This window comes from Stegostoma tigrinum, chromosome 30, assembly GCF_030684315.1.
Source record: "Stegostoma tigrinum isolate sSteTig4 chromosome 30, sSteTig4.hap1, whole genome shotgun sequence".
Taxonomy (NCBI): Eukaryota; Metazoa; Chordata; class Chondrichthyes; order Orectolobiformes; family Stegostomatidae; genus Stegostoma; species Stegostoma tigrinum.
In genome coordinates, this window is record NC_081383.1 from 36,581,925 (window position 1) to 36,844,484 (window position 262,560).

The window sequence follows — 262,560 nt, forward strand, 5'->3', positions numbered from 1 at the left end:
AGTGGATGAACTGTTCAAGCTCCTCTGGGGAGCAAGAGGCGGCGCCGATACAGTCATCAATGTACCGGAGGAAGAGGTGGGGTTTGGGGCCTGTGTAGGTGCGGAAGAGGGACTGTTCCACGTAACCTACAAAGAGGCAGGCATAGCTGGGGCCCATGCGGGTGCCCATGGCCACCCATTAGTCTGTAGGAAGTGGGAGGAGTCAAAAGAGAAGTTGTTGAGTGTGAGGACGAGTTCAGCTAGGCGGATGAGAGTGTCGGTGGAGGGGGCCTGGTCGGGCCTGCGGGACAGGAAGAAGCAGAGGGCCTTGAGGCCATCTCCATGCGGAATGTAGGTGTACAGGGACTGGACGTCCATGGTGAATATGAGGTGTTGGGGGCCAGGGAATTGGAAGTCCTGGAGGAGGTGGAGGGCGTGGGTGGTGTCACGGACATAGGTGGGGAGTTCCTGGACCAAAGGGGAGAAAATGGAGTCCAGATAGGTGGAGATGAGTTCGGTGGGGCAGGACTCATCTCCACCTATCTGGACTCCATTTTCTCCCCTTTGGTCCAGGAACTCCCCACCTACGTCCGTGACACCACCCACACCCTCCACCTCCTCCAGGACTTCCAATTCCCTGGCCCCCAACACCTCATATTCACCATGGACGTCCAGTCCCTGTACACCTGCATTCCGCATGGAGATGGCCTCAAGGCCCTCCGCTTCTTCCTGTCCCGCAGGCCCGACCAGGCCCCCTCCACCGACACTCTCATCCGCCTAGCTGAACTCGTCCTCACACTCAACAACTTCTCTTTTGACTCCTCCCACTTCCTACAGACTAAGGGGGTGGCCATGGGCACCCGCATGGGCCCCAGCTATGCCTGCCTCTTTGTAGGTTACGTGGAACAGTCCCTCTTCCGCACCTACACAGGCCCCAAACCCCACCTCTTCCTCCGGTACATTGATGACTGTATCGATGCCGCCTCTTGCTCCCCAGAGGAGCTCGAACAGTTCATCCACTTCACCAACACCTTCCACCCCAACCTTCAGTTCACCTGGGCCATCTCCAGCACATCCCTCACCTTCCTGGACCTCTCAGTCTCCATCTCAGGCAACCAGCTTGTAACTGATGTCCATTTCAAGCCCACCGACTCCCACAGCTACCTAGAATACACCTCCTCCCACCCACCCTCCTGCAAAAATTCCATCCCCTATTCCCAATTCCTCCGCCTCCACCGCATCTGCTCCCACGATAAGACATTCCACTCCCGCACATCCCAGATGTCCAAGTTCTTTAAGGACCGCAACTTTCCCCCCACGGTGATTGAGAACGCCCTTGACCGCGTCTCCCGCATTTCCCGCGACACATCCCTCACACCCCGCCCCCGCCACAACCGCCCCAAGAGGATCCCCCTCGTTCTCACACACCACCCTACCAACCTCCGGACACAACGCATTATCCTCCGACACTTCCGCCATTTACAATCCGACCCCACCACCCAAGACATTTTTCCATCCCCTCCCCTGTCTGCTTTCCGGAGAGACCACTCTCTCCGTGACTCCCTTGTTCGCTCCACACTGCCCTCCAACCCCACCACACCCGGCACCTTCCCCTGCAACCGCAGGAATTGCTACACTTGTCCCCACACCTCCTCCCTCACCCCCATCCCAGGCCCCAAGATGACAATCCACATTAAGCAGAGGTTCACCTGCACATCTGCCAATGTGGTATACTGCATTCACTGTACCCGGTGCGGCTACCTCTACATTGGGGAAACCAAGCGGAGGCTTGGGGACCGCTTTGCAGAACACCTCCGCTCAGTTCGCAACAAACAACTGCACCTCCCAGTCGCAAACCATTTCCACTCCCCCTCCCATTCTCTTGATGACATGTCCATCATGGGCCTCCTGCACTGCCACAATGATGCCACCCGAAGGTTGCAGGAACAGCAACTCATATTCCGCCTGGGAACCCTGCAGCCCAATGGTATCAATGTGGACTTCACCAGTTTCAAAATCTCCCCTTCCCCCACTGCATCCCTAAACCAGCCCAGTTCATCCCCTCCCCCCACTGCACCACACAACCAGCCCAGCTCTTCCCCCCCACCCACTGCATCCCAAAACCAGTCCAACCTGTCTCTGCCTCTCTGACCGGTTCTTCCTCTCACCCATCCCTTCCTCCCACCCCAAGCCGCACCCCCAGCTACCTACTAACCTCATCCCACCTCCTTGACCTGTCCGTCTTCCCTGGACTGACCTATCCCCTCCCTACCTCCCCACCTACACTCTCTCCACCTATCTTCTTTACTCTCCATCTTCGGTCCGCCTCCCCCTCTCTCCCTATTTAGTCCATTGAATCCCTACAGTGTGGAAACAGGCTCTTTGGCCCAACAAGTCCACACCTAACCTCAGATCATCGAATCCAGGCCCATCCCCCTACTCACTCATCCCTGAACACTGCGGGCAATTTAGTATGGCCAATCCACCTAGCCTGCACATCTTTGGACTGTGGGAGGAAACCGTAGCACACAGAGAAAACCCACGCAAACACGGGGAGAATGTGCAAACTCCACACAGTCACCCAAGGGTAGAATTGAACCTGGGTCCCTGGTGCTGTGAGGTGGTTGTGCTAACAACTGAGCCTCTGCGAATGAAGCAGTTTCCTGTTTCAAAGTAAAAGGAAACAACTTCAAGCTTTTTTGGCGAAACAACTTGTGAGCAAGGTAGTATTTGGATTGGAAAACCAGACTGTGACCCGGGTTGCAGGTTGCTTCTTGACTGAAAAGAAACTCTGGAAGACTAAACCATCAGGATGTTTGTGACCCAAGGACGAGAGGGTTCCTAAAAGTGTACCCGGTTAGGAACATCAGGTAAAATACTGCTGCTAGGGGCCAAAGCAAGAAGTGGTGAAATTGTACATGGTGCTTCAATTGTGTGAGAAGTGATGCAAGTAACCATGAGAGAAGTGCTTGTGATGTAATGACTAGTGAAATTTACATTTTGTTTGAAGTTTTGTTTACCCGGTAAATACTTTTAATGCTGATTTTGTTTGATTGTTACCGGAAAAGTTTTAGAAAAGGTGAAATATTGGCAGTTTTCTTTATATTGCCATTGTGGGGATTTCCTTCCATTATTATTGGTCTATGAGGAATTATAAAACAACATCCAATGCATTCAGTCATTACTTATACCTGGTAGAATGAATTGAGTTGACTGAAGACTGGCATGTGTAATGCTAGGAATCTCAGAGAAGGTCACAATGGATTATTCACAGCACTTCTAGTTGAAGCAGTTGCAAATGCTTCAGCCTTTTTTTACATTAGTGTGGGGCTTTCCTTTTGGTTGGGAATTGGGATGTGTGTGAAGACTCCTTCTCTGTTAGTTGTTTAATTGTCCACCACCATCTATAACTGCATGAAATAATACTGCACAGCTTTGATCTAATTCGTTGGTTATGGAATTGCTTAGTTCTGTCCATTTCATGTGGCTTGTGCTGCCTAGGAGGAAGACAATCCTGTGTTGTAACTTTACCAATCTGAGACATCAGGGATGCCTGGTGTTGCTTTTAGCATGCTCTCCTGTACTTCTGACGGAGTTGATCCCTGAACTTGATGAAATGGACAAATAGAAAGATATTTCGGAGATAACAGGGTATAGAGCCGAATGAGCACAGCAGGCCAGGCAGCATCAGAGGAGGAAGAACGCTAAAGTTCTGAGCCTGGACCCTTCTTCAGAAAACGAAGAAGGATCTAGGCCCGGAACACCAGCCTTCCTGCCCATCCGATGCCGCCTGGCCCGCGGTGGTCATCCAGCTCTACACCTTGTTATCTCAAATCGAAAGATGTGTCAGGCCAAGAGGCTAGATTGTGATTTTGTGTAATTCTGCTGCCACTGACAGTGCACCATGGATACCCAGTTTTGATGAGTTCTGAATCTATCCCACACAGCACAATCTTTGTGCCATGCAGCCAGGACTTGATCACCCAAGGACTGTAGAGTGACGATCCCTTCAATACCATTGTACTTCATTTTATTTATTCATTCAGGAATGCAGGCTTCACTGACTTCGCTAGTATTTATTGTCCATCCCTGTTTGTTCTTGAGAAGGTTATAAGCTGCCTTCTTGAAATGCTGCAGGTCATTTGTTATAGGTACAGCTACAACATTGTTAGGGAAAGATTCCAGGATTTTGACCCCAAGAAACTGAAGAATGGGAGTATATTTTCAAGTCAGGATGGTGAGCGGCTTGGAGGGGAACTTGCAAGTGGTAGGTGTCCCCATGCAGCTGCTGCCCTTGTCCCTCCAGATGGGAGTGGTTTTGGGTTTTGAAGGTTCTGTCTAAGGAACTTTGGTGAAGACCTGCAAAGTATCTAATAAACATTACAAGTGTCTGCTGTTGTGCAGTAGTGGTGGATGTTAAGCATTCAGACTACTTGATTTGTTTTGGACAGATCCATCAGCAACAGGTATACTGGAGAAGAAGGGGATTTCCTCATTTGCTGCTTTTCTCACAAGGACCGGACATCAGATATCTGTTGTCTGACAGATGTGTTCTTCAGGACTTACTTGCCAGTAATAGAGTATCAAGTTACTTTTGGTCAGTGAAATCCCCCAAAGCATATTCTGACTTCTTGCTACACCTGGTGCTTCTCCCAAATGGTGTTCAATATAAAAAGTCTGATCCATCAGTTAACGTGGGAAAACAGTCGATAATCAGGTTTTATTGTTGAGACATCATGGGGTTTGGAGTCAATGCTGAGGATTCTTTGGGGCATTAACTTGCGTTTCTATTTCACTCTCCCATCCCTTCTGCTGGTCGGATAGGACAGGGCATACCAAGGGATGGTGGCAGAGGTGTATTGAGCTTTGGTTATTGATTAGATATCATGAGAATGACTGTATCAAGTTGCTAGTCCGTGGGACACCTCTCCCAATTAATTTACACAAGTCCTCAAATACTATGAGGAAAACCCGGCTGAGTCAAATGGGCAAGATGTGCTTTTGTCATTTTTGGTGAATTGAATTGATTTTTCTGCAGTAGTTTGATACGACTGACTGGCTTGTTTGCCCAAAGCAGAGGCATTTAAGGGTCAACCACATAAATTGCAGTGTGTAAAGTCCCATGCATGTCAGACCAGTTGGAGACAGCAGTTTCTTCCCATGCAGGACATGAGTGAACCTTTCTTTTAATATGACAATCCAGCAATTTCAAGATCATAGTACTGACCTGAAACAATAACTCTGTCTCTCTATGGATGTTGCCTGACTTGTCAATTCTAGCAGAGATAGTAGGACCTGCAGATGCTGGAGAACCTGAGATATTCAAGGTGTTCAGCTGGATACCTACTAACCTCATCCCACCTCCTTGACCTGTCCGTCTTCCCTGGACTGACCTATCCCCTCCCTACCTCCCCACCTACACTCTCTCCACCTATCTTCTTTACTCTCCATCTTCGGTCCGCCTCCCCCTCTCTCCCTATTTATTCCAGTTCCCTCCCCCCATCCCCCTCTCTGATGAAGGGTCTAGGCCCGAAACGTCAGCTTTTGTGCTCCTGAGATGCTGCTTGGCCTGCTGTGTTCATCCAGCCTCACATTTTATTATCTTGGAATCTCCAGCATCTGCAGTTCCCATTATCTCTAATTGATATTTTGGTTTTGTTTTTATTTAACGAGATGATCTTTCACTAAACACAAACATGCAATGCTAAATATTTGCTTTTAACACTAGAGCAGAAATTATGCAAAAGATGATAAAATAGACTGAACCAAACTATTTACATATAACATAATTTGACAGATTTCATAAAAATACAATCCCACCTATCTGTTTGGCACTCAAATAACAAGAAAAATTTGCTTGTCCATCACATCTATCGGTTTTTTTTAAACTATTTATCTCAACTGTCTGTCTTGAGAGTTTTATAGCCTCTTGCTGGATTGGTCACACAACTGAGCTTAGACTTTCTCAGCTTCAAACAATCCTTTCTGGATTCTAACCCAGCCCTTGTGGTCTGGATCTTTAAAATTAAAATCCTTTCCACTAAGAAAAGCCATTTCCTAATTGTTCCAAACTAACTCCTTCCTTCATAAAAGATGTTTTGTATTTCCAACTTCAAATGATTTCTGTGAATTGAAATAAAAAGCTTTCGGGTCTTTCCAATCTGTCTCATCTCTTCATCTGATCAAAAAAAACTTCTAAACAGAAAGCAAGCTAATGTTTCTCGTTGATAAGTTCTCTCCCAGTGCAAACAAATGCCCATTATCACCAAAAGTCTTCCTTTCTTGCACTAGGTGTATGTCTTCACAAATACTTGCAAATTAATCACTAAACCTCCTCACAAACACACGCTAAAACCCACATGGCACATCAAAATCAAAAGAAAATACGCATACAAATCGCAGACCTTACCTCGCAATTCAGAGTCGCAACTGTTTTCTCAACTTTGCTGCCTCTTTCACCACCATTTCAAGCCTCCCACTCTTTTCCAACCCACTGACATCCGCCACCTTCTCCCGCCACATTTTTGACTCCAATCTCCTCCCCCCTCCCGAACACCCGCGCCAGCCCGGACTTTAGTCCTCCGGTCGGCGGGAGGCGCTGTGTGCCCTCTGAACCTTGGGAGGTGCTGCGAATCCTCTGGGCAGCGGATCACGCTGTTAGTCCTCCGAGCCTCGGGAGGCGCTGCGAATCGCGTTGTTAGACCTCCGGGCGGCGGGAGGTGCTGCGAATTCTCCGGGCAGCGGATCACGCTGTTAGTCCTCCGAGCCTCGGGAGGCGCTGCGAATCGCTTTGTTAGACCTCCGGGCGGCGGGAGGTGCTGTGAGTCCTCCGGGCGGCGGGAGGCGCCTCCTCTCTGCGGAGTGAGGATGCTCCTGTGGCCGCGGCTGTGTTGTCGCGGGATGAAAGGCCGGGGTTGCGGCACCGTGTGTGTGTGGCGTCTTGCCTCCTTTTTGGTTTGAATGAAGCCGGAGGGGGAGTCCGCGATATCCCCTGAACCTGCGAAAGGTGAGGATCGGGGAGAGCGGGCCGGAGGGTGAAGCCCCCGTAGGGAGAATGAGCCAGGGTCGAGACAAAAACAGATCGCTGGAGAAACTCAGCAGGTCCATCAGTGTCTGTGGAGACAAAGCAGAGTTACCATTTTTGGGTCCAGTGACCCTTCTTCAGAACCGAGTCGGGTGGATGCCGCCAGTCCTCCCCCAGAGCCTCATCCGGTGCCTGAACGAGTCGTGTGCAGTAGGCCCGGGCCCTGGCTCTGGGGCTTGCGGTTCCATTGAATGGTGAAAAGGCCGGAGCGCCTGCGGCAGTTGGGGATTGGGAGTGGCCGAACGGAGTGTCGCTGACACTGGCCTTCCCGCTCCTCAGGCCCGCCAGCAGCCTCTAAGATCACTCCCTTCGTCAGCGGGGCCTCTGCTACATCCAGCAGAACGGGCGACTTTGTGGTTGCAGTAGCCTGGGCTCCTGGGTTTCTGATGATATTTGCAGCACGGACATTTCCCTTTAAGTTATATTTTTAGCAGTTACAGCCCTCTCCGCTTCCTTTTACAACTCCTCAATATCTGAAGGATCAGGGAGAGGACGCGATACAAACCCGTGACTTCAGCTGCATCTCCAACTTTGACGGGAGCTGTCGCTTGAAAATTTTTCTGTGTGCTGGAAAGAATTTTTCATTTTCCAGGGGAGAATATTGTATCGTTTTAAAAGTAAATATCGGATACTTCATTAATCGGCAGTCTAGTTCCAGCTGTGGGAGTTTACTACCCTCATATCGTTTCATTTGTAAATTCGGACTTGATGACTTAATGAGTAATTGATATGGCACTGGGTTGCATAGAGTAGGAAAACCCTAAATGTGAGCTTTTGTACAGATTATCTAAAAGTGGGTTGTAGTTGCTTTTAGCACCCACAAGTTGAGAGTAGGGAAAATGTTCCTTAACGCATGGCTTTTGAACCGAGACTGTTTCAGATTGAACAACATTTCTGCATCCCAAATAGGCCAGACTTCATAAGTTCGGATGGTTTTGGCACTGGTGAACCAAATTTATGACCGTCATCAATGTGCCATCAGGCTAACTTTGCTAAAATTCCAGGTTTTTACTGAATTCACATTTCATTTGCCATGGTGGGATTTGAACCAAGAATATTAATCTGAGATAAAAATCAGTGCTGGAGAAGCTTGGCAATTCTGGTGGCATCTGTGGTGATAGAAACAGAGTTAAGTTTGAATCTAATATGACTTTTCTACAGAACTGTTCTGAAACGTCACCTTCCCTGTTCCTCTGCTGCCTGGCCTGTTGTGTTTCTCTAGCTCCACACTTTGGTCTCTCTGACTCCAACATCTCCAGTTCTTGATAGCTCTCTGAAGTCATACTGGATCTGAAACTTTGTTTCATTTGTCACAGATGCTGCCAGACCTTCAGCATTTCTGTTTTATTTCAGAGCATTAATCTGGGACTAATTCAGTTAAGTAACATTACTGATTTGCCATTGGCTCTCCAATGTTGTTTTAGCATTTTGGGGATGCGTCAGAAATGCAGCTGCGATGCAGTCTTGAATTTAGTTGGGACATCATGGTGGACAAATAAGCTACTCACTCACTGTCTAACCTTACTGATGATCAATGGAGTTAGACAAGATTTATCATGGATGGTCGTGGTATTGTGATTTGAAATTCCTACGGTTGTGATTATCTTCAGGATCTTTGGGTCACCCGAGTTTAGCCTAATCAATTAAAATTTTGTTCAGTGAGGATTATACACTGGTGGCCTTAGCAAAAAGCAAACTTGTGTGATCTGTATAAGAGCTGTTACTTAGCACATTTAAAATAAACAAATATCTGAAGTGCTTCATAGAATTGTGATAAAACAAGGTATGAACGGATGACATTTCATCAGTAAAATGGCAGAAAGGGTCATCGTCAATGTTATCAAGCCACACCTGCTCAGGGATGCCGAACTTGGGTTCTGCCAGGGCCATCACTTCCTGATCTTGTTACACCCTTAGTTCAAACATGATGTGAAAGTGACAGCCCTTGACGTCATGGTTGCATTTAACTAAGTGTGGCATCAAGGAGTGCTAGTAAAACTGGAATCAACAGGTATTTGGAGGGAGGGGTGTGGACAAGCTCTCCAGTGGTTGGAGTCATGTCTAGCAGACAGGAAAGTGTTTGAGACTGTTGGAGTTCAGTCATCTCAGCTCTGGGACATCTCTGCAGTGTCCTAGGCCCAATCATTTTCAGCTGCTTCATCAAGGACATTTCCTCCATAAGGCCACGAGAGGATATTTCCTGGTCAAAGCATAAGGTCTGACACCACTGACAATTTGTCAGATACTGAAGTAGTCCACGTTCAAATACAACTACATCTGGACAATATGGAGGCTTGGGCTCATAAGTGGCAAGTAACATTCACACTACAAATACCAAGCTATGACCATCAACAATAAGAGATAATCTGGCCAACTGCTCCTTGACCTTCATTGATGTTACCATCACTGAAACCCCCACAATCACTTGTTGGAGTTATTCTTTGACCAGAAACTCAATTGAACTCGCCACATAAACACAGTAGTTACAAGAACGAGTCAGAAGCTAGGAATTCTGCAGTGAGTAACTCCCCTACTGATTCCCAAAGCCTACCCATCATAAACAAAGCATAAGCCAGGAGTGTGATGGAATACTCCCCACTTGCCTGGATGAGTACAGCTCCAGTGACACTGCTGAAGCTTGACACCATCCAGGACAAAGTAGCCGGCTTGATTGGCACCACATCGACAAATATCCACTACCTCCACCACCAATGCAGAAATTCACCAAATGACCCTCAAGACAGCACCTTTCAAACTGACAACCACTTTGATCCAGAATGTTGAGGGCAGCACATACTTGGAACAGCACCATCTTAAAGTATTCCTCTAGGCTACTCACCATCCTGACTTGGAAGTATGTTGCCATTCCTTCACTGTGGTTGAGTCAAAATTCTGGAATTCCCTCTCGGCATTATCGATCAACCCACCACCTGGACTGCAGTGTTTCAAGAAGGCACCTTACCACCACCTTCTCAAGGGCAGGTAGGGATGGGCAATAAAAGCTGGTCAGCCTGTGATGCCCACATGAAAAAAGCCATAGTGAAGTATTGGGTTAGATGAACAGACCTTTGCGTAAAGGGGCTGATTTAAAGCAGTGTCTGAAAGGAGGAAAGTTGGAGGTTTTTTTTAATTAAAGACGGGGCATTTGAAGCCATGGTCACCAGTGTTGGAGCACTGTAGCCCAGTGAGCTAAGGCAGCTAAAAGTATTTAGTAAGTTATCCCACAAAAGATTATTGCACAAAATAAGGGCTTTGAGTATTGGGATAGAGGATTGCCTAACTGGAAATGTTGTTGAAGTAAATGGGTTGTTGTTGGTGAGCAAATTGTTAACTAATGGAGTGCTGCAGGGACCATTGCTGGGACTGCAACTATTTTTAATCTATATCAATGTGTTTGGTGAAGGGGCTGACAATGTATTTTAATCCAATTTTCTGATGATACAGAATTAGCTAATAAGATGTGTTGTAAAGAGGATACAGTGTGTTCAAAAAGACATAGGTTAAGTAAGTGTCACAGAAAACAGCATGTCGAGTATCTTGTGAGAAAATGTGAACTTGTTCATTTGGGCAGGAGGATTAGAAAAACAGAATATTATCCAAAGGGAAGGGGACTGCAGAATGACGTGTTCAGATGAACCTCGTTAATGAAACAGAAAAATGTTAGCATGTAGTACCTAAGCCATGAGGATGGCAAATAGAATGTTGACCTTTATTGCATGAGAGGCGTTTTTGTTTGTAGAATGTAAGATTGCTGGCAAGGCCAGTGTTTATTGTCTCCTCTTAATTGCCCTTGAGAAGGAGGTGGTAAGCTGTCTCCTACAACTGCTGCAGTTCCTTGTGGTCTAGGTATGTTCACAGTGCTTTACAAAAGGTATTTCAAGATTTTGACCCTATAGCACTGAAGGATTGTTGATATAGTTCCAAGTCAGAAGGGTGGGTAACTTGCAGGGTCACTTACAGGTGATTTTCATGTGTATCTGCTGCCCTTGTCTCTCTAGGTGGCAGAGATAATAGCTCAAGTATGCCATTGCAGAAATGTTGGTGAGTCAATGCAGTACGTCTTTTGGATGCTACGCACTCCTGTCGTTGCAACGGAATTAAATGTTGAAAGTGGTGACTTGGATGTGGTCGAGATTTTTGAGTGTTGTTGGAGCTGCACTGTCCCAGACAAATGGAGAGAAATCCATTCCACTCTTGACTTGTGCCTTTTAGATGGTGCTTTTGAATGTAGGGAGTCAGATGGCGGTTTCACCTCTGAATGCCTAGCCCTTGACTTGCTCTTGTAGACACTGTTTATTGATATTTTTAATCAATCTGTTTAGACATGTGACATGCCTTTTGAAGCATTTGGGGCTTGAGCCCACCCCTGTTTGCCAGAAATAGGGATATTACCCCTGCACCACAAGAGCTCTGCCACAGTATTTTTATAATTTCTGGCCAGTGGCAAGCTCCAAGCTGTCAGAAATGGTAATCCCATCAAATGTTGAGATATGTATGAATTCTTCCCCCTTGCAGATGGGAGGGGATTTTAACTTTCCGGGCATAGACTTGTAGCATTGTACTATTCTGGAGAAAGTGTACTGTAAAGTTTGGTGCCAATGTCATTATAGTCAATGATTGAGAGATGGCGTTTATAGTAGACTGTGCCAAGTTAAATTCAGTAAATTGTGCAAGTTGTGATTCACCAGAATAACTTGACTTGGACGCAGGCATAGGTGGATGAGTTAGTAAGTTTGCAGATGACACTAAAGTTGGTGGAGTGGTGGACAGTGTGGAAGAATGTCGCAGGTTGCAGGAAGACTTGGATAAACTGCACAGTTGGGCTGAAAGGTGGCAAATGGAGTTCAATGCAGATAAATGTGAAGTGATTCACTTTGGGAAGCATAAAAGGAAGGCAGAATACCGGGTCAATGGAAAGATTCTTGGTAGTGTGGATGTGAAGGGTTCTTGGTGTCCATGTACATAGATCCCTGGAAGTTGCCACCCAGGTTGATAGTGCAGTTAAGAAGGCTTACGGTGTGTTACGTTTTATTGGTAGAGGGATTGAGTTCCAGAGCTGTGATGTCATGCTGCAACTGTACAAAACGCTAGTGCGGCCTAACTTGGAATAGTGCATACAGTTCTGGTCGCCCCATTACAGGAAGGATATGGAAGCATTGGAAAAGGTGCAGAGGAGATTTACCAGGATGTTGCCTGGTCTGGAGTGCAGGCCCTATGAAGAAAGGCTGAGGGACTTGGGTCTGCTCTCATTGGAGAGAAGGAGGCTAAGAGGGGATTTAATAGAGACATACAAGATGATCAAAGGATTAGATAGGATGGATGAGATACTTTTTCTAGGATGATGACGTCAGCTTGTACGAGGGGGCATGGCTACAAATTGAGGGGTGATAGATTTAAGACAGATGTCAGAGGCAGGTCCTTTACTCAGAGAGTGTTAAGGGCGTGGAACGCCCTGCCTGCCAATGTAGTTAACTCAGCCACATGAGGGGCATTTAAACAGTCCTTGGATAAGCATATGGATGATGATGGGATAGTGTAGGGTGATGGGCTTAGATTAGTTCACAGGTCGGCGCAACGTTGAGGGCCAAAGGGCCTGTTCTGCGTTATATTCTTCTAACTCAGCCTTTCAGGAAAGAAATAATGCTGAGTTTGATTGTTTGGGTTCTACATGACTTTAGTCCCCTGTGTGTCTGATGAGCCAAAAGTGGCCTGCCAACACATTCAGTTATAAAACAATCACTTAAGAAGCAAGACTGACACCATTCTCTCAGCTTGGAATTAGCAATAAATAAAAGCTTGTCAGTGTTAAGTTTGCAATCACAGAACTTAAAAACGCAATTGGATTTACTATCTCAGCTTGGGATTTGAATTTATTAACCTCCTAACACAAATGGTCTGAAAAAAGCTTAAAATATTGCTTTGCTTACTTTTATAGAATACTAAAATCATCAGACAGCATCCGTATTGCTCATTTCTTGTTTGTCAGGAGTAGCTGTAACAATAGGGTGGGATTAGCAACTGGTAAGTTTTCATTTCATCCAGATAGAACCTAGCTATTATGGAAGTGCAATGCAGACAATCTGTCGTCTTATTACAGTTCCAGTGCTGCTTTACTTTTAAAGAAGAGCAGACTCCCATACTCTTGATGTACACAGGATAGCAGGTGTAATACTTACTTTTTAACGCCAGCAAGGTTCAAAATCGGTATGGCACTACTAATTTCTGATCATCTACTGTCTATGTCAGTAGATAACTGACAATGACTGTGCTCCTGTAAAGGTGCAGGATGTGAATTTTTTGGTCAGTGTGACCTATTGGTGCTGTAGTGAACAGAGAAGAAGGTTATCTTAGAGTACAGTGGGACCTTGATCAGATGGGCCAGTGGACCGAGGAGTGGCAGGTGGAGTTTCTTCCAGAAAAATGTGAGGTGCTACATTCTGGTAGAGCAAATCAGTGCAGGACTTATATACTTAATGGTAAGGTCTTGATGAGTGTTGCCAAACAAGGGGACCTTGGAGTGCAGGTTCACAGTTTATTGAAAGTGGAGTCACAAGTAGACAGGGTAGTGAAGAAGGTGTTTGATGCGCTTTCCTTTACTGGTCAGTGCATTGACTATAGGAGTTGGGAGGCAATGTTGCAACTGTACAGGACATTGGTTAGGCCACTTTTTTGAAATACTGTGTGCGATTCTGGTCTCCATCCAAAAGGAAGATGTTGTTAAACTTGAAAGGGTTCTGAAAAGATTTACAAAGATCTTGCCAGAGTTTGGAGAGTATGAACTATAGGTAGAGGCTGAATAGACTGGGCCTCTGTTCCCTGGAACGTATGGAGGCTGAGGGGTGACCCTGCAGAAGTTTTTAAAATCTTGAGGGGCATGGATAGGATGAATAGCCAAGGTCTTTTCCTTAGGGTAGGGGTGTCCAAAACTAGAGGGCATAGGGTTAAGGTGAGAGGGGCAAGATTTAAAAGGGAACTAAGGAGCAGCTTTTTCACTTAGAGGATGGTGCATGCATGGAATGAACTGCCAGAGGAAGTGGCGGAGGCTGGTACAATTACAGTATTTAAAAGGCATCTGGATGGGTATCTGAATAGGAAGGGCTTAGAGGAATAGGGCCAAATGCTGGAAAATTAGACCAGATTAATTTAGGATATCTGGTTGGTGTAAACATATTGGATCAAAGAGTCTGTTTCTGTGCTCTACTTCTCAATGGCTCTATAACCTACATCTGATCAGTTGTTAGCTTGAGAAGAGCATTAACAGGTTCTTGTCTACAGACTACATAGCTGTCCTGCTGCTCTAATAGTGTAACATGAGGCCTGTGATGCACGGAAGAAATTTAGGTTGGCTTTATCACAGTTTGGCGTTAATAGAAACAACTACTTTTCAATTAAGTGTCTGTGTGGTGTGTTGATCTCGATATTTTCTACATAAGCAGGGACTTCTTTGATCTTTCTATAATCACTGTTTTGTACTGTGTTTATATTTTTAACAGGAACTTCAGATATGTTAGAAGTATGCATCAAATGTTTAGATTAGAACCTGTTGCACAACTGAAAAAATATTCAAAATAATTACGTGGGTGGAAGTGGAGATTGGTGAATTAATTGCAACTGAATTTAATAAAGAGGGTTTTTGCTTCTCGAGTGTTTGATTCTAAAGCAGGCTCTCTTCAGCAACCTGGACTTCCACCATTTAGAATGCATAGGTTAGGAACAGGGGTAGGCCTTTTGATCCATCGTGCCTTTCAGACCATTAATCGATCCCTTGGGTACATCAGGGATGATCAATGGAAAGAAGTGTGGAAGCTATTCAAGTCATCACAGCACCTCGTACTGTGACGTTTACATAAGAATGGCACAGAGCAGTGCCTCTTGGATCGGGAGAGGAGCAATGCCAAGAAATGGATAGAGTGGTCTTTGCTGTGAAAGACAAAGAGAAGAATGAAGAGTCATAGAAAGGTACAATGCAAAGTGTATTACATGTGACTGTAACTTCAGTACTGCATTAGTGGAATAACCTATGTTGAAAGGGGTCTGAACCAAGACATAGAACATAGAACATAGAACATAGAACAGTACAGCACAGAACAGGCCCTTCAGCCCACAATGTTGTGCCGACCATTGATCCTCATGGATGCACCCTCAAATTTCTGTGACCATATGCATGTCCAGCAGTCTCTTAAATGACCCCAATGACCTTGCTTCCACAACTGCTGCTGGCAACGCATTCCATGTTCTCACAACTCTCTGCGTAAAGAACCTGCCTCTGACATCCCCTCTATACTTTCCACCAACCAGCTTAAAACTATGACCCCTCGTGCTAGCCATTTCTGCCCTGGGAAATAGTCTCTGGCTATCGACTCTATCTATGCCTCTCATTATCTTGTATACCTCAATTAGGTCCCCTCTCCTCCTCCTTTTCTCCAATGAAAAGAGACCGAGCTCAGTCAACCTCTCTTCATAAGATAAGCCCTCCAGTCCAGGCAGCATCCTGGTAAACCTCCTCTGAACCCTCTCCAAAGCATCCACATCTTTCCTATAATAGGGCGCCCAGAACTGGACGCAGTATTCCAAGTGCGGTCTAACCAAAGTTTTATAGAGCTGCAACAAGATCTCACGACTCTTAAACTCAATCCCCCTGTTAATGGAAGCCAAAACACCATATGCTTTCTTAACAACCCTGTCCACTTGGGTGGCCATTTTAAGGGATCTATGTATCTGCACACCAAGATCCCTCTGTTCCTCCACGCTGCCAAGAATCCTATCCTTAATCCTGTACTCAGCTTTCAAATTCGACCTTCCAAAATGCATCACCTCGCATTTATCCAGGTTGAACTCCATCTGCCACCTCTCAGCCCATCTCTGCATCCTGTCAATGTCCCGCTGCAGCCTACAACAGCCCTCTACACTGTCAACGACACCTCCGACCTTTGTGTCGTCTGCAAACTTGCTGACCCATCCTTCAATTCCCTCGTCCAAGTCATTAATAAAAATTACAAACAGTAGAGGCCCAAGGACAGAGCCCTGTGGAACCCCACTCACCACTGACTTCCAGGCAGAATATTTTCCTTCTACTACCACTCGCTGTCTTCTGTTGGCCAGCCAATTCTGTATCCAAGCAGCTAAGTTCCCCTGTATCCCATTCCTCCTGACCTTCTGAATGAGCCTTCCATGGGGAACCTTATCAAATGCCTTACTGAAGTCCATATACACCACATCCACAGCTTGACCCTCATCAACCTTACTAGTCACATCCTCAAAAAACTCGATAAGGTTTGTAAGGCATGACCTACCCCTCACAAAGCCGTGTTGACTGTATTTGATCAAGCCATGCTCTTCCAGATGGTCATAAATCTTATCCCTCAGAATCCTTTCTAACACCTTGCAGACGACAGACGTGAGACTTACCGGTCTATAATTGCCGGGGATTTCCCTATTTCCTTTCTTGAAGAGAGGAATTACATTTGCCTCTCTCCAGTCCTCAGGTACGACTCCAGTGGAGAGCGAGGATGCAAAGATCTTCGCAAGTGGCGAAGCAATTGCATTTCTCGCTTCCCAAAGCAGCCGAGGACAAATCTGATCCGGGCCTGGCGACTTGTCAATCTTAATGTTTGACAAAATTTTCAGTACATCAGCTTCCTCTATCTCTATCCATTCCAGCATGCACACCTGCTCTTCAAAGGTTTCATTCACTACACAGGTCGTTTCTTTCGTAAAGACAGAAGCAAAAAACTCATTTAGGGCTTCCCCTACCTCCTCAGGCTCCACACACAAGTTCCCTATGCTATCCCTGATCGGCCCTACTCTTTCTTTGACCATTCTCTTATTCCTCACGTAAGTGTAAAATGCCTTTGTGTTTTCCCGGATTCCTTCTGCCAAGCCTTTCTCGTGCCCCCTCCTGGCTCTCCTCAGACCATTTTTGAGCTCCTTCCTTGCCTGCATGTAATCCTCTCTAGCTGAACTTGACCCTAGCTTCCTCCACCTTATGTAAGCTACCTTCTTCCTTTTCACTAGAAGCTCCACCGCTCTCGTCATCCAAGGTTCCTTTATCTTACCCCGTCTTGCCTGTCTCAGAGGGACATATTTACTCATCACTCCCAACAACTGTTCCTTAAACCATCTCCACATGTCTATAGTTCCCTTACCATGGAACAACTGCTCCCAGTCCATGCTTCCTAACTCGTGTCTAATCGCATCATAGTTTCCTCTTCCCCAATTAAATATCCTCCCATTCTGCCTAATCCTCTCCTTCTCCATAGCTATGTAGAATGAGAGAGTGTTATGGTCACTATCACCAAAATGCTCTCCCACCACAAGATCTGATACCTGCCCCGGCTCGTTTCCGAGCACCAAGTCTAGAATGGCCTCTCCCCTCGTCGGCCTGTCAACGTACTGCGTTAGGAAACCCTCCTGAACACACCTTACAAAAACAGCTCCATTCAAATCTTCTGCTCGAAGGAGGTTCCAATCAATATTAGGAAAGTTAAAGTCACCCATTACAACAACCCTACTGCGTCCACACTTTTCCAAAATCTGTCGACCTATGCTTTCTACAATCTCCCTGCTGCTATTGGGGGGCCTGTAGTAAACCCCTAACGAGGTGACTACTCCCTTGCTGTTCCTAATTTCCACCCATACTGACTCAGTAGGCAGATCTTCCTCGACAATGGAAGCTTCTGTAGCTGTGATACCCTCTCTGATTAGTAGTGCTACACCCCCTCCTCTTTTTCCCCCCTCCCTATTCTTTTTAAATGTTCTAAACCCTGGAATATCCAGCAACCATTCCAGCCCATGAGAAACCCATGTCTCACATGATGGGAATCGATCAGATATATTCATTTGTCAGTCATTTGTGACAATGAATTAAGTTTTAGGAATCATGTGGAATATGACTTGTTCAGCCTTTCTGTCTACTTAGCAATTTGCAATACATGGTGAAGTGCGGCTGCGGATTTCATAATATGGATGCAATCTCAAAATAAGAGCTGAATGATTTAGGACTGATTTGAAGAAGATTTCTGAATCTTTGCTGAGCTGACGTTGCTGAATCTTTGGAATTCTGTATCTCAGAGACATATGCTGTCTCAGCTATTGAATATTTTCAAGGCACTTTGATAGATGTTTTTAATATGTAGAAATTTAGGCAAACAGACAATGCCATTGAGGTAGAACATCATTCATGATCTTGTTGGTGGAGAGCTCGATGGGTTGAAGAGCCAATTCCGACTGCTAATACGAATATGAGAAACAGGAGAATGTGTAGGTAATAGGGCTTGGCTGTACCATTTATTAAAACCACAGCTTGGCAAGAGAATGGAATTTGAGGTCCCTTCCTTGTAACCTAGAGTCCTGCAGATCAGACATCTGTATTTCAGCCTTGAAATATGCTCGATGACCCTGTCACCACAGCTGTCTGGGGAAGAAATTTTTCTTCATCTCCATCTGAAATGAGAGATTCCTTGTTCTGGACCTTGGTCCTGATGACTAACTTACTGCATGGAGGGAACATTATCTCTGCATCTACCTTGCTGAATCTCCTGAGAATCTTGTTTTCTTGTTCTTCTAAACTCCAAGAGTATAGGCCTAACCTACTCAACATTTCCTCCTAAATTGTGACAATAGCCATATTTTCTGCCCTCCCGGATTAATGGGAGTGAATGAGCGAGAAGAAAGAGGAATGGATCACACCTTCTTGGATGTGTACCAATGCTGTTCATGGATCACACTGGTCAGAAAGTCAGTTTTCTCTGTTCCCCCACCCGCCCCCCACTCTCCCTCTGTGTCTCTCCCCATACGCCCAGAATACATTAAGACCAAGCCTGATATCTGAAATTCCATGATGCTGAACCAGTTCCTGTAGTCATGTCCTGATCAGTACTGTTTTAAAATAAAATATTAATCTAATTAAATCTGCATTTCATAAGTGTTCCGCACTGCCATTAAGAATTCTTACAAAAGTAATTTATAATTTTTCAATATACATCTTCATACATTTTACCTCAGGATATCACAGGATGTGCAAACTCTGTGTAATATATTAGACCATGTTTAAATTTATACTGCTGAGTACTATGCTGTCCTGTCCAAGGATCACTCTTTTAACTTTTTACGGAAAGCAGAAGCAGTTTATCCTTCTGTTCAACCTGTGCAATCCTGTGACTGTTGGTTAAATAATGAATCTGTTTTGAGTCAGTTGATATCCACAGGCACTGCAAGCTATGGATTTTTTTTGCACACTCGAGCCAATATGACCTCACCTAATTTCGACAAATTAACTATGCTGTGAGTGTGATGTCCAAATCATTCTTTGGATCTCACTACCACCTACCCCTATGTCAAGGGTATCGACACCACTCTACTGGCTGGAGTCTGCTTAAATCAATACAGATTGAGTCAGACTTAAATATGTGTAGTTCATGTCTCAGCTTTATACCACGTGAAGTATGAATTCAAAAAGCATTTTTTTGTTGAAACTTGAGAACAGTGTCGTTTGTTTAGTTGAAGCACTATGAATTTGTGTGGAGGGTTTTATTTGGGGCAGCGACCACCCACATGTGATGGTTAGGACCACAGAACACTTGGGCACATTTCAAGTGATACATTCCTGGAAAGGGTCAAATTCCAAGGATTTTCCAGTCAGAAACAGCTATTTTTAGATGTGGATCTGTAGGCAATGCTAGTCTGAAGTCCTGGACTTTGTGCAAACTGGTAAGGTAGGCTGTTAGGTAAGTTTTAATCTGTGCTGTGACCACTATTAAAAACCAAAGGCAGTGGAAATGTCAAAAGAATTAACAGTAAGAAAATACTAAAGTAATCTCATTAGAGCATGGTTTTAATTAGAGTATTTGGACCAGTTGTAGATTTTCAATAAATGTTAATGCTGGATTGTTACAGTTTGATGCCTTTGTAAGTAGATACTTTGAAATGCCATGCTATGAAAGGATATGCTGGTAAATAGAGACCCGCAGGTCCTTATTCACATTGAGTTGGGATTACCTGCTGCAGAGAGGAATGATTGACCATTAGCAAATAGACAACTGGGCATACTTTGAGATGCAAGTGAAAACAGCTTGGAGATTTGTCTCCTCAAGATGAAAACAAGCAAGAAGACAGAGTATATGCTGAAATGTGAAGGGGCAGAATTTGGTAGAAAGTATGAACTGCCATGGAAATCATAGTACTATCTGTCAATCTGAGTTTGTAGTTTTTAATTAATTTGGGGCATGTGGATTTTATTGGCTAGGCCAATATTTATTATCAATCCCTAATTGACATTGTGAAGATGGTGGTCAACATTGTCTTTGAATCATTGCCGTTCATTCGGTGTAGTTACACCCACAGTCTTGTCAGGGAGGGAGTTCCAGGAGTTTGACCCAGAGGCAATGAACATCTTTCCAAGTCAGGATGATCAGTGGCTTGGAAAGGTGCCTACAGTGGTGATGTTTCCATTTATGTGCTACGCTGCCCAACAGGTATTGTCTGGGGATTGGAAGGTGCTGTCTTGGCAGTCTGAGTGAATTCCTGCAGACTGCAGATGGTACACACCGCTGTTGCTGAGCATCAGTGGTGGAAGGAGTGAATGTGAATTTTGGATTTGGTGCCAGTCAAACAGGCTTTGTTGTCCTTGGGTAGTGTCAAGCTTCTTGAGTCTATTGATCAGCACTGATCCAGGCAAGTAGGGAATATTCCATCACAGCTTTGACTTATGCCTTGTAAATGGTGAGCAGGCTTTGGGGACTCCTTAGTTGAGTTACTTCCTGTACGTTACCTAATCTCTGACCTGCTGAAATAGACACAGTATTTATATGATTGGTCCAATGCAACAGCTGGGCAATGATAGTCCTCAGAATGTAGATAGTGGGAGATTGTGATGATAATGCCATTGAATCTCAAGGTACAATGGTTAGATTCTCTCTTATTGGAGATGGGTCATTGCCTGGCACTTGCTTGCAAATTATCCAGATCTTGCTGCATTTGGACATGGACTGCTTAGGCATCTGAGGAGCCATGAATCGTGCTGATCGTACAATCATCCGTTGACATGACACCAAGATTGGTGGAGTAGCAGATAGTGAAGGGGACTGTCAGAGATTACAGCAGAATGTAGATAGATTGGAGAGTTGGGCGGATAAATGGCACATGGTGTTCAATCTGGGCAAATGCGAGGTGATGTATTTTGGAAGATCTAATTCAAGAGCGAACTATACAGTAAATGGAAATGTCCTAGGGAAAATTGATGTACAGAGAGATCTGGGTGTCCAGGTCCATTGTTCCCTGCAGGTGGCAATGTAGGTCAATAGGGTGGTCAAGAAAGCACACGGCATGCTTTCCTTCATCGGACAGGGTATTGAGTACAAGAGTTGGCAGGTCATGTTACAGTTGTATAAGACTTTGGTTCGGCCACATTTAGAGTACTGCGTACAGTTCTGGTCGCCACATTACCAAAAAGATGTGGATGCTTTGGAGAGGGTGCAGAGGAGGTTCACCAGGATGTTGCCCGGTATGGAGGGCGCTAGCTGTAAAAGAAAGGTTGAGTAGATTAGGATTATTTTCATTAGAAAGATGGAGATTGAGGGGGGACCTGATTGAGGTCTACAAGATCATGAGGGGTATAGACAAGGTGGATAGCAAGAAGCTTTTTCCCAGAGTGGGGGACTCAATTACTAGGGGTCATGAGTTCAAAGTGAGAGGAGGAATGTTTATGGGAGATATGCATGGAAAATTCTTTATGCAGAGGGTGGTGGGTGCCTGGAACGCGTTGCCAGCGGAGGTGGTAGACGCAGACACGTTAGTGTCTTTTAAGATGTATCTGGACAAGTACATGGATAGGCAGGGAGCAAAGGATACAGACTCTTAGAAAATAGATGATAGGCTTAGACAGAGGGTCTCGATCGGAGCAGGCTTGGAGGGCCGAAGGACCTGTTCCTGTGCTTTAATTTTCTTTGTTCTTTGTTCTTTGACATCTACATCTCTGGGAAGTCATTGATGAAACAGTAGAAGATGGTTGTGCCTAGAACTCCAATGAGCTTCTGCAGTGATGTTATCGAGCTGAAATCACTAACTTCCAGCAATCACAATCGTATTCAGTTTTGCTAGGGCTGTTTGATGCCGCACTTGGTCAGATGTGGACTTGATATCAAGGGCAGTCACTCTTATTTCCTCTTTGGAGTTCAGCTGTTTTTCTCCATGTTTGGACTAAGGTTGTAATGTGGTCAGGAGCTAAGTTCCCAGTGAAACCCAAGCAAGCTGATTAAGTGCTGCTTGATAGCACTGATGACACTTTCCATCTCTTGATTGATTGCCAAGAGTAGACTGGGGTGGTTATTGGCTGGATTTGTGGTTTTTTTTAAATGTGCAGGTCAGAAGTGGGCAATGTTCCTTATGCTGGGCAGTTTCTTGTGCTGCAGCTATACTGGAACAGCTTAGCAAATGTTGCAAATTCTGGAACATGTCTTCAATATCACAACTGGAATATTGTCAGGGCCCGTAGCCTTTGCAATGTGCAGCCTCTTCAGCCATTTCTTCATATCATGTGGAGTGAATCAAATTTGCTGAAAGCTGGCATCTATGATGCAGGGGACATCAAGAAGAGGCTGAGGCCGATCATCAGCTTGGCACTTATGGCTGAAGATTATGGCAAATACTTCAGCCTTAGCTTCTGCGCCGTTGTGCTGGGATCTGTTATCAATGAAAATGAGGTTATTTGTGTTGCTGCCATCTCCAGTCAGTCCATCACCATCCACACTTGTGGTTGGACTCCAGAACTTAAATCTGTTCTGTTGGCTATGGACTCACTTGGCTGTTTCCACACTGTATGTATTCGATGATACTATGTCTGTCACTTGAGCTTATACTGTTTGATGTGCAACTAGTCCTGTGGCATGTGTTCAAGTTGATATCTCAGTTTTTGATATGCTTAGGACTGCTCATAGCATGCCCTCCTGTTACCCCCCTGAACTACTGTTGAACCCTTGCTTAATGGTAAAGGTGTGTGAATCTTTGAGATGGAGAGCAATAAGCATCATGTTGGAGTTTTAATTCTGTTATTAATGAAGTTTCTTCATCAGCTGATTCAGCAACAATTCCAGCACGGGATGATGACTTTTGACTATTGAAAGGAAGGAACAGTTTCCAGTGTTAATAAGGTAAAGTTTCACCACTTAAAATCTACAGTTAAAGTAATTAAGAGAGAAAACAGATTACTCTGTTTCTAATAGTTGAAATTTTTGAACCACTTAGAGGTTTATAAAACCATGAGGGGCTTGGACAGGTCTTTTCCTGGATCAGGTGAGTCTAAAGCTAGAGGGCTTAGGTTTAAGGTGAGAATGGAAAGATTTAAAAGGGACCTAAGAGGCAACATTTTCTCAACAGAAGGTGGTGTTTGTATGGAATGGACTTCCAGGGGAAGTGGTGGAGGGGGGTACAATAACTACATTTTAAAAGCACCTGGTGGCTATATGAATATGAAGGCTTTCGAGCAAAAGTGGCCAAATGCTCTCACTTGATTAATTTAGGATATCTAGTTGACATGGGTAAGTTGGACCGTAGGATCTGTTTCCATGCTGCACGGCTCTGAGTCTATGTCGAGTAGGGATAGGCCAGGTCACAAGTTTCCAGATTGTGGTGGAATGTAATTCTCTTGCAGATCCACTATTGTGTATCCAGGAGGCACTATAGTCAGGCATTGTTACATCTGTTTGAAACTTATTCCATTTGACACGATGGTCGTTCCACACAATATGGTAGAGGGTATCAACATTGTGAATACAGGGCTTCACTTCCGCATGGGCTATGTGAAGGTCAATCCTACCAAAACTGTCATGGCCAGGTATATCTACAGCAGACATGTTGATGAGAATGAGGTCAGGTATGTTTGGTTCCTCTTGTTGGGTTCCTCACCACCTGCCACAGATCCAGTTGAATAGTTAGGTCTTTTAGGAATCAGCCAGCATGATCACTGGACATTGAAGTTCTTGCCACCTTCAATAGTTTTTCCAAACAGTGCATAACAGAGAAATACTGATTCATCAGCTGAGATATACTGAGAATGACCTGAGCTTGAATTCGAGAATATAAATAGTGAAATTTGAAACTGAGTAATCAGGAATTAAAACTCTAATTATGTCCATTAAATCTTTGTTGTAAAAATATATCTGGTTCACCAGTGCCAATTTGAGAAGGAAATTTGCTGTCCTTACATGGCTTGGTGTACATGATCCCTGACTCTCAGCTATCCGCTGAGATGGCCTCGCAAACCACTCAATTGTATCCAACTGCTAAAAAGTTATCAATACGCCTAAACTGAGTGAACCATCTAGCCTTAATTTAGACACAAGGCAACAGCAAAATTGCAAACTTACACCTCTCAATCTTGCAAGGTCCTCCATACGAACATCTGGAGGTTACTGCTAAAATTGAAAGGTCTTGCAGACTAGAAATCAGCAGCTTGACACAGTCATAGTTTGCAGAATCTTACTTTACTGTCCATTTTCCAGACAATGCCATTATAATCCTTGTCCCACAAGCAATGTTGTACACAGTAGAGGTAATGATAGATGGTATACTGTCGCAAGGGAGTTATTCTGGGTGCCCTCAACACTAGCTTCTGACTCCATGAAAACTCATGGCATCAAGTCAGTTGTGGACAAGGAAACTACCTCCTGAATGCCACGTACTTATCATTCCTCGGCTGATATATCATTCTTTCATGTTGATCACCACTTGGAAGAAGCATCGATGCTGACAAAGGTACAATATGTACTTTGGGTCAGGAACTTCAAAGTCCATCATGTTGTGACTCAAGATGGTTGGAAAAGTAAATTATGAAATTGTAAATTCATTTGCTGTTGCTGGGTCTAAATCCTGGAACTCCCTCTCAAACAGTGAGTGTTGCTATGCTAAGTGGACTCTGATGGTTCAAAAAGGAAGGTCACCACCATTTTCCCAAGGTAGTAAGCAAATGTTGGTCCAGGAAACACTCCTCTCTAAAGAATAGTAATAACAAAATAACAAGTATGGAGATTTCCTTGCCTATTTTTGGCCTTGACCAGACTCTTCATGGGTTCCAGAGTGAATTTTGAGGACTCTCAAGGTACCTCCCTACTGACTGTATACCAGTGTGCTGCCACTGTCTGTCTTGCTGCTGGGACAGGACATGCCCACAGATGGTGATGGTAGTGTCAGGGATACTGTCTGTAAGATACGATTCCATCAGTGTGACTGCAAGGTTGCTGCCTAACTAGTCAGTGAGGAAGTCCTTCATTTTGGCAATAGCCCAGATTTTAATAAGGAGAACATGGCAGGGTTGGTATGGCTGTGTGCCATTGTTATTTCTGGTGCCTGGGTTGATATCATTCCTTTCCTAGTTTCGTTCAATTGAGACTTCCTAGCCATTGATGGAACTGAGTGGCTTGCTAAGCCATTTAAGAGGGCTGTTAAAAGTTAAATATTTTGCTGGAGTTACATGTATGGTCTGGCAAGTTTTCTTCCCTAAAGGGTGCTGTTGGGGTCATGAATGGGATTTGAACCCTGGTTCCCAGAGCCTTGCCAGGGTTTCTGGGTTGTTAGTTCAGTGACAATACCCTTACATCATTGATACTCAAACTTAGAAGGTTCTTAAGTAACTGTAGGATGGGGAGACTTATAAAATAGCAATTTGTCTGCATTTTACCCAAAGCCTGTGAGATAATAAGCTTTAAGGGGTGAAAAAATGAGAACTTGTGATAAGAGTTGGCAAGAATGAATTTTTACACATTCCCAGCTGTCATGGTCACTAGAAATACCAGAACACTCCAGGGAATAAGTGTTGTCATGGAATTGGTTGTTTGTCCAGTATATCTTCTTAGGTATGAGATGAAAGTTACTTCAGGCTAGATTCAACTGTTCTTTGAATTGAGGAAGATACTGGGGAACCACTTCTTTGTGGATAAGACATTTTTTTAAGTTGCCTTCGATGGATAACTGTTGAGTGCCTCAACTGAGCACAGCACTTGGGCAATCTGCTGCTGGTCCTTTCACCTTGAATCTGTCACAATCGAATTGAAATCTGTGAGTTGAAAGGAGGCAAAAGATGAAGTCAGCCTAGACTTGACTTAGATTTTTTTTACATTTCAGTTGAGTAGTATTAAAATAAAACTTAGCATCATATGAAGCTGTAATTTTGCTGGTGTCTTTAAAGAAGCTATACTTATAAATTGGTCAGTATAGGGGATACGTAGCAGCCAAGAAATATTCTGATGTTTCACTGCTTCCTTGTCGGGAAATGCTCCAGTTTTAGCATCTCAGTCCAGGAATATAAATTAAAATCTAGTAAATCATAGAGAGCCTTGCAGCAAAGAATTATTGCAAGCTTTTGACTTCTCGCTCAGTCAACTCAGTATAATCCAAATCAGTCATTGTACAGAAAATCCTTTATTTGAGTTGGTTTGTTGCGATTTGCAGTCCACTCTTGTGTAGCATTGAAGTTCAAAAATTGTAATGTTAAGTGGCATGAATTGAGTAATTATGGTAAGTTGGCATAGGAAAAATGTTTTTGTTCAAATTTAATCTGAATTAAAGGGATTTTGAATTAAGCAACATTATTTATCAAGGCAAAGACCAATGAACCAAGAAACTGGAATTAATTAAGACATACTGCCATAACCCTATCCGTGCCCTCCTCTCTCAACTGAGGTTGTCAGATATGATGTTTCTTTCTAGGATTTACATGCATTTTTACTTGTGACAGGAGCTGTTCAGATTGAATAACATTGTAGCTTGTATGCCTTTGCACCGTCAAATTTCTGGCATTTGACTGGAAGTTATAGAATATGTAAAAATGTCAAAAACAGATGTTTTGTTAATGTAGTATAAGAGTTTCGTAATTTTACAATTGTAGCCATTCACCACCTCAAGGTTAAATATGCAATCACTCCAGCCAGTGTGCAATAAGATCGCTTGAAAAAACATGTAGCTCATTCATTGTGTTGACTAACTGTAATATCTGAACAATTCTATCAAATTCACACTCTCACTCCTTCCAGATTTCCTTTGTTTCTCTTAGTGCTGAAAAATCTGTCTATATCAATCTTAAATAAAGCCATAGACAATGCACCACAGCGCCCTCGATAGGGAATTCCAAAGATTCAAAAACAGTCTCAATAAGTAATTCTTTTTCAGCTTCTCATTCTTGTCCTGTGACTACTGCCCACCTCTGGCTACCCAGCTAGAAGAATGAGGCTGCGCATCTATTTTGTCAATTCCTTAAGAATTTTTTCTGTTTAGTGACACTACGTCTCATCTTTCTAAACTAGAGAGTGGCACATTTTACTCCTCCTTCATAAGATCAACCCCGTCATTCCAAGAATTGACATACTGAAAGCTTTGCTACCTTCTCAGACAAGAATGGCTTCCCTTCAGTAAGGAGACTAAAGCAGTAAAGAGTGCACCAGGTAAAGTGTCACCCCTTGTATAAATACAGCAAGTATGCCATACCTCTGTGTTCCAAACCTTTTTCGTTAAAGCCTAAAGAGCTATTTGATTTACTACTTACTTGCTGTACCTGTGTGTTAATTTTCAGTGAATAGTGTAAAACTCCCTCAGCATTTACTCTTTTTGAAAAACATCCCACCTTCCTCAGAGAGAAGGTATTTTCAAATTTTCCCATGTTCTCCACTTCCTTGCCCAGTCATTTAACAATCCGTGTCCTTGACCAGCCTCTTCTTGTCTTCATTACTTAGTTTTCCTCCTAGCTTTGTGTCAAGAAGGCAAGATATCTTGCTTTTCTGTGCCTATTCTGAGTAATTGATGTAGATTGTAAGTAGTTGAGACCAAACACGGATTCTTATGCTAATCCACTATACCCCTGTCAGCCTGAAAATAATCCATTTGTTTCTGCTTGCTGAAGTTTTTTTTAAACATTTACGGGATGTAGATATTGCTAGCTGGACCAGCATTTATTAACCATCTCTAGTTGCCCTTTAGAAAGATAGTGATGAGCTGCCTTCTTGAAAAGCTGCAGTGCACGTGCCGTTGGGAAGGGAGTTTCAGAATTTTGACCCAGCGACTCTGAGCAAAAACAAAATATCTCCAGTTCAGTGCAGTGAGGCCTTTAAGGGAAACTTGCAGCTAGTAGTGTTCTTGTGTCTTTGTTGGCCTTGTTCTTCTTGAAGTAAATGGTTGTGGATTTGGAAGATACTGCCTAAGGAACGTTGTGAATTTCTGCAGTACATCTTGTAGATTTTGCACACCACTATTACAATTGAATTCAATTCCTTTTGCATTTCAAACTGAATTGTTCGGAACTTAGTTTCAAAACACCTTACCTGTCTTTTTTGGTAATTAAACTCTAATTTTTCAGGATTAATACCTGAGGTGTGCAAATTTGTGGTCGGATAGCATCTTTGTAAAAGTGTTGTCACGTTTTCAGACTTGTTAGTCTATAGTGATTTGCATTAATCTCTTTTACATTTCTTTTTCTTCTGAAGGAACTTGTAAAATGGCTACAGTTCCACAGGCCCTAGCACAATAACCTACTTTTGCCCCATGCTACTTACCTCTCTTGGGCAGCCCCTTGTGTTTAAGCAGTGGCCTCCTATTTCTAGATTTGCCTAATTTCATCTATCCTGTCAAGACTGTATGGGATATTTTATTATTCAAACAAATTGTGACCCTCTTCTAAACTCCAGTGGACATGATCTTAACCTACCCAATCTTTCCACAAAAGACAATAGCCTATTCCTGCTGTTGGTCTAATGAAACTCCCCTGAGGTAGCTTCCAATGCTTTTACACCGTATCTTAAATAATGAGGCTAGTACTATATCCAGGGCTCCAAATGTGGTCCCACCAGCGAAGCATAACTGCTTTACATTGTATTCTTCTTTCCCCCCCACCAAAATAAATTGTTACATTATGCTTTCCTTCCTGATTACTTGCTGTTCTTGAAAACTAGCCTTTTGTGACTCTCATGTACCATGACACCCAGATCCTTCTGCATCTCAGAACGCCACTTAAGTAGGCAATTTCTTATTTTCCAGCTCCATTATACTCCATTTGCCAGTCTTTGCCCACTGATTTGTATTCCCTTGTGACCACCTTGAGTCATCTTCACAGCATCTTTGTCATTACAAAGTTAGTACCATACCTTTAGTCCTTTCACCCACAACTTTATACCAGTTGAAGCAACGGCATTGTACCCTGTGACACATAATGCGTTACATTTTGCCAACTAGAAAATGAACCACCTAAATTTTATTGAATTCAAATTCACCTTTCTGCCATGTTGGGATTCAAACCCATTACCTGGGTGTCTGAATTATTAGTACAATGATACATCATTACACCATCGCCCTCTCCTTTCCCTGCTGTTTTCTGCCCAAGCCAATCTTCTATCTATGCCAATATGTCATCAATTACACGGTGAGCTTTTGCTAAAAACTTTCTAAAAAGGTGAACGTAGCCAACTATTCCCTATGCTGGATGTTTGCCTAACCTGTGATTTCTTGCTTTTCTTTTGGTAAAGAAGTTACATTCACTGTCATCCAAACTATTGGAACAATGCCCGAATGTAGTGAATTTTGGAAAACTATATTCAATGCATCATTCATTTCACTCATCATTTCTTTCAAGACCCTAGAATGACGTCCGTCAGAACCTAGAACAATTTAGCTTGTAACTTTTGACAACTTGTTCAATATCACTTAGGTTGTGATTATAAATTGTCTGCATTTCTTTCATTGCTTTCATTCTCTGATTTACAGCTGTTACTTCTATCCTTAATAATCTGGTCTGATGTAGAATCTGACACTTCCTTTTTCATTAGTTTTTCCTTTCTATTGGAGGTAAACCTGTTCCAACTCTGCCCTTTTTAAATAGCTGCAGAAGCTCTTACTTTCCATTTCGGTATTTCTTGCAGCTTTCTCTCATTTTAATTTTTCCTCCTTATTAGTCATCCTTTGTCTTTTTAAGTTCTGTGTAATCTTCTACACAATGTTTGCACCTTACCCATCTTTGTATCAGAGTTGAAAAGCAAGTTGTGCACGTATAAATCTTTTTTCATCAACCAAGGGTAATAAGTCAGTCCCTTTTGAATTTTTCTTTCTCATTGACATGTACTTATTCTGTGAATCATGAAATGTTCCCTTCAGTGTCTGCTACTGTGTCTTTATTGACCCATCCCTTAACATAATTTGTGAATTTACTTTATAACTAAATAAATAATTTAGGTAACAAGGAATAGTTAAAAAAAACAGATAACACAGCTGGAGGAACACAACAGGCCAGGCAGCATCAGGGGAGCAGGAAAGTTGATGTTTTGGGTCAGGACCCTTCGGAACTGGGGGACAGGCAGCTCAGAAATAAATAGAGGGGACAAGGTGGGGCTGAGGAAGGTCGACGGGATGGTGATAGGTGAGTGCAGGTAGGGAGTGGTGGGGATTGGTTAGTGAGGTGGGAGGAGTGGACAGGTGGGAGAGAAGATGGACAGCTTGTGTCAGGTCAAGGTGGCATGGATGAGAAGGAGGGTTGGACATGGGATGCGGCCAGGGATAGGGAGATTTTGAAACTGGTAAAATCCACATTTATGCCATCGGGCTGTAGGCTCCCAAGGCAGAAAATGAGGTGCTGCTTCTCCAGTTTTCGGGAGGCAGCATTGTGACACTGGAGGAGGCCCAGGGTGGACATGTCACCCAGGGAATGGGAGGATGAGTTGAAATGGTTCTCAACTGGAAGGTGTTGTCGTTTTTTGCCGAGTGTGGGTGCTCTACAAAGCAATCTCTTAGCCTCCGCTTAGTGTCAGAGGAGGCCACAATGGGAGCAGCGGATGCAATAGATCATGTTGACTGATGTGCGGGTTTGTTTGGTGCCTTCAGTGGAGTTGAAGGGGGGGGCGTAGGGGCAGGTGTAGCACTTTCTGCGGTTGCAGGGAAAGGTGTTGGGGCTAGTGGGGAGTGTGGAGTGAACAAGCAAGTCATGGAGAGAGTGGTCCCTTTGGGAGACAGATAGGGGTGGGGAGGGAAATATACTCACTCACCATCCCACCTACCTTCCCCAGCCCCACGCATCCTTTCTCTGTTTATTTTTGAGCTCCCTTCCTCCCCCATTTCTGAAGAAGGGTACCGTCTGGAAATGCCAACTTTCCTGCTCCTTTGGTGCTGCCTGGTCTGCTGTGTTCCTCCAGATCCATACGGTTTTATCTCTGACTCCAGCATCTGTGCTCCTTATTATCTCATAGTTAAAAAGCATATGTTGTTTTGTATGATTCTATTTATTGTCAAAGTGCAGGCAAAATATTCCTACACAGAGTCAGATTTCTTCTTGATTCATTCATTGGGTAGATTTATGTCGAGTAATAATGTAGTAACCAATGGTCAAGGAGAAAAGAAGGGTTTTACTAACCATCCTCAAGGAAACATGTTTCCTGTTATTCTTACTGCATTTAACAACACTCACTAACATTTAAATTCACCTGCAGGTTATAGAGCTTTCAGATGTTCATGAAGACTGCAAATTCTTTTGAGTGAATACCTATTGGAACTGCTGCTTACTCTGCTTCCTTCATTCAGCAAATCTAACTGAATTGAGTACTCAGAGTTCCATAGTCATTACCTTTGCTGTTGTAAGCAGGCTATTACTTTTCTTGTGAAGCTCTTCATTATTTCTTGTTTCGGTTGTTGCAGACTTGTCCGAGGACCTAGTTATACCATGGCCTGTACTGTCTGGTGTTTTGAATACGATGTAGAAGACATCATTTCAGAACAGATGTTTTACGTTTGAAAGTAATCGCTGGTAAGCACTATATACTTACTTCTGTTTACAAGATTGTTATTTCTTGCCTTGATTGAAGTAGAAACTGCGAGTTTCTACTAACACTCTCCAGTGGCATCATTGAATGCCCATGCACCGTATGTGAGATTAAGCTTTCAGCCCTCATGCACCTTAACTAACACTCGTGTCATCAGTGCGTATTTCCCAGGGACCACTGTAAATTGATGAATCAATTTTAAGCAATTATATGTTGCAACCATAATGTGACAACTCTACTCATCTCGTCATTATTTTCAGGGCTGTCTTTAGGTCAGTGCTTTCTCTGAAATACTTCAGGTGCTAACTTGCGATTCTTTGATCCAGCCAACTGTTAGTTGAGTTTAAGGCATCTTTGAGGTCGTAAAAGGGCTTCTCTTACACTGTTTCGCAAAATTGGATAAGCTTCTTAAGGATTGGGAGCCTGAGCTGTATGCAAATTAATAATAGTTCTACATATAAATTAAATTCTGTGCCATTATGGTAAACCCAAATGATCCGGAAAGATTAAAACTTGGCACCCTTGTAGTACTGAGCTGTCAGAGAAAAGCTTGCATGTTTAAGATTTTACCACATCTTAAACATCCCAACTAAGACTTAGAATGATGAGAACTTAACAGATTTGCTTTTTGATCTCATTAGTGTTGATTTATTGAAGTGCTGTCTTCTTTTAGATTGCTGACTTGGTGGAGGCTTGTTAGCCTGTTAATGCATAGAGTAAAGAAAGTTAAACTTGAAGACAATACCACAGAAAGTTGGAAAAGGTAAGTGGCTTAAAAAGTTGCCCTACCCTTTCACTTTTGAAATTGATGAAATTTGAACAGTATTGCAGTGGTCTGGATATGTTAGACTGTACTACACTCCGAGATTTTCTGTGCTACGTTGCTGATATCCAATAGCTTACTGCTATTGATATAAAGAAAATTTTATACAAAATAAATGTATTCAGAAACCTGATTTAAGCCCTAAATTGTTTAGAGCTGCCTTGGTACAAAAGGTGCTGTCGAAGCGCTCTTATCAATGTTTTTCACTTGTCATCGTGGGTAATAGATTCTGATCTGACTACCTGCTAATTACAGTCTGAGAAATTGGGTGATGTAAGAACCCACAATAGCAACATTTTTAACTATGAGCTGAACCCCAAGACATATTGAAATAAAACCCAAATATCCTTTTAAAAACATACCGTGAGTGTTTGTTCATGTTCTGAGAGTCATATGTAACCTTTCAAAACCATGTATTCTGTATGAATGATCCGTTATGCCCATGCTAAAGGGTTATAAAACTTTGAACTATATTGATTAAAGTATTCACTGAAAAAACAGTCTGCAGTTAGTTTAATACATTTTGTTTCTTTCCTGGGAAAGAATTGATACTCCCAAGGCAAGTGAGGAAGGCAATATTTTAACTTTATTTTGCAAATGTGAATGGAGAGCATAGTAATTTAAGAATCTAGTTCCTGCATTCTCTTCCAGAGCGCAGCAGTAAAGCAAGATGTTGTATGTAACATGCATTCAGTGATTGCATACGTGGATCCAATTTGACATGGCCTGACGAGCGAGGGAGAAAGTTCGGAGGGTTGAAGGCTGGCTAGCCATGTCTCCGGAAAAGATAGGCAGATCCTTCGGCAGCAGCAACAACAGCAGAAATTAGGCAATCACGTATTCAGGATTCACAGGCTAAGGTGCATCAGGTGCGCAGTGATCACACATTTATGTGCCACAACTTTAAATACGTCAATATAGGTAATGCAGTTGTGTAAACAGTAGTTTCTTGCAGCTTAAGTTCTTTAATTCTGTTACTTAACTATAGAGTAAGCATGGGACTATTTCTTTAGTGAAGTGGAGTGATACATCTGAGGTAAATCCCAACAGTATGGTTACTTTTGGGGAACTTGATCAAATCCATGTGTTGCATTGGTATGCTTCAACGTTTGAAGCAGTTGGATATGGATTGTTCCTTCAATAAATATCAAGTTTGTTTTCTGGGTAGTAGGGATAGATGGAATGTAAATGTAGAGAGATCTTGAAGCAAGCAAAATACAGGTTCAGTTATTCAGTTGAGGGACCGCATCTGGCACTGGGCAATGATATATTTGGTTTCGTTATGTTAGGGACCCATGTCACCACTGCAATAACAGTGAAGTGAAATGCTATTGTGTGGAAATCTCTATTTAAATTGTGAAAAGCCATTCTATTGCGGGTTATTACTCAATCTTGACTGACTCTGCAGGGCCCATTTTGTGTTAAACTGCTGGTGATCACAGATCTGTCACTAGGTAGAAAAAATTTGAAATGACGCCCTAAATGCGAATGTGTTTAAGTACAATATTTGAGTACATTGGAAAGTTTTCCTCCTTTTTGGAATATTGAGTCTAGAATGCTAAAAATACCAGGTAGATATTAGATAATCAAGTTGAATTGATGGATTCAAAGTTTTTTTTGGAAAGAATCCTTCATTTAAAATTTGAGTTTAAAACACATTTCTTTGTTTCCTAAATATATTTTAATTTTCCTGGTTAAGGCTTTATTTTAACAAGCCCATTTTGAAGTCAGAGCCAATATTGTAAGTAATGGAAGCTCATTTGAAGGATGTGGTTCTTATCCGTTTTTATTCAAGAAAGGCTGTTAAAAGCTATTTGGTTCTAGGTTCACCAATACATAGGTAGTGTCTCTTTTGCAACAGTTTTTACTATGGAGTAACAAATGTGAAATATTGTGGATGCAGTAACATTAAAATAGAAACATGTTAGAAATACTCAGAAGGCCATGCTGCCTGTCTGGAGAGAGAGAAACAAAGTTGATGCCAATTGATGTCCTGTCATCAGAACAGGAACGTGCATGGGTTTTGAGCAAGTAGGGGGAAAGACGAGCAGTTCGGGAACAGAAGGGAGAAGTCAGTGATAGTTTGGCGAAGAGGACTCGGTGTTGTATTAGTTAACCAATCCTCTGTTCATGCTAATATCCTGTCCATAAAATAGGCTCTGATCATCTTAAGTAGCTTTATGTAGGGTGCCTAATCAAAACAACTTTTGGAAGTTCAAATATGTTGCCTGTACTGGTTCTGCTTTATCTCTCCTACTTGTTAACTCAAAGAATTCTAATAAATTTGTTAGGCAAACTTCCCCCTTCATGAAGCCATGCTGACTTTGCTTTATTTGTGTCATATATTTCTAAATGGACTATTGTTACATCCTTTATAATAGACTCTAACATTATAACGATGACAATTATCCCAATCGTTATGACTTTCCTGACAGTACACTCTAATGTGGTGTTCAAAATTTGCCGTTCTTCCAGTGCATCTTGAGATTGCTGAAGATGTGAATTGTTTTATTCCCAAATTCCTTATTTACCACTTTTTGCGATTTTTTTTCTCCCCCCTTACGGGCTAACTTAGGAAGTCTTGTTGGACCATTCATAGCTTGAAAGATAGTCATATGTACTTTTAGTTTTAGGAAGAGGTCCTGTGCAATCTTTCAAGGCCCTGCCAAATGGTCTTCAAGAGCTGGTATCAGAATTAAAGTCAAGGGTTCAATTAATGATTTGGTGTTGCCCCACTACCTGACAAATGGTATGTCTGGCAAAAATTGACCATATTTTGTAATATTGTTTGTGTTTTTTGTCTGTTTCAATAATACACAACTGACCTGCTGTTTATAACGTTGTGAACCACTCAAAGGTTTGTTACAATACTGAGGTTAGACTACCATCTAATGGACTACTGCCAGTTCCTCCTCATTTGGTATTTGAGGTAATTTCCATTTCCTCATTACTACTTTGTTTTTCAACTGTTAACCCTCAGAAACTGAGTCCAAACTAGTTTCTAAAGAGGCTATTTGGTGTGACTTGCTCAATTCAAGATCTATTTGTTGCATTTCTACCAAAGAAAATAGGTAAATCCTGTCAGCCTCAATATCTTTGCCTTCATTCTTCCTATTTAGATTTTTTGAAAATAATGAAGTAACTGAATTTTCAAGTCATCTTCTTTTTCATGTACTTGTCCTGTTTTGAATCAGTCTGAGATTTAGTCATGAGGCAATTTGCAAACAATCTAGTATGTTTCTCCTTATAGGATCTGTTTCTTCTACTTCTTAGTTATTCAACCACTCTCTGAGACCAATATCTTTGAATCAGCCAACTTCTCTATTTATTCAGTGACTCTTTAATCCAACCATATTTAATGGGACTGGTCTGTAATCTCCATGTATGCCCCCAATTAATATTTTCTTCTTCAGTATCCCCTCTGGAAAACATTGTTATTAGTCAGCGTAATTGACTGACTTGCACCATTGTCTTATACCTTTATTTGTCTACTTTTATGATTTGAATGACAAGAAATACTTTTGTGTTTTGAGGTTTAAGAAAATTCAGAGTCTCCAATGTCTGATTTGCTTTAAAAATCAAGGTGGGATTTCCTTGTTTATCCAGAGTTATCTCTCCCTTCTTAATAGATTCTAAAGAAACGTGCGCCTCAACTAGTTTTGATCCTACACCATTTTCTGATGAATCCTGTGGTTTTTCTTGAGTAATTGACTTTAATAGAATGGATGTGTTTTATTTTCTTTATATTATCCTAGGTACCAGCCTTTCACTTTTATTTTGCACCCTTCTGTTTGTTCCCTAAACTAACACCTTTTCCACCTGCACATTTTCTATTCTTTCATTTTCTTTGTCAACTCCTAAATGACCAATTCCCCAAGTATAGCTGCAAGAGGTATTGTAGGTATCTTCTGGAACTTTTTCTTCTTGGACCTTTGATACATGGCATTCATCTAAGCAAGCTTTGAATAAGTTTACTGGAATGCTATTACTGAAATTTTCCATAATCATAATTTCCCTCATTCTCAATTTCTTTTCCCTTAAGTTCAGTGTTTGAAACCACTGATCTCACGCTATTTTTTTTCTGACTTACTCTTGTGAATTGATGTTCTTTGGGCTCAAGCTGACATGTATTGATTTTTGCTTTATCTTAAGTTTCCATTGTCTGCACTTTGCTTCTGTAACAAACTGGCATACGTATGCATAACTGTACGTATCAAAACACTCCACAATAGTGAGATCCAAACACCTTTAGCCACTTTGGCTGCCCAGCCAGCTTTTTAAAAATGATGAAATTATCTTTCCACCCAATCCTTTGTAAACTTAGATGCTAAAGATAGAATTCTAGTTAAATCAAATCTCATTGGGATCAAAATCTTCCTCTGAACAACTACATCTTTTTTCGGTGATTTTTTTAAGACCCTAAGACATAGGAGTGGAAGTAAGGCCATTCGGCCCACCGAGAACACTCCACCATTCGGCCCATCGAGTCCACTCTGCCATTTAAATCATGGCAGATGGGCATTTCAACTCTGCTTCCCTACACTCTCCCCGGAGCCCTTGATTCTTTGTGAGATCAAAAATTTGTCAATCTCTGCCTTGAAGGCATCCAACGTCCCTGCCTCCACTGCACTCCGTGGCAATGAATTCCACAGGCCCACCACTCTCTGGCTGAAGAAATGTTTCCTCATTTCCGTTTTAAATTTACCCCCTCTAATTCTAGTCTCCGTGCCTAACGGAAACAACTTCCCAGCGTCCACCCTTTCTAAGCCATACGTTATCTTGTATGTTTAAATTAGATCTCCCCTCAACCTTCTAAACTCTACTGAGTACAATCCCAGCATCCTTAGCCGTTCATCATATGTTAAACCTACCATTCCAGGGATCATCCATGTGAATCTCCTCTGGACACGCTTCAGGGCTAGTATGTCCTTCCTGAGCTGTGGGGCCTAAAATTGGACACAGTATTCTAAATGGGGCCTAACTAGAGCTTTATAAAGTCTCAGAAGCACATTACTGCTTTTATATTCCAATCGTCTTGAGATAAATGACAACATTACATTCGCTTTCTTCATCACGGACTCTACCTGCAAGTTAACCTTTAGAGAATCCTGGACCAACACTCCCAGATCCCTTTGTACTTCTGCTTTGCGAATTTTCTCACTGTTTAGAAAATAGTCCATGCCTGTATTCTTCTTCCAAAGTGCAAAACCTTGCATTTGCTCACGTTGAATTTCATCAACCATTTCCTGGACCACTCTCCTAAACTGTCTAAATCTTTCTGTAGCCTCCCCACCTCCTCAGTACTACCTGCCTGTCCACCTATCTTCGTATCTTTGGCAAACTTCACCAGAATGCCCCCAGTCCCTTCATCCAGATCATTACTGTATAAGGTGAACAGCTGCGGCCCCAACAGTGAACCCTGAGGGACACCAATTGTCACCGGTTGCCATTCCAAAAAAGAGCCTTTTATCCCAACTCTCTGCCTTCTGTCAGACAGCCAATCCTCAATCCAAGCCAGTAGCTCACCTCGAACACCATGGGCCCTCACCTTGCTCAACAGCCTCCCGTGAGGCACCTTATTAAAGGCCTTTTGGAAGCCCAGATAGATAACATCTACTGGGTTTCCCTGGTCTAACATACTTGTTACCTCTTCAAAGGATGCTAACAGGTTTGTCAGGCACGACCTCCCCTTACTAAATCCATGCTGACTTGTTCTAATCTGACCCTGCACTTCCAGGAATTTGGAAATCTCATCCTTAACGATGGATTCTAGAATTTTACCAACAACCAAGGTTAGGCTAATCAGCCTATAATTTTCATTCTAGCGAGTTTTGAGAAGATTTGTAGCTCAAGTTGAATCACATCCAGAATTTTCCATCTTTTGCCTTGATCCTTTCTTAAACACGGGGGTTACAACAGCAATTTTCCAATCTTCTGGGACTTTCCCAGACTCCAGTGACTTTTGAAAGATCACAACCAAAGCCTCTGCTATTTCCTCAGACACGTCCCTCAGAACTCTAGGATGTAGCCCATCGGGGCCAGGAGATTTATCAATTTTTAGACCTTTTAGCTTTTCTAGCACTTTCTCTTTTGTAATGCCTACCATACTCAACTCTGCCCCCTGACTCTCCCTAATTGTTGGCATACTACTCATGTCTTCCACTGTGAAGACTGACGCAAAGTACTTAAGTTCTTTAGCTATTTCCTTATCTCCTATCACTAGCCTTCCAGCATCAATTTGGAGCGGCCCAATGTCTACTTTTGCCTCTTGTTTGTTTTTTATGTATTGAAAGCAGCTTTTTTCATTTCTAATATTACTAGCTAGCCTACCTTCATATTTGATCCTCTCCTTGCTTATTTCTCTCTTTGTTATCCTCTTTGTTTTTGTAGCCTTCCCAATCTTCTGATTTTCCCAGTGCCTTGGCCACTTTATAGGCTGTCTCCTTTGATACATTTCCTGATTTCCTTTGTCAGCCATGGTTGTCTAATCCCACCCCGATTTTTCTTTGATTATTTCCATTTTCCCTAGTGTTTTCTTTTCATTCTCTTCCCTTTCCAATTCTCTTTGACTCTCTCCCATTTCCTACCCCAAACTTACATTATTTTTTAATTAAATTTTAGCTAATTCTAGAGGGGATATCTCAATTTTTGATTCACCCCTTTGAATTCTAAATGCTGGATAATAGCTTTAAGCAACTCGTCCTTATAAGATTTTACTTTAATTCCAATTCTAACTTGTCTGTTAAAACTCTCATTTTAGCCTTGGCCTAAAATTTTAAAAAATCCACAGTATGTCTTCTACTCCCACAAAAATTTTAGCCATTTTGAAAGTCCAGTTTGTAAAATGAACTTCACCATGTTCCTGTGTTATGTCCAGTACCTCCACATATTTAAGTCTTCAAAAAATACATTGTTTATTATTAAATTCAATTATTCCAATTTGACAAGAACCCCACTTTATATTCTCAGCTGATGATAATACTGGAGAATGGAATCCGACTCGCTAGATTGCGTTTGCTTTTGCAGTTGGTCACTGTGGCAATTAGTCACTGAAACATATTCACAGTTGAGGCTGCAGGTTTTTTTTTTAACAAGATGTAAACAGACTGTACAGGGCCACTCAAAATATCTTAACACAAACAGTGAAATAAAATTTCAGCATGTTTCCTAATACTATTCTTTAACAGCTACTTGATTCCAGAGTGAGTGGGGAGCGGGGGGAATGTCACTCCTGTCTCAACTTAAGTTTTTAGATATTCCTCCCAGATTCTTTTCCTTGGATTGAGAGATGGTTTTACGATACCTTTGGATTCGACATGAACCTTTTGCGATTCTGATGGCTGAAATGATTTTCATTCTAGCAACTTGCAAGTTTCTGTTTGGGCTCCCCGTCCTGAGAAGCCCCACATATTAAAATACTTTACTTTGGCTAGGGTCACTGGTTTCCTTGATGTAAAAGCTTAATCCTTTTGCTTGGAGAGACTGTTCTCACTTCAAAGTTGAACCTAAAGCTAAAATGATGACTTTTTCGTCCCTTGTAAATCTCAGTTTTATAAATATTAACGTCTGCTTTTGTTTAGTATGCAATCACTGCCTCAACAATGATTTAATGTCAATAATATCAAGTCTCCACTACTCCCTTATTGCTTCTAGCTGAACTCAGCTCGCTAGACATATCCATATTCCTGACAGGTAGGATGGATGCTATCTTTCTGTTTCTAATGCTCTTTAGAATAGCTTTGTTACATTAACACACAACCTTGAAATATGAGATGCAGTCCACTTATAAATATGACTGTTCTACCAGTCATTTGACTTACATCTCGTATTTTCTTGTAATTAATCCATTTAGGTCACCATTCCAAATGGCAATCTGATGTGTGTTGAAAAGAATATCAACACAGAACTGACCCACACTCGTCTCTTTCTAATTTAAAATCCAAATCTCAAATGCCAATGTATAATACACCTTTTATTACAGTACATTGAGTGCAAAAATAAGTAGTTATTGCTTAACCTTTATAAATCGCTATTGTAGCCTCAGTGGAAATTTGTCTGTAATTATTTGCACCATATGATGTTAAACTGAAGGAGAGAGTGTTAAAGGAGTTATGTGTACAGATTGGGGAAACTTGGATTATTCTCCAGTGAACATAAAAAGCTGGCCAGAGGCCTGATAGATATGTGGGGAATTTGATAGCACAATTAGTAAGAAGCTATTTGTTTTGGTAAGTGGCTTCGTATCTAGAAGCCATTGATCTAAAATATTTGGCAAAAGAAATTTAAATTGAAAAATTGCTTCATATAGTGCATTCCAGATTGTAGCAATCCTTTGTGAAAGAGAGCTAGGATCTGATTGCATCATGCTGTTTAAAAATGCAATAAAGCATGTACTTGAAGAAGGTTAATTTTTTGGGCATTTGTGCAAAAGCCGGGGAATGGAACTAAATTGGGCACTTCTTTTCATAGGCTGACACAGGAATGATGGACAAAATGACGAACTGTGCTTCTATAATTCTTTCTTGAAATAATTTGTCATCAACTCCTAGGCAAATTGTCATGGGTAGTAATGAAACCATACTTGCTGCAATTCGTGCATAAATATGGCACACAGCATTGATCATCTGGGGTATAAATCACTTCATATGCAACAGTTCTAAAGAAACTTCACTGACGTATCACTGCAACCTTGTCTGGCCTAATTTTTTCTATTCCAATAATGTGAAAAAAACTTTCAGACCAGTTACTGCTATGCAACCAAAATAGGCCAGCACATAACAAGAAGTTGTGGGTGATCTCTAAGCAGATCACTCACTAGTGTTCTTTTGCCCCATCTGCTCATTTGGTCTTCTGCATTTTGGAAGTTTTGACTGAACCGGAAACAGAGAGACATTTATCTTAGTATTTTAAATACTGCAATTAACGTCTGCTTTTGTTTAGTATGCAATCACTGCCTCAACAATGATTTAATGTCAATAATATCAAGTCTCCACTACTCCCTTATTGCTTCTAGCTGAACTCAGCTCGCTAGACATATCCATATTCCTGACAGGTAGGATGGATGCTATCTTTCTGTTTCTAATGCTCTTTAGAATAGCTTTGTTACATTAACACACAACCTTGAAATATGAGATACAGTCCACTTAACTTGAAGTTATTTCATTCAAACTTTTTCACATTAAATTCTCACTTTCAACTGATGACAATTCGTAAGTTGTTAGTAGACTACTGTCAAAGAGCAGAGGAAAGGGGCTGTGTGGTTGTGAAGGATAAACTTGCATTTATATGACAACTTTTGTTACCACAGGATGTCTGAAAGCATTTTACAACCAATGAAGTACTTTTGAAGTGTAGTCACTGTTGTGCTGTGTGGGGAAATATGTCGCAATAATCAGCATTTTCTCATTGAGGTTTCCTTTATTTTTTGTTTGAACCGTTATTGCTGTGGGTCAGTAGTTGAAAAGGCAACCAATTATTTTTGTATCTGTGATGGTCATTTAGTTACAGGTGATGTTCTTTGAGCCATTGATTTTAGGTGAATGTGATTAATGTTTTGCATTTATATCTAGAATAAGGGGGTGCAATGTGATTTTGTTTTACACTGAAGTTGCAGTTACAGTGTAAGTGTGGCCCAAATCCGACATTGGAGTCGAACCTAACACAACACTGACAAGCACAATGACTCCACTTTTGTTTGGCACTAATGCACAAAAATAAAAATAATCGCTGTTCATTTCAATCCATTTGCATTGGTTCTGATCACAAATTTATCTGAGCATTTCTATGATTTAGCTGCTCGGTGCACATGAAACTAGTTTTGAGAGCTTTTTGCAGAGTGGGGTCAGTGTTCAATATCAGTGGATAAATACATAAATTCTGACAAATTTGAGAGTCTTCGAATTAATCCCAAGTCTATATTGTGTTGATTAAATTCAGTAGGTGAGCAATTGTTGTGTAACTTTTGGCCTCAACATCTCAGGATTATGAACAGGAGTGATGTAATTCGGATTTGCATTCCTGTGGTTCTCGCTGCCATGTGTGAACCAAAGCAAGTGAAACATAAAAATGGTAACAATATTAAGTATGCATTTCCTTCACCACTAGCAAATTTGCATGTTGTAATTAAAAAAAAATACACAAAGGAGCAGAGACCTCGGATGTTGACGCCGGTATGTCTGCAACTGCTCCCATGATGCCTATAAAGTTAACCACTGTTTACTGAACTACATTGGCAGAAGATATTGTCTTTTATATGGTATGCTTTTTTAAAAAAAAATCCATCTTGTTGAAATAGTAAGCAGTGTTTATAGGAAATTTGTTGATATCTATTTATACTATGAACTATTTTGCATCTAGGAGACATCCATCATACTCCTGGTAGATGTGTCAAACTTCATTGTAGAAGCATTAACCTGAAATTTACACCTGTGATTGCTCTCATAAATTTACAAGCAAATGACATGACTTGGATTTCCACAGAAAGTACGTAAGTAGTGTCCTTAAGGGTAGGGATAGATTAAGCATTGTTCTTGAATGGACAAACTAGGTTAGCAACTGAAATATCGTATCCGCAACTCTAGATCTCAAATTATCTGTGTGCAACGTATGGAAGATGAGTTAATGTTCTCTGGATGAACAGCTATTTCCATGAGGTATTGGTGGGCTTCTAGCATCAATGAAAATATCACAGCAGTACAAGAATTGAGAAGGGAAAAGGGATTTCTCACTGGGACCAATGGTTATAAAAATGCAGTGGTTTCCAATTTGAGCTCTTGTTTTATTTTGTAGTCACACTTAAAACTAAAATGATACAGTACTGCCTTCAATTGGAAAATGTACTTTTCAATTTGAGGGGTGGATGTTCTTGTCTCTGTTTATTGGTTGATTTTATAGGGAACTGTGAGGAAAGTGACAATCATCTGCTGAATCAGTGAAGAAAACATTAATCAACTGACTATCAGTGGTTTGAATATATCAATAGGAAGTTGCAAACTAGGTACGTTCATAAAATGGCAACTTGGTAAAAGTCTTGTTTCTGCCACCAAATTCATTTTTGTTATTTTAATTTTTAATCGAAAGCCACAAGACTGACGAGGGAACCTGAGCAATTGCTTGTTTCTAAGGTTTTAATTTGTTAAAGACTTCAGTTCCTAACTTTGCTCATGCTACATAGTTTATACTTGTAAACTAGTCAGTTTCTGCACTTGCACTTTGCGTAGTTTGAATTTCCTTTTGAGGATCTGGTTAGCTGTCTTAGTGAAGGAAATAGCCAATATAATCTTTTTGATCTAGTAAGCTGATGGAACTTAGCTACATACTTCAGTTCTAAATATAGTCAAGGCCGACATTGAGTGTGGGCATGAGTGCTTTTCTCCCCTTTTCGATAGGTTACTTTATTTCTGTCTACCTTTGAAGATGCCGGCTTCTGAGCCAGAAGGTTGGGTGTTTAAGTCCCATTCCAGAGAGTTGATCTAGGCACATATTTCATTAAGCACTGAGGGAGTGCTATATCATTGGATGGCAAATTACAAGTCACATCTTTGCTTTTGTTTGAGTGTAAAAGGTCTTATATCACTATTTATAGAATAGGAGAGATCTTACAAGGTCCTGGCAGTTATTTATCAGTCACACTGTCATTTAAAAAAAAACTGCATATTGTAGCCATTGTCTCATTGCTATTTAGATTCTACCTCTGTGCCCAAACTGACTGCTTAATTTTCATGTTACAACAGTGACTCCAGTTCACAAGTGCATTATTATCTGTAAAGTATCCAGGCATATCCTGAATTCGTATTATTTCAAAAAGCATTAGTGAAGCATCTGGAGACATTATATTAAAGGTGCTATATAATGCATGCTGACATTTGGAAAAGTGTTTTTCATTCACTGACACTTTTTAAACTATAGTTCATCCTTAGTTTGACATGTTGAACTATCAGGCTCTTGTGTCCTTATCACTGTTTTTAATTAGCACTTCTATATTTTGAGTCACAAATTTTCCAAGATTTTGACAAACGGTCCAAATAACTGCCCAAAGAGAGATTATTGATTCATGTAAGATTGTGACTATGCTTTGGGATACTGCTGCCCTTGACAATGAGACTTAACCGGAAAGTTCATGGGTCACACGATAATGAGTGAGTGAGTGGTGGTTATCTTGTGTTTCTGAGATTTGTCCATTTGCATTACTAACCAGGACTTTCTGCTTTTCTAATCCCTCTAGACTGTCACTCAATATAAAGTACCTGTGTAACCTAAGAAAAAAATCAGTCTTAACGATCACTGAAAATACCTGACTTTTATTTCCATTGTTCACGTTTGTACAAAGTAGAAGCGCAATTATGTTTTGCTGCTGACACTGCAAACAGCGAGGAGTACCCTATATAGCATCTGTATGTAAATTTTTCCTTTGTATCTACATTCGTGCATATTGTTATGTGTCTCACGTTGAGAGAGGATGTTTTTATTCGCTGCAGCTGTGTAGTAAGGACTGAAGAGATGGCTACCGTGGAAGCACTGTCTGAAAGCGCAGAGGTGGTGGATATGGAGGACGCACCCTCCCCATTCTACGTTGAGAAGCACACATGGGATGGATTGAGAGAGATCATCCATAGCAGCAGGAAGTATCCTGGCATTATCATTAACAAAGCACCTCATGATTTCCAATTCATTCCAAAAAATGATGAGTCTGGGCACCATTCCCATCGTGTCTATTACTTGGGTGAGTAGTTGTTTGTAACAGAATGTCAAATTACATGAAAATAAGGATTTAGACCAGAAAGGCATGCTCAAACTGTTCTCTTTGAGTACTGTATTCAATTCTTGTCAGCAAAGCATAAAAGAAACATCTAATGTCCTGGAAACAGTTGAAATAGGAGCCAGGAGGTTGATTCCTCACATCAGATAGCTTAAGGAAATATTATGGGAAAAATAGACTTAGCACCATTTTCAAAGAGGTGATTGCATTGTATTTCTATAAAAGGACAACAATTTTGATTTTTGGAATCTCAGTTGAAATTAACTTTGTGGTTTTGTTGGAATTTTCTTCTAGATTTAATAAAAAGGCCAAATGCATAATTTGAACTAGTATTGGAATAAATTGGTAGTTGTTTGTGTGGGTACGTAGCTGACTGAACTGTCCTCTGATTTGTATGCTGGTGGAAGCAGAGTATGTTCAGCATATTTAAATCTTTTTCGAGGAATCCCATGTTACTGCAATAATGATACAATATATTCATTATATTGTCAAATATTCATTATATTTGACAAATCCTTTCAAGAGTCACTTGATTTCATAAATGTTCGGCATCACATTGATGAGTTGAGGAAGGAACTGCATGGATAAATACATTGCAGGTGTGAATGAGGTAAAGAGGGCTCTTCTACCTGCTGCCTTGGAAATTGGAAGGCCATATTTATGTAGAATACATCAACGAGGGATTTCTGTAAGGAAAGACAAAAGTATTTAAGATTTTGCTCGTTTGACCAGAGAACCATTTCCTTATTCATGCATGGAAAGTGGACGTTGCTGACAGGGCAAGAGTTTGTTGCCCATCCCATCACCCAGTGCTTGTTAAGCTCCATCAGAGGCTAGTTCAAGAATCAAATGCGTAGCTGTGGTTCTGGAGTCACACGTCAGCCTGCCTGTGTAAGGATGGCAGATTTCTTTCCCTAAAGGATATTAGTGAGCCGGACGTTAATTTATGACGATTAACAATGGCTTCAAGATCCCTATTAGACCAGCTTTTAGTTAGTTTTTTTTAATAGACTTCAAAATTCATCATGTGCTATTGAGCCCGTGTCCTTAGAATGATCATCTGGACTTCTGGATCAAATGGAAAATTCATGGAAAATGTGATGATTCTTTGCAAAACTGTGAAGGTTTGGGCTTAAATAGGGGAAACTGTTCCCATTGTCAGGAGAATCACCGAACAGAGGACTTTGATGTAAAATTAAAGAAATGTGTAAAATTATTTATTACCGTGAGCAATGATCAGGAATGCATTGCATAAAAGGATGGTGAAAGCCAGCTCAATAACAACATTTGGGCAGGGAATAAAATTTTCCCTTTTCAAGTATATATTCCTGAGTCTATAGTGGACGGTCCAGGGAATGGAACAGTTAGATGCCTGATACGCGTGGATAAGATGCTTGCCCTGGCTGCTGAGTCTCAGAGATGGAATCGGAATAAGGGGCAGACCATTTGAGATTGAGTTGAGGAGAAACTTGTGGCATCAAAGGGCAATCAATCTTTGGAATTCTATGCCTAGAGATTGGTGAGAAGCTCAATCATTTAGTATGTTCAAGACAGAAATTGATAGGTTTCTGGAAATTAATGATGCCAAGGGATATGCAGATGATGGGGGATAATGATGTAGAGGTAGGTGATCAGCCATTTGAATTGTTGAGCAATCTTGATGGGCCAAGTAACCATATGTATCTTCTCTCTGTGTTCCTGTGTATTTCCAAAGAGCACCGTGGGCTGAATGATCTCAAGTGCTATATTTTATTCCAAGAATACAATGTCAAGTTTGGCTGGCTGGCTGAATCAGGAGCTTACAAATACATTGCTAGAGGCAGAAAATAGTTTTTTGTGGCTTGTGTCCATCATTATATTGTCCCCAGTTCCTATTCAATAGTGTGCGTTAGATCTTCTTTCCTATTTGAAGCCAAGTCCCAAGGACATTAGCTTGTGGGTCTGGATTAATAGTCCGATGATATCACTACTCCACCCCCACCTGTAGAATTTTGTGTCTCTTGTTTGTCCACGATAGTTGTCCACCCTTAAAAATAAAATGATTTGACAACTTGAAGAGAAAATTATCTTTGCAGTATTGTATTCTCAGCTGATTCCTTTGAAGGATTCTTTCTGATATGTTTTGACAGCCTTTCTAATAACAAACGGTATTGGAGTTAATAAAACTGCCAAGGAATGAATGGGTCTTTATGCTATATTTATGGTCGAGTGGTCAAGCCACTACCAAACTGCTAGAATTTTAATCTGGGCCGGCCTAGAGCAGCTAATCATTTTTGATGAAAATTACACTTGCAGACGACACAAAGGTCGGAGGTGTCGTTGACAGTGTAGAGGGCTGTTGTAGGCTGCAGCGGGACATTGACAGGATGCAGAGATGGGCTGAGAGGTGGCAGATGGAGTTCAACCTGGATAAATGCGAGGTGATGCATTTTGGAAGGTCGAATTTGAAAGCTGAGTACAGGATTAAGGATAGGATTCTTGGCAGCGTGGGGGAACAGAGGGATCTTGGTGTGCAGATACATAGATCCCTTAAAATGGCCACCCAAGTGGACAGGGTTGTTAAGAAAGCATATGGTGTTTTGGCTTTCATTAACAGGGGGATTGAGTTTAAGAGTCGTGAGATCTTGTTGCAGCTCTATAAAACTTTGGTTAGACCGCACTTGGAATACTGCGTCCAGTTCTGGGCGCCCTATTATAGGAAAGATGTGGATGCTTTGGAGAGGGTTCAGAGGAGGTTTACCAGGATGCTGCCTGGACTGGAGGGCTTATGTTATGAAGAGAGGTTGACTGAGCTCGGTCTGTTTTCATTGGAGAAAAGGAGGAGGAGAGGGGACCTAATTGAGGTATACAAGATAATGAGAGGCATAGATAGAGTTGATAGCCAGAGACTATTTCCCAGGGCAGAAATGGCTAGCACGAGGGGTCATAGTTTTAAGCTGGTTGGTGGAAAGTATAGAGGGGATGTCAGAGGCAGGTTCTTTACGCAGAGAGTTGTGAGAGCATGGAATGCGTTGCCAGCAGCAGTTGTGGAAGCAAGGTCATTGGGGTCATTTAAGAGACTGCTGGACATGTATATGGTCACAGAAATTTGAGGGTGCATACATGAGGATCAATGGTCGGCACAACATTGTGGGCTGAAGGGCCTGTTCTGTGCTGTACTGTTCTATGTTCTATGTTCTATTAACGTAAATCGAAAAACTGACTTGCTGCAAAGTCCACTATTAAAAGCTGACTGAGGTAATCACTATATACTAGGTGACTAATCTGGAGCAGTTCAACTGTGATACCCATCAGTGTGAACAAATCTGGCATGATTCAGTAGTGAATATCTTGCACTCGAGGATGAAGAACAAAATTATTCTGGTTTGTGGGAATCATGATTTCAGTTCTCTTGCCCATGTCTGAATTTTCCTCTTAAGACTAAGGTGTTCGGTTTACAGTTGATTCTTAATCTGAAATTGTCAATTTAAACTTTGAGTAAACATATTAAATGCAAAGTTGCCACTTTGACTTTTAAAATCAAATCGTTGGAGACCTCCTTGAAGACTGAATTATACGGTAGCGGTTTTTATTTAACACCACTTCATAATTTCTTCTTGAATTTCTGAGTACTGAACTGTTCCCAATGCTTTTAGAAAGTGAACTAGAGTTGACTCCTTAACTGACAGATCAGAGACAGGACTGTCCTGTAAGTTTTAGCACTAACATCTAACTTTAGTTACTAGTTGCTGCAGTCTGACCAAGACCTATTTTCACTTGTGGACAGGTACCTGGGCACAGGTTTGAAGTGATCATTAAAAAAAATACAAGGTATTTTACATACCCAGAGGTCGATAACTGTCTGGAATTCACGATACTGTTTGGTGGTTGAGATGGAAACCCGCAACTCATTTGAAAGGAGATTACACCAAAATTGGTGGTATAGTTGACTGAAATTACAAAGAGATCTTGATCAATTGGACTAATGGCCTGAGGAGTGCCAGATGGAATTTAATGTGGATATATGTGAGGTGTTGCATTTTGGTGAAACAAACATGGCCAGGACTTAATGGTAGGGCCCTGAGTAGTGTTGTAGAACAGAGACACCTGTGGGTTCAGATACATAATTCGTTGAAATTTGTGTCAAAGTTAGATAGGATAGAGAAGGAGGTGCTTAGCACGCTTGCCTTCATTGCTAAGTCCTTTGAGTGTAAGAGTTGGGGCATCATTTTGATGTTGTACAGGACTTTGGTGAGGCCTCTTCTGGAGTACTGTGTGTAGTTCTGGTCACCATGTTATAGGATGGGTATTCTTAAACTAGAGAGGGTTCAGAAAAGATTTACCAGGATGTTGCCAGGAATGGAGGGTTTGAGATATAAAAATAGACTGGACGGACTGAGACGTCTATCACTGGAGCGTAGTAGGTTGAGAGATGGCCTTATTGAAATTTATAAAGTCATGAGGGGTGTAGGTAAGGTTACTGACAAGGGTCTTTTCCCTAGAGTGGTGGAGTTCAAAACGAGGGCACGAATTTTTAAGCTGAGAACAGAAAGGTTTTACAAAGGAATGAAGGGCAACATTTTTACGCAGTGGTTTGTGTGTGGAATGAACTGCCAGAGAAAGTGGTGGGTGAGGTACAGTTTACTGTATTTAAAAGACATTTGGATAAGTTCATGAATAGGAAAGCTTTGAAGAGCTATTGGCCAAGCACAGACAGGTGGGACTAGTCTAGTTGGGGAATGTCATCAGCATAGACTAGTTGGATGGAAGGGTCTGTTTTGACACTGAATAGCCCTGATTCTGTCAATGCTGGATCTGGACCTGAAGCGTTGTAACCTGCAATTTATGAATCAGATCCTGGAAAGTGAGACTAGATCGGCAGTTAGTTAGTTCATCTGGCACTGACCAGGTAAGCTAAATGGTCTGTCTTTGTGCTGTGTAACCCTTCTATGATTCCAAAGTTGTGAGATTGCAATGTTGCTGTTGATTAACACTGGGAACTGCCTTTTCTATAGGGATGCCTTATGGGAGTAGAGAGAACTCTCTGTTATACTCTGAAATCCCAAAAAAGGTCCGGAAGGATTCTCTTTTGCTGCTGTCTTGGAAACAAATGCTTGATCACTTCCAGGTGAGAATTGTATTTTGTGACTTCTTTTACCTTGGATGGCATAATAGTGCAGTGATTTTATTCCCCATTGTTAACTGCTATAGAGTAGATAGACTGTTTCATCGTTGTAATTCATTAAACGCTGTAATATGTCATCAAGCTAACATCTCTTTAATGGGACAGGCAACAGCAGGCTCCTTAGCTACTGTCATTACTAAATGAGAACTGAAACCAAAACTTACAGCTTCAGACCTGTACTTAACGTTTTTGGAGTTTCCCTCAGACCTTCTGGCTAGGCTGACAGGAAGACTGCATTCAGTGATGATGGTCGTGTTCTATTGTGAAAAGAATGTACTCAAAACCAAAGTGAAAGCTCTGAAATTCTTTATTTCTCCTCATAGAAATTTAGATGACAGCAGAGGAAGTGGCTGTTTAGGCCATGTCTGTACTTGATTGTTCTAATCCCACTTCTTGCTTTTTCTCTATTGCCCTGTGTTAATTTGCTTTGAGGTAATTATTTGATTGTCTTGTCAATGCCACAGTGAAATTTTTTTGCCTCTCTCGGCTACATAATCAAGATCCTAACTGCGTACTATGTTTAACAAATTATTTTTTTCGTCCATTTTTGTTGCTCATTCTTAAATCTTAGTGTTTTGGTTCTCAACCTCTGTGCTAATGGGGACAGCTTTCTCCTCACCTATTAGAGGCGGAAAAAAACTGCAGATGCTGGAATCCAAGGTAGACAACCAGGAGGCTGGATGAACATAGTAGGCCAGGCAGCATCTGGAGGAAAGGAGCCGTCAAGATTTCAGGCTTTCCCTTTCTTACCTGTAGTGTCCAGGTTTCTCCCTTAAAGAGTACATCTTTTCTACAGCTTCTCTTTACGCCTATACATCCTTCCCAAAGTGTGGTATTCTGAATTGCATACACCACTTCATTTGATGTTGCACTTGCGTTTATAAAAGGTTGTCATAATTTCCTTGAGTTTGTATTCTCTGCCTCTGTTTTCGAATTTTACAAAGTTCGGGATCCTCTCTGCTTTATTAATTTTTTTCTTAATGTGCCCTGCCTTTTTCAATGATTTGAAAATATCCCCAGGTCACTCTGGTCTTGTATTCCTCGCAGAATTGCATACTTCATGTTGCTTCGTGTTCTTCATCTTGCATAATGGTGTGTTTTAAATCTCAACTATCATGTGATTGCCTATTTACCAGCCTGTTTGTCGTCTTGAAGACTGTCACTATGCTTCTCACTTCTTCCAAGGTCCATTCTTAACTTTCCCTGTAACAAATGGTTAAAGGTGTAGCAGTGGACAGGACACAAGTGCTATCTGATCTGTACAACTAAAGCATTATTTTAGCTTAGTTTAGCCATTTTCCATATTTGAACAAAACATGCAATGCCAATATTAATGCATTCAATAGCATTGACACTTATGTGGGCTACTTTGTAGTTACTTCATCAAAGTTGCTTTGTTCAAGTTTTGTATTTGAAATAAGAACACATCATAACTGACTAAGTATGAATCATCAGCTGCAAATGAGCAGGAATATAAGTTCCCAATAATAAGAGTTAAAAAGAAAAAGAAACTTACAAAAATGGTCAGTCAACAATTCACTAGAATGAGACAAAGAAAGCATTCCTCAAGTATTTTTGGAAATAATTTTCATCTTATGTTCTCCAGAAAACTGCATAAATTACTACTTGAAGTAAAGATTTGAGTAATTAAAACATTGAAGGTTACAGTTTACATTGTGCCTAGACTCAATATAAAAATGTTTTATTGAATACCTGTTTGAGGACCCACATCTCTGTAGTTTAGCTTATTCTGATTCTGAAATCTATCACTTAGCTGCCAGATGACTACTCTGTCATGCAGTTGTGTTCAACACCTAGATAACATTTAAAAAGCCAGGCCATGCAGTTAAATCACATCCATAGGTCCCAGTGCTTCCTGTTGTCTGAGATTATTCATTTTTCCAATTTTTCAGTCATTGCTTTTATTTGCGTTATTGCATGAGCTGACTAATGACCTGTCGTATGCCAGCAGCCAGACAGGGAGACTTATTAAATATTTGTTTAAGTTTGATTTCTAATGATCAGTGCATTTGCTTCATAAATATGGCTCAAAAATACTGTCTGCGCAGGGTTTTATGTTCTCTCACAAGATCACACTTCTTGCTCCTTCCTTGCTTCTCACAGGATGCTGGGTTATTTACCGACCTTGTGAGCCCACTGCACGAAAATTAAAAGTTAACTGAGAAATGTGGTACCGGAGTTAAATTGTCAGAGGTATTAGTAAATCTGTTAAGTTTTAAAGATGGTCAGATCGATTTGATACTCATGACATCAGCCCACCTGGTTTATTAAACTCACTTTTTGCCATGGAATTTGTAATCTGGCTTGTTGGTCTAGTACCAAAATCAATCCATTGCCCGTTTTCTAGCTCTGGAATTAAATTGTTGACTACCCCTCAAATTATTCAATCCATTAGCTGCATTTTATTCATGTTTCAATTCAAGTCAGTGGTTTTGAATATGCACATACTAATATAAAAGATTACAAGCCTCCATGCCTCCCAAAACGGTTTTGGAATTGAGTCAATAAATGTGAAGCAGGAAAAACACAGCAGTCCTGATAAAGGGTTTCAACCCAAAATGTTGACTTCCCTGCTTGTTTGATGCTGCCTGACCTGCTGTGCGCTTCTAGCTTCTGACATCTGCAGTCCATTCTGTCTCCAGGTTTTGGAATGACGTGGGTAGTTCCAGTAAATGCGTAATATTTTTGCTAATAATTGTGCATCATTATTCAAAGAATTAATGCAATTGAATTTTATTCTTGCGTTTGTCTTACAGGCGACGCCACACCACGGAATGTACTCACGGGAGGAAGAGCTCCTGCGTGAGAGGAAGCGCCTTGGGACATTTGGAATTACCTCATATGACTATCACAGGGATAGTGGACTTTTTCTCTTCCAAGCCAGTAATAGTCTTTTCTATTGCAAGGATGGAGGGACAAATGGTTTTAATGTAAGTACACAGTTAATGTAGTTACTGTGGTCTGGTTCTTGGCTTGCTGTTTCCACTGTGGTCAGTATTTGCATTAGATGCTGTTTTGTACTAATTAATTGCAATTCAGCTCAATTTTTGAGGCCTAGAGCTGGGGCTCCCAAGTAAGACCTGGTTTAAAAACAAATTTTTTTTTGATCTTAGGACCTTAGAAATTTTGACTTTAGCATACATGTTTTTAAAAGTAAAATAGGAATTAGTATGGAAAATATTTGTCTTAAAAAAATTATTGTTTGATGAGGTCTGAATGTATCTAAATTAAGTTATAACAATTTGACCTGGCATACTATTTTTATTTTACTATTTATTTTATTTTATTTATTTTATTTTACTATTTTTATGGCATACTATTCCTCCAGACTTTGGTCTTGTTTGTTCAAAGTAGGTCTCTTGAAGACAGTGGGAAGCATGATTGAAAACAACTATATCTTAACAGGCCAATTTCACAATAATTTCAAAACTGACATTATCTTCTTACTGTCTTGCATGACGAGCATTTAACTTGAATAAGTTTCAGCTTCAAAGGGTATCCCAGATCTTGGCTGATCCAAGCCAGTGCAGCAGAGGGAAAAGGTTCCTATTTTATGGGTTTAGGAGATGTCATAACAGTTTCTCTTTGATATTTTGTAGCCCCTTCTCAACAGTGGAATGGAACTATATATACTGGAAACCCCCTATGTGCAGTTTCAAACATGAAGAACAAAATTTGTTCAAGATGATTTTTGCCTTTTGAAAGGGATGGGCAGAATGTTGGAGGGAGAACAAAGATGAAATCTTAGAGGTTGTTTCTCTGTCAAAGTGAAATGGGCTAAGAGGGACTGTAAATTATTTGGTAATCGTGTGTCATTTGTTAATTAAAGAAACACATTCTTACTGAATGCACTCAACTTGTGCCAAGCACCATTTTTTCTCTGGTATAACGAATATGATTTGTTCTTTTTTCTTTACTAGTTTAGATGTTTGCTGTTTTACAGATATCGCCAATGAAGCCAGTAGAGATTAAAACAAATTGTTCAGGACCTCGGATGGATCCTAAGATATGTCCTGGAGACCCATCCTTCATCTCATTTATAAACAACAATGACTTATGGATTTCAAACATTGGATCTGGTGAGGAGAAGCGATTAACATTTTGCCATAAAGGTAAGACAGGTTGCAATTGGGTCATAAAAGCCTGCTTTCATGCATTAATAGTATAAACAAATAGCCTTTTCTTAATTCTTTCTACGTGCACTCCTTTATGTTTGCACTCTGATGTTTATGATCAAGCGATTCACATCTCACATAGACAGTGTTTCTTTACTGTATCCATTGTCATTCTTTTTGGCTGTTGTGTCGTTTTTGTTACTTAACATTCCTTGACTTCCATCTTATCACAAACCTTTCTCTTTCCCTGTTATCTTTCCACTTCCACTGGCTTGAAATCTTCTTCCTTTCCACAGCTGTGAAGGAGGATTGTCAATCTGCTACAATAAGTCATTTCTCTCAGTCAGTGCTCCTTGAGCTGCAGAGTTTATCCAGCATTTCATTAATATTTCCAGCATCAGTAGTACAATTTTTGTTGTATTGATGTTGGATATGTGTTTCAGAAAATGTCTTTGCAAAGCCAACTATGATCCCAGAAGTTGTATAATTCACCACATCAGTATGTGCAGCAATTTCTACAGAAGCAGATTTACTTTAAACCAGCTGAGGTTATTTAACACAAATCACCAATTACGTTGAAGCCAACATCACGCTAATTTTAAGGATGGTGGCTGGTTGTAAATTTTTTGCCCCAAGATTTCTCTTCTCTCCTGCTCAATGTTTGCGTATTAGATTAGATTCCCTACAGTGTGGAAACAGGCCCTTTGGCCTAACAAGTCCACACTGCCCCTTGAAGCATCCCACCCAGACCCATCCCCCTTTAACCCACACACATCTGAACACTACGGGCAATTTAGCATGGCCAATTCACGTAGCCTGCACATCTTTGGACTGTGGGAGGAAACCGGAGGGGAAACACACAGACACGGGGAGAATGTGCAAACTCCACACAGACAGTAGCCTGAGGTTGATATCGAACCCAGGTCCCTGGTGCTGTATTGTCAAGCAATTATTCCTATCATTTGTCTGGCTTGCCTTTTATTTAACTGTTAGCTTTCCCAGTTACCTGCTGTGAGTTCCACACACCAACCACTCTAGTGAGATACCTTTGGAGCCAAGCATTAAATTAAATCTGCTGTAAAGATGTGTTCTTTTCAAACTTGCGTAGTGTCTTAAAATGAGTCCCCAAGTGCTTCAGGTCATGAATTTTGGTTTTGAGATATCATGAATTGTAAACTGAAGCAAAGCAAGTTTAACTGTCAATGGTTAAGATACGGCAAACATTGCAGAATGGCAGGCAAGAAATATTTGACTTAATGTTCCTTTATATTAAATTTCACTAGTGACTGCATTGTGACTAGAATGTTCTCTTTTTTTCAGGTTTGCCTAATGTAATAGAAGATTCTAAATCTGCAGGAGTAGCAACTTTTGTAATACAAGAAGAATTTGACAGGTTTACTGGTTACTGGTGGTGTCCCATAGGAATTGAAGGTATGAAATTGGCTGCAGTGCTTAGTTTTCTTGGAATTCATGAAAGATTAAGCTGAAGATTAAGATTAAGACCCTCTCTGATGAAGGGACCAGGCCCGAAACGTCAGCTTTGGTGCTCCTGAGATGCTGCTTGGCCTGCTGTGTTCATCCAGCTTCACACTTTGTTATCTTGGATTCTCCAGCATCTGCAGTTCCCATTATCTCTGATCACAATTTTGATTGGCTTCTCAGCTTCCTGTTTGTAAGTGAAGGTCTCCCAGCAGTGTCACTCGTCTGACTCCAACCTATGGTACAATTCAGGCTGTACACTAATAGAGTCATACTGACTTCAAATTAGTACTGATTTGTTAGATTTTGAATTTATTCTAAACTAGTGTAATGTTCTCCTACTTCAACACTTGCTGTATTTCATTCCCCAGTACTAAACCTATTGCTTTCTTATCAGATGAAGAACTGTGTGAAATGCACTCTTTGGGGGTGGGGGGTAGGGAGTGGTGTGGCGGGAGGTATTGGTTCATGTGTAGATGTTACTGGCATAGCCAATATTTATTGCTCATATTTTGCTCTTGAAGATAAGTTGCTCTTTGATCCTAAGTATTAACAAGAACAGAGGTATGTCTGAGGCTGGTGTAATAAGGGAATCGAGTTAAATAGTCAAGGCAGGCAAGAGCACGGCAGACAGAGCACAAGGTAAGACTGATAAGTTAAACTGCATTTATTTCGATGCAAGAGGTCTGACAGGTAAGGAGGATAAACTTAGGGTATGGTTGGGAACATGGGATACATCAGTGGTGAGTAAATTGTTGGAGGGAGTTCTGAGGGATAGGATTTGCATGCATTTGGAAAGGCATGGACTGATTATGGATAGTCCGCATGACTTTGTGCATAGGAAATCATGTCTCACTAACTTGATTTGAAGAGGTGACAAGATTGAAGGCAGAGAGGTGGACATTGTTTGCATGAACTTCAGCAAAGTATTCAATAAAGTTTCGCCTGGTAGACTGGTTAGTAAAGTTCGATCACATGGAAAAAGGGGGATCGAGCCAATTGGATACAAAATTAGCTTGGAGGCAGGAGATGGAGCCTGGTCATAGAGGATGCTTTTTAGACTAGAAGCTTGTGACCAGTAGTGTGCAACAAGGCTCGGTGCTGGGTCCACTGCTTCTCATCATTTATATAAATGACTTGGATGTGATTATAACAGTTGTGTTTAGTAAGTTTGCAGATGACAACAAAATTGGTGGTGTAGTGGATGGTAAAGAAGGTTATCTCAGTACAACAGGATGTTGATCAGATAAGCAAGTAAGACGAGGAGTGGCAGATGGAGTTTAATTTAGATAAATGTGAGATGTTGCAGTTTGTTAAGGCTGGTGGTGTCCCAATCGAAATGGTGGTTCTCCTTGTCCATGTGGATTGAGATGAGTGAGTGCGGCTTTCATTGGTCATAATATTGAATGTAGGAGTTGGGATAGGATGCTGCTGCTGTACAGGACATTGTTGAGGCCACTTTGGGGATACTGCATCCAATTCTGGTGACCCTTTTATAAGACACATATCGTTAAACTTGGGGATATGGAAAAGATTTACAAGGAAGTTGCCGGAACTGGAGGGTTTGAGCTGTAGGGAGAGGCTGAATAAGCCAGGGCTTTTTTCCCCTGAAGCGTCTGAGGCTGACGGGTGACCTTAGAAATGGATAGGGTGAGTAGCCAAGGTCTTTTTCCTAGAGTAGAAGGGTATAAAACTAGAGGACAGAGGTTTAAGATGAGAGGGGAAAGATTTAAAAATGACCTGAGGGGCAACTTTTGCATGCAGAGTGTGACGCATGTTCAAAACAAGCTGCCAGAGGAATTGGTGGTGGAAGATACAATTACAACGTTTAAAAGGAATCTGGATGGATATATGAATAGAAAGTGTATAAAAGGTTGAGTCAAATGCTGACAAGTAGGACTAGGTCAGATTGGGATATGTGTCTGGCACAGATGAGTTGGATAGAAGGGTCTGTTTCCATGCTATATAACTCTATGATTCCATGACACTCCTGACTTGTGCTTTATAGGTGATGGACAGACTTCAGCAAGTTGGGAATGCATGCTACTTGCCTTCACATGCTCAGTCCCTAACTTGCGCTTGCAAAGTTACAGTATTTGTGTAGCTGGTTCATTCTGGTTTCTGTTCAATGCTGTATCCAGTTTACCAACTCACTGTGGATCCCATGTGACTTAATTTTCTAGACCAGCCTACCATGAGCAACCTTGTCAAATGTTTTATTGCACTATTTGCAATTCCTCTGATACCAAAGCAGCCTGTGTCCAAACATAGCAAGATCTGAACAGCAATCAGACTTGGGGCTGATGTGTGCCACAGTACAAGTACCACGCAGTAACTTTTGCCAAGAGGAGAATCCTGTTACCATCGCATGACACTAAAGGGCTTCATCAACATTAAATCCTCCACTGGCAGTATTCGATGGGTTACCATTGGCTAGAAACTGACATGTCCGGGGGTGGAGTTCTGTGGTGATTAACTCACCACCTGATAGTTCAGTCTGTCCACTGTCAAAAAGGCACATTTAGGACTGTGATAGAATACTTCGCTGGATGATTACAGGCCAAACAACACTGGAACTCATCATCATCTAGAGCAAAGCAGCACATTTGATTGTCACTCCATTTGATCGATTCAACTTTTGTTCATTCCACAACCAATATATAGTGGCAGCCAAAGTTATGAGTTGCAAGACAGCACCTTCCAAATTTGCAACTTTTACCACTTGGAAGGACAATGGCATGGAAACACTACCACTTGATGTCACACAGCATCCTGACTTGGGAACTGTATCACTATTCCTTTGCTGTTGCTGGTCAAAGTCCTTGAGATTCCCTCCCAATCACCACTGTAGGGGTACTTCCTCAATAAGGACTGTAGTAGTTCAAGAAGGCAATTCACCATCACCTTTTCAAAGACAGTGTGGGGTGGGAAAATAATATAGGCTGAGCCAGTGATGTCTGTATCCAGTGAATGAACAAATGTGTTGCTGTCTGAAAACCACAGTGAGAGAAATGTAGAAAGAAAAAGGAATAAAATGATATTAGATTTTGAAACTTTCCCAAATGTCAACTGAATTAATAATTTTGGGGTGAGAGGAGAAAATACTGCATGATGTGATGGTGGACAATGGTTGAGGGAATGATAAGGAGATAGAAGTATAGTGAAGCAGAAAGGGGTAGTGGGTGAAATGGGAGTGCACAGCCAAGACTGAAAGGGGACTGTATGATTGAGGCCATGGGGTGGAAAAAGGGAGCATAATGTGTAAAACACACAATCCTTTCTCCTCGTCCTCCCGCTTCTCCACTATCACCACCACCACCCAACTTCCTCAATCTCTGCTCCGTCCTCCTGCCTGATCCACAAAACAGGTTGGCCTTCGAGATTATGATTACTATTGTGCCAAATGTAATCTTTCTAACTTTGTTCACTGGCCATTTATTTGTAGAAAATATTCACATGCAAGACGCAAAAATTTAGAGAACCCTGTGTTAAGCCTCCTTTTGTCTGCTTGAATGAATGCATTATTTTAGTATCCTGGCCACTATTTATCCCGGAATCAACATTACTGAGGCATATTGCCTCTTTTCTTATATGGCTTGTTAGATGTATTTCTTGGCTAGCGACAATGACTGAACTTCAGAGTATGCTTTTGGCTGTCACATGCTTGAGATATCTAAGATCATTAAAGGCAGTATGTCAAAAAGCACATTCTTCTTTAGAACTGAACTTTGCACCTGATGTTAATAAACTGCGGTACTATATCTAGCATCATCGTCAATTGTGAAAACGTGTTTTTGCCTTCCTTGTAGGTTCAGATGGCACAAAAACTTTTTATCTTTTATATGAGGAAGTGGATGAGTCTGATGTGGAGATCATACATGTACCCTCCCCTGCACTGGAAGAGAGGAAAGCTGACACCTACAGATACCCACGAACAGGTTAGAACTGGGGCCTGTGATCTGAGATGCACTGGCTTAATCCAATAATAACAATTGTGAATGTTATTATTTGTACAGCTATTTATTTTTAAATGCACAATTTCTCCAATGAGGTAATGAAGTATTTTAAAAAAGTGGAATTTGTAGTAATTTTCTTCCTGTTTCAAATATGCTTTATTTTTAAAAAGCTGTGGTCTCTGAATCTTGGAGCTTTATATCCGCCTAACAGAGTTGTTTAACATTTTGACCCTGCTGTGCTGCTAATGGTGAGAAGCACCACAACATCCTGATAATATACTCCATCTTAACTCTTTTGATGTACACAGAATGCACTTGTGATCAAAGTCTTGCCAATCTGTCATGAATGCAGAAATTTACAGTAAGGTTATGTTTAACATGCCACCTTTAATTTAAAGTGAGACAAAACAGTCTGAGAAGGGTAGATGGTAAAGTCATGATAAACAACTTGACTTAGAGAATTGCCCATGTGATCAGCTTGTTGTAGATAGAGGAATTCAAACAGAAACCCCTTAAATCGTTTGTCAGTTTGAACATCATTTTGCAATAAAGGGAAGGTGCTGTTTGAGACAAGGACAAACAAACCACTGGTTTGTGGAAATAGGTTCAATTTTTGGAAATAAGAAGTAGGTTATTGTTAACAGCCAAAGGATACCTAAGAGTTTGGCTTCTGTTTAAAAAGGAATGGAGCAGAGCAGGTGGTTAGGGAACAAGGATATGTCCTGTGCAATTGATAATGGCATCCAGAAAACTCAATGCAGAATGGAACAACTGTAGAACGACAATTGAAGGGCAGTTGAAATTTCAACCCACTGTGACAGGGAGCAATAAACTGCTGGACAGCTGGGATTGATGGTGGGACAGCTTGTTAATACCCATATCTGTCAGAAGTGTGGCACACAGTGAAAGCGGTTCATAAGACATGTTTTAGTTGTGTCAGTTAATGTGTACATTTTCTTTAGTTTGACATATTAGTTGCCTGTTAATTAATGTTAGATCTGTTTTGATTTTTATATTAAAAGTCTTAAGTGGAATATTTCATTCTTTCAGTCACTTGTTGGGCAATTCAGCTGTCTCTTTAAATACTATCAGTCTTTATTGGGATCAAAACAAATGATTGTCACTCTTGTAATTCTTTGATAGCAGTGCAAGTATATGTCACAAACGGGAAGGGAATAAATGATGCCAAACAACAAGACACCACAATAAAATCTGTGTTATCGTTTCGGGTCCGGTGACCCTTCCTCGGAACAGTTCTGAGAAAGGGCCACCGGACCCAAAACGTTAACTCCATTTTCTCCTTCACAGCATACCTGCTGAGCTTCTTCAGCAACTTTGTTTTTGTTCCTGATTTGCAGCATCTGCAGTTTTTTCAGTTTTTACAATAAAATCCGAGATGTTTTCACTGGTCCATAAATTTATTTGTTTCCACGTGTGGCCATTCATGTTTCTTCACAGTCGTTTAGCAGGGGTAAAGCATTATGTTTAAACGGATAACAAGTTGACTGTTAACAAGGTCAGTACCTGGGACTTGGTTAACAGCAAAACTATATGTTGTTACATTAAGGAAATTAATATTTAAAGAGTACCTTTAATTTTTTTAACTGTCAGTTAATATGTTATCTTTTATCCCTTTTATATTGCGTGCATCTAATTTGTATGGTTTTATTGTTTGCTACTCTAGAATGGTTTTTATGCAATTTCTGATTGCTCGAGACAGCAAATCTGAAAATGAGTTGCTCGTTTTGAAACATTGCTTCCAACTTTCCTAACTATTGAAATAATGCCAGGAATAGAATCAAACAAATTCAAATGTTTGAATTACAATATGGTAGAAGGGTTTTATGTACCTTTAGGACTTTTCTGTCAGAAGCTAACGTTGAAATTTTAATATCTCACCCTCACAGGAAGTAAGAATCCCAAGATAACACTTAAATTGTCTGAGTTCAGAGCAGACAGCCATGGGACTGTAAGTATTCCTTTGAAATGTTGGATACGTAGGTGTGATAAAACATTTATTTATGTTGAAAGATTCACCTTGTTATAAGTCATGGAACTGTTTTCCTGCATTTTCACATACAGATAATGAATTTTTCCGTTTATACTTCCTAAAACTTGGCATTAGTCTTGAATATTTTTAAGGTACAGGTAGATAGAACCTTGATAAACAAGTGGGTGAAGGATTATTGAGGGAAGTCAGGAATGTGGAGTGATCAGTTCAGCTGTGATCGGCAGAGTGGCAGCCTCTTATTTTGAATTTGTATATTCAAATGTGTCTTGGATACCTCAGGTTCTGGATAGGATCACAGTAGAAATACTTATCAGGTATTAACAGATCGCTAAGATTGGTTCTGGTGTAAACAGGACACTGGAGAGCAGGCAAGCAGAACATTATGATTCAGGTAGCTAAATGCCGTCAGTACCTCTACTGTCGAGGGATTCATGGCTCAGAGAATCTCTAGAAATCATTTGTAACATCACACTGTTAGAATTTGAGGCTCAAGGATGCCTAACAGTTCTTATTGGCAACAGAGGGGATAAGAAGCTAGAACTGTTCCTATGTTTAGATGCTGAAGCATAGCCTGGCCACCACTGGTGTGCAGTCTCCTTAAGTGGTCAACTCAAATCCAAAAATAAGGTGAACCCGAGAGCAAATTAAAGAGAAATCTGGAGAAGTGTGTCTTTCAAATCAAGATTCTGGCTGTGGAACTGGGGTAGAGGAGAGCTGCTGTCAGCGGGAGGTGGGGGGTGGTGGCTAGTTCTTTAGAGGAGCTAAAATTCTTCATGAAGAAGATGATTTTAAAGAATGGGGCCATTATTGGTTGTGTCTGGCATTTAATATATGGGCTGTACTATTTCCAACCACTGTCTGTTAATTTGGACTTGCCTTGTGTTAGTTCTGAATGTTAAAATAATATAAGGATGCTCAAAATGGAAATTTTAATAAAGTGGATGGAAGAAAGAATCTGTTTTCACTAGGCAGAATTTATCAGTAAAGGGTATTTAACAAAATACACATGAAATGTTCAACCAGAAATAATAGACCTTCCATGTATTTTGATTGCTAAATCAATTTTCTTTTAAAGGCTGTGGGAAGAGGTAGAAGAATGGGATTAAGTTGCCTTCATCTAGCCTTAAAAGTTTTGATGTGGAGGAGCTGGTGTTGGACAGGGGTGGACAAAGTTAGAAGTCACATGACACCAGGTTATAGTCCAACAGATTTATTTGAAATCACAAGCTTCCTGAGTGCAGTTGCTTTGTCAGGTGAAGTCTGACCAAGGAGAAGATCTCCGATTTCAAATAAATCTGTTGGACTATAACCTGGCGTCGTGAGTCTGCAAAATTTTTATTTTCCCAAAAATTTTATAGGAAGAAATTGATTTCTCACCACACTTTGACTTTGTAATTTAAGAAATCCCTGGTACTGTGGTTGATTCATCACACCGTTAATACAGCTAACTACAATGCTAATCATTACTTAATTTCTTCCCCTCTTTGTTAGATCCTGAGTGCGCAAGATAAAGAGTTAGTTCAGCCATTTGAGATTCTTTTCCCTGGCATTGAGTACATTGCACGAGCTGGATGGACGAAAGATGGAAATTTGTACGTTCCCTTCCTTATGGGTTACTATGTAGTTGTCTTCAGAATGCATTTATCCATTTTTTAGAACAAAAATTAAGAAATATAATCAAATGCTTAAGTTTATCAGAGTATTATAGAAAGGAAGAGACCATTGCATTATACCCTGTGTGCGATAAACAATCAAAATTGCTAGTGCATTCTGCCTTGTCTCTTACCCATTAACTGCACCTCCCTGTCCTGCCACCAGTATTATTCACATTTGTCTTGAATTTTCAGGCACAATTTAATACTGGCCAATTCTGGTATATTTGTGAAGAAATCCTAACATAATCTCAACTATTAAATTATAAAACTTCTGTGTTGACTCAACAGAAGACCTGTTGATTTAAATCCAAATCTTATGAATAGGTTTTACCCTTTTAGTCCAGAACTACTGAAACATTTTTGAGACGAGTTTGAAGATGTTCCAACTCTTGATTACAGCCAGCACAGTGAGTGCAGAACAACTATCTTTGAGTGTAAAGTACCTAACCCACAGGACCATATAACATTCCTGACCAGATGTATGGCTTTGTGAATCTACAGTCAGATTTAAGGGCACCTAAGTAGGGAAAGTGGAATGGTCCAAATCCCCCACAATTATTTGCTTGCATTCTTAAGCAGTGGGTTGCACTGGAGTTCAAGAAATTTGTGTTCAAGATAGCAGAGAGCACAAATTGCACTCTCAAATCAGTTTGTTGGACCTAAAAAGCCTATCGCCTATAACCAACAATAGACTCATTTTCCAAAAGCCCTCGCTAGAAAGCACCTATTACAGCAGTGAATAAGATTGTTTTTCTTTCCTTTTTGTGATAGTGCTTGGGCAGTGTTACTCGATCGACCTCAACAGAGACTTCGTTTGGTTTTGATTCCAACCTCACTATTTATTCCTGTAACTAAGGATGAGAATGAAAGACTTAAGTTTGTAGAGACTGTGCCAGAAACTGTTCATCCACACGTTATTTATGAAGAAGTGACAGATATATGGATAAATGTAAGTGAACCTGAATGAAGAGCAAAAATATAGTCTTCAGGAAATAATTTCCTCAATTGAAGATTCATGAAAGACAATGGAATGCTTTTTGTTACAAGTCTTCCAATTTTAGCATTGCATTAATGAGTCTCCTTAACCTTTCTCTGGTTCCTTACAGCTAGGTTTAGACTAAGATTCATTTTGTGGTGTGCAGTAGCTAGTAGGCATTGAGGACTTTGCTTTCATTATTGGCTGAAGAGAAAAATGCAGAACTGTGAGGAAAGGGCAAAGAAGTATTTTTTATTCTTTCATGGGACACAGCGATGCAAAGGGAACTTCAGGATTTTGATCCACTGACAGTGAAGGAATGGCAATATTTGTCAGGGTGATATATGACTTGGAACGGAACTTTGGAATTGATGATGCATCCGTCTGTGTGGTGTTGCACAGTCATCCCCTCTACTCATTGGGAAAGCTAGGTGAGTTTCTCTTGCAAAGCACTAGTATGGACACGATGGGTTGAATGGCAATCTAGTGTGTTGTAAATGTTCTAGGATTTGTGACTCCTTATAGATTAGTCTGAATTGAATCGCAACTCTGGTAATCCTGGCAGAAGATTGGCAGCCAGATGGTATAGGTGTCTTTTCCCAAATTGTGCCTTAAGTTCACTCATTCTACAGTTCTGTCTAGGGCTAAGGCTGAAGAATAAGTCGTTTTTTGTATCAAATAATCTTCATGGACGTGTATGACAGTCTTCAAGAGCAGACAGAGATCAGATGTAAGAACTCCACCAATCCACCGCAAGAGTCCTCTGAAGGATAAATAGAAATGTTGATTTGATTTAAATGCGCCTTGAGTCTATTTTATTTGGAACCATATAACTGGATTTTAAAAATGGCTTGGTAATATGAAGCAGAGGGTAATGATGTAGGGCTAATAAAGCAAATAAATTTTGCATGGTGACTAGTCATTCGTTTTAGATTACTGAGAATTTTAAGAATTATTGTTGTGATAACATTTGTTGAAAAATTTTGGGCAGGTGGCAAATGAGAGGCCAATTAAAAGCACGTAGAGTGATCTGAATGAATTAAGCAGATTTAAAAGTATGCTCAAATCTCTCTAAGCATTTTTGAGACAGAATAATATCCGTGATTAGAGGATTCTAATTAACCAAATAGGAAAGTGTTTTGGTGTAATTATTGCAACTTAATGACCTAGCCTCACCATCCCTCCGTGATGATGAATTCCCACAGGCTCAGTAACCTTGGAGGGGAAGAAACCCCTACTCATCTCTATCTCAACTGGATGACCCCTTACTCTGAAGTTATAAGGTCCTATTCTCTCCCACAAGGCAAAACAACTTTCAGACTATTAAGCACCCTAAAATTTTTATATGCTTTAGTAAGGCCTTTCTAAAACTCTAGAGTACAAGCCTAACCTACTTGACTTCTCCTCATAAGAAAATCCCTCCGTACTCAGAATCCATCTAGTGAACTTTCTCTGGACTGCCTTAGATAAGCTGACCAAAACTGTTAAGCTATAATTCTGACTAATTCCCTTGCATAGTTTTAGCAAGATCTTTCTGTTTATTTACTCCATTCCTTTTGAAATTAAAGCCAATAGTTTGCTTGCCTGCCCTGTAACTGGCTGAACTTGGATGCTAGTGTTTTGCTGTTCATAAGGACCCCAAAAACACCCCTGTGCTGTAGCTTTCTGCAGTCTCTCTCTATTGTAGATGATACTCAGCTCCTTTATTCTTCCTGCCTCAAAATCTTTCCACATTACAATTCATCTGTCATCGTCACTGCTCGTGTTTCTGTCTATTTTTGTATCATCTACAAACTCGGTGATAGTATATTCACTTCCACCATCTATGTCATTAATGTGTATTATAACTAATTTCAGCCCCAGCGCTGATGCCTGTGCCATCCAAAAAATGTGTCCTTTGTTTCAATTCTCTGTTAGTTAGCCTCTATTCAACAATCCTCTATCTGTGCTAACGTATAACTGCCAGCTCGATGGGCTGTTGGTGGATTGGACTCTGTTAGATTTTTTGGTAACTGTATTGTAGTAAGGACTTTAAGTAAGTAATAAATTCAACATTTGGAATATTGTGCACATTTTAGGGACTTTAGAGGATGGGTACCTGAATGCCCCAAAAATTTCAGTGACCAAATTATAGTTTTTGCAGAGTAGACTGCAGTGAAAATTTGGCTCAGAAATTCTGATATAGCTGACTCCATTCAAATTATTTTTGGGTATTTTCATTTTCCAGGTTGGTTGTTACATGTCTAGAAGCTACAAGAAGAGTCTTTAGAGAGTTGGAGGTTTTGGGAAGCTCTGACTCACTTAAGCTTAATAGTTAGCCAGGAATATTTAGAGGATTGAAAACCTCCTTTGACTCCTGGCTAAGTGTTAAATTAAATCCCTGTCTGACCATAGATCTTACCCCACTATTCCGCTAGACACAGAAGCCGTGCTGACCCTTTTGACCTACCTTGACCACCCAACCATTTCCTGACATTATAATTCCCTTACTCACCCCACCTTCGTACATCTGGCATCTGCCCCTTCTTTCTCTCTATCTCTCTTGCACATGCACACTTTTATTATGTATATATGTGTGTATGTGTTTGTTCATGTGTTGCTTGAGAGACTCTGTGTCTCATCCTAGCACCTTTGTACCATCTTAACTGGGCACTGAACCTACTTATCCTTTCTTGGTAGCTGTCAATCTGGCTGCTGCACAGTTAAAGTACTGAATAGGATGCATTTACTTCTGAAAAAATAGTGTGGTTTCCACAGCTGATTCTTTGTTACTGGCTGAGGTATTTCCTGGATTGGTTTCTGCTCTATCATAACAAAAGGTACCTGTTCAGGAAGATCCAGGGTAGATCGGGCAAAAGGTATGTGTGTAAATTTTAGTACAGTTAAGCTTGAACATAGGATTCGTAAATCTAATTTCTGGATTAATATTTTGGTAATTTGATTACATTTAAGGGTCAGGGAGTAGCAATGCAGAATTGTCAGTGTATTAAGTAAGTTAATATTTGTACAAAGTCTAGCGACAACCAGAGATAAGTTAAGCGGGGAGGATGATTGTTAATCATTTTGAGTTAGTACTGGGATGATCTATTTCGTGCTTGTTTAATCTTAAGAACCACACTAATTATATTCACCGCCCACCCTTTTCTGTTACAGGTTCATGACATATTTTATCCTTTTGTACAAACTAGAGATGATGAAATATCTTTTATCTGGGCTAATGAATCACAGACAGGGTTTTGCCATTTATATCGGATTACTTCAATTCTAAAGCCAAGCTGCTATCAGTGGGCAAAGCAGTGTAGTCCAAGTGCAGGTGAGCTGTTGTTCTTTCCTTTTACCTTCCTTTATAGCTGTATTGCATCGGTGGGAAAGATACTGAGCAGGCAGAGAGTAGGGACAAAATGACACGATTATTACTCAACATATCACAGCTTATTATGTGTGTTGATGTGTTAATATGCCAAAAAGTTTGTTGACTTAGCACATTTGAAGTTTGCTGCTTTTTGCAACACATGTATTTCATTAAAATGACAAAGCCAGCTGCGGGGTCTTCAATCTAATACACCATATCCCGGAAAGCGCTGTTTCTCTATTCTACATGGCAGATAATTGTGTGATGCCTCCAATAGAAGTGTCAAATTATGGATGGTTGAGTGTTAATAGGTGGCCGCTGGGAACTGTATAACCCAAATGGTCAAACCTGTTGCATATTAATAGATTTAATACAAGTGACATAGAGTATTTAAGCTGTTCTGGACTTGATTCACGTCTTGTCTAGTTATTACTGTAATAAATAAATGATGTTCTAAAATTTGTGGTTTTACTCTAAAAATCGTGGTGCCATCGGCCTCTGCAGGGCAATTGAGAAATAAGATTGTTCCTTAGGGTGTATTAGGTGATGACGTAAGGGCACAAAACTTGTTTGTTGTGCCAACCTTTTGCCATTTTTACTGTGAATGTCATGTTACTGTATCCTGTTCTATGTCCTAATAAAATTAGTCATTTTGTTCTGAGATAGTCTGATGTTTATAATATGATTTGTAATGCAGTTGTTCTGGGGAAGAAAAAATTGCTGGATGGTGATCATAACCCCACCGTCTCAACTGATGTTTTTTTCCTGTCTTCTCTGTGTAGCTTGTGTTGTATCATTTCACATTTTTTGTACCAGTGTTTTAGACTAATTATTGGATCTTTGTTTTCAGATGATTTTAAATGCCCAGTCAAAGAGGAGGTTGTGTTAACTAGTGGTGAGTGGGAAGTACTGGCAAGACATGGCTCCAGGGTAAGCTTACAGTAGATGGGCTTTGACAATTGGTGGCTTTGCTCATCAGCTAAATGGGAATCATAGCCAGGTTGTAAATTGAAAAGATTTGTAAACTTCATGAATGGTGCTCAGAATAATTCTATAACCTGAAATATGCTTCCCCTGTCCTCATGGCGTTTGCTTGGGTGTCGTTCCACGAACAAAGATTACCCACTAAAAACTACTTAAAGTTCCCATTCTTCAGTTAAGAAATTTTGAGTGAAAGCTGTAACTGTCAATGACCATATCTCTCAGCTAGCACCTAGCACTTGTGCAGTTTTGGTGTTTATGAGAATAAATGTGAAGTAATACGTTTTTAAGGAAAAGCAAGGAATGCTTGTTATTGTATTGAAAATGTACCTTCTGAGATTTATTTCTGAGCAGAAGGCTAGGAGTTAAAAGGGATATTTTCTGTGAAAGTACAAATTCTAGGTACGGACGTGAATAGGAAAAATAAATATACTTGGATTTTATATCTGTGAAGAGTTTGGACAGAACAATTTTGTAAAATCCCCTTAAGAATATTAGCACAATTTACATTTACCACCATGTTCCTGGAAGGGAGAAATGTGCTACACCCAACTTGAAATAATCCTATTACTGTCCCAAATGAGGATGGCTAACTCTGCTAATGTACAAATCTTCTAGAGCCTGATCAGGTTATCAAAATTCTCCAGTACTTCACACTGAATCACTTTTTAGGTTCCTTTGTCTTTTCATGTTGGCGTATCATTGGGAACCTCTGGACTGTATGATATATTGCAAACTACTTTTTACACAAGATAGTCATTGTTCTCTCCTGTTGGGATTTATCCAAAAAAAAGTCTAGTTGATTTGAACAATGGCGTTGAAATATATATGCTTGCATACAAAGCAAGTATAGGTCTTATTTTTCTGCTTGTGTGGGACATAGGAGTCAGTCACAAGATCAACAGTTTTTTCCTTATCCAATTTACATTTCCTTGGGTCATTTTCAGGTAGCAATGAAGAGTCAGTGGTGCACTTGGTTTAGAACCACATGTAGGCTAGACCAAGCAAGGATAGCACGTTTTGAGGTCACCGTTGGACCAACAGTTAATTCCAAATTCTGTTGAATTTAAATTTCACCATCTACCATGGTGGGATTTGAAGCCATGTCTTCAAAACATCAGCCTAGGTTGTTGGATTACTTTTCAAGAGACATCACTGCTATGCAACTGCCACCCCGAAAGATCATGCACAATTACTTATTCTGTTTTACTGTTGAGACCATTTTTCTTATCTTTTGAATGAGTTCCACAGGTATTGGTCACCCTCTCCAGTCACAATTAGTATAAGTTCCGTTTATGGACTGTTACATCACTGGAAGTTAACCTGCCACCTCCACCAAACAAGGTGGTAATGAGTTGAACCCCCATGTCATTGCTTCTAAAAGGTGTACTTTGTGGCAATACAGAACTGAAATCCTTTATCCATGTTAATTTAGTAGGTGATAGAAAACAGTTGTCTTAGAAGGCAGGACAATCTAACTTCACCTGACTTTTTTCTCAGCTACCAATGTCTTGACTTTGGTTTCAAGGAAGCATATGTTACTATACTTATAGGATTTTCTTGAAATGTGCCAAATCTTGACTGAGCACCTTCAATTTCCCTAGTAGGGTGGAGTAGCAATACTACAAATCTGGTGCTGGCAGTGATAGAAACAATGAGCTTTTGCATTATAAGTATGTTATAAAAGGATAACACAACTTTAAAATTCATTGTGTGATTTTGGTTTTCTATTTTAACTGAAAAGAATGATAAGCAATAGTGGTGAAGTATTCTGTTTTGTGATGTTATAGGACATGGTACCATTTGTACTTACTGTGTTTTTCAGATCTGGGTGAATGAGGCAACAAAATTGGTCTACTTCCAAGCCACTAAAGACACTCCACTAGAACATCACCTCTATGTGGTCAATTATGAATATCCAGGGGAGATAGTTCAACTTACAAAACCTGGCTTCTCTCATAGCTGCTCAGTTAGCCAGGTGAGTATTTCATGTTTTCACTATTATTAGTTTTATATTCTTACAGTTCAGTGATGAAGATCTATATCAGCGAGTCACAAAAGGAGATGCCTGGTCACCTGCTGTCTCAATACAATCCTGTCTTCCAATTCTTCCAAACTACCCAATCAGTTTCTGAATTACGTTGTTTTCAGCTTTGTTTCTGCTGTGATCTTCATCTAGATTTCTCAATTCAAGGAAAGTAATTTGTACTGTATTCATAAAACTATTTTGTATTTAACTTCCATATATCTGTTTTGTTCATTGTGCTCCAAATAAGCAGAATTACACTTACTGACATGGTTTCAAAGAGAGAGTGTTCCCTATTTCAATACAATTCTGAAATTAGCTGTACTACTTCAAGGCAGTGTGACCATTTCTTCAAGGCAACTCAGGTTAGCATGGATGGGGTATCAGGGTTTACTAGTATTTCCTCCGTTTAAAAAAAAAACTCATTGTTAAGCAAGATTAAAAGAATAGTTGTTTCCCGTTTTCTTCCAATTCCAGTGTCAGAAATTCTAGAGTTTTGAATAAAACAAACAGACCTTGAGCTGCTTAGGACCAGGAGAAACTCATTCAGCGGTTCAACCCTGTTTCATCATTCAGTTCAGTTGTGGCTAATTTGTGTCTAACTCTGTCTACTTGCCTCGACCATCAAATAGGAACAAACTGGTCTGCGTGGTTGGTCACTGGGACGAAGAGTAGGTATGAACACACAGCCATAAAAGCTGCTGTGTTTAGCAACTCAACTGCCTGACAGAGTCAGAACATAACTGATCCATGAATTTGCAAAGGTTTCACTTCATTACTGACTTTAATGTAACTATACGATCCTGTACCTTTCACAGTATAAGAACTTGATCTTTTAACACACTGTCTTAACGTTCTCTTAATATTTCCACAGAACTTTGACATGTTCATCAGCCATTACAGTAATGTTAGCACACCTCCCTGTGTTCACATATACAAATTGACGGGTCCTGAAGAAGATCATTTGCACAAAAAGCCAGAATTCTGTGCCAGCATGATGGAGGCTGCAGGTATGTGCCCTAATGAAATATGCCATTGTAACAAATAAGTAAATACTTTGTATCATTCAAATATGCAGCTAGCTGTTTGGTGCCTTGGTTGACAAGGTTAGAGACTAGATTGTTCAGTCTGATTGCATAGTCAATGCAGCTGTATTCATCACGAATGTGGCAGCTGGAGCTCCACAATTTGCTTAGTTGCCCCTAGGCAAAGTAAAATGGGGTGGGTGAAGGGAAGGGATGGAAAGTAACCTTGCTATCCAGTGCCTTCAGCATTTTTTTCTTTATTCTTTCACGGGATGAGGATGTCACTGACAGGGATTTGTTGCCATCTTCAACTGCCCTTGAGCTGAGTGACTTTCTAAGCGATTTCAGAGGACAGTTAAGAATCAACCATTTTGCTGTGGGCCTGGAGTCTCATTGTAGGCCAGGTAAGGATGGCAGATTTCCTTCACTAAAATGGGATTTTACAAAATTGATGACCGCTGTCCTAGTTACCATTTCTCAGACTAGTTTGATATTCCAGACATATTTATTAAGTTATATTCCATCAGCTATTTTGGTGGGGTTTGAACCTTTATGCACCCAGAGCATTAACCTGTATCTCTGAATTGCTAGTACTGTGACATTTCCAGTCCACCATAGTCTCCTCTCAGCATGTGGGTGGATATATGGCAAGTACAGGATTGAGGTGGCTATGATGTCTTTAACAGTTGTGACCGTATGTTCAAGCTAAGAAGTAATTTTGTTTCTGGAAAGTGTTGGAGATGGTCAAGTTCTTGAGAATTTTCTTCACAGCAAGAAATTAATCCAAAGAAAAGATTGACCAAAAAAAAATTGCAGTTGTATGGTATTTTGTTTTTCAGAATTGAGTAGAATGGGCAGCTTTTTGAATTTAGTTTTCACAATCTGTTGTGCAATAGTAAAGTAGGCAGTTTCTGCCAATTTTTTATCCCTCTGTACTTTGTAAAGAGGGACAGAAAAAAGGTAGAAATTCATGCACACCTCAGTCTGCTAATAGCAAAATATTGCTATCGTAGTTTTTCTGAATGTTTACTCTGGTTTAATTTTTGATGCAAAGAAAAGTTCATGATGTGGAGCATGTTCCTATTGGAAAACCATTGCAAGAAACTTAAAACTGGAATGTGCACGTTGCCATTGTGGTTTTTATTAGAAACCAACATATTCACTAATTTTGAAAATCAGGATGCCCAGCAAAAAATGTCTGGTAAACATAGTTTTTTTAGTAAGAAGTATACTAACGTGTAATCTTTTCATTTCCTGACATGAATACTCAGATGTTTATTCTATATAAAGGGACACTTTGTTGGCTGTTAAAGTACCAGTATTTAATAATCTCCCCAACAAATGTATAATTGATCTAGGTCTTCTACTGTCAGAGCCTTAAAATCAGTGAGTTGATTGATGTGCTAACTAATTTTCACCATTTTGGTGCGGTCTTTGCAGCTAATGCTGGGATTCCAGTGTCTCAGCTGATTAAGTCTGTGTCAATATTTTTAGTCAACCTGTTCTGACATGTTAAGGTACACATCATTTGGTGGAACTTGAACCTGGGCCTTCTGACCCAGCAGTAGGGACACTACTACTGCATCACAAGAGCCTAGAAAATATTATGTAATCCAGAGCCTAAAGAGACGTCAAGAAATTCTCCCTATGTGAGATTGAACCACAAATCTTTCAGTTAATAGTTGAATGTGCTTGACCAATTTCGAAACAGACATGCAGAGGATGGTCTTGAACCACTGACCTCCAGAGTTATTAGCTCAACATTCTTCTGAAGTCAACATAGAGTTTGGGAAATTCGAGAAGGTGAGGATTAATGCAAACCCAGGATAATGTCCAGTTACCCAAGCACCAATAAGGTCACACATACTAACTTATGCGATTCTTGTTATCCTGCTGATTATGGGTCCATCAACTCTCCTCTGATTTACAGATTTGTATGTGTCAATTAAGAACAGAATTGGTCTTGACAGTGATGCTTTCGACATTTCAGCAGCCGACTAGTACAACAGACTTTGTTTTAATTGGCACCTTGAGAACCAGCACACTCGATAAACCAGCAAAAATCAAATATAGTTGGTTCTGCCATGGCATATGTTTTTTAATGCGAATTGGCTTTAACGAGATTGAACAATTTAGACCGCTATTTGTAGAATGTAAACATTCATTACCTGTATTGGCTATAGCGTGATTCCAGCCCCATTAGTTTAAATGGCTCGGTTATTACCTGATTTTCTTATAACACGAGTTCGCATGAGAACAGGACTTTCGTGTTGTATCTGACCCAACTGTACCTCAAGTACTGCAAAGTTTACAGTATTATTGCAATATCTGTGCTGTACAAATAGCCATCTGAAGACAGAGTGCTGTCTGCTAGTAAGTTGTATTTAAGGCAAAGTTGCAGGATTATTTAAGATATTTATGCTGCAAATAAAGTTTAACTGTGACATGTATACCCCCTACATTATGCTTCAATTACTTGAGTGTGTGTTTTTATGTTGATTGTGTTTACCTCTTAATCAAATAGCATATACTTCATACTGTAGGTGCTAGTTAATAAAATGTTTGCTATATTTTACTATTGAGGCACGTGTAGAATTAAGAGTTCTACTAATGTTCAACAAGTATCCATGGAATTGTATCTCAGTAAAAGCCAAAACCTTTGCAAAGGATGTAGTGTTGGTTTAACAATAAATGAGAAGAGAGTGCAGCCTTTAAGCAAAGTTAACAAGTATTGTACCCTGTAACTGCAATTCAAAGAAATAAAGATTTAAATCTAACATTCATTGATGGGGCACTAGGTGGAGTTCCATTGTAAATAAGCGGTTTTGTATTGTGTTTCTCATCATAGAGTGGCTGAAATAGGACAAGCCTAGTATCCAGAACATAGCTGCCCAAGCTAAAGCTTGATTGCAAAATTGTGGTTTCAAGATCCAAGTGATTTATTCATATTCACTTACTGCTGCATTCTGCTTGAAGTTTGTGCTCCTGAGCTTTACTGAGGCCCCCTTCAGGAATTCCTGTTTGTTTGTCAATCAAATTAAAATAACATGAAGACTAAAACATTCTTGTTCTCGCGATTAAAATTAAACAATCTAAATAGGAACAGGGACAATATGAAAATAATTGCTAGGCTGACTGTGACTTGGCTTTATCCTTCACCACGCTGAAGATGATGGCAGTTTCTTGGGTGTAGCCCTTCAGGCCAGCTGCTCTGCATATTATTTCTCACTGAATTGAGGCTTTGTGTAAACTTAAACAACGAGTGTTATTCGGCAGTGCTACTGTGAGCAATACTTTGGTGTAAATCCATACCTGCATTAGTGGTACAGAGAACTGGCTAACAGAACAGTAAGCACCCTGGCCTTTTCTTGCCCAGCATAAGACTTTCGGAACAGTTTAAGAGACTGAACTGTTCATGAAACTGAGAACAGCAGACTCAGGATTAAAGCACTGCTATCTGTTCTGTTTTAGTGCTATACTGTGTATTATTGTCACTGCAAGAGCTTCAGTTGAGCTTTGAACAGTGTTAATGCCACCAGAGTTGTAATTAAAGCTGGATGAAGCAATGACAAGCTGACCTAAATCCTTGTCACTTTGTCGAGTAAATTTTAACCTTTCTCCCTTGTCTTGAACAGGTTGCCCACCTGATTATGTGCCACCTGAAATTTTCAGCTTCCCTAGTAAATCAGGTTTCAAGCTGTACGGCATGTTATATAAACCTCACAACCTGCAGCCAGCCCGCAAGTACCCCACTATCCTCTTTGTATACGGAGGGCCGCAGGTAAGACTCCCAGAAAATGTCTTTAAGCACGAAGAAACTCTTCTGAAATCTGAATTTTATTTTAATGTTTAGAAGCTAATTTATTTTTCTTTCACATTGCTGTATTGCGTCCTGGCCAGCGTTTATTGCCAGTCCGTAATTGTTTTTGAGAGCATGGTGCTCAGCTGTGACCTTAAAAAGCTATAGGCTGTTTGGGAAATGTACATGGCAATGTTAGGTAGAGAATTCCAAGATCTAACCCAAATATATTGAGCTAACCGATATAGCTATACTGAATTAGTTGGTGATTTTCTTTTAATCTGAGCTGTACATTGAGAGGTGGATGTCTTATACCTATTACCTATTAGTTACTAGTGGTTAATGAAAACAGAAATTGCCGGGAAATCTCAACAAGGCTGGCAGGATCTTTGGGGGAGAGACAGAGTTAACATTCTGGGTCCAGGGGCCCTTCTTCAGAAATCGCTGTATTTTCAGTGATTGCTGTTCTTGTTTCTGATTTCCTGTATCCGACACTTTCTTGTTTAGTGACTAATTTAGTGTTCTTTTTAAACTGGGATTAAATTGGGAGTGGGGAGACTGCGCTTTCTGGGACTCCCTTGTCTGCTCCACACTCCCCACTAGCCCCACCACCCCCAGCACTTTTCCCTGCAACCGCAGGAAGTGCTACACCTGCCCCTACGCGTCCCCCCTCACCCCCAACCCAGGCCTCAAGAAAACCTTGCATATTAAACAGAAATTCACCTACACATCTGCTAATGTGGTGTTTGTATCCGCTGTTCCCGATGTGGCCCCCTCTATATCAGGGAAACCAAGCAGGGGCTTGGAGACCATTTTGTGGAATGCCAACTCTCAGTTTGTGACAAACACTGCACCTCCCAGTCGCAAACCACTTCAACTCCCTCTCCCACTCCTTGAATGTCCATCCTAGGCCGCCTCCAGTGTCACAATGATGCTACCCGAAGGTTGCAGAAACAGCACCTTACATTTTGCTTTGGAACCCAGCAGCCCAATGATCTCAATGTGGACTTCACAAGCTTCAAAATCTCCCCACCTCCGATCTCATCTTAAAACCAGCCCAGCTAGTCCCCGCCTCCTTGACATGTCCGTCTTTTCTACCACCTATCTGCTCCTTTCACCTCACTGACCTACCCCACCCCCATCCCCTACTTACTATCAGCCTCACCCCTGCCTCCTTGACCTGTCCATCTTCCTTTGACTGACCAACCCCATCCTAACTCCCCAACTACACTCACTTTTACTGGCTCCATCCCTACCTCTTTGACCTGTCCACCACCTCTCCACCCGTCTGCTCCTTTTTCCACCTTCCATCCGCCTCCCCTCTCTCTTTATTTCAGAATCCCCGTCCCCTCCCCCATTTCTGAAGAAGGGTCCAGACCTGAATCATCAGCTTTCCTGCTCCTCTGATGCTGCTTGGCCTGCTGCATTCATCCAGCTCCACACCTTATTATCTTAAGTTGGGAGGTCTGTTGGAGTTGAGATGATACAAGGCAAGGTAGTTGGTCTCTGCTTTTGGAAAGATTTTGTGAAACTTGAGAGGGTTCGGAAAAGATTTACAAGGATCTTGCCAGGGTCGGAGGGTTTGAGCTTCAGGGAGAGGCTAAATAGGCTGGGGCTATTTTCCCTGGAGTGCGGAGAATGAGGGGTGACCTTAGAAAGGTTTATAAAATCATGAGCGTGGATAGGGTGAATAGTCAGTCTCTTCCCCAAAAATAGGAGAGTCCAAAGCTAGGTTTAAGGTGACAGGGGAAAGATTTAAATGGGACCTAAGGGGTACTTTTTTCACATTAGAGGGTCGTGCGTGTATGGAATGAGCTGCCTGTGGAAGTGGTGGAGGCTGATACAATTGCAACATTTAGAAGGCATCTGGAAGGGTCTATGAATAGGAAGCATTTAGAGGGATACGGGCCAAACGCTAGGAAATGAGACTAGATTAAATTAGAATATCTAGTCTACATGGACAGTTTGGACTGAAGGATCTGTTGCCGTGCTTTATGACTCTATGACTTGGCAATAAAAATGCATAACCAAACCAACCACTGGCTAATCTGATAGCATGGGGAAAGCAGGTGCATGTTATTGGATTGTCCACAACATAACCTTAAGCCAGACTGGGTAGACCTAACACTGGTGACTTTTTACCAGACAAACGCACAAATTGATGCTGTAATTAACAGGATAATCTCAGCTGAATCAGCAGCAAGTAACTTGTATTCTGCTGTTAAGGAATGTGATTTTAGGTTTGTACAATGCAGGAATACTTGTGTAAAGCTGGAATTGTGAAACTTGGCTTTGTTAACCTGCACCTGTGGCATTTGAACTTGTGTGGGGTGTGTGGACAGAGGACAATGGGAAGTGTGCTTATTGGATATGAGACAGCAGGAAAAGCGAAATACAACATTTAGGAATCAAAAATAAAAATGGAAATGCTGGAAATGTTTTGCACTTTAGTCAGGATCTTTGGAAAAAGAAACCCAAGTTAATGCCTGTGGTACTTCCATTCTCCATGACGCTGCCAGATCTATTGAACAATTGCAGAACTCTTCTTTATATTTGGTTTGATGGCTTTCACTCGTTTTTTTGTGTCAGTGCCAGTTGAACTAAAAGAATATCTTGCCATCCTTTTATTTGTGTTTGTTGTGTACTGTGCATTCTGGCTTTTTTAAAAAACTTCTTGCATCCTGTAGATGATTCACACAGTGATGTACTCATGCCTGCCTGTGTGGTTTTGAAAAGTAGCAGCTTTTTCAACGCGTGCAAGAACTTTACGTGTGGTCCGTCAGTGTTAGGGTGCTTTTTCACAAGGTAAAGTTTTAGTTGAAACCCCATTGACCCATTTGGTAGCATCTTTCCAAGCTTTGTGTGTATCCCACTACTGAGCTGGAAAGGTGTCCATTCGTACTACACTATTAGCAAGTTTGCCACTTGCTGCAGCATATATATATCAAAATAATTTTGAAGAAGGAACTTAAGAACATGGCCATAAATAACATTGGTGTTTGTGAAAATTGTTTACTGACCAACCCAGTTCTGAGGGCATGGTGCCTCAATGGTTAGCACTGCTGCCTCACAGCGCCAGGGACCCGGGTTTGATTCCACCCTTGGGTGACTGTGTAGAGTTTGCACGTTCTCCCCATGTCTGTGTGGGTTGCTTCCCAGTGCTCCGGTTTCCTCCCACAGTCCAAAGATGTGCAGGTAAGGTGGATTGGTAATGCTAAATTTCCCATAGTATCTAAGGTAGGGGGTGGATCTGGTTGGGATGCTCTTTGGAAGGTCTTTGTGGAATCAATGGGCTGAATGGCCTGCATCCACATTGTAGGGATTCTATGGTGCACTTTTTAACAATCTTCAATTTTGTTAACCTCTGAGGTAGCCATTACCAGTGCAAATTTCACAATTGTACTTTTAACCCCTAATTACCCAACTTATGGCTTGCTGTTCTTCCACAACCTTTAATATACTCAGCTACTCCTTTTTCTCCTACACCCCAATGAACTCCCTATGTGGTTCCCCTTTCTTCCATGACCTCTTCCCAGACCCAGTACGTTCAAGATGCACAGACTTGTATTCCCAAATGGTTTAGCCATATTGACTAAAACCTCTTGGACCACAGTCCAATCAGAGTCTACTTGATATTTTAAAATTGCTGTTCCAGTTACAATGTCGAGCTCTTGTATCTGTTCCTGCTGAGTGTAAGACCAGCTTTGACAGCAGGTTTTTTTGGCTCCAGCAATACCCCAGTTCACTGCCTTGAAATGAGTAAGTTGTTGAGCTCCTTCAAGTAATGGAGAGAATGGCTGAGGGCAGTTGGTGCAAAAATATGCCCTTCCAAAAAGTGTTTAGTAAAATGTCTTGTGAAGGATTTGAATAAAATTGAAGCACTGAGTGGCTGCAGCGGCATGGATGTGGAATTGGCCAGCCTCTCAAAGCTTGGTTCAGCTGGGATATATTGACCAATTCCGGCACCATACATTTGGAAGACTTTAGCAGAATGGTAGTATGGATAATAAACTTAAGATGCATGACTAAACAGTAGAAACAGGGATACCCTCCTCACCGCAGGGAAGCTTCAGGGACAATTTATGGAGGAGAATTTTTGAAAGGTTTGATAAAATAGTTTAGAATAAACTGTTCTCAGTTTCAAAAAAGCCCATAACCAGATGGCACAGGTTTGAAGTAATTGGGAAAAGATCCAGCGGTAACTTGAGGAAGAACTTCCTTTTACAGCATGCTGTGCTCAGTCATGCATTGTTGGAAAAGATGGGAAACTGGGCAGATATTTAAGTAAGAAACATTTGAATGGCCATAAAGGAAGAACAGAAGAATTGGACTAACTGTACCTCTTGCAAAGAAGAAATGTTTTTACTGTAATCTTAAAATTCCACTGTAGCATGTATTCTGAGTTCTACTACTAATAATAAATTTTAGTGGTGCAATACCACTGAAATTTTGTTTTTGTGACAATATTTTGGGAAACATGGAATAGCTTTGAACATTTTTAATACACGTTTATTTCTTTATACTGTGAAGTTTCAAAATATTATCTACATGTGGGTCATCATAGCCAAGATCAATCTGTTCCCACTTAATAAAAACCAAAAAAAAACTGCAGATATTGTAAATCAGGAACAAACACAGAAGTTGCTGGAAAAGTTCAGGTCTGGCAGCATTTGTGAAATAAAATCAGTTAACATTTGCGTCCAGTGACCTTTTCCTCAGAACTGCGCAGAGGCTGTCAGACCTGCTGAGCTTTTCAAACAAATTCTGTTTTTGTTCCTGTTCTCACTTAACATCCACTAACCGATAACAACTGCTGACCTGGTTTCTTCCATTATCTTTTTTAACGATTGATGCAAGATTGTTTGCATATTGATGCTCACTTTCATTCACTGGTTGAAAATGTGTCCTTTCACTGCCTCTAAGATGTTTCGTTCCTCTTTGAATAGGGGAAAGGTGAGTGGAAGGCATCCAGCTGTTATTGGAGACTTTCTGGTGTCCCCACAAAGAGAGATTTTGGTACTTTGTTTGTACGCTAGCTGGTTCTCTGCTGCTCCACCACCATACAAGCCATGGTCATTTGGTGGGAACCACGGTGTTGTTTTCAGTTAGTTTTCCCTCAGTCTGCTTTTGCTCTCACTGTTCAGGAACACCTCACCATTAAATATGATCCACAATAGACCCCAGTAAACATGATTTTTAGAACTGCAGTCATCTGTACTCAGTCTCCTTGGCTCAAAGCATTATCTTTCTGTTATAATCTAATCTAAAAATAATGGAGTTAAAAGATGATTTTTACATAACGTTTTGTGATTTATGCGCAAGGACACCCAGATCCCTGTTCCCCCTCAGAATCTGCAACCCCTCTGTCTAGGCAGCATGCTTTTTTTAATTCTTCCTGCTGAAATGAACAATTTCACATTTTCCCGTATTATACTCAATGTGCCACATCTTTGTCCATTCAAACCATTTTTTGTAGATTCCTTATGTTTTCTTCATAACTTCTTTGCTACCTTTCTTTGACACCTTTCTTTGACATCACCAAATTTGAATCATAGAATCCCTACCGTGTGGAAACAGGCCCTTCAGCCCAACAAGTCCACACCGACTATGACCCACCTAACCTACACACCCCTGAACACTATGGGCAATTTATCATGGCTAATCCACCTACCCTGCACATCTTTGGAGTGTGGGAGGAAACCAAAGTGCCTGGAGGAAACCCATACAGACATGGGGATAATGTGCAAACTTCACGCAGACAGTAGCCAGAGGGTGGAATCGAACCCGGGTTCCTGGTGCTGTGAGGCAGCAGTGCTAACCACTGAGTCACCGTGCCGCCCATAATTTGGTAACTATACATTCCATCCCTTTCTCTAAATCATTTATATGAAATGTAAGCGAGGTCCCAGCATCAATCCCTGTGGCACACGACTCATTGCGCCTTGGCAATCTACTGTCTGCTTCCTGATAAGCCAATCTTCTCTCAATGCCAATATACCATGCCCTCAACATGGTATTTTGTTGTGACCTATTCCCTTGAGGAAACCTCCTCAAATACCCTGAACATCTTTTTTCTCTGTAACTTCATGTAACCCTTTGGTGAAGCAGGTGAGCTCTCATGAAGTGTTACCACGGGACTGTATTCTTTCTTTCTACCCTTTCCACAGACCAAGTGCTTGACCTTGAGTGAATGGTGCAATGATGACAAAATCATGTGATTTGTCATTCTTGATTTAGCTGATCTTTCTAAATCATTCTTAATAGCTTTATAATGGGGTACGTCATGATGCTAGGAGCATAAATATGCCATTCAGCCTGTTGAGCTCACTCTTCCATGACTTAGAACTTGGACATAGAACAGTACAGGCTCTTCGGCCCACGATGTTGTGCCAGACTTTTACCCAAATCCTAAGGTCTCTCTAACCTCCACCGCTACCTTATGCTATCATCCGTATGCCTATCTAATAGCCACTTAAATGCCCCTAATGAGGCCAACTCCACTACCCTCTCCCAGCAATGTATTCCACGCCCCTACCACTCTCTGAGTAAAGAACCTACCTCTGACGTTTCCCCTATATCTACTTCCTTTCAGTTTAAAACTATGTTCCCTCGTGAAAGCTACCTCCACCCTCGAAAAAGTCTCTGGCTGTCTGCTCTGTCTATACCTCTGATCATTTTGTACACCACTATCAAGTCACCTATCATCCTTAGTCACTCTAAAGAGAAAAGCCCTAGCGCTCTCAACCTTTCCATGCAAGACCTTCCCTCCATTCCAGGCAACAGCCCACTAAATCTCCTTTGCACCTTTTCCAACGCTTCTGCATCTTTCCTGTAATGAGGTGAACAGAACTGGACACAATGCTCCAGATGTAGCCAAACTACATCTTAGATCATGTCTTATTACATTGCTGTTTCCCATATTATTCCATACCCATAAATCTGTCTTTGTGTCTTGAACATGCTCGACAGTTCAGTTAGCATAGCTGCTTGGGGTAGAGAATTCCAAAGATTTGTCCTTCTGAGTGAAGAAAGCATTCTTCATCTCATTCTGCAATGGTCCACCCTTATTTTGAGTCTGTCTCCCCTATCTTTACACTTATCAACCTCATTAACATACTGTCTGTAATTTTCCTGGTGAACCCTTTAAGAATTTTATATGTTTCAATGAGATCATTTCTCATTCTTTCAAACTCTAGGGAATACAAAGCCCAATTTCCTCAGCCTTTCCTTGTAAGACCATCCTGCCATCCCAGGCATTAGTGCAACCTCTGTTGCACTCCCTCTATAACACAAATATATTCTTCCTTCAATGAGGAGACCAAGGCTATGCAATTCTCTGGATGTGGAATCTCAAAAGCTACATTCAACAGCCTAATTCCTAATTCCTTGATGTATTTGCATGCTAGCTTTTAGTGACTTCTGAACAAAATCCCTTTGGGCATTAACATTTTGAAACTCTCACCATTTAAGAATTGTCTTTGTTATTTAAGTTTTTCTATCAAAATGGATAACTGATTCACATGTCATTACACCCACCCTGTTCTTGCTCATTTGCTTAGCCTGTCCAAGTCCGCTTGAAGTTTCCATTCATCATTAAGTGGACTGTTCACGGTGAAACTAATGCAGATAGGAATTTAACACAAAAGTTAACCAGTGTGCAAAAAAAAACTCACTTCATCTAATCTGAAACTAGTTCAGTGATTTATTTTTTGTTTGTGCAGCTTGGTTTGAGTGTAGACATGTTCCTTCCCCCAACTGCCTTAATAACTCAAAATCATTTACTGTAATGACATTTTGAAAATATCAGAATTTCCAGATTTTTTGGTTTATTTCAGAGGGGGTTTGGATCTGTTCATATCAGGTGCTGCACAGCTGCAGTAGCAAACTACCAAAGGCACTGGCTTCTAAGTCAACCTTTGAAACCTCAAAATGCTCCAAGAAAAGGACTTGACCTGAACATCACATATAAAATGAACTCTGGGAGGGATGTGGCCATGTTGTTGTATGTCATGTGAGGTCTGCTGTGTGCAGACAAGACTTAAACTCTTGTACATCTTTGCAGCATAGATCGTGTTACCTGCTGAATCTGTTGCACCAGTTGAAAGATGCTGTTAAGTAAAACATGAATTTTTGGGGCACAAAATTAAGGCAGACTTCTAGAATATGTACACTCACTCTTTGTTACCTGCATACTTCAGTTTGGCCCTAGCCCCAGTTGCTTTTGTACCCGTTGACAACTCCAGTATGACAATGGAGTCCTCTGCAGTAGATAGGTGATTTACATTGTGGCAGTGTCAGTGTTTTTTAATCTGTGGGATATCCATAACCTTAATCCCTGCAGATAATGAGGATTTAGTGTATAGCTTGTCATAGCTGAAGATGGGAGATCAACAAATAAGCCAGTTTTAGATATCTAAGAGGTAAGACACAGGCAAGAGCGGACATTGGACCACTGGAAAATGAGGCTGGAGAAATAGTAAAGGGGAACAAAGAAATGGCAGAGGACCTAAATAGGTCATTTGCATTAGTCTTCACTGTGGAAGACATCAGCAGCATACCAGAACTTTGGAAGTCAGAGGGCAAAGGTGAGTCTAGTGGCCATTACTAAAGAGAAGGTGCTGGGAAAACTGAAAGGTCTTAAGGGGGATAAACCAGCTGGACTAGATGACTACACCCCATAGTCTAAAGGAGATAGCTGAGAGGATTATAGAGGCATTTGTGGTGATCTTTCAGGAATCACTGGAGTCAGGGAGAGTGCCAGAGGACTGGAAAATGGCTAATGTAACACACCTGTTTAAGAGGGAGAGAGGCAGGCAGAAAACAGGAAACTATAGGCCAGTTCGCCTGACCTTGGACTTAAGTAAGATTTTAAGAGTCCATTATTAAGGATGAAATTGTAGAGTACTTGGTAAAATACGCTGAGTCTACACACTTCTTCAAGGGCCAGTCATGCCTGATAAATCTGTCAGAATTTGTTGAGATAACAAGCAAGTTAGGCAAAGGCAAGCTGGTAGATGTGATCTGTTTGGATTTCCAGAATGCCTTTGATAAGGCGCTGCGCAGGAGGATGATAAAAAAAGCGAGCCATCATTTTAGGGGCAAGGTGCTGGTATGGGTAGAAGGCAGAAATCATAGAATGAGCATTGACAACGGCAGCCAAGGACTAGTGGAGTTCCGCAGGGGTCCATGTTGAGATCACAACTATTCACGTTATACATCCATGATCTGGATGAAAGAACTGAAGGTATTGTTACGTTTGCAGATGAAGCAAAGATAGATGGAGGGGGAGGTAGTGTTGAGGAAGTGGAAGTCTGCAGAAGGACTTAGGTAGGCTAGAATGGGCATAGACGCAGAAGATTGAATACAGTGTGGGAAATGTGAGGGTATACACTTTGGTAGGAAGAAAAGAGGTGTAGACTACTTTCTAAACAGAGAAAACCTTCTTGGGAGTCCTGGTTCAGGATTTTCTTCAGTTAAAAGGCAAGTTCAGTTGGCAGTTAGGAAGGCAAATACAATGTTAGCATTCAACTCAAGAGGGCTAGAATGCAAGAGTAGAGATGTACTGCTGATGCTGTAAAAGGCTCTGGTCAGACCATCTTTGGAATATGTGAACAGCTTTGGAGCCTGTACCTAGGGAAGGACGCGCTGGCTTCAGAGGATATACAGAGGAAGTTTACAAGAATGATCCTGGGGATGAAGGGTTGGTCATGTGAGAATTAGTTGAGGACACTAACTCTACACTTGAGTTTAAAAGGATAAGAGGGGATGTGATTGAAACTTTTAGAATACTGAAAGGCCTGAATAGAGCGGACGCGGTGAAGATGCTCCCACTAGCCGGAGAAACTAGGACCCTAAGGCACAGAGTGAAGGAATGACCCTTTAGAATTGAAAATAGGAGGAATTTCTCCACCCATAGCATGGTGAGTCTGTATAACTCGTTGCTGCACAGGGCTTTAGAGGCCAAGTCATTGAGTATATTTAAGACTGAGATAGGTAGGTTCTTCATTAGTAAGGGGATAAAGGATGATGGAGAGGAGGCTGGAAAATGAGGTTGAGAAACACATGAAGCATGATCAAATGGCTCGTTGTATCAAATGGCCCAATTCTGCTCCTCTACCTTATGGTCTTAAGTATGTGCAAAAACATGATTTTTGTAATCTGGAAAATGGACTGTGTTATACAGCACAATTTAAAATATTTACATTTTAGTTTGTTGAGTTGACTATGTGTAATCATGGCCGTTAAAACAAAACTTCTTTAAATGTGCTCAATTGTACTATTTGCATATTAGCCTGTGTGAGTAGTGCAGGATTGAACATCTCAATCAGATTGCATTGTCTAATCGCTTAGTCAGATAATCTGTTTACTATTGTGGCTGTTCAGGAAATGTCAGTGGACTATTGTGTGAACCTCATGCAATTTTAATCCCTGTTTGGCATCCAAATACTCTTTTAGATGGATTGCTGTAAACCTGCAAAGTTAGAAATCTTTTGGCCCATATGTGAGGTTGTTCACTGTGGGACAGTACATTGAACTTTAATATTAGAGATTTTGGCAGAGTCCCTGCAGTTTCTAGTAACATCCTTATTCACCTGATTACTAAGGATATTGACTGTAGAATTTGTTTTCTCCTCCATTTAGGTGCAGCTGGTGAACAACTCGTTCAAGGGAATAAAATACTTGAGGCTGAATACACTGGCATCACTTGGTTATGCCGTTGTGGTGATTGATGGCAGGGGCTCCTGTCAGCGAGGTCTTTTATTCGAAGGCGCCCTCAAAAACAAAATGGTATTTCCCTTTTACCATGGCAGTTTTTAAAGTTGCGTTTAATTAAATATGTTCATACCCGTGATGTTATGTATTTGTCAAGGAATGCTTAATTGAATTACGATACAGTTTCCATTCACAATGTATTGAACATAAAAACAAGGAACAATAATAGGCCTTCATCCTGCTCCAGACTATAGTTGAATTAACAAAGTTATGATTGGAGAAGACTTTGATCTTCTCTTGAGAAGCCTGTTATGTCTACCTCCTGGAACAATGTGGCTAGATGACATTTTTTTCCCTCCTTTCTGATGATCCACAATATCTACAGCTCAGTTGCAGCTCTGTAGTCTGAGATGAAGTTGTTCAGGTTGTAGATACTTAACCAAAGATATGATAGTCCAAGACTGAAATAAACTTGCACATGTTGAAAATCACTGCATCTGCCCTGCCAAGTCTATCTAACCCCATTTTATATATTTGATTGTTGCACAACTTAGAAATCTCTGTACTGAATTCCTGACTTATTTTCCAAAGCATCTGTTCCTGCTCACTTTGTGTTCCACATTGTATAACTCTGACTGTGAATAAATGCTAATAATGCAGAATTTTTAATATTGTATGCTGACACAACCACAGGTATACATTTGTTACTTAAATTCAGGGCACAAATCCCATGAGGCAAGTGTAAACCTCGACTCTTGTTCTAATTTTTCTACTTTATAAATTTATGCTGTCCAGCACCTAATAATCTTGTAATGTGATCACTTAGTCCTCTGACTCTTTATAGTCACCCACAATTGTGGGATGTGTTTCAGTAGACTTGGGATATCTATCACTTTCTTGATGGTGAAAAGTACGTGAAACCCATGTTTCATTTGGAAGAAAGTGCAGTATATTTGTTTGGAGACAATAGCAGCTGTCAGAGTCAGTGAGCTCCGAGTCTTCCGAAGTCCAAGAAAAATGTCAAAGACTTTTAGCAATTTTTTTTTGTTTTCTCTGTAAACTCTCCATTTTGCTTCTAAAATGAAAGGGTTTAGGTCATTCAGAACTAATTAGCATTTCTACTTGAATGCAAGACTAGTATGTTTCACTTTGGAGTGGAGAACGCGGCAGAGATGTCATCTTTTATGATTACGTTACAGGTCTCCAATAAATCTATGCAACTCGAGCAATAGTTTTGTGTGGTGACCAGAGAGAAAAAGCTGCTTAGTTTTGTGATCTAGCGCAACTAGACGTGGAACAGAAATGATCACTGGTCAAAGGGACACATTTCTGCATCTAAGGATTTCAGCAAATTCTTGGCATGGCCAGAGGAAGAAGAAGTAACTTTACAACTGGTGGTAGATTTATGAAGCTTGACATAAACTGAATAAAGTCTCTGGAGATAGCCTAGTGAATAAATATTGACTTTCATTGAAAACCAGGAGAGACTGTAGAATGTTTGCTGCAAGGACTGTAATGCAATGCAGTGAGAGATGGGTAATTAGTAATTGAGGGAAATATCACTTTCTTGAGCTAAACTATTAAGTTATCATAAAAACAGATGTTTAATCAGTAGTGTTTTCTTCTCCATTTATTACAGTAAATGTTTTAAAATATGACATCTTGTGTTATTAACTGGAAGTTCAAATGTCTTTTTAAAAGTTGCCAGTCTTTTATGGAGACCAAGAGTTGTGAAAGACAAGAAAGAGCAAGTAATCTTCAACGTTAACTTTGTACATCTAGTAATCAAACCTAACTTGGCATTCAGTGAGCACTGTGAACTTGCCTAATGATGAATGATCAGTAGAAATGAGAGAAAGCACTTGTCCGATCTTGTTCAACCTTCCATAGAATTCTAAGGTTCCCTAACATCATGGATATGTAATTCTAAGTATGCGTCACCTTCTGAGTAACATTTTTCTTTCCTGACGGTTTGCTTTTAACATTTCCCTTGAAGTTTATAGTCCCAGTCAAACAGGCGTGATCTAATTCTGGAATCTCATACTTAAATTTCATTTTGAATGCAACTGTCAAACTGTAGATAGACAGAACTGACTTTGCTGAATAAATTAGAGAATTATGCCTTGTTCAATTAAATCAAACTCTTCAGAATCCACATTGTTCATAGATTGGTTCCCTGCTTCCTTAATAACCAGAAGCTTTTGCGCTATTTTCCAACTAATAAACAAGCAAGTGACTCCCAACTCTGTTTTGATGCTACTCTTAAACTAATAATGAGGAAGTTCATAAGTGATTGTTTTGTTTTTACTCCAGGCTGTATTTCCAACTGTGGAACTCTGTAATTATTGCAACATTCCATCTCTATTTCCTTCCATCCTCCACAGGGTCAGGTAGAGATTGAAGATCAAGTGGAAGGGCTGCAGTGGGTCGCGGAGAAATATGGCTTTATTGATCTAAACCGAGTTGCCATTCATGGCTGGTCGTATGGCGGTTTTCTGTCCCTCATGGGTTTGATTCACAAACCCAAAGTCTTCAAGGTAATGAAAGCAGCAGTTGATTCAGTTTAGGTGAATTGTGTTTAAAAATTGCTAATATTTTAATTAAAAGTGTATTAAAATTAGATCTCTGGAACCAGAGTTGTGGAGTACTTTGTTTATAGCCACGGTCTTGTGCAAATCATAGACTCTGACATGAACATAGAACAATACAGCGCAGAACAGGCTCTTCAGCCCTCGATGTTGCGCCGACCTGTGAACTAATCTAAGCCCATCCCCCTACACTATCCCATCGTCATCCAAATGCTTATCCAAGGACTGTTTAGATGCCCCTAATGTGGCTGAGTTAACTACATTGGCAAGGAGGGCATTCCACGCCCTTACCACTCTCTGAGTAAAGAACCTGCCTCTGACATCTGTCTCAAATCTATCACTCCTCAATTTGTAGCTATGCCCCCTTGTACAAGCCGACATCATCCTAGGAAAAAGGCTCTCGCTGTCCACCCTATCTAATCCTCTGATCATCTTGTATGTCTCTATTAAATCCCCTCTGAAGGGGATTAAAATTTGCGTATGTAGACTATCAGCATGATGAGGGATCTGTTTTGCGAAGTAGTTTTAGTTTCTCGTTTTAGATTCATTTCACTTTTTAAAAAAATGCAGACGTGTTTTGACCTTTGATCTGAATGTAAGAGATCCCAAGATCCTATTGTGAAGAAGAGCAGAGGCACTATGCAGAGTTTTGGCCAATATTTATCCCTCAATAAATGTCAAGAATCACATAATCTAGTCACTCAGGTTGATTGCGAAACCTTGTGAATATAAGTTGACTGTCATATATCCTGCACTGCAATAGTGACCACAGTTCTAAAATACTTTAACGTGCTTTGAGGTGACCATTGGTTGTGAAAGATGTTACCTATAAATATAAGATTTTTGAGTTACATTACATCAGAGCAAGCCAAAATTTAAATAAAAATGGAGCCCAAAGAGTCTCAACAGCGCTGATCTCTCATTTAACTATGTGAAAAAGGTAATAAATGTTACTTAAAATTTTCTGTTTTATGTAACAGGCCATCTTAATATTTTGTAGGTTGCTGTAGCTGGTGCACCAGTTACAGTCTGGATGGCCTATGACACTGGTTACACTGAGCGTTATATGGATGTTCCGGAGAGTAATCAACAGGGTTACGAAGCTGGTTCAGTGGCGCTACATGTTGATAAACTACCCAATGAGTGAGTAATATAGCTATTTTTCAAAGCAGCAAACTGCAGTGCGGAATTTATACTACCACAATGAGCTAATCAATCCATCCGTGATAATGGGAACTGCAGATGCTGGAGAATCCAAGATAATAAAATGTAAGGCTGGATGAACACAGCAGGCCCAGCAGCATCTCAGGAGCACAAAAGCTGACGTTTTGGGCCTAGACCCTTCATCATATTTGTATCTCTATGTCACGCTCACTGTTGGGAGGCCAGTAGTACAGCCCCGACGTTGTTACAGCACCTTTCCTGTTTCTGAGCTCTGCCCATATTGCCTCACTGCTTGAGTCCTCAAAGATACCCTCCTTCTCTTTGACCAGTAATGCAACTCCTTCATTCCTTTTACCTCGCTCTCTATCCCGCCTGAAGTATCTGTATCCAAGCATATTTAGTTGCCAATCGTGCCCTTCCCTCAACCAAGTCTCAGTAATAGCAATAACATCATACTCCCAGGTACTGATCCAAGCCGTAAGTTCATCTGCCTCACATTAGTTTAAACCTTCCCCTACAGCGTTAGCAAAGCACCCCGTAGGTCATTGGTTCCAGTCCTTCCCAGGTGTAGACCATCCAATTTGTAATAGTCCCACCTCCCCCAGAACCAGTCCCAATGTCCCAAAAATCTGAACCCCTCCCTCCAGCACCATCTCTCAAGCCACTCATTTATCCTGCCTATTCTTTCATTTTCACTCTGACTAGCACGTGGCACTGGTAGTAAACCTGAGATTACTACCTCTGAGGTCCTACTTTTTAACTTGGCTCCTAACTCCCTAAATTCTGCTTGTAGGACCTCAACCCATTTATTACTTATATCATTGGTGCCTATATGCACCATGACATCTGGCTGTTCACCCTCCCCCTTCAGAATGTCCTGCAGTCGATCTGAGACAACCCTGACCTATGCACCTGGGAGGCAACGTACCATGCAGGAGTCTTGTTTTCGACACAACCGCCTACCTACTCCTATACAATTGAACCCCCTATGACTATAAACCTTTCCACTCTTTTCCTGCCCTTCTGTACATCAGAGCCAGCCACGGTGCCATGAACCTGGTTCCTGCTGCCTTCTCCTGGTGAGCCATCCCCCCACCCCCCTGCCCCCAACAGTATCCAAAACGGTATACCTGTTTTGGAGGGAGATGACCACAGGAGACACCTGCACTGCCTTCCTGCTCTTTCTTTGCCTTTTAGTCACCCATTCGCTTTCTCCCTCAGCAATCCTAATCTGTGGTGTGACCAGTTCGCTAAATGTGCTATCCACCACTTCCTCAGCATCGCAGATGCCCCAAAATGAGTCCATCCGCAGGTCCAGATCCATCATACGATCTAACACTTCCTGCACGTGACGGAGTCAGGGATATCAGCTGCGCCCCTGAGCTCCCACATTGAGCAAGAGGAGCATAACACCGGTCTGGGATCTGCCATTTTTACTCTTAAGCTTAACTTAGTCCTACTGTAATATCAAATAATAGCTGAATGAAATGAAAAAAATTTTACCAATCACTCTACTTACCAGCAAGCGATAAAACAAAAAGAAAATCCTTACGTTATCAACACACCACAGAGTCTTTTTTTTTGGTTGGAGGAGGACGGCAGGTGGGAGACACTACACGTGTAGTGTCTCGGGTTTAGCCACTGCCCAAATATCAGTTCACTCACCTTCCGAGAGTGCAGTTTGACCGCTCCCACTCAGCTCTGCAGCCGAAATGAAGAACTTACTTTCCCAGCAGTCCCTGGTCCTCCCTCTCCCTGCTCCCCCTGCTGCTGCAAAATAAACTCTTATGTGCTCCTGAGATGCTGCTTGGCCTGCTGTGTTCATCCAGCCTCACATTTTATTATCTTAGGCCCTGGCATTGCCTAGTCACCCAGTCAAGCTCTGATTGAAAAAGTCTCATCTGTTTTTAGCCCAGTAAGACTTCACACGGTTAACTAGTCTCCCAGGAGACATTGAAAAGATGTTCTTGCAGGACTTGTACAGCACCTAATGGTTGTCTACAGAATTGTATTGTGCTGATGTTGGTTATGGAAAAATCTACAACGTAGGCCACTCTGTCTAGAGAAGGACTTTTACTGACTAGCAGCATTACGAAAAGAAAAGGAGCTAGATTCGGATGAAATGTAACAATCATATTTGGTACAGTTTGCCTTTTAATCATAATTGTCTATATTCATAATTGTCTTTATTCATCTAGGCCCAATCGTTTGCTGATTCTGCATGGGTTTTTAGATGAAAATGTGCACTTTTTCCACACAAATTTCTTAGTATCACAACTAATCAGAGCTGGAAAACCATATCAGCTTCAGGTATGTTTTGTGATCCACTAACTCATTACTTTATTAAGGATACAACTGATTAGATAAAAGAAACATTTTGGTTTATTGTTCTAGTTTTCAAAGGACTATCCATGGACTCTATTTTCTAACACAGCGAACAAGTCAGCCCAATATCCTTGAAATGTATATGCTGCAATTTATTGAACCTTTCTGATAATTGACATGAGGTAGAATTCTTGACTCTGTAATCTGAACAGATTGAATTACTTTACTGGTCCCAGTTTTCACTGAACTGTGAATGTTATAGTCCAATTACAAATTTCTTTACCCTGAATAGGCAAGCACTTGAATTTTGTAAAAAGCTAGCATTTCACTTGGTATCATTGTAACTTTACTAACCTTGCCTCACTTTTGTTAGTATTCGAGTCCAGTGAAGCAATTAATTCTGGAAGCACAGAATGTGAATTCAAGCAATATGAAATATGTTACTTCTCAATGTGCCATTGCTCCATCATAAAAATCCTTCCCCAGTATACAGGTCCACAATTGCTGGTCACTTAATGTGCCAAGTAAATACTTCAATTGTGAGCATTCACTCAGGATGATTACCATAGACAAGCCAATCCATAGCATTCAACACACGTTTCTGACAGTGTTTGCGATATAAGAATCGGTTTTAACAAAAAGAATCAGAGGTGTGATAAGCTGTGATAGAGAAACCAAATAGAATGCCCCTTGCTTGACATCAGCTTATTTTAAAAACCAAATATTGAAGTTGGGACCTTGGTTAATTATGATCTCATTACTTGATCCAGTTTGATGTGCACATAGTGAAGTCTGGAAATGGCTTATTTTCATTGCTTCAACTTGAGTAACTGACTTGCGGGTCATTTTAATTGTCGTCATTTTTCAAATATGTAGGTCATATTGGACTCATGGTGATTTTCCCTCTTTGTATGTGAATGTGTATAAGCCTGGTGCAAAACCAAAAGGCATGCATAAACTGTGTCTGTATCCCATTATTATAGTTATTTAACTCTGCTTTTGTCAACAATAATTAGCAAATGTTAGTTTGCATTTGAAGATGTCTGCTTTTTGGGATTTGGCTCTACAACTAAATGCAATTATACTTGTTTATCAGTGTGAACCAGGATCAGACATTTTGATCATGAAAGACATGATCAAGTTTTAGGTCCGGATACACCTTTCAACAGGAATTCTTTACCAGTGCGTGAATGTGGATATTTTTTAACTGAATTACCCTTCTATAACTCAGATGAGGGACAAAAGAAAAATTTTAGTGATCCTACTGCTGAAAGTTTGGATTATGAATCATAACTAGGATCTTGCACGTTGGTATATGTGCCACTACCAAAGATTTCAGCACAACTCAGCCTGGAATTTTACCTTTCCAAGGCTATTCTAACATTCGCTTCAAATGACCTTATGCTTGTATCTCTTACGGGTGTAGTTCGGAGCTACTCAGCTGTAAGTACTTTTTTGAATGCTACCATTCTTTGCAAATAACTGGATGTTATCTATTTGCTACAGATTTACCCCAATGAAAGACACAGTATTCGCTGCCCTGAATCTGGAGAGCACTATGAAATAATGCTGCTACACTTCCTACAGGAATACCTCTGAGAGAACAAATGAACCACGTCAAAAGATGGACTTTTGGACAGTTGCTGATATTTGGTTCCTGGTGACTTGCTTGTCGTCAAACAAGATATTCTCCATGTCCCTGTCCCATAAATCCTCAGTCCTGACTACACCAGTTCAGCATTTTTTTGGAACTTCCTTTCTGAGCAATGTGCGGATACTGCAGATTTCACTGAATTTGATTTTAAACTGTGATTTGATAAGACTGAAACCTAACATTGTTAACTTTGGTTTAATTTATCTGTTAATGGTACAGTGTGGAATCAGCTAATTCACCTAAACTGTACACTGGCATTGATTTCAGCTTTTGTACATGCCTTGAAAACTGCACAATAGTGGGGAGAAAGAGAAATGATTAAAGCCAAATGATTACTGTTGGCTTCAAACGACACATCCAGACATGCTGCTGTGAATTTGAAGTACCACTTTGCAAAAATAAGAACAAGCTTCAGTTGTTCCGATTAGCCGCCATATTTCTAAAATGCATCTCCATAGGAACTTAAATTTCTCACCATTCAGTAAAAGACTGAGTTTTAACCTCTGCAAGCTGCGGCACCGAAGAAGTGTGTTTCAGGGCAGGAGCCAACTACAACTTTGATGAGTATTCAAAGTGCGTATTATTAAAAGAAAATATTTTTATGGATTCTTATTCTTTTATAATGAGTGTATGGCATTGTAACTCATTAAAACGGTTGTAACGCTTAATTCTTAATGTGTTATTTCTCTCAAACTGTCTGTGCAAGTTTTTTGCCTTTTTCATAAAGACATCAACTCCAACTGCACAGGTGTTAGTTGCCCTCTGGTTATTCACCCTGTTAATTCCAACCTATCTTCATCCAATTACATTTATAATTAGCACATCCATGGATTTAATAGAGTGACACAATGTTCAGTATTTCGCAAGGTTCAAGGAGTAAAAATAGCTGTTGAGCCTAAGAAGGAATAAGTAAGAAGCTGAAATGAAGCTTAAAGATGTGTTTCAAGAGACCCTTAGAGAAGAGGAGAGGTGGATGAGCTGAATGTGTTTAAACAAGAAGCTCCCAAGTCTGGACCAAGATTGCTGAAAGCAGGCCCAATGATCATGGGACTGAAGGGTGAAGGATGCACACAAACTCAGAGTTGGACAGGTGGGAATATGAGATTTTGGACTGATTACAAATTTAATGCTGGTCAAAGATCAACCCTGGAGGCAAGCAAATTTTTCGTTTGGCATGCTTTGTTTAGTTGGATAAGTTAGGGTGCCATCAAGTTAGATTTGACCCAATAGCATGGCTAAGCAAGTATGGTAGCAATTGTTAAAGACCTGTTTCAGAAATTGAAAAAGGTGTGCAGGGTTAATACACCACAGTCAGCATCAGAGAATGTTACTCGAGACTTTGGTTAGGGCCTCTTTGGCAAGTAAGAAGACCATAAATTTATTTGGAGGGATTAATGTAAATTGAAGAGTTGGTCCCAACTTATAGTTGTGATCATCACTATTTACCATCCACATGTGCACACTTTCCAGAGGATATGAATAGTGACTAGAATTTAATCCTAGCAAAACTGTGGGAAATCTATATATTTTTGTTAAAATGAATGCATCAGAGTTCAATAAATTTTGCAAAAGTATGAGCTATTAAACACCAAGCCAATATGAAATCCTTACAGCTGATTAAGTTAACTAATTTTGGTACTCCAGTATAATTTCATGTTTTCAGTGTTGTTGTACTTTGAAGTTGCAGACCAGGCCCTGATAAAAGAACAATATTACAGGCAAGTGTGTTAACTAATTGGAGATTAAGCTGCATTGAGACTTGTGCAATTTTGTATAGTTGGTTTGATATTTGGGGAAAAATTTGGATGATGGTCTAAATCCATAGCATATCGCACACGAGCAAAGTCTTTTCGAAGTGCTGAGAGTTTTAGCTCCTAATTAATATTGCCAGCATGATTACAATAGCTAATTTTTCTGTCAAAACGCTTCTCCAGAATCCCCTCAAACTCATGGGATATATTCATTTCCCTCTTCTATCCACATGCTGTGGCTACAGTAACATCCATGATAATCATATGATCAGAATGTTCTTGATTCCAGCTCATCAGTACTTTCATCATCCTCCGTAACCAACTCTGTCATTAACCTGCCACCTTATGACATTGAGTCAAAATTTCGTCCCTCAAATGTTAGAAAATATGAAAATATTTACTTTTGGTTCTTATCAGAACTTTGTCACCCACTGCACTTCTCATTCAGCATTTCTTCTACTGAGTCAGGTGATGAAAAGCATATTATTTTTGAATTGTGTTTGAGCTCTGTAGTCCATCAAAACTGGTAAATTCTATTCCAACAAAATTGTCAACATCACCCTTTCTTCGAACTACTATTGCCAAAATCAATGATCATCAATCACTACTGTCAGTTCCAGAATAAATTTAACTTTTGTTTTTCCCGTCCCGTTACCCTAGAACTTGGAATGTTAAGAATTTGTTCCTCATCTCTTATCCTGTTGCACTTCTTCATCCATTAACTTCACCTGTACTAGCTGCGTTAACACTCTCAACACATGGAATTTAAATTGAAATGCCTGCACTCCACATTCTTATTCCACCGTACTGTTGCAAACCTCTGCGCATTACATCAGTTTCTACATGTAGTTTCTCTCATCTAACCTCCTATAATCTGCTCTTTTTCATCATTAGTGGAAGTAAATCCCTTCTCCCTTGTTGCATCTAAGCACACTGTTGAATGAACCAACCATGCGTTTCCACTTCCTTTGATTCCCGACTTTGTATATCATCTCCATTTGCTGAATTATCAGAATCATATCTTACAGACAAATAATTGACCAGATAAAACAAATTTCAATTGGTTAAGAACTGTAGACATTAAAAATGGGTAACTTCTACTCTTGTAAGTATGTGTCAGGCTAGCTTTGTTTTAATGCAGGCAGCTGACACTATGATACTGCAAATATGCATCAGCAGAATGTGTTGACCCAGTGTATCAGCACAATTAAATGCTAGCTGCCATTGCCAACATGAATTTTCATTTCCTTTGATAATTCCTCTGTAATTAAAATATTTGTCTGAAGGACGTTCCCTTTCTTTATTCCATGATTGTCAGGTGAGCTACAATGCCACCTTTCCTAGATGTTCGCTTGCAAAGTGATCACAGAAAATCCATTGTTTGTGATATGGTTATCTCCCAAGGACATGAAAGATGACATATCATTTCTTTCTTTAATAGGTTGTATACTGGCTTTTTTTCTTCTTTAAAATAATGGAATTTAATGAAACCGAAAGTGCTGCAAAAAAACGCGTCAACACAGAAACAGCCATTACAGAGTGAGTGTTAATACATTAAGTAATCTGCAAATTGCATATTAAAACCTCTTAAATAATTTACAGGCCCTTAGTGAGAATGGGAAGACAGCAGAAAATGAAAATGGCATGCAAACATTTGGGATGTAAGAGCATGGAGTAGTCCATATCAAAATGTGAATTTTTTTTGTTTTACATTTACTAAATATATAGCTGTTACTTAAATTAACAAGAGTCTAATTTGGAATCTGTAAGAAGTAGATTGATTTTTGACACTTGCATATGATAACCTAAATATCAAACTAACTTACTGATGAATTTGTAAGAACAACCAAATAGAAATCAATTTCAGTATAGGATGAACAGGGAAGTATGGAGAAGGTGCAGCATCTATGCACTGAAGTATATGAAGGGAAAGTTTGGAGTGTTAGGAACATTCAAAGCAGGACTTGTATCACATTGACAAGACTGACGATGTAATAGGATTTTCATAATGGAGGAACCTTCTAAGATTAATCAGAATTTCTGTTTATATGCCTTTAACATTGGAAATATGACAAGCTGCGTGGCTCTTGCATTGCAAAGCAAAATTTGATAACCAAGCCATGTAGGGGGAAAATAACCCTTGCATTTAGCTCCTTTTATGACCAACAAATCTCAAAAAGCTTTACAGCAAAGGAATTATTTTTGAATTACAGTGCCGATTATGATGTAGGAAACTTGGCAGCCAGTTTATAGACAGCAGTAGCCCCAGTGTCCAATAATACATATCCAATGATATTTGGATAATACACTTGAGGGATGGGGTATTTTATAGCCACGTGACACTGTCTCATACAAAAGACTGCAAGCACCTCCAACAGGGCAGCACTGAGGGAGTGCTGCCCTGAAATATGGACCTTTATGCTCCTGCTCAAGTCCTGAAAGTGACTTGGGCAAGATTGCTATCACTGACCCCTGGCTGAAAAATACTATAAGTAGGCATTATCAATTCTGGAATAAAGAAGGAAGAGATTTTTTTTACACCTTTCAAGTGATCTCATTCTGTATTTTGTACTTTGCACAATTGAGCACAGTTACAGAAAACCATAGTCCCAAGGGTTTGAAACACAGTCGGAAGTCTGTGGATAATATTTGTCCCATGGTTGCTCCAATGAGCTGAAGCTACCACAATGAGTATCAATTATTGCTCATTTCACAAACTGACAAGCTCATATTACGTGTGGTTTGTAACCACAAGTAATGAATTGTGCCTAAGAACTGTCAGCATTTGACATATAATCATTGGGTTTACTTTGTGACTAGCGATGACTAATATTTTCCCATTAGAAAAATATGAATAGCTTGATCAGTGAAATGAACCTTATTTTAGAAAGTAATGATGGTATACCAGCAATAACTAGCATTTAAAGAGTTGGTATCTCTTTTGTAGTAGTTCTGTTTAATTTCAGTGCCTCAAAATAAACTTAAGTGTTGATCCAACCATGGCCAAAGTTAAATTCGATCACAGAGAGAGGTGGGGGGGCGGGGAAGAGAGAGAGATACAAAGTTGCGATAAACCAGTAAGCCTGGGAATTTGGTGCTTCTTAAAATTCAACAAAAGAGGACAGTTAAGCAGTGAAAGAAAGCTAGCAAGAAATATAAAAATGGACTAAAATCTTTTATATGCACGTGAAAAGGAAAAGCTTAGCTAGGACAAATATGGGCATGTTACAAATTGAAACCAGAAATTTATAACAGGGAAGCTAAACAATTGCTTGGTGTTTGTTTTCAATGGGGAAGCTACAATTAGTCCCAGAAATATTCAACAACCAAGGGATTAGTGAGAATGAAGAATTGAAAACACTTGGTATTAATAATCACATGGTATTACAGAAATAAATAGTGCTGCAAGTTGATTAGTCCCCTAAAAGTGATGATCTGCATTAGTGTTGAAAGAGTTCAGTCTACAGATAGTAGTGGTAATCGAGTTTCCAACATTTACAGAATCTGAAATGATTCCTGTAGATTGAAGATATCAAGTGTAACCCTGGACTTAAGATTCTGACAAAAACATTAGATTGACATGAATAGCGGGGAAAGCATTAAAGTCTGCTATAAATCTGATCATAGCTGATATTAAAAGTCAGCCTAATGACCATTTAACCACTTGACTATTGTAAAAATTCATCTAGTTCTCTGACATCCTGTGGAGATTGAAATCTACCATCTTTACCTATTTGGCCTACACATGACTCTATATACACAGCAATGTGGTTGAGTTTTAACTACCCTCTACCCAGCAAACAACTCAGTTGTGTCAAAACACTACAAAATTTAAACAAAGAAATGAAGCCAGACAGATTACCTGACCTCAATTTAGGCAGCAGAAACTACAATGGCAAACGTGGCCTTATCAATCTCGCAAAATTCTCTTCAGCATCATCTAAGAGGTTGTGCCAAAATTGGAATGGCTGCCCTACGAACTAGTTGAGTGGCGGCCTGCCGTGGTGGAACTCTCAGCAATGTCCCAGACACTACCATAAATATGAACAAAAACAGAAGTTGCTGGAAAAGCTGAAAAACATTAGGTGTCAACTAGGTAATGCTACAGTACAGGACTATAAGCATGTGAAATATTGGAAACAGTTTGCAGTCCTGCCCAATCCCCTTGTGAATGGTAATGGAAAATTAAATAACGGTCAGGGGTACTTGGCTCATGACTTCAGTACAGCCTTGGTAAAAACATGGACAATACAGCTGAAACACATCATAAGACAGAGATTTAAAGAACTTTGTGACTTTATGTTGAGAGGAGTATGCATCCAATTTGTAACATTTGCCCTAGTTGTGAAATCCAATTAATGTTGATTCTGTATTTAAGAGCTTAACTAAGAGTATTTTTGTTTAATTCTCGTACCATAAAACTCCTTGTTTTATAACCAATTGAATCAGGTGCTTCATTCTTTTAGGAAATAACTGGGGTTTTGGATTTCCCTACTTTTTTGAAAAATGAAACATTAGTCTCTAAAGAGACAGAATAAACAAGAGAAGGATGGCACCCAAAGCGTGGGAGCTATTAACAGTATCAGCTAATGTGAGGATGTGGAGAAGTTGGTGATCAGCTTAGTAAGAATAAGACCACAGGACCCAGAAGTGAATGTCATGGACAAGATGAACTTGAAAGGGTGAGGGAAAAATGGAAAGGAGTTAGAGTAAGATGGGAGTTGAAGGCTAATGAGAAGCAGTATTAAAGGAAATTTTATGTGGTCATCTGCTTGGATGGTCCCGATCTCTGTAATGATACCATGAGCTCGCTGGGAACAGAATAAATATGGTTGACCATAATTTTGTAGCTGTCTCTTTGCTACATAGACAAGCGACAACCAAATTGGCATCAATAACTTTTTTTTCTTAAAAATGGCCTTTGTTTGAAAGACCATTTCTCATGTTTTGTGTTTAATGTCGTAACCATTTTTCTGTGCTTATCTCCATAGTATCCAAAATGATTTCTGTGATTTCATCACTATGTGTAGAATTTATCTTATGGTCAAGGCAATACGTGCTTACAAGCATGAATGTACAATTGGTTAAAGATTTCAACTTGTCTTTCACAGACCGTATGATAATTACAATAGTTCATGTGGTTATTTAATTAACCTCAATCTTTACCCAAGCAGCATCCAGATATTGCAAGGCTTTTGTTAATGCTACTGTTGCAAGAAATGTAAATGCTTAAACCTGATCCACTGTTTGTATTGCCAGTGAGCATTGCTGAATTGAACTGTGTGTTAACATAGTCTGTGGCATTTACTGCTCACTAGAGGTGAGTTTGGGGGAAGAAGCACTTGATTGACTAGAAGTGTGGGGCTTTTGAGGATTTGCCAGCCTCCAACCACTCTTTATTTAAATCTTGGAAAGGAAGGCTTGCTGATGGCCTTTTTATCCCTGTGCCCAATTAAAGGTGTTAAAATGGCTTCATCCTGCTCCCTCTGATATTAACCAGTGATGGATAGGAGTCTCCTTTTGGGGAGATTACCCAGCAAACCTACATTTAATGAGACAAGATTGATTAATTACATCATTGTAAAGATTCAACTTAGTTATAGGTTTAGTAATATGATAGCATTGCAAATTCATTTAAGGGGGAGAAATAGGTGCTTTAAACTTAAATAATGGCAGTTACGAGGTACAAAAGTATGAGGACACACTTGGCTAAAGTGCAATGGAAAATAAGTGATAAGGTAAGTTGATCAAATAGTGGTAAAGGTGTAAGCAGATATTTCATAACTCATCAAGAATATAGTCTATTTAGAATCAAGGAAGAAAGAAGGTAAATGCAGGGTCATAGAGTAGGGTAAGGGTGTAGATCTGGGTGGGATTCTCTCCAAAGGGTAGGTGCATAATCGATGGGCTGAATGGCCTCTTTATGCACTAGTGTTTCTATGATTCTAGCAAATGTACAGAAGGCTGCACCATTTGTGGTTAACTGAGGAATCTAAGGATAGTATCCGACTAAAAGTAAGGACCTACGTTGCTGCCAAGAATAGTGTTAACATTGGGAAAATGTTACAAACCAACAAAGGATTACTTTTGAGAAGTCAGGAGAAATTAGATTATGGGGGAAATACTAGCAAGAAGTGTAAAAACAAGTAGCAAAACATCATGGGAAGAAGTAGCTTAAGTGGACATAGGTTTCTTGGGATGAGACTGCTGAACTAATAATAAGAAGCAATGAAATGGCAGAGCTGAACAAGTAGCTTGTATCAGTCATCACAGAAGACCAAAAAATGTTTTTTAAAAAAAGGGGAGAAAGGAATGAAAACATATATGACCTAGGGAAAAAATAAAGAAAGCTACTTCCCTTATTCATGGATGTTCTATGCCTGATTGGAGGTTTTAGCAGGAACCAAATCCCATCCTCTTGCTGCTGAACCTTCTCTCTTGCCCTTGCTTCAGAGTCCTGTTCTCCTTTCTCCATTCCCATTGCCGAGCACCCCCTCCCTGCAACTCTCTTCTCAGTAGCACTTGCTTGTATCTAGGGTTCAAACAGCAATCCCACTGTAGTACCAGAAGAGATCTGCCCTCTCCTTCCCATGGCGATGCTGAAGAACTGCCGATATAAAGCTTCAGATGTGAAAATCTGTAACACAGACAGAAATTGCTCGAGAAACTTGAGGTTGGGCAGCATTTAGAGAGAAAACAGAGTTAATATTTTGCATCCAATGACTCTTCTTCAGAACTCCTGGTGTTTAATTTAGTAGCCATGATGTGGAGGTACCAGTGTTAGACTGGGTGGACAAAGTCAGAAATCACACGACCTCAGGTTATAGTCCAACATGTTTATTTGAAATCACAAGCTTTCGGAATGCAGCTCCTTCATGAGGTGCAGTGGAGGGAAAAAGATAATAAATAGAATACAAATACAAATAGTGTGAGTGGAGTGTTGACATGCTGAATAACAAGTCTTTGCAGGTGATCTAAAGTGTCAAACAGTGTGAGTAAAGTGTCAACAGCTGAATAGCCTCAGATCTTTGGATAAGTCTCCAAGGTGGTCTTTGAGATGCACAACAATGCAGAATTGCCAAGCAGAAACTGTTAGCCAGGTTCTGTACCCATGAGTACAGCCTGAACTGTGATCTTGAGTTCATGTTGTGCCACATGTAGCCACAACATGCTGTTCTTTGTAAAGCCTTCCTACTGTTCTGTTTTTCACCATCACGGTGATTACTTGTTATTGTCTCTCTACTTTAATTAGTTCATATAGTTCTGGATTACTTGTTACTTTGGTTAGTCACATGACATGTTACTCTCACACCTATCATGTTCTCCCAGCCATTTAGTTTGTCTCTAGCACCATCCTGTTTTTGATCTTTTTGTAATTATTAATTGGATCATAGGCCATCCCTTCGCTTGATATTCAGCAGCTGACACTTTACTCAAGCCGTTTGACACTCTTGATCACCTGCAAAGACTTGTTATTCATCCTGTTGACACGCGACTCACATTACATGTATTTATATTTTGACACTCTTAATTACCTGGAATTATCTTACCATTATCTCTTTGTATATAAAGTTTGTGCTCTTCCGCTTCACTCCACTTCACCTGATGAAGGAACAGCGCTCCAAAAGCTTGTGATTCCAAATAACCCTGTCGGACTATAGTCCGGTTTTGTGTGACTTCTGACTTTGATTTGATGACAGCTGTCATGCGGGATTTCTAGCTTACTGAAGCTTCATCAGACTTGAGGTTGGTGGAGGTAATGCTTTTATCCTTGATTTAGTTGGTTTGTAAACAATACATCCCAAAAATGGACTTCATTGAAACTTGGTACACAGATGGGTTATGATTCAGGGAAGGAATCATTAGATTTGACAAAGCTGCAGGTTCAATTCTGGAATCTATTACTGTTGTGAAATAGGCTGAAAGCAGTTTTTTTTAAAGGTTTATTTATTTAGAACGTTGTGGGTTGTCTCAAGTGTTATGAAATTTGTCACAGTTGTGAATGTAATGAACATTTTAAGGCTGTTCGATACAGATTAGCTTGAAACTGCTTCAGTGATATTAGGTTTTTAATGAAAAGATTCTTTCTTCAACATTTGTAATTACAGAAAATCAAGCAGGTAGTGAAAAGCCTCCAGTAAGAGCTGCCAAATTGTAGAAATGTTGATGAATTAACACAGCGTGGTATATGTATATGTTCTACTAAATGCTCTCTTCACTTTAACTTGTTGTGATTCAGGCAGAAAGACACCGAGATTCCTCTGTACGTTACACAGAGACATTACGCAGTCTCTAATTAAATAATATTCTGCTTTCTTCTTCCTGCCATTGGGACAATCTCACATCTTCTCATATATGCCATCTGTTAATATTTTCCCCATTCTCTTCACCTATTTTTGTCTTTTTGGGCCCTTCACAAGTTGCTTTCCAACTCATCTTTTATCACATGCAAATCTGGCTACAGTACAGTGGATCCTTTCTTCACAGTTGTTAATATAGGTTATAATGAGTTGACACTCCAGTGATTCCTGCAGCACCCTACTTGTTACCACCTGCTAAGCTAAAATTGTCAATTTTTCCGACCTTCATTTCATAGTAGCTCTCAAATCCTCTATTCTTGTTAATATATCATCCCCAATCCTGAACTCTTTCTCTGTGAAGAAATGATTTCTGATACCTTATCTTGTGGTTTTTGGGTATCTAAATACACTACACTCCCTTATTTGCCCACTTTGCTATATGCGCAATTGACTCTGAATTTTCACTTGGTATTACAGAAGTTAAACATTCCTGAAAGGAAACAAGAAGTTGAATCTCTTCATGTTGCACTTCACAGAAATAGAATGCAAGGATCACACTGATTAAAGGGAGACCATTTTATACATCTTGAGAATAGAATGCTGATTGGTTCGGCCATCATTGTCATTGAAATGTAGCAATAATAGTTAACTATCCATCTTAGTTCTCGGACTGAGTGGATAGATTCTGATTGGTTAGAATTCTATCAGAGAATGCAAGAGATTGTCTCAATGTGCCCTTTTTAGGATAAAGGTGAGATGTGTGTTAAAATTCCATTTTTCCTCAACAACATAGTTAAACTCACAAGAAAGTTAATGACTAGCAAACAATCCTGAATATCTCCAGAAGTGCATCAGACTCAAAGTCCTGCCAGTATTCATTTCCTAGGGTATTGATGGGGCTGAACTGTGAGAGTTTAACAGAGCATGATGGATGTATGTATTTGCTGAATGTTCTGTTCACTTGTTACTTGTTCAACATGTGCTCTAGCTTTTCGTGATTTATGTACAGACACCTAGATCCCTATGTACCACAACATTCTCCAGTCTCTGTTACATAATATCTTGCTTTTATGTTCTTGCTGCTGAAGGGACAACCTCAGATTTTTCCATTTTGCGCTCTGTCTCTTTAAAATATATTTTTCCATCTATATTGTTTGTACCCGCAATTATTTTCACATCTATTTTTGTGTTGCTTACAAATTTGCTTAAGACAAGGTCTCTTCTCCAGAGTCATTAATATAGTGTCAGAACTAGCTCAGACATTGATCCCTACAACATTCCATTATCTACAACATGCCAATTTGAAAATCTCCCAACTACCTTGATATATTTTCCCTGTTGGCTAGCCAGTCCTCTATCAATGCTGACATTTCATCCCCAACATCATGTGCTCTTGCCATCTATACGAACCTTGTGTATGAAAAGTTCTTTGAAGGAGGTAGCCATGAAAGTTGTGGATGTGCCACCTGTCATCTTCCAAAATTCTCCAGATTTTGAAACAGTCCCACCATTTAAACAAGGAGGGATAAAATAAATAACTACAAATTTGTTCACTTGGTGGTAGAGAAATACTAGTGTCTGTTGTCAAAGATATGATATCAGGGTACTTAAAAAGTATTGATGAGATTGGATGAAGTCAGTATCAGTTTAAGACTGGGAAATCATGTTTATTTATCTATCATGAGCTAATTTCCCTCAACTTAGTCTCTAAAAATATTGTAGATAATGCATTCCTACATTTAACATCATGAGCAATCAAAAAGTGTTTTTTCTCGCCTGATCTCTCTCATTTATGATTCTGTAATTGCCTTTGTAAGTCATATTCATATGTTTGAGAAAATGCTAATAAGCCATTGACCTGTTAAAGCAACTTCATTTTATCCAATTTAATTGCTGGAGAGTCAATATTTGAATGTTCAGCTTCTGATGTGGTATCCAATAGTTCTGCTATTTTTATTTTACTCTCTATTTCTTCCACCACCGTAAATATATTTTCACCTGACTATCATGGTATCCTTATGTCTGTTTTACATGTTATCGTAACATGTTCGTTGATACTTTCTCATGTCTGGAGTGATCATTACCTAACTTAGGGCATGGAATTTCTTTTTGATTTGATATTGTCCAGTGCACTTTGGCTTTAATAGATCCCAAAAGCAGATAACACTGTAATATCTCGTCTCCAACAAATTTTGAATTTTGGTCTTTTTGTTAATCTACTCATGTTTTAAATGCTCATTGAACAATCTTTGGATACTTTTTGGCACCCTGCAAACTTCAGTCAGTTTCTGTCTGGTACACAAAACATGCTCCGTATCCCAGAGTAAGAAAGTGCCCTTGAAATAGCAGAAGCATTGGTCATCATTTTCCAGCATTCTGAAGACACTGAAAGAGTTCCAGTGGACTGAAGAGTAGCTAACGTGATCCCACTCTTCCTTTTTAAAAGAAGGAGAGAAAATGGGGAATTATAGGCTAGTTATCTTGACACCAGTGGTGTGGAAAATGCTGAAGTTGGTCATGAAGGTTGTAATACCTTAGCATTTGGAAAGCAGTGACAGAATTGGACCTAGTCAGTATGGCTTTGCTAAAGGGAAATCTTATGGAATTTTTTAAGGGTGAGACCAATAGAGTGGACAAGTGTGGATGAGTAGATATAGTGTATCTGGACTTTCAAAAGGCTTTTGCCACTGTTCAGCACAAGATTAATAAAAAATAAAGCTCATGGTATCGGAGGTAATGTATTGACATGGACTGAGAACTGGTTAGCAGAAGGGAAGCGGAAAGTTGGAATAAATGTGTCCTTTTCAGAGTGGCAGACAGTGATGAGTGGGGTGCTGTAGCGTTCAGTGCTGGGATCCCAGCTGATCACAATATACATGAACAATTTGGACAAAGGAATTGAATGCCATATCTCGAAACTTTCAGATAACATTAAGCTGGCTGGCAGTGTGTGCTATGAGGAGGATGCTAAGAGGCTGCAGGGTGACTTGGACAGTCTGGTTAATTGGGCAAATACTTGGCAAATGCAATATAATGTGGGTAAATGTGAGGTTATCTACTTTGGCCACAAAAACAGGAAGGCAGGTTATTATCTGGATGGTGGCAGCTTAGGAAAAAGGTGAGGTACAACAAGACATGGGTGCATACAGGTGCAGCAGGCAATGAGGAAAGCTTTTATGGTATGTTAGCCTTCACAGCAAGAGCATTTGAGTAAGGATGTCTTGCTGCAGTTATAGAGGGCCTTGGCGAGGCCACATCTTGAGTATTTTGTGCAGTTTTGATCTCCCAGCCTGGGGAAGATCATTCTCGCCGTTAAGGGAGTCCAGTGAAGGTTCACCAGATTGATTCCCAATATGGTAGGACTGTCATATGAGGAAAGACTGAATCAACTGGACTTGTACTTGCTGGAAAGTAGAAGAATGAGGAGGATCTCATCGAAACATGTAAAGTTGTAATGGAGATAGTAGGAACTGCCAATGCTGGAGAATCTGAGATAACACAGTGTGAAGCTGGATGAACACAGCAGGCCGAGCAGGAAAGTTTAACGTTTCAGGTCGGGACCCTTCTTCAGAAATTGGGGAGGGGAGGGTATGTCCAGACTCATTATAATGGGAAGCAGATTCATTTATTTATATGTTTTTGTTTAATCCTTTCTCCTTTATTACGTTGATGTCCTTCTATTTGTTCTCAAAAACTATTACATCTTCCATCTGTAGATTTTCTATTCTGCAATTTCTTTGCGGATTTTCATGTGACCGTCAGCCCACGTGCAATGTTCCGTGTGAGATATAATAGATATCTGCTAGAATTGCTGCTTCTGTGATCTTTGATCCTTGATGCTTATCTAAGTAAGATTTTAAGTTTGCAGAAATAGTTTTTCTGAACTCTACAATGAACATAAGTTCCCTTAAATTGTCAGAACTTTTCTCTAGTTTTAGTGATCTAAACCATTCATCGCACTGCATTTCTTTACTCTTGTATAAATTCTACCAAAATCTGAATAATTTTGTATCTTATAACCTTAAATTTTATTGATAAACTATAGAGAAATGTGAATAATCATTGAGTATTATCTTTTTGTCAATTGTATGATCTGCAGATAGTTCTTCTGACAGATTACTGTACACAGTCACAGCTGTATCTACCAGAACACTTCATGTAGCATTAAGGTCCAAATATCTTTTGGCAACTTCATCTGTCTGTCTACTTTCTTAAATGAGGTAAAATTCCTTCATTGGAATTGGAATCCTCTTCCAAGCTATTGTCTCTTCCATTCTTCCTTTACTTTAAGCTTATCTTTGGCTAAATTGTCTAATCTTCCATGTCTTTGGAATTCAAGCATTATTTCCTTTCCATTTCCATTTTTTTTAGCACTGCCCCTTTCCATTACTCTGTTGTACTTTTTCCTCACTTCCCTTTAATCCCTGTTTCTCTCTTTCCTCTACCTCAAGATTTTTTCATTTCTCTCTGTCTTAGCTCAGTAAGTGGAGTGCCCACTACTATGGGGTTTGGTAATGCCAAGGATAGGTTTTGGCTCCAGTGGCTTTGGGAGTTGGGTCAAGGGTACCATTGGGAAATTGGTGTGCAGGTCTTGGTTCTACAGGTTTGATGAGGAATGGGCCAGCGTATAGCACTCAGAGCAGAAGTGTGCATGATAGTCTTGGAAGGTGTTGGAGTCACAGTTGCAGAGGGGGCCAATGGCAATCAGGGTTTTAGATTAATAATTACCCATAATCCTGGGTTATAATTAAGCTTAAATTGGTCAGAACCCTCTGAAGTCTCCAACAATAAATCAGAAAGAGGACTCTTTCTGAGGGCTACAGACACCAGTAAAGAAAATTCAAACTTCCCATGTATTTCCTATGGAGACAGTTGTGATGTGATTTCTATGTTGGCCTAATATGCACCTCTGGTCTACGTTTTTGTAACATATATCACGAAGTTGGAAAATTTAAACCATAAATGTACCTACGTTTGCTGATGTTACTAAACTAGGTGAAAAGATAAGATGTGGGAAGGATACAGGTGGGAAGTATGATATTATTCACTTTGTCTTAAGAATAAAAAGGCAGATTTTCTTTGTACAAGGTATGGATCTTGTAGTGTTGACTTTTCAAGACTTGGGTATGCTTATACTAGGAATATGAAAAGTCAGTAAGCTGTTATGAAAGCACGTAGAGTGTAGGCTTTTTTTGCAAGGCGATTGGGGTATAGAAATAAAGAGGTCGTTAAGTTCATTTGGGATATGAGTCACATGCAGTTACGGTCTCACCACTTATGAAAGGGTATACTTGCATTGGTTATAGCAACAGTTCACTAAATTGGTCGCTGGGGTTTTGGCAATTTCCTTATGATGAGAAGCTGAGTAAATTGGGTCAGTTTTCTCCAGTGTTTAGAAGAGTGAAAGGAATTTTCATTGAAACATTCAAGATTCTGAAAGGCATGATGGAGTAGATGTTGAGGAATACATTCCTTAAGTGTACCTACTGTTAGGCACCTATAAACTATCCCCACATGTGACTTTATTATCTCTTGACTCCACCCAAATAAATTTTATATGTTCATTTTCTGAAAAAAGAACATTACTCTCAACTGGTCTTTATTAACTGAGGTATCAACATCCTTTGTCTTTCTGCTTGATCTTTTGAAATGTCAAATATTCCTGAGTGTTCAGGTCCCAGTTGCAATTTATTTTGCAACTATGTCTTTGTGATTCTATATGATCAACTCATTTATTTTGTTATTTGTGGATGTCAACAAATTGGTATCCAAGTTTATACATAACAGCTAATTCAAAAATACATAATTTGCCACAAATCATTTCGAGTGTTCTGTTGGTAACAAAAGGCTTTAAATGAAAATTTGATTTTCCCCTTACGTGGTTCATGTCAAATTTTATTCCAGTGAAGATTTAGAAAGTATCTTGTCGTGTTTTATTGTATTAAAAACATTGTATTAAAAATTCCATTAAATTTAGAAATTTTCATTCAATTGCAATTTTTTGATTCCTGTAATCTTATAAGTTTTATGTCTTTGCATTGAACACTTCAATACTTCAAAACTTTTCTCTTTATTTAATAAATATTTGTTGCATGCTTTCCAGGGTTCTCTTGTCCATCCTGTAATGTGCACCCAGACCTTCATACTATATTCAACATAGTGGTTTGTCCAAATTCATCAATAGATTGTGTTCATTTTTGCTTCACCCCAGAAATCTATTTACATCTTACAGCCTTTTTCACCTACTTTGTTCCTAAAGAGTTATATATTCATACTCCAAGACTTCTCTGTTCTTCAATTCCTAAGCATTTTCATACTTTATTGTATTCATTTTCACTGTTTCTTTTTCCAAAATACATTACACTTTACATGTTATCTTTTCCCCAAACAAGTTCTTGTACATTCTTTTGACTTCATAGAATTATAGAATGATACAGTAGAGGAGATAGGCATTCGATCATGTCTGTGGTCATGCTTTTGTCAAGCAATCCTTTCAGTTCCATTCTGTCTTCTGACCCCAAAGTGCTGTATGTATTTACCCATCAAGTATTAACCAATTCTGATATTATCAATGACTGAGTTTTCAAGCAGTGATTTCCAGATCACAGCAAGTTAGTGTGCAAAAAGACTTCCGTAAATCCGCCTTTGGCTCTTCCAATTATATTAGATATGGGTACTCTTACCAACCCTTATTACATTGGAAAACATTATTATTTTGTCTATTGAAAGTTGCCTTGTAAAAAAAAATCTGTTTCTTTCAGAAGTCCTGACATCCATCCTGCAGTGCTGTGTCCAGAATTAAAAGCTCCAGACGGGCAATAACCAATATGTAATGAACATCCTTGATTTTGTATGCTAAGCCTCTATTAATAAATCCAAAGATCCCAACGCCTTAACGTCCTTCTTAATTTATGCATCTACCTGCAAAAACATGTGAAAAACACCTTTAGATCTCTCGTTCCCATACCCACTTTTAAATTGTATAATTTAATTTTTACTGACTCTCTTCTTCCTCCCTACTAAAACACAACAGCAAACAACTCACCAAAATTAATTACCAAATCACATGCAATAATTTATTTTGTGATATTAAACAGGGAACCGATGTTAGGATACCACGGATAACTTCTTTACTTTTACATCCACCTGAGACAATAGATGAAGCCACATTTTCATATCACATCCAAAAGATAGCATCTCCACCAAGGCGGGACTCCATCAGTGCTGCACCAAAGTATCAGCCATTATTTTTCTGCTCAAATCCTGAACCTGACTCATGCAAAACTGCTGTGAACTGAGCCATGGTTGAACAAAAGTATACAATAAGCCTTACCAATAATGGAACAAAGAAAGAAATGTTTTCCCTCCTCCCAAATGGCCCTAGTCTGTATTTTATCCTTTGTACATTTAAGCATAGTCACAGTAAATTATAGTCCTAAGGATTTGAAATACTGTCTAAAGTTGGAGGATAATTATCACCTTAAGGCCTCTTCACTGACTTGATAGATCAATGATCAGTTTCAATTATTATTCATAGTGGTGAACAAGCTCATGTTACTTTTGATTTATGGCTACAAACAATGTGTACAAGAACTGTTTGCTGTTAACAAAGAGTTGTCTTAAGTTTCTTTTGTGGCTAATGGTCACAAGTATCTTCCAATTTGAAACAATCAGTTTCATACTGGCAACTTGAATCTTGTTGCATGTATCTACAGAGATATAAAAGTATAGCTGTGCAATTACTCCACTTACTGAAAATTTATCCAAATCATGAGAAGCATTTAAACTATTGCTACTGACCCATTATGACGAATGATTAAGAGTCACAAATGCAACATAGAAAATAGAAACAGGAGTAAGCTGTTTGTCTCTGAGTTTGCTCCATCATTCATTATGGCCATGGCTGATCATCCTACTTCATATCCCATTCCCATTTTCTCCCCAAATCCTTTTATCCCTTTAGCCCTGAGAACTATATAAATACCTTCAAAACATTCAGTATTTTGGCATCTTTCTGTGACAGGGAATTTCACAGGCCCACCACTCTCTGGGTGAAAGTATTTCTCCTCATTTCATCCTTAAATGATTTATCTCATATACTTAGACTCAGACCCGTGGTTCTGAACTCCCTGGTCATCAGGAACATCCTTCCTGCATTTATCCTGTCTATCTGCTTCGAATTTTATAGGTTTGTATTAGATCCCTGCTCATTCTTCTAAACGCTGGTGAAAATAGCCCTAATTGACCCAGTCTGTCTTAATAAATCAGTCCTGCCATCCCAGGAATCAGTCTGGTGAACTCTCGCACTCCCTCCATAGCCAGAACATCCTTCCTCAGATAAGAAAACCAACACTGCCCCTGTTGTGTTGTAACAAGCTAAAAAAGAAATGCACAAAAAGGTAGAATTTGGTTGATGAACAGATAATTTGAATATTAAACCTGAGTTGCAGGAATTGTACAAGAACCAGGAAGTGGCTTTTGAGAATAGTGGTTGTGACCCTACGTCCGAACCAGAAAGCCAGGTTTCAGGTCCTCACTGCTCCAGAGGTGTGTAATAACATCTCTGAATTGGCTGAACAAAAATACAAGGATCAGGCAATGACCACCTCCAAAAAGAAATAGTCTAACCATCTTGCATAATTGATGTTATTATCATTGAATTGGATTTTGTATTTCTGTACCTCTACCAAGGCAAAAATATCCAAGGATCTGATAAATCACTGCTAACTACTTACCCACACCTCTTCCAATGTCAATTGATAGGTATGAGAGAGTTCATTACACATGAATATGCTGACTTGTAGGTTAAAAAGTGAAGGGTGATCTCGCAGTCAGAATGGGTGAACTTGCCAATAAAATATTTTCGACAATGACAAAAATCAAGACTGCTGATGAAGGGGTAGTTTGATTTTGCTTATGCACAACCCAGTAAGAGAGCATTAAACAAAAGATTGTCATATAAGGTTAGCTGTGAACAGTGAAGTATTGAGGTTACCTCGTTGAATGCTTTTAAGGCAAGGATAGATATTTGAGCAGTAAAGGGCTTAAGGTTTATGGTGAGCAGGTGGGTAAGTGGATTTGAGTCCACAAAAACGTCAGCCATGATCTTATTGAATGGCGGAGCAGGCTCAGTGGGCAAGATGGCCTACTCCTCCTTTTTCTTATGTTTTTTATGTTCTTATTGTCTACCACAGTAAGCTGTGGTTGCACAGCAATAAGTCTATCTAACATTTCAACTCATATCAACAAATTTTTGGGCTTTCAGAGAATCAGGGATATGATGATTGGATGGAACAGTGATGTTGGCATAGGAGTAATCTTACTAAATTGTAGAGCAAGCTCAATGGGATGTGGGGCCCAGTTATTCTGTTTATGTACCATGATTCTTCTCGCATTTGTTCAATGGTTTGACCATAAGGGAGAATCTGCAATCAGAAGACAATGTGGAATATGTATATGTACGCTAAAAAAACAGTGAGGGGCAACAAAAAAATGGCAAGATAAAGCAGATGGTATTATTGCTAGACTATTAATCCAGAATCCCAGCTGATGTTCTGGGGACCCTGGTTCGAATCCCACCACGGCAAAACGGTGGAACTGGAATTTTAAACAATAGTCTGGAATTAAGAATCAACTAATCACCATGAAATCATTGCCAATTGTCGGAAAACCCCATCTGTATCACTAATATCCTTCAGGGAGGAAATCTGCCACCCTCAGCTGGTCTGGCCTACATGTGACTCCAGACCCACAGTAATGTGGTTGACTCTCAACTGCCCTCTGAAATGGCCTAGCAAGCTACTCAGTCATACCAATCGCTACAAAGACTCAAAGAAATGAAACTGGGCCTATCACCTGGCACCAACCTCAGCACCAGAAGAGACAATGGCAGAAACAGTCCTGTCGACCATGCAAAGTCCTTCTCACTAATATCTGGGGGTTAGTTCCAAAATCGGGACAGCTGTCTCACAGTCTAGTCAAGCAACAGCCTGACATAGTTATATTCACAGAATCATACCTCACAGACAATGTCCCAGACACCACCATCACCATCCCTAGATATGTCCTGTCCCACCAACAGAACAGACCCAGCAGAGGGGGTGGCACTGCTGTATACAGTCAGGAAGATGTTGGTCTAGGAATGCTCAACATTGAAACCGGACGCCATGAAGTCTCATGGCATCAAGTTAAACATGGGCAAGGAAACCTTCAGCTGATTACCACATACCGTCCCCCCTCATCTGATGAATCAATACTCCTCAATGCTGAACAACACTTAGAGGAAGCACTGAGGATTGCAAGGGCACAAAATGTACTCTTGGTGGGGGATTTCAATGTCCATCACCAAGAGTGCCTCGGCAGCAGTATGACTGATCGAGCTGATCTGGTCCTAAAGGACATGATTGCTAGGCTGGGTCTGCAGCAGGTGGTGAGGGAACCAACAAGAGGGAAAAACATACTTAACCTCATTCTTTCCAATCTGCCAGCTGCAGTTACCTCTGCCCATGACAGTTATCGGTAAAAGTGACCATTGCTCAGTTCTTGTGGAGACAAAGTCCTGCCTTCACTTTGAGAATAACTTGCACCATGCTAAATGGGGCAGACTTTGCACAGATCTAGCAACTCAAGACTGGGCATCCATGAGGCGCTGTGGGCCACCAACAGCAGCAGAATTGTACTCCAGCATAATCTGTAACCTCATGGCCCAGTATAGTCCCCACTCAACCATTACCATCAATCACAGAATCAACCCTGGTTCAATGGAGAGTGCAGGAGGACATGCCCGGAGCAGAACCAGGCTTACCTGAAGATGAGGTGTCAACCTGGTGAAGCCACCAAACAGGATGACTCGCACGCCAACAGTGAAAGCATCAAGTGATAGAGCTATGCGATCCCACAACCAACAGATCAGATCTAAGTTCTGCAGTCCTGCCACACCCAGTTGTGAATGATGGTGGACAATTAAACAACTCACTGGAGGAGGAGAGACTCCACAAATATCCCCATCCTCAATGATGGAAGAGTCCAGCACATCAGTGCGTAAGATAAGGCTGAAGCATTCGCAGCAATCTTCAGCAAGAAGTGCCGAGTGGCAGTCCATCTCGGCCTCCTCCAGTGGTCCCCAACATTACAGATACCAGTCTTCAGCCAATTCAAAGCACTCCACGTGATATCAAGAAATGGTTGGAGACACTGGATACTGCAAAGGCTATGGCCCTGATAACATTCCAGCATTAGTACTGAAGACTTGTGCTCCAGAACTTGCTGCTCCTTTAGCTAAACTGTTCCAGTACAGTTACAACACTGGTATCTACCTGACAATGTGGAAAATTGCCCAAGTATGTGCTGTACACAAAAAGCAGGGCAAATACAACCCGGTCAATTATCACCCATCAGTCTCCTCTCAATCATCAGTAAAGTGGTGGAAGATGTCATCAACAGTGCTATCAAGCAGCACTTGCTCAGAAATAACCTGCTTGGTGATGCCCAGTTTGGGTTCCACCAGGGCCACTCAGCTCCTGATTTCATTACTGCCTTGGTTCAAACATAGACAAAAGAGCTAAATTCCAGAGATGAGGTGAGATTGACACCCCTTGATATCAAGGCTGCAATCGACTGTGGCAATCAAGGACCCCTAGCAATACTGGAATCAATTGGTATCGGGGGCAGACCGTCCGGTTTTTGGAGTCATACCTCGCACTTAGGAAGATGGTCATGGTTGTGGGAGGTCAATCATCTCAGCTCCAGTACATTTCTGCAGGAGTTTCTCAGGGAAGTGTCCTCAGCCCAACCATTTTCAACTGCTTCATCAATGACCTTCCCTCCATCATAAAGTCAGAAGTGGGAATGTTCACCGATGATTGCACAATGTTCAGCACCATTCATGACTCCTCAAATACTGAAGCAGTCCATGTTCACGTGGAACAAGATCTGGACAGCATCCAGGCTTGGGCTGACAAGTGGCAACTGATATTCTCGCCACACAAATGCCAGGTTATGACCATCACCAATAAGAGACAAATCTAACTACCGCCCCTTGACATTCAATAGTGTTAACATCACTGATACCCCCACTATCAACATCCTGGGGGTTACCATTGACCTGAAACTCAACTGGACTCACCACATTAATACAGTGGCTACAAGAGCAGGCCAGAAGCTGGGAATACTGCAGCAAGTAACTCATCTTCTGACTCCTCAAAGCCTGTCCACACTCTGCAAGACACAACCCAGGAGTGTAAGTAATACTCCCCACTTGCCTGGATGAGTGCATCACCAACAACACTCAAGAAGCTTCATACCATTCAGGACAAAGCAGCCCACTTGATTGGCATTACACCCACAAGCATTCACTCCCTCCACCACCAACGCTCAGTAGCAGCAGTGTGTATTATCTACAAGATGCACGGCAGAAATTCACCAAAGATCCTCAGACAGCACCTTCCAAACCCACGACCACTTCCATCGAAGGACAAGGGCATCAGACATACGCGGGAACATCACAACCTCCAAGTTCCCTTCCAAGTCACTTACCACTCTGACTTGGAAATATATCGCTGTTCTTTCACTGTTGCTGGGTTAAAAATCTGGAATTCCTTCCCTAATAGCATTGTGGGTCAACCCACAGGAGGAGGACTGCAGCAGTTCAAGAAGACAGCTCACCACCACCTTCTCAAGCGACTAGCGATGGGCAAGAAATTCTGCCCCAGCCAGGGACGCCGGCATCCCACAAAATGAATAGGAAAAAAAGGAACTGGGAATGCTGGAAATCTGAAATAAAAACAGAAATGACTCAACAAACTCAGCAGATCTGGCAGCATCTATTGAGAGAAAAAAAAAGTTAACATTTAGAGTCCAGTTGAAGAAGGATCACTGAACTCAATGTTAACTCTGTCTTCTCTCCACAGATGCTGACAATATTGGTAAGAGTTGTTTATAGGTCACCAACAGTAGTAGATGACGGGGTATACATCAGGATATTAGAGTTGTATGTAGTAAAGGTAATATGAGGGACTTCAATCCACATATAGGCATGGTTTACCTAATTAGCACAAAACACTGGAACCTGAATTTGTGGACAGTGCACAAAATGGTTTTCTGAAATAGTTGTGTTGATGAACCACTGAGAAAGGGCAAATTAATCACCTCATTATAAAGAAGCATTTAGGAAAGGTGACTGTAATCCTACTGCATTTGTTGTTCACAATGTGGTTTCCTCAACATTGGGGAAATGAAGCGTAGACTGGGTGACTGCTTTGCAGAACACCTGTGTTCTGTCCGCAAAAAAGGTACTGAGCTTCCTGTTGACTACTATCTCAACACACCACCCTGGCCAACATCTCTGTCCTAGGTTTGCCGAGGTGCTCCAGTGAAGCTCAGCACAAGCTGGAAAAACAGCACATCATTTTCTGCTTGGTGACCCTGCAGCCTTCTGGATTCAATGTTGAGTTCAGCAACTTTCAGCAACTCCCACACACCAGGCCTTGTTATCACATAGTCAGCTATTACACCAAAACCATTGTTAGCCACTAATAGTTGCCATTAATAGTTATTCACCCTCCTTGCTGATTATTATCCATTCCTTTGTCTGTCCAACTGTTCTTCTCTCTCTTTGGATCTGTCCCCACCTTTCATTTACTCCTTACCCTGACCTTCCCCCACTCTATCTTCTGCATATAAACCAACATTTTCCTAGCTACCATTGGTTCTGAGGAAGTATCAATCAACCTGAAACGTTAACTCAGCTGTCCACAGATGCTACCAGACCTCTCTGTTTTTGTGACTGTAATATGGTTGAATTATCCATTAATTTTGGAAATGTTGTAGTTCAGTCTGAAACTAGAGTCTTAAGTCTAAAAGCAAACTACAGTGGTATGAGAGGCACATTGGCTGAGGTAGATTGGGAAAATATGGGTGGCACGATGACTTAGTGGTTAGTACTGCAGCCGCACAGCACCAGGGACCCGGGTTCAATTCCACTCTTGGGTGACTGTCTATGCGGAGTTTGACATTCTTCCCATGTTTGCATGGGTTTGCTCAGGTTTCCTCCCACAGTCCAAAGACATGGGGGTTAGGTGGATTGGCCATGCTAAATTGCCCATTATATCCAGGAATGTGCAGGCTAGGTGGAAATGCAGGGGTACAGGAATAGGTTAGGAGGTTGGTCTGAGTGGGATGCTCTTTGGAGGCTAGGTGCAGACTTGATTATTGCAGGGTGGAAGGTGGCAAGTGTACTCGCACTGTAGAGAGAAAAATGACCTGTTAGTCTGACATCAGTCATAGAGAATTAAAACCGAAAGAACTGTGGATGCTGCAAATTAGGAACAAAAACAAAGTTGCTGGAAAAGCTCAGCAGGTCTGGCAGCATCTGTGGAGGAAAAAAAGTTAACGTTTTGGGTCCAGTGACCCTTCTTCAGAACAGGATGGTAGGATTGGGCTGAATCAACATGGACTTATCTTTCACCTTTTAAAACCTGCTGGATTTGTTTTTGAGGATTTAACTAGCAGAACACAAAGGGAAAGCAATGAATATGGCATATTTCGATTTGCAGAAGGCTTACAAGGTCCCGTGAGGAGGTTAGTAAGCAAAAGTAGAGCACATGGGATTGGGGATAATACACAATGATTGAGAATTAGTTTAAGGTCAGAAAACAGAGAGTAGGTATTATTGGGTCATTCTGTCATTGGCAGGCTGTGCCTAGTGGGCTACTGGAAGGATTCATGCTGGGAGCCCTCTCTCAATATTTGGATTGGCGACCAAATGTATTACGACCAATGTGGTGACCCACAACTAGGTTGCAATGTGAGCTATGCAGAGCATGTAAAGATTCTTCAAGGGGATTTAACCAGGCTGCATAGAACCAGAGATGGCTAATGGAATATAGTGTGGAAAAAAAAGAGAAATTATAAGGTTTGGCAGGAAAAGCATAAATGCTTCTTAAATGCTCAGAGATTGGGCAGTGTTGACATGCAAAGAGAAACCTAGGTGTCTTTGTTCATAAATCACTGAAATTTAATAAGCAAACATAACAGGCAATTAGGAAGGGAAATGGTATCACCTTTATTGCAGAAGATTTTGAGTCAGGAAGTAAATAAATTTTGTTACGTAGATCTTAGGTGAGACCACACGTGGAGTATTTTGCACAGTTTGGGCCTTCTGACTGAAGGAGGATGTATTTACCATAGAGAGAATGCAACAAATGCTCACCGTTCTGATTTCTAGAATGTCGGGATTGAGCTTTGAGAACAGATTGCACAGATTGGGTCTGTATTCTTCAGATTTTCAAAGAATACAAGGTGATCTCATTAAAAGTTACAAAATTTTTAACAGGATAGAAACAAGAAGGATTTTCCACTGGCCGGTGAGGTTATAACCAAGGAACACAGTCTGATAATAAGAGGTGGATCACTTTGGACTGGTAGGGTGAATTTCTTCACTCAGAGTTGGGCAAGCAACATTCCTCGAAGCTACTGCCACCCAGCATTCTGAGGGTCTGCTCATACTGGGAAATGTTGATGCATTGACTTCCAATTTAGAAGACATTACCACACATGGGCCTCAGTGGTCCACACAGAAGAATGTAGTTGATAAATCTTTGAAATTCTCTACCCCAGGTGAGTGATTTTAAAATCAAGCTGTTGCTTGAGCAGGAGCTACTTTAGCTTAAAGAGCACAGGAGGGCTAGAAAATCAGACTTGTTGCGAATAAGGACACCGGCAGTGGGTTTTTGGATTACTTTAAGCTTACGGAGGGTAGAACATTTGACACCTGTCTGGGATTGTTGGAATAGTCAAGTTTAGAGGTAACAAAAAGTCTCAGCAGATGAACTGACATTGGTGAAGTTGTGTGATGGTATGAAGGTGGAAATTGGCAACTGTAGTAATAGCATGAATGCAAAGACAGAAGATTACCTTTGGGTCAAATGTAATTTGCAAGACTGTAATTTGATTTTGTCACAATCTGTTGCAGACCAGGGAACGAAGTTTGAAGTGGGAATTTGGAAAATGGTCTTGGTCTTGCTAATATTTAGTGGAAGCAATTCCTGCTCATCCAGTAATGGATGTCAGATAATCACTGTGATAATGTAGCAAAGGTGGAGAAGTCAAGTACAATGGTGGTTGTTATGTAAGCCTACCTTTAAGAGATATGCCCATGATATCCTCACTGTATTCTAAAGATTTTGTCTCTTTTCGAAATTTTTGGTTGTGGACTGAAATGGGAAAGCACTGTTTCACAAACAAGGAACGTAGAAAAGATTGCTACACATTTTAAAAGCAAGCTTGCTGACACTCATTGCTACTTGCTGCGGTCGAAGCCTAGTTGAAGATTTCAGTGATGCGGCATAGGAAGGCTGATGAAGATGATGGCTAGATCCAGAAGGTAGCAATATGAAAAGACATAGTTGCAGCTATTTCTGTTACTGGAACAGAGCATTGGAGGATCCATGCCATCCTGGCTGTCATAAGAAGAGTTATGGAGGTTCTGCAGATGTATGTCATTTTTAGTGAAACCCATGGCACGGATCTTGGATTCATTTTGCAATGCTGTCAGCTGGGGATCAGGCTCACAAAGCGGGAATGGAGCTAAAATGCTTCATGATGAAAAGACGGTGTTAAGTACTTTTTGAGCAAGATTAACTTTCATGCTGAGTAGACTGCTTAGCCAATTACATTCTTAGTTGTATCAGCCAATTAATGTGGAATGTACATTTTGTAATTAACTATTGTTTGGCTATTAATTCAGTACTAACCAGTTGATTTTGGGCTCCTGATGTAGAGGGTTACATAAGATAGTAATTAGTGTTTGCCTTGTTTGACTCTTGTACAATAACTTTAAAACCATGAAATGTGTGGTTCTTTTAATAAATGGAGCTTTGGATTTTTTTCCACTTTTTTAATAACAAAGTTATGCAGTCTCTACTGAGACTTTCACAAAGGAAAAATTAGTAGTACCTGAACAATTGATGCCATTAACAGCTAATGGGAGAACCCAGAGGAGAAGTTGAATGGTCAGAATAGAGCCAAAGGAGCAGGAAGTCAATTTTATGAAAAAGATCAAATTTAAAATGGCGAAACAGTAAAAAGAATAGAAGCTAGAGAAAGACGCAGGTTCAGAGCTAGCAAGGGAAGGGCATTCAAGGACATTTCATGAGGTGAGATATTGGAAGGGAGGGATGTAGCAGAGGTAGCTGTTTGGGCAGTCTTGATCTCAGTGGCAAGTGAACCCATGAGTTCTCTGATCACTGTGTTCCGTATGGCATCTCTGCTATGTGGACAAACTGACTGTAGTCTGTACGTGTGAAGAAAGAATGGTTATATGTTGTGGATTTGTTGTAGTAACCATTTCTTTGACAGAAAACACACAAAGTAACCAAAATAATTTCTGTGGTTTTATCACAACATGTAGAATTTATCTTATAGTTAAGGCAGTATATACTCACAAGCACGAATGTGCGATTAGTTAAAGATTTCTTCTTGTCCTTTATAGATTATAAGGTAATTACTAAAACATGTGACCATTTAATTCACCTCAGCCTCTTTACCTCAGCAGTACCCAGTTGTTTCAAGACATTTGCTACTGCTACTACAGCAAAAAATGTAAGGTTCTTCAACTTAATGCAACCTTAAAATGCTCTGTAGAATTTAATTAGCCTGTCAAAATGGGGGGGGAAAGTGATCTAGTACACGGTGGCTCAGTGGTTAGCACTGCTGCCTCACAGCACCAGGGACCCAGGTTCAATTCCACCCTTGGGTGTCTGTCAGCGTGGAGTTTGCATGGTGTCCCCATGTCTGCATAGGTTTCTGCTGAGAGCTCTGGTTTCCTCCCACAGCCCAAAGATATGCACATTAAGTGGATTGGCCATGCTAAATTGTCCATAGTGTTCAGGCATGTGCAGGCTATGTGTGTTAGCAGGGCTATGGAGATAGGGTAGAGGGAGGGGTCTGGGTATGATGCTCCTTGGAGAGGTGGTATGAGTTTGTTGGGCTGAATGGCCTGTTCCACACTGTAGGATTCTGTGGATAAGTATAGGATTCTGTCACTCAAAGACGTCCCTCCATTCAAGTCCAGAACAGGATAGTCTGCTGGCAGGCATTCTGCTCAGTGGTCAATTGATAGTTTCAGGTATCTGATTAAGGGCCTAATTTTGCTCCTGCTGATGATAACCAGTGCTTTGTAGATGATTCTCCTTGTAAGGAGACACACCCCCACCTGCTGCGGGCAAAGCTGTCATGTAAAGAGATAGAATTAAATAATGACTTTATACTGAAAGATCCTGTAGATGACAGGTATCATAACATGATAGAATTGCACATTTAGTTTGAGAGTGAATATGGGTCTGAAACTAATGTCTTAAACTTAAATAATTACAAAAGGTCTGAAGACACAACTTGTTAAAGTGCAGCGAGAAAACAGGTTAAAAGGTATGGTCATAGATAATTAGGGGCAGATATTTAAGGAAATATTCATAATGCGCAATCAAAATATACTCCATTGAGAAAGAAAGACGTACCATTTATGGTAAACTAGGGAATCTAAGGATTGCATCTAACTGGAAGTAAAGACCTACAATGCTGCAAAGATTAGTGATCACCTGAGTATAGGGCAAATTTTAGAAAACAGAAAATATGACTTGAAAATGAGGAGAAATAAGAGTGAGAGTACACTAGCAAGAAACATAAAAATGGATAGTAAAAGCTGGAACAAATGTGTGTCATGGGAAAGAGTAGGTAAAGTGAGCACTGGTGTCTTGAATTGAGAGTGGCAAATTAGTAATGGGAAACAAAGAAATGTCAGAGAAAGATCTAAAATACTGGTCCAATCTTCAGTAAAAGACAACGTAACATGGAAAAGTCAAGAGGAAGAGAGAAACTTAAAACAATCAAGGTCACCCAAGCAAATGCAATGAGAAAACTAATTCCCCTGTTCATGGATTTTCGATGCCTGATCAAGGAATCAGACATAGGACACTGGTTTCAGCAGGAAGGACTTCCCCTCCTTTTATTACTTCACCCTCTCCCTCACCCTTGCTTCTGAGCCCTCTCTGCCTGGCCCCTATTCCCACTGCCAATATACCCCTCCTTGGAACTTCCACCCCACTAACATTTGCCTATATCTGGGGAACAATCAGTAATCTTACTGTAGTATCAACAGTGGTCACACCTCCCTATGGCACTGCTGGTACTGGATAACTGAGACATCTGACAGTTCTTGTGAGGTTTCTGTCCATCTAGAGCTTTATCAGGCTTGAGACTGGTGGAGCCAATACTTTTATCCCTGTTTTAGTCTATTTGTTAACATCATACCCCAATAATGAATGAATGGATGAATTTCAATGAAACTTAGTGCACTTGAGTTACGGCCCAAAGAAAGTTTGGTCAGTTTTAGTCATTAGTTTTTCACAAATATGCAGATTCAATTCTGGATTATTGAAAAAGGAACTGTTAATATCATGAGTTAGATCAAAGTTATAAAAATAATTTTCGTGTAGTTTTATTTAAAATGTTGATTATTTTGGAATGTTGCTGGTTGTCTCAGCTGTGAAAATGAGAGGGGAGTCTTTATAGCAGGTTGTTAAATATGGATTGGCCTAGAGCTGCTCCAGTGAGACGTGAAGTTCTTGATAAAGAGACTCCTTTTTGTAGTTATAGAATATCAACCAGGCAGTCAAAAGCCTCAATGAAAAAAATACATACATGTAAAAATAGTGACACCGTTGATGAGTTAACACCATACAGTGGATATATGTGTTTTACTGCGTGCTGTCTTCATTTGTCCTTGGCTGTACCTGCACGCTTAACATTTTGAGATTCAGGTACAGACACCCAGATTCCTCTGTACCACATATTCTTCCCATTAAATATTATTCTGCTTGTACTTTATTATATATTTTATAATCACTTGAGGCTTCAACAGTGATTCCTGCAGCACTATATTTGTTACAATTTGCCAAGCTGAAAATGAGCAACTTAGCTCAGTTTATCTGTTTCTTGTTAGCTAATCAATCTTCTATTCTTGCTAATATATCATCCTGAAACTTCAGACCTCATACCTTGTACAGGAACCTTTTATGACACCTTATCAAATGCCTTTTGGAAATCCAAATACGCAACATCTAGTGGCACTCCTTTATCCTTCCTGCTTGATATATCCTCAAAGGATTTTTGTTTGCTAGTGCAGAATTTAAACATTGCTAAAAGGAGTCAAGAGGTTGAACTGCTTCAACTTGCACACCTCAGAACTGCGATCTAAGAATCAGGCTTGAACAAAACATCAGCATTTTATAGTGCTAATTGGTTGGGTCATCATTGGCATGAAAATGCAACAAGAACAGTTAACTATCAATCTTAATTGTCAGTTCAGGCAGAGAGATTCTGATGGGTCAGAGTGTTGCCTTAGGGTTGCAGCAGGATTAACTACCTCCATGAAAAAGGTGTAATGTATGTACAGATTCCTTTTTATTTCCCTCCAATTTCAGCTGTATAGGCTACAGGAAAATTAGAAAAAGAACCAACAAATTAACCATTTAATTTGTCCAAATGTGCATTGGACCCAAGATTGTACCAGTATTCACTTCCACGTGTATTGATAACGTTAACGTGAGACGTAGTCCCACAGTTGAACAAGTTTTTATGCAAGACAAGCTAGAACAGATAAGTAGCAGGATTACTGATCTACACCATGGTCTACACCGTACTTGGTTTGAAGTGTGCAAATTTCTTTTAATTTAATCCATTTGTGCCACTATATTGCCTGTTCAGACAACTCCATCATAAACAGTACTCACTTAGAAGTAGTTTGATAGCATAATTAAGGATATCGCTAAACATGTGATAAGTCTCCCCAAACGTGTTCTCAGGCGAGGCTTAGTGCAAGCAGGAAGAACAGCATTGCATTTTCCACTTGGAGCCCCTGCAGTCTTCAGGACTCAATACCAAGTTCTATAATTTTAGAACCTGAACACTTCCTTCCATGCCTTTGATCCTGCCATGACATGGGTTGTTTTTAGCCACTTCTGCCCACTCAGTCTCCATTATCACCTCTTCTTCTTCCCTGGCTTACTATCAACCATTCTTCTGCCTACTTTCCTCCCTCTCCTTCCTCCCTCTCTCTCCCCACCCTTCCTCCCTCCCTCTCTCTCTCCCCTCCCTCCAAAACCCCCCACCTCTCCTCCCTCCCCCACCTCCTCCTCTCTCTCAGCCCTCCATCTCCCCCCCCTCCATCTCTCTCTCTCTCTGTGTCCCCCCTCTCTCCCTCCCTCCCTCTCTCTCCCCCCTCCTTCCCTTTCTGTCACTCACTTCCCTCCCTCTCTGTCTCTCCTCCCCCGCTTCCTGTATCCTCCCCTCTCTCTCCTCCCCCCTCTCTCTTTTCCTCTCTCTCTCCCCCTCCACCACCCCTCTCTCTTTCCCCTCTCTCTCTCCCTCCCCCTTCCTGTCCCTTTCATCCCCAATCACCTCTGTCCTTCCCTCCACCCCCACTTCGACCCCAACCCACCTCTCCACCACCATCTCCCCCACCCAGCCTCTCCCCCATCTCTCCCTCCCACATCTTTCTCCCCTCTCTCTCTTCCCTCTCTCCTGCTCCCTTTCTCTTCCCTTTCCACCACCCCTTCCAGGCTCCCCTTCTCTGTTTCCCTATCTCTATCTTGTCCTCTCTGTCTTCCCTTGTCTCTCTCCCTTTCTCTCTCCCCTCCTCCCCCCCACCTCTCTCCCTCTCACCCCGTCTCGCTCTCCCCACAATTTTGCCTTCTCTCTCCCCCACACCCATCTCTCCCCTTTCACTCCCCTTCCCCAATCCCACGTCCCCAATCCCACGTACCCCAACCTCTTCCCCCCCACCTTTCTCCCTCTCTCTCTGCCTTCTCTCTCTCACACCCCTCCCTCTCACATCCCTGTATCTCTCTCTCTCTCCCCCTCCCTCCCTCTCTCTCCCTACCCCCTCCCTCCCTCTCTCTCTTCCCCCCCATCTCTCTCTCCCATCTCTCCCCCACACTCTCTGCCCGCCACCTTCCCCCTCTCTCTCTCACCCCCTCTCTCCTTTCTTTCTCTTCTCTCTCTCTTTCCCTCCTCCCCTCTCTCTGTCCCTCCCCTGCTTTCTCACCCTCCCCCTCTCTTCCCCCATCCCTCTCTTGCCCCCATCCCTCTCCTCCTCTCTCCCTCTCCCCTTCTCTGTGTTCTGCCTCCACCTATCTGCCCACTAAACCCCACCCCACATCCCTTCCTCACATAAAGACCAGTTTCCCTAAATGCTATCAATTCTGGAGAAGGGTCACTGGATTTGAGACGTTAACTCTGTTTTCACTCCACAAATGTTGCCACACCTGCTGAGCTTCTCCAATGATTTCTGTTTTAGAAGATCGCTGTGTTTCCAATTCACATTTCTACTGGCCCTCTTATTCCAGGAGTTAGAATTTTCCTCACAAGTCTGTTGTGCAGCACAAATACCTTTTGGAAATCCACGTATAGCACATCAACAGCCTCCCTCACATCAACCCACTCTGTTATCTCATCAAATATTCCAGTAAGTGAGTTAAATACAAATTTCCCTTAAGAAATCCATGCAAGTTTAGTTACCCACATTTGTTCATGTGACTGTTCGTTCTATCCCACATTATTGATTCTAGAATATTCCGACTACCAACATTAAACTGGCCTGTAACTGATTGGTTTTTCCTTTTTTTAACAATCCTCCATCCCCTGACAGCAGGGAAATCTAAGGAAGACAGAAAAATTGTGGCCAGTATCTCTGTAATTCTCACTCTCACTTCCTTCAGTATTCTTGGATGCATCTCATCTGGTTTTGGTGCCTTCCCATTTTTAATACAGATAGGCTATCCAATGTCTCTTCCTTATCAGTTTCGGATTTCCTTCTCTCACCATAGCCTGGGTAGCATCAGCTTCCATGGAAAAGATAGAGATTTATAAAATCATGAGGGGTATCAATAAGGTGATTGGCAGGTACCTTTTCCTTAGGAGGGGGAATTTACAGTCTGGGGTCATATTTTTAAGGTGAGAGGAAAAAGATTTAAAAAAGAACGAAGAGCAATTTGTTTTACACAGAGTCATTTGTACATGGAATGAACTTTCAGAGGAAGTGGTGGAAGCAGATACAGTTACAACATTTAAAAGACATTTGAATATGTCCACAAATAAGAAATGTTTGGAGGGATATGGGCCAAGCACAGGCAGATGGGACTAGATTAGTTTGGGATTATGGTTGGTATGGACTGGTTGGACCAAAAGTTCTGTTCCTGTGCATTGTGACTCTATAGATGCAAAGTATTAATTTAATATCTTAGCTATGCCTTGTGCTTCCACTTGTAAATTCCCTTCTTAGTCCCTAATTTCCATACTCTTCATCTCTTACTCCTTTTAATGTGCCTGTAAAGACTTTGGGATTCCCTTTTGTGTTGACAACCATTCTCTTTTCACAATCTTTACGTCCTTTAGGGAAGGAAATCTGCTGTTCTTTAGCTGGTCTGAGCCATACGTGACTTCAGACTCAAATAAAGTGTTTAAATCTGAGCAATTTGGGAAGGGGAGTAAATGCTGGTCTATGCTGCATGCCCACATTCCATAAATAAATAAAAGAAATCCCAAATTTGCCTTTTATTAATTCAAACCATGCCCTTTAATAAAATTATCTTAAACTGAATTACAAATGTACCTTTACATTTCAAACCTGTTAAAACTCAGAATTTTCCAATTTTTCCATGATTCAGTATCCTAATGGTAGAGATCAGCTAGTGGGTCGAACTAAATCTAAAAGGATTACTCCAAGATTTAGGCCTGACCAAGGGCTCCATACAGTTCAAATCTCCAGAAACATGAGTTGACTATTTTGGTTGTAAAGTTCAAGATTATATTCACTAAATTGATTATATTGGTTAGTCATGTTGACTGTTGAGTCAAGAACAGCTCAGTCTCTTTTAGTGTCATCTTCAGTCATTTCAATGAATATCTACCTCTGTTATCATCTTTCAAGAGCCAATCTAATGTCTGGAGTGCATTGTGAATACAACAATAACTAAACATGCAAATATAATCTTAGTGGCATCTTCTTTGCCTGCCCTTAGATGCAGGAAAAGGAAGGAAACTGACTCCAAGTCCTTTATCTGGATCAATTATGTCCTCTATTTGAATTCACATACAGGTATTTTCTCATATGTTACAACACTATCCATTTCAATCTTCTATCTTCCATGAAAATCATAAAATTCATTTTCATAATTGCAAATTAACCAAGGGATTTTTTTAACCTGCCCCTTGCAAATATTTCATTATCTCTATCTACTCTGTTTTAATTAAATTGCACTTATATTTCAAACTTCTATCCTATTTGTATGTAAAATTATTGTATCAAAGTGTTTAGCTATGCTGAAAAAGTGAATCCATGAATTTAAGTTCCATAATTGTGAGAAAACCCAATGTATTGTCATTGTAAAATGCAATATTTTGCCTCAGATAAAAGAATCAGTAATCACATTGTATGTAGCCGAAGCATTGCATTCCTGTAAGAAATCAATGTCAGTGCTGACAAAAAAAGTTATTTGCATGAAAGGAGTCCTATTTGAACCTGTCAATCATTGACTATGTGCATCACATTCAAAAGGGGATGGTCCAAAAAAATTAAGATATGGTATAAAATCATTGATCAGCTCACTCGGACTACACTTCTGGAGGAGGACCAGACTATAAGATAAAACTGTTGAGGTAAGGTGGCAATAGGGCTACTATATTAACTATTTTAAGACTAAAATCATGCTTACTGATAGTAGAAGTAATTTAGAAAACTTGCTGGTACAAGAGAGAATTTAATGCACACAGTATAATGAGCATAAATCATTCACTGATTTTTGGTGAAGATGAACTACCCTGTGAATCATAATTTGCTGGCTGCTTTGTGCCACATTGCTGATGGCTTAGAAAAACAGCAGCTCGTTGTGACCTGCCTGTCAAGTTTCACAAAATTATTGCACTTTTTGTTGGAAGTTAAAACTTGTACTTAACAGAGCAAGGGCTTTTATTAAAAAAGAGATGCAAGCTCTTGTAATGCCTTTCAATATCCCTACCAAAAAAGACAACAGCTGAAACATTTGGGCCGCCTTCTTTTAAAAAAGTGCATTGTTCTTTAGACATTTTTTAAATTTACAAGCTGGAAATGTTTTTTGTCCTTTATCACTTTCATTCTTGCTCAGTCTTCTTCGCAGTCTCTATTTTTCTCTACCTAATGTGACTCTTAGTCACTTTATTTCCTTCTGCAGTGTTCCTCTGTCATTTGTCGATCTTTAAGTCTAATTGATTGAGGGGAGTTAAAACTGACTCAGATATTCCTACTTCCAACAATTTGCAGCACAAGTAGTTCTGGAGCTGAAAAATAACTAGGGGAAACAACCTACCCACATAGACCCAATCATGTCCATAAGAAAAGAAACTGAAAAAACTGCAGGTTCCGGAAATCAGAAGCAAAAACAGAAATTGCTTTTTTTTTCCCAGTAATTTCTGTCTTTGTTTATGCCTCGTGAGAGTTTTTTAGGTTTCAGTGAGATCACCACAACAGAAGCCCTGAAGGAGTACACTTGCTTCTAAGACGTGTAATAAGATATTTCAGCAGGTTGATTTCAAAATATCCGGAATGTACATGGGAAAATTTTAAGAGGAAATTAGAAGAGCAAAAAGGGCCATGAAAGAATAATGGCAGGCAAAATAAGGGAAAATCCTAAATTATTTTACATGTATGTTAAAGATGAAAGGATAACGAGGCAAAGAATAGTGCTGTTTTAGGACGACAATGTTGATTTGTGCATAGAACTGCAGGTTGTATACAGGGTTCTAAATTAATACTTTGTCTCAATGCGCGTGTACAAATCAAGGAACACGATGTGGTATACAAATTAGCATAAGCAGAAAGGAGGTTCTGAATGGTCTGACAGGCTTACAGTAGATCAGTCTCCATGATTGGGCCGAATCTGTTCCAGGCTTCTGGGTGAGACATTGGGGAAAAGAGCAGGGACACTGGCAATGATTTTCAATTCCTCTCTAGCCACAGGAGAGGTGCCAGAGGACTAGAGGAGAGCCAATTGTGGTTCCATTATTTAATGAGGAAGCAAAGAATAAACCAGGAAACTTCAGGCCAGTCAGTGTAACCTCAGCGGTGGGAAAACGATTGAAAGCCATTCAGAGGGACAAAATTAACTTGCTTTTGGAGAGGCAAGGATTAATTAAGAACAGCCAGTCTGGCTTTGTTGAGGGAGCTGATACCTGATCAATTGATTGAATTTTTCAAATGGGTGACCAGCTGTGTAGATGAGGGCGTTGCACTTAATGTAGTCTACTTGGACTTAAGCAAAGTTTTTGATAAGTTCATACATGGGAGACTGATAGCAAAGGTATGAGCCCATGGGACCCAAGAAAATTTGGCAAATTGGATTCATAACTGGCTGAAAGTCAGAAAGCAGAGGGTGATGGCCGAGGGGAATTTTTGTGATTGGAAACCTGTGTCCAGTGGGGTTTCTCAAGGGTCTGTATTGGGGCCCATAATGTTTGTGGTATTTGTAAAGGATTTAGATTTGAATGTAGGAGGATTCATCAGTAAGTTTGCAAACAATTAAAAAATAAATTGTGGTAGATAGGAGCGTGGCCTCGCATCACAAGAGGATATAGATTGGCTGGTCAGATGGACTGATTAGTTGCAAATGGATTTCAGTTCAGATAGTTCTTTACGCAGAGAGTTGTGAGAGCATGGAATGCGTTGCCAGCAGCAGTTGTGGAAGCAAGGTCATTGGGGTCATTTAAGAGACTGCTGGACATGCATATGGTCACAGAAATTTGAGGGTGCATCCATGAGGATCAATGGTCGGCACAACATTGTGGGCTGAAGGGCCTGTTCTGTGCTGTACTGTTCTATGTTCTATGTTCTATAAGTATGAGGCACTTGGACAGGACAAATAAGGCAAGGGAATACATGATAAACAGCAGGACCCTGGGAACCACCAAAATCAGAGTGACCCAGTGGTAGGGCACAAGTGGATAAAGTGGTTAAGAAAGCATACTTCATTGCCCAAAGCATAGAGTTTAAGAACAAGAGAGGTTATATTGGAACATAAAATGTTGGTTGGATGATAGCTAGAGTTTTGTGTGCAATTCTGGAATCCACATTATAGGAGGGATGTGATTTCACTGGAGATGGTAGAGAGATTTATTGGGATGTTGCCTGGAGAGTTTTAATTGTGAAGAGAAATTGGATAGACTGGGGTTGCTTTCCCTCAAGTAGAGGAGACTGAGGTGGACGTGATTGAGATATATAAACTTAATGAGCGGCATAAACAGGGTGGGCTGAAAGTTACTTCTCTCTGTGGAGGCATCAGTGGCTGGGGGCAAGCATAGATTTAAGATATGGGCCAAAGGTTTAAAGGGAATGTGAGGTAATGTTTTTGCTCTGAGGGTGGTGGAGGCAGAATGCCTCATAACATTTAAGAGGAATTTAGATGTACACTTGTGAAGCCAAGGCTTACAGGACTATGAACCAAGTGCTGGAAAATGGGATTATAATAGTTAGACAGTTGTTTTTGACGGCATAGACTCGATGGCTGAAGGGTTTCTTTTCTGTGCTGTAGACCTCTGACCAAAAATTCTTTAAAGCTGTAGCTACAGGCTAGCTTCTTCAATCTGTCATCGCAAAACAATCTTTCAATCTTGGTGATTAGGCAAGTAAACGTCTTTTAAACTTGCTGCATGAAAAGCACATCCTTCCTTAGCAGGAGACCAAAACTGTACACAACACTCCAGGTACAGTCTTGCAAAGACTCTACACAATTAGAGCAAGATCTCTTTAATACCTGTACTGTACTGTCCTTGCAATGAGGGTCAACATGGATTTTACCTTAGCCAACTTCTCAGCATTTAACAGCCTATCAAAATGGATATGGTCAGCTCCCGTGAAATGTTAACTCTGATGTTTTCTTCACAGGTGCTGCTAGATCTGCTGAACTTTTCCAGTAATTTCTGTTTTTGTTCCTGATTTACAGCCTCTGCAGTTCTTTTAGTTTTCCAAAAAGCGGATATTCAGCCCATCTGAATTTTCATAAACTCCTTGCATTGAATTGATACCATTAAGTACTGAAAGCCTGTCTGCTGTTTGTTTTCCCCCAATATTGACTCTCTGTACCTTTTGTCCTTCTGTCTTTCCTTGGCATTTTAGCTGCCATCTGCCTTTTTTTCACTATTTCATATGATATGTTGGTTTGCGCAGAGGTGTAGTTTGAAAAGAACCAAGAGAAATTGGGAAGAAATGTAGTATCCCAGATTTTTTTAAAAGTTAAGTAGATTCCACAAATTCTCCACTTACTGAAAATAAGCCTGAGGGTTTTGTTCCATCAGACTGCCCATCATGAGGTGCTCTCTGTTTGTGGACTGGGTTTTGGGCTTCATATTGGCTGCAGCCTCTGTTTCCACATTCCACTCAACATTGGATGAAGCCTGGATCAACTGGAAATCATTGCATGGGAAGCAATATGAAATGGTAAGAGCTGAAAAACTGCAGTTCTGCTGGGCAATTCAACGCGGAACTAGTTTCTCAAGTTTCAGACTGTTTTAGAAATGCTTTTTTTTTCGGTAAAACTGTTTTGTGCACCCCAGGAATGCCTACGTTTGCTTCTTCTTGTGTATCAAAAACTTCTCTTCAATAACTCTTAACCCTGTATATAAAAAAAGCGTGAGAATTAACTTGTCTCTTTCTTATCCTTGTTTCACATGCTTCTTCTCAATCTTTTCATTTATTTCTCTCTCACATCACTTCTTATTGCTCTGTCTTGCTCACCTAATCTCTATCTTTCTTCTTCTTTTGTTCACTTGTTCTTTCTTACTCAAACTTTCTTGTTCACTCTTCCTTATCCAAAGCTATTGACTTCTTACCTCCCTCAGGCTTTCTTTCCTCCTCCTTCCTAGTACTTCAAAACACTGGCTTGAAGATAGTAATTCATTTATCTTATCATTTGCCATCACTGATTCAATTGTTTGCATCGTGCTTAATGCATGCCTTTCCCTACTACTGGGATTCTTGATTTAACAATCTCTGTTTCTTAAAAAAACTTGTTGATAATTGATAAAAAGTCAGTTGATGATGAATGTGTACAAATTCTAAGAAACTGATTACAGTGTTGGGCAGTTGACCTTCAATCTAGATAACATGTCTTTTAAGTTGTGCAGCTCCTCTGTGGAGATGTAATATCAGTATTGAAAGTTAGAACATTTTTCATCAATACTAAAAATTGGTTTAAAAATAATGTTCCTTGGATTTTCGTAATCTACACATGGAAAACTCAATGTTCGTTGGGTACAGTTTTAAATTTGAGACAGTTGACTCATCTACGTTTCAGCCATCTCCAACTGCCTGAAACTAGATTGCTTGTATCTAAACAATCTTTAACGCCAGTGAGCTGAACCTATCAGTTTTTGGTAAGAGTTCAGATGTAGCACTGACTCTGGACTAGCAGTGATGATGACAGTCTGATTTTTGACTGACTTGATGTAACCGTTTTTTCAGGCTGAAGAGGCCTATAGACGAGCATTGTGGGAGGACAATGTGAGATTCATTGAACAGCACAATTTGGAATATGGAATGGGAAAGCACACGTTTACTGTGGGATTGAACCAGTTTGGAGATCTGGTGTGTATAAATATGTTTGGAATCTGTAGTGACTCGTCATTGTACAAACACTTTACTGTCAACAACTGTCAGATTAGGATCAATGTTTAATTTGCTGATATTTTCTGAATAGGAAAAGCATTCTTTTTATGAAATGAAGTGTTCATTTGTTTTACAGCAATAAAACGTATGGATAGCTACATGGACGTTTAATGCAGGAAATGTAGGATCTGTAGCTGTCTTTAAAAGTTAATATACAGAAACCAAAACAGCAAAGCAACTGGTTACAATGTAATGTTTCTTACATCCCTCTTCTAGTTCTAGCAATTACTCCTTTTTGTTTCAACATTCAACCATAAGACTTTAAAATATAGGAGAAAGATTAGGCCATTTGGCCCATTGAGTGTGCTTCATCATTCAGTCATGGCTGATACATTTCTCAACCCCATTCTTCTGCCTTCTCCCTGTAAACATTCATCTCCTTACTAATTAAGAATCTATCTATCTCTGTCTTAAATACTGTCAATGATTTGGCCTCCTCAGCCATCTGCGGTACTGATTCACCACTTCTGGCCAAAGAAATTCCTCCTCATCTCAATTCTACAGGGTCATCCCTTCACTCTAAGGCTATGCCCTCAGGTCCTAGTCTCTTCTGCTAGTGGAAATATCCTTTCTTTGTCCACTCTATCCAGACAACTCAGTATTCTGTAAATTTCAATGACAGACCCCTCATCCTTCGAAACTCCATCATGTACAAGCCCAGAATCCTCAACCATTTCTCATATGACAAACCCTCAAAATATCCATCGTCTACTTAAATTAATCTATGCTGGTCACCTCCTAGTAACTTGCACGTTCTTACCACTCTAAGGGTTACGTTTTCTCTTAATTCCCCTTTGGGTATATTGATGACTGTTATGTTTATGAACCCCAGTTTTGGACTCTTGCAAGGAAGGCAACATTTTTCTACCTTTGCTTCATCAATTTCTTTCATAATGTAGAAGAGTTTCTCAGGAAAAGAGCCTCAGGCTATTGAGTCATTGCATTAAATTAAGTATGTCCTTTTCGTTCTTGAGAACATGTTTTTGTACTTTCAATATTGCCTCCTTATAATATTTTATAATAGGTAACTTTTTATAATATGTAACTAAGAACTGCACAGAGCACCACAGACGGTCTTACTAAATTTCTACATTAGCTGAAAGTAATTTCTCCTTTCCATTCTAGCACTTAAGAAATGAACCCTAATTCTTGATTTCATTTTTTATGACCTTGTTAGACTGCATCATCACTTTTAATAATTTGTATTTAATAATTTCAACCTCTACCTCAATTAGACTTTTAGACTCAGATTTCCATCAGGCAGAAAGTCTCACTGTCTGGTGCAAATGCCAAAAATCCTTAAGAATTGGAAGTCATGGCACCAAAAGCATCATTTCTGAATTTTGCCAGAGTGGGTTTTGTGACAGCCTGGGTTTTGCATGTGCTGAGCCCCTGGAGGCATCTGGTCATCCAAATGATAAAATCCCACATTAACATGCTGGAATGTGCAGAACAGAGCAGCTCAGATTGAAGTGTGCCATTTGGAATTGTTTCTTTTTCTCCTGGGTGTATGGAAACTTGTGGATACAAGGTAAGTTGGGACAAGTGAAGGAAGAAACGATGGTCAGTGGAAGTATGGGTTGACCTGAATTAGCACTGACTTGCCATGCTGGATATGTGGGACCATAGGGATTGGGTAGAGCAGCAGCAAGTAACATAGCTAGGGAAGTTGGTGGCTGTTAGTGTCTATTAGGGCATTAGGTGAAATGGGTTGGCATTGATGGGGAAGTATATGTGAGGTGAGAGCTGGTAGGATGTTTTATAATTTATTCTCTTCACTTTTAGACTCAGTGTAGACCCCCGAGCCAGGCTGACCAGCCCGCTGATTTCTGATCTCAGCAGCTTCCTCATTGGTTCCCAGATCACCCAGGAGAGTGTGGGTGGTCATTTGTAAAGGCCCAGTCCATGGAGCTGGGAATTCTTCCCACCACTATGCACCCAACCCAGGAACACAAGCCAGGGCCTCACTCTCTCAGCAATATGTGTCCTTAATTTTTCCTGCCAAATTGCACCAGCTCACGCTGACCTATATAGAAATGAATGTGCCAATTGTACTTCCAAGTTTAGGTTCCATATCGCTTATATCAATATTGATTCTTGTGGGACACCTTCTCACCTTTTGCTAAACTGATAATTCTGATCCTTTAATAACTTTTTGTCTTGATTTTCTAGACCATGGAGGAGTTTAATGAGCATCTGAATGGATTGAAAGAAAACGAGATTGATTACCAGGCTTGCAAAGTCTTTACAGCAGCGAAAAATGTTAAATTTCCTCAGACAGTTGACTGGAGAAGAAAGGGTTTCGTTACTGGAGTGAAGAACCAGGTGAGATTAGATAAACAAAGATATTTCCTTAGATTACAGACTTCAGAAGAACAAGAAACATTTATATTCAAAGTCCATGTAGAAAATTCCCAATCTACATTAAGTAAAAACTGAAAGAACTGTGGATGCTGTGAATCAGGAACAAAAACAAAATTGCTGGAAAAGCTCAGCAGGTCTGGCAGCATCTGTGAAATAAAAAAGAGTTAATATTTCGGGTCCAGTGACCTGTCTCAATACGGAAAATAAGAGCACAGAAATATGTAGGAAAATTAATAGAAGAATAGAAACTTTCTTGTGGTAAATTGAGCACTACATTTCTAAACCTTTTTATATGGGTAGAGCCAAATTCCATTTATTTTTTTCTGAATGGACAACTGAGTAAGTATCAGAGAATGAAGTTTTGCACAACAGTAAACATGAATTTCAGAAAAGTGAAAACACCAAAGCAATAAATAGATAATTTAAATAAATGGATATTTAATAAGAATAACCATTAAAAATATTTCCTGCAGTAGAGCTAACTACTAAAACCTTCTTTTACCTTTCAGCCAAGAAGCAGAGTGACAGAGATGTAGCTAGATTAGATCCCAAGTCCTAATCAGTGGGGAGTATGATGCTGAACTCAGGAACTGAGTTTAACAAACACTGACATTCTATTTGCCTTTGGTGATATGCACTCAAACTGACCTCAGTGGATTTCATAAGAAAATGAATGTTGGAAGCAAGTTGCTTTTCAGGAAGCTCTCCAGGCAGCTTTGTAGACATGTATTTGGGTATGGAAAAGGAGGAGAAAGATTGGGGTAAGGGATAATGCACTATGTCCCAGGGCTCACGAATTCTCCCCTTCTCCCACTGGTGCACATCCTCTCCCTCTCCAGTTTACAATCACTGTCTTCCAGTCCCATTGTATGCCCTCAGTCACCCTCCCGTATTTCCTTTCCTCATTCCCTCACACATGCGCTCCCTCACTAACTCACAAACACATTCTTTCTTACTCTCACAGACACACATGTACGCTTTCCCTTACTCTCATACACACATACTCTCTATCACTTACATACACTCTCCCTCACTTACTCTCCCTTACATACACACTTGTTCAAATTCGCACAGACATACACTCTCTTGCATACTCACTATTGAGCCTGTCGTGAGTAACCATGGGAAAGAAATGGCCTCTGAGTACAGAAGCATCTCTTTGCAGAGTCATCCGCTTGTACGTCCTGTGTTTGGAAACTGGTGGCAGACCAGACAGAGCCCTTTGGTGGGCCACAGTATTGGACAAGCTTCTTAAAGAGTGATGATATACATTGACACCCTTAACTGGTCTGACCTACACCTGATTCCAGATCCACAGCAATGTGACTGAGATTTGTGGCTGACTCCAAAAAGTCCGTGACCAGTAGTGGTTCTTTTCCGTAAGGTGATCATGCAGAATACCATCTCATAGTGGTTGGAGGTGTACCATTACACTTGGTCCACATTTCATGTGAATGTACAATTTATTCCAGAAGCCAGGCTTCAGAAAGGTTGACACTGAAAACAGGCTTATCTGAGCATGGAGTCTGGTTTTCTGTAGAGAGAGACTTTTAGTTACTAATGTTGACAGAAGACTAGTTTTTTCAGACTGCCACATTACAGTCAAGTATATTTTTACAGACCATTGTTGACAGTGGACTAGCTTCCCTCGGACTAAAATGAGGCCATCCAAATGTTTTGTTCTTGCGGTCAGACTCCTGGATTAATCACTTTAGTTAACAAGATAGCTTCTATACTTATAGTTCTGACAATTATCCATTGGTATGAGAAAAATGGCCCAGTTAGTGCCTCTTGAGGCATACTAAGTTTAAATGCCACTCCCCACACCCCATTCTGAAATTGCCATCTCATCTGTTGGTCTTTTCAGATGTCTGTGGACTGCAAGATCACAGTGCAAAATGTGACATACAGAAGAATTATATTAACTCTGTTCTGGTTACAGCTGATTAAAATTTTCCTTCCTTTTTCCCTCTCATTTCCTATCTCTGTTTAACAGTTGTAAAACAAAGGACCTTTGGCACAAATTTAATATCTGAGCTTTCTTTGACGTGAGGAGTTTGGTTAGCTCAGCTGGCTTCACGGATGGTTTGTAATGTAGAATAATACCAACAGCGTGGGTTCTCTTCAACATTATCTGACGTTACTGTGAAGTATTATCCTCTCTATGTCTCCCCTTGCCTGATGCTTGGTCACTCTCAGATTAAACCATCTCCAGTTATCTCCATCTAACAAGGAAGCAACTCCATGATCTGATATGACTAAGACACCTTTACCTTGGCACAGTCCCATCCTTGAAGTGTACATAAAAAAAAGTTTCGATGTGAGAATGGCCTAGTTAAAAAGCACATTCTAGTAGCAGGCTTTCTCAGATTTATTGTGATGCCAGTAATAGCTTATAGTTTTACAGAAAAACCCTGAAACACTTTATTAGATAAAGTCAATTAAATGAGTAGTGTCCCCTCATGTGAGAGTTAAGAGGCCTATCTAGTATAGAGCTTCCAACAGGTTAAATACATTATATGTCTCTATGTAAAAGATAACATAAATCTTTTTCAACTCTGTGACTCTTCAGGGACACTGTGGCTCATGCTGGGCATTCAGTGCAACTGGATCACTTGAAGGACAGCTTTTTAAGAGCGCAGGAAAGCTTATTTCTCTGAGCGAGCAGAACCTGCTTGACTGTGATAGGAAAAGCCGCGGATGTAATGGCGGAACTGTGCTTAATGCGTTGGACTACGTAAAACAAAATGGCATTAATTCTGAACGTTCCTATCCCTACGCAGAAAAGGTAACCTCTAAATTAATTCATCCTTTTTTCGCAAGTAATTGAGATTCTGACTCATTACTTAATTAGCTGTCTCTTTGTAATTTAAATATTGTGGTGTGAATTTTTGTGTCTTTTTATATACTTTAGCCAGGTGAATGCCGCTTTAACAGAAATAATAATGTCACCAGTTGTGCATGTGTGAAGTGCATTCAACCAAACTCTGAGCATCAACTAGCTGCAGCGGTGGCTGAAGTTGGACCCATTTCTGTTGCTGTGGATGCCAAACACCGATCTTTCCAACTTTATAAAGCTGGTAAGAAATACAACTCATTCACACATGTATTTTTTCATATTCAATGTGTTTTTCATTTAGAAGATATTGGGCATCATGGTTTTAACCACTTAGTAAAAGCACAACAGAAGTTCATGGGAATGTCTTGGCAACACAGCTAGTTATCAAAACTCAGAATGCCCTTACCATTCAAAATGCGAATCTCTCTTTTATTCCACTCAATTGGTGAAATATTCGGTGATACTTTCCATGGCTCAGTGCTCAGAACACTGATGCTTTTGGCGTACATTCATGATTTGGCCTCAATTTATGGGTGACTTGAAATGGAATGAACTTCTGAAAGATGGCTTATTAGAGATAAATCACCATGAGTTGCCTTTAATTCAACTATTTATTAAGAAATCCCACAGGCAATCAAGTACTGAAACAATGATTTGAAGTTTATTACATTTAGCAATCAAAATAAGACCCTCAAGTAAGCAAGTTAAGCCTCACAACCCGACTTGGCTATTACCTGATTAGTGGTGGAATCTGGCCAGGATTCCAACAAAAGTATCTGTCTCTGGACGTGTCCGGGGTTTGTTCCCTATACAGTGTTGTTCTTCAAATTTCTGCTAATGTTGAGTTCTGGTGTTTGATTCTTACACAGATTTTCATCCTTTGATCTAGTTGGGATATTATTGATATCTTTTTCTAAAGTCCTTTCATCCTACTTACTGCAAGAGTGCAGCTTGCCTTCTTATCAGAAGTAGCTTCTGAATTTTTTGAATTTAAGAATGTTTTGCTAGCGCATAAAGCAAGTGGTAAGAGGTATAAGGTACAAACAAAGAGATGTATGCTTAGAAACACAGAACAGGACTAGAGTACTTACAATATACTTGTCTCAATATTTGCTACGGAAGAGGGTACAGTCAAATTTTTGCTTAAAGCAGAGCTGATGAAATTAATAGATGAGATTCAAATTGATGGAGAAGGTGTATTGGAAAACCTGAAAATTCTTGAGTAGACTAGACCTATCTGGATGTCTTGCATCCCATATTACTGAAGAAAGTTCAGAGTGAAAATGCTAGTCATAATTTTTCAACTTTCCCAAGATACTGATAAAGAAGGACTAGAGTATTGAAGAGTGAGAATTGTGACATCTTTAATCAAGACTCACTGTAAGAACATTCCAAATATCACTAGACTGATCAGCTTAACATCATCAATCAGTAATGTTTGGAAATATTAGTGGCACGAGGTGAGGTTTGAATTAATTAAGAGCTAATACAGCTATGTAAAAGTTTATGCGTGATTAATCTAACTGATTTTTTTGGAATGGCAGAAGGTTGATGAAAGAAAATAATTAGATATCAATATGAATTTTAAGAAAGTCTCTGACAAAGTATGACAAGCAGGTTAATTAACAAAATTGAGGGTCAAGGAAGAGGAGGATGACTGTCAGATTGGACAAAAAATTAACTTAAGGACTAAAAACATTGATTCACGGTAAAAAGATGTCTTCAGACTGGAATATGGTACTGTGTTCAGTGATGTTCCCTCAGGGTCAGTGCAGGGAAAAGTGGTTGATGTTGTCTACATGGACCTCAGTAAAGACTTTGACAAGGTCCCTCAGCATTTATTGCCCATCCCTCATTGGCCAGAGGGCAGTTAAGAGTTAACCTCATTGCTGAGGGTCTGGAATCACATATAGGCCAGACCAGGTAAGGATGGCAGTTTCCTTCCCTGAAGGATATTAGTAAACCAGATGGTTTTTTCCAATGATCGGCAATGGTTTCATGGTCATCATTAGACCTTTATTTCCAGATTTTTATTGGATTCAAATCACTGTAGCAGAGGATGAAATTTGTTCATTACCTGTGGCAGAGGATGAAATTTTTTCATTACCTGGTTCTCTGGATTAAAAGGTCATACGATAATACTACTAGGCCCTCACCTACATTTAAATGTGCTGGTTGGAGGGAAAAACTCAATCACTCACCCAGTTCTCACCTTTTGAAAATGACCTTGCTGTTCCTCCTGTTGAGTACCAAGTCCCCTGCTCAGTTGTGGTGAGTGACAAAATTGCGCCAGAATTTTCCTCAATCGCTACTCACTTTTGCCCTCTCAAGTAGAATTTCAAAGTTTGTCGCTGATACCAAACTTAGACTAACAATGATGATGATACCAATGACTGCAATATTAGTTAGCAGAACTAAATTAGTTACCAGCATTGACAAATGAATAGCAGATGGAATTTAATACAGAGAAGTATGAGGTGATGCATTTTGGTGTGATAGGAAAATGCAATATAGATTTAATGACATCGTTCTAAAAGTATACAGGGGCAGAGCAATCTGGGAGTTCATGTTCATAGATCCTGGATGACAGCAGTGTGCAATGAGGGAGTCGTTAGAAAAGCAATGCAGTTGTGTTGAACATCTATCAAGTTGTGGACAGCTCACAATTCTGGTAGCGTTAGGTTTTGGTCACAATATTTTAGGGATGAGAGAAGCCTTGAGAGTGTACAGAAAAATTTACCCTTAAAGGTTACTTGGATGAGGACTTTAACTGCATTCTTTGATTGGAGAACCTGGGATTGTTCTCCTTCGAGCAAAGGGATTGAGCAGAGACATGTTGAAGTGTATAAAATTTGACAGGTTCAAAGAAGGCAAACAAATAACAAAGCCATTAGCCGATGATTCAAAAACTAGGGGACCCAATTTTAAGGTATCAGGCAAAAAAAAATGCAGAGGCTATCATTTACTGACCAGCCGTAATTGCTTTGGAAAATGTGATGATGAGCTACCTTCTTGAACCATTGCATCTTGGGGTGCAGTTGGGAAGAGATTCCAGGATTCTGACCCAGCGAATGATACAGTTCCAAAACCAGACTAGTTGAAGCTTGGCGGGAGCCTTGCAGTTGGTGGTGTTCCCATGCATCTGCTGCCCTTGTCCCTCTAGGTACAAAAGGTTCCAACTTGGAAGAAGCTGCTATAGGAGTATTGGTGAGCTACTGCATTGTGCCTTATAGATTGTATCCACTGCTACCATTCATACATCATCTGTGGTGAAGGGAGGGCATGTTGATGTGATAGTTAAGGTGCCAGTAGTGTAGGCTGCTTGTCCAGCCTTGAGTATTCCTTGAGCTGCATTTATCCAGGCAACTTCTGACTTGTGCTTGTCAGTGGTAGACAGGCATTGGAGGGGAATAAGAGATAAATTACTTGTCATAGAATTCCTAACTTTTGACTTGCTATTGTAGTCACAGTGTCTATATGGCTAGTCCTGTTCAGTGTCTGGCTAATGATAACCTCAGATTGGAGATTCAGCTGTAGTAATCCACTGAACACCAAGGAAAGATGTTTAGATTCTCTGTTGTTGGAAATGCTCATTACCTGGTAGTTGTATGGTCCAAGTGCTACTTGCCACTTTTCAGCACAAACCTAGACATTATCCAGGAATTGCATGTGAACATGGATTGTTTCAATATTTGAGGAATGTGAATGGTGCTAAACATTGTGCAATCATTGACGAACATTCTGACTTCTGACCTGATGGTGGAGAGAAGGCCATTGGCGAAGCAACTGAGGGTAGTTGGACTAGGACACTACCTTTAGGAAGGCTCTTGTGGTGGAGTGATAGTGTCCTTATTGCAGAGCCAGAGGGCCTAGATTCAAGTCTCACTTGCTCCAAAAATATGACATAACACATCTGAACAGGCTGATTAAAAATATCAAACTCTGAGGAACTCCTGGAGCTGAGATGACTGACCTCCACCAACCAAAACCATCTTCCTCTCTGCCAGGTATACTGAAGAGCATTTTATCTGTATCGAGTGGTTAAAAATCTGGGTCTACTTATAAGGAGGGCAGAACAAAAGATATTAAATGACTTTTAAATGAATGGACACTTGGAGAGCTCTGGAGGTAGTGTGGGTGAATGGGACTGGTTGGATTGTTGCATAGAGAGCAACATGGACTCAGTGTGCTAAAATGCTAGTTATATCTCTAAATTATGGAGAGCAAACTGTTGAATGAGAATGAAGAATGAAAACAAAACAGCTCAATCTATAGTACTACTGCTGAGCTTCTTTTGTGGTGGACATTGAAATCCCACACCCAGAGTATGTTTTTTGCCCTTGCCATCCTCAGTCTTCCTCTAAGTGTTGTCCAGCATGGAGGAGTGCTGACCGGTTTATCAGGTAAGGGAGGACAGTATGTGATAATCAGCAGGAGGTTTCCTTACCCATGTTTAACCTGAAGCCATGAGACTTCGTGGGGTCTGGAGTCAATGTTCAAGATTCCCAAGGCAGCTCCCTCCCGACTGTATAGCACTGTGCCACTACCTCTACTGGGTCTGTCCTGTCGCTGAGACAGGGCTGGTGGTAGTGCTGTCTGGGACATTATTTGTAAGGTGTGATTCCATGAGTGTAACACTGTCAGGCTGTTGCTTGACTAGTCTGTAAGACAGCTCTCCCAATTCTGGCACTAGTCCCCAGATGTCAGTGAGGAGGACTTTGCAGGGTTGATAGGGCTTTTCTGCCATTGCCTTTTGCAGTGCTGAGGTCGACGCCAGGTGATCCGTTCGGTTTCATTTCTTTGAGACTTTGTAACATTTGGTCCAACTGAATGACTTGCTCGGCCATTTCAGAGAGCAGTTGAGAGTCAGCCACATTGCCGTGGGTCTAGAGTCACATGTAGGCCGGACCATGTGAGAATGGCAGATTCCCTTCCCTGAAAGACATTAGTGAACCAGATGAGTTTTTCCAACAATCAACAATGAATTTTTATTGAATTCAAATTCCACCACCTGCCGTGGCAGGATTCAAACCCACATCCCCAGAATGTTAGCTGAGTTTCTGGATAAATAGTCTTTGAGAAAGTAATAAGAAAGGTGGACCATTGATGGCACCTAAATTATTTAAAATCTGTGTCATATACTTGGATGAAGGGACAGAGTATATGACAGCTAATTTGCTGATGAAATAAAGATAGAAAAGTAAGTTGTCAAGAGCACGTGGAGACTGCAAAGATATTTCAATAAATTACGTGAGTGGGCAGAAATTTGGCTGATAGAATGTAATATGAGAAGACGTTAACTTGCAAGATGTTAATATGCAACGACAGCAAGCGATGAAGAATGCAAATAAAACATTGCTATTTATTATAAAGGGAATAAAATATAAAAAGGTATATGTTGATTAGAAACAGTTTGTAAAAGGATGGCTCGATTGATTCCTGGATTGTGGAGTTTAGCTTATGAGAGAAAGGTTGAGCCTAAATCCAATTGAGTTTAGAAGAATGAGAAGTGATCTTATATCCTGAGGGGACATGACAGGGCCATATCTGAGAGGGCTTTCCCTCAGTAGAAGAATGTAGAACCAGGGAACACAGTTTAAAACTTAAGAGATCTCCCATTTAAGGCTGAGATGGTATGCGTCTTTTTCTCTGAGAGTAATCATGTCCTAGATTTCATTGTGGCATTCTCCTATTAACCCATATCGTAAAGACTGTGCAGGTCTGACAGCATCTGTGGAAAGCAGAATTAACTCATAACTTTAATTCTGCCTTCTTCCCACAGATGCTGCCAGAGCTGCTGAGTTTTTTGATCAATTTCTGTTTTTGTTTCAGATCTTCATCATCTGCAGTTCTTTGTTTTATATTATTCTGCAGAGTATATCTCTTTATTTTTCTGTGTTTTGATTCTGGATTGAAATGTGGAAAGCACTGTTTAAAAAAGTCAAAGATTTTGGAAGGAAATTTCTTTTTACTTTTTAAAAGTGAGTTACAGATTTTCATTTTAAATAGTGTTTACGTTGCTGCTTTATTCAACAGTGGAGGAGGTTTGTTGTAGACAGCCTGACGACAGGGAATATGTACGAAGTGAGGTTCAGCTGGCAGCAAATAGCTGCTTGGTTAGTGGAGTTGTGATCAGATGTGGATAACAAAGGCCATCTGCCTGCCAACAACTTTTGTGGTTGTCTCCTGGTTGGCTAAACAGCTTGAGAGTATGAACGATTTGACCAAAGCCTTTATACCTCCAGAAGGGGCAGTTGTCTCTCTCTCTCTCTCATTTCAAAAAAACACACAGCCTGAAGAAAGCCACTTTATTTTCCCTCACTAGCAGCCATAAGGTGTGGCTTTCAGCCATTAAGAAGAGACTTTGTAGTTTGTGAACCAGTCATTCTATGCCTCCTGCAAGGAAGAGAAAAGTAGTTGGAAAAGGTAAACTAAAGAATAGCCAGAACTGGTAACAGCAGACCTTGTGGACAGGAACTATAGACTGCCTATGATGAAGGGTCTAGGCCCAAAACGTCAGCTTTTGTGCTCCTGAGATGCTGCTTGGCCTGCTGTGTTCATCCAGCTCCACACTTTGTTACCATAGACTGCCTTCCCAGTTTCTCCTTCCACCTCTTTCTATGTCTTTCAAGGTGTGGTTAGAGTTTTAACTAGTATAATTATATGACATTAGGTCATAGTTGGGCCTAACACAGTATTGTGGGGAACTGGGGGTCTTGTGGTACAGAGGTGGTGTCTGTAGCTTTGGACAAGAAGGTACAGGTTTAAGTGCCCCCCCCCCCACCCACCACCATGCCCCCAGCCAAATCCCCCAGAACTATATCATAACATGTTGAATAGTTTGATTTAAAAATGTGTACTTGAGGAGCTCCTGCAGTGATGTCCTGGAGCTGAGATGACTAACTTTGACGTAAAGGCAGCACTTGACTGACTATTACATCAATCAAGCTCAGCAAATGTGCAGTGAATGGGAATTGGGGGAAACTCTCCATTTGTTGGTAACAGCTAAGGTCACCATAGTCTGCTCTGTCATTAGAAAGAGAGAGACAACCAGTAGTGTTTAACCTGAGGATCACCATCTCTCAGGGGAGTTGGGAAGTTGGGAAGCAGAATCTTTCATGGTAACCTCAGACGGTGTGGGAATTAGAGTCATAGAGATGTACAGCACATAAACAGACCCTCCGGCCTAACAGGTCCATGCTGACCAGATACCCTAAATAAATCTCATCTCATTTGCCAGCATTTGACCCATATCCCTCTAAACCATCTTATTCATATACCCATTGAGATGCCTTTTAAATGCTGTAATTGTACCAGCCTCCACCATGTCCTCTGTCAGTTCAACCCATTTACCCTCTGTGTGAAAAAGTTAGTCATGAGGTCCCGATTAAGTATTTCCACTCTCACTTAAACCTGTACCCTTTAGGTTGAACTCCTCTACCCGGGGGAAAAGACCTTGACTATTCACCCAATCCACGCTCCTCATGATTTTATAAACCTCTATAAAGTCACCCCTCAGGCAAAATAGCCCCAGCCTATTCAGCCTCTCTCCACAGGTCAAACCCTCCAACCCTGGCAACGTCCTTGTAAATTTTTTCTGAACCCTTTCAAGTTTTATGACATCCTTCCTATAGCAGGAGACCAGAATCGTGTGCAATATTCCAAAAGTGGCCTAACCAATGTCCTGTACAGCTGCAACATGACCTCCCAACTCATATACTCAATGCACTGACCAATAAAGGTAAGCGTACCAAACACTGCCTTCACTACCCTGTCCACCTGCGACTCCAGTTTCAAGGAACTATGAACCTGCACTCCAAGATTTCTTCATTTAGCAACACTCCCCAGGAATTTACCATTAACTGCATAAGTCCTGTCCTGATTTGACCTACCAAAATGTAGATTAAACTCCATTTGTCAGTTCTCAGCCCATTGCCTCTTTTGATCAAGACCTGCTGTACTCTGTGGTGACCTTCTTCACTGTCCACTACACCACCAATTTTGGTATCATCTACAAATTTACTAACCATATCTCCTAAAGTCACAACAAAATCATTTGAATAATGGAAAGCAGTGGACCCAGCATCGATCCCTGTGATACACCGCTGGTCACAGGTCTGCAGTCCGAAAAGTAACCCTCCATCACTACCCTCTGTCTCCTACCTTCCAGGCAATTTTGTGTCCCAATGGCTAGCCCTCCCTGTATTCCATGTGATCTAAGCTTGTTAACCAGTCTACCATTGCTGAAAGGCTTACCGACGTCCATATAGACAATATCAATCGACCTGCCTTCATCAATCCTTTTCATCACATCTTCACAAAACTCAATCAAGTTAGTGAGACATGATTTTCTGTGCACAAAACCATATTGACTATCCTTAATCAGTCCTTGCCTTTCCAAATACATGTAAATCGTGTTCCTCAGAAATCCCTCCAACAACTTGCTCGCCAATGACATCAAGCTCACCGGTCTATAGTTCCCTGGCTTTTCCTTACCACCTTTGTTATATAATGGCACCATATTAGCCAGCATCCAGTTTTCTGGCATCTCACCTTAGTCTATCGATGACACAAATATCTCAGCAAGGGACCCAGCAATCACTGCCCCAGCTTCCCACAAAGTTCTAGGGTACACCTGATCAGGTCCCAGGATTTACCCACCTTTGTGCATTTTAAGATGTCCACTGCTGCCTCCTCAGTAGTAACGGCTCTTTTCAAGAAATCACTGTTTATTTCCCCAAGTTCTCTAGCATCCATACCCTTCTCCACAGTAAACACGATGCAAAATACCCATTTAGTATCTCACCCATCTCCTGCATTTGCACACATTGGTGGCCTTGCTGATTATTAAGGGGCCCTATTCTTTTCCTGGTTACTGTTTTGTCCTTAGTGCCCCCTTTTTACCTTCCTGATTTTCCTCTTAAGTATTCCTCTCCTACTGCCCTTATAGTCCTCTAGGGATTAACTCGATACCTGCTACCTATACCTGACATATGCTTCCTTCTTTTTCTGAACCAGAACCTCAGTTTCTCAAGTCATCCAGCATTCCCTACATCTACCAGCCTAGCCCTTCACCCTAACAAGGGCATACTGTCCCTGGACTCTCATTATCCCATTTTTGATGGCTTCCCACTTTCCAGCCACCTGTCCCCAATCAACCTTTGTAAGTTCTTGCCTAATACTGTCAAAATTGGCCTTCCTCAAATTTAGAACTCTAATTTTTAGATCAGATCTATTCTTTTCCATCACTGTTTTAAAACTAATGGAATTATGATCACTTGCCCCAAAGTGCTCCCCCACTGACACCTCAGTCACCTGTCCTGCCTTATTTCCCAAGAATAGGTCATGTTTTGCTCCTTCTCCAGAGGGCACATCCACATTATGAATAAGAAAATCTCCTTATACACGCTTAAATTCCTTTCCATCTGATCCCTTAACATAATGGCAATCCCCGTCTATGTTTCGAAAGTTAAAATTCCCTACCAATACCACCCTATTATCGGTAGAGATAACTGAGAGCTCCTCTCAAACTTGCTTCTCAACTTCCTGCTGACTGATGGATGGGTCTGTAATGCGATCCCAGTAAGGTGATCATTCCTTTCTTATTTCTCAGTTCCCCATGAATAGCTTCACTGGACATTAGATGTAGTCCCTGGAATATCCTCCCTAAGTACAGCCATAATGTTATTCATAATCAAAAATGCCACTCCTGCTCCTCTCTTATACCCCTTTCTTTCTTTCTCTAGCACCTATACCCTGGAACATTAAGCTGCCAGTCCTGTCCATCCCTGAGCCATGTTTCTGTAATCGCTATCATAGACCAGTCCCATGTTCCCACCTATGCCCTGAGTTTATTGCCTTACCTAACAAGCCTCTTGCATTGAAATAAATGCAGTTTAATTTCTCAGTCCTACCTTCTTCTCTGCTTTGCTCCAGCCTGCCTTGACTATTTCACATGATCCTTTTCCCAATGGCACCAGGCTCAGACTTATCCCTTTTCTCACCATCTCTCTGGGTCCCACAACCACCACCACCCTCCCCCAACCCTCTTCCCCTCAACCTTGAGTTGAACCCACACTGTTGGCACAGCACTCACTCTGCGTCACAAGCGAGCTGTGTCGGTAACTGAGCATACCGCCTCCTCATTTGTTGGTGTCATGCCCAGCACAAAGGAACATCCTGAACTGATTGTCAATAAGTTTGTCAGTCTTCTTTTTAATACAACCCTACAGTGTGGAAACAGGCCATTCAGCCCAACAAATCCACACCACAAAGAGCATTCTAACCAGATCCATTCCACCACCTAACCTAAACATCCCTGGGCAATTTAGCATGGCCAATCCACCTAACCTACACATCTTTGGACTGTGGGAGGAAACCAGGGAAAACCCACGCAGATACGGGGAGAATGTGCAAACTCCACAGAGACGGCCGTCCAAGGCTGGAATTGATCCCAAGTCCCTGGCACCATGAAGCTGTAGTGCTAAACACTGAGCTACCATGCCACCCCAAAGTCATGGAGTTTAAAAAATCATGCAGAGCATTAGAAAACAGCCAATACCCATTTGCAGTATTTATTTTCTTGATCCACTCGTCACATTTTTACCGACCTAATTCTATTGTGACCTAAGTAGGCGTGGTATTTTTATTTCAAGTTTTCATACCTGGTGTGGCTCATTATTATATTTAAATTTCTTCACCTCCAGAAATGACTAAATACCTTGAAAGTCGTTCATTAGATGATGATCCTGCTAAATTTTCATACAAACACAGAGAATGTTAGAGAAACTGAGCAGATGTGGCAGCATCTGTTCTATGACTTTTCAGCACATCTGAAATAGGCTGGAATTGTAACGTTAATTCTTACCCTTTCAACTCTGTGGATGGGAAGGTAGCGAGTCAAGGGGATGGAATGCTGAGCAAGCATTGATTGGAGTATAGGGTAAGGCAGATAGAGGTGGGATGTCATCTGATGAAACTCCTTAACACAGAGTTGTCAAGGTGCTGGACCCTTTCCTGACTAATTACTGACAGATCCTAAAAGGATCAGTTGAGTTAATCTCAGTCAATTTAAATTAAGCTCCAATTAGGAGATCAGAATGTTCTATTTGATTGTTATCAGTTACACTGCAAGTCCTATTTCCTGGCTGTAAAGGTTTAGAGCCCTGGAATCTACTGAAATATGATTAAAATTAATTTATTGCACAGATAATATGTTTGTACTTTTTGCAGGTGTTTATTATGAACCAAACTGCAAGAACACAACAGTTAATCATGCAATGCTAGTGGTTGGATATGGAATTGATCAAGAAGGGAAATATTGGATTGTTAAAAACAGGTAAACCCACAAAAAATTTGGAAATTAATAAATGTGTATTAATTCTCATTATATTTAACTTATCTATAATGAAATAATTTTTTTAAAAATTGTATCTCATTGAGTTTTAGAATCATGCAACATAGATACAGTCCCTTTGGTCCTCCATATCTATACCGACCAAAATATACCAAACTATGCTGATTCCATTTGCACCTACGAGTCGCGAACCATTTCAACTCCCCCTCCCATTCTTCAGACGACATGTCCATCATGGGCCTCCTGCAGTGCCACAATGATGCCACCCGAAGGTTGCAAGAACAGCAACTCATATTCCGCTTGGGAACCCTGCAACCCAATGGTATCAATGTGGACTTCACAAGCTTCAAAATCTCCCCTTCCCCCACTGCATCCCAAAACCAGCCCAGTTCTTCACCTCCCCCCACTGCATCACAAAACCAGCCCAGCTCGTTCCCTCCCCCCACTGCATCCCAAAACCAGCCCAGCCTGTCTCTGGTTCCCTAACCTGTTTTTCCTCTCACCCATCCCTTCCTCCCACCTCAAGCCGCACCTCCATTTCCCACCTACCACCTCATCCCACCTCCTTGACCTGTCCATCTTCCCTGGACTGACCTATCCCCTCCCTACCTCCTCACCTATACTCTCCTCCCTACCTATCTTCTTTTCTCTCCGTCTTCGGTCCGCACCCCCCCCCCTCCCTATTTATTCCAGTTTCCTCTCCCCATCCCCCTCTCTGATGAAGGGTATAGGCCCGAAACGTCAGCTTTTGTGCTCCTGAGATGCTGCTGGGCCTGTTGTGTTCATCCAGCTCCACACTTTGTTATCTTGGATTCTCCAGCATCTGCAGTTCCCATTATCACTGATACCATTTACTTGCCCTTGCTCTATAGCCCACTGTGCCCTCGTATTTGAAGTGCTCATCAAGAAGCAGCTTAAATGTTGCAAGAGTACCTGCTTCCACCTCCTTTTTAGGCAGCATATTCCATATTTCTACCACTCTTCAGATGATTTTTGTTTTCTCAGATATCCCCTAAGTCACTTACTCCTCACCTTAAACTTATGCCCTCTGGTCTTAGAAATGTTTGCCATGGAGAAAAGATTCTCACAATCTACCCTGACTGTGACTGTCATAATTTTCTATACCTCAATCAGATCCCGCCTCAGCCTCCTCTGCTCCAAGGAAAACAAGCCTAGCCTCTCCTCATAACTGAGACTATTCATCCCAGGCAACATCCTGGTGAATCTCCTCTGCATCTTTTCCAGTGCAATCACATCCTTCTGATAGTGTGGTGAGCAGAACTGCAGTCAGCATTCTATCTGTGGCCTAACAAATGTTTTACATTGGTTATCTATAGGAAGGAGCCATATCTATACAAGTTTTGGTGTTTAATGTTTTCAGTGTAGGTTAGCATCTGGACTGCACAGTGTGTGTAGATATTTCGCCGCCTCATTTCCCTATTCCATTCCATAATTTATAATTTCCCCACTTGCCCTAAACTATTCATTGAACTTCCTGCACTTATCCAGACCAACCCAAGAAGTAACCACTCAGAGAGAGAAACAGTTTAACATTTTGAGTGCAATATAACTTCTTTGGAGCTAAAGGGATGAGAAAATCATGTTTTATTTTTGTTGACAAAGGGAGAAAATGCATTGAACGGATGGTTAGGATGCACAAACCAGAAGATAAAAGGATTTCTGAAGAAGGGTCTAGGCCCGAAACGTCAGCCTTCCTCTGATGCTGCTTGGCTTGCTGTGTTCATCCAGCAAAACACCTTGTTATCTCAGATTCTCCAGCATCTGCAGTTCCTACTATCTCAGATAAAAAGGACTACTTATGCTGGTAAAGGAGGGATTGAGACACAAAATAGGTGCTAATGTAGGTGTGAATTGAAGGAAATAGATCAGCTCTGTTGAGAGCAAAGACAATGATACACAAACAAGACATGGGGGTTGGGGGGAATGGGGAGGGAAGTGGTACAGAGGAGATGTCATCAACATGGGGGCCAATGTTCATGTCTGGAAGCTAATGAATTCAGTGTTGAGTGCTGATGGCTGTAAGGTGCCTAAGTAGAAAATGAAGTGTTGTTCCTCACTGCAGCAAGCCTGAGATGAAAATATTAGCATGGGTGCAGGATGATGTATTCGAATGGCAAGGAAATTCAACGCATTTTCTCCCTTACAGACACCATGAAAGTGTTTTGTAAAGCCGTCATCCAGTCTGCAGAATTAATAAGAACTGCTGATGCTGGAGTCAGAGATAACACAGTGTGGAGCTGGAGGAGCACAGCAGGCCAAGCAGCATCAGAGGACTCCTCTGATGCTGCCTGGCCTGCGGTGCCCATCCAGTCTGCATTTGGTTTGGCCAATGTAGAACAAACAATATTGTGAGCAGCGAACATAGTAGTTTAGATTGAAAGAAGTACAAGTAAATTGATGCTTCATCTGGAAGGTGTGTTTGGGGCATTGGGCATGGAGGAGGTGAAAAAACAAGTGTTACCCCTTCAATGATTGCATGGGAATGTGCCAGGACAGGGGAGTGTGCGGTGACATGATGTAGAAGGGCTACGAGTGATGGAGACGGAGGGCTTGGTCCCAGTGGATTGTTAACAATGAAGGGGAGGGGAAAGATGTGGTTGATGATAGCATCCTGCTGAAGGTGGTGGAAAATGGCAAAGGATGATCGTTTGAATGCTGAGACTAGTGGGATGGAAAGTGAGAATAAGGAAAACCCTTTCATTGTTCTGGGAAAGAAGGGAAGAGGTAAGGACAGAAGTGTAGGAGATGAATCAGGCATTGCTTAGGACTCAGTCAAGTCCAGTGGAGGAAATTCCTAGTTGACATGTTGAGGTACCATTTTGCTTGGACCCTCACCACCTGTACCTAAAGTAATTTCGGTGCCACTCGCTTCTCTCTCCCATACTACCTGCCTCGCTCTCAGAGGAGGAGGAAAACAATCCACAATAGGTCGGAATGACTCGAGATGTGTGGTGGTCTACCAGCCATTCAACTCCTCTGTAAAGTTGCCTCTAGGCTATACAACTGTTCCAGTGGCCTATTCACAATGATTGGTATTAGCATACTGATTGTGACATTAACTTCTGATTCCAGAGGTTACTGCTGCACATGCAGCCAGAAAGAAAATTCAAGGGAATGCTGCTCCCTACCCCTCTCTCTATAAGGAGAGGATGCTACTGTGACCATCCCAAGCAGCTGACTGGCCACGTCCAGCCGCTTAACTGGTACCAGAGGCTGTCCTTGACTTTCTGTGCAGTGACATCCTCACTGACTGAAAGCTGTCGCCTTCCAGACCAAGACCTCTGACAACCATGACAGATCTGCTGGCTATGTGTGTGTGCTAAATGAGACAGCAGTACTCTGAGCCTTGTATCTCTGCCTGAGGAGCAAGGTGTAAAAAGGAAAAGCAGGTATATTGTGAGCATCCAGGTAGGCTCTGTGTAAGGGAGCATTAAGAGACCCCTTTTTAATTTTCTACCTGATGGTTTTTTTGGCCATTCATTGAAATGTTATACCAAATCTTGATGTATTTTGATGGGACTTCCTTGCTCCGTTGTTTTAATGACTGAAAACAAGAACACGTGGCTGGATTTCCTGCTTAATAGATCTCCTTTCAATATTCCAGTTGGGAGAAGATGAAGCCTATCTAAGTAGAAAGCCAATTGTATTGAATCCAATAGGCTGCCTCGACAAAAGTAGGTTTGGCAAAGTCTGATTAAGTCACCTTTTACCACACTCGGCTCTTGTTTCATATCCTGATATCAGTAGTGATTACTTTGTAACAAGTTCTTCCTCCTTGAATTTCACTCAGCCATCAAAATTCAATCTTAACTTCTGTGGGCTCAGTATCCTATTCCAACTAACTATTTCGCACTGTTTCCACATCTCCTCTAAGCATTAAAACCATAGAGTTCACCTGATAATTGCACTCTATCTTAGGGTGTCTTAATTTTGTCCCTTACAATCTTCATAGTGTGGTGCACTCTGGGTAATATCACCTCAGTGAAAAGTCACAATTACTTCATCAGTGATATAGATAATATTTTTGTTTCCTTGCAAGCATGGAATTTGGGCAAAAGACAAAAAGAGGAGAGAAAATGATGATTTAGGAAAATAGATGTTATATTATTAATTTTTGCCATTCTTTACAATAGCAACTAGGGTATGCAAGCATCTACCTGCTCGTACCCTAGGCTGCTTCTCCTGGACATAGCATAGAAACTGGAACCAACCATGTCCTAGGCAGACATTCTCGTGATGCACTACGTGGGAGTGCTATTCTATGATAATGAGATAACAAGGTGTAGAGCTGGATGAACACAGCAGGCCAAGCAGCATCAGAGGAGCAGGAAGGCTGATGTTTCGGGCCTAGACCCTTCTTCAGAAATGGGCTATTCTATGTTCAGTTTTGCTATTTCGTAAAATGAACTTTGTTTTAATAAAGTAATAATTTGATGGTGAAAAGTTCTGTCAGTTAAATATTCAGTTTAAAGGTGTATTTGAGTAGAAAACTAACAGACAGCTCTCTGATATTTTAGTTATGGAACAAAATGGGGAATGCAAGGCTATATCAAAATGGCCAAGGACAAGAACAATCACTGTGGAATCGCCCAATTCACACTTTACCCTGAGATGGAAATTTCAAAGTGCCAACGCTAAAACTGGATAAAACCCACCAAAAAGAACCAATTGCTTCTCTGTGCTGCTGATTTTCTGTCTAACTTTCACTAATGTCTATCCTTCTGCCTCTTTGCTTTTATAATGCTGCTTTATTTACTTCCAGAATGATTTGATTACTGATGTATATTTTGAAGGGGAATCACAGTTGCAGGGTGAGAAAACACACCATCTAATTTGCATACAAATCTTAATCATGACATAAAAAGCCCAATAATCTGTTTTGATAGTGTTTATTCAGAAAGTAAGATGATGACAAAAACTTGCCAGTCCTTCTCTGAATAGTCATAGGACTTTGTATCTTCACCTAAAAAAAGTTTCCTTTAACCATTAATCTGAAAGAGACCATGTCTAGTAATGCAGTACTGTTTTAGTAGCTACAATTGTGTGTTAAAGCCTCGAGAATGAAATTTGAATTCCTGACTCTGTGCCTCAGAATGTTACCTATATTACAATATAGCTAAGGCACTGACCAATGAGTATTTTATTGGTAAAGACGGTGAAAATCTGTTTGCAATAAACAAATTGTAATAAATGCATGTCATAAATCATAGAATCCCTACAGTGTGGAAGCAGGCCCTTTGGCCCAACAAGTTCACACCAACCCTCAGAGCATCCCACCTAGACCTGTCCAATTTATACATCCCTGAACACTACAGGGAATTTAGCATGGCCAATCCACCTACCGTGCACATCTTTGGACTGTGGGAGGAAACCAGATCACCTGTGGAAACCCACCAGACGCAGGGAGAATGTCCCAACTCCGCACAGACAGTCGCCCGAGGGTGGACTTGAACCTGGGTCCCTGGTGCTGTGAGGTAGCAGTGCTAATCACTGAGCCACCGTGCCTTCAGTAGTAAGGTAAAGAACAATGCCATTGGCAATTGTGCACAGTAACAAAGAATGATTACATTGTCTAACATTCAGGTAATAGCTTGAATATGCTATTTGTGCAAAGCTTTCAATATAAAGTGTGACAGCAATCAAACAGTGTGTCTTAGTTTTTTCTTAACATTGGATTGCATAGCAAATTCAACAAATATTTATTCAGCACATCATTCTATGTTGCTTATTCTTCATAAGAATAGTAGTTCTAGTTTCATCCAAATTGTTCCATATTCCTTTATCCTATTTCCTTCACCCAAATAGCTGACCACTTCTGGAATGTCAACATGCCAAATGCAGAATTTGATACACTCAACAACTTCATAAACATCACCTTAAAGATTTGCCTGTTCTTATATAGTTGTGCATCTGTGTCCATTTTGTTCTCATCTTCGTGATCATAAACACGAATTTACTGAATAATCTTCAATATGTCAATATAAACATACACAATTTTTCAAGGCATTCTTCACATACTCATTCTTATATACCAGGTAGCACCCTATCTATTATTTCACTATCTTTCCGGAATGTGGAATGCAATGGTATTATACTTATTGGAAGGACTTACTTTTAATGGCTTTAGTTTCATTCCAGCACAAGGTGTTCCCTGGTATTCCCTGAAGATCTGATCTTCTGTTGGTTTCCTCCTCTCCACCACCTATTTCTCATCTGTTTGAAGTTCCACGGTGATGATATTGATGAATACTGTTAATTTCTAAGTGTGCACTGATAGAAACCAGCTGTACCTCACCAGGACATTTCTCAACCCCGCCACTATCTTTAACTTGTCAGATTTATTGTCCGGTATCCAACAGTGGAAGCCAGGGAGTTCTTCCTGCTAAATATTGTGGTGTCCAAAATATTGTGGCTCCCACCATAGTCTTAAAATCAGAGCAATGAATTCCATCCCTCTCCCTGACGACTTTGAAACTAAACAATCCAGCTTATCAATACAGGTGTTCTATTTGACTTCAAGCTAAGCTTTTGATGACACATATGTGCTAAACTGTGTATGTCTGTTTCCACTGCCTGGCTCACCCAACTTAGCTTATGTTCATCTGATGAAACTATCATCCATGTTTGTGACTTCGAGTTTGCACTGTTCCAACACACTCACAGCTAGCCTGTCAGATTGTATTTTCCATATCGTAAATTCATCCAAAACCCAGATGATTTTATTCTATTTAAACAAAACTTTGTTCACCTATCAGTCCTGTCCTCAATGACTTATACTGGATTTGGTTAATCAGTGTCTTGATTTTTAAAATGCTCACCCTTATTTTCAAATCTGTCTGTGACCTTGCCCTTCCCTATCTGTATCCTCCATTCCACAACCCCTCAACATATCTGTACTTCTCTAATATAGGTTCTATAATTTAGAAAGACATTTATAGGTACTTCACAGGAATTTATTGCACAAGAATTGACAGTCATGTGTAGCAGACTTTAGGAGATGTGATAAAAGCTTGGTTAAAGAGAATTCTGGAGCGTGAAGCATATTGACTGCTAACAGTGGGGCCCTGTTACGATCCTGAACAGACTACCGAATTTATAATACAATCTATCCAGGGACTTGTAACTTTTTCTTTAAAAGTCGACTTGCGAAGAAAATATATCCATAAGGTTTCATGATTTTTCCCAATAGCAATAAACTTTACTGCACAACATTACAACTGTAACACAGTCTACATCCATATATGAAGGTAAAGTTGCCATAGTGGGCCATAGTGCCAGTGGACCATTGGGCTGCTGACCCATTACAGAGAAAGATGACTCTTGGTGGTTTAACCTGATAGTCACTATGCCACAGGTGAAGGGAGAGATTGAGAAGGAGAGTCCTTCACGGTAAGATCAGCTGGTGCAGGAAATGAGTCTACACTGTTGGCGTCACTCTGCATTGCAAGCCAGCCATCCATCCATCCAACTGAGCTCAACCGAACAGAAAAATACTGCTGATGGGATTTACAGACTCTCTCAGTTGTACTGAACTGTTAGTAGCATGCAGCTCTCCTGAGCCCCACGGGTCCAAAGACTTTAACCTGATTCCAACATTTACCCATCTGTAAGTTCTAACATGTCTGCCCAAATCTGAACATCGCAAAAAAAAACAACTGCTTTTAACATCTAACTAAGTGCCCTAAATAGAGTCTGCATGGTTCAGTCACCTTCCCAGTAGTACAGCTGATAGTAGCGCTGCCTAACTTGGAGAATAAATATCTGTCTCTATCATATACTTCCTGACTTGCTCACTGCTCACAACCATTGACTTCTTCTTAGTGTTTCTTGAACTGCTGTGAGGGACCTATTGAAAACCTTGCAACTCACTCCAATTTCTAAACTGAATTATGTATCATTAATATATTTTGGAGCAGGTAAATGTAACATCTCCTTGGAACTGAATGTGCTCAAGTATTATATCCCCAGACTTGTCATGCGACTAAAGAAGTAATCATTTTCTCACCCTTGGAGGAAGTAAAGCTTTACCATAGTGAAGGATTCTTTACAATGGCATTGACATTATTGCAAACTTTTATCATACACCTCTAACACACACATAACAGTCTCATTTGCATACTAGCATATATCATATTTACTAAGCTATAAAAACAACTCAAGCAAGAGCAAGCACAGGTAAAAATAGGCTTAGCAGAATTAGCATAAGCTGATATTTTTCTCACATCTTTAAGTTCAAGATGTTATTGAAATGTTTTTTCTAATTTCAATGTGTTTTTATTCTATCCACATGTAACCCTTGTGCACTTTGAGAGCTTTCTCTTTCCCCGATCTCATTCCATATGTAATTTATTTAATTCTTTCCAAGTGATGCCTGTGGCTACCATACGCTGGACTTTGAATTTCATTTACAGCCCTTTTAGTCTCCCATTGAATTCACGAACCATATCCTTCTTCCTCTGAGGTAATCAATCGTCTTTTAGAAAATGCCAGCATGTCTGTATTCCTGCTGTTGTTTCCTGTGCTAACACTGACAAGAACTCCAATATCATTGACTCCCAGTTTACTTTGTGGTGCCCATTGAAAGGCCTTATTATAGAATTCCACAGCCTCTTGTATAGCTTCTGTCCTGTCCACTACTGATGTAGTAGACGCACCAGTACTTCTGCTTGTTCCAGTTCTTTGCTCAACTGAATCACAAAAAAATTTAAAATTGGGGGACTCACCTACTGGAAAAAAAATACTGTTTCTGCATACTTTCCAAATATAAAGTCTTTATTTATAATTGGCAATTTATGAACATCCCACGCTTTCCCAACATCACCACCTAATATTATGTTTTGAATCAACTACATTCTGAAGAAAGGTCTGAATTATATGCTAACAATGAGCTCTAAGCCAAATCAGTGGCTTTCAGGATGACAAGCCTTTTATCCTTTCTTGCACAAAAATGTGTGATTTTCCCTTCAGGTATAAATCCCTTATAATTCTTAGCATTCAGATGTACTCCTATTCTTAAACATTGGGTTCAATGAGTCTCTTTCAAGTTTCCTTTTCAGATGCAACTTTCCTTGTGGAAATTCTTACCATGTGCATCAGTGCCAGTGGTTTACAGGTACTGTCTTCTCTGAATACCCCTTAAACAATCCTATTCTTCCCACCAGTTTATTGTTCCACATTCAACAGTTTGCCTGAATATACCCTGTCATATGGCAATGGAAACACATTGTTTTCCTAACATCAGTGGGATTCTGTAAACTACTGCTTCCCAAATTTCTTCCCACTGCCATCTCAGTTCAATGCTTAAAAATCAGTTCAACCCTTTGGTAGGAGTTGAGAAAGTGCTGGTGGTGGCTGTGAGAATTTGGGCCTTTTAGAGCGGGAGGACAGATGTTATAGTTCTGTCAGAATTCCATGGTGGCTATTTCCACCTTAGAGCACATGCCATCCAAATTTCAACTTGGGATCTTGACCACCACATTAGAAGTCCTGTTCTACATTATCATTTTAATTGCTAAGAACCATTTCTTGACTCTGAAGTCAGATTTTTGTCTATTCCTCCAATTACTAGTGGGAAATTAATTCTGACCTAGCCTCATCCCATAAAGAAAAGCTACCCTATCGGTTTCCACCAACTTACAGATACTTTGCTGTCTTCTGGTGCTGCCGTCTCTTTGAACTTTTACACCTTCTGCTCATCCAAAGGACACTTTTTTAATGGTAATGCTATTCCTGAATTCTTCCATAATAACAGTTTCCCTCACTTTTTCAGAAGTCTGCCCTAACTTCAATGAATGAAACCAGCAGTCTGCATAATGCTGCTCATGCTTTAGTGAATTCATAAATGTCTGCATGTGTTTCTTCTTTACTGACCTAAATCACAATGGGTAAACTTCAGGAACAAGCTGATAGGTGTTAAGTACCACAGTTTTAATTGTCTCATAATCTGAGGATTAGTCTTCTAAAAGTCTTGAATAAACAGGCCCTGGTTTACATGTCAGAGCTCTTTGTCGCGTAAAATTTACCTCAGGATAAGAGGGTCCAAAATTAGAGGGCATAAGTTTAAGGTGAGAGAGGAAAGATTTTACAGGGATAAGATGGGCAACTTTTTCACACACAGAGTGGTATGTATGTGAAACAAGCTACCAGAGAAGGTGGTAGAGTTGGGTACAATTACAATATTTAAAAAAAACACTTGGACAATTACATGGGTGGGAGAGATTTTAAAGGGATATGGGCCAAACTTAGGCAATGGGACTAATTCAGTTTCGGAAACCTGGTCAGACGGGCAATTGGTTCTGAAGGGCCTGTTTCAGTGCTGTGTCACTCTATGCCTCTATGAAAAGTCCTTTGTCACTTTAGCTTGTTAGCAACTTTCCCCAATGAGACAAAATATTTCCCTGTACCTTTTTCTATAAATAAAGGGTAGACTGTTGATTCAATCAAACTTCCAGATAGCGCTTCTCCTCATCAGAACTACAAGACTTTCAGCCTGTAATGTAAGTTTTTCTTTATCAAGTTCATACTGCCTGTTTCTTTCTCTCTTTGAAGTTCACTTTATTCCCCCTCCTCAAGTTGGCAGCAGGGCAGCAGCACGGTGTACAGCTCCTGCCCGCAGCTCATCTGCTTTTACTTCTTTTTCCTCTGTTTAATCTCACCCATCTTCTGTGGAGAGCATGTTTGTGCAGCGCGGAGGAGATCAGCGCAGAGGGGAGCAAGCTTAGTGCGGTGGAGTTGACTCATTGTGGGATGAGGAGGCCCAACATGATAGAGACTGAGGTTCTCTGGCATCTGTGGCGGTGGCGAGAGCAGGCAGCCCCAGGGCAGGTTTGGCATGGTCTGGAGGCAGGGAGAGTTCTTGATGTGGTCTGAAGGTGAGGCCTGGGGCAATCTGGAGGTGAGGCGAGGCCCCAGATGCTCTAGAGGTGAGGCTAGGCACGGTCTGCTTGAAGGACTGGAACGCTGAACGTTTTTTCTTTGTTTATTTTTCTAATTTATTCATATGATCCTGTATCTAAGTACGTTTATACCTAAGATGCGCCATAACTGGCAACTTTGTAAACTTTTCACTGCACGCATGTGAGTGTACGTGTGACAACGAACCTAATTCCAATTCTCTCTCCTTCCTTGCCAGCCTCTCTCTTTGGAATTCAGATTCAACATGTGCTTTTCTGTTTTTAATTTTAACTTTTCCAATTTAATTTTACTTTGATATTTCAAGCAACTTTATATGGAACTGAATTGGAATTAACTCAAGCAGTGTTTCACCTGGGTTAGATTGTTCTTATTCCAACCCTAGGTGCGATGCTGAAACCCTAATATATCTGCTATCTTGGCCCCAACTTTTAACTCCAACTTGAACTTTTCTGCTAAAGCTACCAGACTATCTTTGTTTTGTTTTGTTTTGCACATTATTAAGGAGCAAATCTTCTATCTCCAGGAATGCAAAACAAGTGAAGAACCCATTTTTGGCTTTCAACATATGCAGTAAAATTCATTATGAAAATCTTATCCACCTAAGCTCAGATTTGAAATCCCGGAATTCTGTCACGATCTTGGCCAACCATTTGTCTAGGTGCCAGCAACAATTTTTTCTGAGTAGGTGAAGTCTGAGATTCGGGGAACTTACTAAGAAAGTAAAACCACAAGACTTTGAACAAATAGCAACAAACTTTATTATATGACATTATAGCAATATGATGATCTATAATGCAAGTTCAATTGATATTCCACCACTCAGTCTTAACTCGTGAGAAATATAGATAATAGATTATGATCAACCTCCATCCTGCCCCCCCCAAAAAAGTGCCCATCAAAGTATAAGTATGATCAAGGTAGAAATCTCCAATTTCTTAACAATTTTCAGCATAGTAGTGACATTATGAGTAATCAAATCTGATTAAACTTAATGTTATTCCCAGTGGGCAGTAAAAGGACCTCTATTTTTTATTTATGTATATGACATGCGTGCGTTATCTTGTTTGAATTCTTTATTGTTAAATAGATTCCAGAAAAATCTTAAAATGGCTACAACTGAACACAGAAAAAACAGATTGATTGCCTCCCGAATTTCCAGCAATTGCCAGGATACGTGTGAACTACTGTAATGACCTTCTGGAATATGTCACTCCTTGCAATTTATGAATATTCCAGCCAAGCCAATACAAAGCAGCTAGTAAATGGGACATTTTCCTCTGTTATAAGGACAGCTTCATGCCATCCATCATCCAATGGTCTGGTGGAAAGTGTGATCCAAATACTGCAGACAGGCTTGAAGAAGCTGCCTAAAGTATCACTTGCTGCCAAAAGAAACAGCATAGTGGCTCAGTGGTTGGAAATGCTGCCTTACAGCACCAGGAACCTGGGCTCGACTCCACTCTTGGGCAACTGTCTGTGTAGAGTCTGTACATTCTACCCATGTCTGTATGGGCTTCCTCTGGGTGCTCTGGTTTGCTCCCACAGTCCAAAGATGTGCAGGTTATGTGGATCGGCCATACTAAATTTCCAGGAGTGTGTAGGTTGGGTACATTAGACACGGGAAATGCAGGGTTACAGGGAAAGGGTAGGGGGATGGGGACAGGTCTGGGTGGGATGCTGTTTGGAGGGATGGTGTGGACTTGTTGGGCTGAATGGCCTGTTTCCACGCGTAGGGTTTCTACGATTTATGAATAAGGGAGACCATCAAAATCCATTGTTGCTTGACTTTGGTGCAAATGTTTCCACAGTTATCCACTACAAAATACAATGGACTCTGATCGGGGGAATTGATTGATCTTGTTTGTTAAGTGTCTCCAGCCAAACAACTGAAACTGTTGGTTTGTTTGAACTACCTTTACTTTGACTTCTTCGTCCGTCTGTTTGTAACACCACTTGGGGGAACCTCATAAGCAGCTCCAGGCTTAGCTAATCACCTGAAACTGATCACAATATTTCTCAGAAGTCTGCTTTCTGTAAAAAAAACCTGTATTTTTCCTTTGAAGTGAACTAATTCCAAAGTTACAACTGTTGCATCTTCACCAGCAATTCAACAGCATTTGAGCTTCTGCGAAAGACATTTCTATGCACAGCTACCTGAAAAAACCTCAATTGAACACTGACTTATTGGACACTCTAACTCATGTGAACTAATACTGATATCTTTAATTTTAATTTATTTGTAACTGCTTACATTTCCTTTCTCTATAATTTCTCTCATGGACGCATTTGTGTATCATGAGCCATTTCCCTGTGATTTGCATGCAGTAATAAACCCTACTCTTGCTTAACTCTAAAGATTTTGCTCTGGATCATTTGAGATTGTGCTCCATTGAACGGGCTTGGGGCAACTCATTATAACCTAACTTTAAAGGGAAAGAAAAAATAAGAGAGAAAATTGAAAACAGTCTTTGTTATGGATTGAAGAGGAGAATAGTAAAAATATTTCAATTTATTTCTCCCTCTTGACATTCACAGAAGATTACAATTGTTCACTTTTGCCAAGCTAACCTTGAAAGTCTCTCTTAAGATCCATTTTGTCTCAATAATTGCATCTGTTTTGGTCACTACTCCCTTTCCCTGAAGTCTAGGACTGACTTATAGATGCAATTTCACCCCTGCCTGCAAACAGTTAATTTTGCCAAGCTAATACTGTCCTTACATTTCTCTGGAATCTAATGTTGCACAGCTGCACAAATCAAAGACTGCGTGCTTTCTGAAAAGGAGTCATTTAAGACTTAAAATGTTAACTCTGTTTCTCTTTCTGCAGATGTGTCAGACCTCCTGAGTTTCTCCAACATTCTCTATATTTGTTTCAGATTTCCAGTGTCTGCAGTATTTTGCTTTTAAATACTGCTTATGGGTGTTTCAAACTCCACTTTCTGCTATTTCCTGATATGCTAATGGCCAACGGCTTCAGGTCTCCAGCTTTTACAGAGCCTTGGCTCCAACGCATAGCTGCTTACTAATTCCCAGAACATCTGCCTGAGCTGTAACAACGGAGAGGTACCTATTTCACTTCCCGTTGAGTCCCCTACAGGGGGAGCTCATGAAATTCAGATGCATTCCCAACATGGCATGTATATTTATATTTCCCTCTCATGTACCCTCTGACTTTCTCACAGCCTGGAACCTTTGAATTCCTTGTATGCGATCATTGAACTGACCTGATGGCCCTATTGAAAACCTTGCAACTAGCCCCACCCCAATTTCTAGTTGGGCGTTCGTAGGTAAGTGAGTGGGAGGTAGTGAGGGATCAGGAGAGGGTCTGTGAGTGTGAGGGAGTGAGGGGTCAGGACCAAGGCAGTGAATGGGAGGTGGTGAGGGGTCAAGAGGTGGCCATTAAGTGGGAGGCAGTGAGCGGTCAGGAGTGGGGCAGCAAGGGGTTGAGTATGGGACAATGAGTGAGAAGCAGTGATGGGTTGGGGTATGGGACAGTGAGGGGTTGGGAATGGGGCAATGAGCGAGAGGCAGTGATGAGTTGGGGTATGGGACAGTGAGGGGTTGGGAATGGGGCAATGAGTGAGAGGCAGTGATGAGTTGGGGTATGGGACAGTGAGGGGTTGGGAATGGGGCAATGAGTGAGAGGCAGTGATGAGTTGGGATATGGGACAGTGAGGGGTTAAGAGTGGGGCAATGAGCGAGAGGCAGTGATGGGTTGGGGCATGGGCAGTGAGGGGTTAAGAATGGGGCAATGAGCGAGAGGCAGTGATGGGTTGGAGTATGGGGCAGTGAGGGGTTGGGTATGGGGCAATGAGTGAGAGGCAGTGATGAGTTGGGGTATGGGGCAGTGAGGGGTTGGGTATGGGGCAATGAGCGAGAGGCAGTGATGGGTTGGGTCATGGGGCAGTGAGGGGTTGGGTATGGGGCAATGAGCGAGAGGCAGTGATGGGTTGGGGCATGGGGCAGTGAGGGGTTGGGTATGGGGCAATGAGCGAGAGGCAGTGATGGGTTGGGTCATGGGGCAGTGAGGGGTTGGGTATGGGGCAATGAGCGAGAGGCAGTGATGGGTTGGGGCATGGGGCAGTGAGGGGTTAAGAATGGGGCAATGAGCGAGAGGCAGTGATGAGTTGGGGTATGGGGCAGTGAGGGGTTGGGTATGGGGCAATGAATGAGAGGGAGAATGAGGCTGGGAGTCAGTGATGTCAGCAGCTGGAACAGCACATGTACCAGCAGATGGAGTGAGTTCCTGTTTCTATGCACTGTCAGGAATTGCAGTGGAAATAAATAGTCTCGGGATTAAGTGGCATTAGCAATTGTTGCTACTAACATTACATTTGTACCCAACTTACTCAGAACTCCCTTGTTGGGACAACTTATGGTTTCTTTACCAAAAATACTTTCGGGCTTTTACAAGGACTGTCGACAGTATAGATGGGGCTATATTTCTGTCACAAGCAGTGTAAAACCATCACCTGAGGTAAAGTCCTGAAACATGAGGGGGCTGGATGAACAGAACACGGCAGGCCAGGCAGCATCAGAGGAGCAGGAAGGCTGACGTTTCAGGTCAGGACCCTTCTTCAGAAGCTCCCCTGATGCTGTCTGGCCTGGTGTGTTTCTCCAGCTCCACACTGACTCCAGGGAGTTCTTGCCATCCCTGAGTGAATTAAAGCCATTCGGGAAGCTTTGTGTGCCTTGATCAGTGAGTTGACTGAATGACCTGGAGCTCAGTGTGAACTCAGGACAGATTTTGGACATTCTTGAGTTAATTCTATCCTGAGAAAACTCTTTGCTTTTAGTTTGATAGCAAATGTCAGTCTATTTGCTTAGAAAATTCTCCCTTCTGTTAATTTTCAATGTTTGCTGCACAATGAGATTTGAACTTTACACGTTAAAAAATTCATTGAACTTTAAACAACTTGCAAGGAGGAATGAGCCAATGACTTGTACGAATGCCATGTGCCACTGTATATTGAGTTACAGTCATAGAGTCATACAGCACAGAAAAGGCCCTTCAGCCCATCAAACCTGCACTGACAAAACTACTCCAAATCTACACTAGTTCCATTTTACACCACATGGCCCATAGCCTTGAATGTTATGATATTTCAAATCCTAATCCAAGTACTTTTTAAAGGTTATCAGGCTTCCAATTTCAACCACACTCCCATTGCAGTGCATTCCAGATTCCTTCCCCTCTGGGTGATAAAAAGTTCCTCAAAATCTCTCTAAACCTCCTGCCTTTTGCATTAAAACTGTGACCCTTGAAACTGACCTTTCAACTAAGGGAAACAGTTGCTTTGTAACCACCCTGCCCATGCCCTCAATCAGTCCCCACTCCACCTTCTCTGCTCCAACCTGAACAATATCCTGGTCAATTTCCTCTGCGTTCCCAACAGTGTGACCACTTCCTTCCCATTGTATGGTGAGCAACATACAGTACTCCAGCTGTGACCGAACTAAAGTTCTGTACGGCTCCAACATAACCTCCCTGGTCTTGTAATTTATATCGTGATTGATAAAGGCAAGTGTCCTGTCCCGCTGACAGACCCTTCAGCAGGTAAGGCTGACCAGATAAATTTCAGTTTTCATTTTCATATCTTTGCAGTCTTCTCTTGGAGAACAGTGACTGGTAGTGGGAGGAAGCACAGATTATTTCACAATCTTTCGTGTTGCAACATGATGACTTCTTGTGTGGCCGTAACTGCCTCTATACCAGCCTTTTGCGGGGCGCTAGTCCTGGATAGCGGGAGCGGTTCGAGTCTAACATCTTCAAACTCGGTAGTGGGAAAGTTACCACGAAGGCAAAGACTCTTTCGTCTTAAGTTGTGAATGCATTTGTTTACTGCATAAATGTTGGAAAATGTTTTTATGTTAAATATGTTCTGTTGTATTTACAGATGCAAGGTCTCTGAGAGCCAAGCATGTGCAAACAATGCGTGCACAGAATGAATGACAGCGGAAAGACAGTGGGAGCAGAGTCAGAGCGAGCTGAATGTCAAACATTGAAAAAGAGATTCAAACATGATTTTATATGGATATTTATCAGTGATATTTATATATAAAAGTGATCACATTATGAGCAAATTGGTAAATAACAAAGTTCTGCAGACCAGGATTTAAGAGTCAGATAACAACGTGTCAAGCTGGATGAACACAGCAGGCCAAGCAGCATCGGAGGAGCAGGAAGGCTGATATTTGAGAAGAAGAGTCTAGACCCGAAACGTCAGCCTTCCTGCTCCTCTGATGCTGCTTGGCCTGCTGTGTTCATCCAGCTCTACACCTTGTTATCTCAGATTCTCCAGCATCTGCAGTTCCGACGATCTCTGAAACAGGTTTTAAGAGTGTTTGGATTATGCTTTGAGGGGAAATGAACTTTGCTGTAAAGAGCAGAATTTGATGCCTTTCTTGAAAGGGTGTTGGTGAGCTCCTTTCTTGAATTACTGCAGTTTATCTACTGTTGGTTCCTAATGGTACAGGGCTGTTAGGGCGAGAGTGCAGTGAAGGATTGGTGAAAACGTACCAAGTGTGACTCAGAGAACACCTTGCTGCTGGCGATATTCCAAAGTGCCTGCTGTTCTTAACCTTCTGGATGGAGGAGGTCGCAGGTTAATAATTGCTGTGGAAGGAATTTTTCTGAGTTTCAGCCACACATCTTGCAGATAATGTGAAATACTGATCCTTCAAAGGCAGGAAAATGGAGATGAGGATTCTCAGATCAGCTTTGATCCTATTGAATGGCAGTGAAGACTTGATGGGCTGAATGGCCTACTCATATGTCTTATGGTTTATGGTCTGTTGGGAGGAATTCACTGTTTAAGATAGTGAATATGGTGCTGATCTAAAGGTATACTTAGTCGAGGATTGTGTTGAGCATTTTGAATGGAGCGCTCATCCAGACAAATGGAGGGTATTTAATTACAATCCTGATGCGGGCCTTAGAAATTGTAGAGAAGCTTTGGGAATTCAAACAGTTACCTGCTGCAGAATCCCTGACTACTAACCTGTTTTTGTAGCTACAGAATTTATATAGCTATTTCAATTAAATTGCTGATCAAATGTAGCCCCTGGAATATTGATAGTGCCTTGAGCATCAGGTTTTTAGAATATCAGGGGATTGCACGTGAATCAGTGCAGAAGGTCACAGTCTTTAAATAGCAGCTTAGTAGAGCAGCGACAGAAGGGATAACAAACCCAGGGTAAACTTGTAAAACTGTATTCACAATTGATGCAGTGGATATGCCAATGAAAACCAAGATACTCTTGGAGTTGGAAGTCTAAGGATGAGTAAATAGGGTGAATAGCCAAGGGATTTTTCCCAGAGTAGAGGAGCATAAAACTAGAGGGCATGGGTTTAAGGAAAGATATAAAAGGGACCTAAGGGGCAACATTTTTGCGCAAGAGGTTGATGTGTGTATAGAATGAGCTGCCAGAGGAGGTGGTGGAGGCTGGTACAATTACAACATTTAAAAGGCATCTGGATGGGTACAAGAATAGGAAGGGTTGAGAGAGGTAGGGGCCAAATGCTGGAAAATGGGACTGGATTAATTTAGGATATCTGGTCAGTGTGGATAAGTTGGACAGAAGGGTCTGTTTCTGTGCTTTATGACTCTATAAATGTAATGAGAAATAAGTAAAAAATCTTGTTTTAATTTAACAAAAGTGATCTGCATAAATTTAGTACAGGCAAACATGCACAGATAGATGTACAATGAAGGTGAGACAAATCAACGCAGACTATGGAGGAAGTACTGAATAGCACAGCTATTCCAGATTCTACATCGGCAGGAAATGCCCATGTATTCAATCCCTCCCGTTCAGAATCATTGAGTTACGGGGTAAATGAATGATGTGACAATATATGAGGAGGAGGGAGGGATTTTGCTGTACTTTTTTCCAGAACAAGAGCAAGCCCTGGAGGGAAGTATAGGTTCAGCCAGGAAGTGTGTGACTATTAGGATGCTGGGTGGGGGAGATGTTGAGAAGGAAGGTCTGCACATGCTGGTCTGTGAGAAAGATTGTACAATAGTGTGCAAATGCAGGTGAGGACAGCACAGGTGGGTAGGCTGTGCAAGATAGGAGTAAGGCAGACCAGATATGTGGAAAAAAGTGCCTGGGAAACTAATGGGGTGAAAGACACAAAGTCCCCTGAGCCTGTCGGCTGAGTGATGCATTTGGTAGTAATCTTCTAGGAATTTATGGATTCTAGGAAAGTACTTGGGGATTGGAAATTTGCCAGTGGAGCACCTTTATTTAAAAAGGGTAGGGGGAGATAAAATAAACGGGTAACTATAGGGCAATTAGCTAAACACCTGTTATTCAGAAAATGTTTGAGTCTATTATAAAGGATATAAAAGCAGAGCATTTAGAAATATCTAATGTAGTTAAGCAGAGCCAGAACGGTTTCATGGAAGGGAAATTAAGCCCAACAAATTTACTCGAGTTCTTTCAGGTGGTAAGAAGCAGGATAGATAAAAGGGAAGCAGCGAATATATCTGGACTTTCCGAAGACATTTGCTAAGGTACCACAAATTAGACTATGTAATAAGATAAAAGCCAATGTTTATTAACATGGAAAGAGGATTGGCTAACTAATAGAAGACAGAGAGTTGGGATAAGGGATGCATTTCCAGGATGGCAAGCTGTAACTAGAGGAATGTAACAGGGATCAGTGCTGCTGCTGCATTATATGTATAAATGGCTTGGATGAGGAAAGTGATTGTACTGTAGCCAAGTTTGCTACTGAAAAGAAAGTAGTGAGGATGGCTCGAAGAGACTACAGAGGACTGCAGACAGGTTAAGTGAGCAGTCAGAAACTTGGCAGATGGAGTATAACTGGGAGAAATGTGAAGTTATATACTTTGGCAAAAAGAATGAAGGCGTGGAATATTATTTAAATGGAGATAGCAGAAAGCTAGAGAACAGAGGAATTTTGGAATCCTTACCCATGAATCACAAAAAGCTAGCATCCAAGTTTAGTGGGTAACAGTGGGCAAATAGAATCTTGGTCATTATTTCAAGGAAGATGGAGTATAAAAGTAGGGAGGTTTTGCTAAACTATTCAAGGCACTAAGCAGACTGCAGGTGGAATATTGTGAACAGTGTTTTCTCCCCCTTATCAAAGAAAGATGTACTGATATTGGAACCAGTGCAGAGAATGTCCCCTAGGCTGCTATCAGGCATGGACAGTGTCTTTAGGTTGGGTCTCTACTTATTGGAGTATAGCAGAATGAGAAGTGACCTTATTGACCTTATCTAAGTTTGCTAGGTGACTCGACAGGGTAGATGTGACTTCAATGGGGCACGAACAGAGCTGGGCCAGATTGACTAGTGCCAAATGTTTGTGGCAAAAACAGTCTTTGAACAGCGGGCAGTTTTCAAAGAGAAGATGATTGAGCACAGGCAAGCATATTCCCACAAAAGAGAAAGATAGAACAAACAAATCCAGAGCCCCATTGATGAGAAAGGAGATAGACATTAAGTTAAAGAACAAAAAGAGTGCTCATGATAGGTGTCAGTTATTGAATACAGTTCAAAACCAAGAAGGTTCAGAAAGCAGATGTTAAGAGTGAAGAGGGATTATGGAAAGGACTGGAAGCTAAAATAAAAGAAACTCCCAAGGTCTTCTATAAGCAAGTCAACAGTAAAAGGATGGTAGAAGGAGGATTAGAGTCAATTAGGGATCAAAAAGAGTGTTAAATGAATACTTTGCATCTGAGATTACCTACGTGGAAGACGCTGCCCAGGCCAACAGATGAGAAAACGCAATCACAATAAAGGTACAAATTTAATTAATGAGAGCATAAGCTGTTGGTATTTAAAGTTGAAAAGGCGCTGAGACCAAATGCGGCACATCCAAGGATATTAAAGGAAATGAGAAGAGAAATTTCAGAAGAAATTGCAATAATCTTCAACCTTCCTTAGATCCAGGAGTAGTGGTGGAGAATGGCCAATTGTAAACATTATTCTTTTGTTCAAAAATGACCGCAAAGATCAGTCCAGCAATTAGAGATCAGACAGCTTAACTGCAGCAGCGACAAAAATGCAATGCTGAGGAGTGTGAGGTAATAATTTTTTTATGAAAATCGCAAAAGGGTAAGTGTACTACCTAGGCTGAAATAATTGGCCCACAACAATCATAACTCTATAATGTCTGTTGCAATTTCACAGGGTTGGCCTTTCATTTGTGAGGATGCCTAATGCTGTTCCTGGCTTGCTGTACCTGCTACAATTAGAATGAAAATGGACTATCAATATTAAACTTTATCTTTTGACTTTAATAGAGCAAAACTGTTTTTATAAAGGACTCTTCTGAGCTAAAATGGCTGCAATAATCAACTGACGAGCCCAGACAAACCTCATGGAATACATAAAACCTGAGGGTTACAATTTTAATCAAGAGGCACTGAAACTCAGTGAGGTGTCAAGGAATTTGCATCTCTTGTTTCACTCACACTTGCATAATAAATGTAAATTATTATACATTCCCTATATGGCATGGGAATAACTTGCCGAGCCTCCTTTGAAAACACCTTCCAAACCCCACAGCCTCCACCAATTAGAAAAACAAAGGGATCTAACGGATGTACATAGAACATGGAGACATGTGATTCAAGAAAGTGACTTACCGTCACGATCACAAGGGCAATGTGTTGAAGGCATTTTTAAACATCTCACTCCGAAACCTAATCACCCATTATCTTGATGACCAACATCTATTCGTGGCTTGGCAATGCTTCAATATTAAAATTTTTACACTTGTTTTCAAAACTCACCATGATCCCACACTCCTTGTCTCTGTAACCTCCTGTAGCCCACACCCACAGAATTACCCTCCACTTCTAGCCTTTTGCAAATTCCCCTTTTCACAGATCGCTCCAGCTAACCCTCTTCATCTCTTTACCACTCTCTTCCCCTGTCTGTTTCTTCTCCTTTAAGAAGCCTCTTGCAACCATCCTCTTCGACACTAATTTCACCTTATGGAGCTTGATGTCAATGTTATTTGATAACATTCCTTTGGCAGCGCTTAGAATGTCTTACCCAAATTGAAAGTGATATGTAAATAAAAGTTGTTGCAGAAAACAGCAGATGTGATAATGCTGGGTGAACACAGCAGGCCAAGCAACATCTCAGGAGCACAAAAGCTGACGTTGCAGGCCTAGACCCTTCATCACCCTCTCTGATGAAGGGTCTAGGCCCGAAACGTCAGCTTTTGTGCTCCTGAGATGCTGCTTGGCCTGCTGTGTTCATCCAGATTCACACTTTTTATCTTAGATTCTCCAGCATCTGCAGTTCCCATTATCTCTGATGTGACAATGCTGTGGTTTTAAGAGGTTATTTTGTCCTGGTTCTTTTTGAAGAGAGATTGGAAGGCAGAGGAACAGAGCTGTCTACCAAAACCACCAGAGTAAACAGTTTGTGAGGCCTTGGGTTTTTTTTAAAGTTGAAACGGTGGGGGCAGCCTGGCTGTGTGTGGGCAGCTCCTCTCAGAATTTCTACTTTTATTTAGCTTTTAGGTTTAGACTAGGTGAGCCTGAAAAAGTAGAAGCTATCTTTTCCCTCTCTTAGTTACAACGAGAAGGTGGGGTTTTTCTCTGCTGCTGTGTTACCTGTGAGAAAATTCTGCTGTTCTGAATTTGCCTTTATGCCAGTGGGTGTGTTTATATTGAGGGGGGTTTGTATTGAGGGAGTCTGATCTGATCCATAACACATGTCGTAATTAGTCTAGAGCTGACTAGTAAACAATTCCTACATCTTATCTCCAGCGGATAAATGCTGTAAGATAATGTGCTGTCTTATTTCCCTTTTACATCTCTAATTTTCATTCACTCCATATGTATTGAGAGATCATTATGCCAAAAAGAATTCCAGCTTGTTTACTGGATACTGTTGCTGGTTGAGCCAAAGTGTGGAAAGATTCCCAGGAACAGAAGTCAATTGAACTGCCAGTCTTGCAAGGTAACTCGTATTTTAACAACATGTAACTCACTAAGGTATGCCAATGGTAAGCGTTTTTTTTTGCAACTGTAAGTAATTCCTACTGACCTTTGGCACAACCCCTTCAAAACCAACTTCAAGGCAAAAACTAACTTCGACACTTAATTTAAACGCTTACAGTCCAGTGTAGCAAAGTTTCTACTAAATGAAAAGCGAAAGAACTGCGTATGCTGTAAATCAGAAGAAAAAACAGAAATTGCTGGAAAAGCTCAGCAGGTCTGGCAGCATCTGTGGAGAGAAATGAGAGTTCACGTTTCGCGTCGAATGACCCTTCTTCAGAACGGGTCTGTAATGAGGAAAGGTCGCTGGACCCGAAATGTGAACTCTCATTTCTCTCTACGGATGCTGCCAGACCGGCTGAGCTTTTCCAGCAATTTCCATTTTTGCAGCAAGTATCTTGTTTCCATTGATATGATGATGCTTTACATCTTGTATCAAACCACATCCATAATAGGGGCTTCCTGTTAGTGCCATTGCCATTACACCAGGGGATAAACTGCATATTTAGCAATGCCACACTGGTTGTTCATGTCTTTGGCGAGAAGCATGTACCCGTTGATACCCCAATGCTTTCCCCAGCTGGAAAACAAAAACAAATTTGCATTAAACTACAGCATTGTCGTTATATTCAGGTTAATGGCTCCCTACAATGCAGTAAAACCAAGTGAGGAATCTCGCTTAAATATTGAGACATTCCCAGGGGTTGAGTTTGAGAGGGGTCTGGTGTGACAAATCTGATCTCTAGGTCCAAAGCTGGACCCAACCAATCAGGTTTGTTAAAAAGTCTGTTATCAGAGACATTCTTTGAATGATTTAAGGTTTTACATTGTAGGTTATCTAAATGGGAAGAAGGCACAAACAGATACAGTTCGCATTAGGTTCCTGTTGGAGTGGAACTCAACTGGTCTTCACACATGGATGAAAATTTTACCAGTACTGAGCTCTATCATTAATAGCATCTCAAAACAAGTACAGTACAAAGAGCCTTCTAACAAAGAAGGAAAAAGTTTAAGGTTTTTTACTCCCCCGGGTCATAAATGCTTGATTCAATAGCACCTCAGTCACGTTTATGTGAACATAGGTCTAACCAATTCCTTTTTACGTGGTTGGTGTGAACTCTGACTTTTTAGCCTCTTTCTGAAAGAGAAGCCATCAAGGCAGAGGGTATTGGGATCTATTATGTGGGAATTACCTGTTTTTAATAATCCAATATCTCTGTGCAGTTTCTCCTTCACCATGAGTTCCATATCCCACGACCAGCACTGCATGATTCAAAGTGGTAGTGCTGCATTTGTTATCTTGATAAATCCCTGTGTGGAAACAAGTTTCACCAGATGAAGAGCCTACAATAAATCTACTTATGTGACTCTATGCCTCATCTCTGATTATTTTCCCTTTAAAATCAAATCAGGCTCTTTCTGTTGGACTGGACCATGTGCAATCAGCCTGTTATACAGTACAAGGAAAGGACATTTGAACAACATGCCTGTGCCTGCAGCATGGTGGAGATATCCCAATTAATCCTATTCCCTTGCCAAGCAGCATCTCAGGAGCACAAAAGCTGACGTTTCAGGCCTAGACCCTTCATCAGAGACAGGGATGGGGAGAGGGTTCTGAAATAAATAGGGAGAGAGGGGGAGGCGGACCGAAGATGGATAGAGGAGAAGATAGGTGGAGAGGAGCGTATAGGTGGGGAGGGGATAGGTCAAACCAGGGAGGACGTTCTTCCTCTCACCTATCCCCTCCTTCTACCTAATAACCTCATCCCGCCTCCTTGACCAGTCTGCCCTCCCCAAATTGACCTATTCCCCTCCCTACCTCCCCACCTATACTCTCCTCTCCACCTATCTTCTCCTCTATCCATCTTCGGTCCACCTCCCCCTCTCTCCCTATTTATTTCAGAACCCTCTCCCCATCCCCCTCTCTGATGAAGGGTCTAGGCCCGAAACGTCAGCTTTTGTGCTCCTAAGATGCTGCTTGGCCTGCTGTGTTCATCCAGCTTCACACTTTGTTATCTCGGATTCTCCAGCATCCGCAGTTCCCATTATCTCTAATCCTATTCCCTTGTTTTTTTCCACAAAGCAACGTAACATTTTCTTCCTTTGAAATGTTTAATACATTTGCTTTTCAATATTATTCATGAGCCTGCTTTTTCAGGCAGTGCATTCCAGGTCACAACAAGTTGCTGTGTAAGAAATAATATTTCATCGTATCATCTCTGGTTCTTTAGCCAGTTACCTCAAATCCGTGTCCTCTAGTTGCCAATCACTCTTTTCACAGGTTCTCCTTACTTACTGTATCAAAACTGTTGATGAATTTGAGCATCTTTATCAGATCTCCTCATAACTTTCCCTACTTTGTCTTTTTCCATATCCTTTTTGGAAATTATTATTTGCTCCTGGGCTGAGAACATCCCATGAAAGGCTAACATTTATTAATCGTCTCTCTTGCCCTTGAGAAGGTGGTAGTGAACCATAAATGTGAGCTGCTGAAATGTAGACTCACCCACAGCGGTGCCGGGACAATAAAGGAAGTGGTTCCCAAACGGGACGGTGAGTAGCTTAGAGGGGGGTTTGCAAGTTTTCCTGTATCTGCTGCCTTTGGTCTCCTGAGAGTTAAAGGTCCTAGATTTGGAATGTGCTTCCAAAGGAGCTTTGGTGAATTGCCCTCTGTGCTTCTTATCAAAGGTTACCCTGCAGCCACTATGTCTCAGTACTACTAGAGTGGTGAATGTTTAAGGCAGTGGTCAATATCAAATGGGCTGCTTTTTTCTGGGTGGGGGCAATTTATTGACTGTTGTTAGAACATATTGAATGTTGCCATCATGTTAAGAGAAGTCACTCTCATCCAACATCTAAAATTCAGCTCTTCTGAGCAGAGCCATAATGTGCGCTGAAACTAAGCGACCCTGGCAGAATTTAAACTACACATTAACGAACACATTATTGCTGAATAAACGTGCCTTAGTTGCACTGATGACACCTTTCGACACTTTGCTGATGGGTCTGTAATTGACCAGATTGGATTTGCCCTGTATGTTTATGGACATACCCGAGCAGATTACCATGTTGTTGAGTAGATACATTGTTGTATTGAATGGTTTGGCTCAGGATTCAACTCATTCTGGAGCATCAGTCTTTACACTCGGTGTGTCATTACTGCTCATTACCTTTTCTATGTCTACCGAACTCAGCTGTTTCTTTGATATCAAATAGAATTAATTGAGTTGCCTGAAGACTGGCAATGATGATACTGGGAATATCAAAAGAAGGCCTATACTAATCCGCCTCAACCTCTCCACCCACTCTCACTCACTCCAACCTCTTCCCCACAGAACGCGCAGCCCTCCGCTCCCTCCGCTCCAATCACAACCTCACCATCTAACCTGCGGACAAGGGAGGCACAGTTGTAGTATGGTGCCACACTACAACCTCAAGTTCACCTGAACCATCTCTAACACCTCCCTCACCTTCCTGGACCTCTCTGTCTCCATCTCAAGCAACCACCTAGAAACTGATATCCATTTCAAGCCCACTGACTCCCACAGCTACCTGGATTACACCTCCTCCCACCCACCTTCCTGCAAAAATTCCATTCCCTATTCCCAATTCCTTTGCCTCCACTGCATCTACTCCCAGGATGAGGCATTCCACTCCCAGATGTCCTTGTTCTTCAAGGACCGCAACTTCCCCCTGCAGTGCTCGAGAACACCCTCGACCATGTCTCCCGCATTTCCAGCAAATCATCCCTCACACCCTGTCCCCGCAATAACCGCCAAAAGAAAATCCCCCTCGTCCTCAGATACAACCCCACCAACCTCCACATACAATGCATCATCCTCCGACACTTCCGCCATCTACAATCCAACCCCACCACCAAAGACATTTTTCCATCCCCACCCTTGTCTGCCTTCTGGAAAGACCACTCTCTCAGGGACTCCCTTGTCCGCTCCACACTCCCCTCCAGCCCCACCACACCCGGCACTTTCCCCTGCAACCACAGGAAGTGCTACACTTGCCCCCACACCTCCTCCCTCACCCCCATCCCAGGCCCCAAGATGACTGTCCATATTAAGCAGATGTTCACCTGCACATCTGCCAATGTGGTATATTGCATCTGCTGTAGCCGATGTGGCTTCCTCTACATTGGAGAAACCAAGCGGAGGCTTGGGGGCCGCTTTGCAGAACACCTACGCTCAATTCGCAATAAACAACTGCACCAGTCGCAAACCGTTTCAACTCCCTCTCACATTCCTTAGACAACATGTCCATCCTGGGCCTCCTGCAATGCCACAATGATTGCAGGAACAGCAACTCATTCCACTTGGGAACCCTGCAGCCCTATGGCATCAACATGGATTTCACAAGCTTCAAAATCTCTCCTCCCTCCACTGCATCCCAAAACCAGCCCAGCTCGTCCCGGCCTCCCTAACCTGTTCTTCCTCTCACCTAGCCCCTCCTCCCACCTCAAGCTGCACCTCCATTTCCACCTCCTAATGTCATCTCACCCCGTTGACCTGTCCATCCTCCCTGGACTGACCTATCCCCTCCCTACCTCCCCACCTTTACTCACCTCTACAGGCTCCATCCCCACCCCTTTAACTTGTCTGTCTCCTCTCCACCTATCTTCTCCACTATCCATCTTTGATACACCTCCCCCCTCTCTCCCTATTTATTTCAGAACCCTCTCCCCATCCCTCTTTTCTGATGATGGGTCTAGGCCCAAAACATCAGCTTTTGTGCTCCTAAGATGCTGCTTGGCCTGCTGTGTTCATCCATTTCCACACTTTGTTATCTCAATACTAATCATGTATTCAGTTTTCCTAAATAGAGATGGTTGTGCACTCTGCAACCTTCTCTTCCACATTGTGATGGGATCGATTGTCACTGAGGATGAGGATATTTGTAGAGTTACCCCTGCCAGTGGTTGTTTAGTTATAAGCACTACTTGTGACCCTAGCCAAATGCGTTTGTTGTGAGGTGGCCTAGCTCAGGCTGTGCTGTACCATGTTTAACCTGCAGATAGCCCTGTATTGGTGTTGCTGCTGGCATAGCCTCCTGCACTTGTCAGTGAATCACATTGGTCCCCTGTCTTGAGGTGGCACATTGTGCTGGAGTACAATTCTGTGGCCCAGGTATAACCTGACTCCGCCCCATTTATCATGGTGGTGGTTCCACAGAATGCAATGAAGCGTATCCTCAATGTGAAGATGAGGCTTTGTCTCTGTACTTCTTGTGTGGTGGTTACTCCTGTTAGAACTGTCATAAACTGATAAATCTGCAGCAGGCAAATTGGTGAGGACAAGATTAAGGCTTTTTTCCACCTTGTTGATTCTTTTACTGTTGACTGTAAGTAGATATGCCGTTCAGAATTTAGCCAGCTTGGTCAGTACTGCTGTTATTGAGCCATTCTTAACATGCTCCATTATTACCCAAGTGCTTCTTTGAAGGGATGTAAATGATGATGCACATATTATTACTGGCAGGACATTTCCTTGCTCATCTTTGACCTGCTGCCACGAGACTTTAAAGGATTTAGAATTGATTATCAGGACTCAAAGGGTTGCCCTCGACTGAATGTACACCACTGTGCCACCAGCTCTTGTCAGTGAGCTCTGGTAGTGGAAATGGTGTAGCACAGAAAGCAGCCATTTTGCCCCAAACTCCAATAGCACATCTTTGGTAAAGCTGTTCAATTCATCTCATTCCTTTGGCACTTTTGCCCATAGTCCTGTAAACATCTTCCTAACCTTAAGCAGAACTGGCCTCTAAATGATTTAATAGAGTAGATTGCTGCTGGATTCTCCCTCAGTCATTGATAACTCCAACCTCCAGAATGAGGCTTCCAACAGCAGCTGGAGGCATAGGTGGGTACCACTGTGTGTACGCAACTTCCCTCTTTACATGCAATCACAGAATCATTTCATGTAAGCTTCACCTGAGCGATAGAACTGGAAGGATAGGTGAGCTGCATCAACTCCAACTGATATAGGTCCAACTGAAGCCACTGCCATCGCTAATGCCTCCTCGCTGCCATGACGAATGGTTCTGTACCCAGTACAGTTAGCAACACTGTGCAGGGGGTTGTACTTACAAGGCCCCTTATCCTATAACATAAAGAATAAAATTAACAACCTGTAGTATATCATTACATATGATTTGAGCTGAATCTCTGGAGATAATGCTTCCAGATATCTCAGATATGGCAGAAACAACAGTAACTTAATTTTTATTTTAAAGTATCTCCAATAAAGAAGTCACTTCCATAAATAGTCACAAATGTGTGCAGATCATGACATGCAAGGTCAATGGTGGTGGTCAAAGAGATGGATTTTAGAGAGAGCCAAAGACAGTAAGAGAGTCAGGAAGGCACAGAGGCTTAGAGGAGGAACTGCAGAGAATCACACATAGGCAGCTGAAGGTACAGTGCCCAGTAATGGAACAAAGATAGCAAAGGATTAGGGATACTGATAGGGGAGGTGCTGGCATAACAATAATGTCAATGGACTGGTAATCCAGAACATCAGATTAACGTTCTGAGGACGTGGGTTTGAGTCACACCATGGTAGGTGGTGAAATTTAAATTCAATAAAGATCTGGAGAAAAAAAGCTAGATTAATGGTGTCATGTAACCACACTGTTGATTGTTGTATTGGCCTCTAGGAAAGGAAATTTGCTATCCTTTCCTAGTCTGGCCTTTATGTGACTCCAGACCCACAACAACATAGTTGTCTCTTACCTGCGCTCTGGCCACTTAGAAATGGGCAATAAATGTTGGCCTACTGAACAAAACTCACATCCCATGAACAAATAAAACAACAGTATTTGAAGCTCTGGTACCTTTGTAATATTGTACAATTAATTGTTTCACCATAGGTTTATATTTGATCATCTACAAAACATGACAAGTGCCCTTTCTTTTAAAATTCTCTCTCTACGAGGAATGCTTTGCCTATTCCCCACTTCCAAGGTGCAGCTGGGTGGCCACTTCAGCGAGCAGTGAAGACTCAATCGTGGCAGAGCTCGATCTCGTCTGGACCAAGCGAGCATGGTGTGTTTTCTTCCCAAATAAACAAATCAATCACTTGACTTTTTATGACAGTGTGGCAGCTTCGTGTGAACTTCCACCAGAACCAACTTCATAATTGCCAGATTTTTAAAAAGATGGATTGAAATTCCCAAACTGCTTTGGTGGAACTTGAACTCATTGCATATTGCCCATGCTTAAAGGTTGTCCAGTAACTGAATCATTGAACAACCATATATTTTATTGCGATCCACAAACTAATTTATTGATAGCTGATGATGAATTAAGTACTTGGAGTGAGAACTGGGGAAAGGACCTGTTTCAATTATTTCATGTCATTCTGAATGAGAACTGAACCCAGTGTGGAACTTTGGGTAGCACGGTGGCTCAGTGATTAGCACTGCAGCCTCACAGCACCCGGGACCCAGGTTCAATTCCAGCCTCAGGCAGCTGTCTGTGTGGAGTTTGCGCATTCTCCCTGTGTCTGTGTGAGTTTGCTCCGGTTACCTCGCACAGTCCAAAGATGTGCAGGTTAGGTGGATCGGCCATGCTAAATTGCCCGTAGTGTTCAGGGGTGTGTGGGTTATAGGGGGATGGGTCTGGGTGGGGTACTTCAAGGGGCAGTGTGGACTTGTTGGGCCAAAGGGCCTGTTTCCACACTGTAGGGAATCTAATCTAATCAAACAAGATCAGCTGGAAGGGAAGGTTACGGGCATATCATCTTTTAGTAATTGAGAGTAGCTGGAGCAGCAGATGCAGGAAGATATACTCAAACTTTAAAGTGGGGTGTATTAGGACAGATTGTTTTCTTTGGTTGGAAAGTCATTAGTTTTCAATTGTCATTAAGAGTAGAAGAGGTTTGAAGAAATGTTGAAGGATTGAGTGCTGGATGGAACTAACATTGTCATGAAAAGTAGCTCAATGTTTGAAGCAGTGAAAGAGACAGGACCATTAAGAGTGAGCAAGGAAATAGGATTAGGTTTGGCCTACTCTAACCAAGTGCTAGCACAGATAGTCCCCTTTCTGTGCTTTTAACTGTATTGTTACCATTGAGCCAACGTCCCTATGACAGGAGCATTTGTTAAGTTTGATATGTGAGAAGAATCTCAGTTTCTCCCCAACAGCTCCACCCACCCCAAGCACCCGCAGTTATTAGCAACCTAACACGGTACAATTGATTTAGTTGTCAGTGAACAGTAGGGTATTAAAGTAGGTTTGCAGGATATATAAACAGATGTTGAAATAGAGCATGATATTGACTTAAAAACAAGACACCAAGGGAAAGTGTAATAAGACATGTTAAAGCATGAAACATAATTTTTTATCATTATTGGAATAACTTATTATTGGAAAATCTTCTGATGATTGGAATGACTTCTTTATGTTACTGACTGACTGATACAGTCATTTATATGGATGCACAGGTAGAAAACAGTGAATAGTACAATGTATAATCTTACTGTTGCAATGTAGGGGTAGTAGGTCTCGTTGTCTATTCCACCATTTCTCTGTATATACTTAAAGGCTTGATGTACCAGTCCACCGCAACATCCTTCATTGCCATGGTGTCTGGAGCAGTCGACAAGATTCTGCTCACTCAGTGAGATGAGTTTATTTGTCTTCCTGTAGATCTGTCCCTCCAGTGACCCAGTCGCACTAAATGCCCAGCATGAGCCACAGTGACCCTGGTAATTTAGCAAACACGGTCACCCTCTATTTTTCTTAGTTACAGATCCATTTAAACCATGATCAGGTGTTAATTTTGCATCATTAATGATAATAAACCACAATTAGTTCAACAAACACTCCTCACCTATCACAATGATGGCAGTAACATAATATGTTTAGTAGCATAAATGGTGATGGAGGAAGAGACCATAGTGGACTTCAAAGAGCCAGCAGGATTCTTACCAATATTAAGAATTGGAGTAATTAGAGAAACATCAAGTGTAAACTATACATAGATTAGCTGGATGACCAGAGGTCTTCTGCCTGAAAAGTGCAATTATAAATTCACTGGTCTAAGGCAATGTAAGTTAAATGACATTTCCAATGAGACAGAAGTATGTGTGAATAGTAGCTTACTTCATTTAGAAAACAGCTCTGACAGTAAAACATTGAACTCACTTCAAATGTCTAAGAGTAAGACTGGACTTTGATTCAATCAACCCAGTTGGAACCAAAAAAACTCATTAAAGATGTGTATTTTCACCTGATCCTTCACTTCCGTGACATACCCACGTCCACGCCAGTCAATGCCCTGAGGAGGATCCATTTTGTCATGGTCATGGAGTGACTCTTCGTTGGGAGTTGGGCTCTCCAGGTTTCTTTGAATAAATCCATTCATGAGTTGGTTGAATTCCTCACTGGTCTAAAGAGAGTAACAGTTGAATAATGAGATTTCCAATGTTCCAATGTTCCGAGTTTTTTATTTAGAGCCAATGAAATGCACTGGAATTGTAATCGCTGTTATAGTTTAGGAAACATGGCAATCGAATTCCATGTGGCAAGCTCCCACAAAACAGCTATGTGATGACAGCCTAATTGTTTGTCTTTGGAGAGATTTATTGACAAATATTGGCTAGGACAATACAGATGACTTACCTGCTCATCTATGAAATGGTGCCACAGGATCTTTTGGTCTGCTCAGGGCAGATGAGTTCATGTTAACACTCCATTTAAAAGACAGCACAAACAACAGTGCAGCACTCCCTGGCTCAAACACAGCCCCACCAATGCTATCTCCTAAACAGCCCAGAAACCACTTTCCAAAGGCAGTTGAAACATCAAGTTAATCATACGAATGTCAGATTACAGGAGGCCATTCGACTGTTGGTGTCCAAAAAGCTAGTCCTCTTCCCCAACCCTTCACCATGGCCCGACATTACCTTCTCTCTTTTCGTAATTGTCCCATTTATTTTTGAAATCCATGTTTGAATCTATCTCCACTATGATCTCGGGCATTGAGCTTAACTGAAGGAGGACAGTCTGCACCTTCACTGTTGCAGAAATATCTTTGGCATCTCTTTGCAGAACAAGGTCACAAACCCAACAGTTCTGGAGTGAGCTAATTCTATCAGTGTTCATTGCTAAGCTAAAAAGAACTGCATGGGCTCAGCCACTTGCATTAAATAGAAAATGGTCACTTACCCAAGGACCTGGTGTATAGCGAGTTGGCTGCAGGTTCAAGATCTGGTGGATTCCCATATATCTGCTACAGAGTAGCGAGGGAATGAATTAGTCATTGACAGCTCCAACCTCTAGGGAGCCAATGGAAGAGGAAGGGAAAGCTCAGTCTCCTGAGTTGAAGGCACAAAGCCAATAAAGGCCAGGGAAAACTGCATCTTCTCAGCCTCATCTCATGGCAGGTTGTGAAAGAGACTACCATCCTTGTGCCAGGCCCTTGATTCACATTTGGTAGTACTTCACGCAAAGTTAACATTGTTTCATGCTCATAGGAGGAATGGGAATTAATGGCACATTTTGGAAATAGGGAGGCCCTTAAAAATGAAGAAGTGGAGGAATTTCTTCTGTCAAGGAGTTTTAATCTCTGGAATTCCCTACTCCAGAGACCAGTGAAGGCTGGATCATGAAATATATTCAGGGTTGATTAGATGGGTTTTTGATTTAGATTTAGATTTTGTAGTAAGGTAGATTTCAGGCCACAAATAGGCCATCTATCATCTTACTGAATATTGGAACAAGATCAATCTGATTAATGGCCTACTCCTGTTCCTCATTAATGTCTTATGAAAGGATGCCAGAGAAATTACTGTATACAGAACTCAGGAGATAATTCAAGATTTAGGGGAAAATGGCATAGTTGGCATTCTGAAAGGTGGAGTCAAACCAACTTTGTTAGACTAACCCTTCATATCTGTTGAAACTTCATGTGTAGCCTGATTCCATACCATATTGGATTTGCTCTTTAGCATCATTTAGTAGGAAATTCAGCTTGATTCACAGGAGCTGTTCTAGCTGGCCACGAAAGAAAGAACGTAGATTGCATTTATGTAATCAGCAGATCAACAAATCCTCAGGTAAGGCTAGAGCTTACAAAAATAATGGAGGGGTGAGACTTTGTATCATTTGAAACAAATATACCAGCACAAATAGAAATAAGAAATTATAATCCGATACCCATTCCAGAGACACAGTTACAGGATTCCGTAGAAACATTGAAATTAGGACCAGATGTAGGCCATTCAGCCATTTAAACCTGCTCCAGCATGCAATATGATCATGGCTGATTATCCAACTCCCTTCAGTGCTCCCTCTTTCTTCCCATACCCTCTGATCCCTATAGCCCTAAAAACTACACGGTTGGTTCTGCTATAACATGTGTTCTGGCAATGCGAATTGGTTATAATGCGACTGACAAATAGGAGAATGCTATTTCTAAAACGTGAATTTGTGATGGCTATAACATGATTCCATCGGTGCACGGAGGCGAACACATTGACATTTCATGATCGTTTCATGGGCTCTGTCCTCATTACAACCAATGTTAGTGCAGCTAGGGTCTCCACACTGACACCATGTGATCATTTTACAGACTTAGTCATGAAGCGCTTTCTGGGAGGCGCACAGTGCTCTGTGATTTTCAATTTTTTGCAAATTCTGCCATTTTATTTCGTTATTTAGCTTTTATTAATAGAGGGATTGAGTTCCAGAACCAAGAGGTTGTGCTGCAGCTGTACAAAACTCTGGTACGGCCACGCTTGGAGTATTGTGTACAGTTCTGGTCACCGCATTATAAGAAGGATGTGGAAGCTTTGGAAAGGGTGCAGAGGAGATTTACTAGGATGTTGCCTGGTATGGAGGGAAGGCCTTATGAGGAAAGGCTGAGGGACTTGAGGCTGTTTTCATTGGAGAGAAGAAGGTTGAGAGGTGACTTAATTGAAACATATAAAATAATCAGAGGATTAGATAGGGTGGATAGGGAGAGCCTTTTTTCTAGGATGGTGACAGCGAGCACGAGGGGGCATAGCTTTAAATTGAGGGGTGAAAGATATAGGACAGATGTCAGAGGTAGTTTCTTTACTCAGAGAGTAGTAAGGGAATGGAACGTTTTGCCTGCAACGGTAGTAGATTCGCCAACTTTAGGTACATTTAAGTCGTCATTGGATAAGCATATGGACGTACATGGAATAGTGTAGGTTAGATGGGCTTGAGATCGGTATGACAGGTCGGCACAACATCGAGGGCCGAAGGGCCTGTACTGTGCTGTAATGTTCTATGTTCTATGTTCTATGTAGATATGAATTAAACATTTATTCAAGCTATGCAATCCTTTCTGTTCGGCTTTAGAGCAATTTTGAGTGATACTTTTTGGTGCTGTGCCCCTAACCCTGCTTTTCCCATTGGCCCTGTTATTTATGTAGTACGATTTTACTCAGGAATGCAAATATTGCATTAATGCAGAACTGACTGTATGTAACTCCACCTTGAAAACATTCAATGTCTTAGCCTCAGCTGCTTTCTGTGACAGGCTCCCCACTCTCTGGATGAAGAACTTTCTCCTGATCTCAGTGCTAAATGGCCCACCTGTATCCTCAAACTGTAAGGTAATCATTGGTCCTTGAGAGGATGAGAAAGGATATTTAATAGTAGGAAATGATGAATTAGCTGAGGCAGTGAACAGGTATCTTGTGTCGATCTTCACAGTGGAGAACACAAATAACTTGCCAGTAATTGATGTCTAAGAGGCTAAAGTAGGTGAGGACTAAGACGTGATCATTATCATTAAAGAGATAGCATTGGGCAAGCTAATGGAGCTAAAGGTGGACAAGTGTCCTGGCCCAGATGGAATGCAACACAGGGAACTAAAAGAGGTGGCAGGAGTAATATCAAATGCACTTGTGGTAATTTTCCAAAAGTCGCTGGACTCTGGGGCAGTTCCGGCAGATTGGAAAATAACCAAAGTGACTCTTCAAAAAAGTAGGTAACTAAAAGACAGTGAATTATCGGCTGGTTGGCTCTACTTCCATAGCAGGGAAAATGCTTGAATCTATCATCAAGGAAGAAATAGCGAGACATCTAGATAGCAATTGTCCTAGTGGGCAGATGCAGCATGGGTTCATGAAAATCTGGTCACGCTTGACTAATTTGCTGGAATTCTAGGACGTCATTACAAACACAGCAGGCAATGGGTACCCAGTAGATGGGGTGTATCTGGATTTCCAAAAGGCTTTCAACAAGGTGTGGTACAAAAAGCTGCTGCATAAGATAAAGGTGCACAACATTACAGGCAATGTATTGGCATGGATCGAGGATGGGTTAACTAACAGGAAGCAAAGAGTGCGGATAAATTAGTGCTTTTCTCATTGACGAACAGTATCTAGCGATGTGCCTGAGGGATCAGTGCTGTGACCCCAGTTGTTTACAGTTTTTTACATAGCTGATTTGGAGTTGGGGACCACATGTAATGTGTCAAAGTTTGCGGCTGAAACTAAGACGAGTGGGAAATCAAAGTGTGCAGAGAACTCTGCAAGTTTGCAGAGGGATATAGATAATTTAAGTGAGTGGGCAAAGGTCTGGCAGATGGAATTCAAAGTTGATAAATGTGAAGCCATCCATTTTGGTAGGAACAGCAGTCAAAATGACTGTTACTTGAACAGAAAAAAAATTGCAGCACACTGCTGTGCAGAGGGACCTGGGTGTCCTTGTGCATTAATTCCAGAAGGATGGTTTGCAGGTACAACAGGTAATTAAGAATGCAAATGGAATTTTGTCCTTCGTTGCTAAAGAGATTGAGTTTAAAAGCAAGGAGGTTATGTTACAGCTGTACAAGGTGCTGGTGAGGCCACACCTGTAGTACTGTGTGCAGTTTTGGTCTCCTTACTTGAGAAAGGATGTACTGGCACTGGAGGGGATGCAGAGGAGATACACTCGGTTGATTCCAGAGTTGAGAGAATTGGCGTATGAGGAGAGACTGAGTAGGCTGGGATTATATTCATTGGAATTTGGAAGAAAGAGGGGGAAACATATAAAATTATGAAGGGTATAGATAAGATAGAAGCAGGGAGGTTGCTTCCACTAGCAGATGAAACTAGAACTAGGGGGCATAGCCTCAAAATGACGGGGTGCAGATTTAGGGCTGAAATGAGGAGGAACTTCTTCATCAGAGAGTCTGGGTCTAGGCCAGAAACATCAGCTTTTGTGCTCCTGAGATGCAGCTTGGCCTGCTGTGTTCATCCAGCTACACACTTTGTTATCTTGGATTCTCCAGCATCTGCAGTTCCCATTATCTCTGAGAAGTACATAGAATGCTTTCAGTGTAGAATCTTTGAGTAGCACATTCAGAGCTAACCAGAGAGCAGGCTATACTGTACATGGTATTGTGCAATGAGATAGGATTAAGTAATGATTAGATTAGATTACCTACAGTGTGGAAACAGGCCCTTTGGCCCAACAAGTCCACACCACCCCTTGGGGCGTCCTATCCAGATCCATCCCCCTATAACTCACACACTCCTGAACACTACGGACAATTTAGCATGGCCGATCCACCTAGCTTGCACATCTTTGGACTGTGGGAGGAAACCAGAGCACCCGGAGGAAACCCATACAGACACAGGGAGAACGTGCAAACTCCGCACAGACAGTTACCCGAGGCTGGAATCGAACCCGGGTCCCTGGCGCTATGAGGCTGCAGTGCTAACCACTGAGCCACAATGGTTTCATAGTGAAAGTGCCCGAGGTGTTAATGATCATAATATCATTGAATTTTAAATTCACTTTGAGGGAGAATCCAAGACAAGCATTTTGAATTATATGAGAATATAGCGCCAGGAGTTGCTGTTCAAATAAAAAGGTCACCGATTTAAGACAGATGTGTTTATTTCCTGACAGATTGGTCAGGTGATTTTGGAACTCTCCTCCTCAATAGGTAGTGGAAGCAGAGTCATTGAATGTTTCTAAGGCTGGAATAGATAGATAATTAATTAGCGTGGGGGGTGCATTCTCCTCAGGGTTACTGGGGCTAGATGGGTAAGAACATAAACATAACACAAGAACATAAGAAATAGGAGCAGGAGTAGGCCATCCAGCCCCTCAAACCTGCCCAGCCATTTAATAAGATCAAGGGTGATCTTTTTGAGACTCAGTTCCACTTGCCCGCCCAATCACCATAACCCTTAATTCCTTTACTGTTCAAAAATTTATCCAGCCCTGCCTTAAAAACATTCAGTGAGGTAGCTACAACCGCTTCACTGGGCAGGGAATTCCACAGATTCACAACCCTTCGGGTGAAGAAGTTCCTCCTGACCTCAATCCTACATCTGCTTTCCTATATTTTGAGGCTATGTCCCTTAGTCCTAGTTTCACCTGCTAATGTAAACAACCTCCCTGCTTCCACCTGATCTATTCCCTTCATAATCTTATATGTTTCTATAAGACTTCCCCTCATTCTTCTGAATTCCAATGAGTATAATCCCAGTCTACTCAGTCTCTCCTCATAATCCAACCCTCTCAAATCTGGAATCAACTGAGTGAATCTTTTCTGCACTCTTCCAGTGCTAGTATATCTCTTCACAAGTAAGGAGACCAAAACTGCACACAGCACTCCAGGTGTGGCCCCACCAGGACCCTATACAGCTGCAGCATAGCCTCCCTGTTTTTACACTCTATCCCTGTAGCAATGACAGACAAAATTCCATTTGCCTTTTTAAGTACCTGCTGCACCTGCAATCTTACTTTTAGTGATTCATGCACAGGGACACCCAAGTCCCTCTGCACAGCAGCGTGCTGCAATTTTTACCGTTTAAAACATAGTCCATTTTGTTGTTATTCCTACCAAAATGGATGACCTCACACTTATCAACATTGTACTCCATCTGCCAGACCGTTGCTCACTCACTTAGACTATCTATATCCCTCTGCAGACTTTCAGTGTCCTCTGCACACTTTGCTCTACCGCTCACCTTAGTGTCATCTGCAAATTTTGACACACTACACTTAGTCCCAAACTCCAAATCATCTATGTAAATTGTTAACAACTGAGGTCCCAACACCGATCCCTGAGGCACACCACTAGCCACTGACCACCAAGCAGGAAAACACCCATTTACCCCTACTCTTTGCTTTCTACTGGTCAACCAATCCTCCTTCCATGCCAATACATTACGTGTAATACCGTGCAACTTTATCTTGTGTAGCAGCCTTTGGTGTGGCACCTTGTCAAATGCCTTCTGGAAATCCAGATACACCACATCCACAGGTTCCCCATTGTCCACCATGCAAGTAATGTCCTCAAAGAATTCCACCAAATTAGTTAAACATGACCTACCCTTCATGAACCCATGCTGGGTGTACCCAGTGGGACAATTTATGTCCGGATATCTTGCTATTCCTTCCTTACTGATAGATTCAAGCATTTTCCCCACTACCGAAATTAAGCTAACGGGCCTGTAGTTACTTGCTTTTTGTCTGCTTCCTTTTTTAAACAGTGACGTACATAGTCTGTTTTACAATCTGCGGAAACCACCCCAGAGTCTGGTGAATTTTGGTAAATTATTACTAGTACATTTGCTATGTCCCCCATCACCTCTTTCAGTTCCCTGGGATGTAAGGGTACGGAGAGGAAGTAATCAGATTAGTCTTTACCTTATGGAGTGATGGAACAGGCTTAGGGGGCCAACTGCCTTATTTAGCACCTTATTTGTATGTTTGTGTGTGATTTTACATCAAACCCTTAGCATACCAGTCGAGTGCTGTCTCAACGCCAGTTCCCAGGTTCAATTCTAGCCTCGGGAAACTGACTGTGCAGAGTTTGCACATTCTCCTTGTGTCTGTGTGGGTAGAAACCTGACGCTGTAGTTCCTTCCCACAGTCCAAAGATGTGCAGGTTCGGTGGATTGGCCATGCTAATTTGCCCATGGTGTCCCGGGATGTGCATTCTAAATGGGATAGCCATCGGAAACACAGGGTTGGGAGGTAGGTCTGGATGGGATGCTCTTTGGAGAGTTGTGGGGACTCAAAGGGCCGAGTGGACTGCTTCCACACTGCAGGGGTCTATGATTCTATCCCAGCCAATGAATAACTTTCAAGTACATTCCTGTTGTTTAGTAGATCATTGCAGCAGCCACACTGAGGAAATTGTTGCACACTGAACAAGTTCACCGAAACAAAAACAAACAAATGACTGACCAGCTACTTTGCTTTTGATGGTGCTACTCGATAGAAGAATGTTGACCAGCTCGTGGGGAGAACTTTCCGTTCTTCTTTGAAAAGGGCGGTGAAATGGGCTGAGTGGATGACTGGGTTTAATGCCTAAGCCAGTAATTAGAACCTTGCATTTCATGAGTGGGCTTGAGCTCACAGGCCTCTGTATGAAAAAGTACTACAAGCCAGATCACAGTCACTGAAAGTCCATTGAGACTGACTGAAATAGCTGCTTTGCATTTGATACTGACCATATCACCAAAGTGATTCATCTCCATACGAAATGTGTGTTTGCCCATTGCATGCTCCAGGTTATGTTGTTTGATTTTTTGCAGATTCTTCTCCCATGTTATTCTCCTCCAATTTTCTTCATTCTAAAAGCACGAGAAAAAAAATACACTTACAACCAAAGAACCCTGGAAACTTGACAAGGATAATAGACCTGACGCAGCAGACAACTGGGAGTGATCAGAAGCTAGCCAGTTGGTTAAAGTATTCAGAGTGCAGCTTCATTAATTGTTGGTTTGAAATAACTGTGAAATTAATAAAGAGCTGTGAAATTAGTAAATAGAAATTTAGTAGAAATTTGTTACAGCTGCCACGTTTGTTTAGAGGATAGTGAGAGCTCCCGATAGCATAACTAAGGAGAAACCCTTTCTGTCAGAAGACCCACAGGAGCAGACTACTTAATACTACAATCTGTACTGCTGCAGGTATTTCTGATATTATGCATGTTTTGTTAACGCAAATTGGCTGTAACGTGATTGTTGAATAGTGGACGCTGTTTGGAAAAGCACGAACTTTCTACTGTACAGTATAATGATTTTCTTATGGCGATTTCCCTTCAACGTGATTTTCTAAAGATGATTTCTTTGGCATGATTTTCTGTAGCTGAGATCACACAAGAACGCAACTATCATATTATTGGAGAAATGTCTGTATTCAATTTGTGACCCAACTCCTTATACTCTATCTCCCTCAACTTGTTAAAAAAAACTATCAATCTAAGATTTAAAATTAGCAACTGACCTAGCATTAAATGTTATTTACGGAAGAGAGTTCCAAACATCTACCATCCTTTGGTGAAGGGTTTCCTTATTTGACCTTTGAGTTGGACTCTAATATTTAAACTATGGCCCATTGTTCTAGTCTCATAACTGACAGAAATTGTCTCTCTATTTACCCTGACAATTCCACGAAATATCTGGTATCAGTCTATTAATCTAAACTGCAGTTCCTCCAAGGCTGTTGTATGCTTCCTGAACTATGATGTTCAAAACTGCTCACAGTACTCCCAATCTATATAGGGCTTTGTGTAGCTGTTGAACAGCTTCAACACCTTGTATTCTAGCCCTCTGTACTCGAGCTAGTTTTCAGATTTTGTTCATCAATTTACCTGGACCCCTGAGTACTGGTGGAATTTCAAAGTGTCAGCATTTAAAAAGTGCTGTGTCCTCTTCTTGCCTAAATTAAAGGTCTTATCTTTGCCTGCATTGAAATCCACTCACCTATTCATTCAAAATCTACTTATAATCTACTTATAATCATCCATTTATACCGTCTGCAGTCTATTTTTGTATCATTGGTAAACATGAAGACATTGCTTTCTGTCCCTACTTCTAGTTTGTTGACAAATATGCTGATTAATTGAGTCCCTAATGCAGATCCTTGTGAATCTGCCAATTTGGGTACCTGCCAGGGGTTACAACACTTTATTTCTTGAAATTTTCTTGAGCTACTGTTACTTTTTCGGGCTAATTTACATTCTTGCTAACCCCTTAAATTGGTGAGATGCGGTTGCACTCGGGCGAATTTTCCAATATCTTGACCAAGTGTGATTTTCAGGAGTTTCCCAGAAGCTGTCCCGCTGTGGTGAATAGTGACTTTTCTCACACACTCATCTACTCCTGAGCTCATTATTGATGTCTCAGGGTTTCACAGTGAGTGACCTTCTGGCACAATTCAGCAGTCAGCTGAGGTGAAAGGACCTGGCACTGTTCATTCCACGGGCAATATATTTGAACCCCAACTGCATGCCATTTTCGATGCTGCAGACCAGGACCTGCCTTTCTTCACCAGCTGATGCAACTGTTTTCTCTGGAGATGTCCCAGAGAGGGAATCTGGAATTCCGTTTTAAAGAGAGGGACCTGGAGGTGCTGGCAGAGTGATGGTGGGCAGGAGGGCAAAACTCTTTGCTGGAAACAAAAATGCTGGAGATCACAGCAGGTCAGGCAACATCCATGAAGAGAGAGCAAGCTAACATTTCAAGTCTAGGTCATTCTTCATCTGAGCTGATGTGAAATGTGGAAGGGGGCCGGGAGGTAGTGGAGTGGGGAAACGGGGTTAGAGTGCTTGGGGAGAAGGGCTGCTGATAGTGCAGATTAAGTGATCGGAATGTGAGAATGGCAGACCAATAGCCAGACTCTTTCCTGTGCACTGACAATGAAGGCCACAGCACCAGACTGAGCCAGCCAGAACTGAGATAACAGCCCCATACAGCTGTATCATCTGTCCAAAGAAGTGCAGGCTGGGTGGATTAGCCATGGGAAATGCAGGGTTACAGGGATAGGGTAGAGTGGTGGGTCTGGGTGGGATGCTGTTCAAAGGGTTGGGATGGACTTTATGGGCCAAATGGCCTGCTTCCACACTGTAGGGATACAATGACTCTATGATTTATACCATCTTTTGCATCCTGTAGAGGCTAAGTGCCACCATTTTCTTTCTGATACCCTACTCTAACACTGCCTGTACATACACCCCTCCCACTAACACACAATCTACCACCCTTTTCACCTTCCACAACTACTAGCTACTGTATTTTCGAGAAGAGCTTTTGCGTCTCAATGAATTTTCCCATAATGGTTTGGTGGAAGAAACGAATAGAAAGTATTATGATAGTATTAAGAAATAATATAGGAATAAATCATTCAACCTCTCAAGCCTATTCTACAATTCAATAAGCTCTGTATCTCAACCCCATTAACCCACTTTGGTGGTGTCAGATGAAGGATAAATATTGACACCAGGGAAAATAAGTTCTTGTTTCTATCTATAGCTGTTTGTGGGAGCTTTCTGTGGGTTATTTGATTGCCACATTATAATAATCAATCTACTTCAATACCATTTCATTGGCTGGAAAGTATTGTTTCATTAAACAATGCCATATAACTCATATATGATGTTTTACTCCATACATTCTAATAGTGCAATAGGAAGTGTTTGGAATCCATAAGTATTTTGTTGACCAGTTGAGGTTTTCATTTTATTTTAGTAAAGGAAGAACACAAGTCAAATATTGGTTCCCTTTCCAATTTGGATGCCTCCTGTGTTTTCTGTTTCTTACCTTTCCGTACTGTTTTCCATGAAGTAATGTCCACTTCATCCAACTTTCATCCAATGCAGGGTCAAAGGTGAATGAGGAAACTTCAGCCAGAATCCAGGTCATCAGAACCAGAAAGGTCTTCATCATTGATTACGGAAGGGGTGATACCAGCTGTTAGACATCATTAAGGTTCATCATTATTCCTGAGCAGTATATTCCCTTCATATTTATTCAAACCAGTTCCACTACTCCCTGATTCTAAGGTTCGTCCATTGCATATATTGTATTTATATGAACAATGTAGTTAACTCAGTAAGAGTGAACAGACCCACTTTCTAGTCAGTGGTCTCAAAGCTGAAGGCCTGGCAACTATAATCAAGAAGACTTAAGAGGCCAGAATTACAGGAGCACTGATATCTTGGAGGATTGTGCCGTGATTTTGCTTGAAGTAGAGTGCACAATTAAATGAAGGTAATAAGATTCTGCAAAAAGAAAATCATCAATAATCTCAAAGCTGTGAAGATTCAGGTTGAAATGAAGTTGAATATTACCTTTAGACTTGTCTATTCCATAGCAGTAGTGATTAGATAGTGAGGGCTGAGCAGATTCCAGGAATGGAGATGTAGTGATTGTAACAGGGTCAGCTAGGTGAACCTCATAGACTATGAATTCTCTGTTTGGGGCTGTTAATTTGGTCCAGTCAGGGAGCCCTGGCTGACAGCTATAAACAGGAGTGTCAGAGGTTCTGTTTGCTCTGAGAGTTGGCTCTGAGGAGCCAGATCAGTGTCAGAGACTCTCCAGGTGTAAATAAAGGGTGACGTGATGACAGGATACCAGCCTCTAGAATTATTTCAAGGGAGGAGTGATATTATGAAGCAAGCTGAAAACATGGATGAAAATTTTAATATGTAGACACATAATTAATGCAAATGGAGGTTTATAAGGGCAGGAGTGATAGTTGAAAGGGACTTGGTGTGTGTAAGGACTTGGGCACCAGGTTTTTGATTCACCGTTAGTTAGTCTGACCACTAGTGCTGTGGAATAGTCAAGCCTAGAGGTAATATTCAATTTGAGTTCAACCTAAATCTTCACGGCTTTAAGCTTATCTATGACTTTTCTTCTGTGGAAACTTACTGAATACTTCCATTTGATTGTACATTCATTTCAAGCAAGATCATGGCATAAAACCTTTTGTTAAAGCTTTTTGTTATTTGACATAATGTCTCTCTATGTGGCTCAGATTCAAATTTGGATATTACGATGCTCTTGTAAAACCCCGTACTGAGTTTATTTTGTTGTTATGTTTGGAGACTTATAACAAGTTTGTGTAAATGAGTCAAATAGTGAACTGATCCAAAAGGGAAGACCACTAAACCACCAGACTCTCATGGCTTTTATAAAATTCCTTCTCAGAATGTGGCATGTGCTGATTAGGTCAGGATTTAATAATTGTTCTTTAGAAGGTGATTGTAAGATGAAATTCTTTGGAATTATAACGCTAAGTATGGTAAGTTTGAAGGAAGATTGAAGTAAAAGACCTCTGGGTAATTACAGCACCAGAGCAGAATAAGTGAAGTCTTATTTTACAATTGAATCATTGCATTACAAGTAATCTAAGATTAAAGAAACAATGTAGTTTGCAGCTTTGAGCTCTGCCTTGCTTTGCAACACTAACAGTGGGTGGAGTAACAGTAGTCGTGGGTTTGGTGACATTTACAACGTAATCGGATGGTTTTCCATGAAGTCACATTTTCACGTCAGTTATGTTTTTGTTGAGAAATCTAAAAAGTCCAAAGCAAAGCATTTTATAAAAATTGAAGAAAACAGGAAAAATCTAAGTGAATCAAGAAAAAGGTTTGTGGTTGCAGCGTGGTAAATTATACAAGCAATGGAAGGTTGAGAAAGAAGAAGAGACGGTGTTTGAAAACGCATCACAACTGATGAAATGTGTTGAACGTTTTAATGGTGGAGAGTATGGAAACAAATTTGTTCAAACTCCGACAAACGGAGTTTTAGTCAGCAAAAAAAAATCAAGGCTTACGGAAAAAGGCGAGCAAATGCAATTACGGATTATCAGAAAACCAAAGAATTATGGCTGCTGGAACAAATTCAGAAATTGCTGGAAAAACTCAACAGACCTGGTAGTATCTGTGGAGAGAAAGCAGAATTAACATTTCAAGCCCAATGTCAGCTATGATCTCATTGAATGGTGGAATAGAATCAATGGGCTGAATGGCCTACCTACTTCTTATGCAAATTATGGTCTAACAGAAGCAAGGCAACTGTTTTTAGGGGTAATTATTGAAGAATAAGCATTTGCACCAGGCTACCCCCACTACTCTTGAACACATTGCTGTAGAATTGCTGCTCGAATCAGAGGCAGATAGGATCTTTCTTTAACATTTTACCAGAGGCGGCATATCTGACAATACTGTATTCTCTGAAGTGTCAGCCTACATTATGCAAGTGAGGCTTGAATCCTCAACATTTTGCTTAGAGGTAAGCCATGGTGGTTCAGTGGTTAGCGCTGCTTTCTCGCAGTGTCAGACTCAGTTGTACTCTTGGGCAACTGTCTGTTTGGAGTTTGCATATTCTCACTTTATCTGTGCAGTTTTCCTGTGGATACTGCAGTTTTCTGCACAGTCTGAAGATGTGCAGGCTAGATGGATTAGCCATGGGAAATGCGGGGTTAAAGTGATGGGGTGGATCTGGATGGGATGCTCTTTGCATGGTCAGTTTGGACTCACTAGGCTGATGACCTGCTTCCACACCAACCCCTATGTAAGAGTGTTTGTACTGAGAATGAGTGGACACTTAGGAGAAACAAAGTCCTTCTGTACTATCTTCACCTGTAGCTACTTTTAACCAGTTTTCTTTCGAAGTGAAAACAGGAAGAAAATCAATTCTTTAGAACCAAACCCAACAGCAACATACAACATGGAAGTGTCAAAGATTTCCCTACAGACAGCTGAACTACTCGGAGAGTCCACCAGCAAAGTAATATATACATTAATTGCTTTAACCAGAACACAGATGTTTTGAAGAGTTGTGGAGCTGGAGAAGGTTACAGTGATAAGAAGTGTAAGGCCTTGAAGGCATTTGAAAATGAGGATGAGAGTTTTAAAATCTCTGAGACTGTTCACTCGGTAACCAATGTAGATCAGCAAGCACAGGAATAGCGCAGGAATGAGATTTGAGTCGCATAGTGACATGGATAGCAGAGCTTAGGATGACTGTGATAATGGGAACTGCAGATGCTGTAGAATCCAAGATAACAAAGTGTGGAGCTGGATGAACACAGCATGCCCAGCAGCATCTCAGGAGCACAAGAGCTGACGTTTCGGGCCTAGACCCTTCATCAGAGCTTAGGATGACCTCCGGTTTAGCGAGGATATAATTTGCGAGATTTGCCAGGAATGTGTTAGTATAGAGATAATGAAGATGTGAGGACTGGCAACAGATGAGTTAAGGCAGGGTGCAGAGAGGATAGTAGTCTTCTTAATGGGGCAGATATACAGTGAGAGGTTTATCTGGAGGCTAATGATGTTATGAAGTTTGAAAACTATCTGGTTCAGCCTCAGGCACAGAGAGGAATGGAATCGGGGTGAAGGAATAGGATTTGTTGGGATTGAGAGAATGGTGTTGACTTCCTCAACATTTGATCAGTGAAAATTCTTCCTCATACGGCACTTAATGTCAGGCAAGCAGTGTGATCACAGAGACATTGGAGGAATCAAAGAAGGATCCACCGACCTACAAAAAGGATGGGTAACCAATGTTCATAGGGTTCAAATGCAATTGTTAACCAAATCCGTTATTAGGCTGGGTCACATTATCAGAGATAAAACTGGTTTTGGTCATCTGTCCAGAATATGATCCAAACTATTTGAAAAAATTACCCTGAAAACATTTTTCTTATTGTTGTTTAATATTATGCCAAGTTATGACAAGTAAATTTGCCCCTTTATGATCTACTTGTTAAATGTGAAACTAAATATGTTTACATTCAGCCCTAATTAACAAATACCATACTTCTGTTTCTTGGAAAGCATCATTTTCTGCTATTTATTTGACATTCATCTGCCATAACTTACATTCTGTATCTTAATTGCAATGCTCGTTCACAAAAAGACTACTTTAAACCCTATGTTCAGTACTCCTACATTTTTATTGTACTGACCATGGTTTGATCAGTAACACTCTTGTGTCTGAGCCAGAAGACATTGTGTTCATAGAGCGTAAATCCAAATTGATAATTCAACACAATACATTTGAAATATTGAACTTTAGGAGTTCTTGACCCTTAGACACGACATCAAACCAAGATCTCAGCTACTGTCTCAGTTATATGTAATAGATCCCAAGATATATTGAAGAGCAGCAAAATTCTTCCCTGTCTGGCCAATATTTATTGATACACCATTAAATCAGATGGGTCATTGTCACACTGCTGTTTGTTGGACTTTGTTGAGTAAGTTTCTGATTCTACATTATGGCAGTGACTACATCTCAACAGTCTTGGCTCAAAGGGACATTGTGAAAAGTTATATATTTCCATTGCCAATTTTAGAAAGAAATAAAACAAAGACAAGTTACAGCAACCTGAAATTCAACATTTTATCTTAAAAGCCTTTATCTTGGAAAAGGATAGGTCACAAAAGGAAAAATAAATGTAATTCAGAAGTATAGAGAAACAAGCAGAAATATTATAACCAACCTTGCTATGATCTTGTCTGTTGCGTATTGCAACTCACACTGCTTTAACTTCCTGAAAGTTGCAGATATCTTCATCTATCTAACTGATAAAATGACTAATTAAGTTCCTGGTGTTAATTCAGCATCACTACCTTCTGGTATACACTGCTACATTCTCACAGTTTACAGGCTTCACAAACCCCCGTTTCATGTGTGCATGCAATTATAAAATCAAAAATACTGGTTCAGTTAATTTATTTTTTGACTGCTTGTGCCTATCTGCTGTAATCACTAAGAAGAGTGCAAACTGTGCCGAGGCCTGCGATGCTTTCCTGATTTACACTCAAAAACCGCAGCGGTGAGATGCAGCCTGGGCCTGCACCAAAAGCACCCTGAGCTCCTTTAACACCATGGCTTCCCCACTACCGATGGATCTACATAAATTAGTAACTAGGTTAAAGGTGCACAGGCTTTTTTTAACACCTTGTAACATTTGGAGTAGCCCAGGCCTCAGAAAAACATAGAGCTAGTTAATACGGTCAAAATACCTTTAGAAAATACTTTATATCCATGAGTTAATGAGAAAATGGTCAGTCAGTGCACCTGATCTGTCTACACTAACCACCAGCCTGTGCTGGAAGGTGGAAGAGCATATAAAATGAGAACTTGCTGGGCATCAGTGATAGCCACAGTTGATAAAAGGCAGGAGCATTTGTCTGCTTTGGAATCAATAGATGATTAGCTTGTGGAGGCTGCTTATCAAGATGTTCTTATTAATAAGCAGTAGAGCTTCATGTGGTAATATGAGACAATATTTTGCAATTACAATTGTGAAAAATGCTACTTATAGCACTGCAGGAGCTCCCAAGTGTGACTCCAAGTCTGCAAGAGCATGTAAACTGTGTTAATGATGTGGTTTAACAACATGCTGGGCAATAAGATCAGGAGAGTTTTATGGTCAACCACAACTACATTAGCTGCAGAGCAACAGCCTGTTCTTTTAAAAGACTGGGTGCACAAGTTCCTTCCAATAGCTGTACTTTGTAGCAAATATCCAGCTTGCTTTGCAGGGCTCCAGAAGTAGGCTTATTCTATACTAATACGCTTGTGCAGATACCAGCATGGTCAATTCCGTGTTCCTTAGACCATTATAAGAGCACTTTAGATCTCTGTACACAGAGACTCCACTGTAGACATCCATGGGGTTGTCACCTGTTCTGTTGAACATTGCAAGTTTGTGATGATTTTCTGCTTTTCTGCAAGGATGTTAGGAACCGACCTCCACACTAGTTTTATCGACATTTTCAAAGGCCTAGAGTTTGCTGTCAGCTGTGAAGTGATGACACTCAGAGCTGATCTTCAAGAATTTTGACCATAACTATTTGGCATGTTTATCACCCATGCTGACATTGATTTGATTCTAGCGCAAAGTTCTGACATCCAGCAATGCTGATTCTAAACTTAGCCCTGCTGCCTCACAGTGCCAGGGACCCGGGTTCGATTCCAGCCTCGGGCGACTGTCTGTGTGGAGTTTGCACATTCTCCCTGTGTCTGCGTGGGTTTCCTCCACGTGCTCTGGTTTCCTCCCACAGTCACAAAGATGTGCAGGCTAGGTGGATGGCCATACTAAATTGTCCGTAGTGTTCAGGGGTGTGTGGGTTATATGAGGATGGGTCTGGGTGGGATGCTGCAAAGGGGCAGTGTGGACTTGTGGGGCCGAAGGGCCTGTTTCCACACTGTAGGGAATCTAATCTAATCTAATCTAAACCACTTGAACATGAATCATTATGCTTTCCCACTCCTGTTACCTGGCCAATGTAATAATGCAGATATATAGCAACTACTATTAATGCTAATCATTAGCTGTAACATATAAAGGGCTGCAGGAAAGGGAAATATCAAGCATTTATGATATTTAGAATACATATAAATATCAGGAATTGAGACTGTCAGGGATTACCGGGAGATTTTGAACAATTTGGACACTCTCTAGATTGTCAGATAACAAGGTGTAGAGCTAGATGAACACAGCAGGCCAAGCAGCATCAGAAATTGGACATTTTCTGAAAAAGAGTCTAGGCCCGAAACGTCAGCCTTCCTGCTCCTCTGATGCTGCTTGGCCTGCTGTGTTCATCCAGCTCTACACCTTGTTATCTCAGATTATCTAGCATCTGCACTTCCTACTGTCTCTGAAACACTCTCTAGGTTGTGGCTGTTTGGAATTAATACCAACAGTTTAATGTGTGCTGTAAAATTCCTGTGGTTTTTAGTGGTGATCAAGTGACTTTGGAGAAATTGCTTTCAAGGAGATAAAAGATGTTTACTTGTTCCAAAAGCCTAGCTTTGAGTTGACCAGAAGCTCCTATGGTAACGGTCGCCTGGCAACCCTCTCTGGACTTAGTGCTCTGTTTTACAGATCTAAGAAGGAATCCCGAATTCTACACTCTTGCTCCTGCAATTCTGTTTCTTGGACGTCTCTAGGATTCCGATAGATTTTTAAATGTTAATATTCCTGTCTGCCTGGTAAAGCCTGAAGTACTGGTGATAATGGGAACTGCAGATGCTGGAGAATCCAAGATAATGAAGTGTGAGGCTGGATGAACACAGCAGGCCCAGCAGCATCTCAGGAGCACAAAAGCTGACGTTTCGGGCCTAGACCCTTCATCAGAGGGGGGGATGGGGTGAGGGCTCTGGAATAAATAGGGAGAGAGGAGGAGGCGGACCGAAGATGGAGAGAAAAGAAGACAGGTGGAGAAGAGAGTATAGGTGGGGAGGTAGGGAGGGGATAGGTCAGTCCAGGGAAGACGGACAGGTCAAGGAGGTGGGATGAGGTTAGTAGGTAGGAGATGGAGGTGCGGCTTGGGGTGGGGGGAAGGGATGGGTGAGAGGAAGAACTGGTTAGGGAGGCAGAGACAGGTTGGACTGGTTTTGGAATGCAGTGGGTGGGGGGGAAGAGCTGGGCTGGTTGTGTGGTGCAGTGGGGGGAGGGGACGAACTGGGCCGGTTTTGGGATGCGGTGGGGGAAGGGGAGATTTTGAAGCTGGTGAAGTCCACATTGATACCATTGGGCTGCAGGGTTCCCAAGCGGAATATGAGTTGCTGTTCCTGCAACCTTCGGGTGGCATCATTGTGGCACTGCAGGAGGCCCATGATGGACACGTCATCTAAAGAATGGGAGGGGGAGTGGAAATGGTTTGCGACTGGGAGGTGCAGTTGTTTATTGCGAACCGAGCAGAGGTGTTCTGCAAAGCGGTCCCCAAGCCTCCGCTTGGTTTCCCCAATGTAGAGGAAGCCACACCGGGCACAGTGGATGCAGTATACTACATTGGCAGATGTGCAGGTGAACCTCTGCTTAATATGGAAAGTCATCTTGGGGCCTGGGATAGGGGTGAGGTAGGAGGTGTGGGGGCAAGTGTAGCATTTCCAGCGGTTGCAGGGGAAGGTGCCGGGTGTGGTGGGGTTGGAGGGCAATGTGGAGCGAACAAGGGAGTCACGGAGAGAGTGGTCTCTCTGGAAAGCAGACAGGGGTGGGGATTGAAAAATGTCTTGGGTGGTGGGGTCGGATTGTAGATGGCAAGTGTCGGAGGATGATGCGTTGTACCCGGAGGTTGGTGGGGCGGTGTGTGAGAACGAGGGCGATCCTCTTTGGGCGGTTGTGGCGGGGGCTGGGTGTGAGGAATGTGTTGCGGGAAATGCGGGAGACACGGTCAAGGACGTTCTCGACCACTGTGGGGGGAAAGTTGCAGTTCTTGAAGAACTTGGACATCTGGGATGTGCGGGAGTGGAATGCCTCATCGTGGGAGCAGATGCGGCGGAGGCAGAGGAATTGGGAATAGGGGATGGAATTTATGCAGGAGGGTGGGTGGGATACAACGCATCATCCTCCGACACTTCCGCCATCTACAATCCGACCCACCACCCAAGACATTTTTCCATCCCTACCCCTGTCTGCTTTCCAGAGAGACCACTCTCTCCGTGACTCCCTTGTTCGCTCCACACTGCCCTCCAACCCCACCACACCCGGCACCTTCCCCTGCAACCGCAGGAAACGCTACACTTGCCCCCACACCTCCTCCCTCACCGCTATCCCAGGCCCCAAGATGATTTTCCACATTAAGCAGAGGTTCACCTGCACATCTGCCAATGTAGTATACTGCATCCACTGTACCCGGTGTGGCTTCCTCTACATTGGGGAAACCAAGCAGAGGCTTGGGGACCGCTTTGCAGAACACCTCCGCTCGGTTCGCAATAAACAACTGCACCTCCCAGTCGCAAACCATTTCCACTCCCCCTCCCATTCTTTAGATGACATGTCCATCATGGGCCTCCTGCAGTGCCACAATGATGCCACCCGAAGGTTGCAGGAACAGCAACTCATATTCCGCTTGGGAACCCTGCAGCCCAATGTTATCAATGTGCACTTCACTAGCTTCAAAATCTCCCCTTCCCCCACCGCATCCCAAAACCAGCCCAGTTCATCCCCTCCCCCCACTGCACCACACAACCAGCCCAGCTCTTCCCCTCCACCCACTGCATCCCAAAACCAGTCCAACCTGTCTCTGCCTCCCTAACCAATTCTTCCTCTCACCCATCCCTTCCTCCCACCCCAAGCCACACCTCCATCTCCTACCCACTAACCTCATCCCACCTCCTTGACCTGCCCGTCTTCCCTGGACTGACCTATCCCCTCCCTACCTCCCCACCTATACTCTCTTCTCCACCTGTCTTCTTTTCTCTCCATCTTTGGTCCACCTCCCCCTCTCTCTCTATTTATTCCAGAACCCTCACCCCATCCCCCTCTCTGATGAAGGGTCTAGGCCCGAAACGTCAGCTTTTGTGCTCCTGGGATGCTGCTTGGCCTGCTGTGTTCATCCAGCCTCACATTTCATTATCTTAAAGCCTGAAGTACTGGCCATTTTGGCAGTTGACGCACTAGCTTACGCCAATGGTGAGACAGGTAGACTAGTGAGGCTGGGCCTGAAGCATGCTGCCCCTGCCGCAGACATTACAATTATGCCATGTAGCGGCAGCCAACCTCTCATCAAGAAGTCACCAGGTCACTGCTCAACCTAGTGCTGAGAGAGCCCTGAGATTGCCAGGTGATGTCTTGCAGATCTCGGTGTAGATAGCGGGGCACCTCCCCTCAAGAGGAGCAGCTTCCAAGAAGCACAAAGTCTCGCAGGCTTCAAGAGACCATGGTAGAGGACGTGAGTGCCAGAATCACAGAACCTAGGGCAGCACTGCATGGCCAGAAGAAATTCAATGATTTGACTGGTTTTGGGCTCTGGGTAACTCTGATCTCTGCTGGAGTAATGACTGTCAATCACTTCCACATCCTGTTATCAGTTGAATCACTTGACTGAATGGAGTTGCACTTGTTTTCATAGTAACTACCTCTAAAAGAAAACAGGCAACTGGTTATTAGTAAGAAACAACTGTAAAATATAAGCTTCCAGAAAAGTTTACCTTTATTTCTGTCCCATATTTCCCCACTCAGTTATCTTCTGGTCTGCATCTTCTGTTTACAGAATTTTTATTTCATCATTCGCAAAGTTGGGCATTGCTGGCCAGCTGTTTGCACATCCCTAGTTGCCCTTGAAAAGCTGGTGGTGAGCTGCCTTACTTCCTGTTATCAAGTTTGCTGACTTTTCTGTTGTTATGGCTGGGGGAATCAGTTCCTCTATTTTCAACGCCCTTTCACAAAAAATATTTTTTATTTCTTTTTGGCATGCACAATTAAAATATTTCAAACTCATGTTCGAATGAAGGAGTCAAATCGCAAGGCATTGGAGTGAAAAACCTTTTCAGAAAGAAGAATTTTACTACCTACCATCCTGAGAAAACAATAAAAAGTACAAAATTGATCCCTAACACAAACGCAGCTTAAAAAATAACAGGGGATGATGCTTACTACAGCAGGAACATAAAGTCAATTGCAGTTTAAAGTTCTTCAAACTTTTTTAAAAATTAACCTATTTTTCCCATAAGCAACCTATTCAGAGATGTTGTTACACACCTCGGAAGCAGGTTGGGCTTGAACCTGTGCCTCCCTGTGCAGGGGTTAGGAACACTACCACTGTGCCCCAAGAAGACCCTCCTTGAGTTGTGAGAATGTCCTGAGTCCCGTCTTCTTTTATTTCGATGGTGACATTTGCAAATATCCTTGTGTTCTTGATGAATGGTTGCTTCTCCACTGGACATTGACTTTGGTATTGACAGAGATGGACAAAAGGTTTGTGCCTGCCAGTTATTGTTCACATATTCAATTTTCCTTGTCACTGCATTGCTGCTCGGAAAGCATTTGCTGACATGTAGTTCAGTTTATATACTGGAATCCAGTTCCAAAAAATGGAACAGAAGGATGTGAATCAAATCAACGAGGGGAAATAGATCAGTGTTTCGATAACCTTTACAAGAATGTTAATTGCAACTCAGTGCAATCATTGTTTACTGATCATTTCATGACCTTGGTGCTCCGTGATTAGGTGATCACAGCAGCACTTGGTCTTCTCTGAAAAAGTCACTTTGATCTAGCTACTAGATGATGGTAGTTGATTATTGACATCTACTTTGTACTAACAACATTATGAACGTCAATGTCCACATTTCAAATGGAAAATGCATTAAACCAAGCCATGCTGTATTTATACCCAGAGATGGTGCTGTAGAACCTGAATTCTGATGCGGAGAAATCCCTGTTTTACAATCAACTCTGATTCCCAAAATGCAGAAACTTTGCTGATTCTCTGCATGTAATACTGTTAAAAGACAAAGTATTACAAAATTAAGAATGCATAACCTTCATCACATTTTGGCTGAAAACTGCATTGGACTCAATTCCCCATGGGGGAGGCACTGAGCTAATGGTGTTATTGCTGGACTGTTATTCTAGAAAATCAGGGAATGTTCTGGGGAGCTTGGTTCAAATCCTGCCTTGGAATTTGAATTCAGTGAAAATCTGGAATTTGGAGTCTAATGATTCATGGTGACATTATCGATTTTCATGGGGAAGAAAAAGCGATGTGGTTCACCTTTTAGGGAAGGAAACTGCCATCTTTACCTGTCCTGGCCTACATGCGACTCCAAACCCACGGTCATGTGATTGACTGTCAACAGTCTTCTGGGCAAGGGATGGTTGATAAGTGTTGGCGCAGCCAGCAACATCATCTTCATGTGAATGAATATGAAAGAAAGTCTGATTTGTTATGAAAAGTCATGAACATACTGCCTCTGGAGACCATGCTTTTGTGTCCACATTTATCATGGTGAGTTCCTGTATCAATGGGTGTACCTTGAGCATGCAAACAATAGAGAGAAAGTTGGGAAAAATGCAACAAAAATGAAACATCAGGTTCCCGATGTTGAGAAAGAAACTTCTGATATTCCCCCTTAAGTTTTAAACGGCAAGTTCAGAAGTTCATGACTTTATTTCCATGCATTCATATTTAATTATTAGCTAATTTCACTTTATTTCTATGCAGCTCCCAATTCTCTCAGTGTCTGCGAGAAGCTGGATGGTGTTAAATCCTGGTGTGGAGGTCAGAGTTGTTGCTGGGTGGTCACTGCCCATTATCTGCTCCTCTGGGCCTTCATCCCACTCCACCATCGCTACCATTTCCCTGCACATTCCATGGACAATGTCCTCTTCCAGCCTCCATCTACACAATTAGTTTTCACCAAACCACTAGCCTCACAGTGTCGTTGAGTCTGCTTTCAGACCAATTCACACATCACGTCTGCCTTTCAAAACTTCGATTTAGAGCTCAGGGACTTCCATGCTTCTGCTAATTCATTTTACATGCAGGGATATAGGCATAGGAAACTACACAAGGTGCATTTTATTGCCATTAGCTTATTTTCTCACTGCGTTTACTTTGAGGCCGCTAGCCTGTCCGTGTTGCATTGCCTTTAGTGCAGAGAGAAAGGCTTGTAACAATTCACTGAACAGTCAAGGCGTTAATACATAGTTGTACAGCATCTTCCCAAATCAGTGAGAGACCTACAGCACGTGCCAGCAGAAGACATAGCAACCTGCACTTCACTCAAATGACCATGCCTGAAAATCAAAGGGAACCTTATATCAGTGCAGTGGAGAGGGGATTACATTCAGCAGGGTGTGCTGCGATATTCAGTCAAGGTGTTCATCCAGTTTCTGCCCAGTGGGTGAGTCAGTCAGTCAGTCTAACCAGAATCCAGTTCTAGGGACTAGCCACAGTCAGTTCTGCAGATCAAGAGCAGCCAGTTTGGAGGTTATAGCTAAATCGGTTGGTGTTGTGGAGATATCATCTGGGGCTGCACTGCTCTCAGCCGGAACTGTTCTGCCAAATCAGTCTGGGGACTGGGCCACAGTCAGTCAAGGCGTCAGTATTAATAGTGAGGAAGGCCAACAGGAGGCTGTCTGTCTGTGGAGCCTGGAATGACCTGCTGGGATGTAGTACAGGCAGGTTCAATTGAAGCATTCAAGAAGGCACTCGATTGTTTAAATGGAGCCAATGTGCAGGGCTAATGGGAAAAAGCAAAATATCGGCACAAGTCAAAATGCTGAGTGAGCTGGTGCAGATACAAATGGCTGATTCCTTCTGCAATTCCATAATTCTGTCAGTTCTGGATAAAGTGGAAAGCGCAAGCCTAGATTTTGGGGTTCATTTGACCGGGTCAATCAAGGAATGATTACAATAAAAGGAGGGCAATTCCAGACAAAAGGGGGCATCTCAAATGACTAAGGAAGGGACAGGGAGCTGTGGGAATGGGGGTACTCATGAGTGATAACCATGCCAACATGAGGGAGTGGCCATCAAGAGTATGGCAGTTTGCAAAGCCTGGATCTCTGGGAGTAAACTGAGACATGAACAATCCCACGAAGGAGCTGAATGAAAACATGATCGGGTGGAAGCTGAAAGACATTGAGAATGCAGGGACAACAACACTCAAGGGAACATGAAGAATAAGGGGATTGTATCTCAGGCGGTACCCAGTTCTCCCTTGATTGGCTAATTCATCGTCCAACCAGCTGCCAGCTCTAAGCATAACAACAATCAGCCATGATTTAAATGACAGAGTGGACTTGATGGGCCGAATGGCCTTACTTCCACTCCTATGTCTTATGGTCTTATACAAGGAATCAAGGGCTACGGGGAGAGTGCAGGAAAGTGGAGTTGAAATGCCCATCAGCCATGATTTAAATGGCGGAGCGTACTTGATGGGCCGAATGGCCTTACTTGCACTCCTATGTCTTATGGTCTAACAAGCCAGGACTGATTTGTCTACACAATCCTTAGATCAATAATTCAGCTGTATTACATTCCAGGCCAATTGCCAACAGATGTCTTCATTTTACAGGGTGGCGCAGTGGCTCTGTGGTTAGCAGTGCTGCCTCACAGTGCCAGGGACTTGGTTTGATTCCAGCCTTGGTGACTATGTGAAGTTTGCACATTCTTCCTGTGTCAGTGTGAATTTCCTCTGGGTGGTCCAGCTCCCTCCCATGATCCAAAGATGTGCGGATTAGTCATGCTAAATTATCCATAATGTCCAGGGATGTGCAAGCTAGGTGAGTTAGCTGTGGGAAATATAGGGGGCTGAGTCTGCGGGGAATGCTGTTCAGAGGGCCAGCGTAGACCCAATGGTCAGAATAGTCTGCTTACACACTGTAGGGATTCTATGATTATCTTTTCTTTAAGAAAAAAACTGCTGTTCAAACTTCAATTCTTAATTCACACACAGTTACAAACTAAAACATGAAAAAAACGTAAAATAATGATGGTCTCTGCACTACGCAGCAGTGAGATGTTGATTGACAATGATTATTCCTCGATAATCACCTTGTCAACAGTCCAACTTTTTTTTTATTCTTTTGTGGGATGTGGGTGTCCCTGGCTCACCAGCATTTCTTGCCCGTCCCTAGTTGCCCTTAAGAAGGTGGTGATGGGCTGCCTTCTTGAACCACTGCAGTCCTCCTGCTGTGGGTTGACCCACAATGCCATGAGGGAGGGAATTCCAGGATTTTGACCCAGTGACAGTGAAGGAATAGCAATATTTTTTCCAGTCAGAATGGTGAGTGGCTTGGAGAGGAACTTGGAGCTGGTGGTGTTCCCATGCATCTTGTCATTCTAGATGGAAATGGTCTTGGTTTTGAAAGGTAGCGCCTGTGGATTTTTGGTGAATTTCTGCAATGTGTTCTATAGTTAGTACAGGCTGCTTCTACTGAGTGTCAGTGGTGAAGGGAGTGGATGCATGTGGATGTAGTGCTTTATCCTGGGTGATAACAAGCTTCTTGTGTGTTCTTGGGGCTGCACTCATCCAGGCAAGTGGGGTGCATTCCATCCCATCTCATCAATATTCAGCTTTCTCAGGGCTTTTTTTGGGCACCATGGGAATGTCCTTCCTAAGCTTTGAATCACAAAGGCCTGGGTTCAAGTCTCACTTCTTCCAGAGGTTTATAACAGGTTGATTGGGAAATGTGCTTTCAGTTTCCTATCTTAACAAACTTGCCCAGATGGCAAGAAGACTCGACTCGGAAATGAGAGCGTGCGCCTTCAGTTTTCACCACTTGCTCCAGGCCACATTACAGCAATTTTAGAGGGAGACAGTTAGCCTGAGTGAGCAGAGAAATTGAAACAGCTGGTATCATACCAGTAGCTTAATGAAATGACCAAGAGAAAGCCAGAGGGGTCCAGGTGGAGGGAGAAAATCAGAGGAAGGTGAGCAGTTTGATGAACGAGGGGAGGATTCCTGGCCAAGAAGTGAGCACAGAAGCAAAGGTGAGGGAAGGTCAGCTCAATATCACGCAAAGGTTGAAAATCATTAAAGTGGTGGCAAAAAGGGATAAAGCTGAGTTCTTGACTAAGGACAGATTGTTCGGGGAGGGGAAGGTCACCTGGTATTGTGCATACCCAAAGTGCTGGGATTAGAAGAAAGAATGGCAGAAAAGAAAAGGGACATTGGATTGTTCCGTGGATTATTGGAGCTTGAAATCCTTGACACCTGAAAGAAAGACGAAAAGGCTTTTATTATTAAAGTATCCACTGAGTTAAAAGATGCATTGAAACTGTGAAGTCGAACAGCTTTGAGATAGAGTGAGGCAGTGCTCCTGAAGAGAAAGGTTGCTTTGTGGTTGCACTAAGACTGTAAGGGATAGGAGCAGAATTAGGCCACTCAGTCCATCGAGTCTGTTCTGCTGTTTGATCATAGCTGATATATTTTGTAACCCCATTCCAAATGACGAGAACAGAAGCAAAATTAGATGTCCGGGAGCCATCTGGAATCCTGGATGTATCTGAAACTTGAAGGGTAAACTTCAGTTTGAAGGATCAATGTAAATTAGAATCCAAACAGAATATTTGTAACATGAGATTCCAAGGGAACTTGGCAGACCGGATACTGAGAAGATGTTGCTCCTTTATGGGAGAATCAAAACCAGACGCGAGGGGGTATGATTTAACCTGGGATGAGGAGGAATTCCTTTTATGAGCAGGATTGGGTGGGGGGGTGATCATGGAGGTGAAGAGCAGAATCATTGTTCTGTAGAATTCACTTTCCCAACAAGGTGTGGAGGAAAAATCTTTGTGTTCATTTAAGGCTGAGTTAGACAGATTTCTGACTATGGGACAGGCAGCAGAGTTAAAGCCAGCATCAGAATAGTGGAACAGGCCTGACAGGCTGTTCCCATTCCTGATAATCTCCTTTCATTCCCCACAGAATGCAGTTCAATCAGATGTCTGGCAGCTCTCCAGATTGTTTCAGAGCAACAGCATCACTGGATTCCCCAAAATTGTGGTGAGACTTGCTGGTGAAAGTGAGATAGCAGAATGAATTCGTTGGTCATGAGGACAGTGGATTGGAGCTTTCCACTGGAGCTCCCCCTGTGAGTCACAGGCTGCCCAATTAGAAGGGCCTGCTCACCACGTCCACAGAGAGACCACTAGGGGATCAGCTGGTTCCTCACACAATGAAGTGTCCAGCTGCCGATACTCTGCAAATTCAGTTTACACCCAGCAGGAAATACAGACATGGGTGACCAAAAGATGGGGGACAATATAATCAAGAAACAGCATTGAATAATACAGAATATAAATAAAGAGCTTCAAAAGGTGATAAAGCAGATTGCAAGACTCACAAAAACAAAAATGGAAAGGATCTCGCAAAGAGTATAAAAGTAGATAGAAACTATTTATCCTGGAAGCAGACTCTCGGGTAAGAAGGACATATTCAAACAATTTAGATCCAGAGCTCTCAGGAGTGAAATGTCACAATGCTTCCACATTAAACTTTAAAAGATATTTGGAATGCCTTTCCAACCAATGGCAATTCTTAATTTTAGATCAATGCACCACAGACTTCTAGCCATCCAAAGGTATTAAGGGATAAGGGGCAAAGGTAAATGTGAATTTTTTCCACAAATCATCCTTGATCTCAAGGCTGGTAGAAATGACTTTAAGGGCTGAATGGCCTACATCTTATCCTATCTTCCCATGTTGCGAAGATGCCTTGCAGCTACAATTGTTTAAAGAACCAGTTATTTTGTTCCAGACAAATAATAGAGGACATTTAATCACGTGCTTACTGTCTAAAGATTTACAATGAGTATGAACATTGCAGAGCCCTCAACATTTCTGATTTTGCAATAAAACTGCTGCTTCAAGAAGTGGGGAGGAAGGAAATGTTACAATTCAGGCGAGTTGCTATCTTCTTAATATTTGTTGATTCATTATAACCACCAACCACAATTTTCAAACACATTTCCCCCTTTCTATCGCCAGGTCATATCATTTCAATCTTTCTCCAACTGTTAAAAAGCCAAAATCTAAAGGAAAATAACGGCTTTATAAGTGAGGACTTTATGATGACCCATGTTCCATGATAAGCACTACATGTCTGCTTAAACATCCCATTTCGGTTCCAGGCAGGTACTTTTATCTGAGACAATGAAGGAAATTTCAGCTTTTACGACATAGAATGGACATTTACCAGTTTGAAGTTATGTCTTTCTTGTGAAAAATGCATCAGCTGCATTTCAAAGACTAAACAATAGTCTAAACAATGTGTGCTGTACATCAATGATCTGATGATTTTTAATCCCCCATGGAAGGAATATTTGGAGCATCTATCAGAATGTTCAGGAGCCAGGCTTGACGATAAATCTAGCTCAGAGTGAGTTTGAAATTTCAAGAGTCACTGTGAATTTATGTTGTTATAGGCCAGACCAAACCTTCTCGAAATACGTCAAGAAAGTAGCCTAAACCCCAATGTTTTCATATTTTTGAAGGCAAGTGCAGGGCATCTGTTCCAAATGCAGTTTGATTGCTCAAGTTACCAGGCTTTAAGCAAAAAACACTTTATTCTTACACTATAGTTAAAATACAAACAAAATAAGAATTAACAAAATTAACTTAACTGTAACTATCAAAATAATTACCAAGATAGTATATATTTTAATTACGACTGATTAGCTGTTTCAAGGTTGTAAGATCCCATAAACACACCCTTGGCAAAGGCAAATTCAGCAAAACAGATGGTCTCACAAACAATTCTCAAGTCCAGGAGGAAAGAACATCAAGAGACAACTCGTGTGTGTGTGTGTGTGTGTGTGTGTGTGTGTGTGTGTGTGTGTGTGTGTGTGTGTGTGTGTGTGTGTGTGTGTGTGTGTGTGTCTGTGTGTGTGTGTGTGTGTGTGTGAGAGAGAGAGAGAGACACTTAAGCATTGGCTGAAGCAGAGAGAGATGTTTCGCAGCTTCCAAATCCCAAACAGCTACTGAAAGTTAAACTAAAATCCTTATTCTGTGGGAGCTTGACTCATCAATTCAGGTTGCTTCTATCTCTAACTGTTAGCTTTATTGGTTTGGAACATACTGCTCGTACTCTGTCTCAAAATAATGAGGGCAAAATGCACCTCTTAAAGCCATAGTATTGTCACACATCCCCTTTTTAAAAAATGAACCATCAATATACAAAGATAGTTTCATTTTTAAAATCCTTTAGTCTTATGCTTTAGTACACCACAATACAAATACATTACATTGATTCTACACATGCAAACATTCAATACAATAGCCCATTTCAATCCATTTCTTCCATCACTGACACCTCCATCTTCCTTCCTCAAAGTTGTGACAATGCATGGGCAATTATGTTCTTTCATCTTGCCATGTGCATAATTTTCAAATTGAATGGCTGCAATAATAAGCTCCATCAAAATAGGCTGGAATTTTTATCCTTAAATTTTCCAGCAACTTTAAGGGTTTATGATGTGTATACAATTGTCCCAGATACATTACTGGCAACATAAATGTTGAAATGTTGCAATGTCAGCACCAACTCAAGGTCTCTTTCTCAGTTGTGGAATATTTCTGTTGCTGAGTACATGTATTTCTCCCATAACATGATAGTCGCGTTCTTGTGTGACCACATACTGTGGAAAATCGCACTGTAGAAAATTGTGTTGTAGGGAAATCGCTGCAGAAAGTGTTATTCAAACAGTGTCTGCCACTCATCAATCATATTACAGCAAACTCTCATTAACAAAACACGCGTCATAGCAGAACTACCTGTATTCAGCTTTTTGGAAAAATACCCAGCAGGTCTTTCTGTTCCCTCAACATCTTTGTGTAAGATGACAGCACCAACACCCACATCACTCACATCGATAGCCACTTTGAATGACTTTGTGTAGTTAGTTGTTACTAACACCAGAGCAGTGGTGAACACACTTTCTGGTTGTCACATGCTTTCTGATAGCCCTCCATCCACTGACATTTTCAGCACTCCTTCAATGGGTCAGTCAGTGGAGAAACCACACAGCCAAAATTCTGTACGAACTTCCGATAAAACCCTTCGGTACCGGGAATCGTACTATTTCTGTCTTCTTCAATGGTATGGGAACCTCCCCTATAACCTTTGTTTTCACATCCTGTGGGGCCGTTTGCCCATGCCCAAAGACCATCCCAAATATGTGACATGAGCTTTTGCAAACTCACTCTGAGCTAGATTTATCGTCAAGCCTGGCTCCTGAACATTCTGATAGATGCTCCAAATATTCCTTCCATGGCGGATTAAAAATCATCAGATCATTGATATACAGCACACAGTTGTGTAATCCCAAAATTGTTTTATTGTTTAGTCTTTGAAATGCAGCCGATGCATTTTTCACAACAAAGACATAACTTCAAACTGGTAAATGTCCTTTCTATGTCATAAAAGCTGAAATTTCCTTCATTGTCTCAGATAAAAGTACCTGCCAGGATCCTCTGAGTAAGCCCAACCTTCTCATCAAGGGTGGCACAGTGCATCAGTGGTTAACACTGCAGCCTCACAGTGCCAGGGATCTGGGCTCGATTCCAGCTTCAGGCGACTGTCTGTGCAGAGTTTGCACATTCTCCCTGTGTCTGCGTGGGTTTCCTCCACGTGCTCTGGTTTCCTCCCACAGTCACAAAGTTGTGCAGGCTAGGTGGATGGCCATACTAAATTGCCCATAGTGTTCAGGGGTGTGTGGGTTGTAGGGAGATACTGCAAGGGGCAGTTGGACTTCTTGGGCTGAAGGGCCTATTCTCACACTGTAGGGAATCTAATCTAAACACAGTTTTCCAGCCTTGGAGTAGGATAAAAATCATATTTCATAACTGCATTGTTTTTGTAGAAATCAATACATAAATGTTGCGTACCAATGGGTTTTAGCACCAATACAATGGGTGAGCCCCAATTGCTGCAACTCATTTTGATTATATTGTTTTTGAGCGTGAGTTCAATCTCTTTTTGAACCTGTGCCAACTTTAGTGTGTTAAGTCTATAAGGATGTTGCTAAATTGGAACAGCATTTCCTATATCAACATCATGCGTAATCATGAGAGTACTTCTCAGATTTTTCCAACATACTGGAAGGTCACTCAGTAATTTATCCTAATTTTTGACAGCTTCCTCATTGTCCAATTTAGTTTGAGGAACATCTAATTTAGAATCCACTGAATTTGATTCTTCGTTCTGTGTTGTAACCAGTAACACATTCTTCTTTTGAACATATTCACTTGACACTCTGTGACTTTTCCTTCTATCAGGCATTCATATCAAATAATTCATCTCACTCAATTTCCTTTTGATTTGATACTAAAATCTAAACCTTGCCTTCAAACTCCCTACCAAGGGGAGTAACACTAACAGTTTATCTCCACCAGCAAAATTGCAAATTTTTGATTTTTCTGCTTCCTTTGTCATTACATGCAGTGCTACTATTAAATACTGTCTTGTCAACTCACCTGCTGTATTTAATCTCTCCTCAAAATTTGAAACGTAGTCCAAATGTGTCGTCTCTGAGCTCTGACTCACCAATTTCTCCTTAATTAATTTCAGTAGTCCACTCACCTCATGCCCAAAAACTAATTCAAATGGACTGAATTTACTTGATTCATTAGTACATCCCAAGTTGTAACAAGTCAAAATGGAATTCCTTTATCCCAATCGTCTGAATAGTCTTAACTGTACACCCTCAACATGGACTTTAAAGCTTGATGCTACCATTCTAGTGGCTCCCTGTGAATCTGGATGACACACAGTGAATTTGATTTGTTTTATTCCTAAACTACCCACAACTTCCTTGAATAATTTTGATGTAACATTTGATCCTGGAACTGATTGTATTTCTGTGGGTGGTCTGTAACTAGTAAAACAATTGAGTAACTCTTTGATAATCTTATTGACCATGAGACTGCATAATGGAAATCCAGTTCACACATCCATTAAATTAACAAATACTGATTCCCACCTTTTGTTTAGGTAGGGATCCTACGCAACCAATTAAAGCTTTTGCAGAAGTTTCCTTGAACACTGGAATGGGTATTATTCAGTCCAGATCAAAATGTGCTGTTTTTGTATTTTGGCTTAAGCTTTCCTCACAGCCAAAAGATCTGCTATTGGTCATTCATTTGCTACCTGTAACATTTCCTTTCTATAACCCACCAGTAATGCAGTTCAATGAACTTCTGTCCATTTCTCATCCATCCAAATATGTGAGAGCCTCCATTCCCTCATCAAGACATCATTTTTAAGACAGTAACATTCTGGGATACATGCAGGTTCTTGTCCTGCGTATGTTGCTTTATACAACTGCTCTAGTTTTTTTCCCCTCTTTCTGTTGTAGTGCAGCTAATTTCTCTAAACTAAAAATATTTAAAATGTTGTCCTTCATTTATTCTTGTTCTTCATCAACCTTTTGATCAAACTTAGTTCAAACTTCAACTTCCTTATTTTTACTCCTTAATTTTTCCTCCTGCTTCAACCTATGATTTTGTGACCTAGTTACCACACAGTCAGGAAATATCCTAGGATATATTTCCTGTAACATCACAGTTGTCTGATTTTCTACTGGCTTTTCAACCACAGTAGGCATCACTTCCCCCCTGTGACCCAGCTATACCATTAGCAAGGAAAAAGTGTAGTTCTGGAACTGAGCATTTCTCTGTTACTCCTACCACCAACTCACCCCTTTTCACCAGGCTGTCCAACCACACTTTATATAAGGGAACACTGCTCTTCTCACCATGAATCCCATATATTATCTCCTCTTCTGGCAACACTCCTTCTGAATTACATATCCCTTCATCTCTCACCACCAAAGATTGATTTGTTCCCGTATCTCTCAAAATCTTAATTTCCTTACCTGCTCCTTCTGGCATACATGAGTAAACCTTATCCATGCAAGTAAATTCTTTAAAAAGATCTGGAAATTTCTTCTCAATGAACCCGTGATCTGGCTATACATTCTCTTGCAGCTTTTTAGCTTCCACTGTGCTTTCCTTTACCATTTCAACAAAACTCACTGGCTTATCCTATTTTCCCACATCCGTCTTCATGGTGATTTTTCTAAACCACCAGCATTGTGACTTCATGTGCTTTACTTTATTGCAGTGAAAACACCTGAGCTTTTTAACTTCTCTTTTCCTGTCATGCGTTTCCGTTTTAGCCTGTAGTAAGCTATCTTTATCATCTTCAATGAGGTCTCCTTTTCCCTTACCACCTGAGGATGTCTCTTTTCTCAATCTCTAACTCTGACAGATTGAAATTGATGTCGGAAGCCAGACTTTGATCATTGAACCAATTCATAATCACCTGTCTTTTTGTCTTTTTTCAATGCCTTTATCCACATTTCAAAAATTACTTTGTTTGATCCTTTCAAACTCAATGTCTGTTTGACCAGATTCCCTCCTTAGGTTCCTGAAATGTTTATCTGTCAGCTTCTGGCACTGTCTCATATTCACTTAAGATGTCTTTCTTTACCTTCCCATACACCCCAGATACCTCCTCTGATAGAGATGTGAATGCCTCACTAGCTCTACTTACCAACTTTGCTGGGATCAACAATAGCCCCATGGTCAGCGGCTATTTCATTTGTTTTGCTACTTTCTCAAATGAAATGAAAAAGCCTTCTACGTCCTTCTCATCCAAATTAGGCGATGCTTGGATAAATTTAAATAGAACCCAACCAGGCTTTTGACTACAATGGGATTTCTCTCCATCACTGTCCTCATCACTATCCTACCTTTCACCTCTACCTCTGCCATTTTAAAGTAAGATTTCAGTTTTCAGTTCCAACTTCCAAAGTTCAAAAGCTATCTCTTTCTCCCTTTCTTTCTCGTTTTCTTCTGCCATGGTTGATCTTCCTTTTACTTTAACCCTTGCCATTGACTTTAATTCAAGCTGATTCACTTGCAGTTGAATTTTGGCCATTGCCATAGATTCTGAGTGCATTTCTGGCAGTCATAAATGTTGTGCCATTTCTGCAATGAACTCGCCTTTTCTCCATGGACGAAGGCAGCCCCAACACCAGCTCGGCCACCAATTCCAAACGCTGTGCCTTACACACCGTCTGTAAACTCCAAATAACTTCTTCCATACCCAGGAAAGCCTTAGCTCTGAAAGACCCATTCTTCATAAGGCACATCCTATTTTAACCAGAGCAATGCAAGACCCAAAAAGAGAACACCAACACTCTCCCCTTGCTGCTTTTCAGCCCAATGCTCCAAAGCCGACCCAGAATTAGAGATTTTGATCCCAATAGGAGCATCCAAGTTGTTATGAATCAGTCCATGACCACTCAAAATATATTAAGAGGATAGCCTAGACCCCAACTTCTTTTGTATTTTTAAAGGCAAATATATCACATTGTGTTCTAGATGCAATTTGATTGGTCAAACTATCAGGCTTGAAGCAAAACACACTTCATTCTTACACTAGAGTTAAAATACAGACAAAATAAGAATTTAAAAATTAGCTTAACTGTAACTCTAGCAATTAGTTGATTAGCTGTTCCAAGATAGTAATATCCCATAGACATACCCTTGGCAAAGGCAAATTCAGTAAAATAGATTGCCTCACTTGCAATGTGTTCCAGTCCAGGAGGAAAAATATCAAGAGAAAACTCTGAGTGAGAGAGAGAATTTGAGCATTTTTCTGTGGCAGGGAGAGATGTATAGCAGCTTCCAAACTTCAACAGCTACTGAAAGTTAAACTATAATCCTGATTCTGTGGAAGCTTGACCCCACCCCTTCATGCTGCTTCAGTTCCAACTTCTGGAAAAGACCCCAAGGCCTCACAAGCATTGACTTTATTGGCATAGAACAGACCACTCGATACCTCTGTCTCAAACTTTCTTATTAAAAAATAACAGGATAAAATACACTTCTTAAAACCATAGTGTCATCTCAATGTCATTTTGTGTAATAATTTTGTTTGAAATCAGCTTTATGGAAGTTATTCTACAGTGTGTAGACTGGAGGAACTGAAACTTCCTTCAATCAGCAATATTTCTCTGCCTGTTTAGCTGTGCACTGCTGCTAGTTCTCATCTTTCTCCACCTTATGCTTGCACAAAGCTTCCATAGGTCTGGTACAAATGTCCACTTAATGCAGTCTGCTATGAATAAGTGGACTGAACTGCATTTGAGATAAACAACGTGGTTTTGAGTGATTAATGGGCAATAATCTGACCGAGTTATTTTCACTCAGGAAATTTTTGAATCACCTTCTCTTCACGTTTTTGCAGGTAATGTGAGTGTTGCCTGGAATGGAGGGAAGGTCTTAAGAGGAAAGGTTGAAAGATCTAGGACTTTCCTCTTTAGAATGACGAACAATGATAGGTGACTTGATAAAGGTGTGCAAAATGATCAGAGATATAGATAGAGTAGACAGCCAGAGACTTTTTCCTAGGGTGGAGGTAGCTTTTATGAGGAGACATAGTTTTAAAGTGAAAGGAGGTAGATATTGGGGAGACATCAGAGGTAGGTTCTTTACTCAGAGAGTGGTAGGGGCGTGGAATGCATTGCTGGACAGGGTACTGGAGTCGGCCTCATTAGGAGCATTTAAGCGGCTGTTAGACAGGTATATAGATGATAGTATAAGGTAGGGGTGGAGGTTAGATAGACCTTAGGTTTTGGGTAAAGTTTGGCACAAATTTGTGGGCTGAAGGGCCTGTACTGTGCTATACTGTCCTATGTTCTAAGTTCTAACGTATAACTGAGTAGAAATGGCTCTTGTGATGCAGTGATAGCATCCAGTGTCCCTTTCTCTGACCGTTGGAGGTGTGTCATGACATATCAGGACAGTTTGACTTAAACACATACTTTCATATAAAATGGCATTTAATAAAGTACATTGGACCTAACTTTGTTAGAAATATTGATTGCTTGGACATTTTAAACCACTAAACTTGCAAGTGATCTAGTGGATCAATGCTGGCTCTCCTACAAAGTTAGGTCCACATTTTGGGTTAGGATAATAGAACATTCTAGGGTGGATTCACAGTGGCCGATTAAAATTGTCAAATGTTTACTTCAAAATTGTTAGATACAGTGTCCACAAAATCCTTTAGTAAGTTAAAGATTAATAGTGATATGAATAGAATAAGATCCTAACTTCAACATGACCAATGTCCGTCTAATTTGTTTCAGAGTATTGAATGATTTCATCCTTTTAAATAGCCAGCACACAAGGTAATTTAAAGGTGCTGACTTCTTATGACATTTAGGTTGAACTAGACCATAACATTGCATTTCCCTTCCTAACTGCTAACTGAACCTGCATGTTCACCTGAAGAGAATCTCAGGAACTAGAATTCCCAAGTCCCTTTGTGCTTCAGATTTCCAAAGCCTTTCCCCACTTACATCTCTATTCTTTCTACCAAAGTGCATAACTTCATACTTTCCTACACTGTATTCCATCTGCCACTTCTTTGCCCACTATCCTAGTCTGTTCAAGTCCTTCTGCAGCCTTCCCATTTCCTCAGCACTACCTGTCTCTCCACCTATCTTTTTGTCATCTGCAAATTTAGCAAAATTGCCCTCAGTCCCTGCATCCAGATCACCCACACTGACCCCTGCAGAACTCCAACAGTCACTGGCTGCCATCCATAAAAGACCCCTTTATCCCTACTGTCTGCCTCCTGCCAGTAAGGCAATCCTTCATCCATGCCAGTATCTTGTTCTTAACACACTGGGCTCATATCTTATTTAGCAGCCTCCACTGCAGCACTTTATCAAAGGCTTTCCAGAAATTCAAACAGATCATATCCACTGGCTCACCTTTGTCTAACTTGCTCATTGCATTGTCAAAGGATTTTAACAGATTTGTCAAATATGAAGTCCCCTTAAGGAAGCCGTGCTACTCAGCCCTATTTTACAAAGCATTTCTTCTGCCTCCATGCCTTCTTTAATAGGGGTGTGACTTTAGCCTTTTTACATTCCTCTGGGACCCTTCCTGACTCCAGTGATTCCTGAAAGATCACAACCAATGCCTCTACATTCTCCTCAGCCATTTCCTTCAGAACCGTAGGATATAGTCATTCTGATCTAGATGATTTATTCACCTTCGGACCTTTTAGCTTCCCCAGCACCTTCCCCTTAGTGGTGGTCACTATATTCACCTCTTCCCCCTGATTCTCTTCCAAAAAACTCTGGCCAGCTCCTCACACATATCTCTGTTGTTACCTTTACTCAATTGTAATACTGTTATATCTGATTCAATCTTCTCCCTCTCAAACTGCAGGGTGTATTCTACCATATTGTGGTCACCGTCTCCTCAGGGTTTCTACAAGTTAAGTTCCCTAATCAAGTCTCCCTAATCCCTCATTACTCACCACCAAATCCAGAATTCCTTGTTCTTCATGGGCTGTACCACAAGCTGCTGCTAAAGCCATCTCAAAGTCATTTCTGAAATACCTCTCCTTGAAATCCACTACCTACTTGATTTCCCTAGCCCACCCTCATAATGAAATTCCCCATGATTATTGTAATAGTGCTTTTCTTCCATGCTTTTTCTATTTTCTGACTTATTTTCTGCCCCATGTCCTGACTCCTGCTAGAGGCCTGTACACAGCTTCCATCAGGGTCTCTTTTCCTTAAACGTTTCTCCTCACAGATTCCCCTCACAGATTCTATGCCTTCCCACATTATTTCACTTCTTGCTATCAATTTAGTTTGTTTCTTACTAACAAGGCAACCTGTCTCCTCTGCTCATCTGCCTGTCCTTTCAATAGGATGTGTATCCTTGGATCACAGATAATGGGAACTGCAGATGCTGGAGAATCCAAGATAACAAAGTGTGAAGCTGGATGAACACAGCAGGCCCAGCAGCATCTCAGGAGCACAAAAGCTGACGTTTCGGGCCTAGACCCTTCAGTTTGTGGCCCTGTTCCCCTTGCAGCTATGTTTCTTTGATATCCACAACATTGTAGCTGCTAATTCCAATCTCAACTATCAGCTCATCTACCTTTCTTTGTATACTGTGTTAGTAAGTACACCTTCAGTTCTATGTTGACCATCCCCTTTTCATAGTTGTCCTATTATCTGCTGTGCCTGAAGTTAGGTTCCTGAGCTTTTTTATGCCGTCTGTCCTATTACTTGTTCTGGAAACTTTAATAACCTCTCCCAAGTCCTACATTCCCTCCCCCCACCCCCCCCACACACACCCCGCCAATTTAAATAGTTTAAACTCCTTGTGGCCACCCTTTTTGACCTTTCCATTAGGATCCTGGACCCAGACCAGTTCATGTAGCAGCCCATACTGACAGTACAGTTCTTTCCTGGCCCAATATGGATGCCAGTACCCCACAAAATGGTGCCCCACTTTCCCACTCCACTCCTTTAGCCACAAGTTTACTTACTTAATCTTCTTATCTCTTTGCTAATTTGCTCATGGCTGAGATTATAATCCAAAGCTTAAACTTTCGAGGTCCTTTTTTTAAAATTTTGTTCCTAATTCCCCAACAGGTGGTCTTGCTTACTCTTGGCTGCACTTTTGGTGCCAACATGGCCCACAACAACTGGATCCACCCCCTCCCTCTCTAATATCCTTTCAATCTGACTCAAGATGCCCAACACCTTGGCACTGGGTAGGGAACACACCATGCGTGAAACTCAATCCTGCTCACACAGGATTCTATCCTTAATTAAAGAATTTTCCATCACTATGACTTTTCTTTGTGCTTCCCTCTACTTGATTGGCTTCCTGAACCACGGTCCAGTGGTCAATTTATGACCCAACTGTCTGCACACAATCTACAAGGCAGAAGTCAGAGTGTGACGGAATACTCCCTATTTGCCTGGATGGGTGCAGCTCCAACAACCCTCAAGAAGCTTGGCATCATCCAGGACAAAGCAGTCCCTTCTTCATTAGCATCACATCTGCAAACGTCCACTCCATCCACAACCAACACTCAGTAGCAGCAGTGTGTACCATCTATAAGGAAACTGGCTGCAACTCACCAAAGATCATTCAGCAGCACCTTCCAAACCCATTGCTTCCACCACCTAGAAGGACGAGGACAACCAACACATGAGAACACCATTACCTTCAAGTTCCGCTCCAAGCCATTCACCATCCTGACTCGGAAGCATTTCACTGTTGTATCGTTGTCACTGGATCAAAATGCTGTAGCTCCCTCCCTAATAGCACTCTAGGTGTCCCTACACCCGAAGGACCGCAGCAGTTCAAGAAGGCAGCTCACCATCACCTTCTGAAGGGGCACTTTGGAAAAGGCAGTAAATGGTGGCCTAACCAGAAATACCTATGAACAAGGAAAAGAAAATCAATGATATCAATATTTATCAACAATTTTGCTGACTATGAAACTGGCCGTAAGTGTGTTGTCATGTTATTGGTTGAAATGCAAAAATGTATATCAAATGGTTGAGAAAGAATACAAAAAAGCAATAAGCCTGTTTCTCAATGTCAAAGGCCTGAGTCATAAAGCAAGGCTGGAGAAATGTGCTGTTAAATCTTAGGAAGAAAGAAGATGAGAGGCACTCTCATCATTAGGTATGACAATTAAGCAGATGCAAAGGGTGAAACTGGAATATTGCCCTAAATAATACAATGAAATTTAGACTAAAATGCATAGTTTCAAATAGTATCAATTTCGGACTATTATCAGGACATTCTTCTTCAGAGTGGGTGTATGCAAATTAACTGCATCCTAATTAGTGTTTTAAATGGAAATTTGATGCAGAGAAAGAAGCATGTTCTTCTTTTAGCTTCCAATACTTGTACTGTTTGATGCAAACTGGATTGGTCTGGACTAGGTAGCATCTGTGGGCTTTTACTTCTCTTACTGTCATAGTACTCACTCACTCTGAGCCTGCCTGGATGCTGACAACATCCCTGACTTATGCCAGCTCATATTACCTCCATCTTGCTGTGCTGTTTAATAAACCCAAAGCCAGGAAGCTTATCAGCAGGCCTCAGTCAAGTCAAGAGAGATTAGGCCCCTAGCACAGAAAATCAAGGGGAGTTCCCAGTACCAGTCCAGGGCCTGCTCGGGCAGTAGGAGTCAAGAAGCTCTCCACAAAAGGGTGAGGAACCAAATTACAAGCAGCACAGCACCTGTATTGACCATTTCTGCCTTGCTGTGGGGCTGTTTACTTCCTGGAATGAGAGGGAGGCCGATGCTACAGGCGACAAACGTGGGTTGTACAGCTAATTAACAAAAGCAGAAAGTGATGGAGGAATGCAACAGGTCTGGGCAGCATGTATAGAGAGAGAAACAGAGTTATTTGTTTCAAGTCCAGCAACCCTTCATCACAGCTATCATCTTTCTGTCTCTCCTCAGTTCTAATGAAGGTTCATTGGCTGGCAACATTAGCTACTTCTCTCTATACAGCTGTGGCCTGACCTGCTGAGTGTTTCAAGTATTTTCATTTTGAAGAGTCATCATTCCAGACGGGATGCTAGACCTGCTGAGTTTCCCCAATACTTGCTGCTTCTGTTTCAAGTTTCCAGCATCCGCCGTTCTTTGTTGCTGCTGTTATGGCACAGCTATTTATTGTTGGTTTTGTTGGAGAAATGTCCCAAGCAAATGAGTAGGCAGCACAGAGAGCACACGGGGTTGGTGGTATCGGTGGCTGGGTGGGTGAGAGCAAGAGCTGAGAATGTTGTTGGCAATAGAGAGGGTGGTAGAGCTTAAGCGTTGGTCAACTCTAATGATGGTTTATATCTTCATATGCTACTGTACAGAACCAAACTGCTTTACTGACTATAAAGTCAGTATATATATATATATAAGTCAGTATATATATATTTATATATATTGTATATAAAGATATTTTTACGAACGAAGTATATTTTTGAAATTTAAAATAAAGTTAGCAAAGGATGGAGTGCGATACATAAGGAACATAAGGTAAATTGCTCACTAACATAAAGGGTATGGCAGTGTTACTAAGTGTCTACTTTGCGGTGTCTTTACCAAATTAGCTGTTGACAACGGCCGTGTTGTAAATGTGGATGTTGAGCAACTGAGCAGTATCGTGATAGATAATGAGGAGGTGGCCTACCTAGACTTCTCCAGGTAGGCCTGGATGAGATGCATCCTGGAATGCTGACAGAGGTCCGGGAACAAATCTAGGAGATTTTCCAGGCCTCTCTGAACACAAGATTAGTCCCTCGGTCCTGGAGGATTGTAAATGCGACAGTGTTGTTTAAGAAAGGGGCAAAGGATAATCCAGGAAAGTATGGACCGTTCAACTTGATGTCAATAGTGGAAAAACTGATGGAGGCCATAATACGGGATAAGATAAATATACACTTAGAGTTAGTACTAGATAATCAACATGGCTTTGTCAAGGGCAGGTCTCATCTGACAAATTTAATTGAATTCTTTGATGAGGATTGTGCTGTGGATGGTGTATAATTGGACTTTCAGAAAGCATTTGATGTACTACATGACAGGTTGGTCAACAAGTTGGAAATGTTTGGAATTGATATGTCCTTGACAGCATGGATTAGGAGATGGCTAAAAGATAGGGAACAGAAGGTAGATGTAGATGGGCTTTTCTCAAATTGGAGATGAGTTGAAAGTCATATTTCCCAAAGGGATTGGTCTGAGTACCCTTGCTTTTTCTGATTTATAGAAATAAATTGTAGACGGATGTTAAGGGAGAAATCTCTAACTTAACAGATGATACTAATCAAGAGAGAAAATAGTGAATTGTGAAGATAATGCTGAGTGACCTCAAGTTGGCCAAATGGGTAGACACCTGACAGACAAATTTCAATGCAGAGAAATGTGAGGTAATGCACTTTGGTAAAAGAATCATGGAGAGCCAATACAGGCTCAATGGTACAAATTTGAAGAGAGTGCAGGAGTAGAAAGAGCTTGCGGTTCAATGCATAATTCTCTGTAGCTGGCCTGGGAAGTTGGAATAGTCGTTAAGAAGATGTATAGTGTCCTTGGGTTTATAAATGGAGGCATAGAGTATAAAAGCAGGAGAATGATGTTACTCCTCTGGAAATAATTGATCAGACCTCATTTTAGAGTGTTGCATTCCAGTCTGGACACTTTATTTAAAGAAGGATGTTAAAGCCCTGGAGTAAGTGCAAAGGAGATTTAATAGAATAATACCAGGTATGAGGGATTTCAGATATAAGAAAATATTGGAGAAATGAGCTTATTCTCCCTGGAGCAGAGAAGATTAAGGGGTGACTTTATTGAAGTTTCAACGTTATGAACAATTTTGACAGGGTAAAGAAGGATATTCTGTTTCTGTTCATTGGCATGTCAGTAAACAGGAGTGAAAATTTCAAAGATAAGAGATAATGGGAACTGCAGATGTTGGAGAATTCCAAGATAAAAAAATGTGAGGCTGGATGAACACAGCAGCCAAGCAGCATCTCAGGAGCACAAAAGCTGACGTTTCGGGCCTAGACCCTTCATCAGAGAGCTGATGAAGGGTCTAGGCCCGAAACGTCAGCTTTTGTGCTCCTGAGATGCTGCTTGGCCTGCTGTGTTCATCCAGCCTCACATTTCATGTGAAAATTTCAACGTTGTCAGCCAGAGAGCTAGGAGTGAGATGAGGAATTATTTCTATCCTTAAAGTTGTTATGATTTGGAATGCACAGTCTGGGAGAGTGGTGGAGTTATATTCCACACAAGGTTCAAATGAGATCTGGATATATATTTAAAAGTGATGAAGTTAGAGGGCTATGCAGATGGAGCTGGAGAAAGATATAAGCTGGGTAGCTCTTTCAGGACCCAGTACAGACATGATGTATTGAATACTGTCTTTTCTGTCCTGTGAATTTTGTGATTCTCTGAATACACTGAGAGTACTGTTCCCATATTGAATTTAAAGTAGAATCACATTGATTTCTATGTTAACACTTCAATATCTGCTTTTGATCTTTGATTACACCAGACCAAGTGATTTCTTGGCTTCCAGGTTCTTCCACTTCTTGCAAGCAGCTTGTTCCTCAGAAATTCCACATCCTCATCTCCCATGACATCTTCATGGCATTGCATTCTGGCCTGTGTGAGAGTTGCCTCCCAGCAGATGTACCTCCAATCCAGGCAGCAATTGTAACAGTTCCAGAGACTTCTGAACAATACAAGTAGAGAAATAGAGATAAAAATTTCTGAAGAAGGGCCAAGGCCCGAAACGTCAACTTTCCTCCTCCTCTGATGCTACCTTGCCTGCTGTATTTCTCCGGCTCCATACTGATTTATCTCTGACTCCAATATCGGCAGTTCTTACTACCTTTGATAAAAATAGACCATGTTTGGAAATTTTGGTTGCAAGTTATAACGAACTAAACCAAGAAACGTTGAGAAAATTAGAAAATTGCCTGAATTGTTACACAACATTTCTCCAGGTCTTGCAACGGCAGTTCTATTGCAGAATCTAAAATCCCTCAGACACTATCATCTTCATGCTGTGAGTGTGTAGAGAACAATAAAGAAATTCCACTTTTATTCAATATTTGGCAGTTACAATCCCTACTGGTTGTCACTATTTTGTTTCATTGGACTTAGGCTCAATGTTCTCTCAGATGGAAAGGATACGTTGTCATGATACGTTGAAGAGTAGTGCATGTTGCCTTGGCCAACATCAATCTCCTTACTGATAACACTAAAAATAGATTAACTCATTGCTGCATTCACTAACAAACAGCAGTGGCTACTTTAAAAATAATCATTGGCTCTGGGATGCAGTACTCTGGAATACCTTGGGAATGTTAAATTCTGATGTTTCTTAATTGTTTCAATTGAGGCAACCCTTTATCATTCCATGTTACATGTTAAAAGCTGTGTTTTTTTTTTGCAAAACCATGGAAATTCTCCAAGATTTTGGGTGGGTGCTCAAATAAAGCCAGTCTTTGCATTAACCTCATTATCTTAAATGTGCGCCAGAAGCCAGTGTGTGGATGTCTGAATAGATTTTTTGTCCAGCCCGCACACTCTTCCCTTTGCGTGGAGCTTTTGTCTCAATCAGAGAGAAATAAGGGAAGAAAATAAATTCAGGAATCCTCTCTGAAATCTGAATAAAATGATAAACGTAATTTTAACTACAGATTTATGAAGAAGCATCAATATAAAAATAGCAAGTGTGTCATAACAGCCCCTGGTGTGGGGATGAATAAAATATGTGGAAGGATGGAATAAGTCTCTAGTTATTGAAATCGATGTTCAATAGGCTGCAGAGTTCTCCAGTGGAAAATGAAATGCTGTTATTCGAGATGGCATTGAGTTTGTTGATGTTGGCTGATGAAGACGGTTGTGCAAAAAAAAATCACAGCTTTTAACATGTAACATGGAATGATAAGGGGTTGCCTCAATTGAAACATATAAAATAATCAGAGGGTTAGATAGGGTGGATAGGGAGAGCCTTTTTCCTAGGATGGTGACGGCGAGCACGAGGGGGCATAGCTTTAAATTGAGGGGTGAAAGATATAGGACAGATGTCAGAGGTAGTTTCTTTACTCAGAGAGTAGTAAGGGAATGGAACGCTTTGCCTGCAACGGTAGTAGATTCGCCAACTTTAGGTACATTTAAGTCGTCATTGAATAAGCATATGGACGTACATGGAATAGTGTAGGTTAGGTGGGCTTGAGATCGGTATGACAGGTCGGCACAACATCGAGGGCCGAAGGGCCTGTACTGAGCTGTAATGTTCTATGTTCTATGTGATAATAAGGCTAAAGATCTTGCCAGCCATGGTTGCAGGGAATCCTCAGTTGAGGAAAAGGATGGCAGGCAACTGTTCAGGGTTATTTTTGAAGACAGAATGTAAGTGTTCTGCAGAGTGGTCACCCAGTCAGCATTTCATTTCTCCACTGTAGAAGAGACACCATGGTGCTGCAAAAGCAATAAACTAGATTGAGTCAAATGCAGATAAATGACTGATTCACCTGGAAGGTGTGTCTGGGGCCTTGAGTAGTGAGGAGGGAGGAATTAACAGCATTGGCACTCGCCATGTGGTGCAGTGTATGTTACCAAACCAGGTCATTGAGGGTTAATTAGACGAAGCAGTAAGCAATTGCTGGAGAGTGGGAATGGGTGTGGGGACAAGCTGTTTTGCAGTGACACCTGGACTTGTTTTTCAGGAGAGGGGAATATGTGTCTGACTGTGGCATTTGCTGGAGGTGGCAGGAAAGGTGGCTTCTGATCTTTTGGATGTGCAGACTGTTGGGGTGTAAAATGAGAACCAGGGTATCTTTTCACTGTGATTACAAGGTGTAGAGCTGGATGAACACAGCAGGCCAAGCAGCATCAGAGAAGCAGAAAAGCTGAAGTTTCAGGCCTAGACCCTTCTTCAGAAAAGATTCCATCCCTAGTTGTCCTTGAGAAGGTGGTGGTGAGTGGTCTTCTTCAAACACTGCAGTTCACCTTCTGTGGTTGGCCCAAATTGCCATTAGGGTAGGAATTCCAGGCTTTTGACCGAGCAATTGTGAAGAAATAGTGATATATTTCCAAGCCAGGATGATGAGTGGCTTGGAGGGGTCTTGTAGGTAGTGGTGTTCCCATATATCTGGTGCCCTTGTCCTTCTAGATGGAAGTGGTCATAGGTTTAGAAGGTGCTGTATGAGGATCTTTGGTGAATCTCTGCCATGCATCTTGTAGGTAGTACTGTGTCAGCGGTGGAAGGAATGGATGCTTGTGGAAGTAGTGCCAATCAAGCAGGCTGCTTTGCTCTGGATATTGTCAAACTTCTTGAGTGTTGTTGGAGCTATACCCATTTAGGCAAGTGGGGAGTATTCCATCACACTCCTGACTTGTGCCTCGTAGATGGTGAACAGGCTTTGGGATGTCAAGAGGTGAGTTGCTCGATACAGTATTCCCAGCCTCTGACCTACTCTTATAACCATTGTATTTATATGGTGAATCCAGATGAGCTACAGTTGAGTCAATGATAAACCCCAGGACATCGATAGTGGGGGTTTCTGTGATGGTAATACTATTGAATGCCAGGGGCAGCGGTTAGATTGTCCCTTATAGGATAGATGGTCATAGCCTGGCAATTGTGTGCTACCACCACTTGTCAGCCCAAGGCTGCAAATATATTGTCCAGATCTTGTGACATTTGAAATACAGACTACTGTAATATCTGAGGAGTCCTGTTATGATGCGGCTTGCCTTTAGCAAAGTGAACTCATCCTCACCCACTTTTCGAATCTAGTATCACATTACAGGGTACGCTTTCAGCATAGACTCCCATTCTCTGCTACCCTCAGCTCTTATCACATTTTCAGCTCCATTTCTGTCCTTTCCTGCCACCTATAATCGCTATGTTTACCTACTTCTTTACGTTTCTCCGGGCTCTAACTCCAACCTATCCATTCAGAGATAGTAAGAACTGCCAGTGCTGGAGTCTGAGATAACACAGTGTGGCCAGGCAGCATCAGAGGAGCAGGAAAGCTGACGCTTTGGGTCGGGACCCTTCTTCAGAAAATTTTCTGTGTTCCTCCAGCTTCACACTGTGTTATCTATCCACTCACCTTCCTCTCCCCCCTCCCAACCCAACTTCACTCCCCCACCCCCAATCATCATAATAAGCACCACTTTTTCACGGCTGCTATCAGTTCTCATGGAAGAGTCACCGGGCTTGAATCATTAATTCAGCTTTTTTCCCACAGATGGTATCAGAGCTGCGGAGTTTCTCCAGCAATTTCTGTTTTTGTTTCAGATCTCCAGCATCTGCTGTTGTTTGCTTTATTCTTTTTAAGGGTGCTTGACCCAGATTTATCCCCTGCGCTGCTACTGGGCTTTTACTGCTCTCACTGCTTTATTTTAATAAAATGCTTGTTTGCTCTAACACTAGCTGTAAAAGGCTTTTATTCGGACTTGCAGAGTGAAATCATATGTCATTTTGGCTTCAGGTTTTGCAAGTTTGTAGTGAAACTCACAGTGAGGCCAAATGGGTTTGCTCACTGCGTCTTAACAAAACCATTACTTTAAATGCCATTGCTATCCCAGTGGCAAATATCACATTGTAGCGCCACTTAAACACGCACCTTTCCCAGACAACTCACCAGATATTTGCCATAAGGACAGCTTTCCACGTGGCTGTATCATCTTCAAGAGCCTGCAGTGCTGAAGAATTGCTGACATCTGGCAATGTGCCCTGTTCACAGCTGGTGACTGGACAGAAATGGCCAACAAGGACAAGTTGCCACCAAGGCTCCCCGACAGTGAACGTGGGGCTCTGGCTGATAGGGCTGTGTACAGAGTGCTGTCTTCTCCCCCCAGAAAGACAGAGGAGGCTGCAGCTCTGTGCACTGTCTGTCTAATCATTGATTGCCACACAGGTCTGTGCCCACCATTTGGAGGAGTGGGCAGCAGTGCCAAAAGAAGGTCGCTCACTTTTTCTGGGCCGCCAGAGTAAATGTTGCTCACTGCTGCCTTGCACTCACTCAATCTTTGCTACCACACTCATTCTCCCTGGGAAGGGAGGACAGAGATAGGTCTTGCAGGGGTGGAGAAGCATCCATGTCCCAACAACTGACTAAGTGCCACTTCTGGTGGCACTGAATGCTGCACTTGCCATGTGGTGTAGTGTATCTTACCAAACCAGGTCATTGAGGGTTCATTAGATGTAGCATTAAGCAATTGCTGCACAGTGGGAATGGGCGTGGGGTCAAGCTGTTTTGCAGTGACACCTTGACTTGTTTTTGACCACCAAGCAGAGATGAATACTTTGGAAAAGTACTCAGAAGGGGCAATTCAGCATATAACATCAAATCCAGTATATTATTAACATTGCAGACCATTCACAATTCACTGGACTTCACCATCAGACTGGGTTCACAACCAGTGCTGTGGAAATTAAGATCGAGCCCCAAGCATCAGCATTGTTAAGGGTCCCGAATGGGTGGGAGGACATGAAACACACTTGTTTGAATATCTCTAAGTAGTTTCAGCTAATATTAGTTCCAAGATATTTAAAGTAGTGTACATTAATAATTAGTTGCAATTTACATTGAGGAATTTAAGTTATTAAACTTGCTTTGTAATGAAGTGTATTCATGTTGATCAGATCTGAAAGAACTGGTTAAGGAATTAACATTATGGGGGAGGTGATGTCCTAGTGGTATTATCGCTGGACTGTTAATCCAGTGACCTGGATAACATCTAGAGACCCAGGTTTGAACCTGGTCACAGCAGATGGTGGAGTTTGAATTCAATAAATGTCTGGAATTAAGAATCTAATGATGACCGTGAATCGATTGTCGGAAAAACGCATCTGGCTCACTAATGTCCTTGCCTGGTCTGGCCTACATGTGACTTCAGAACCACAGCAACATGGTTGATTCTTAACCGCCCTTTGGGAAATTAGAGATGGCAATAAATGCTGCCTAACCAGTAACGCCTTCATCCCATGAATGAGTAAAGATTATAAGACAGCCAGTGAGTTGCATCAGGCACAAACTTGAGCCAATGGCTGTTACACCTCCTACCTTATGTGTCTCACACATGCAGTCAATGTTCTGAGCACATCAGCTGAGAGAGGTAATCACCTCCCACCGGACGAGAGCTTCTCGTCCTTAGAGGGAGAGACCATTCAGGGTGAGGAGGAGCCATCAATGAGGTCCCCACCAGCAACGAGACCGAAACACCAGTGTACTCAGTTGGCAAAGGGAGTGTGGGATAAGATGCCATCGCCAACACCATGGTACCCATCAAACAGAAGGGTGCCCCCCCCCATGGAGATGGGAATGAACGACTCCTCAAAGACTTTCAGACATGCCCTTTAATTTGCTGCAGGCGTGCTGCATTTGACACAAGTGTTGCCACCACATGGTACAGGTTTAGATTAGATTAGATTCCCTACAGTGTGGAAACAGGCCCTTTGGCCCAACAAATCCACACTGCCCCTTGATATGTCCCAACCAGACCCATCCCCTTATAACCCACACACCCCTGAACACTACGGGCAATTTAGCATGGCCAATCCACCTAACCTGCATGTCTTTGGACTGTGGGAGGAAACCGGAGCACCAGGAGGAAACCCACGCAGACACGGGGAGAATGTGCAAACTCCACACAGACAGTCGCCCGAGGGTGGATTTGAACCCAGGTCCCTGGCGCTGTGAGTCTGCAGTGCTAACCACTGAGCCACCGTGCCGCCCCTGATGGATTGATCTTGCTCACTGGCATGGGAGAAGATGTAGGTGAGCACTATTGCATTGCACATCAATGGGTGGCGTGACAATACCATTTGCCATTGCAAGGCTTGCCTGATGTGGGCATGTTTCTTAAATTCTCTACCTAATGCCACTCAATCAGTTCCAAATGCTCTCTTCGCAGGCTTCAAACATTTACGAGGCTAGGTTTCAGGCTCCTGTGTTTTTCTCTTCCTCTTTCCCTTAACCCCATCTACACTGTGCTAATTATGCCCGCTGAGGAGCAGTGGTGTGACATCATCACCAGGTTGCTGTAGGATCCTGAAAAGCACTTACACACACATAGAACCTCTCCAGGCTGAGGCAGTGTTGTGTACGCACGCTGGGAGTCATGGTTTGCTGTGGATACATGGTTTTTCTTCCAAGCATGTCATAAGGTAGGCAGAAAAGTCAACATCCTCTCCACCTCCTGACCAGAAATCTCTCACACACATGCTGCCTGTATTGGAAAGACTTGCACATCGCTGTTTGGCTGCATTATAAACGCTCCTACTTTGCTCATCAGGTTCTGGGATGACATTCTTACACACAGCTTCTGGGTCAGGGACAGGAATGCAACCTGCCATATATCCCACACACTTCCTTCCAGGGCCTAGTGGGGTATGCTGTATAATTACTGCATCAATTTCTTTATCTGAAATGTGTGACTCTAAAATAGCTACAGAATCTATCCTAGCATATCCTGTGTAATTTACTGTTGCTTGTTAATAAAAATTCCTTTGCTGAAACCTGGCCCAAATGAAGCTGGTTTTTCATGTTCTCCTGATTACTACCCAGTGATTCAATTGCCAGGAGTCAAGGGAGTGATTGAACAGGTGAACCATTTCTGTACTACCTTGGCATTAACCGAGCAGAGCCAGAGATGATTTTTCTCACTACATTACAAGCAAGTGTTTTTTTTTCCCAAGCACTGGACAATGAAGGGAAGGAGCAGTCATCAGACTATTTGAGGCTGATGGGCAAAGACAAAAGGTTAATGCAGTTAGTGACTAGCAATGGACAATGTTTTGTAGCATTTGCAAATGTCATTCAGAAGCACAGGATTAGAGATAAAGAGAACGATAAAGAGAAAAACCAGTGAGAAAAAAATTAGAAGGGGAGACAATGTTTGAATGTGTGTCAACTTCGTCTCCACATTCTTAATTTGAATAAAATCTCCAGGGTCAAAGCTTGTTATATTTCCATATAAGCTACTGTCATTTAACGTACTAGTAACAGGGATCTCACAAATCTGAAAGTAGTATTTTTGTTGCATTTGCCATTGCTTTTTGAAAGGTGAGTCATCTTTTTCAGGCAATTAGTTTAGAAGATGGTCAAATTATTTATTTGCTCTCTACAACCTCAGAAGGGGCCATTAACATTGGATTTCTGATTTTGCAATAGAACTGATGTTGCAAGAATTGAGAGAATGAGATGTTAATAATTCAGGCAACATCCTAATATTCTTAACATTTGTTGACTTAGTTCGTTATAACCTCCAACCACAATTTCCAAACAAGTTGCTCAAGTTAGTAGAACATAGAATCCCTACAGTTTTGAAACAGGCCCTTCAGGCCAACCAGTCCATACCGACCCTTGGAGCATGCCACCCAGACCTATCCCCCGTAACCCACCTGAACTACATATTCCTGAACATGATGGGCAATTTAGCATGCTCAACCTACCTAGCCTGTACATTTTGAGACTGCCGAAACTGGAGCACCCAAAGGAAACCAACGCAGACACGGGAAGAATGTGCAAACTCCACACAGTCAGTCGCCCGAGGCTGGAATCAAACCCGGGCCCTGGCACTGTGAGTCTGCAGTGCTAACCACTGAGCCACCGTGCCATTCCAAGAGGAGGGAAACTATGTTTTTAACCCGGGTCCCTGGCACTGTGAGTCTGCAGTGCTAACCACTGAGCCACCGTGCCATCCCAAGAGGAGGGAAACTATGTTTTCGGCAGTGATACTGCTATAGGAACAAAGAGATGGTTTCACCTCAGAAAGTGAACACGTTCTTTGCAAGTTCTTTGTTTTTACTTTCCTGTAACTGTTAGATTTTTTGCCAGTTTCTTGTTGTGGATAAAATTCCTTCAACTTTCTCCTGGCCAAATGATTAATACAATGTTGGGGAAGCAGAGACTGGGGAGGGACTGGGAGTAATCATTATGTACCCCAGATGACAAAATGGAACTAGGGTGACATAGGTTGGGGTTGTGTTGGGGTCTCAGCCTTTCATTACATATCACATGTATAATGTACTAATAAATGATACCATGAAGTAGTGTACATTTTCATATTGGACAAATATAAATATTAATTACACATTATTAATATATCTATCCATAGAAGTTACATTTTGTAAATGAATGACTTAAAGAAATAAAGAGTTGAATAATCATGTGGGCCCCCAACACTCAATTAGTTATAGGCTAGGCAATGTAGCTGGAAGCAGAAAGGACTTAGATAGATTACGTACATTGGAAAAGTGATTTCCACTGGCTAATTACTAGAAGCTGCAAATTAATAATCATTGGCAAAAGAATGATGGGAGAGTTTGTTTATTTGGAGTATATGGAACATCTTACCAAAAATAATGACGACAGGAGAATTGATCATTTGTGAGTAGACATGCTTCCCAATTTCACTTTGGAAGTATCTGGAATTTATTTTGAGCATTGTCCTACCATCCTAGACTCCCATCCTCTGGAAACAATTTCTCTCTATTACTCTGTTTCCTATCTCGAAGAAGTCAATTAAAGCATCGCTCAATCTTCTAACTCCATGGAACACAACTCTACAATTGTGTAATCTCTTCTTGTAGCTCACCCTTGGAGCCCAGATATTGGGCTAGGTTTGAACAGCATTTGACTTAGGAACTCTAAAAATTGTGGCCAGTGTCCAATTCCAGGATTCTTAATCCTGTACCCAGAGTTTATGACTTAATAAGCACTGTTAAAAGGTGCCAGCTGGTATGGGGCATGAGCTGGTACTCTTGGTTTCATTGTGGAGAAAGGCATTGCCCACTCCTCTCCGATCATCATGTGGCCGAGCCGGATTTTAAAGGGTCATGGTTCACAGCACATCAGAGGCCTCGTGAACAATAGGTCTGCATGTGAAATCTTTCGAAAGCTAAATGTTGTATTATTGCATAGATTCCAGAAAGACACTGCAGACAGTTATGTGTAGTGTCACAATGAGGTAATGTCACTGCAACATGGCGTAAATATAGAATCCAAACTATGTGTCAAGCTGGCATCTTATAGCAGTTGATGGACTTAATGCTGTACATAAATGTCAGCGTATCTGTCTCAACAAGACAACAACCTTCATGGTATTTGTTACATGGGCTAACTTATAGAGAGACATCAAAACTTGAAAGTGTGAGGATGATTGACACTTCCATTGGGTAGCACTGACTGGGGTGGCTTGTAATGGGATGAAAATTTAATAACTAATGACATCTTTAAAAGGCTGGGTTTTAAGTCCCCCTACATTTACACGGGGAGAGTCCTTGATCCAGCTCCCTTCGAGTCAACTCTCAGGGTGAGCAGAACCTCTGACACTCCTGTTTATATCTGTTAGCCAAGGCTCCCTGATTGGACTAGATTAACAACCTCGATCAAGGAACTCATATTCTGTGAGGTCCACCTGACTGACCTAATTAATATCATTACAGGTTTCATTGCTTCTCTGCAATTTATGATTGTTGAGTGACTTTGGAAGTACTATACCTTGGCATAGGGCTCTCATTGGAATGGGGGACTATAGGGGTGGCATGTGTCGGAGTAGTATGGCCATAAATTGATATATGGGGCATGGGGTATATTTGGTGAACATGAAGTAGCACTGATTGGGCATGAGGAACATGTGGGAGGTGAGTGGCTGGGAGGGGCGAGGGCTGCCGAACTTTGGAACTTTACAACTAGCCCGAAGTCCCAAAGCACCACACCAAGCCCGGCTCGGCAACTTGCGGCCCCGGTGGCTGCATCTGCACTCTTTCCTAGATCAACTTGTTTGAATTCAAATGGCACATGCACCCAGCTGTGCAAATCTGGAGCTGTTATTTCCTAAGGAGAGTGCATGAAACTGTGAATTATCCCGTCTCCCGCTACCCACCTTGCCGATGGTAATCTGGCACAACATTCCACATAGCACACTTTCCAAGGCTAATTCATCATCTTTGTGCATGATCCCTGGAACTGCTGACAATGCCGCCTGTGTGTTCTCACTAGGCTTTCTTCAGAACATCATTCCTGAAGGTTTTAATTATTTTCTGTCCCTGTTCTTGAAAATTTAATGGCCCAGGCATCCAGAGCCCTAAACCTCTTTAGATGGACACCATTTCTGATGTATCTGTCACTGCTTCTTGGGCTGTAGCTGCTGGTTGAGGGACAGGTCATTACCTAAATGCAATTGTTTTTAAAGATTGTCTAATCATTTGTTTGGTCTCTACAAACTTAGAACAGAGTGTCAAAGTGGCAATGTTGGAGGGATTTTTGACTCTTCAATTCAACTGAAGAAAAGAGGAAATGAAATATTACAATTCAGGCAATTCCCAATATTCTTAACATTTGTTGATTTAGTTTGTAATAACTTCCAAGCGCAATTTCCAAAACATGTCCCATTTCTATCATCAGTTTTCTTTCTGCATTGTTCTGACCTCGCTGACCCTGTTATGATTTCTGGGTCCTCTGGGCAGCTCCCTGCAGAATGACCAATGTTATGGTGGGGAACAGGAGAGGTCTGAGGAAATTAATTTGCTTCTGTTAAAGGATGGGTGACTTTAGTTATGAGGAACAACTTATACCCTTAGTTGGAATAAACAAGGTTGAAAGAATTGGAGACAAATCCAGTTAAGGAATTTGTGAGGAAGGGGACTGAGGGTGGGAATAATTAATGTGTGCTCTAATTGATAATTGTTTTGAGCTTCTCATCATTTATAAGCTGTGTGTTCCATTGCTCATAGGTCCCAGGCAGGATGGTTAAGAAGTTGCCTTTGTTGCTCAGACCTTTGAGTATAGGGGGCTATGCTGTCATGCTGAGGTTGTACAGAACATTGGTGAAGCCTCTTCTGGAGTATTGTGTGCAATTCTGATCATTCTGGTTCAGAGAAGATTGACCAGGATGTGGCTGGGAAGTGATAATGGGAACTGCAGATGCTGGAGAATCCAAGATAATAAAATGTGAGGCTGGATGAACACAGCAGGCCAAGCAGCATCTCAGGAGCACAAAAGCTGATGTTTTGGGCCTAGACCCTTCATCAGAGTGGAAGCTTTGAGTTAAAAGGGGAGGCTAGATAGCCTGGGGCTTTTTCTCATGGGAGCATAGGAGGTTGATGGTGACCTTGTGGAGCTTTGTAAAATCATGAGGGGCATGGATAGGGTGAATGGCATGTGTCTTTTCTCAATGGTAGGGGATTTCAAGACTAGGGGCATATTTTTAAGGTGAGATGGGTAAGATTTTAAAGAAGTCATGGGACAACTTTTTTTACACAGTGGTTTGTGTGTGGAATGAACTTCCAGATGAAGTGATAAATTCAGTTATAGTTATAACGTTTAAAAGACATTTGGATAAGTACATGAATAGGAAAGGTTTGAAGGGGTATTGGCTAAGCACAGCAAGATGGGAGTAGTTAGTTTGGGATTATAATTGGCATGGACTGTTTGGAGTGAAAGGTCTGTTTCCATGCCATATGATACTTATGCTGTAAGTAGAGGATCCCACATATACCAGCACTGAAATGTGTGTACCAAAGTTTGGCCACTTACCCTATTCTAGTTTTTCTATCAATATCTCATTGCAAAACTTCCATCTATACTTTACTACAATGTCACCTTCCTTTGTTTTATATTGACTTGAACTGCTAGTAAAGCAGTTAAAATGTAGTGTTCCGGTGCACACGCTGATCTGCAAACACCACCAGCTCATCCTACTAGTGAGAAGAGATTCCCATTATCCCTGCTCTCTGAGCACAATTTTATGTCTCTCCTATTGTGAACTTCAAGACAGAGGCATGGGGTGGGGGACAGTGTTAGTTGTTGATCTAGTCAAGGGTGTCCTCCTGCTGCTGGTGATTAAATAGTGGTGGTGAGGGCAGACATATGTGGGGAGACAGAAAACTGTTGGCCAGTTTGTTGGTGAATTCCTGGGGCCCCTGGTCCAAAGGTGCTCAGTTCTGAAGGAATCTGGCATTGTGAAGTGGGTGCTGGGTGTAGAAATGAGAACCACCGTTCCACTCACTGGGCTTGGGTCCCTGAGTGATCCTTGGCATTTTCCTGGAAACAGAATGCACCATTGCTTGATTACAACAAATGCCATCAACTGTGACTGGCTGATAGCTTTTCACCCTGCGCTTGCCATCTTTTATCCCTGGGAAGATCCACCACTGGCTGTTTAAATGTCTGGAAGGCATGGAATAACCAGTAGGGTTAAAGGAGGTGATATGTGACACTTAGCTACTTGGCAAGACCCCTAAAGCCAGTATTAAATACCACCATCTGTCTCCTGCTGCTCAATTTCTTAACCAAATTCATTCAACATTAGCTAACAGTGCCTGATGCAGGACTTAACCAAATGTTTGCTAAAGCTCATATTAGCAACATCCATGGGGTTCACTATTTTGGTCATCTCTTCAAAAGTTCAGTCAGATATACTCCACCTTTTAAAAATGCTGACTCTCTGATAAGCTGCAATTGTGTTCACTTGTACTATCCATAATTGCAGGGTCTAACTGGTTTATGTGCATTTATGTCAGGCTAAGAAGTCAATAATATTATTCATGCTAATTTCAGTGATGCCTTAGCCTGGAGTTTCAATGCAGGGTCAGGAACTGACACCTAGATTAATTCGTTCCGCATTCTCAGACAAGTTGCTCTTCCGATGCCATGTTCAGATGTCAAAAACTTAATGAACGAGGCGTCAGGAGCTGCCTCGTGGCCCCAGCAGCAGATGCATGTGACAGCCCTGTTGGGGATTGCTGTTGCCTTGCTAATCAGAGCAGGCAGTTCTTTGAGGAGGAATGTTGTGGAAATTGGCCATGGATGAGAAGGAAGGAGCAATGCTCATGTTAGGTTTGACTGAATCCACAAAGTCAATTTTGCAAATGCAAAGCAATTTACCAGAGGCTTGCAGTAAACCTGATAAACAATTAAAAACCGCTTTGTCAAATATCCTTAAGGAGCTTAAGTGCCATTAATTGGTGATTCCTGGATTTCTTACTCTCCGTTAAGATTTGTTTTGTCGTTGTTCTCCGTTCTTTTTGCCCCATCCGATTAGAAGGGATTTATTTTAGATTTTTTCACCCTTGTATATGAAATTTTACGTTTAATTTTGCATTTTCTCTTGCCTCTGCAGTTGTCCATAAATGGCACTGGTTTTGCAATGCATCTATTTGTGGTGGGGTTCAGTTGGCCAGACAGTGGCTTTGTGATGCAGAGTGATCCAATGGTGTGGCTTCAATTCCCACACTGGCTCAGGTAAGCATGAAGGATTCTGCTTCTCAACCTCTCCCCTTGCCTCAGGTATGGTGACCTTCAGATTAAACTACAACCATTTAGCTCTCTCTAGTGAGAGAGCAGCCCTCGTGTCTGGTAACACTGTTGTGGCTTTACCTTTACATCTATTTGTTTGGGTCACTGTGTAGCCTCAGATGTACCTGTGCTGGCATGATTGCTAACAAACAGGGTATACCATGAATCAGTGCCTATGGTGAGAACCTGCTGCAGCTTGTGGAAGCAAGCTTTTGGCATCATTGATGCTAAATGGCACCATTGCCCCCTTTGGCCACACTTTCCTAACCTTCCCTAGGTTTCTGAGTGCAAAAATACTGATGCTGAATGAAGTGGCCAACAATGTGTGGAACAGGAAGGTGCACTGCACACAGGGAATCCAATGCACTGGTATCACCAGTTACTGGGGACCTCTGTGGAGTGCATAGATCTGTGTGTAATGTTAGTTCCTTTTCACATCAGTGGACCTTGCAGCCTCCTCCTTCTCAGGTTGAGTCTCTCACCCTGCTCATTCCACACGTAGAGACAGCCATTTTCTTTCACATTGTGTCATTTCAATTTTCAGCGCAGGTCTCTTGCTTGAAGCCAAACGGCACCTCACCGTGAAGGAATCACCTCCTGCCTAACCCCGGTTCCATTCGTGCTTTACCATGTCACCCCTTTACACGTATCTTTGCCCCCTTCACAACTGATATCCTCCCTCTTCACTCCAGCCTGCAGCCCACAACCTCTACTTATAGGCTCCTGACTCTCCTTCCGTCCAACCCCTCGCCCACAGGTACCCACTTTTCTTCTCATTTCTCTGGCCAGACCCAACTGACTAACCATGGCCCAGCCCTCTGAGCAAAGGGAAGTGCCAAGACCCCTGTCTAATGCCTGTCCATCTGCCTTCCTGTGTTAGCCTTACCTCCTGGACTGAACACTATGAACTCACACGACTAACTGTGACTTGTGGTATCAGAAGCTAGCCTTGCCTTATTATGCCAGAAGACCATAGATGAAGAGTGTCTCCATGGACTTTGCTAAGGACTGTGCCTCTTATGCCTTGAATCGTGGCTGTTTGCCTGCAATACATGCAGTGTGTTTACCACAAAAAGTGCTGGCACGTGAGTGCAGGAGAGGGATTGACGTAACACGCTGCCACCTGCCCCGTCACATTCAACATGTAGAAGCTGTCCATTGCATAGACGACAGCTAAGACACTGCTTGGGAAACTCATCAACTAGCCAGGGAATCAGTGAACAGCTCTTCTCGCCAAAGAGTACAGGACCAGACTATTAAGTTCATGGAGACCCGAAATGCCTTGGTAAAGTTTAAAATTTAGCTTGAACAGCTAAGAACTTAGTAAGAATTGGCACATCCCAACTACCTCTGGGAGATAACTGAAACAAATGTTCAGCAGTTAGCAGTCAAATAGCCTGGTCAAGACTAAAGGCTGAAAACAAGAAACTTCTAGAAGATTTATAAAAACTCTTATTCTCAGTCAGCCAGCCTTGTACTCAAATGATAGGACCACGATATGTTGATGGAGAAGAGTCTTTGATACAGAAATGCTCAGAACTTCAAGATCACAGTGTAAACTAGTTGAAGGAAATTTTCTTTCTCCAGATAATGATAAGAAAGACTCTGTTTTCTCTTGTTAATGACAGTGTGGAACGAGGTTATGCTTTCAAGTAGCTCTGCAGACTATAGGACTACACAGGAATTTCCCATTGATCCTGCTTTGCTTGTTCACCCTATGGTCCATTGTGGTACAGTTCCACTTTCTGATACGGTCCCTGGTGTGTCCTTGGCTGCACCTTAGTGGCCTCATACTGCAGCAAGTGCTGAAGTGACCCTACTCCATATAGAAAGAGAAATTCCTACCCTCGAGTGAAGAAATCTTTTGTCTCTCCCCTGAACATAATCTTCATTTTCCATCTTGTCTATTAAAATCAATCCCGGATCAGAAAGCAAAGCAGACAGAAAGGGGAAAGAGAATTTTACTTTTAAAGGCTGTAATCATTTGAATCCTGGACTCTTCCCATCTGAGGCAGCTTTTCCTTGAATCGCTGCTGATATGTTAAAATTTTCATGTGATTCAAAGCATGATAGATGGAATCATGAAATTATGACGAGATGCTGATAATTTAAATAGAAGGACTAAACAAATTGTGCAGCTAAATGTGTAATCATTCACTTCAGATGTAAAAAGGACAGAACAGAACACTTTCTAAATTGCAAGAGCTAGAAAAAGTGGAGTCCACAGAGACTTGGGGGTTCAGGTACAAAGGTTATTAAAATGCTCAAAAAATAATCAAAATGTCAACTTGGATGTTAGTGTTTGAACCTGGATTATATAAATACAATGATATAGGTATCAAGTTTCAACTACTGCAAAGTTGAGGTTAGACTATTCCAAAATCTGAGTTATTTGAGCATCACATCTTAAGGGAGAAATTTTTGGGATACAGTGGAAGCATGTCTTAATGGTACTTGGGCTCCAAGGAGTTTTAACACAAACCAGAGTTGGATTTCCTGGAATTTAGAAGGTTAGGAGTAATTTGATCAAAGCTTTTGAAATATTGAGAGGGACTCATAAGATACAGAGAAATTTTTATTGGTTGATGAGTTTAGAAGTTGGGCCTATTGTCAGAAGATTAAAGCCAGGCTTTTCTGGAGTGAAATCAGGAGAAAACCCCTTCACATGAAGGATGTTAAAAGGTTAGAACTCTTTTCCACAAACAGCAACTGGTGTCAGAACAAAGAAAACTGAGAATGAAAGATCTTTGCTATCTAAAGATAGTCACATCACAGAACAGTGAGATTGGTGTGACAGTGGAACAGTTTTGAGTTGCCTGAATGGTTTAATCGTGTTCCTGTCTTCCCAGTTGGGGTATTTTGTGGATGTTGCAATGGGGCAGGGAAAGATTATTTATCGACTGGCCTGCGATCAATCTGTTTGAGGTGTTTGGCATTTGATGGAGCTGTATTTGGATAGAATTGACCTCAATACTTCTCCTTCCCATACCTGATTTGACTCCCACTGAGAGTAAAATTCATCAAAATTAGTTAGCAAAGTGTGGGTCTAATGCAGCAATTGTACATTACATCTGTATTCCTGTAAATGTACAATGCTATTGTATTGTGAGCTGATTGAATTTCACGTTTTAGCTCATAACACTATGCTGCAGGATATGTTAAGAACACAACAAAGCCACTGGACGTGTTATCCAGCACCAGTAGCTCTTAAAATCTGCAGGCCTCCTAAATAGCATCTAAAGGTGCCATGGTGGCTCACTGGTTAGCACAGCTGCCTCACAGCACTAGGGACCCAGGTTCAATTCCACCCCTGGGCAATGCTGTGGAGTTTGCATGTTCTCCCTGCACCTGCGGAAGTTTGCTGCAGTGTTCCTCCACAGTCCAAAGATGTGCAAAGATATTGGGCATGCTAAATTGTCCTGTAGTGCCCTGGGATGTGCAGGCTAGATGGATCAGCCCTGGGAACTGTCGGGTTGTGGAGTAGCAGTTGGGTCTGGGTATGATGCTCTTCAGAGAGTTGGTGTGGACTCGATGGGCTGAAAGGGCTGTTTCCACATTGTAGTAATTCTATGATCAACTATAGTTTGATGCTCACTCTGAGGTCAAGATAGATAGAAAATTAATCAATAATCAATAAAAACCATTGGATTTCAAGGATGTATATCCATTCTAAAAGAAGGAATTTGATTCTTAAGCAATACCCTGAAAGACATGAAACAATCACACTTCATTTGTTTATTACTGCTGCCCATTTCCCAATCACTGATGTTGTCACAAGTCTAGAGGGATGGCTCCTGGAAGACTGTGCCTATATAATGTGGCAATCCACTTGCTGTCTGGGGAGCTGTACTCAGACGATCACTCGAAGGTGAGTTTGCAAATGCAATGCCTTAGCTTCATTACTTCTTATCTTCGTTAATTAGCTGTGAAATGGGTTGGGACCAGTGTGCACATTGTATGTAATTCTAGAAAGATCAGGGTATAAATTTTTCAATGTCAATATTTAAAATCAACAGGTTAATGAAATACTCTTCTCTACCAAAGGCTTTCTGAATATCTGTAGAATTCATAGCAAAGTAAATGCATTGACGAAACACATGAACAAAATAGATATGACTTCATGGCCATAATGGAGACGTGGCTGCAGGATGAAAAGAATTGGTACTCAATATTGAGGTATATATAACTTCCAAAAACAATAGGAAGCTAGGTAAAGGTGGAAGGACAGCATTGGCAATCAAAGATGTATTTGTGCGATAGAGACGCCCTTGATTCAGGAGAACAGAATGCAGAATTGGTTTGGCTGAAGATGACAAGTAGCAGGGGAAAGAATTACTAGTGCAGGTGGCCTACAGGCCCCTTACAGTAACCACAATGTGGAACAAAATAGACAAGAAAATATATTGGGTTAATGCAAATAGCAATAATCATGGAAAACTTCAATCTACACATAGTCTGGAAAATTCGATTGGCAGTGATAGCCCGGATGATTTGTCCATGGAATGCTTTAAAGATAGTTTCTTAGATGAGCAAGTTTTGGAACTGACTAGTAAGCAGATTATATCGGAAGTACTATTGTGCAATGTGATAGGATTAGTTGATAACCTCAGAGTTAAGGCACCTCTAAAGAACAGCGATCACAATAGAGATACAGTGACAGACATTTAGGGAATATTTCAGAATATTCAGAATAAGGATATTCCTACAATAAAGAGGAAATGCTAAAGGCAGAACCTACCATCTGTAGTTAACAAATGAAGTTAGAGAAAAGGTTAAGGAAAAAGCAGAGAACTGAACAAAGACCAGACTACAAAAAAAGCAGAGAATGACTCAAAAGATTAATTAGAAGGAAGATTTTAGATGTGACAGAAAGTTGGTCAGGAGTGTAAAACTAGACGGCAAGAGTGTCTACAGGGGTATTTATCAAGGAAAAGAGTAAGTAAAGTGAGTGCAGGTCCATCAGAGAGTGAGAATAAGGAATTCAGAGTGGATAATGAGGAAATTGTGGTCAAAATGAACAAATATTTTGCTTTAAGATAGTAGGAACTGCTGATGCTGGAGTCTGAAATAACAAGGTGTAGAGCTAGATGAACACTGCAGGCCAGGCAGCATCATAGGAGCAGGAATGCTGACGTTTCGGGATCTGGACCCTTCTTCAGAAATGGGGGAAGAGAAGGGAACTCAAATAAATAGAGAGGGGGAGGTGATGATGGAAGGTGGATAGAGGAGCAGATAGGTGGAGAGAAGACAGACAGGCCAAGGATATGGGGATGGAGCCAGTAAAGGTGAGTGTAGGTACAGAATTGGGATGGCGGTTGGTCAGTGAGGAGGGAGGGGTGGGTAGGTGGGAGGGAAGATCGACAGGTCAAGGAGGTGGGGACAAGCTGGGCTGGTTTTGAAATGAGGTCGTGGGTAGAGAGATTTTGAAGCTTATGAAGTCCACATTGAGACCATTGGGCTGCAGTGTACCCAAGCGAAATATGAGGTGCTGTTCCTCCAGCCTTCTTCAACAAAGATTCTTCCTTAGACTAGCTCCTTGGACCACTTCAGAGAGCAATCATGAATAAACCATATAACTGCACAACTGGACTCACCTATAGGTAATGCTGGATAGGAAAGTTCTTTAGAGGAGAAAGGACAGTTAGTGAAAAAGTACAACCAACTAACTCCATTCTAGCCAGAAGCATTCAAGTCACTATAGGCAGCCATTAAAGTGACAAACTGTTGGATTATAAAAAAAATCCGGTTAATTCACTTTTTGAAAACCAGCTTCTTATATTTGTAATGAACTCGAAGAATACCAGAGAAATTCTGTTCCAGATTTCCAACATCTGAGGTATTTTGCCACTATTCGCATATTTTGTTTAAGATTTTTTTTAAAATGCAGTGGAAGTTGAATATCCTTTGGTGAATGAAGTATTCGCTCTGAAAAATAACTATTTAACTGAAAAATAGCTAAAATAACTGCTGTTATCTTTGCCATTTCTGACTCAGAGGCTGGAACTCTACATTGAACCAAGGACTACCTATTACTTCAGTTCAATTTACATAAATTTTATGTATTTTTTTGATCACCTGTTCTTTCTCATAAGTGGCTCTAAATTTTGAATAACTTTAATTAAATATACTTACTGGTAGGATTATTCAAATCCACAGTCTATCACCATGAAGTACTTCCTTTTCAATGGAGCTAAAATGCAAAAGGTGATAACTTATGATTAACAAGAATATTATTTGTGTGTATTGTTCATTTTGCCAAATGACTTTACCAGGTAGCTGTTTTCATAGTAATTGATGAATATTATCTACTTCATATACAAACCCATTGGTTTTGCTCCATTAGTTTGTCCATCATGAAGCTCTCTCTGTTTGTGGGCTGTGTGGCGGTGTCTATCCTGGCTGCGGCCTCAGAACAGACATTCGATTCAATTCTGGATGAAGACTGGAGGAACTGGAAATCAGAGCATGAGAAGCAGTACACTGAGGTAAAAGGAGAAATTGCTCTAGTGCAGAATGTATTTTAAGCAATCAGCTGATTCTGAAGAGGAAGCGACTCCACATACCTGACACATATTAAGAATTTTTAGCTGCAGTTAATGTGAAAGACTCCTGTTGGCTGGAATGGATATGAATTGAAAGGTATTGATCCAGAAATTTCCATGGGCATTCTCCCAGTTTCGAACTCCAGCAGAGGACTGACTGAACTCACTGAGCAACAATACTTGTGGCTGAAGTGTTTTTTATTCATTCGCAGAATGCGGGCATTACTAGTTAGGCCAGCGTTTATTCCCACGCCCCTAATTGCCCAGGGGGCAATTAAGAGGCATCCACATTGCTATGGGCAATGCCTAAAGGGCATCAGTGAACCAGATGGATTTTTCCACGCAATCATCATCATCAGATCCTTGATTCCAGGCTTTGCTTGAATTCAAATTCCACCATCTGCCATGGTGGGATTTGAACCCAGGTCCCCAGAACATTCCCTGGGTCTTAGAATTAAGTGTCCAGCAATGACACCACTGGGCCATCACCTCTCCATTCATAGAGGCGACAATGTTCTTGCAAATAGGCTGCAGAGCTGCTGATACTCCCACAACACTTACATTCAGGAGGCTTGCCAAATTAAGTGCTAATCAGACATTTAACTGGGAGCACAAACTATCATGGGATTAAGGGCGAGGGAGTAGAATTGGCATTCAGAAACTGGGAAGGTGGTGCCTGCTGTCAGTAAGGCCCCTAGCTGATTTCCAGACCATAGGTAATTGAGAATGATGTGGGGTTGCAGACAGAGGAGAATCTGCAGCAAACACAGGTGTGTAGCCCTCCCTCTGTTTAAGGGCCTCAACAGATGTCAGTATAGAAAGCCTAATCTTGAGTCTTACTGCCCTGTACTTCCTTGTGCAGTTTGGGAAGCAGTAGGTTCCAACCTACCTGATAAATCCATGTCAGAAAGGGCATTACATTCAACCCATGGGGAACTCAAGTTTAAAGCAATTCCACTGAACCCTGTGTTCAAGTTACCAAGGAAACCGTAAATATAGTTCAAGCAGCTTCAGACTCATTCTGCTTCAATATATCAACATTGTCAGTGTGCACATAAATCACAGCACACCTCCAGAATGAAAGGAGTGGAGCAGACAAAACATTCTGAGAAATGCATGAACTGTATTGTCTCACTGTTTTTTATTGCTCGGTTAAGAACATCATGTAAAGATTTCAATCTTGCTGCTCCAGGGGTTCAAACAAGGTTTGCTATGTGCATGTAGGGAAAGGGAAATGAGGGCAACTTCTCTGATCTGGGTGGGAGAATAGATATCAGACTGGAAAGCGTTATTTCAGGTTTCACACAGAGAATTGTAAAGGTATTCTATGATTTTATGACTGGAAGATGCTGATTGGCTTAATGTCATTAATCAGGGTGAAGAGAGCTACAGGAGAATGGTCTGGGAGGACAATATGAGATTCATCAAACAACACAACCTGGAGCATTCGATGGGAAAACACGGATTTACCGTGGGAATGAACCATTTTGGAGATCTGGTATGTACATGATGTATTGCCGGGGATCTATTAGATGCTGGAAGCTGTGGTGCTGTAACTGAATGAGATATGATCTGGTCAGGGATATCACGACACCTCATTTTGACAAAGAATCTTACCTCCTTTGCCAATGTATGTCTGTGACAAAATAGATTCTCCTTTCTATTTTACATCCCTTTTTGTTCGGTTTGGTCTTGTTAAAAAGCCAGTCCCATGGGCTGGGGCACTGCCCATATATCTGCTGTACTTCCCAAATATAAAGCATTGATTGGGTCTACCTGCATCAAACAAAGAGACAATTTTAAAATGATGACGTAGTGCTGACAGTACTGCACACACCTGCATGAATCTTTCCCCGGCCCTTAACTCAGACAGTGAGGACTAAAACCCATCACCGGGTTAAGTTTAGATTCTAATATCCTTTCTGTGTCTGGTGTTAAGGAAGAAATCGGATTGTGAAAGTGAATTAAAGGCGAAGTCTGAAATGTTAGATCCAGTTTAAACTTGCACCTTGCTCTCCATCAAACAAAAAACCCAATGGAAACTGGTCCATATATATTTTTCTGAAGCGGGGTCTAGGCCCGAAGCATAGGCCTTCCTGCTCCCCTGATGCTGCTTGGCCTGCTGTGTTCATCCAGCTCTACACCTTGTCATCTGAGATTCTCCAGCATCTGCAGTTCGTACTGTCATAGATACTTGCTGTTCACTCAGGTTTGATGTGTACATCTCAACAATTCATTTTGGTAGGATATTCGGCCATGGATGGCATCAAACCTGATCCTTGTCTAACAGCCACGTCCCAGTGTGAACAGAATTGGGAATACTGTCTGACTTCCTCTGCTAAATCAAGGGTGCTGAGACCAATTCCATTGTAGTGTTAACTGAGACTAGGGAGTCAGGCCACACGATGAAATCTGACACCCCTCCTGAACAGGATGGTTCAGCTAAGCACCAATAACCTCAGATAGCAAGGTGTAGAGCTGGATGAACATAGCAGGTGAAGCAGCATCAGAGGAGCAGGAAGGTTGACATTTCAGGCCTAGACCGTACTACAGCCTCACCAATAACCTCAGCCGTCATGGTGGGCATCTGACCTACTCCTTTTGCAGTGAAAAGGATCTGCCAGGTTTTAACTGCCAGAAAAGATTATCAAATCATTTCTCACAAAATGGGGCACATGAGTAAGCACTGCTACTATTTTGGCTGCTGCACATAGACTAGGGAAATGTATCACTTCAGGCTCTCCATTCTGCTTTATGCTGACTGTGAGACCATGGAGAGTTGCTTAATTTCCTGCATTCTTCAAGCATTGTTGAACTCTGGAATGTCAACACTGCTTTGATCTCCCTACTTGCGAAATTCAGTGGGTGGGAATGTAGCAGTGTGAGGTAATTGACTCTCCTCTTGAATGCTCTCCAGTATGGGCTGCATGGTGCCTCACGGCACCAGGGACCCAGGTTCGATTCCACCCTTGAGTGACTGTCTGTGTGGAGTTTGTACATTCTCCCTGCATCTGTGCGGGTTTTCTCCGGTTTCCTCCCACAGTCCAAAGATGTGTAGGTTAGGTGGATTAGCCAGGCTAAATTGCCTGTGGTGTTCAGGGATATGTAGATTAGGTGAGTTTATAGGGGAATAGGTCTGGCTGGGATGCTCTGTGGTTGGTGTGGACTTGTTGCGCTGAAGGGTTTATTCCCACACCGTCGGGATTCTGTGATTCAGTAAAAGCCAGTCACTTGATTAATTAATGGTCATGTGTTTGATTTTCTAGACAAATAAAGAGTTTAATGAACTCATGAATGGATTCAGACCATTAGATTCTAATAACGTGAATGTAGTTGATGAATTTGGTGGTGACCGAAATGATGAGGAGGCCGATGAAGATGAAAATGATGATTATCTGGAAGATGCCACTGTTGACTGGCGTGAAAAAGGATATGTGACTCAAGTGAAAAACCAGGTAAAAATCATAAGGAATTCTTCCATGGATTATTAAGTGAAAAAAAACTTAAGTTCCTGATGAACATTTCAGCCTCATTTTTAGATCTTTTTCACACAGAAATGCCTGTCCTGACTATTAGTTGCAATTATGTATGTGAATTAGCTATTGGTGAGGCATCAAATCATATTGTGAGTAGTCTATGTCAATGTTCATTCTTTTGGATTAAGAGACTATCAGATATTGTTTTTCAAAGTTTAAAAGTTTTATGAAATTGCTGGAATATATTTTAAAATTCAGGTGTACATGTTGCAGTCTAACATAGGAAATAAAACAATCAGGTCCAACCTTGCAAAACTCAACATTGACATTTTTCCAAAATGCACGGTCAATATTTCTTGTACTACCTTGTCGAGTATCTATTCAAGAACATTTGAAAGGGAGCTGCTGAATAGGTTGGGGCTATTTTCCCTGGAGCATCAGTGGCTCAGGGTTGACCTTGTAGAAGCCCATAAAATCATGAGGGGCATGGATAGAGTGAACAACCTAGGTCTTTTCCCCAGGATAGGGGAGTCCAAAACTAGAGGGCGTAGATTTAATGTGACTGGGCAAAGATTTAAAAGGGGCCTATGGGGCAATTTTTTCGCACAGAGGGTGGTGTGTGTATGGAATGAGCTGCCAGAGGAAGAGGTGAAGGCTGGTACAATTACAACATTTAAAAGGCACCTGGATGGGTATATGAATAGGAAAGGTTTAATGGAACATGGGCCAAATGCTGGCAAATGGGTCTAAATTAATTGAACAAGTTGAACTGAAGGGTCAATTTCCATGCTGTACAACTCTCCGACTCTATATGTGCTACATTCTGATTTATAAACCCATCATTTCTCTTTGGTTTGGCTGGAGCTTGAACCTTTATCAATCATTTTCACTACCTGGGCAACGTTTATTTATATGTATTCCACAAGGAAGCAGAGCATTCTGGTAGTGCTGGGGGAGATTGGGCCTGATTTTCCCAATCGAGATATGAAAGAGGAACTGGGTCCATACTTGTGTCAGCGACCTGTCTCCATTGGAAAACTGACTAAACTTTGTGTCCTCCTGGGTTTGAGCCCTGAATTGAAAGTCTCCTGTCCAATTATAGCTTGATTTTCTTTTGTTAAATTCAATCTGTCACTTCTTGCCCAGTCTGTGAGCCAGTCCATGCCCGGCTGCAGTTGACTGGTATCTTCTCAGCTTTTTCTCACGCCTTCAAGTTTGATATCATTGGAAAAGGCTGGTGTTTGTGTTGTGTTTCACTGTCAACTATCATATATTTATAAAGCTTATGAAAATGAATAACACTGGCCATAAAACAGTGCTGTCCATGATCTGATTTTATTAAGATGACACTGACCATCCTATTCCATGGGCTTCAATTTTGTTAAGCAGCCATTTTTTTCGTAAATTTTCTTAAAGTCTATGCAGACATCATTCATCACTTTTGGGGTGGCACAGTGGCTCAGTGGTTAGCACTGCAGCCTCACTGCACCGGGGACCTGGGTTTGAGTCCAGCCTCAGGCGGCTGTCTGTGTGGAGTTTGCATATTCTCCCCGTGTCTGCGTGGGCTTCCTCTGAGTGTTCCAATTTCCTCCCAAAGTCCGAAGACATGCAGGGTAGTTGGGTTGGCCATGCTAAATTGCCCATAGTTCCCAAGGATATTTATGTTAGGTGGATTAGACACAGGAAATTAGGGGAATGGGCCTGGGTGGCATGATCTTCAGAGGGGCAGTGTGGACTTGCTGGACTGAATAGCCTGTTTCCACACAGTAGGGATTCTATGAGCATTTTCCCTTCATCAACCTTCTGTTGCTTCATCCAGGGCAGCTAGAAGCACTTCCTACACCAGTTGATTTAAGCCTGAATTACAAGCAGTGCGCAAATTTATTCTGCCTTGAATCCACTCCTAAACTTCCTTATTAAACTATTCATGTGAATTAGCTATTGGTGAGGCATTGAATCATAGTGTGAGTAATCTATGTCAATGTTCATCCTTTTGAATGTCGGTCATGCCACATTTCAAAAGAGAATGTACCCTCCTACCACTCAGACAGTCACCAATTGCATGTGTTTTTGATAAACTTCAAAAAAAACAGGAACTGACCTCGCCAGTTTAAAAACAGTACTTCAACTGACAATAAATGGAAGGAATATTTTAATGTAATCCAGAATGTTGTTAATGTGATCTCATTTCTGTCATTACCAGGGAAATTGTGGTTCCTGCTGGGCTTTCAGTGCGACTGGGGCCATTGAAGGACAGTGGTTTGCCAAAACTAAACAACTGATTCCTCTTAGCGAACAGCAGCTGGTTGACTGTAGCTCATTATATGGAAACGCTGGCTGCAGAGGTGGATGGATGTCAAATGCCTTTGAATATGTAGTCAATAGTGGTGGCATCAATTCTGCTACAGATTACCGTTATGTAGCAGAGGTAAATTACTTTTAAATGCGTTTTCAGGTATGTTTGTGGTGTTTAGACAGTGGACCCCAGTGCTAATTGAATGAGGAGTTAAGGGTATTTACATTCCTGTGTATTGCTGCTCCCCATTTTGTGAGCCAGCATGTTGATGTGACCATCAGCTAAATCATCACATCATTCGGCATATCCTGTACTTGATCTGGGGAATGTACACCACCCAGCACAACAGTTACTACACCAACATTTTCATATAGTTCCAGCAACAACTTTCCACTATTAAACCCTATGCGTCAGCTAATAAAAGCAAGTATTCCATCTGCTTTCTTAACCACTTTATCCACCTGTCCAGGCACCTTAAAGAGCCAGAGGCTGGGGGACAAGGGTCCCACTGATTGTTTGTGTTTTCCAGGGCCCTACTATTTATCATATATTCCACTGCCTTGATTGTCCTACCCAATGCATCACCTCATACTTACCCAGATTGAATTCCTCTTGTCACTGATCAGCATGCCCAAATCCTCCCATAATCTAAGGGTATTGTCCTCACTATCTACCACCTCAAAATGCTTGCATTATCTGCAAACTTACTGATCAACTCTCCTACATTCAAATTTAAATAATTCATATATACCACAAACATCCAAGACCCCAACACTGATGATGGAGAAACCCACTAGATACAGGCTTCCAGTCACAAAAACACCCCTTGACTGTACCTCCATTCTTCCTGCCACTCAGCCAATTGTGGATCCAATTCGCCAAATTTGCTTGAATCCCCTGGGCTCTTACGTTTGCTATCAATCATCCATGCAGGTCCTTACCAAAAGCCTTTCTGAAATCTAAATAGATTACATCAAAAACGTTGCCCTCATCTACTAACCTCTCCAAAAAATTCAAAGACGTTAATCAGACATGATCTCTCCTTAACAAAAGTTATGCTGACTGTTCTTGATTCAACCTTGCCTCTCCAAACACAGATTAATTTAGAATTGGGTCCATTAGTTTCCCCCTCCACTAAAGTTAGACTGACTGGTCAGTAGTTTTTGGGAGCATTGGATAAACCAGAGAACTACCAGGAAATAATCTGTGATTTGTATATCTTGAAGCTGTACTAACTACAGTGCAGTGTGCTGACCAAAATCTGACCACCAGTAAAGAAGGAGATCTTTCAATAGTTGCCACATTTACCAGCAGCTTGTTATCTTTTAAACCTGGAAGTGGTGGTCACCTTCAATAATGAGTTTTGAGAAGATTTGTAGCTCAGATTGAGGTTCTGGATGTGACATTGCTCGCTGAGCTGGAAGGTTAGTTTTCAGACGTTTCGTCACCATTCTAGGTAACATCATCAATGAGCCTCTGACGAAGAGCTGGTGTTATGTCCCTCTTTCTATTTATCTAGTTAGGTTTCCTTTGGTTGGTGAGGTCATTTCCTGCGTTAGCGATGTCATTTCCTGTTCTTTTTCTCAGGGGATGGTAGATTGGCTCCAAATCAATGTGTTTGTTGATGGAGCTCCGGTTGGAATGCCATGCTTCTAGGAATTCTCGTGCGTGTCTCTGTTTGGCTTGTCCGAGGATGGATGTGTTGTCCCAATCAAAGTGGTATCCTTCCTCATCTGTATGTAAGGATACGAGTGATAGTGGGTCATGTCGTTTTGTGGCTAGTTGATGTTCATGTATCCTGGTGGCTAGCTTTCTGCCTGTTTGTTCAATGTAGTGTTTGTCAGAGTTCTTGCAAGGTATTTTGTAGATGACGTTCATTTTGTTTGTTGTCTGTATAGGGTCTTTATAGGAAATATAGGAAACAACATCACCAACCCAAGGAATCCTAACCAGATAAATAGAAAGCAGAACATAACACCAGCGCTTTGTCGGATGTTCACTGATGGTGTTACCTAGAATGGTGACGAAACGTCTGAAAACTAACCTTCCAGCTCAGCGAGCAAACTCACATCCAGAACCTTCAATAATTGAAGCAATGTTTTAAGATCAGCTATTAATGATCCTGTAAAAAATATCACGAGTACTTGGAAAATATGATGCAGAAGGAAAAACTAATAACTTTTCATAATTTCTCTAATATTTAGCAAAATAACTGCTCATTTATGATAAACAAGATTGCTGCCAAGATCAAACACTATGCCTTTGTCATTCGAAGAGTTAAATATTTATCAAGAGCAGTGGCAAGGATTGGACCAATATCTGTTGCTATTGATGCAAGTAAAAGAAGTTTCCAGTTTTATAGACAAGGTGAGAAACAGAAGCTCTCAATGATGTGCATCAGTTGACTTATCAACCAATTCTGTACAAAATACAGGACTAAAAATCATACCTCCACTTGTACTCTGCAAATTACTTTTACTTTTTATTCTTTTACAGTATTTTAGATGGAAACTGCCGTACCCCTTTCCCTCACTGATGTCTTACCAGCCCCTGTGCTTACATTCAATCCAGTCCTATGGGATTGAAATTGAATCAGATTTTTGATGAAGTGCAGAAATGGGGATGGGTAATATTCCCACTCCCATTGATAGGCAGCTCATAAACTTCTCCCTATTCACTCAAAACCTTTGGTACAGGAGAAGAGAGGTACCCTCCCTCAGTAGGTGGCCTTCCTGACAGACATTGAAAAGGCAGCGGGAGGTGTTAGCTGACATGGTGAATGCCAAAAGTCTCATCCAAGGATTTGGATGCCGTGCCACAAAAGGTCAACATGTGGGAATGTATCTTCACGTGCTACATCCTTGCACAAACAGCTGCATTCATTTCAGTCATGTGATAGCCCTAAAGAGACTGGGTAGACCATTTACGACTCAGGTGAGGTGACATATCTTCACCCAGAGAATGATGAGCTAGTTGAATTCTCTGCCACAGAAAGCGGTTGAGGCCAAAACGTGGAATGTTTTCAACAAGGAGTTAGATATAGCTTTTTTGGGCTAAAGGATCAAAGGGTATGGGCAGAAATTGGGAACGGGGTCTAAGTTAGATGATCTGCCACCGTTACATTGAGGAGTCTCGAAGGGCTGAATGGCCTAATGCTGTTTTCCAAGTTTCCTTGATCCCATGAATGATGAAACACAAAGCCAGTTGTGTGAAGCTCTAAGGCTTCATCCAACCTGAAGTGTGAACAATGGAGTCATGGTGCAGAGTCTGCAGGAGTTTGGCCGATGGCAAGTGAGAGTTTACGTGTTCCTGGGTGGGTGAAGGGCTCCCTAGCTTGGAAGCTGGGGTGGAGTATAGTAAGCTCACAGCTTGCCGTGATGGTACCAGCTCCCAAAAAATTAGATGGCAGTGAAGTGCCCTCATCCAGTTGGGGTAGGGGTGGGGGGGTGCGCTGCACATGAATGTACGAGATTGCATGTCAGAGACAGAGTGGGTGCGAAAGAAAGTGGGAAAGAGAAAATGTGCGACAGAGAAAGTATGTGAGAGAGTGAGTATAAGGAAGTGTGAAAGAGGGAGCATGAGAAAGTGCACGAATAAGAGATGTTTGAGAGGGAGATTGAGAGATTCGATAAGTGTGCAACAGAGGGTGAATGTGTGAAAGAGGAGGAATATGTGAAAGTGTGTGAGAGAGATTGTCTGAGAGATGATGGTTGTAAGAGAGGGAGACAATGAGAGGGCCAGGGAGAGAGAATGAGAGAGAGGATCAGTGTGAGAGAGTGTTAGAAAGAGTATGACTGAGAGAGAGGGGCAGTGCATGTCTGAGAAAAATGGAGAGTTAAGGGAGTGTGGGAGCAAGAGTTGTGTGAGTGTGAGGAAGTGTGTGCTTGACAGAGAGAAAGGAGATATGTGCCTATCTATGAGAGAGGGAGAGATGTTTGTAAAACCATGAGCAAGACATCTGTGAGAGAGAGGGCTGCATGTCAGCAACAGGGAGTGTGTGCAACAGTAAAAAAGATGGGAATGTGTGTGTGAGAGAGGGGTAGTTCTGAGAGAGAGTGGTCTACCAACATATGCCAGGCTGGGAGAGCAGGAATTCTGAGGCCTAAAGGCGTCTGTTCCCTGATCTTGTATGAATTCTGCTGAGACCAGTCCATAAGTAAACACCACTAAAGGTGAGCTCAAATTCAGTGTTAACTAAATTCAATTCCTTAGCTCAGCCTCAATTCATTCCCCATCAAGGAAACTAGGACTGAAGCTCACACCTCTCACTCTCTCCAACTCTCCTTCTTGAGTAAAAAGAATGCAAAACTTTTATTAATTACCTCCGCTGCTTGTCACTTCTAATAGCCATCTTCACTAATCTTTTTTTTAAAATGAGCAATTTATTATTCAGACATTTTTTTTGCCAAGCCACATGTCTCTTTTCTTCTTTCCTCAACTTCATGGTTAACGCTGTGTGAAACCTTTCCTAACTGAAATTCACACATCTATCCCTTGAGTGAGAAAAAAAGAATTGACCTGTCTGATCAACAAATGTGCAAGGAAATAATGCTTATACATTTTTACAATGGCATCGTATTAAAGATCATTTCTTATTACAGGAGTTTACAATAATCAACAATGCTCTGCACATCTCCCAAACCATGCAGTGTTGGTGGTTGGATTTGGAAAAATGGACAACAATGATTATTGGCTGATTAAAAACAGGTATGTACTTTATTAAAATAGCAAACAGCTGATCAGTGCTGGGACCGTGAAGGGAGCACTGTATTTTTCCCAGTGTTCTGGGCGAGGGAGGGAGACAAAAGCCAAAATTCCCACTGCTGATGACTGTCCAAAGACATTGGAGAAGGTGCAGAAAAATTCACAAGGATGACTAGAACTGGCAGGATATATTTATCAGAAAAAGCTGAACAGGCTAGAGAGCTCAATTATTCAGTAAAGAGAAGGTTGGGTCGATAGAAAACTTTAAAATGATGAAAACTTTGATGCAGTGGGCATAGAGAAAATGTTTTTTCTTCATTCATTCAGAAGATGAGGGCATCCCTGGTGAGACCAGCATTTATTGCCCAGAGAGCAGTTAAGAGCCAACCACATTACTGTGGCTCTGAAGTCACATATACACCACATTGAGTAAAGATTGCAGGATTCATTCCCTAAAAGTCATTAGGATTTTTCACGATGTTTAAAAATCGGTGTCATAAATAGAAGAGAGACCTTAATAAATCCAATTAGAAATTCAAAAACAGCCTCCTTACCCAGATTTGGGTGGAATTGGAGAAACTACTACCTTGAAGAGTGGTTGAACTGAATGACATGGGATGGCACAGTGGCTCAATGGTTAGCAATGCCACCTCACAGCGCCAGGGATTCCAGTTTGTACGTTCTCCCCGTGCCTCCATGGGTTTCCACCAGGTGCTCTGATTTCCTCCCACAGTCCAAGGATGTGCAGGTTGGGTGGATTGGCCAAGTTTAATTGCCCTTAGTGTCCAGAGATGTGCACATGACTAGCCGTGAAAAATGCAGGGTTACAGGGATCGGCGGAGAAAATCAGGGTGGGATTTGAACTAGATCCTGTCAGAACCTATATGTTTTCAATGTAAAAATCTCTATTTCTCTAATCACTCACTATAGAATTGTGATATTAATTCTTTTCTTTCTAATTTTCTAGTTGGGGAACAGGTTGGGGTGACCAAGGTTACATCAAAATATTGAAGAGTCGAGCAAATATCTGTGGAGTTTTAAATTACGCAGTCTATCCAATTGTGTAAGGAGTCAGATGTTAAACTCGAAGTTCATTGAACTCCGCCTGAAAGAATGATGGAAACAATCTGCTGATGCTGACTCATTTGACACCACTGCTTTAACTCTTGCTGCAATTTGAAAGCGTGAAATAATATCAGATTCTGCATATTTTGATAGCTTCATGTAAAGGCCACTGTCATTGTGTGTTTGATACATGTAACCACTGTAATATCTAAGTGACTACAATCTCCAGCTTGTGGAGAGACAATGGCCTGAATCTACTGCTGATGTTGAGCGATATAATAAACACTGCCAGCAATCACTTCGAGAGCCAGAACAAATCTGTTGTTTTTGGCTTTGTGTCTAGTTTAATTTGAAATGATAAACATCTTAAAATAATGCACGTATAGAGCCTGTTTTAATCCTTACAATAGTTTAAGTAATGAACGAATATGATAGCATTGTCAAAGTGTCTAGGCTTAAATCGCACAGTGCTCACACGGGGACGCTTTGGAAATACAAGTTGATCTGAGCAGGCTGCAGCCTGACATTGCCTACACGAGTGAGTTCAGACAAGAAAGATTGCATAGTTCAATGGAATTATTAGCACGTAACTGCAAAGTAAATTATCTGCTATTTACTGGAAAAGAAAGTCATTTTGGGAGAAGAGTTCAATGGAACTATTGAGAGAGGTAAAGGTTGAATTTTATGGTCGTTAATTGCTGGACAAACAGACTTGGAAGCCATTGGATCAGTACTGTACCTAGCAACAGCCTCTGCCACAAAGTGCTATGTGATTTCACATGCCACCCTTTTTTACATGTGTATGGTATTGGACACTGGCCCAGCTTTCTCAGAGCCAGCTCGCAGAGTGAATGGAACCTGTGACTCTCCTGTGTATATCTGTCAGCCAGGGCTCCTTAATTAAACCAGATTAACAGCCCCAACCAGGGAATTCTATTCTATGAGATCCACCTGGCCGATCTCCTTACAATCATTACAGTTTCAAGGTATTTTTCAGAACTTGATATTTCTAAATTATGATTTTTGGACTATACCTACTAGAAAGAGACCATTACAAACATGCTTTCATCTTTGAAGATTGGAGTTTGCCACAGGGATTTTGCAATGTCCTTACCATAACCCACAAAAAAATGAGAGCAGTACTGAAAGACTCTTCTGGATCCAAATATTCATTGCAATATCTAGATGACATAGCTTTTGGCAACTGAAATAGAAGGAATATCATGGTACAGCTACAAAGGACATTGGTTAGGCCACTTTTGGAATACTGCATTCAATTCAAGGCTCCCTGCCATAGAAAAGATTTTGTTGAACTTGAAAAGGTTCAGCAAAAGATATTGCTGGTGGTAGAGGGTTTGAGCTACAGGGAGAGGCTGTACAGGCTGAGGCTATTTTCCCTGGAACATCAGAAGTGAGAGGTGACCTTGTAGAGGTTTATAAAATCATGAGGGGCATGGATAGGGTGAGTAGCCAAGGTCTTTTCCCCAAGGCAGGGGAGTCCAAAACTAGAGGGGCGTAGGTTTAAGGTGAGAGGGGAAAGATATAAAAAGGGCCTAAAGGTCAACTTTTTCACACAGAGAGTAGTGTGTGTATAGAGTGAGCTGCCAGACGATGTTGTGGAAGCAGATACAATAACAACATTTAAAACACATCAGGATGCGTACATGAATAGGAAGGGTTTAGAGGGTGACTGGCCAAGTGCTGGCAAATGGGACTAGATTAATTTAGGATATCCGGTCAATATAGTTGAGTTGGACCAAAGGGTCTGTTTATGTGCAGTACATCTGAATGACTCTTTGACTCTAAGATGAGCACCAGTGGTCATGATTCCAACTGATTTTGTTACCAGATAAGCCATATCCCAGGCTGAAATCTGGGTTGATAGATCATATTTTGCAATTTGTTTTTTAATGAGGCGGTCATTCACTGAAATTTTAGTCCCCAGTGCTGGAGATTTAGTCTTAGCAACAAAACAGTACACAAATGAAATGAAGAAAGCAATTGAATAAACCAAACTATTTACATATGACACAAATTTAATGGTTTCAACATGGTAAACTACAATCCTATTAATTCAAATAGCACCCTTTTATAAAGGTCAAACTTTAGAGACAGCATTCCTTTCTCAATCACATACAGCATTTGGCTTAGATTCCCCGATCTCCAGAATCTGTTTTCCTTTCCTTTGTATCATTATTCAAGCAAAATTGGACTTTCTCAACTTTAAATAACACATTCAGGGTTTTAACCAAATACTTCTGGTCTAGAACTTTATAATTAAACTGCTTTTACTGAGATAACCCATGTCTTAACACCTCTTGACAATCTTACAAAGACACCAGCTCACTTAATACTGGTAGAAACTGGTCTTGTCACACAAGAACCATCCAGTTCTAAATGATTAGATCAATTAACACAATAAACAGCTCAAGCAAATCCATGAGTAGCACAGAAGTGTAAAAGTATTTTACTAATAAGATCCTGTGAATTTGAGATTGAACACAAGGTGACAACTCTTAAGTACAAAAGAAAAGAAATTATGTTTTACCCAAAATGGAGTGGACTATCTCTTGAAATTGTTATATCTATCCAGGTATATATCTGGTGCAGCTTGTAACTGGGGAAAGAGCAATTATTAATGCTTGAAAGTAGAGCTTGTTATAATTAACCAAGAAATTATTGTTAAGGAAGAGATTATTTGTCAGACTTTTAATGGGATATTTCTGAATGCAGTTTTCTTTAAACTAAGCTACTAAGAATACATACACACTGAAACAGTGGGCAAATCATAACCAAGATAACCCAAAGATTCAAAATTGGACAAGGGACTAAAATGTAAATACCACTCTTCACTGTGCCGTGGTTTGAACTCACAGAAGAAACAGATCTCATTTCACATTTTGTTGCTTGTGGTCAATCAGCATTATTATGTGGATCTTGGCATTGTATTGAATTCAATTCAGGCTTGACTCTCATTAATTTAATCACATCATATGGTTTAGGCTGTGACTTTGTTACAATACTTGACCTTGTAGCGTGCGGCATCACAAACAGGAGCTAGCTCTGGCAAATTAGATTGAATGTAGTTTTCACTTATACCTCAACACACCTTGTTCTGGGCTTTCGTTTACTCTGTCAATTTCACCCATTATCCTTCATTCATTTTTAAACAGATTAGTTTTTGACATTTCTTCAACAGCCTGTCTCAAATTTTCATGTGGTTGTTGATTTGAACTATTTCAGCATTGTCATCACTGAATCTATGTTAGGCACAGTTTTATTGTTCACTTAGTATCCAAACAGTGAGAAAGTGAAGCATTTGATGTGAATTGATGCAAATCAACTTACCGGTTCCACAAGCTCCGCATCAAATTGTTGCAAAGTAAGTTGGATTACACAGAATTTGTCGATTAATCCTGGAGACCTATGCAATGATTTTTGTTGAGGTATGTCTTGAGCAGATCCGTCACGCAAGACTCTGTGCTGTTAAATCTGTTTGCTGGGACGTAGACCAAAACAAACATTGACTACACCTGGAGGACCATCAACTCAGTGAAAGATAGCCACCACCCCCACACCAACCCCCCGCCACCTCCCCACTAACCTGGTCTGCCTTAAATATCTTCATCTTCCAGTGTAGAGTTTACTTCAACCAAGTATTACAGACTGGTAGATTCCAAGTTGCAGGACAATGTGCTGACGGATGCATGTAAGTTTAGGGCAGCTGCCAGAGACCCTCTCTTTGCCTTGAAATGAGTGTCCTGCACAATTAGGAAATGCGTTTGGTTTCTGCAACTGCAGGGAATGCCAAATTCCAATGGTTTTGCCTTATACGCAAAGACTGTATGGAATTGCTTTAGTACCCTCATATGTACATAAAGGTAATTCTGTTAATTAATAAAGTATATTTTTTCAATAAAAGAAAACATACTGGTCTAATTTAAATTGTACACCTCAGAACAGTAAAGACCTGTTCTTTCATTTCCCAGTATTACTGTTTCTTTTGCTGATTTTTCAGGCATGTGGGGATCTATCCTAGGATGAGGTGGGGACCTGTCCTGGGTCAGAGATGGTCTGTCTCAGGTTGGTTAGGAGCCTGTTCTGGGCTGGTCAGGGCCTA

General features: G+C 41.3%; 4 protein-coding genes across 13 annotated transcripts; 3 read left to right on the forward strand and 1 right to left on the reverse strand.

The window, feature by feature from the left end:
• Positions 1–6,814: 6,814 nt before the first annotated feature.
• On the forward strand, positions 6,815–95,094 carry dpp9 (dipeptidyl-peptidase 9). Of its 8 annotated transcripts, XM_048559939.2 has the most exons (25): positions 6,815–6,985; positions 23,131–23,208; positions 31,718–31,826; positions 32,516–32,605; positions 33,317–33,586; positions 43,022–43,151; positions 45,142–45,386; positions 50,417–50,529; positions 53,364–53,537; positions 54,551–54,719; positions 56,043–56,153; positions 60,011–60,139; positions 62,065–62,126; positions 63,660–63,760; positions 64,595–64,772; positions 67,953–68,112; positions 69,002–69,081; positions 70,958–71,110; positions 72,033–72,168; positions 75,819–75,964; positions 86,624–86,770; positions 89,080–89,232; positions 90,284–90,426; positions 92,646–92,757; positions 94,279–95,094. In XM_048559939.2, exons 5-25 carry the CDS (start codon positions 33,556–33,558, stop codon positions 94,369–94,371), a joined length of 2,766 nt encoding a protein of 921 aa, XP_048415896.1. In that variant the 5' UTR covers positions 6,815–6,985; positions 23,131–23,208; positions 31,718–31,826; positions 32,516–32,605; positions 33,317–33,555; the 3' UTR covers positions 94,372–95,094. The 8 variants fall into 8 exon arrangements, with proteins under 8 accessions (XP_048415896.1, XP_048415895.1, XP_048415901.1 ...); XM_048559938.2 differs by lacking the exon at positions 23,131–23,208; XM_048559944.2 differs by lacking the exon at positions 23,131–23,208 and having other exon boundaries at positions 6,816–6,985; positions 33,317–33,534.
• On the forward strand, positions 94,903–156,447 carry LOC125465932 (procathepsin L-like). 3 transcript variants are annotated; one of them, XM_048559949.2, is made up of 9 exons: positions 94,903–94,999; positions 97,619–97,716; positions 132,855–132,996; positions 134,020–134,142; positions 136,396–136,548; positions 139,160–139,375; positions 139,502–139,667; positions 150,659–150,764; positions 155,321–156,447. In XM_048559949.2, exons 2-9 carry the CDS (start codon positions 97,652–97,654, stop codon positions 155,439–155,441), a joined length of 1,092 nt encoding a protein of 363 aa, XP_048415906.2. In that variant the 5' UTR covers positions 94,903–94,999; positions 97,619–97,651; the 3' UTR covers positions 155,442–156,447. The 3 variants fall into 3 exon arrangements, with proteins under 3 accessions (XP_048415906.2, XP_059494530.1, XP_048415907.2); XM_059638547.1 differs by lacking the exon at positions 155,321–156,447 and adding an exon at positions 151,917–152,001; XM_048559950.2 differs by lacking the exons at positions 94,903–94,999; positions 97,619–97,716 and adding an exon at positions 129,134–129,188.
• Positions 156,448–174,072: 17,625 nt separating this feature from the next.
• Positions 174,073–199,038, reverse strand: LOC125466001 (procathepsin L-like). Its single transcript, XM_048560075.1, has 8 exons — positions 198,942–199,038; positions 194,246–194,395; positions 191,153–191,275; positions 182,950–183,108; positions 182,198–182,422; positions 179,649–179,817; positions 174,904–175,021; positions 174,073–174,290 (listed from the first exon to the last, which is right to left on the reverse strand). Exons 2-8 carry the CDS (start codon positions 194,369–194,371, stop codon positions 174,191–174,193), a joined length of 1,020 nt encoding a protein of 339 aa, XP_048416032.1. The 5' UTR covers positions 194,372–194,395; positions 198,942–199,038; the 3' UTR covers positions 174,073–174,190.
• Positions 199,039–244,136: 45,098 nt separating this feature from the next.
• Positions 244,137–258,738, forward strand: LOC125465623 (procathepsin L-like). The gene is made up of 8 exons (XM_048559349.1): positions 244,137–244,225; positions 246,701–246,842; positions 248,275–248,397; positions 250,166–250,354; positions 252,579–252,803; positions 254,876–255,038; positions 257,273–257,378; positions 258,343–258,738. The coding sequence occupies exons 1-8, from the start codon at positions 244,173–244,175 to the stop codon at positions 258,440–258,442; spliced, it is 1,101 nt and encodes a 366-aa protein (XP_048415306.1). The 5' UTR covers positions 244,137–244,172; the 3' UTR covers positions 258,443–258,738.
• The last annotated feature ends 3,822 nt before the right edge of the window (positions 258,739–262,560 follow it).

Coding starts and splice junctions, on each gene's coding strand:
- dpp9 (XM_048559939.2), top strand. CDS start 33,556: ATGTGCCACAACTTTAAATACGTCAATATAG. Junction 50,530..53,363: donor AAATGCTTGATCACTTCCAG/GTGAGAATTGTA, acceptor TTTGTCTTACAG/GCGACGCCACACCACGGAAT. Junction 60,140..62,064: donor CTACAGATACCCACGAACAG/GTTAGAACTGGG, acceptor TCACCCTCACAG/GAAGTAAGAATCCCAAGATA.
- LOC125465932 (XM_048559949.2), top strand. CDS start 97,652: ATGGAATTTAATGAAACCGAAAGTGCTGCAAAAAAACGCGTCAACACA. Junction 134,143..136,395: donor TGAACCAGTTTGGAGATCTG/GTGTGTATAAAT, acceptor TTGATTTTCTAG/ACCATGGAGGAGTTTAATGA. Junction 139,376..139,501: donor CCTATCCCTACGCAGAAAAG/GTAACCTCTAAA, acceptor TATATACTTTAG/CCAGGTGAATGCCGCTTTAA.
- LOC125466001 (XM_048560075.1), bottom strand. CDS start 194,371: ATGATGAAGACCTTTCTGGTTCTGATGACCTGGATTCTGGCTGAAGTT. Junction 183,109..191,152: donor TGAATCACTTTGGTGATATG/GTCAGTATCAAA, acceptor TACTCTCTTTAG/ACCAGTGAGGAATTCAACCA. Junction 174,291..174,903: donor TATTGGATTATTAAAAACAG/GTAATTCCCACA, acceptor TTTGTTTTCCAG/CTGGGGAAAGCATTGGGGTA.
- LOC125465623 (XM_048559349.1), top strand. CDS start 244,173: ATGTGGCAATCCACTTGCTGTCTGGGGAGCTGTACTCAGACGATCACT. Junction 248,398..250,165: donor TGAACCATTTTGGAGATCTG/GTATGTACATGA, acceptor TTGATTTTCTAG/ACAAATAAAGAGTTTAATGA. Junction 252,804..254,875: donor ATTACCGTTATGTAGCAGAG/GTAAATTACTTT, acceptor TCTAATATTTAG/CAAAATAACTGCTCATTTAT.